This window comes from Cetorhinus maximus, chromosome 10 (genome assembly GCF_964194155.1).
Source record: "Cetorhinus maximus chromosome 10, sCetMax3.hap1.1, whole genome shotgun sequence".
In the NCBI taxonomy this organism is placed as follows: domain Eukaryota; kingdom Metazoa; phylum Chordata; class Chondrichthyes; order Lamniformes; family Cetorhinidae; genus Cetorhinus; species Cetorhinus maximus.
Window position 1 is genome coordinate 84,594,964 of NC_135888.1, and position 288,358 is coordinate 84,883,321.

General features: G+C 42.0%; 3 protein-coding genes across 13 annotated transcripts; 2 read left to right on the forward strand and 1 right to left on the reverse strand.

Moving 5' to 3' along the window:
* Positions 1-12,427: 12,427 nt before the first annotated feature.
* arhgef37 (Rho guanine nucleotide exchange factor (GEF) 37) lies at positions 12,428-182,564 on the reverse strand. 9 transcript variants are annotated; one of them, XM_078550727.1, is made up of 14 exons: positions 182,490-182,564; positions 179,608-179,828; positions 117,951-118,129; positions 104,575-104,698; positions 89,770-89,917; positions 67,740-67,939; positions 59,641-59,771; positions 50,233-50,337; positions 44,540-44,653; positions 44,119-44,448; positions 33,337-33,459; positions 32,154-32,340; positions 21,624-21,808; positions 12,428-18,330 (listed from the first exon to the last, which is right to left on the reverse strand). In XM_078550727.1, the coding sequence occupies exons 3-14, from the start codon at positions 118,116-118,118 to the stop codon at positions 18,133-18,135; spliced, it is 2,013 nt and encodes a 670-aa protein (XP_078406853.1). In that variant the 5' UTR covers positions 118,119-118,129; positions 179,608-179,828; positions 182,490-182,564; the 3' UTR covers positions 12,428-18,132. The 9 variants fall into 9 exon arrangements, with proteins under 9 accessions (XP_078406853.1, XP_078406852.1, XP_078406850.1 ...); XM_078550726.1 differs by lacking the exon at positions 182,490-182,564 and adding an exon at positions 182,233-182,390; XM_078550724.1 differs by lacking the exon at positions 182,490-182,564 and adding an exon at positions 181,923-182,080.
* tlr22 (toll-like receptor 22) lies at positions 153,785-156,781 on the forward strand. Its single transcript, XM_078550717.1, has one exon. It carries the CDS (start codon positions 153,789-153,791, stop codon positions 156,657-156,659), a length of 2,871 nt encoding a protein of 956 aa, XP_078406843.1. The 5' UTR covers positions 153,785-153,788; the 3' UTR covers positions 156,660-156,781.
* A 200-nt stretch (positions 182,565-182,764) lies between the features above and the next one.
* On the forward strand, positions 182,765-238,428 carry csnk1a1 (casein kinase 1, alpha 1). 3 transcript variants are annotated; one of them, XM_078550733.1, is made up of 11 exons: positions 182,766-183,119; positions 183,284-183,390; positions 191,903-192,029; positions 199,656-199,754; positions 205,028-205,111; positions 217,180-217,319; positions 223,155-223,233; positions 226,520-226,594; positions 226,954-227,060; positions 228,881-229,029; positions 236,947-238,428. In XM_078550733.1, exons 1-11 carry the CDS (start codon positions 182,997-182,999, stop codon positions 236,952-236,954), a joined length of 1,098 nt encoding a protein of 365 aa, XP_078406859.1. In that variant the 5' UTR covers positions 182,766-182,996; the 3' UTR covers positions 236,955-238,428. The 3 variants fall into 3 exon arrangements, with proteins under 3 accessions (XP_078406860.1, XP_078406859.1, XP_078406861.1); XM_078550734.1 differs by lacking the exon at positions 236,947-238,428 and having other exon boundaries at positions 182,765-183,119; positions 228,881-229,034; XM_078550735.1 differs by lacking the exon at positions 205,028-205,111 and having other exon boundaries at positions 182,768-183,119.
* Positions 238,429-288,358: the final 49,930 nt, after the last annotated feature.

A 288,358-nucleotide genomic window follows, 5' to 3' on the forward strand; every position in this document is an offset into this window, starting at 1 on the left:
GAACCCTTCACTGTTGATGTCCCCATGCCCAATGTGGACTTCACCCCTCCCCATTTTGACTGTGTGCATGGTCACATACAGCAGTGACCCCCAACCCAGGAGAATTTTTGAATACCCCCCATTTATTATGCTTCCCCCGTCTACAGACTGCAGATGCCTCCCCTGACCATCCCATCTGCAGCCCAGTAGCGAGCCAGACAACCCCACCACCACTGACTGAGAGACAATGACCAAGCCCTGTACACCAAGTTGTGCCTGATCCATTGAGCACACAGGCCTTGCCCCTCCCTAGAGCAGAAACCCATGTATGCCATACATGTAGCATGTATGTTGGCCCTGTAGCATGGCTCACATAGCCTCAGGACTGCCTTTAATTTCTCTTCCTGACTGACTTTCACTCAGCTCTCCAGTTCCTCAATGAATGAACACAAGGCCGTTTCCCTTCCCCCCCACAACCTCATTCATGAGTCTTTATGCAACCCTTCCTTCTTATGCCACACTAATCCCCCACCCCTCATACTCCAGAGTCTGCCTGCATCCCATCCCCTTCTTGTAAATTGAATCCCATCCACCCCCTTTTGTGTTTGCATTCTACTGTTCCATGTCAGGCTCCAGCTTCTTTCTTCTGCCTGCCATTGTTTCCCCCACTTTTCCAACCCTACCAAGCCCCCTTCACCCTCATGTCTCTATCATCTCCCTTTCCTGTTCACCATGCAGGTCTCTGCTTTAGAGCGCAGCCCTGCCTGAGACTTGCACAATGCTGCCCTGCCTGAGTAGCGCGGCAGCCACAGAGAGCAGCCCAGCTCAACACCCACGGCAGTCACCGTGAGCAGCCCCATCATACACCCCACAGTGTGGGCCAACACTGGCATCGCTGAGGAACCGGAGCAGCGCTGTTGCAGGTAGGCTTTGAATGTTGCACTCACCTCAAAGTCACGAGTCAAGTGAGGACAGACTGCTACACGCTGTTTATATCTGGTTGTGATTTAGACTGGTCTAATTTCCCGCTGGTGTGGCATGTAATTGGGATGGGGAGCATGATTCCAGCACGTTGCATTTTAATGAGTATTCATTACATGCTAATGCATGCAAATGGGATTCCTGACATGGATTGGTGGGAAAACCGACCCACCATTACGAAAATGGCAAGGAGTAAATTCCAACTCGTTTTTCTGCCAGCAGGACTGACATTTAGTCTCACTCCGAATTTTCCACTCCAACCACCATGAAACCCATCGCCAACCGGACCAGAAAATTCCACCCAAGAGGTTATACAGAATAATGGTTTGTGAGTGCACAAGTGTTGATAGTCAAGGCTTTTCAGTGTCCCTACCAATGTTGCGAGGGCAAATGTCTCTTTTGCAATTGAGCTGGTACATCAAGAGTCTGATGAAATTATTCAATAATTTACTTTTCCAATCTTTATACTGGCCTTGGATATACTGACATACTGGCATTGGAGGCAGTCCAGAGAAGATTCACTAGGTTAATCCTGGGTATGGAGGGATTTTCTTATGAGGTTGAGTAGGTGGGGCCTGTATTTATTGGAGTTTAGAAGAATGAGAGGTGACCTTATTGAAACATAGGGGGCTTGACAGAGTGGATGCTGAGAGGCTGTTTCCCCTTCTGGGAGAGTCTAGGACCAGAGGGCACAATCTCAGAGTAAGGGGTCGCCCATTTAAGAAAGAGATGAAGAGGAATTTCTTCTTTCAGAGGGTGGTTAATCCGTGGAATTCCTTACCACAGAAGGCTGTAGAAGTTGGGTCATTAAGTGTATTCAAGGCTGAGATAGACAGATTTTTAATCAGTAAGGGAATCAATGGTTATGGGCAAAAGGCAAGAAAGTGGAGTGGCCTACTTCTGCTCCCACGTCTTTGATTTATGATCTTTTGGATTGTTCTTTGGAAGTGTTCTATTATTTTCAGACTGTTCTAAATTATTGGTGTAGAATATTATCTCTATGTGTTTTGAACCACATATATTGAGAGCCAACCTCACATAATAGTTTATGATCCACACAGGGAACTGATCTTGATTTGTTCTTACTGGTAGGACATTGCTGTGATGTTAATGGGAAAAATATAAAAGAACTTGTGTTTTTCAGTACCTTTCACAACATTTACATGTGCCAAAGCCCTTTATAGCCAATAAAGTAATTTTTGAGCTGCAATCACTGTTATAATGTAGGTATTGTGGCAGCCAAATTATGCTGGCAAGTTTCCCCAAATGACAATAAGACAATGACTGGATAATCTCTCTTTAGTGGTACTGCAGTATAGCTATTGGCTAGGATAATGGGAGAATCCTCTCTTCTTTGTTTAGTGCCACGTTGTCTTTTACAGTTATCTGAAAAGGCAGAAGGGACCTCGGATTTGTCTCATCCGAAAGATGGAATGGCCAACAGTGCAGCCCTACTTCAATACTGCATTGAGGTGTCAACCTAGGGTGTTCCCTCAAGTCTCTGGTGTGTACAACCTGTCTAACTTGAGGCAAGCTCTGAACCGAGGTTCATACCCATTGTTGATAACCACTACATCTTTTCAGCTGTAGCATTAGCGCTTTCTGAGCTTCCATGTGCAGGTGGACTGGCATACACATCTCATGCAATGCCAAGTTTCTATGTTGGACAATTAAAGTTTCATTCAGTCCTCAAAGGGTAATGACACAAAAATACCCTTCAATAACAAAAACCAGTACACACATATTTGATGCTATGACATAGCTCAAAGCATAAATATGCCTGACACATATACCATGTACTTCATGTACCATATTACAAAAGTCAACCTTGGAATATATTCCAAACACATTTTAGATTAATTCCAGCACAATTAAAACTTTCAATTTGTTTTTAAATAATATCCTAGACCAAATGTAAGCAATTATTTGCATTAGTTGATACAAAAGCCATTTGAAACATTTACCCTGGTGCCCCACTATTGGCTATCAGATGAAAATTTATATGCCATTGATGTTATATCCCATGCTACTTTAATGCCAATTTATTCTTGCCTGCAAATCCTTGCCTCATATCCTTACATAGTTGCGCATAACAGATATCCTGTAATGATACTAATGAAACAGGCATTTTTAAAGTTCTGTTGCACACTGCCATTAGTGCAATGAGTCATAGGCTAAATCTATTTAGTTGAGATGCAAATGGAAATCTTTGCTACAAAATTACATGATTATAGAAAAGTATTTTGATAAATAATTGCTTCCTTGCTAGGGGCAGCTAAGAATAGCCCACTCCCAACATTCACCTGATCTGTGTGGCAGTGCTTCAGCACAAAAAGAAGTACATAGAGAAAAGCGTCAGCATGATTGTCACTTAGAGGACTCTAGGGTGACTGTTGCAAGGGGCATCAGAACACGACTGATTACTGACATCTCCTTTCGGCTGCCAGTGGCAGGCATTCTTGAAAAGTGGCACAAGATACAAACAGTCCTGATATCTTCAGCTGCTATTGGCTTTATAAGGGCTGATCCTAATATATCCCTTTAGCACTGTGATAAATTTGTGTCTACCAGAGATAACTTCTCCATTTAACATCAATTGCCTCCACAAATTATCTGAACATTTTACTTTTATGAAAAAGGTCACAGACCTGAAATGTTAACTATTTCATTCTCCACAGAAGCACTTAGACTTGAATATTTCCAGCATTTTCTGTTTTTATTTCAGGTTTCCACCATCCACAGTATTCTGCTTTCTGCAATATTTTGCACATCAATGCAAAAATGCTTTGCGCATCAGTGGGAATCTTACTTGACTTAAAAAAGGTGCCTTCTAACTTTCTCTCTAGCATTTCTTTCTCTTTTAAAAGAGTCTACACAGTACCCTGTTTCAAAAAGCCTAGATGTCAATCTGTGTCCAAGTCTCTATTTCTCATTTCTCTGTTCATATAGAAAAAGGAATAATAGCCTTTCCCATATAATAAGTGAGTTTTTCTTCAATGCTAGGATACACCAAGATTATCATTTGCAGTGTATAAGGAAACAACATCAAAACTGCTTCATTATTATGGTCACCAACCTGAAATGTTAACCCTGTTTTTCACTCCACAGATGCTGCCAGGCCTGCTTACTATTTCCAGCAGTTCTTTTTAATTCAGATTTACAGCATCCATAATATTTTGTTTTTGTCATTAATAAATTAACTATTCTTGGGTTTTAAAATAACAATTGGCTGAATGCACGGTGGGGTCAGTTTCTGTGGCGAAGAGTGATTCTCCTGTTTGCTTGCTCTAACTTTGGCAAAAAAAAGCTGCAGAAATCCTGGAAAATGGGATAAATGGATGAAACACTTGTCCAACAGGTTTGAGGTTCTCGCAGCCTGTGGGGACGAGAGCAGAGTCTACAGGGAGGATGAACTAACTGACTGCAGCATGGTACAGGAGGCCATTCAAGTTTGGGAGTTAAAAGGAATGTACTAATGGTAGGATACAGCATAGTCTGGAGGATAGACACTGTTTTCTGCAGCCAAGAACACGAGTCATGAAGACTGTGTTGCTTGCCTGGTATCAGGGTTAACAACAGCTTCTCGAGGCTGGAGAGGAACATGGAGTGTGAGGGGAAGGATCCAGTTGTCACGGTCCATGAGGGTACCAACAACTTAGGTAGGACTGAGAAAGATGTTCTGCTGACAGAGTATGAACAGCGAAAGGCTAAATTTAAAAAGCAGAATCAGAAAGGTGGTAACTTCTGGTTTACTAGCCGCGCCATGAGCAAATTGGCATCGGGTAAACAAGATGAGAATTGAATGCATGGCTCAGAGGTTAGTATGGGGGAAATGGGTTTTCAGTCATGGGGCACTGGCACCAGTACTGGAGAAAGTGGGAACTGTACCAGTGGGACAACCTTCATCTGTACCATGCTGGGAGCAGTGTCCTAACTAATTGTATAGCTAGGGGTTTAGGGAGGACTTTAAATTGAATAGTGGGAGAAGGAAAGTGTTGATGGGAGATTACAAAATTAACAAGAAAAGACAAGACAATAGTGAGGAATGATAGCCAGAATGTGACAGGACGGGACAGATCATACAAACGTAAGAGTGCATGAGTAAAAAAGGTCAGAGTAGCAAGTTAAAGGATGCTACAAAATTGAAAGAAAAGGCATTAAATGCTGCAAAGATTTGTAGGAGCCCAGAAGATTGGGAAAAGTTTGGAAAGCAACAAGGATGACTTAAAAAAAAATAAAGAGGGGGAAATTAGAATATGAGAGTAAACTAGCAAGAAATATAAAAACAGACAGTAAGAGCTTTTATTGCAAGAGGGATAGAGTATAAATGTAGGACAGTCTTGTTACAACTATACAGGGCATTTGTGAGATTGCAACTGGTACTGTGTACAGTTCTGGCCTCCTTAAGGAGGAATATGCTTACCTTGAAAGCAGTTCAGAGAAGGTTCACTATGTTGATTCCTGTGATAAAAGGGTTGTCCTTATGAGTAAAAGTTAAGCAGGTTGGGCATATACCCATTGGAGTTTAGAAGAATGAGAGGTGATCTTATTGAAACATGCACGATTTTGAGGGGTTTGACAGGGTGGATGCTGTGAGGATGTTTCATCTTGTGTGAGAATGTAAAATTAGAGGGTACAGTTTCAAAATAGGGGTCTCCAATTTAAGATGTGGATGAGGAATTTCTTCTGTCACACTGTCGTTAACCATTGGAATTCTCTACCCCAGAGAGCAGTGGAGGCTGCATCAGTGAATATATTTAAGGCTGAGTTAGATAGATTTTTGATCTACAAGGGAGTTGAGGGTTATTTATGACATGCAGGTGAGTGGAGTTAAGGCCACAATCTGATCAGCCATGATCTTATTGAATGGCAGAGTAGGCTCGAGGAGCTGAATGGTCTATTCCTGCTCCTATTTATGTTCATATGTTCTTGTGTTAACAAGTAAGTGCCCCACAAACATACACTGTCTATGCTTTATAAACCCAATATTAAAAGCAACTCTTCCTTTTCTAAATTTCTGTGGAAAAGTGGCTAAAAAAATCAATGAAATAAGACCCTTTCATAAAGTAAATAAATAATTGCATCTTCTATCAAATGGCAATACATTTAATTTTGAAGATGAATTACAATAACATATGACTGGAATAAAAGATTAGAGGGGGTGAAATTGGTCTGTGCCTGTGGCTGGCAGGCCCCGGTAAGGGTGGTGAGGGACTTGGAGAGCTGGTGTGGGAGGGTAAAGGGGGAAGTATGACCTTGAGGGGGGGTGCCTCCGACGGGTACAGGGGACCTGCAAAGATGTCCACCCCCGCCCCCATTTGGCCAACACCAGCCTGTTAAGCTAAAGCTGGAAAGGGAATTAAGAAGGTACTTTGCAGTAGTGATAAGAAGTGGGAGGTTATTTTTGCATTCCTGAATAATCAGTTTCAGCAGATAATAGCAGGACCATATAGTGTTTTATGTGGTCCAGCCACATTTGGTGATGAATTGCTAACTCATCTGTCCACCATATATGTTCACGTCTGTGCCCCTTTCTCAAATCTCTGCATTTGAGAAAGCAGAGATAAGGATTGTATTGGGGGAATGACCGGGGTGAAAGACAGCAATATTTTTAATGGGGGGGCCAGTGCATTGAATGTGCATGTGAAGCCGTGTATAAGCAGATCAGTGTCTGCACAACTATTGTAGTGAACTGAAGGGCCAAAGTTTAGACAGTTGGCATTTTAAAAGTGTAGTTGTGACTAAATTAGGAGGTTTTCTCCCCCCCAGGGTTAGGAGGGGGAAAGAGGATATGGGTGGAGAGTGATACCAGTAAGTGGCCAGAGAGGGCCCTTTCTGTGACTGTCATTGAAATGAATGTAAGCTTTGCATGTAAATAAAGATCATTGTTTTTTTTAAATTGGCACACAAATAGGGTCTAGGAAAAGACACAACAAATAGCAAAAATAAAGAGACATACAATAAGAACACTAATGGGAGATAATAGAAACAAACTAAAAGCAAAGAGATGGAGGCTTAGATCATTGAAAGAGTTTTAGAATCAGAGAAAATATGTTGATTACAAAGCATCAGTAGATTATAGATAGAAACTGGGAACACAGAAGCATAATGACAGCTTTGACTGGAATTTGTTTTTATAGCTACGGCAATAAATACTCAGGTAATAATAGCTTAGATGTAGTAAATAACATTATCCCACAACAGTAAAAATGTGACAACTGACAACCAAAAATTGGATTCAGCATCATTGGCAGTGAATAAAACTTTCATTATACTGTGCTATATGGAAGTGCTTTTCTCTTAGCCCATTATAAGAGGGATAACATTAACTATAGATATTGCCTGCATCATGCATATTTGCGGTAGTTTCTTTGATTAAATTAAGTCTGCAGAACAAGTTATGAAAGCTGAACTCGTTACCCTAATCCCTTCATGATATTTTGCTAAATATATCATGAGTCACCTTTTAATACAATCATGACAGACATGCATTAGGGCTGCAAAATAGACCAAAAATGCTTATTGATACTTATGGTGTATTGCATTTTGGTCAGTGATCATTGTGTGGTAGTTAAAAAAATCTCTATTGCTTAATCAAAATAAAAGGCTTTAGGACAGTTTGTTTCCCTGTTTAGAGGACCTGACAGAAACATAGCAGCTTATTGTTTAAAAGTAATTGATACATTTTTCTTAGTTTATGAAATTGCCTCTTATTTCAGTGTATTGCGATGGCTAGTTAACATATGCATTCCACTTAGCAATATGATCTGGTATCAGTGCAGAGTAAACTGATGTGGCATGATAACATTCTTCTAGTGTTGTGTATGTTACAACAAAACCCCTTGTCAAACTTTCACAAAGCCAATTATTAATTCAGTATAAGATGTTTGAAGTATTTAATATGTATGTTGAAATTCAGTCAACTGTGTTCTGGAACTGCTGATCCCATATTTCATAGAATGGAGTTATATCTGTTCTGCCTCCAGACTGAATATCGTTCTCATGCAGGATAGGATACAATCTAGATTGACACAAATGTCAACATGTTTTTAGATTCAGAACATGCTATTCTGCTAATCCCTTATTCTTAATGCAGCTTGCCAAACCTTAACTGAAGACATTCAAATACCAATCCAAAGGGAAGAGATGACCTATGTACTGGCAGTTCCGGAGCTGTCTGAACAGAAAAAAATGAATGCAGCAAGCTTTCTCTCTTCTAGGTCAGTGAACACCAGATGAAAATAAAGGCTAATGTAGGAAGACTCAAAACAATTCCAACTCCCTACCTCAGAAGAGCCAAAAATGAGAAATGTTGATAATGCAAACTCAGGCACACATAATTTTTTCTTGTGCCTATCAATACTGTAATAAACTTTTTCTTGAAGTTTGCAAGAATAATGGCTTTTCAATTCAGCTTATACAAATCTGTGTTCAAGTCAAAAAGGCTATCCACATTCAAATACATTACATCATTATTATTAAAGCTAGTATAAAAATAGCTGGTAGTTACTACCTCATATGTAATCAAACAGTCCTCTGGAGACTTCCTCAGAATAAAGTTGAATGTGCACTTTTTTCTTAAGTAGCTTGGACAGATTAGACATTGTTCTATCAACATTAGCAATTAGAAGTTACGGAGAAAATCAAAGTACTTCATTGAATGCTATTGGCAACAATATGATTCTAATTAATAAATTTCCTGGCTCCACCAATTCATGCTGTTTCTCTTTTATGGCAAACACATTTATACTTATTAGGGAAACTAATGATATCGGCTACATTAATGATACAGGCTACATTATATTGGTGACAATGCTACATTTTTTTTAACTGTGCTAACCAGTGTCAGTTTACAGGTATACCATAAGCAGCGTGAAGCTTTTAACTCTAACCTCAGTAGAGCACCCCATGCTGAACCAATGAAACTTTTCCACCTCCAATGATGAGACTCTTATGGGCTTCCTGAGTGAGATTGCACAAACTGATGTGCAAAAATAATTTGTGGGAATAGAAAGGGAAAAAGTAAGGTTGAAAAATTGCATTCAGGAGGCTATCTATTTCAGCAGTAACCTGAATCCACTGGACTGGAACATTCAATACGATCTTTGGTGGATGGAACTAAAATGCTGCAAAATATCTTTTGAAGGTCAGCTGTGAAATTGAGATGACTCTACTTAAGAGAGAACTGTTTGTGCTCATAGAGCATAACAAAGAGGAAAACTTTAATAACATGACAGCTCAGTATTCAAAATGCTGTGAGAGGAACGAAGCATTCAGTTTGCTACAGAGTGAGCATAACCCTCATTGTTATTCTAACCAGAGACATCAACCCTCAGCTGTGCTTATATACATTGTACTGAAAAGACCTCTGACCATTATATTAATTATTTCTTACAATATACAAGGTGTGATGATGTTTCCTAAGCTAAACAAAAAGCATTTAAATAGTACTATTTAAATCAACATGTACTACAAGCAAAACATCTTACTTTTACACTTGGTTTAGGTTTAGCCATAAAGAACTAATCACACTTTCTAAGATTAATGTTATCTATAATTATTGCTATTTGTTATAGAAGTGAAATGGTATTTAATAGGAACATTTGCTGAGGGTTAAATTTATAATTAACTGATCATCATTGATCATTAACTGTGTGGCAACCAACATGTACTTCGAATGCCACAATTTGAGTGGTGACAGAGGAGAGGAAAGGAAGCAAATCCTGCATTCCAGATCCCACTATGTCATGGGACATCATGCACCATGTGTCCAAAGATTTGCGGTTCGAGGATCAGTCTATTCAATCACATGAAGATGCATGGCAGAAACTCATGTCATCATCTGCGAATCGGGGAACAGTTGCCAATCACAATACAATGAATTCCTTACCTCATAATTCAGTGGAATAAATTTACATGGATGGCTTCTGGTAACTCTTTTAATTTTTGTATAATATATTTAGGGAATCAGTGCATGGAAGAAGTACTTTCTTTTCATTTGATAAGCATGTTAATGAATCTGCAGCCTGTAACAGCCACTGTTTCAGTTGATGGGACATTTGGATTATACTTACAACGCCTGTTATAGAAAAGCTTTACAAGTCAAAATTCTGATTTTATCCTTTCATTTTTCTTTTCTAGCCATAACTTGTTAGAAGCTTAACCTAAGTCTATATTTCTTGCATTAGCTAATCATCTACTCTTCCCTACCTAGTAGCAAATGAGGTAACCAGTTCCTTCCACAGATTTTAAACCCACAGATTGGGGTTGGGGTGGATTTGTAACAAAGGCCCTTTTGTCATCAACAGGTTGTTAGCCTGACTCTCAACTCTCTACTATGAGAAACAGATAGATGCAGTGAGGGGTCAACATTCCACTTCCATCAGACACAAGTAGCCTGCTGGATGTCAATCTAGTATTCAGAGCTCAGAATTCTCAGACGGCATTTAATCCAGTCAGCAGAGCCAACAAGTGCCCTGCATCGCCTCCTTTGGGGAAGGCCCACTAGTATTAAGCGCCTCTCAGGCAAGTGGCCAGCGGTGGTCCTTGCCCAGGATCCAGGACCCCAAGAGTGGAAATCCCACCACCCCAAGAGCTGCCAGCCAATTAGAGGCTGGCAGCTGCTAATTGCAGGCAGCGTCAGTGGGAGTGGTGGCAGCAGCTGGCAATGCACCCACTGAAAGGCCTAGAATTGCTGAGGGACCCAGGTCACAGGGAGATGAGGTGGGATGGGGGTTTCAGGAGAGGTTACTCTCCCACTTGATTAAATAAAGCCTCCAAACTCTAAACTTGCCTTGGAAGACGGCATTAATTTCCTGGTGCTTTCTTTCTCATCGGGTTTGAATAAATAAACTGCCAAAACAGAGGCTACCACTGAACCAAGGCTTACTACTGTGTTAGTGAATTAAGACAGTGCAAATATATTTCTGGCAATGTGTTTATATCTTCAGATTTTTAGGTCTTACAATAAAATGTGCTGTATAACATCATTATGATCATCTCTAAAGAAAGCAGGAAATCTGATGGCATTGTTACGCTACAGGTATCAGGTTAAAACCGATACTTTGCTCTGTGCAATTTACAGCCAGCAGACGTGAATTATATGGCCAGCTTAATCTATCTATCCAGGCAAAACAGAGTTCTGTTAGTTTTCTTGCCAGAATTTGGTCTGGCCAATTTTACTCCCACGCTACACTTGACACTTGTCATCAGTAGAAAGCAAAAAAAAACACATCAATACAAAATGTCTAATCTAGCTAACCTGCAACATACAAGAGTCAAAATATATTCCTTAAGCCTTAAGTATGTTGACACATTTCAGCTTAGTTTTTGTGACAACAAAAATTTGCCTTGTAAGAGCTTTCATTGTATATCTGTCTCATTGTATTCATTGTATATCTGTTTTATTCTAAATCAACTTCATGGAAGTAAACCCTTGGCAGCTAAGAAGCACTTTGGACCGGGTCCGGGAAAATCGAATGGCTATTTTAAGGGACGGTACCTTTGAAGTCTTTTTTTTCAGTTGTGTTTAAACTACAGAAGAGAACTTTCCCCTTTTAAGTATAAATTGCCTTCCAAAAATAATGTTTAATTAGGGTGCTTTTAGTCTGTTTGTTACAGGCAAAGTCTTAAAACATAAAATCTTGTTGTGTCATCTTTTCAGCTATCCACTGGAAGTTCAAACCTTTTATCGGTCTCTACAGGGATCATAACAATGTCAATGGATTATGTCATAGTGGTCAAAAACACTTGAAGTATTCTAGAATACTTTAATGCTAACATGAACAGTGGCCCGTGCAGTGATTTTCATAACTTAGGAATTATACATAAAAATAGTTGCCATAAATCCATGTAACATCCTGTGTTTCCTATTTTCTTATGAAGTAATTTTAGAAACAGAATACACACAATGAGATTTTAATACAACATTCATTATGCATGAGCATTTTTTTTACATACAATATCAGCAAAAATAATCCAACTAAAAATTTGTCAGAGCGTTTTGATATACTTTCAATTTTTAGATTGAGATATAGTGAGATGATTTAATGCCTTTAATTTGAATCCTGATTTGCACTATGACAACATATGGAAAACATGGAAATAGACCTGTCAGCCTAAAACATTCAGAATGCTTTGTGGATAACTTTACACTTTGCTCGATAAGCATTTCAGACTTCAGTATTGAGGGATATCGAATTGAAGAAGCACAACTCATAATCAATGATGTTGTCTATTATGTCATACTTAAATAATGATGTGAAATTATTTTCAGGACAACTGATGCTGTCAAATACTTTTTCATCTATAGTGTTCTTTTAAATTCTTATTGTACTGACACAAACTGTTGCTAATGTGATCATGTGGGAATCTGATGTGCTCCTAAAGTAGGACAAATGTAACTAGAAATACTGAAATACTGTAACAATATTAAAGAGCTTCCTCAATCAGAAATTTCACACTGCAATTATACTTTAGCAAATAGTTACATCAATTTATTGCAAAACTTGATTACTGGTTCATTAATGATCACAAAATATTACTGTTGTGCACTTCAAACAACAAGGATATTGCGTACATGAATATCATTTGTAAAATATATTATTTTGGACAAGTCACTAAACACTTAATAAAAGAAAATATATTATTTTAGACAAGTCATTACAGTTTTAATAAAAGAAAACATATTTGGAAGTAGAGCATAAAAATGATGCTGCTTCCTTCTAAATAACATCCAGTGTAGCTCCCTAGTAATTATAAAAATAAACTTGACAGCCACATTTATGATAAATATATTTATAGAAACAAATGAGAAAAAAAGTAAAGCTAAAATGGTCAAGAGGACGTACTTAGTGAAGGTAGGGGAGTTTTAAGCAAAAAAAAAAGTTGAGAAAGAAGTTTGTAGGAATGTTGCACAATAGGATTAAAGGTAGGATTAGCACAAAGGTTAAGTTAATGATTTTAGCATGGCATGCCATTCGCATGGAATGAATTAGATTGCTTACATTTGATCAGTCAGAATTAGTCTTTACAAGAAAACTATAAATCAATAACTAGGTTAATTTTGCACACAGAACAATTAATTATATGGAAATTGTTAAAATGGTAGGTTGAATTTAATGCCCACGGTGGTGTGGCCCTGTTCACTGGCCGTGAAGCCAGGACATCTCCACTGTGGCTGTTTTCGGAAGCTCTGACAAGATTCCATGGCAATCAGGCTTTTAAGGTCATGAGATCATAAGAAATGAGAGGAGGAATAGGCCATTTGGCTCATGGAGCCTCTCTGCCATTCAATAAGATCATGACTGGTCTGACTGTGGCCTTGATTCCATTTCCTGTCTCTCCCCCATTACCATTGACTCCCTCATAGATCATAAATCTGTCTAGCTCAGCCTTGAATATAATCAATGACCCAGTTTCCACTGCTTTCTGTGGAGAGAATTCCAAAGACGAACGGCCCTCTAAAGAAGGAATTCTTCCTCATCTCATTCCAAATTGGGAGATCCCTTATTTTTAAACAGCGTAAGTAGCATGCAATAGAAAGAGCTAACTGATCCCACAAGCAACAGATCAGATCTAAGCTCTGCAGTTCTGCTACATCCATTTGTGAATGGTTGCAGACAATTAAACAACTCCCTGGAGGAGGAGGCTCCACAAATAACCTGTCCATGAAAAAGTTAAAGCTGAAGCATTTGCAACAATCTTCAGTCAGAACTACCGAGTGGGTGATCCATCGCGGCCTCCTCCGGAGGTCTCCAGCATCACAGGTGCCAGTCTTCAGCCAATTTGATTCACTCCACGTGATACCTAGAAATGGCCAAAGGCATTGGATACTACAAAGGCTATGGGCCCTGACAATATTCCAGCAATAGTACTGAAGACCTGTGCTTCAGAACTTGCCATGCCCCTAGTCAAGCTGTTCCAGTACAGCTACAACACTGGCATCCACCCAGCAATGTGGAAAATTACCCAGGTGTCCTGCTGACAAAAAGCAAGACAAATCCTGCCAATTACCACCCCACCAGTCTACTCTTGATCATCAGTCAAGTAATGGAGGGAATCATCAACAGTGCTACCAAGTGGCAACTGTTTCGCAATAACCTGATCATTCAGCTCCTGACCTCATTGCAGCCTTGGTTCAAACATGGACAAAAGATCTGAACTCCAGGGGTGAGGTGAGAGTGACTGCCCTTAACACTAAGGCAGCATTTGACCAAGTGTGGCATCAAGGAGCCCTAGCAAAACTGGAATCAATGGGAATCAGGGGGAAAACGCTCTGCTGGTTGGAGTCATACCTGTCAAAAAAGAAGATAGTTGTGATTGTTGGAGGTCAATCATTTCAGTTCCAGGACATCACTGCAGGAGTTCCTCAGGGTCGTGTCCTCAGCCCAACCATCTTCAGCTGCTTCATCAATGGCTTTCCTTCCATCAGAAAGTCAGAAGTGGGAATGTTCGCTGATGATTGCACAATATTCAGTGCCATTTGTACTCCTCAGATACTGAAGCAGTCCATGTTCAAATGCAGCAAGACCTGGACAATATCCAGGATTAGGCTGACAAGTGGCAAGTAACATTCGTGCCACACAAGTGCCAGGCAATGGCCATCTCCAACAAGAGGGAAAACCATCGTCCCTTGACATTCAATGGCATTACCATTACTGAATCCCCCACCATTGACATCCTGGGGGGGTTACCTTTGACCGGAAACTGAACTGGACTAGCCATGCAAGTACTGTGGCTATAAGAGCAGGTCAGAGCCTAGGAATCCTGTGGCAAATAGCTCACCTCCTGACTCCCCAAAGCCTGTCCACGATCTACAAGGGACGAGTAAAAGAGTGTGATGGAATAGGCTCCACTTGCCTGGATGAGTGCAACTCCAACAACACCCAAGAAGCTTGACGCCATCCAGGGCAAAGCAGCCCTCTTTGAATGGCATCCCATCCACAAACATTCACTCCCTCCACTACTGATGCACAGTGGCAGCAGTATGTACCATCTACAAGATGCACTGCAGGAATTCACCAAGGCTCCTTAGACAGAACCTTTCAAAACCATGACCACTACCATCGAGAAGAACAAGAGCAGCAGATGCATGGGAACATCACCACCTACAAGACTCCTTCCAAGCCAGACACCATCCTGACTTGACACTATATCAGCATTCCATCACAGTCGCTGGGTCAAAATCCTGGAACTTCCTCCGTAACAGCATGGTGGGTGTACCAACAGTATGGTGGGTGAACCTACACCTCATGGACTGCAGCAGTACAAGGCAGCAGCTCACCACCACCTTCCCCAAGGGCAATTAGGGATGGGCAATAAATGCTGGCCTAGCCAGTGACGCCCAGGTCCCATGAATGAATTTTTAAAAACTGTCCCCTAGTTCTAGGTTCTCCCATGAGAGAAAACATTCTCTCAGCATCTACCTTGTCATTTTCCTCAGAATCTTATGCTTCAATAAGATCACCTTTCATTCTTCTAAATTTCAATGAGTATAGGCTCAACCAGCTCAACTTTTCCTCAGAAGACAATCTAAGGGATCAGCCTAGTGAACCTTCTCTGAACTGCTTCTGATGCCAAGTACATCCCTCCTTACCAAAGCTTTTCACAATACTCTAGGTGCAGTCTCACCAACGTGCTGTACAGGTGTAGCAAAACCTCCTACTTTCACACTCCACCTCCCTTGCAATAAAGGCCAGCATTCCTTTTGCCTTCCTAATTGGTTGCAGTATCTGCATGCTGCCTGCTGACTGCTGCCTCCTGTCAGGGCTTCTGTGGCTTTAAAGGCAAAGAACCTGCCTTCACAAACTGCCAATCAGAGTGTTGTCATTTCTTCAGTCCCAGCAATGCCACTTGGAGTGGTGACCACTGCTGGGATCATAGAAGCCTGAAGCAGCTGCAATGACAAGCGCAGTTGGGCTCCTCTGGGACATTCCGACAGGCCCTGGTAAGAAGGGGGTTGTTAGTGAGAGCAGAGGGTTCTTTCAGTAGGGTGGCCCTCCGTGGGCTACAGGGTGCCTGATTAGGAGCCCCTTTCACCCTACGCCACCCCCTGAGCTTGCAGGGAGACTGCCAGCTTTTACTGGCTGATTCCCAAAATGCATTTCACTCCCCACTTCCCCGCACCCTCCACTGCTGGTAGAATACAACCAGTGGTGGGATTGGGTCCTTAATTGACCACAAAGGCCTCAATTGGCCTCCGAGCAGGAAGGCCGTCCTTGACCTTCCCCGCTCCTGACTGAATCAGGGGGTGTCAGAAAGGCAATTGCCACTCCACTTCCCACCTTCCCTCTCAATCCTATTGTACCCCACCACTCCCCACCTCACAGCCTGTTCCAGTGGGGGGAATTAAATTTCGCCTGCTGTGCGCAGTCCTAATAATAAAGCACGGGTTCCTTCATTTAAAAAAAATTAATACTTTGTAAAAATTAATTCTTCACAATATTCTTCCTTTATGCTAGCATAAAAACATCCACAAAAAACTTCTAATTCACCATACAACACAATGTTACAATTCATCATTGTTAGTAAATTGCTGTTAAGTGTGTGCTTGCAACATGTGTGCTTATTACAACCCCAACTAGGTTTAAAGATTTTCTTTAAAAAAAACATTTTTTGTGCAAAATCAGAGAGGCCAGTACATAGAAATGGAGCATTTTTAATCCACCTATTCATCTAATCCATGCTCACAATGAAGCACCTGACTTCAAATGTTAATGTATGAAGCAATCCAATGTCAGTTATTCACAAGTTAAATAAAAATGGAAATCTCCTACTATATTATTTTAAGAAGTGAACTATATCCTTCACAGTGCAGGACTCGTTTTTCTTTACATGGCCTACTGTTGGCTTTGAGTAAACGGTCCAAAAAATTATACTGAGAGATTTTTGGTTCTACCCTTGTCTATGCAGCAAGCTCATCTTTAAGACCAAACCAAATTCACCTGAATAATGTGGGAGATTTAAGCATCAGGAAGGAAGGGCTGGATTTTAAGTTCCCAAATGGGGCACGTTGCCCTCTGTGCTAACGAAAAATTCAGCATGATGATGTCGAGTCAGCAATGCGACATCATCACTACCAGTCTCCCAAATGACGGAAGGCGAGCGGGTGTGAAAATCAGCAGCCCTACAACCATTTTGAAATCACTAATGAACAAGTTATTAAGTTTCTTAACACTCCAATCGACCACAATTTTTCATTGCCTGCTGCATTTTCAGACATGGACATGATATAGTTTGGGAGTTTTTTACAGCAGCTATGACAAGATGACAAGAGGGCAGAGGAAAAGGCCTGCCACCAGGATCCTGGTCGAATGTACTAACAGAATCTGTTGGGAAGGTGGCAGCATCTGTATGTCTTTTTAAAGTAATTTTTAAATCATTTTTGAGGTTTCAATAGAAAATAAACACTGATTCTGAGAGTAGGAGGCCTTTACAATTCTAGCCGTTATTAACTTCATGTTCGGAGTGTTACCCCCTCCTGCCACATGATGGCCCGGCCTACAGTGCCGATTGGGTCAGAGTTCCCCTTTGTTCCTCCAATGGGCTTCCTTCCCGCCATGCAGCCACTAATTGGACATCTGATGCTTGACTGGCCGAGCTAAGATGGCAGGAGCTAGCAGACCATTCAGTTTCTGATCTGACTACCTCACTCTGCCGAGAAATGTAAACTCCAGCCTCAGGTGAAGCAATACTTCAGTGTCTAGGCTGAGTTGAAACCAAATGTATCGATAACTTTAAGCATAATTGAGAATGGCTAATTTGAAACTAAACAGTAAGCACATGACCAAAACTGTCCTTGTCCTTTACTAATTCTGAATTCTCTCTCTACAATAACATCTTTTTACAAGCTACAAAAGTGCATGAGTGAAGTTGAGTGTTTTACACCTGAGGGAGCAACAATTGTCACTCCCACATTCGGGCACATCTTAAAATCTGAATACTGACAGAAAATTCATAAAAACATACCACCAATCTGATAATGTTGGTTTTCATCATATTCCTCAAAACAAAACAAAAATTAACAAAGCTCACACTTCAAGGTTAACATGCATATGATTCTGGTAATTTAACATTACTGTCTCACAGTTCTTCATATCTCCTTGCTACTGCAAATTTTATGTGCAAGAACATTTAGTGCAATTGTTTGAAGGCCTAATCAATGCTAGGGTGTTAAGAATAAATATTATAGCCCAAAGGCACTTCTGCCAAATAATTTGAAGGTACATATCCCATTTGCCCATTCACTTCGACAAGGCACCATTCATTGCTTCCTTTCTTATCATGAGGTTCCAGTATAGTTACAGCTTGTCCAGGTTGTAAACTGGCTTCATGAGGTCCTCTTGCTGTAAACTGGTATGCTGCAATAACCTGAACACACATCAAAAAATGACACATAAACAACATGGTTCTTTAGATAATAAAAACAGAAAATGCTGGAAAAACTCAGCAGGTCTGGCAGCATCTGTGGACAGAGAAACAGAGTTAATGTTTTGAATCCATATGACTATTCTGCACAGCTTTGAAGAGTCATATGGACTTGAAACATTAACTCTGTTTCTCTCTCCACAGATGCTGCCAGACCTGCTAAGTTGTTCCAGCATTTTCTGATTTTATTTCAGATTTCGAGCATCCGCAGTATTTTGCTTTCATTGTGGTTCTTTAGATACTTGTTTCGCATTACAGTAATCACAGAATTGGGCCTCAGAGCTGTTTAACATTCATTGTCAGTTAAGTATAACAAGGAATTGCATTCATTCTCACTTCAATCAGTTAGCAGCCTTTGTAATACATAAAATAAATTACATTAGGGACAAGTTTCTGCTCTGTGCGTGTTAACAAAATCATTTCTCAAGTCTATTTCTAAAAAATGCAGAGAGAAAACCTTTCTTTGTAGTATTCCCATTGATGGTCTTATCTCAGCACTTTAGTCTGTTGCAGATTAGTTTTATATTCCACACAGAAGCAATAGCTATGTTTTATTTTATTTGGAGCTCCCATTTTATTCCCCTCCACTTTCATTGCCCCCTATCTTTTTCAGTTGGGAGAGGATGTTTATACAGTATAGTATATGGTACTCCATATGCTCCATAGCTGAAGGGATGAGAAAGTGTTTATTCCTTTAGAACAAGATCAATCGATTGTCATTTTCACAGTAAGGCTGAATGTGCCATCTCCTCCCAATGCCTTTTTTTATTAATTCCTGGGATGTGAGCATCAATGACAAGGCCAGCATTTATTGCTCATCCCTAATTTCCCTTTAGAAATTGCAAAACACAATGGACATTCACAGCAGTATAAGTTGTCAGTCAAGTTTACAATGAAAAGAGTGGGAAATGATCACCTGAATTATTTAACATATTACTATAATTCTCTTTTTGTAACTTCACTAATTCTATATCAATATTTTAAAACTGGCAGTAATCCAAAAATCAACTATAACAAGAATTTCAAAATATATTTGCAAATAGCTATAGGATCTTGACTTATTTAGCATTGTGTTATATTTTGGGTATTAAGGATACTGTCATATAGGTTTTATAGTGTGTTCCATAGTCATATAGCAATGGATGAGCTCTTTGACCAAATTATCTAGTATCACATTTCTGGGGGAAAAAAAAAGGAAAAGAGACTTGCATTTATTTGGCACAGGCTTTTCCAACTGGTGGCCAGCGGGCTGGATTGTGGCCGCCGAAGCTATTCTACGTTGTCCCTGGAGCCAGTTTTCAAAATATCGATCAGACAGTTAAGTAGAGTGGAAGATTCTGCAAGGAGCTGCTCCCTCCAATCACAAGCCAGTCCTTTCCTGCGTTTGCTGTTGATAGGCGCACTAGTGAGCCTATCAGCAGCAAATGTGGGAGAGGAACAGTCTGTGATTGGAGGAGCAGCAAACACCAACGACGGTGCGTTTGCTGAGGAGATAGAGGTTTTCTTTCGGTGAGTGATGGACCAGAGTGCCGGGGCTTGGCAATGGATGAGAGGGCCGACGGTGGGTGGGACGGGGTGGTGGTTGGAGAAACAAGAGGCTGGCTGTGAGGTCTGGGAATGAGATGCTGCGGAGCTCAGGGTAGGAGGAGGGGGTTGGGGAAGAGGCTGGCTGCCATGTGTGAGAGATTTGAGTGAGTGTATCTGTGTGTGTGAGTGGGAATGAGAGAGAGTGATAATGTGTGTGTCTGTGCATGTGGGGGTGAGAGTGTGAGTGAGTAGCTGTGTGTACGTGGGAGTAAGAGTGTGAATGAGTCTGTGTATGTGTGAATGGGAGTGAGAGAGAGTGTGTGTGTATGTGTGTGTGTGAGTGAGAGAGAGTGAGTTATATGTGTGTGTGTGCGAGTGAAAGTGTAAGTATTTGTGTGTATGTGGGAGTGAGTGAGAGTATGTGTGTGTACGTGGGAGTGTGTGTGAGAGAGTTAGAAAGAGAGTGTGTGTGTTCGTACATGCATGCATGAGTGAGAGTGAGTGAGCCTGCGTGTATATGGGAGTGTGTGTGTGTGTTTATGTGTGTGCCTGTGTGAGAGTGAGAGAGTGAGTATGTGTGTATGCCTGTCTGCGTGAGAGAGTGTGAGAGTGAGTCTGCCTGTGTGTGTATGGGAATGACAGAGAGACAGTGTGTGTGTCTGGGATTGAGTGAGTGTGTGTGTGTGTGTGTTTGTGTGTGAAAGATAGAGAGAGAGGGATTGAGAGTGTGTATGTGGGAGTGAGAGAGAGAACATGTGTCTGTCCAACTCCCAGTCTGAGATTTCTCACTCACTCTCACCACCACACACCAACACAGACACACACCCACTCACAGTGGGTGAGGGTGAGTGAGTGAGGACCCTGAGACTAGGAGTGAGCTGGCACACATACACTGACCCTCTCACACTCTGGTCATTTTTATTAATTACTCTTCTTTAACTTAACAATTCATTGCTATGACATTGCTTTACTTTTGCTCAGCAATTGTTTCTTTTCTTAATACCTCAACTTTTTTTATTTGAAATCCAGTTTAATGCTGGGCCAAACCTTATCTTTCTGAAATTTGCTCATTGGCTCCTGGATTGAAGAAAAAATGGAAATGCGGCCCCTCCCAAATGAAAAGGTTGGACAAGCCCGATATCACGTTTTTCATGACCACTGAATGTCTCAAACCACTTTGCAGGCAATGAAGGACTTTTGAAGTGTAGTCAATGTTGTGAAGCAGGAAACAGGGCAGCCAAGTTGCAGGCAGCAAACTCCCACAAACAGCAATGTGATAACAACCAGATAATCTGTTTTTGTGATGTTGGTTGAGGGATAAATATGGGCCAGGGCACCAGGGAGAACTCCCTTGCTCTTCTTCGAAATAGTGCAGGGGATCTTTTACTTCCACCGAGGATACAGATGGGGTCTCGGTTTAATGTTTCATCTGAAAGACCCTACCTCCAACAGTGTGGTATTTCCTCAATACTGCACTGGAGTGTCAGCCTTGATTTTTTGTGCTCAAGCCCTGGAGTGGGGCTTGAACCTGGACCCATATGCCTCAGAGCGAGAGTGCTACCAACTGTGCCAGGGCTGACACACAAAACTAGTTAAATCAATCTTCAATTTTTGCTTTCCTTTGGTACATTAAGAAAGACATCAAACTGAATTTTGGAACGATGCCCTTATGGTCAACATTTGAACTTTTTAATTGAAATGTCCCTTACTTGATATTGCATTGGTACTGGCAGTTGGCAAAGAGGTCTTTCAGGCGAAGGAGAATATTTTCTTCTGCTAATTGCTCCATCTACGACATTACCAAGAGATGAACTCTGTGACAGCGGAGAGTTATTTAGTTGTTTTGCTGGCTGATGTGGACTCAGTTTTCCAGCAGGGACAAATCCTCTCTGACCTTATTAGAGGAAATAAAATTATATAAATTGAAGAGTAGCATTTCTTTTCAATTCAACGGTTTTGAGCACAAACCTGTTTGCTAAACCTGAAACCATTCAGAATTGCTTGTGCTGACAAATCAGTTATGGTGTTTACTGTTTATTCGCATAATAAAATTACTAAACATGATAAAGTGTATTTATTTTAAACTGTGTCACAGTGATTTTCTACTAGTGACCAGGAACTGGTTTAACACTGCCCTGAAACTATGATGGAACTACTGACATTGCTCAGAACGTTAAGCTGAAATGTATAAATCTTGCCATGCAAGTAATGTACATCCATTTTAGATCCTTCCTTCAGAAGGAACAGTAATGTGTAATAGTGAATTTTACTTGTTTCACTGTTTTCTTTCATTCTCGCCCATAGGATGTTTCACATAAAGTGAATGGTGGCGACCCTTTACTGCTTGATTGATTTAACACTTTGTTTTGTCACATAATTTTATTCGAAAAGCAGATCTACCATGGCATTGATCATGGGTATTCTAAGATTTGGAGCATGGTTGTATCATTTAGTAGCTAACCTGGCCTGGTCTAAATGCCAAATCCTACCATTCATTACAAACTGAGTATAGTTGAAAGTAATTCTGATTGGCAACTGCTTGATGCCTGTCCAGAGGAAAAGAAAAGGCAGCAGAATATGTCTGACTTTAAAGAATCTATTTTATAAGATCTGTGCTGCATGAAATTATTGCCAAGTTTTAGAAAAAAATAATTACAGTATGTGCTTTCTCACATCAGCTTTAAACCTTTCAGCATTTTGTTCCAGTCCAAAAGTGGCTGTCAAGCCAGAACTTTCTTCTCACTCTTGTGACCTTAATTGTAACATTGGACTTTTAATTTACATTTTTTATATTTGCTATAATTTTTATTTATTTTCATTCATAAAAAGCCACTCAGTTATGACATTTTATTATGAAAGATGAAGGGATAGCATTCTAACCCACTTACCATCCTGTTCCGTTGTGAAATGCTAACAGCTCCCACACATGCTCACTTAATTACAGACAATTAGGAGAGCACACTGTGTTTATTTTCTAAAAACAGCTGAAATTCAAAAAATGCTTTAGTCATGCTCCTAACTTAGGACCATAAGCATGAATATAAAATGAGGAACATGATTTTATACTCTCTACAGATAAAATTAGAGAAAAATACAAAAAATTGCTCTATACTCTCAAAACAAGCATTTAGCTAAATATACATTTAACTCGATCATGAGGTAACACATCCACCTCTGGACAAGTCAGGATATTTTTAAAGTACTTACTGTATCCTCTGAATGGTGATTGTCTAAACATTTGAATGAAGCAGGCTATTTTAGATTGATATGCACTATCTGCTTTTATTTGAGGGCTATGTTATAAAAGCCTGTATGAAAATACTGAGATATCCCATATCTAACATTTGCTTTTAGTTGAAGCGCTCATTAGACTTCCCTATCAAATTAATCATCATTTTAACTCATGGCAAAAATTGTTGAAAATGTTGAGCTTTTGGCAAAGGAAATTATATTCCCTTAACCCTTAAGAACTGTGTTACCATGCCTTTTCATGATTAAGGCAAAATTATATTAAAGTGAAATTAATGTAAAAGACAATATCAAAAAATAAAATGCTCTGTTAGTATTTGCATCACAATACAAATCATGGGAAGTATTTTAGGAAACTTCTTTAAAAGAACATCAGTATGTGTTGGACATTCATCCCTATAGCCAGTGTTAAAATCCAGTCCAGATCCAAACTTTGCTGGCTGTGAAAGCCCTCTGTAAACTGAATTACAGCAGCTTCAAGTCAGTCCCTCCTGATCTTGGGCCCACTAGCTCAATAGTGGATTATCTTCTAAGATTAGGGCTGAGGCAGATTGTTTGAGTCGAAGAAAGGGACTTTCACTATGCATCTGACCATGGTATACCTCATCTGGGAGGTCTTGAACTTATAGATGCCCTAAATGGAAAATGCTTCATTTCTCCAACAATTTCATTGACTCACCCTTACGAGTACAAAAGGCTTGTCTGAACATGATCGGAAAAGTTGTAGATCTATATTTGTTTCTGTAGCTCTAAAGGTTACAGGGAGAGCTGAGGCTTCAATCATCGTTAGACTGAATCAATGTGTAGATAGCAATGTAAAGAAAAATCTTACCATTTTATTGGACAAAGCTGAGCAATATCAAAACGAAGTTTCTTTAACAGTCTGCTCCAAACTTTGAGACTTTCTTCACTCCTAATAAGTAGGTTTCACTTCTTCCATTAAAGAAAATCAAATGGACTGTATTCTATACAAAACAAAATCCTCAAACCCTGATGGAGCGCATCACAAAAATATAGACAGCAATGGGTATTGATTCCTAACAATGTACTCTTGCAAATTATTTCTGGTGCTAAAGTAAACTATTAAAGAATAGCCGATCCATCAGATCAGAATGTTCCAAACTTTCGTCATGGCACAATCAATGTTTTATGCCACTAAGTACACAGAACCTATTTTGAAATGTTCCAGGATATTTGGTACAAACTATTTAATGCGTTAAAAACATGATATAGGGCCTGGCCTAATATCTCAGATCTGTTATGTGACAATATCATCAGTGACGTTATTTATTATATTACCTCCATGTACTGATAGCACCAGATATTTAGTTGTATAATTAGATCTTGCATCTATGCAATGGGCTGACCAATCAGGGAAATACTTCACTCCCCATTACCAATAGGAAATTTTGGGGGCAGCAGTTAAAATGGAGCAAGTTCTATCCCTGTTCAGTTCCTGACAATGCTCGATTTAAATGTTGCTAATTTTGAGGTGTATGAGGTTCCTGCTGGTAGAAAGCTGCCTGCCAACAGATGGGTATGCTGTGGGGGCTTTCGTAACTGTTATCAGCCGCCTTCTAAGGTCACCACCCTCATAATTGTTGTGTCTAGTCAGTTTGTTTTACCCTACATGAAGTGACTGTGTGCAGGTACGGCAAAAGCTATAAAACCTTGACAAATCCTGACTCTGGTGCTGAAGACCTGTGCGTCAGAGTAATCGCTCCCCCAACAAAATGGTTGTGAATCAGGAACCTACCAAACAGCATAGAAGATTATCCAGGTATGACCTTGTTGGATCCTTGGTCACTAGTTTATTTGGACTAATGTATCCAGATTGCACATTTGTTTCTGGATGACCGAGTTGGTACCATAGACATAGCAGATCAGCAGACAGTTCTTATGTAGAACACATTCTATTTATTTGCAAAAGAACTCAGCAGCTACACTTGTGTACTTGCAACTAAAACCCTGTCTTTACATTACAGACTCTTCCCTAGACCACTAATTACAGATTACTAAAGTAGCCCGTGCTACTCTGTCGTTGGATGATAAGATTGTGATCTTCTATTATAACATTCTTCTTAAAGGTATTTATACATCAGATTACCACATTGCTCCCCCTTTACTCAAATATATTTTACAGTTACAATTACAATTCTTCTCAAAATATCAAATTATTTACACAGATTATTTACACAAGTAATTTACAAATTCAGTCTTTCTGGGAGTTTCCTTATGCATGTAGAACGTTTCAGCTCTACAGCTTCTGATGTTTTATCAGGAACCTGTTTTTCTGGTGTTGTCCGAACATCAGGTTCTCCGGTGTGCACCTGCAAATCTGTTTCTTCAAGTCTTGCAGGTACAGCTGATCCTTCAAACACATCTGTACTCAGTGGAGTTTTTCAACAAGAGATGTTGACGCAGTCGTGAACACTGGGAGAATCATTTCCTGATACTTTGTTTCTCTCCTTCTTATGTGATCGAGATGTCTCTGTATGATTCGGTCTTCATCTTACACGTGGTAAGAAAAAGGTCCAGTGACTGCACTTATAACCACTTAGGTCCTTCACCAAAATTTTTCACATATACTGTAAAGTATCAGACAATGGCACGGCATTTACGAGTGCTGAGTTTCAACGGTTTATCAGCTTCAACGATCTTACTCATGCAAAAACTTCACCATGCCACCCTTCTTCGAATAGACTGGTCGAGCGAGCAATCCTACAGTAAACTTTCTGTGACGACTGCGCCCGTCAGGTACAATTTTCTGACTTCTGTGACTTCTTTCCATCTTCCCCCCTAAATTTGACATTACTAAGCTCAATCCCGCTTTGAGACGGTGATTCATCAACAATTCCACAGGTGACGTGCTAACTTGGTCACTATGGAGTCTCCAGTTAATCTCTTCGTACCATTTTTGAATGTTTGAACTGCTCGCTCGGCCAGTCTATACGAAGAAGGGTGGTATGGTGAAGTTTTTGCATGAGTAATATCGTTGAAGCTGATAAACTTGAAACTCAGCATGCATAAATGTCGTGCCGTTGTCTGATACAACCACTTCTGGTAGTCCGTTGATGACGAAACTTTGTCATAGCTTGTCAATTGTAGCAGAAGGTGTTGGTGACTTTACCTCATATATGTCCATCCATTTTGAGTGAGCATCAACAATAAGGAGAACTATTGTTCTCATAAAAGGTGCCATATAGTCAAAATGTAATTGCACCCATGGCCTTCCTGGCCACTCCCATGGGTGTAACGGAGCTGTTGGAGGTAACTTTTGCACTTGCTGTCACTGCATACAACTTTTCACTAAGCTCTCTATTTCTTCATCTTTTCTAGGCCATCATAGACAGCCTCTTGCTATGGTCTTCATTTGGGAAATACCTGGACATGCACTTTGTAATTCAGTTAACAAAGGCTTTCATCCTTTTGGAGGAACAATCACTCTAGCTCCCCATAATAAGATACCACCCTGGCTGGTTATCTCACATCTTCTGTGAAAATACAGTTTCATTTCATCAGATTCCTGTTCTTGTGACCAACTGTGAAGAACTTGCTCTCGTGCTTTGGATAAGGCTGGGTCTCGACTTGTCGAATCTCTAATCCGTCGAGCACATACCAGTGATGAATCTAAGAAGTTCAATAATAAAATGAGTTCTTGAGGAACTGGAACATCCTCATTTTTTTTTTCAAAGGCAAACAACTAAGTGCATCAGCGTTTGCAATCTGATTTCCAGGCCTGTGGATGAAATTATACTCATATGCTGCCAGAATCAACACCCATCTCTGCATTCTTGCTGAGGCTATGGGTGGTATAGCCTTGTCCTTGCTGAACAATCCTAGCAAAGGCTTATAGTCTGAAACGATAGTGAAATGACGACTGTGTGCATACTGATGAAATTCCTTGACACCAAAGATGATTGACAAGTCTTCTTTTTCTATCTGTGAGTATCCCTTTTCCGTTGTGTTGAGCGTTCTTGATACATATCCATTGGGTCGTTCTGAGCCATCGTCCATTCGATGGGACAGCACTGCTCCTACTCCATAAGGAGATGCATCACATATCAGAACTAACTCTTTTCTTTGGTCAAAATGTATTAATTGGGTGGATGAATGCAACAGCTGTTTCACTTTTGTGAAAGCTTCTTTCTGTGGTGCTTGTCAAGGCCAACGTTGGTTTTTGAGTAGATCATACAGAGGTGCCAGTTCTATCAACAAATTAGGCAAATAGCGTCCATAGTAATTGATCATCCCCAACAATGATTTTAGCTCGGCGGTGTTTCTTGGTGCTTGTGCCTTTCTAATGGCTCTCACTTTTTCTTCAACTGGGCGGAGGCCCTGTGCGTCTACCGTGACCTAAATAGACTACCTCTTTTGCTTGGAATGTGCACTTTTCTTTTTTTAAACGCACTCCCACCTGTGAAAAACGCTTCAAAACTTCTTCCAAGTTTGCCAAATGCTCTTTTGCAGTGAGCCCTATAACATCATCTAAATAAACTACAACATGAGGCAATCCCTGCAGTAAATTTTCCATTGTTTTCTGGAATATGGCATAAGCAGAGGATACATCAGAAGGCAAACAGGTACATTGGTACAACTCTTTGCGTGTATTAATTGTGACAAACTTCTGGGAGGCCTTCTCTAACTCCAATTGTTGATAAGCATGGCTAATATCAAGCTTTGTATAGGCGGTTCCACCTGCCAACTTAGCATACAGGTCTTCAATTTTTCATATAGGGTGTCTGTCCAACTTAGCCACTTTATTGACAGTCAATTTGTAGTCTCCACAAATTCAAACACCTTGGTCAGGCTTAAGTACGGGGACTATTGGTGCTGTCCATTCCGAAAGCTGCACAGGTCGTATCACTCTCCTTTTCTCTAATCTATCCAATTCAGCAATGTTCACACCTTAGACAATGGCAAGAGCATCTGTGATTAATTGGGGTAAACTGTTAGTCTTCAAGGGCAGAATATTGCGCTCGTCGGGCGTGCCTGACCCAAACGAGTGTAAAATGACACGTGATGACGTTGGGTGAGTGTTCCGAAATCAACATCATGCACTCACACGATATTGTGGTCGGCGGGCGTGTGCGGGTGTCGGCAGTGCGCCCGCCGACAATTAACAGGCCTATTAAGGCCATTAAAATAATAATACCGACGGCAGGCAGACGAAAAGGCCAAGCGGCCTTTGGATTTTTTAGGAAACCTCATCCATGGGTGGGATGAGGTTTCCAACAGCAAATAAAAATAAACAAAACTTTTAAAATTTCATTCATAATATGACAGAGTCACATGAGGGGACATGTTCTTAACATTGCTTAAGTTTTAAATTTTTTCTTTAAAAATTTTCAGCTACCTGAGGCAGCTCAGTGCCTCAGGGAGCTTTTACTGTGTGCACCCACGAACATCAGCGCTCGCGCTCCTCCTGCCCCCACACCGTCAGCACTGAGCGCTGCAGCGCGTGTTTCACACTGGCTGGCCATTAATTGTAATCGTAAGCAGCAGTCAGCTGTCCGACCGCTCCCGGGCCCACCTGCCAAGCCCGCCCGACCACCGGAAAATCCTGGCCCAAATCTCACAGGGAGATGGTACGAATGTCAGCTTTTATAAATGGTTTTACTTCAAACTATCTATTTAATCCAAGATTGAATGAAGTTGTGTGGTCTCGAGGTTGGCTAATTAATATTTCTACCTAGATATTAGGCCTGTGTGATTCACGTTGCCATGGGGATGAGCTTTAGGAAGGAAACGTCAATAGAAGGCCATTGTGATATAAGGTTGCCGGTTTCTTTAAATATATCTGAACCTCACAGATGGGTCAGTCTACAAGAATCTGACAGAGAGAACACAGAGAGATAGAGGCAGCTACTTCCGCACATGAGGCAGAGAAAAGGCTGACTCTATTATTCACCCTGCAGAATTCATTTGGGAGCTTGGTGCTTAGACTGAAGAGATCAGGTTCATGAGGATTTAAATGAGGATGGAAGGTTTGTCTAGCTTATGCTAGCTGGAGGAATCTCCAGGGTAATCCCCACAGCAAAAGTCAGTCCTGGGATGAGAAGTTACCCGACTGGGAAAGGAACAGAAAACAACCCCTGGGAGCAGTGAATAGCTTTGGGCTAGTTCCAGGAGAATAAAGTAACCACTTATGGTTAAGAGTAACATATAACCGCGGTGTGGGATTTTCAGTCATTTTAAAAGTTAAATGGGGAAATTTTTCTGTAGTTTAGAGTATTAGTTGCCTAATGAATAGTGTTTAGACAATGTTGCTTTTAATTTGTTTGTTACAATAAAAGTCTTAAAACTTGAAATCTTGCTGTGTGATCCTTCCAGTCAGCCACTGAAAATTCAAATATCTTTTTATTAGTTATTGGTCTGTACAGGGATTGTAACAGGGATTGCAGGGCAAAATAATGCCACATGTAGCAAACCATTCATACAGGATAATCTTTGTAGGTTGCACTGCAAGCAGCCACCAGTACTGGCATCAATACTGTTGCTTGAAGACTCCAATGGTCTGCTCAATGAGTGCTCTAGTTAAGGCATGGATCAAATTGTAGCACAATTTAGTCATTGATCATGGGGTCCTGTAAAGAGCGGGAGCAAGGTGTGCAGGACTGGCCCTAATCAACAATCAGCCAGCTTCTTGCTTGCTGTGCAGTAGAAAAGAAATAGGCAATGGCAGATTGTCACAGGCCAAAAGCACGATGGTAGCTGCCAAGAAAGTGAGAACAGAGCTCTATGATTTAAAGCTGGTAATCACAAACCAGTTGCAAATTAATTGAGTGGAAGCCTTTGTAATTCATGAGGCAGAAGAGTCATCTGAAGTAGCCTGTAGGGATGATGTTGGTTCAGTTAGTAAGACTCTGGAATTGGCAGAATCCTGAAAACTATAAACCCTGAAGTCCTATCCTGTTGCTTCCAAACATTCAAAGGGAAAATGATGAAAATGTTTACTCTTGCAAAATGATATCAGTCACCAATTTCACTGGGCTGGGGTACAGCCTGAGGGTTGCAGACAGAGGCAGAATGGTGGGGGGAATACTGAAAATTACTCCTATACCACTCAGTTTCAGGCAGGTGACAAAAAACCAGGAGAAGACAGCAATATAAATTGGCTGAGGAAGAATTGAGGCTGCACCAGAAAAGAGAAGCTACTAAACAAGAATGAATAGGGCATCACATTAAGAAAGAAACTAATAACCTTTCCTTCCTTCCTTCCCTCCATCCCAACCATATCATGAAAGCAATTTGCACAAAGTTATAGAAAGAAATGGCAGGAGAAGATGAGCCTGACTAACATCACATAAATCACAGAACAAAGGAATACAATTGTTTGAGCTTTATGTTGTCATTATAACATTAGAGAAATGTACAGAGACAACAAGATATTCAATTTGTTCTAGCTTTAGCAATATCAGAGCTAGTCAGAAACAGGGAGTGAGTAATTGCTTAAAGGCTAAGTATTAACAGAGATGCCAGTACTTTCAGCCTTCCTTTCTTATAGTGTTGCACTGCTGGTTAAGCATGAATTGCTCCTTGCTCTCCATTATGTCTATTGATGGGATCACATATGTGGAAAGGCATGATGTCACGCAAAAGGTAGATCTGTTAAACAGCTTGATTTTAACTCATGGAAAAATGATCCTAATTATTTCCACCCATTCTGACCTTATATTACTTCATTCCATTTTCCTTTAATCATCTATTTAACCTATCCTTAAAAGCTGACATGACATCTGATTTAATCATTAACCCCAGCAGTGCATTTCACAGCCTCACAACCATCAATGCAAAGAAATTTCTCTGGCTCTCTATTGTACCTTTACATTTAATCTTAACTATCTATTCTTCCCTATTCTTTCATAATTTTAAACCCATATTGGTGTTTCTTCACATCAGGCAGCATCTTGTAGTGAATCTATGCTGTACGCACTCAACATCCATCGAACAGCATAGTATGCAAAAATGTACACACCACTCCAATTATAGGTTAATAATCAAAGCTCAAAACCAATTATTGCAAAACACAGTTTTTAATGGCCTTGTGCACTTGAAGTGTTTCCTTGAGTTTCTTTCTGAAACATCACCAATAAATCCTCCTAAATCTGTATTCTAAACTCATTTTTCTAGAACTTCAAGCATGCTCTTTCCTCCATTGTTGACTCTTGAACTATAATGCTACTGTCTATTCCATTTCTCTTCCAGTATTTCTTAAATGTCCCTTACTCCAGCAACAAAGCAAGGCCAAATAGATTAACGGTTTAGACTACATGGTAATGGACTTTGTGTATTTTACTTTTAAAGGTAAGGTATGTTATACTGCAAGAGTTGAAATTGCAATTTAAATTTCTCTTAAGCCAAAGTGCTAAGGTCATGGATTTCATGGTTTTATTGTCCAGAGACATTCAGTAAAAGATATGCTTTATCTCTCTCTCTCTCTAATCATCACAGGAAAACTTCTCAATTAAAGTTGAGAGTAATATTGACAGTAATATGTATCAGTCAAACACAGGGAGGTGTTTTATTAAGAAATAACAAAATTATATTTATCTAGTGCCTTATATGTAGCCAATGTCCCAAGGTGCTTAAAAGGGTACATGGAGTGGCTGGGGGTGTGGGTGAGGTTGGGAGTGAAAAATAATTAAAAAGACCAGCAAAGTCTTGGCTTCACTCCTTGATCTGCACTGTTTGCTGATCTGGGTTGCTGTAGATACGTTACAGTTGATCTCAATGCCCAGCTGGGCTAAGAGGGCATAAAATCAGCAAAGATTCAACATTTCTGATTGCTAGACCGGAAAATGAACAAGTGGATATGCCCCACATGGGAATCTATCCTGTCACTAATCATTTTAGCTCAGGTATAAAGAGTGATTACTCAGGGAATGGAGGAGAAAATTGGGTGAGAGAGGGAAGAAACGTACAGTCAAAACACAAATAGTCTCTACAGACTACAATTTCTATCATACACATGGCTGTATAATTGTTACCTCCTGAATCCACAAGCCACCTATTTGTATTTCCTTTTGTATCTGCAGCCTGAAGAAGTGCCACAAGATCACCTCTTTGAAGTGTCAGGTCAAGTTCTTTGTTTCCAGAAATATTACTGGTAACTTGATAAATTTTGTCTGGGCTGTGTTTTTTCAGAAGCATTTCCAGTTTGTCTTCATTATAAGGCTGAAAAGGAAGATATTGAAAATCAACTGAAAAATAAATGCCACTGGATAATGACTTGTTCATTGTGTGAATTTTTAACTACAGGATAACTGGTTGATGGAACATGCGGCTGATTGTCTGAGAGCTGCAGCAGGAAGCTTGACCCACTTTGTGCGCTGAATCTCATTAACATAGATGCTGCAAGGTGTACATTTCCAAAGGATGTCATGATGCAGCTCACCAGCTCTGGGCCATTGCCCTCATTATTCTCATGGAGCCCAGAGGAACTCTTCTGCTCTATTGGGCTCATCAAAAATAATTTCAAGACTTACCTTTTCCCTCTGCTGATCCTCCGGGTTTTACTAAACTGCTATGAGTTTGTCTCTGCTCTACAATTTCCACCAGCTGAAGGCAGTTAAAATTGACCCTTATATTTTGAAACTGATCTTTTTGTAGCAACAGGTAGCTAACACACTTGAAAAATCTGTGTAATCTACAGTAAAAAAAATTACAGTGAACTATTATTCCCTCCCCTCCTAGATTTTGGGCTCCAGTAATTGAATTTCTAGTTGGTGGTTTATTGCAGCTACTTGCTACAAACACTCTGCCATTATCTTTGGGTGATTAACGAAAAATCAAGCAGAAAAGCCAAAATACTGGCAATCAGACATCAGTAGTGAGATTCATCTCAAATTGATGGAGTGACTTTCAACCATTTGATGCCAAAATGGGTATCATTTCACTTCATCACCTCAACGGAATACAATAATGTAATAGTGACTCCAACACGAACAATGTTTCTACAATGCACATGATGTTATTTATAAACCAATTGTATGTTTTACAAACAGTTTCATAGGGTTGAATGTGCCTTTTACAAATTAACATTTTGTTCACAATTGTTAGTCTTTTTCTATCTGTATAATGGAGTTTCCATGCATTGGATCTGTGCAGGGAAGAGGAATTCTTAATAAGAGAACTTTTGTTTACTTTCAAACTGCTCTATATATAACATACCTGTTCTATAGTTTGTCCCATAATTGATTCAAATATTTGGCAGAAGTTTTCCAGTTTTACATTTGATTGCAGCAAAGTTTCTTCTGTTTGTTGCCAAAAGTTATCGTTGTGACCAAGCAGAAACTGAAACAAAAAAGTGAAAAAGGACTTGGTCTCTTGCAGCCATGATTGTACCTAATAATATATTAATCATGTAAAGATGGAGGAGCTTCACTGTTGAAAATTGAAAATGGTAATTCACCCAAGTAATGATCAGCAAGCCCCTATCTTATAACTGAGTAAAATTGGTGCTTTTCAGTGCTTTTGGCTCCTCACTGAATACGATGAGCAATGGATTGTGAAGTTTTCAATAATGAATGCTGTATAAATGTGTTAGTTCATTACATTGTAAGTATAAAGGCAATTCCTTCGAGTAAATGAGCATTGACTCAAAGTTTTAATCAGCAACAAAATGTTCATTATGTAGCAAAGGCTGTCTTTTATCAAAATGTTTAGCATAGCTTTGGGAGAAATTAATGTTTCAATTGCCTCCATAAGAAGATCTGAGGCACAAGTAACACCTTCCCACCTCTAACCTACATGGTCTGTTCTCTGAGACATACATGCCCAAAGGACCAGCATACAAAGTTTAGCTACTTACAGCAACAAATCATCAGGTGAAGAAATGGCCACACAGGGGCAATTTTCAATAAAAACATTTAGTAAAGTTGCTATAAGTTAAGACTAGTTTCTATTTCTGGCGCAATCAGCAATCCGGGTGCAAACTGTGCTCAAAATTGCATTAGTTTTCCAAATTGATTTTATAGTTCAAATTTCCACTCAAACTCATTTTCATAATCACAACTGTAAAATAATCCATGAGCCAATGCAATCAGGGGAAAAAAAAAAATCACAAAAAAAAACCAATTTTAGTAAGTCTGTCTTAGTTCATCACCTGCAGGTAAATAGGTAAAAATGACTTTAAAAACTATACAGAACTTTTTACTAGTTTTATTTGTGTTTAGTAGTAATTTTATTAATAAATAAAATATTATTTGATATTTAAAGTATGCCTATTACTGCCCTTGCAGCTCAAAGAATCAGTTGATTTTTAAAAGCCCACAAAAAAGCCTGTGAATGGGTATAATTAGCTGAAACTTGTCAAGGTAATTAATTTGATCTGAGACATGACCAGTTTTGTGGGTGAGGCCTAGCTCCAGCTTAATGTTTTGTAACCACACTAAGTATCACAGTAACTCAATTTATGCTGAACACAACTTACACTTAGCATTCCACAATCTTTTGCACTTGTTTGGCCAATTTCAAGCAAATTGCGTTGGAACCAGTGCAACCTAACGGAATCGCTTCTCCACTAACCTAGCTTTTTAGGCTGTGAAGTTTCATGCTATTTTCAATGAAGTAGCAAAAGCCTTTTCTGCTAATTTTCTGGCCCAAAATTGATCCAACGCTACAGGTTTCCAAATGATACGTGAACCTTCCCGTCTTCTGAATGTCAATGCTACCACCAGATGTGCAGAACAATGCCACATTAAGTAGGGAAATTATCATACTGATCATTCTTCCTTTTCCCCTTGGTACTGAAGCCAATCTTCACTAGTTAGAATTAAAAGCTACGTAACCTTTCTGCAGTGGTTCAAGAAGGCAGCTCACCACCACCTTCTCAAGGGCAATAAACGCTGGCCCAGCCAGTGAAGCCCACATCCCATGAATTAATAAATTTTAAAAACCTTTCACAAAGCACCATGCACCAAATATTTGCATTCTCAACCCTAAAACCACTTCCTCCACTTCAACAGAGCAATGTCACTGCATCTCTTTTATCAGCTGTCTACAGCACCTGGGAAACATTCTTCAATCATTGGTCTTCACTTTATCCACTCCAAGACAAACTGGCACACAATGCCCAAGATGAACATAACATCGAGAGGGCATTCATGTTTAAAGGTCTCACAACCTTTAAGAAGAAAGCTTTGAACTAATGTGGAGCACTTGGCTCTTGTGGGAAATGGAAAAGTTAGCTCTGTATCTGCATACCTATAAAAGCCTTGTGAAACACCACACATGCACAAGTCTCCCTCCCCTTTACATACAAGTGGATAATACTTATTCATTCTTAGTTTCCTTCCATCCTTCTGCAGATCTACCTAACAACAGCAGAGTGGGAACTTTATGTGACTAGGAAAAGAAGGACACTTCTGGTAGATGTATTTGGAGCACCACCTTGTGTTTAGATTGGATTAAAAGTGTACAGTAACCTCACACATTGAGCTGCTATGCAGACTTTGATGTGATTTAAACTGCCAGGGTGGACAAGTGTTGGTTTATGTGCAAGATTGACAAATCAAAAAATGCTGACATTTTGGGATACTAACAGCCACCTGCCAACTTCTGCATTTAACTTGAGCATGATCTTGAGTGTGTAGAAACCAGGAATCACCAGTGGGGTTTTCTTTAATTCATTCATGAGATGTGAATGTTGCTGATTAGGCCAGCATTTGTTTCCCATTCCTAATTGCCCTTGGGAAGGTGCTGGTGAGCCGCCTTTCTTGAACCGCTGCAGTCCATCTGGTGTAGGCACACCCATAGTGCCCTTAGGAAGGAAATTCCAGTGACCAAGTGACAGTGAAGGAACAATGCTATAGTTCCTAGTCTGGATGGTATGTAGCTTTGAGAGGAACATGCAGGCGGTAGTGTTCCCATGTGACTGCTACCCTTGTCCTTCAAAGTAGTAGAGATCATGGGTTTTAAAGGTGCTAATGAAGAAGACTTGGTAAATTGCTGCTATTAACATATGCTAAGAGCCAAATTTAACCACGGATTCTGACTTTAATTGCCAGTGCATGGGTTTCCCGGACTTTCTGAAACTTTCCAGGTTGAACAAAGCAAAAGGACAGCGGGATTGACAGGCAGAAAAACTTTTAAATAGACATGCGTTAGCTGCTTCTTTGCCTAAGTCAAAGGCTTTTGCTCACAGGACTTGTGCTGTGAGTGTGTTTTCACAGCTTTCGAGGTGATTTCCAAGAGATTGCAGATCATTTCTCCTACTTTTGAAATTCTTTACTCTGATCTGCAATCTCCTTCTGCCAATCTTCTCAGCAGTGTGACAGCAGTTTACGAAGCTGTATGTTGAATCTTTGATGAGGAACAAAAGGAACAGCACCAGCAGGAGCAACAGCTTCCTTTTCCTCAGGACAGAGGGGATAGGCACAGAGATTCAGCTTGCAGTAGGCCATACCCCCAAAACAGAATATACAGGCAGAGCTTGAGCTTTCTGGGCATGACTGAGCACAAATGCCTCAGGAGGCTCAGGCTTTCATGACAGATCATTGCTGACATTTGCAGCCTTCTAGAATAAGGCCTCCTGCAAGTTGGACCTTATGGGCATGAGTGCCAGTGGTCCCCAAGATCACCACAGCCCTAAATTTCTTCACTTCCAGTTCCTTCCAGGATTTACTGATGACATCTGTTGAATCTGCTGACCATGAGTGTATTTCTCTCATGTGACCAATGTCATGTTTGCCAGTGCCACCATTTACATCCACTTTGTTACTGATGAGGCCAGTCATAATGAGAGGGCCTTCGGATTTGCTGCTCTTACTGGATTCTCACAGATACAGGGAGTCATACATTCCACATGTGGCAAGCAAGGCACCCTCAGATCAACCAGCCGCATTCACCAATTGAAAAGGATTTCACTCCATTAATGTTCAGCTGGCATATAACCACCGAAAGATTATAATTTCTGTCTGTGCAAGATAACCCAACAAACTGGCATGATGTCTTCATACTGCACCAGTCAAATCTCTGACAGATATTCCAAATTCCAAGTAGAGTCAGTGGCTGGCTCCTTGCAGACAAGGGCTAGCCTCTAAGGATGTGGATGATAAACCTATGAAGAGCCCTACAAATGAAACCCAGAAAAGGTACAACAGCAGCAATAAGAGCACAAGAATGATCATTGAACAGGCCAGTGGGATGCTGAAGATGCGATTCAGATGCCTGGACAGAACTAGGGGTGCCTTTCAGTGTGCACCAGCTAATGGTTGTGGTCTGCTGTGGTCTTGCATAATATAGTACAGCAGAGAGGACTGGAGCTGCAGGAGAGGAAGATGATGACTGCTCTGCATCTTCAGAGGGCGAGGAAGAGAAGAAGGAAGAGGAAGAGCCTGTACTTGCAGCTGCTCACTTGGCTACCTGAGACGGCCAGGACTGACTCATTCATGTACACTTCAGCTAAGCTTCAACTGGCACATCAATGCTGAACTCATTGTGCTCATCCCCAGAACCCTGCACAAAGTAGTCCCACAGTCAACAATTCATCCCTCTCACTGACCCCCATTTCTCATCTTCAGTTCTCATCATCCCATTTTCCTCAATGCTGATGGCCACTTGACAGGTGACAGGCAACAATAGTGATGACTGGACAATGGAACTTTGAAATAAAAGCCAGAATTTTACCAGCCGGGTGGATGGTTCGGCATCGGGTGGGAATGCAGATCAGAGGCATCTATGGGCAGGTGGCAGGAATTCCTACTGGATTTCATCAGGAAGCACCAATTTGGGATTTCAGATGGGAAGCTGGCCAATTAACCTTTGCAGGCGGATGCTCAATGCTGGCAATTCGCGCACAGCTGCCATTTTTAAAGGTACATGTGCAGCAGTCAAGCAGGCTGAAGACAGAGGCAAGAAGGACAGGGTTCAACAACAAAGAAAGCAGAGGGATGGCATCAGAACGAGGAAAGGTCGCTCCACAATTCAGATATTTCCCTGGAGGCACTTTTGCAGGCAGTCAGAGAAAGGAGACGGGTCCTGTTTCCCGCAGACGGGAAGAGGAGGCCAGTAAGTCTCAGCACAGACACATGGCTGGAGCAGACAAAGATCATAAGCAGCTAAGGAACCTAGATCCAGTGCAGGAGGAGATTCAATGACCTGCTACTGTCTGGAAAGGTGAGTGGTATTTAGAGTTGCAAGTTCGAAACACAGTATTCATTTGAAGGTGCCCTTGAAATGTGAGGCCAGGTGGTAGGCCCAGAATGGGGCAACATGAGGCACCAATGTCCACATTGAGGCATCCAATTCTCCATGAACTCCGTGATCTGTGATGGGTTAATTCTGCATAGAGACGGCAGAATGGCCACCTCATCATGCTATTCCAACAGTGTGGTGCACACTTACAGCATCTGAGTGACCATGTTTGCAGGTTAAGTGCACTTAGAATGTCAGGAAGCACCAATGAATCGGTGGTGGATTTCCTTTCATTGCATTGGTGACACGAATGGAGGCGGCGGCCATGGAGATCAGGCAGCCTGTCACTGAGGGTGAGGCAGGTGTGAAAGTTATGGAGAGTGAGTTAAGTGATGGTTATGTCCAACATTCCCTGAGCCGTGTGGCATTTGACCTCACTGAAAGCTCCTGACCAGGTTGAAAGAGTAGTTCCTTCATTTCAATAATTTCTCTCCACAGCATCAGATGAAGAACAGACTGGAGTTCCTGCTACAATGGAAAGTTCAGAGGATGCACAGCCATCTGAAGACACTGTGTCACTTCATGACAGCGCACCCTCCACCAGTGCAGATACCCTCACATCCCTGGGCTTTGTTGCATGTGTAGCACAGTTGGCACAGTCTGCTGAGCACTGTACAGGCATGCAGGAAGATGTAATGGAGGCAGTGGCAGCTGCAGCCACTTCCTCTTGGAAGAATGAGGAGAGGCCCAGCAATGCTCAGCTTCATCAAGTTGGTGCTATCAGCAAAGCAGCAGATGGTTCAGCAGTAACGTGAAATGTGTGAAAATCTATCAGAGTTTCCAGAGGCAGTGCAAATATTGAAGGAGTCCATCCATGCCATCCTCCATCGAGAAACAAATAGAGCGTGGCTCCAGGTAGACACAGGTGATCCAGACAGACCTTCATAGCAAGGCCTCATCCATAAGGTCTATGAAGCAATGGATGGATGAGATGGACCAGTCATACATCTCCCCACTGCTATGAGCTAAACAACTCTAAATAATCATAGGTGTGCATGTGGGGCCAGAAAGGGCAGAGGAGGGGTAGGCTGAAGGCTATGAGGGCTCCTCTCAAGGTGCCTCAATAGCTGAAGGCAAATTCTTGGCACCTTTGTCAGTGACATCAACACTGCTTGTTGATCTGGTGACTGAGATAGATCCTGCACAGATACAGGTGGTCAAGAATGTGCTGCAGCCCAGTAGCTCTCAGGTCCCCAGAGGATGCAGGCCATGGCCATCTAATGCACTGGAGCAAGAAAGGCAGCAGGCTACTTTCACATCAACTCCAGTCGCAGGGTGAACACCCCATAGAAATGACCGTAAATGAGCATGTATATGCATGGACTAGCTTTTGGAATTTGACAGGGTGATAGTAATTTGTTAACTGCCAAAGCCATGAATGTTTACTAAGAGTTAAAACTATTGACGATGTATAATGACTCATGTATTTATTTTTATGCAACACTCGACAGTGACCAGATGTGGAATCAAACAGATGTATGGTATGTAAAAGTGAAGGCCTCATAAGGGCCTGTGTTGACAGAAGACCTTGGCATTTGCTGCTGGTGGGTAGAGAGAGAGGTCAGCAAGTCTGCCTTTGAGAAAGAGTTTCTTGGTTCAGTGGCCTCTTTCACTTGTCTTCCTTGTGAGGCATCTGCTGATCAGAGTTTCTCCCTGCCACTCATGTCACTGTCCTATGAGCTGGGCCCTGCTGTGCCAGCTTCAACGACTGACATCTGTTGAGGTGCCTCACACTGATCCTCATCCTCTCAGGATGCGGCTCGTTCAGTGTCTTCCACCGGCTTCAGTACTACTCCCCTCTGGAGTGCCAGGTTATGCAATGTGTAGCAGATGACAATGATGTGGGATCTCCTTAAGGGGTGTATTGTAGAGCTCTCCCAGATCTATGGAGGCACCTAAACATCATCTTCAAAAGGCCAGTTGACTCTTTTGATGGTGGCCCTAGTAGTCATATGGTTGTATGTGTCCTCTGCTTGTGTGTTGGTGTTGCATACAGGGGTCAGAAGCTATATCTTCAGTGGACATATCCCTTGTCTCTCAAGAAACCAGCCACAGACATGTTCGTGTGGCCTGAACAGCTGAGACAATTGGGACTGTCTAAGCATGTGGGAGTCAGGGAAGCTTCTTGGAACCCTCACACACACCTCAATGATCCACTTACAGTAGTTGCAGTTGACTTGAACATTCAGGGAGTGCAACCCCTTCCTGTTCATAAAGGCATCTGGCTGCTGTAAGGGAACTTGATGGCCATGAGTCCAGTCAATGAGTCCTTGGGCCTGTGGAAATCCAGAAAGCAAACTGCCCTCTCAGCCTGACTGGTCTGATAAGTCAAGTACTTGATATATTGGCCAGTCTGATGGTGCATGGCATCCGTAACCTCCTTTGCACAGTGATAGACCGTTGACTAAGAGGTGCCATGTAGATATCCAGATGATCCCTAGAACCAAGCACAGGCAAACAAGTTGAACTTAAACATCTTTAAGGCTATAGGTATTGTTGGCTGCCACTTCCCATTGGCATCAACTGCTGCTCCTGCATATCGCACAGCTCTGCCACCACCTCTCTGGGAGAATCAGTCTTCGTAGGCATTGGTATCAGACATTTTGATGAAACCAAGTCTCTGACAGTGCATCCTTTGAACTGTGTATGCCTTCTGTGACAATGAGGTTGCCCGCTTTCCCACATGTGCTCTCTTCATCCACATCTTATGGTTTCCTCAAGCCACAGGAATTCCCCTGGCATCTGCACAGGGAAGGCTGTATCCCCTTCTCTGTACTACTCTCATCCTCATATAGGAGTCAAAGTCTGAAAGCATTAACCCAAGAGACAGATGAAGCCTCCATTGCGATGAGCCTCTCAAGAGCCTTGTCGTACCTCCAGTGGCTCCTGAATCTGGAAGACAGCTTTCCGCACGCAACATGTCACTTTGGCACCACTCTCTGCAGTGCTTCCAAACTTGATAATGTCCCTTCTTGAAGACAAAACCTGTATGGCTGACAGTTAACCCCAAAACAAAAATGCCACGCATATCTTGCTTCATTTGAGTAAACGAGACTCTGGCCCTCTGTGCAACCTGTACACCTTTGTTAAATTCAGAAAAGGTAGCAAATACCTGACAATTGGGTGTTTAAAGGCTTCAACTTACACCCTATATTTACAATGCTTGACCAATGGGGGAAGTACTTATGACTTCCCTCCAACAAACTAACTTTGGCTTGTACCCTTTTCTTACAATTCTAGCCCTCAGGCCATTTTTTTAGCCAATTGCTACGTGTTAGCTGTCTTCTGGATATTTCTGAGTCTGCTATTTTACATATACCACGATCCTACAAATACTCCTTTAAATTTATTGATGAAGCCAGGAGAAACTTTACTATCATCACAGAGATAAAGTAGATGGACACTAGAATTACTTAACAGAGATTTAGATGTGACCCCACAAGGTATTAACCTTCTTCAAATAATGATGGCATATGAAGGCCCTCCTCATGAGTGTCCTTTACCACTGATGGATTTTGAGCAGCATCTAGTTTTTTGAGTTCCTATTGAAGAAGCTCCTGATGTTTACGTTGATGGTTCATCATACCATGTCAAGAGAGCCCCTCACACAGGATCTGTAGTGGTATTGTCTGAGTGTACTCTCAAGTTCAAGTGTCTTTGTCGTCCCTCTAGTTTGGAGAATTGATGTTGCAGTTAAGGAAACTGCTGGCTATCCCATGAATATATGGTCTAATAGTGCCTATGTCATCAATGCCATGCTGACTCTTCCTCTTTATAATAAAAATTCTTATTGCTCCTCAAATGGTAAATCTTTGGTCCATGGACCATGACTTTGTTTCTATGGCAGGTTTTGAAAGAGAGAAAGACACCATGCTACAAAAGTAAAGTCACAGTACACAGATGGGACGGTTCTAAGCATACACAGGCTAACAATGCAGCTGATATAGCAGCTAAGGAAGCAGCTATATCTGGAGATTCATTGCCAGAGTTAGAGTGTAGTAACTTGTAGTCATTCAAAGGTAGAAGGTGCAACAAGTCCTGTTACAGTAGTTGGGCCTGCAATAGATTTGGGATCTCTTCAGTATACGATCCATCTCAGGTAGATCTTTATTGGCATGAGCAAGGTCAGTGGTTGCCTGCACCTACTTTGTAAGGTCACAACACACTTCTTTCTTCTCGAGGTTCTCCTCATCTGTTAATGTAGGCAAAAGCCAGATCAGAGTTCAGTAGTGTGTGTTCCTCCTGAGTTAGAAGATGAACTTTTGTTCTTGTTTTATTTGCATCTGACAGGTGGTTATTATTCTGTTGAGACCACCTCAGAAAAAGTTTCAGCTACTGCATGATGGCCCAAGATAAAGGAGGATGTAAACCTCTAAGTTGCTAGATGTTTGCCATGTTTACAGATAAACCCATCATCATGCAGTTATAGGGCTTTCCTTAGAAGTCAGGCAGCACCAGAGGGTCCTTGGACTCACCTCCAAATTGACTTTATTGGCCATTGCCACCATCACAAGGAAATACGCACTTGTGGTTATTGATCAATTTACTAAGTGGATAGAGGTATTTCCTTGTCAGTCAAATAGTGTACTTACTACTGCAATGATATTGTTAAGTGGTGCCTTGTATAGGTGGGGACTTCCCATACAGGTTGACAGTGACCGGGGACTCACTTTATAGTGGAAGTATTTTCTAAATTACAAGAGTTGATGGGAATTCTCAGATTAAAACTGCAAAAGAGTAAATACTGCACTTGGTCTTTTTCAGATGATGTGGTTTTCAATATCTAAGGCTACGAAGAAACAAGAACAGACTTAAGAGATACACATTTGTAATGAATGTTGCAAGAGGGAGGGGAATTGTTTCTCTCAGTCTCGAGGTGGGGTGTCTGTTAGACTTCAGGTCATTGACCTGTGTAATTAATAAGGCTTAAATTATCAAATTGTGCTGTTCATAAGTTCAGTTATGGAAAGTCTTAATTTGTATGTATTACTGGAATGTTGTTAAGAAGACTTTAAGTTGGCATCTCTATAAGTGTAAAATACTGTAATGTAGCTTCAAGACTTCAAGTGCCAAGAGGCAAGGTCCTAGGGACAAAGGAGGGAAGACCCCAGAAGTCCTGGGATCCATGGGAAAGATAGTGTACCATGGCCTCAGTGAGACTTTGCTCTTTTTCATATTATGTATCCTTCTGCCTTTTCTGTTAAACTATTCATTTCACAGTTTGTATCAACCATGTTGCATTGATGCCAATTTATGCAGTATGTTTAAGTCAACCGTGACCTGCAGCAAAATTGTACAAAACCCTTTTGACTTCAGACTTGTAAGGCACTTCTCCTGTTGCCTTTTTTTGTCTAAGCCCTGTGCTTCAAAGATTCTCTTTTAAGTCAAGTGCTGATGTCACTGGGCTCTGCTGTGTAACACAAGAGGTTGGCCTCCCCTGTTTGCTCTTCTGAAAACATCTCTGTTAATGTAATGGCACATTTATAAACCTTCATGGGTCTATGGTGCTGTCACTTCCCTGAGCCTAGGGACATTTTTAAGAGTGTAATGGGGTTCATGGAGGTAGACTGGAGCATTTTTAGTCAACTTCAACCCTGTCAGATAAATGCACCTTTAAAAAGGTATCAGGGTGTTGAGATTTTTCCACAAATCTGGGCTGCAGTTGAATCCAGATCCCAAAGAAAATGCAATAAAAAATGAAATATTGTTACCATTCAATCCCTCTAATACAATTCATAATGCAAGGTGAAGTATTACCTCACGCAGATGCTGGCTGGTGAATTGAAGCACATTGTTGGCTAAGTCATGGTGAACAGTGATAACTGCTTGAAGAATCTGTGCATGTAGCTGTAGTACAATGCTGTTAAATCTAGGGAGTTCGGTGAGTAATAAAGAATGCAGCGCTTTGTAAGTCTCCATAGCAGCCTTCTCGTCATAAGATGCATTACCTTCCTGCTTTAGTTTCTCTTGAATTTTTTCATAATCTAATAATTTATCATCATGTTTTCTAACCAGCTGTTGTGGGCCACTGAACAAACTTGTGAGGGCACGTAGTGGTTCATAAATTATGGATTCCAATCTTCTTTTCTGTTTGAAACAAAAACATTTTAATACAACACATGTAATTTAAACACTATAATATCCATTAATTGTATGTCTTTACATTGCCTTTACTTACAAATTCAGGAATTATCTGATGGTGGAGTCTCTGGATAAACTCCTGATAGCAGATGGTAGCATGTTCATCCGCCAGATCAGATACGTAATGGTAGGATCTTAAGTTTTCAAAATGCTGAGCCAAAATTAGAGAGAAGACAATTAAAAGATAGAACAGTGCCAGATGTAACTGCATGTCAGTGTATAATTGATGCATGATTCTTAGACATCAGTATTACTTAGTAAATATATATCAGTTTTACAAAGCATGCCAAATATGTCTGAGGGCAGCCATTATTTGTGCGGTAACTATTTCTTCACCTTGACACCTTAAGTTTAACATTGGACTTCCAGAAATTGGATACAGGAGCCAAATAGATTTCTTGCTTTAACATCCTAGATCTAACATTAGGTGAAAGTATGTCTGATAGAGAGATACCAAAGATGAAAGTTAAAACCAATGCAATGAGTTAAAAAATAATCAATCCTTCAATACTGAACTCAACAGTAGCCTGCTGTTAAAAGCAATGCTTTGTGAGTCTGTACATTACCTGATTATATACATGATCAAATTTGAAAGTTCCTATGTTGTCACGGTTCTCGGTTCTACTCTAAATGAATTTAAGTTATGAATTTAAACTTTGTGAATGTAAATATTACACACAGGTAATATTGTATCTGTCTTTAGATGTCATCTTATACACAATACGGAGTCATTTAGCTAGCTAATATCTAAGAGTGAAATATAAGTACTACAAATATGAACATGAGTGAATTAGCATTAGAACGTGATGATCGAGAAAGGTAATAACCTAGGCCTGGATTTTTGTGGAGTCAGGCCAATCAAAAGGCTCTTAAAAATGGTGGGTGAGACCTGATTCCAAGATTCCTTCCTCCATTCCTGTTTCTGGCAATTTTTGCCAGCGTGGGATAAGGGTGCAGGTAGCGAACGCACATGCTGCACTCACCCTCGCTTGCTGGCTCCTTTGCCGGTATAGGCATTTGAAACTCCTTCCCTGCAATTTTTATGGAATCAGGCCTGTTTGTTAGGAGATGTGGTTCACGGCACCTCAAAGGAATCGTGAACCACAGGGATGCCAGTCTCGATTTGGGAGCCAAAATAAAAACAACCATTCAACATTCCCTTTGAGAAACATTATCTTCTCACAGACTAATCAGAATCAAGTGGGACTTGTGCCCCTCTGGAGCTGCTGGCCAATTTGATTGGCCGGCAGCTCCATCAGTCCCGGCAATGCCAGGAAGGTTTCAGTGGCCATTGCCGGGACTGCAGAAGGAAAAAAAAAGTCAAGGCCCATGGATACCCGGAGCAAGCGTCCGGGGTCTTGGACCAGGAGGGTTCAGGTAGTTTAGGTGGCGGGGCAGGGGGTTTTAAGGGAGGGAGTTGGTAGGAAGAAAGGGGGTTTCGACCTAAGGGGAGCCACCCTGCAATTTACAAAGAGCAGCCCCCGAAGAGCGAACCCCCCTTCATTCCTGCCCTTTAAGCATTTAAGTTTAAAAAACAGGTTTCCCGCTCCCACCCTGCTGCCCACGTCAAACGTTTTATGGCGTGGGCAGCGTATTATTAGGGTCAGTTGGCTTGATAATAAGCCTAATTGACCCTTAATTACTCATTTAAGTATGGTGGGTGGGCTGTCGATTTCAGTGCCCGCTCTTGCGCCTTCCCCCCCCAAATGGGAAACACGCCTGCCGGGGGCACATAAAATTCAGCCCATAATATTAGAAATTGTGAACTTGCCAATGGCTTTGCTAAACTTCTCCACGGTGGGTTTGATATCCAGATCTGTCATGACAGGCAGGCTTTCTATGGTGTCAAGAACTTCCTCAGTGACATTGTTCTCCCTAAAGTACAACTCAAGGCAGTGTTCCACCCACTTCTTTGATTGTTTATTACAGTCAGTGATGACCTCCCCTGCCTTTGCTTTATTTGCTGATGGGCCTGTTGCCTTTTTCATCCTTTCATACTTGCCCGACATTCCCTATGTCGAAGGGCATCTCAATATTCTGGCAGAGTTGTAATCAGTAGTCATTAGCTCACCGCCTGGCAGTCTGTTGGGCTTTACTTTGAGTGGCTCTTGGAGCATTCGGAGTTTTCTCGCTCAGATCTCTCTTGTAATTAATGAGAGCCGACTGCTTGGCTTCAATGGCAGGTTTCATCACAGCCATGTTAGCCTCGAACCAGTTAGCATTTTTATGCTCTTGCTTCCCATATGTTGAGAGTGTGATATTGTAGATGGTGTCCTGTATTTCACTTCTGCACTCTGTGTGGGAGTGCTGTGGAACACCTGCTCAATTGAGTCACAGAACTGTTGGTTCTTACCTGGGTTAGCAGCATGGCTGACGTTGATACAAGGACAGCATTTCTGCTTTGAATGAAAAAGCTTCAAGGGTTGCATCCTAACCCTAGTGCACACCAGGGAGTGATCTAAATCACAGTCAGTGCTGTGGTAGCTGTGTGTGTTGAGAATATTGTTCAGAGATTCCGTCTGGTGATGATTGGATCCAGCTGGTGCTAATATCCTGATCTTGGATGTCTCCAGGACACCTAGGAGCATGTTTTTTTTTTCTGAAAGAAGGTGTTAGTTACACAAAGCTCGTGGTAGCAGCAAAGCCCAAGTAACCGCTGTCTGTTCTCACTTATCTTTCCCAGGTCATGATGTCTGAGGCAGAAGGGCCATGCCTCATGATCCATACTCACTGTTGTGTTTAAATCTCCTGTAGGCAAAGATGTTTTGACTTAGGGATTCTGCTGATAACAATGTGAAGCTCTTCACCTCTGCAATGAAGCACAGCATTGGAGCAAAGATACTCATGAGGTTAATTGGCCTTGTTTGAGTTGAGAGGCAGATGGAGAGAACACGTTCTGAACCATTTGTGGGGGTTCTAACATTGAGAATAGTGAGTTCCTTCCAGCGAAGCCTTACTCGTGCATTTCCTCTGAACATTCCCCAGGCAGATGAATGTGTCATTTTTTTCTTTCAGTGATCCACTCTGGGAAAGCCTGGTCTCCTAAAGGGAAACTATGTCAATGTTCAGCCTATCAGGTACCATGTTGATCACAGCTGCCTTCTGCGCATCATAGGCCAGATGTAAGACATCTGTCAGTCCCTTGCAAATGGTCCTGATGTTCCAGCTTGCTAGCGGAAGAGTTGGCATCTTCTTTCTTTTCATTTGTTTGCCTGGTGCGATGGATCCTGTCCAATTGTTGTGCAGAGATTATAAGCCATTGAAACAGATGGACTGTGGCGGGTCAGCACCTTATTAGTCAGGGCCTGCCAACTTGAGGTGAGCGGTTGTTGACCAGTGGGACAACCATTGGAGACAGCCCATAGCTCCTGTTCTCCACGCCAATTGAATTGGGCTTATCACTTGGAATTGCTGTCTCCCATGTTGTGATAATGCTCTGCAGAGTCCTCTCCAGGGTGCAAGCCTGGGCAAAATTTATGGAGACATAGGGCTGCCCAAACATCAGGTCCCCTTCTCAACCTCCCCGGTTGAGTCCAAAAGAAGGTGAGGTGAGAATGACTGCCCTTGACATCAAGGCAGCATTTGACCGAGTGTGGCATCAAGGAGCCCTAGCCAAACTGGAGTCACTGGGAATCGGGGGTAAACTCTCTGCTGGTTGGAGTCATAACTAGTACAAAGGAAGATGGTTGTGGTTGTTGGAAGTCAATCATCTCAGTTCTAGGACATCACTGCAGAAGTTCCTCAGCATAGTATCCTGGGCCCAACCATCTTCAGCTGCTCCATCAATGACCTTCGTTCCATCAGAAGGTCAGAAGTGGGGATGTTCGCTGATGATTGCACAATGTTCAGCACCATTTGCGACTTCTCAGATACTGAGGCAGTCCATGTCCAAATGCAGCAAGATCTGGAAAATATCCAGGCTTGGGCTGACAAGTGGCAAGTAACATTCGCGCCTCACGAGTGCCAGGCAATGGCCTTCTCCAACAAGGGAGAACCTAACCATCGCCCTTCTCCAACAAGGGAGAACCTAACCATCACCCTTTGACATTCAACGGCATTACCATCACTGAATCCCCCCACTATCAACATCCTGAGGGTTAACATTGACAGAAACTCAACTGGACTAGCCATATAAATACTGTGGCTACAAGAGGAGGTGAGAGGCTAGGAATCCTGTGGCAAGTAACTCACCTCCTGACTCCTCAAAGCCTGACCACCATCTACAAGGCATAAGTCAGGAGTGTGATGGAATACTTTCCGCTTGCCTGGATGAGTACAGTTCCAACAACATTCAAGAAGCTTGACACCATCCAGGAGAAAGCAGCCCACTCGACTGGCACCCCTTCCACGAACATTCACTCCCTCCACTACTGACACATAGTGGCAACAGTGTATACCACCTACAAGGTGCACTACGGTAACTCATCAAGGCTCCTTTGGCAGCACCTTCCAAACCCATGATCACTACCATCTAGGAGGACAAGGGCAACAGATACATGGGAACACCACCGCCTGGAAGTTCCCCGTCCTGACTTGGAAATATAACCCCATTCCTTCACTGTTGCTGGGTCAAAATCCTGGAACTTTCTATCTACACCACAAGGCTGCAGCAGTTCAAGAAGGCAGCTCACTACCACCTTCTCAAGGGCAATTATGGATAGGCAATAAATGCTGACCTAGCCAGTGATGCCCACATCCCAGCTTTGTTGCAGGAGCTGCTGGAAAGATTACATATTTAGACATCAGTCCGCCTTTGAGCTCCATTCTAGATTTTTTGTCAGAGTTTACTCTCTTCACCTTCAATTCTCTCAAAATTATCCACAAGGCAGTGGAGCTATTCGTCCATAGCTGGGAGTTTGGTTCATGACTGCCAGGGTGTGTCCACAAGCTGGTGGGCCTGCAAGTGGGACGGCTGGGGGCCAGACCGCCACCTAGTTCCCCTAAAGTGTTAGCCTGAGGCCACGATGGACCTAGTTTGTGTCACCTCAAGGAGGCACAGCTGAGGACTTGCTGATGGAGAGGCTGTGTACGGACAGGACACATTTGGCTCTCCTTTTCACCATTGCTGCTAGCCAGCAGTATAGGCTGAAAATGAGAAGCAAACTAGCACACAAAAATAGAAAGCATGCTTACTCTCTGTGCCACAGACTAGACACCTCACATTGACCTGCTGGAGACACAGCCAGCCCAGCATATTTGTTCTTATTCACCAAAATTAAAGAAAACAAGAAAAATAAAACACTATGTAACAAAAGTGTGTGTGTGTGTGTGTGTGGCCGGGGGGGGGGGGGGGGGGGGAGAGCGTGGGGAAATGAAGTAAAATTAGCTGCATAAATAATAGGACCCAATTATATTCAATGTTATTTGAGCTGAAGCAGTGTCTGAATTCCTCAGGTGTGTAATGGGTTCCTCTAACTCGCTTATCCTCATCCCTACAGGTGCAGGATCAGACATAATGAAGAAACAACAATGATAAAGCAAAAATAAGAAATAAGATGAATTTTACAAAAAAAACACAACTGAACTAGGAAAGTAGGTATAAAATAAAATAGATACTGACGCACCAAAGAAATAAAAGGGAAAAAGGAATGAAAATGAAAGAGTAAATAAAGAGCAAAATGCAATCTATATAGTAAAAGGTAATGGAAATACACTAGAAACAAAAAATTAAAAGTGACATAAAGAAAAGAAAATTAAATGACAAAAATATAACAAAGTGTACAAAGTTACCTCCATATTTGATATATAGTTTTGTATGTTTTTCTTCAGTTCTGAAACATTTTTTTCGATTATACAGAAAAGTTTTACTGAAGCATCATAATCTTTGTCCTTTACCTAGAAAAAGATGGAAAGAGCTTTTATTAAAATGTAAAATTTACGGTTGCTTCACATTAAGTATTATCAAATAACTCGCTACTTCAGATTAATAACTGATTGATCTCAACAGTACTGAATCACTTGCTGTCTTTACTGCCATAACTGGCAATAAAACACAATTGCACAATACTGCCATTCTACCATATATTCCATAAATACATTTTAATCTAGAATGTTTTTATGTGAGAGCTGGGTCTGATTTTCATCCTCTCTTTTGCATGAGAATGGGGCAGTAGCACAATTAACATAAAAACAACTCTTGCCACCCCATTCCTCCAACATCTGTGCCACTGCCATTCTGGAGAGTGACAAGTGTCTGCCAGAAACAGCAGGGAGCCTCATTAACTCATGACAATCAAGGGTGCTGTGACATTAAAGGACCCCCAGGCAATTTTAAAGTAGGATGGGCAGATGGTGCACCACACTTGCTCTGTTTATTTATATTTGCCATTAAGCAGCCCAGAGCTCTACCAAAATAGATGAGGGTGGAGAAATTTTTTTAACCATCTCTCCCAAAGTCCAAACCTCTACACAGCTCTACACTTCTACCCACCCCTACACTGGAACCACCAGATATCTTGCCCACCTCCAGTGGAACTAAAATGAGGCCCAAACATGAAAGTAATCTTGGACTTTAGACCACTTTCATTGGGTTTGATCTATTTGCCACCTGCCCAATGAAATTGGTGACATGAAAATCTACCTCACTATAACAACACTAACAAAAGAATTCTGTAGTGATCTTAGATTCCATGGATGGAGTATAGTAAACAAGATTGGGGAGTTATAGGTGCAGATTGCCATGAGAAATTCTGATGTTGTGACGATAACAGAGACCTGGCTCAAGGAAGGGCAGGGCTGGTGTTAAGTATTCCTGGATACAAGGTGTTCAGGAAAGATAGGGCAGGAAGAAAAGGAGGAGGCGTGGCTGTATTGGTTAAGTAGTGCATTGTAGTGCTGGAGAAAAAGGATGTCCCAGAGGGTTCAAGGAAAGAATCAATTTGGCTAGAGCTAAGGAGCAAAAAGGGTACAATTACATTGCTCGGTGTAGTTTGTAAGCAACCAACTAGTGCAAAGGATGGAGAGGAACAAATCTGCAAGGAAATTACAGAGAGATGCAAACATTATAGAATAGTTCGAATATAGACTGAGATAGTGGCAGTGTAAAGGGCAGAAAGGGGAAAGAGTTCCTAGAGTGTGTTCAGGAGAATTTTCTACAGCAGTATGAGTCCAGTCCAACAGGAAAGGAGGCACTGCTAGCCCTGGCTCTTGGAAATGAGGTGGGCCCAAGTAGATCAAGTGTCAGCAGGGGAACATTTAGGAGATGGTGATCATTGTATCATAAGGTTTAGGATGACGGTAGAAAAGGACAATGAGCAATCCAGAGTAAGAATAATTAACTGAGGGGAGAGCTGACTTCAATGGAGCAAGAACGTAGCTGGACCAGATAGACTGGAATCAAAGGTTGGCGGGGAAAACTGTAGCTGAACAATGGGCTACCTTCATAGAAGAAATGGCTTGGGCACAGTCAAGGTACACTCGCTCAAAAGGGAAAGCTAGGGCAAATAAATCCAGCACTCCCTGGGTGAAAAAGGAGATTGAAATTAAGATAAAGAAGAAAAAGTATGTTTATGACAGATGTCAGGTAGAAAATACAATTGAGAACTAAGCTGAATACGGAAGGTTCAGAGGAGAGATGAAGAAGCAAATATGAAGAGTGAGGAGGGTTTATAAGAAAAGACTGGCAGCCAGCACAAAGGGGAATCCCAAAGTCTTCCATAGGCACATAAGTAGTAAAAGGATGGTAAAAAGAGGATTAGGCCCGATTAGGGACCAAAAAGGGGATTTACACAAGGAGGCAGGGGTCATGGTTGAGGTGTTAAATAAAGACTTTGCATCTGTCTTTACCAAGGAAGCAGATGCTATCCGGGCCTTGGTGACAGAGGAGGAAACTCTGTCACTAGAAGGGTTCAAAATTGATAAAGAGAAGGTATTGGATAAACTGTCAGTACTTAAAGTTGACAAGGCACCAGGGCTGGATGAGATGCATCCAAGGATATTGAAGGAAGTGAGAGTGGAAATTGCAGGGGCACTGGCCATAATCTTCCAGACTTCCCTAGACTCAAGGGAGGTGCCAGAGGACTGGAGAATTGCAAACATTACGCCCTTGTTCAAGAATGTTTGTAAGGATAAGCCCAGAAATTACAGACCAGTCAGTTAAACTTCGGTGGTGGGGAAGCTTCTCGAAACAATTATTTGGGATAGAATTAACAGTCACATGGAAAAGTGTGAGTTAATTAGGAAAAGCCAGCATGGATTTCTTAAGGGAGGACCATGTTTAAGTTTTTGAAGCAGTAATGTTGACGAGAGTAATGCTGTTGATGTGGTGTACATGGACTTCCAAAAGGTATTTGATGCAGGGCTGCACAACAGACTTGAGAGAAAAGTTATAGCTCTTGGAATAAAAGGGGCAGTAGCAATGTGGATACAAAATTGGCTGAGTAATAGGAAATAGCAAGTAATGGTTAAAGGGTATTTTTTGGGCTGGAGGAAGGTTTGTAGTGGAGTTCCCCAGGGGTCGGTATTGGTAGAGGCTTTTCCTGATATATGCAAATGATCCAGATCTTGGTGTGTAGGGGACAATTTCAAAGTTTGTGGATGATACAAAACTTGGAAGCACTGTAAACTGTGAGGAGGACAGTGTCGAACTTCAAACGGACATAGACAAGTTGGTGGAGTGAACAGATAGGTGGCAGATGAAGTTCAATGCGAAGAAGTGTGAGGTGATTCATTTTGGTAGGAAGAACACAGAAACTCAATATAAAATAAGGGGTACAACTCTAAAGGGTGTGCTGGAGCAGAGGGACCTGGGTGTACATATGCATAAATCATTAAAGGTGGCAGAACAGGTGGAGAGAGTAGTTAATAAAGCATACAGTATCCTAGGCTTTATTAATAGGGACATAGAGTACAAGAGCAAGGAAGTTATGCTGAACTTGTATCGGACACTAGTTAGACCTCAGCTGGAGTATTGTGTACAGTTCTGGGTGCCACACTTTAAGAAGGATGTGAACGCATAGGAGAGACTGCAGAAGAGATTTACAAAAATGGTTCCAGGGATGAGAATTTTCAGTTTTGGAGAGGTTGGGACTGTTCTCCTTGGAGAGGAGAAGGCTAAGAGGAGATTTGATAGAGGTGTTTAAAATCATGAGGGGACTGGACAGAGAAGATAGGGAGAAACTGTTCCTGCTCAAAAGAGGATGGAGAACGAGAGGGCACAGATTTGAAATGATTTGCAAAAGAAGCAAATGCGATGTGAGAAAAAACTTTTTCACACGGCGAGTGGTTCGGGTCTGGAATGCACTGCCTGGAAGTGTGGTGGAGGCAGGTTCAATTGAGGCATTCAGTAGGGCATTAAATGATTATTTAAATAGAAATAATGTGCAGGGTTATGGGGAAAAGGCAGGAGAATGGCACTAAGTCAAACAGAGCTGGTGCAGACACAATGGCTGAATGCCTCCTTCTGCACCGTAACAATTCTGTGATTCATAGTGACTGGATCAGTATAATCTTTAAAAATGCCTATTCTAGCAATCTTTAATGGTTCAATGAATAAATATAAAAGCATACTACTTTGTCCTTGTACCAGACCTTGGTTAGGTGTTACTTAGAATACTCTGACTGGGTCCGGTCTCCTCGCAGGTTGGTTGATATTGAGGCCTTAGAAAGGGCTCAGAGGAGAACTACTAGACTAATTCTCATAACAATGTGAGTTTTAAAAGCCAGAACTTTAGAGAAGCATAGAATTAAGATTGATCTGATCCCATTAGGAAGGTCCAGGGGTCATAAGTTCAAGTTGAATAAGGCTAGATCTAGGTTAGATGTCAGGAGATGGTTCTTCTCCCCAAAGAATATGGGATCTCAGGCAAGATTCCTTCAAGCGAGGACTTGATCTGTTTCTGGTAAGGGCAGAGATCACCTGTTACAAAAGATGCTAATGCATAGAATTATCAGGGCCAGAATGATCTCCTGGTTTAGTTTTGTTTGCCTAAGGGGTTGGTGAGGAATTGCCTGGAATGTTTTTTCTCCAAATTCACCTTTCCCAGGAGATCACTTAATTTTAAATGGGGTGGAGAGTGTATATCATGATATTCTAGAGATGGTTTGGAGAGGGAGAGAGAAGCCTGGGTCAGGGGAGGCCATAGATTTCCCTGTGTGGTCCAGAGGAATAGGGGGGCCACAACGGTTTCCTCACATAGACCTTGGGGAAAAAATTGCAGTTCGGCCCCAATGATTTAATTGAAGCCGAATCTGCACAGTTAAAGAAGGACTCAACTGCTTCCGGCAGTGGTTCATTCCGCCTGCTCAAAAGAATAGGTTAAAATTGCAACCCGAGGGGCAGAATTAAGTTGGTTGCATTAAGTTGCTTCACCCATTTGAATTGCGTGTAGGCAGCCGGGTTAAAAATCGGTCTTTGTGAGCGAAGCAGAAAGAGTTACAGGAAATGGGAGAATGCTTTTTAACTTTGGTGTGAATAATGTCACAGGAGATCAATTAGCCCTTCTTCAATGTCACTGTTGTAAGATTGTTCCTCAGAGTCATTGTCTCACACCCTCCTCTTGGGATGGAATGGGACTATTTTGTCCACTCTTTTCACTTTGTTCTTTAAGGTAAAAACTCATGCAACAACTTCCAGTACCTAAGCAACCTGCTATTCATATGCTAGTTTATACATTAAGGTCTAGGTTTTCTGATTGTAATGCAGATGGAAAACACATGAAAATGAAGGGTTATGTTAGTATTGCGGTTGGAAAACCTATGCCTGATGTCAGAAAGCTATTCGCAGGGTTGAGGGTGTAGAACTGCACCGAAACACAATTTTGTCCTCATCTGGTGATCATATGAATTTAATTACATGACATTGCTTAGGAATGGGAATCTTGGCTGAAATTTCCCTATTTTGCCAAGCAATTATAACACTGCTATTGTTGAGCCTCCTGAGATCAGACAGATCAGTACAGGCTGGGAACAGTGTCTGAAACCTTCCTACTTCAAATTGTTCATGCAGCGTCACATTGTGCATTATGCAGTGAGTCAATATGACTTACAAAGATACAAACAATGATGGACAGGAAAAAATTCTCTGGTCCATCCAGCCTGATCCATCCAATTGTATGGGGGATGCAGTGGCATAGTAGTATTGTCATTGGACTAGTAATACACAGACCCAGGGTAATGCTCTGGAGACCCGGATTCGAAACAATAAATATCCAGATTTAAAAATCTAATGATGGCCATGAAATCATTGTCAAATGTCATAAAAAACCACCTAGTTCTCTAATGTCCTTTAGGGAAGGAAATCTGCCCTGGTCTGGCCTACGTGCGACTCCAGAACCACAGCAAAATGGCTGCCTCTTAAATGCCCTCTGAAATGTCTTAGCAAGCTACTCGGTTATGTAAGACTGCTAAAAGCAAGTCAATAAGGAATTAAACCGGAAATGACTACAGCAAACTCAGCCCTGTCGACCCTACAAATTCCTCCTTACTAACATCTGGGGGCTTGTGCCAAAATTGGGAGAGCTGTCTCATAGACTAATTAAGCAACAGCCTGACATAGTCATACTCACGAAATCATGCCTTACAGGCAATATCCCAGACACCACCATCACCATCCCTTGGTGTGTCCTGCCTCACTGGCAGGACAGACACAACAGAGGTGGCAGTACAGTGGTATACAGTCGGAAGGAAATTGTCCTGGGAGTCCTCAACATCGACTCTGGACCACATGAAGTCTCAAACACGGGTAAGGAAATCTGTTGACTATCACCTACCATCCCCCCTCAGCTGATGAATCAGTACTTCTCCATGTTGAACACCACTTGGAGGAAGCACTGAGAGTGGCAAGGACACAGAACATACTCTGGGTGGGGGGCTTCAATGTCCATCTGGGTCTGCGGCAGGTGGTAAGGGAACCAACAAGAAGGTAAAACATACTTACCCTCATCCTCACCAATCTGTCTGTCACGATGCATCTGTCCATGACAGTATTGGTAGGAGTGACCACTGCACAGTCACTGGGGAGACGAAGTCCCATCTTCACATTGAGGATACCCTCCATCGTGTTGTGTGGCACTACCACAGTGCTAAATGGGATAGACTTTGAACAGATCTAACAACTCAGGACTGGGCAACCATGAGGTGCTGTGGGCCATCAGCAGCAGCATAATTGTACTCAACCACAACCTGTAACCTCATGGCCCGGCATATCCCATTACCACCAAGCCAGAGGATCAACACTGGTTCAATAAAGAGTGCAGTAGGGCATGTCAGGAGCAGCACCAGACATACCTTAAAATGAGGTTTCAATCTGGTGAAGTCACAGCACAGGACTACCTGCATACCAAACAGCATAAGCAGCAAGAAATAGACAGGCCTAAGCAATCCCACAACCAAAGGATCAGATCTAAGTCTGCAGTCCTGCCACATCCAGTCGTGAACGGTGGTGGACAATTAAACAACCCACAGGAGAAGGCTCCACAACTATCTCCATCCTCAATGATGGGGGAGCCCAGCACATCAGTGTAGAAGATAAGGCTGAAGCATTTGCAACAATCTTCAGCCAGAAGTACCAAGTGGATGATCCATCTTAGTCTCCTCTTCAGCCAATTCGATTCACTCCACATGATATCAAGAAATGCTAAAGGCACTGGATATTCCAAAGGCTATGGACCCTGACAATATTCCAGCAATACTACTGAAGACTTGTGCTTCAGAACTTGCTGCGCCCCTAGCCAAATGCATCCAGTACAGCTACAACACTGGCATCCACCCAACAATGTGGAAAATTGCCCAGTTATGTCCTGTGTATAAAAAGCAGAACAAATCCAACCCGCCCAATTACCGTCTCATGAGTCTATTCTCGATCATCAGTAAAGTGATGGGAGGGGTCATCAACAGTGCAATCAAGCAGCACTTGCTCAGCAATAAGCTGCTCACTGACACTCAATTTGGGTTCTTCCAGGTTCACTCAGCTTCTGACCTCATTACAGTCTTGGTTCAAACATGGACAAAAGAGCTGAACTCCAGAGATGATGTGAGAGTGACTGCCCTTGACATCAAGGCAGCATTTGACCAAGTGTGGCATCAAGGAGCCCTCACAAAACTGGAGTCAACGGGAATCAGGGGGGAAACTCTCTGCTGGTTGGAGTCATACCTAGCACAAAGGAAAATGGTTGTGGTTGTTGAAGGTCAATCATCTCAGTTGCAGGACGTCACTGCAGGAGTTCCTCAGGGTAGTGTCCTCGGTCCAACCATCTTCAACTGCTTCATCAACAACCTTCCTTCCATCATAAGGTCAGAAGTGGGGATGTTCGCTGATGGTTGTTCAGCACCATTCGCGACTCCTCAGGTACTGAAGCAGTCCATGTTCAAATGCAGTTAATTGGCCAGCCACCTTGAAATTGCAGTCGGGGGTCGATCGGGGTCAGCAGTCCATTTCCCGGCTGATCCCAGGGCCCGCTGATCGTGTCTACCCGCCGAGCTAAAAGTTCAGGCCTAGGAGTCATAAATATTAGATTGTCACTAATAAATTGAAAAGAAATCTCAGGAGGAAAGTATTTATACAGCAGAGAGTGGGAAATATATGGAACTTGCAAGGAGTAGCTGAGCACAGATGCATTTAAAGGAAAACTAGATAAAGACATGATGGCGAAAGGAATAAAAGGTTATGCTGATAGGGTTTGATGAAGAGGGGAAGGGGGAGGCAAATTCCAGACCCAGGCCAGACATGAACTAGTTAGCTTGCATTCATAATGAAACTGTGTTAACCTAGCCAATAGGAAACTAATGAATATTAAGCTTGATGCTCTGGTCCCTACACTTTAGAACCAGGATGGTAAAATGTATAGTATTGTCATCACATGTGCAAGTATGGTAATATCCCAGAATAGCCCAAGCTACACTCCATGAGAGTATCCAGACATTAAATGGTGATAAGATTCACAGGACAGGAAATCGGATGCCAACTTTATTGAAATGGGTCCAGGTTAGCACTCAGTGTTAAGCATGAGTGCTTTATCATAATGATATTGAAAGTGACCTTCCTCGTCAGTCAAAGACTATGACTCGTGAATTTCATTGTTTCCTTTCCACCTCAAAGGAAAATGGTGTAATTACACAGAATGCTGCCAGTCCACTTTCAGCTGGGTAACAAGATTCACGAAGATAAAGTTGTGTTTGGTACATTGCTATTTCTTGGTGTTAAGTAAAGCAGGTTTAGCATGAATTAATTACCACATGCAGCAAGGTTCACTTGACTAAGAAACCTGCTGCTAACAATTAAATATCATTCTATTCATTTCTATTAACAAAAATTCTAAAAACGCATTTAAATATGTTGTTGTACAGTTGAGAATTGTAGTAAGAACATAAGAACACAGCACAAAATCACAACAATCAAAGGCTGGGACAACTCAACAGTAAATTGACAGAGGCAGGCTTGAGACAATTGATCACAGAGAATGCTATTGTCAATGTATTTGTCTTATCTGTACTTTCTCTTGCAATGCTGCTATTTCTGCACTGTTGGATTAAGGCATTATCCTTTGTATTGTTCTGTATTGAGAATTTATTTTGGAATGCTATTTGTTCCTGTTCTCATTCTATTTTAAAATGATAGGTTGCAAAGTTGAGCACTCGGGCTTCAGATTCAAGGGGATAGAATTTTATATATTTGTTGCCGAACAGGGGTGACCTTTCATTAAATTAACAAATACATACTCATATTCATGCACATCACCAGCAAAGAATCAGATATGTATTCCCATCCCTACCACCACTACTGGACCAGTATAGAAAAAGGATAATACCATTAAACTAATACTAGAAACAAAGCTTTTTCAGAAAACAAACTTTGCTTCTTTTATGGCCACTACTGAGTCAGACAGCATAGCTGTTTAGAGTGAGTGAATCATTATCATAGGCTGAGTCTCATGTTCATCCCACTGCACATATGCCACTGTTTTTTTCTTAGATGGGTGAAGAAATCTGAAATCTATAAATGGCAAACTGGGTAGATTCATATTATTATGAACCATCTGAATAGGTCCAATTCATTTCAGTTCAAATTGACTCTGGGTTTGCTGTTTATTCACAGTAATTCCAATATTGCTAATACACAACACCATAGTTTTACTTGTAGAATGCAACGTAAACTTGCTAATGTTTTTATGTAGGCAATAAACTTCTGGCCAAAGAACTTACTTTTGGAAGGATTCCAGTTTCATGTTTAATAACTTGGCTGAGCCTGGCTGCCTTCTTTGCAATGGAATGCTTGTTTATTCTGCCTATTGTATCCCTTATTGAAAGATTTTCTTGTCTGCTGTACTTCATTGCTGTAGGAATTGGAGGAAATATAAAACATTAGCACCAAAGGTATTTACTCCTGACTAGTATAATACCTGGCAAATGATGCATGTTTGCTGATACAATTCATCTTCTGTCGGAAATTATGGGAAATTGTCAGAGTCAAGTCTTTGCCATTGTCATTTTATTACACTTTGCGCCAGATTCTACTGCACCAGAGCTGCCTCACCTGTACAGCAGACAGGTTTGATAGCAACTGGGAACTGCACATGTGCCAGATTTTTCAAAGTTCAAATGTAAATTTCCTACATATCCACAAACTTCATCTCCTCTCAATCCTGGACCTGACCACCTAATTATTTATCCTTAATCCTATGTTTGCAGAAATTAGCAATTACTTACTTTTCTCAAACATTGTTCCCACCATCTGCAAAACTGCTCTTATTACCCTGACCTTAAAGGGCCCATCTTTGTCCCTTTCCTTCTCTCCTCTTTAGCTTCTGTCCCTGTTCTAACTTTCCTTGCCTCCAAGATCCATAAGTGCATCATCATTGTGCATTTCTTTTTCCACTTCTCCACCACTTCCTGTTCAAATTCCTTCAAAATATTACCCATGGCAGCAACATTACTCCAGTCAAAATCACTTAATGTTTTTTGCGCCTGTAGCCATCACATATTGTCTTTCTTCTTCCTGATCCCTGTTCCTTCACCTCAGTGATTTTAAAATTGCCATCTTTGTTTTCAGGTCTCTCTGTGGCTTTTGAGAAGGCATCTGATAAGGTTCCACACAAGAGGCAGTTAGTTAAAATTAAAGTTCATGAAACTGAAATCAAATTATTGATCTGGAGATTGATGAGGTGATAGAGTACAGAGAGTAGGGGTAACGTGTAATTGTCCTGGGTCTTCAACTATTCGCTATATTTATTAATGATTTAAAAAACCCAATAAATATTGTATACACAATGCACATTCAAGTTTTTCAACAACAGAAAGATAGTAAATAGTGTAGACAGAATCATAAAATTACTAAGAGTCATTGATAAATGAAGTAAGTGAGCATCTCTGATAAGATTCTTTACAAAGCAGTTAAGTATGAGATCATCCATTTCAGATCATAAAAGAGTAAACAGAGTTTTTTTTAAATGGTGAAAAGGTTGGAACAATGAAATTTAGGGGTCCATGGACACAGATCACTAAAATGCAGTGGTCAGGTACAAAAAATATGAAAAAGCTAATACAGTGTTGGCTATATACAGAGGGCTAAAATATAAAGGGGAGGAAGTTTTGCTACAGCGATACAAACCACTGGTTAGATCATATCTCCAGTCATGTTCAATTCTAGGCACCATGCCTTAGAAAGGATATATTAGCATCGGAAGAAGTGCATCACAGACTCACCAGAATGTTACCTGGACTCCAAGAGTTAAACTTTGAGAAAAGATTACATAAACTAGGTTTCTATTCCTTGGAATATAGAGGGTTAAAGGTAACTTGATTGAGGATTTTAATTTTAAAGCAATTGATATTAGAGATAAATAAACTTTTTCTGCTGGTTGGGGAATTTAGGATAAGGGAAGATCAACTTAAAATCAAGGCCACAGGCCATTCATGAGAAAAGTTAGGAAACATGTCTTCACACAAATTGGAAGAAATGCTGAAATCTCTCCCACAACCAAGTAGTAGATGTTAGTTCAGTTAATAATTTTAAAACTGAGATTGATACATTTTTGCTAGCCAAGGGTATTAAGGGATATGGAGTCAAGATTGATACAAATCAGTCATGATCACATTGAATTGGGAAACAAGCTTGAGGGGCAATATGGCCTACTCCTGTTCCTGTATGTACCTCTCCAATCTTCAGCAGTTCTAAACTACAGCTTAAACACTGTGGTTTTCTGAATCTGGATTGCTGTGTGCCCAACTTTGTCTGTTCCAGTATTTATTATTTTCATTTGTTCATGGAACATGGGCGTCACTGGTAAGGCACACATTTATTGTCTATTCCTAATTGCCTTTGAGAAGGTGATGGTGAGCCACCTTCTTGAACAACAACTTATATTTATATAGCGCCTTGAAAGTAATGAAAAATCCCGAGGCCTTTCACAGAAGCATTATAAAACAAAGTATGACACTGAGCCACATAAGAAGATATTAGGGCAGATGACCAAAAACTTGGCCAAAGAAGTGGATTTTAAGGAGCATTAAAGAAGGAAAGCGAGGTAGAAAACCAGAGAGGTGTATTGAGAGTACTCCAGAGTTTGGGCTCCAGGCAACTGAAGGCACGGCCACCAATGGTTGAGGAATCAAAAAATTTGGGGGTGCCAAGAGGCCTGGATATAAAGAGCAGATCAACCCATAAGACCATAAAATGGAGGAGCAGAAGTAGGCCATTCGGCCCATCGAGTCTGCTCCTCCATTCATTGAGATCACTGCTGATCTGTTAATCCTCAACTCCACTTTCCTGTCTTTTCCCCATAACCATTGATTCCCTTACTGCTTAAAAACTGTCTGTCTCAGTCTTGAATATACTTAATGACCCAGCCTTTACAGCCCTCTGCAGTAAAGAATTCCACATATTGACTACCCTCTGAGAGAATAAATTCCTACTCATCTCTGTTTTAAATGGGCGCCCCCTTACTCTGAGATTATGCCCTCTGGTCTTAGGCCCTCCCACAAGGGGAAATAATCTCTCAGCATCTACCCTGCCAACCCCCTAAGAATCTTATATGTTTCAATAAGGTCGCCTCTCATTTTCCTAAATCCCAATGAGTACAGGCCCAACTGACTCAATCTCTCCTCATAAGTAAATCCCTCCATACCCGGGATCAATCTAATGAACCTTCTCTGGACTGCGTCCAGTGCCACTATATCTTTCCTTAGATAAGGGGGCCAAAATTATTCACAGTATTCGAGGTGTGGTCTAACTAGTGCCTTGTATAGTTTTAGCAAGACTTCCCTATTTTTATACTCCAATCCCTTTGAAATAAGGGCCAACATTCTATCTGCCTTCCCTATTACCTGCTGAACTTGTACGTTAGCTTTTTATGATTCATGCACAAAGACTCCCAAATCCCTGTGCTGAAACCTTCTGCAGTCTTTCTCCATTTAAATAAAATTCAGCTCCTCTATTCTTCCTGTCAAAGTGCATAATCTCACATTTTCCCACATTATGTTCCATCTGCCAAGATTTTGCCCACTCACTTAACCTGTCTATATCCCTCTGTAGACTCCTTGTGTCATCCTCACCACTTGCCTTCCCAATTATTTTTGCGTCATCCGCGAACTTGGCGATAGTGCATTCACTTCCCTCATCCAAATCAGTAATATACATTGTAAATAATTGGGGCCCCAGCACTGATCCCTGTGGCACTCCATTAGTTACAATTTGCCATCCCAAAAATGTTATCCCAGTCCTCTATCCACGCTAATATATTACCTCCAACACCATGGGCTCTTGTCTTATTAAGGAACTTTATGTGCAGTACCTTATCGAACACCTTTTGGAAATCCAAATATATTACGTCTACTGGTTCCCCTTTATCTATCCTGCTTGTTATCTTCTCAAAGAATTCTAATAAATTTGTTAGGCATGATTCCCCCTTCATGAAGCCATGCTGACTCTGCTTGATTAGATTATGTATTTCTAAATGCTCTGCTCTTATATCCTTTATAATAGACTCCAACATTTTCCCAATGACAGGTGTTAAGCTAACTGGCCTATAGTTACCTGGTTTTTGTCTCCCTCCTTTTTTGAATAAGGGTGTTACATTAGCCGTTCTCCAATCCTCTGGGACTTTTCCAGAATCTAAAGATTCTTGGAAGACTAATACTAGTGCATCCACTATCTCTGTAGCTACTTCCTTTAATATCCTAGGATGCCACTCATAAGATCCAGGGGACTTATCAGCCTTTAGCCCCATTAGTTTCCCTAGTACTTTTCCTCTACTGATAGTTATTGTATTTATTTCCTCCCCCTCTTTTGCCCCTTGATTATTTAGTATTTTTGGAATGCTTTAAGTATCTTCTACCATGAAGACTGAAGCAAAGTATTTATTCAACTCTTCTGCCATTTCCTGGTTCCCCATTATTATTTCCCCAGCCTCATTCTCTAAGGGGCCGATGTTCACTTTGGCCTCTCTCTTCCTTTTTATATATTTAAAGAAGCTCTTACTGTCCATTTTTATATTACTTGCTAGTTTACCCTCAAAGTTTATTTTCTCCTTCTTCATTATTTTTTGGTCATCTTTTGTTGGTTTTTAAAACTTTCCCAATCCTCTGGTTTACCACTAATATTTACCACATTGTATGTTTTTTCTTTCAATTTGATACTGTCCTTAACTTCTTTGGTTAGCCATGGTTGGTTTATCCCCTTCCTTGAATCCTTCGTCCTCACTGGGATATATCTTAGCTGAGAGTCATGAACTATTTTCTTAAACGTCTGCCATTGATCATCAACCGTCTTTTCGAATAAACTGCTTTCCCAGTCCATTCCAGCCAACTGTGCCCTCATTCCATTGTAATTACGCTTACTTAAGTTTAGTACAGTTGTTTCTGACCCAAGTTTCTCACTCTCAAACTGAATGCTAAATTCTACCATATTATGGTCACTGTTTCCGAGGGGATTCTTTACTCTGAGATCATTTATTAAACCTGCCTCATTACACGTTACCAGATCCAAAATAACCTGATGCCTGGTTCCATTCACAATATATTGTTCTAAGAAACTGTCCTGGATACACTATGAATTCTTGCTCATGTCAACCTCTGCCAATTTGATTTTCCCAATCTACATGAAGATTAAAGTCACCCATGATTAATGTACTGCCTTTATTACATACCCTCATTATCTCTGATTTATTCTCTGTCCTACAGTATAGCTACTATCAAGGAGGCTATAGACTACTGCCGGTGTCTTCTTTCCCTTGTTATTTCTTACCTCCAACCATATGGATTCTACATATTCCAATTCAAGATCCTTCCTTGCTATCGTACTTATTCCATCTCATACTAACAAAGCTACCCCACCACCCTTTCCTCCCTGCCAGTCCTTTCGAAAAGTCGCATACCCCTGAATATTTAGTTCCCAGCTTTGATCTCCTTGTAACCATTTCTCCATAATGGCTAAAAGATCATACCCGTTAACCTCTATTTGTACCGCTAATTCATTTATTTTGTTCCAAATACTACGTGCATTTAAGTAAAGAGCCATTAATTTTCCCTTTTTACCATTTTTTTCCCCTTTTGGCCTTTTTTTGCTGCTGTTTTTTTACGTTTATACACTCTGTCCCTTCCTGTCACACTCTGGTTATCTTTACCTAAATAGCTGTCCTGCAAGGCTGCCATGTCCTTTTGCTTTGTAAGCCTACGTATCCCCTTTCCAGAACCCTCCCACCCTCTTTTTAGTTTAAAGCCCTCTCTACAGTCCTAGTTATTTGGTTCGCCAGGACACTGGTCCCCAAGGGATGTGAGGCTGGAGGAGATTATAGAGATGGGGAGTAGGGAGGCCATGGAGAGATTTGAAAACAGGGATGAAAATTTTAAAATCAAGATACTGCTTGACCAGGAGACAACTGAAGTTCAGCAAACATAGGTAGGATAAAGGAACGGGACTTATGACAGCAGAGTTTTGGATTACCTCAATTTTACAGAGGGTAGGAAGTGGGAGACCAGCCAAGATTGCGAGTAGACTGGCTTAATCTCAGACAGTGGCCAGTGAGAGGGACAGAGTCAGTTGTTAGGGAATGGAGTCTGGAGCAGGTACAGAAAAACAATGGCTTCAGTCTTTCCAATATTTATTAGGTTAATCCAGAACTGGATATTGGATAAGCAGTCTGATAATTTAGCAAAAGTAGAGAAGCTGGGAGAGGTGGTGGTGGGATAGAGCTGGGTATCATCAGCGTACAAGTGAAAACTAACATTGTGCCTGCGGATGATGCTTCAGAGGGACAGCATGTAGACAAATAGGAGGGAACCAAGGTCCAAACCTTAGGGAACATGAGAGGTAACAGTGCGGGCGCAGGAAGAAAACCACTTCAAATGATTCTCTGGCTATAATTAGATAGATAAGAATGGAATCACATGAGAGCAGTCCCAGCTGGATGGCAATGGAGAGGTGTTAGAGGAGGATGGTGTGATCAACCATGTTAAAGGCGGCAGACAGGTCAAGAACAACGAGGAGGGAAGGTTTACCTTTGTCACTGTCACATAGATTGTCATTTGTAACCTTGATAAAGAGCCATTTCAGTACTGTGGCAGGGACAGAAACCTGATTAGAGGGATTCAAACATGGAGTTCTGAGAAAGACGGGAGTGAATTTGGGAGGTGACAACATGCTCAAGGACTTTGGAAAGGAAAGGGGAATTGGAAATGGGAAGTGGTTTGCAAGGATGGTAGGATCAAGATTTGTTTTTTTTGAGGAGGTGTGATAGCAGCAGATTTAAAGAGAGGAACAACATCTGAAAAGAAAGAACTACTTCGGCTAACATGGGGGCCAGGAAGGAAATTGTGTCATCTGCAATTTAGTGGGAATAGGATGGAGTGTACAGGAGGTGGATTTCATGGAGTAAGTGGGTTCACAGAGGGCACAAAAGGAGATAGGAGAGAAACTAGAGAAAGGTGCAAGTTCAGGACTAGGACAGGGGTTAGCATTAAAGGAAGTTTGGCCTGGTGGACTAGTGGAAGGGAGGGACATGACAGAGACAGCTGATTGGATTCTCTCAATCTTAGTGACAAAGAAGTCCATGAGCTCCTCACACTTGTTGGAGGTGAGGTTGGAGGGGATAAGGGAAAGGGGTTTATGGAGAAGGTTTTCGGTAGAGAATAGAAGCTGGGGGTTATCTTCTCATTCCAGGATGATCGGCTGCAGTCTTTGTGGTATAGGAACAGCCAGAGTACTATTAGGGAGGGAGTTCCAGGTTTCTGACCCAGCAATAATAAAGGAACGGTGATATAGTTCCAAGTCAGGATGGTGTGTGACTTAGAAGGGAATTTGCAGGTGGTGGTGTTCCCATTGCCTGATGGCAGGTGGTAAGAGCGGGAGAGCTTCCTGGTCAACCATACTGCAGAAGGCAACAGCAAACTACTGCAGTACTTTGCCAAGCATAATCATGGACCAATCCAATGGTAGTCCATGGTCGTCAGCACCCTCTTATGGTATGGTACCTGGAGGAGGATGAGGAGGCGTTCCCATGCATCTGCTTCCCTTGTTCTTCTACATGATAGAGGTTGAGAGTTTGGAAGGTACTGTTGAAGGAGCCTTTGTGAGTTGCTGCAGTGCATCTTGTGGATGATGCAAATTGCTGCCATGATGTGGACAGTGTGAATGTTTAAGATGGTTAATGGGGTATCAATCAAGTGGACTGCTTTGTCCTGTTGTGTCAAGCTTCTTGAGTGTTGTTGAAGTTACATTCATCCAGACAAGTTGGGAGTATTCCATCACACTCCTGACTTGTGTCTTGTAGGTGGTGGACAGGCTTTGAGTAGTCAGGAAGTGAGTTACTCGATGTAGAATTTCCAGCCTCTGGTTTGCTCTTGTAGTCACATTATTTATGCGGCTTGTCCAGTTAAGTTTCTGGTCAATGGTGACTTAGTACCTACGATAAAGCCTTTAAACATTTATGGGTGCTGCACTCAGAATTCTTTTTCTAAACCCATCTGCTTTGCTACAACTGTCCCCACTTCTAAAAGCCTCCTCAAAGCTAACCTTTTGACACCTCAGACACCTCTCCTAACCTTTCTCCCAATTCCTGTTTGGTACATAAACCATTCCTTGTGAAGCTCTTTGAGATATTTCACCATGCTAAAGGGACAATGTAAACATAAGGAATTATATGTAAGGCCGACTGTCCCTAGACCACAAAATGGCAAACAACATTGACAATGGTGGAAATGAAATGATCTATTTTTACCTTTGCTCTACACATAATAAGAGTAAATGGAGATGTGGCCACTTTCAGAGGGAATATAATCATGTTGGAAAAATAAAAGATAATTCTTACCTACTTCCTTTAATCTCTTGTATTCATTGATATTATGATTTACTTCTTGCATTGCCACAGTAGCTTTCTCTAGTGCAGTGTAGCCTTCATCAGTTTGTGGTGTATTTTCCAGTATAGTTTTTAAAAGTAATGGGTATTTACCAATCCTCTGGACTGGCGTCACCAAGAAGAAAGTCAATGTCATGGTACCTTTGTGAGCCCTGTTGAAAAAGTCAGAAAAACATTTTTGAATCAGGTCTTTCTTTAGTAATGCTTCCATGACACATCCTATTATAAAGTGGTATCTCTTGCTACGATCCTATTGTTATCATTTACGAGGTTATGAAAGACTACCTCTCAAATGATACCAAATGCAATATTGCATTGTAAAACCTAATCCACATTTTGAGGGTGGTCACAGCATGAAGCATGGTTATAATATCTATTGCAAACAGCTTAGTCTGTAACCACCTAATAGGATTCAAATGAGTCAAACCAATAGCAAATTTGAAAATTTACATTTAACGCATTTTGCTTTTTTGTTTGAGTTGTACTGCTGATGGAGCTCCAGCTACAGAGAAAAGTAAAATAAAAGCAAAATACTGCGGATGCTAGAAATCTGAAACAAAAACAAAAATAGCTGGAAAAACTCAGCAGGTCTGACAGCATCTGCGGAGAGGAATACAGTTAACGTTTCGAGTCCGTATGACTCTTCATCAGAACTAAGAAATATAGAAATGAGGTGGAATATAAGCTGGTTGAGGGGGGTGGGACAGGTAGAGCTGGATAGAGGGCCAGTGATAGGTGGAGGCAAAGAAGAGATTACCAAAGATGTCATAGACAAAAGGACAAAGGGTGTTGACCATGATGATATTAGCTGAGGAATGTGTTAATGATGACAGTAAGGGTAGAAAGCAGGACGAGCAAGTGACAGATAGTCCAAGTGGGGGAGGGGTGGGGGGAAGGGATCGAAATAGGCTAAAAGGTAGAGATAAAACAATGGATGGAAATACATTTAAAAATAATGGAAATAGGCGGGAAAAGAAAAATATATATTAAAAAAATATTAAAAATTATAAATTATAGGAAAAGGGGGGACCGGAAAGGGGATGGGGATGGAGGAGAGAGTTCATGATCTGAAGTTATTGAACTCAATATTAAGTCCGGAAGGCTGTAAAGTGCCTAGTCGGAAGATGAGGTGCTGTTCCTCCAGTTGGGTTGAGCTTTCAGAGAAAAGTAACTTAGCTCTACCATTGCCAAGCAATCTAATCCCTTGGTCCCTGCAGTTATTATTATTATGGCTGGTAGCAAAACCTTACACTTGTTCAATCTTAAATATACATGTACAGTTGCAAAATAAATGTAAAATATAAAATTTAACACACAGGCTGAGTTAACACAGTGTTTCCTAATGGTGCTTTCAAAGTTTGCTTGGCAGGTGATAAATCAAAGATAAGGCCTTGGCTTTCTGTAGTTCTATTTGCGACCTCAGGACATCCCAAAACACTTTACAATAGTTAAGAAAAGTGTACTGATTCACCTGTGAGGGCAACTAAAACAATCTCAAAACATCTTAGCATAAGAATAATCTATAGAACATTACAGCTTGTGCCCTGACATCTCTGAAATTCCTTGGTCACCATGCCAGAAGGCACTTTAATGAGGCGAGACTGTATTTTGAGGCACTTCTGTCACTGGATGTTTCATTACATCCTTGATATATTATTTTCAACTTTTATAATGTTTGCTTTGCAACATCTTGGGAATAGAAACAGTGACATGACTGAAATCATGGCTGGCAGATTTCAGTGATAATGTAGAAGCAAAACCTCCTTCCATCCTCTTTCATCTCATGACCATCTAATAGGAGACTGAGTCAGGACAGAAGCCAGGTTCAGAAGATGCAGTGAAAGTGATGTCAGACAATCATTTAGATCATGAGTCATATTCAAATGAAGGCGTATTATACTTTTAAAGACAATTAGAAAATCATAATTTAAAGGTTCATTTAGTTTTAGTGTTTTATTTTGAAAAAAGAATCCTGTGATCTAGATGATAAAAGAATATTGGTACATTTCATAATTTGAATTTTTTGTCATATCACTAATGATACCCCTTTAAATGTGATGTAGGTCTGAAATAAAATTGGCGTGTCCTGACCTAATGGGCCATGCAGCAGCAGACAGGCAGGATAGAATGCAGCCCTTAGTAAGGAAAAGTATTTACTGTGCTCCATCTCACTGCTCCTGTGAACTCCTCAATTGGTGATGTGGCTTCATTGGCAATAAATTGTGCTGTTAATAATTGTGACTTTAGTGGAGATAATTGTTGCACACATTGATGATGCAAGAGAGAACAATCTTAGTCACCTACATTTGGAACTCAGCCAAACGGTTTCGCAAATTTAAAAATCCTACCTATTCTCGACAGCAGCAATAGAACAGGGTCATCCAGAACTACCTGCAATGATATTGCCTCATCTACTTTTGCAAACGAGAATGGTGCATGATTCAGATGCATTGTTATAAACATGGAAAATCAGAGCTCCCTGAACGGCTTAGTGAGTAAAAGGCACTCTGTAATGCTATGCAGATCAGAATGTTTGATTCTTGAGAAAGTGCCGAGAAAAATGCTAGCATTCTAAAAGCTATATTGACAGTAATCCAAAGTGAATCGCAGCCTATTTTACACCCTGCCCGAGAGAAAGTCAGCGTGGTGTAAAACAGGCTGCCAGTTTGCTAGCGACTGTTTTGCGCTGCCACCAAAGTTAAATTTCTCTGCTGCCAATGTCTGCTAATGTAACAGTCAGAATGCTAGAATTTGTCTCAACATCCCTGGGTAAAGGGAGAGAGAATGTGCTCCTGCTTCTGGTTGCTGTCCTTGCTAGAAAGAAAATATTTGAGGACAGTGGGTGAGCATAAGACCAGGATAATTTTGATGCTCCGTATACTTATATAGTCTGTTGATGCTTAATGATTAAATTCCTATTTGAAGCATGGTCAGCTGAGCAAAGTGCCACAAAAGGGCAAGGATCTTGTCAAACGCATGTCATTTCTGATGTCACAACCAGAACTGAGCACCACTTCCGCTTTCTCTCTTTTTGCCTTTTCCCACATGATTATAATAAAATTTCTAAGTGCCAGTGGCATGCGTGCAAACACATGCAATTTAGCAGCAGGGGAGGCTTTTCATTGGCCAAACCCACTGTCAGCTGACAATGCTGCATCTACGTGTGGCCTGTTAAAGAGTCTCCTGTTCAAACAGGGAGGCTGTGCATTGCAGTCAGGATGTTCCACCACTGGTTGAGAACAGCATAAACTTCTCAGAAATGTCTGACCACCAAAGCTGACGGGTCCCATGCTTCAGGGATGCCTCCCTGAAGGTTTTCCTCCAGGCTGTCAGGGAAAGGCAGGAGGTGCTCTTCACTGAAGATGATATAAGAAGGCCCTCCCGCCAGGCCCTCCGCCTGGGCGGAGGTGGCAGAGGAGGTAAGCAACCCTGGGGTGGCAAGGCAAGCCTAGGTCCAACGCAGGAAGTGCTTAATGTCCTACTCTGATCTGCAAGGGCAAGTGCACATGTCACATCTTCAACAAGAATCTCTCGTGGAGTCATCAAAAACGTATGTGTGAGTGGGCAGCTATGTTGGAAGAGTGAATGCTTGTTCAGCCTTACTGCCACATGGCAACTGCGGCCAAAGTGTCAGGAAATTTACCTTTTGTGGGCACTTGGGTGCAAGGTTTGAATAACAAGACCGTATGTGTGATGGGGATGCCTGCAGACAAGGAGTTAGGTGTAACATGACATGTCACTATCTCTGTACTCTGTCACGCAGGACAAGCAGACCCACAACATGCGGGAGAGGAGATGCACAGGAGGAGGTGTGCCCAACCTTAGGCTCCTCACACCAGCTGAGGAACAGGCAATGGTGTACGCTGGAGAGGAGGGAGTGAAATCCATGGCAGATGGGGAGGCTGGACCAGCCAGCGTAAGGAGGATAAGGCCGCCACCTGGTGGTGGCAAATAGGTACACAGGATGCACATGGTGAGAAGTGATGTGCTCAGATTGTGATTATTTATAATGTGATTCTGTTTGTTCTCCACCGATCAGGCTACAGCTATACCAGGAGCCTGAAGACTCCACCTCTGGGGACGAAGCAGCCAGTGCCCCAGAAGATGCATAGTCATTTGCCTCATCATCCACCTCCACCAACACAGTTACATCCATGCTGTCTGTGGATGGTTCGCATTTAGATTTGGGAGCACAATCTGGAGACCACACCACAGACGTGGCCCAGCAGCTGAGGGAAGATGTGATAGCTGGGTTTGTCAGATGATCGGAGGACTACTGGGAAACAGGCTCCTGCTAAAACCCATGTTAATGACAGGCCTCTGGTTGTGGCCACAAGAAGCTTGTTGGCCATACAGCAGAGGCTAGGCAAAAATATGGCAGAGATGCCAGGGATTATGCTGAGCTTTGCACGGAGTATAGAGGAGTCTATGCATGCCATGAGTCCTGCTGTGTCCCAGGCATTTGAGCACTTCATCCCTGGAGAGCATGGTGACCACCATGGAGAACCAGGTTGAGCATTCGATCCATGTGCACTCTGACCTGTATTTCATCGCTCTAGCAATGGGCTCAGTGCAGCAGTGGCTAGGCGAGAGGAGGACGAGGCACCTGGACCTCCCTCCCTGGAGCCCCTTTCCCTCAGGGAGACAGGGAAGTGCCATCGCGCACATAGATGGAGGAGGAGCGTGTGCCAGCTTCCCCGGGGCCTTCCTCTCAGGACACCCTCAGAGTTAGCGGCATCTCTTCATCCCCTCCAACCGTTGACCCCAACAGCTGAAGCAGGCAAGGCCAAGGGGACGCAGCTGCACCCGGTAGGCTGGAGCCCTCAAGGCACCACTTCTCTAGAGGCACTCACCACGGTCATCCAAGGCAAGGGGGCTTCACACTGAGCAGACTGCCTCCACCTTAGCTGATGGTGTTAGTGTAGCACCTAGACGTAGTGGAAGGAAAAGGAAACTTAAAAATTATGACCACAAAGGTGGCAAGGGTGATATTTCCATACAGTTTGCACTTGTAAATATATACACAATATAATTCATTTTCTGCAATTGTTCGTGAGTATTAAGATTTGGGATGGCCTGCCGTAGTATCAGAAGTAACAATCATGGCAGCTCCCATGTTCTCGCAGTGTGATGGCTAGAGAGGAGATAGGGACACATACATCAAACCTGAAAGAGTTGTCCTGCATTATCATGCATTTTTTAACATATTCTTTGACGGGACCTGGGCTAGGCCAGCATTGTTATTACCCAACCCTAATTGCCCTGGAGAAGGTGGTGGTGAGCTGCCTTCTTGAACCGCTGCAGTCCGTGTGGTGTTTGTACATGCACAGTGCTGTTAGGAAGGGAGTTCCGGGATTTTGACCCAGCGACAATGAAGGAATGTTTATATGAATTCTGTGATGATAATTTTGTGGAACATAGCTTTAAGTGCAGGCACAGCTGAAACCCCATCTATGCATTCCAGATGTTTTGGCCCCGCTCAGCCTCAGGGGGTATAAATGAGACAGGTACACTTGCATTCAAAGCAATGGTGCTTTGGGCAAGGCAGGTTGTTACATCGATGTGCACGTACGCCTAAGATATCCTTAGTACCAGCACTCACAAGTGAGTGGGAATGACAAAGCTCCACTCCCCATATTATTTTAGGTGGTAGGGAAAGCAGGTTTAGAGGCAACTCGGCAAGGGAGGATGGCAGGGCTAGTTCTACACTCCAGGAAGGTGGTGGAGGTCAGACGATGGAGCAGTGGTTTTGCAGGTGCATTATTGTTGTGTGAACCTTGTGTTGGTCCGGTTGTATCTGGCATCCCTTGCATACCTCTCCATGGCCCTCGCATCAATGAAAGGCTCATTCGGATTTACGGTCTCCTCCTCATGCTCCGACAAATCCTCGTCATCTGAGGAGGGCTGATGTTCCTCGCGCTCTTCCCCTTGTAACATCTGTCCATGTTGCAGTACCAGGTTGTGCAGTGCTCAGCAGACTATGACCATTTGTGACACCCTCTGTGGAGCATACTGCAGAGCACCTCCAGGCCGGTCAAGACAGTGGAAGCGCATTTTAAGAAGCCCAATGGTGCGCCCTGTGATGGCTCTAGCGGATGCATGAGTTTGACTGTAGCGCCCCTCTGCCTCGTTCTGGGGATGCCTCACTGGCGTCATCAGCCATGTACGCAGGGAATAGCCCTTATCACTGATGATCCATCCATCAACCTGGGCTAGGGCTTCTAAAATCTCTGGGAGCTGTGGATTGTACAGGTCTATGCTTTATGATAGCTCCCTGGTAAACGAGTACAGACTATTATTCTCCTGCGGTCACATACCATTTGTGCCTTCAAGGAGTCAAACCTTTTATGATTTACAAATGTAGCTGGATGCTCCCAAGAGTCTTTAATGGCCACATGAGCGCTGTCGATTACACCTATGCACTCGAAAAAACCCAGCAATGACAATGACAGCGGCTGACCTTGCAGCCTGGTTGACTTCATTGGTGGTGAAGTGGATAACATCACTGGCATGACCAAATAGGGCATCGGTTACCTCCTTTTTGTGTAGCAGCTGTGAGATGTAACATATGTCGCCCGCTACATCCTGAAACCACTGCTGGCGTAGAAATTGAGGACCACTGTAACCTTGAGGGCAATGGTATGGGGTTCCCACAAAATCCACATGCCCATCTTGATGAACGAACAATCCAACATATCTCGACGACCCTTTCCTGGAACATCCTAAGATATCGTTGACATTGTCTCTCTGACATCTGGAGGTTTTTTGTTTTTGTCCTCTTGATGCGTTGACATGCCAATGCCTGTCTTCACTGATACCTTTCCCGATGTCTTTGTCTGAGCAACCTCTCCCTATGATGCTGCCTGCTGTTGGCCTTGAGGCCCCTGTTGTTGGACAGCAAAAGCCTTCCTTCTCACACTCTCCTCCTGCTCCCATGCTTGCAGGAATATTGGGCGAATGAGGCCGATGGTCATGGCAGTAATGGCACTCTATGAAGAGGGCAGTCATATATGTGAGATCGTGCTCGTCCGTGGTTCTCATTCATTTAAATAATTATTATGGAGTCCCTTTTGTTGGCAAATTGTGCGCAACATAAATTCCACACACCCAAAATGACCCTCCTTCCATTTCGACCTGCGATACTTGCAACCAAACATGAGTTTTCAGCGAGCCACAGAAAATGGTGTGTGTTACGTTCAAGAACCCATCATTGATAGCATCAACCCCAACCTTTAGGCCCTCATCCATTTTTTACTCACTGCTTGACCTGTCCAGCCCCACTCCCACTCCCACTCAGGACCACTACACCCAGGATGCTAGGCCTTTCCCTCCTCCGCACCTCCATGCACCCAAACACCAACCTCTGTACACACTTCCTCAGAGTTCAACATGGAAACCTGTTTGTCTTAGTCACAACTCCACAAAACCGACTGGTGCACACGACCTCTAACCAATTGTGAACCAGGTGCCACACGATTCTCGTAAGCCATTGACTTCATCCTGAAGCTAGAACTTAATTGAAAACTGTTTCATGTTAATGAGTATTCATTGCATGCAAATATGTCACAAGTAGGAACCCACCAAAGGTCAGTATAATTTTTGACACGCCACAAGCTTTTTCGCTGCATCTCAAACTGCCATCAGGAAATCGAAGTTTCACATCTTGTCTAATTAATTCACCCCACACACTACATTTCCTGCTCTTGTGAGCTCCATAAAATTCCATCCAAGAGGTTATTGCAGTAAATTAGGGCTCATGGAATTGGGGTAATATATTAGCTTGGATTGGGAATTTGCTAACAAACAGAAAACAGAAAGTAATCAACAATAACAACAACAGCTCATATTTATATAGCACCTTTAATTTAATTAAATGTCCCAAGGTGCTTCACAAGATCATTCTAAAACTGAGTATGACACCAAGTCACATTGAGGATATATTAGGTCAGAAAACCATAAACTTGGTTAAGGAGGTAGGTTTTAACGAGGGTCTTAAAGGAGGGAAGTGAAGTAGAAAGGTGTAGGGAGGGAATACCAGAGCTTGGGGCCTAAGCAACTGAAGGCCCAGCCACCAATAATGGAGTAATTATAATTGGGAATGCACAAGAGACCAGAATTAGAAGAGTGCAGATACCTCAGAGGGTCATAGGTTTGGAGGAGATTACAGAGATAGGGAGGGGCAAGGCCATGGAGGAATTTGAAAACAAGGATGATAATTTTAAAATCAAGACGTTGTTTAATCAGGAGCCAATGTAAGTCAGCAAGCACAGGGGTGATCCGAGAATGAGACATGCTGCAAATTAAGACACTTGCATCTGAGTTTTGGATGACCTCAGGTTTATGGAGGATCATATGTGAGAGATCAGCTAGGAGTGCATTGGAATAGTCAAGTCTAGTGGTAACAAAAGTAGGAATAAATGGGTCATTTTCGGGTTAGCAGGCTATAACTATTGGGTAGCGCAAAGATTACTGCTTGGGGCTCAGCAATTTACAATCTATACCAATGACTTATGAGGGAACCAAGTACAATGTATCCAAATTTGCTGATGATACAAAGATGAAAAAGTAAACTGGGAAGCAGGTGCAAAGAAGCTGCAAAGGGATATAGGCAGGTTAAGTGAGTGGGTAAGAACATGGCAGATGGAATATAACATGAAGCATTGTGAAATTATCCACATTGGTAAAAAAAAAATAGAAAACAGATTATTTTTTAAATGATGAAAGATGGGAAATGTTGATATTCAGAGGGGCCTGGATGCCCTGGTGCAGAAATCACATGATGTTAGCATGCAAGCACAGCGATCAATTAGGAAGGCAAATGGTATGTTAGCCTTTACTGTAAAGGGATTGGAGTAAAAGAGTAAGGAAGTCTTACTATAATTATGTAGGGTATTGGTGTGACCGCACCTGGAATATTGTGTAAAAGTTTGGTCTCCTTACCTAAGGAAAGATATATTTACCTTAGAGGGTGTACAACAGAGGCTCACTGGACTGATTTCTGGGATGAAGCAATTGTCTTACGAGGATTGATTGAGTCGGCTAGGCTTATATTTCCTAGACTTCAGAAGAATGAGGGGTGATCTAATTGAAACATATAAATTCTGAAGGAACTTATCAGGCAGATGGTGGGAGGATGTTTTCTTTAGCAGGGGAATCTAGAAATGGCGGGGTTGGGGGTGCAGGTCACAGTATCAGAATAAGGGGTCAGCCTTTTAGAATAGGGATGAGAAATTTCTTCACTCAAAGGGTTGAGGATTTTTGGAATTCTCCTACCCAAGAGAGCTGTGGCTATTTAGTCATTGGCATATTCAAGACAGGGGTGATAGATTATTGGATACTGAGGGAAGGAAGGGATATGGGAATAGTGCTGGAATATGGAGTTGAGATAGATCACCCACGATGTCAATGAATGGTGGAGCAGGCTTGTAGGGCTGAATGGCCTACTGCAGCTCATATTTCTTATGTTCTTAGGTTCTGAAGAGCTGACAACACCAGTGGAGCTAGACCTCAGCTTCCAGTCAGCACCTTCAGGATAGGAGAGAAAAAAAAAACAAAATGAAAGAGTAACTCAAAAAAATACAAAAAGCATGTATATGATTTCTTTTGTGGCTTTTGACAAGCTGACAGTAAAAGCAGCAGCATTGGCTTCACTTTCCTACCACTCTAAACTGTGGTGCAATGAAAGGCGAAATCAGTGACAGCCATGTGAAGTATCATTTACCTTCTGTAAAATCAGTGATGTGTCTGCACCATGTTTAAGTAAAGCTATCTAAAAGAGAAATAAACCAAACAAATTAAAAAGATGTTAATCATCTCTCATTGTAACTAATTTTTTTAATAGTCCTGTTGACAAAACTCTTTTAAACTATTTATGTTTTCATCACAACTGAGGACTTACCTCAATATTTCACACTGATGTTTGACAGGTCCTGTATATCAAAATTTAAACATTCTGTAGTTCAACTGTACATGACAACTTTCTCTTTACCTTTTGCTTGATTCTGTCTGTCTTTCCACTAGCTTTTACATTTGCTCTGTAAATCATGTTATCCTTTGATCAATCACCCCATGATTCCTAGGTGTCACTCCTGCTGTTCGTCCTACTGCTCTCCATATGGGCAACATTTCTCTGAGGAAGGTGTGATAATCACAGACTGAACACCCAATTGATCTTCAATGGATTACAAACTAATGTCATCAATTGTCCAACCATTTCCCAACTGGATAATATCCTAAAACCAAAAATAAGCAGGGAAGTGTGGGTGGAGGGCTAATCTATTTAGAGTAGAAATTGGTCACAGGCATGCAGCCACTGACCTGCCATTTGCATGCCCCTGAACCAGATGGGCTGAAGTCAGCCCAAAATTGGGCCTTGGGTCTCATTTACTTGACTTCAGGGCAGTCAACACCTGTTGCACCTCCGCTGGTAGGGAGGGGAGGTGGTGGTTTAGTGGTATTGTCACTGGACTGGTAACCCCCAGGGTAATGCTCTGGGGACCCAGGTTTGAATCACACCACTGCAGATGGTGGAACCTGAATTTAATTAAAATCTTGAACTAAAAGTCTAATGATGACTATGAAACCATTGTCGATTGTCGTGAAAATCCCATCTGATTCACGAATGCTCTTTAGGGATGCTAATCTGCCATTCCTCATCTGGTCTGACTCCAGATCCGCAAGAATGTGGTTGACTCTTAAATGCCCTCTGAAATGGCCAAGTGAGCCATGCAGTTGTATCCAATCTCTAAAAGGTCAATAAAAAGGAATGAAACCAGATGGGCCACCCAGCATTGACCTAGGCACTGGAAACGACAATGACAAACCCAGCCCTGTTGACCCTGCAAAGCCCTCCTTACTAACATCTGGGGGCTTGTGCCAAAATTAGGAGAGCTGTCTCATAAACCTGTGAAGCAACAGCCTGACATATTCATACTCACAGAATCATACTTTACACATCATGTCCCAGATAACACCGGCAGGACAGACCCAGCAGAGGTGGCGGAAAAGTGGTATACAGTTGGGAGGGAGTTGCACTGGGAATCCTCAACATCAGCTCCGGCCCCGATGAGTCTCGTGGCATCAGGTCAAACATGGGCAAGGAAACTACCTCCTGATTACCATGTATTGCACTCTCCCCCACCACCCCCCACCTGTCAGCTGATGAATCAGTGCTCTTCCATGTTGAACACCACTTGGAGGAAGTACTGAGGGTGGAAAGGGTGCAGAATGTACTCTGGGTGGGGGATTTCAATGTCCATCACCAAGAGTCGCTTGATAACACCACGACAGACAAAGCTGGCTGAGTTCTAAAGGACAGAGCTGCTAGAGTGGGTCTGCAGCAGGTGGTGAGGGAACCAACAAAGAGAGAAAAACACACTTGACCTCATCCCCACCAACCTGCTTGCCACAGATGCATCTGTCCATGACAGTATCAGTAGGATTGACCATCACACAGTCCTTGAGGAGACGAAGTCCCATCTTCACGTTGAGGATACCCTCCATCGTGTTGTGTGGCGCTACCACCGTGCTAAATGGGATAGATTTCAAACAGATCTAGCAGCTCAAGACTGGGCATCCATGAGGCACTGTGGGCCATCAGCAGCAGCCACAACCTGTAGCCTCATAGCCTGGCATATCACCCCCCTCTACCATTACTATCAAGCCAGGGGATCAGCCCTGGTTCAATGAAGAGTACAGGAGGGAATGCCAGGAGCAGCACCAGGCATACCTAAAAATGAGGTTACCTGGTGAAGCTATAACACAGGACTACTTGCGTGCCAAACAGCATAACCAGCAAGTGATAGACAGAGCTAAGCGATAGGTCAGATCTAAGCTCTACAGTACTGCCACATCCAGTCGTGAAAGATGGTGGACAAATAAACAACTCACTGGAGGAGGAGGCGGCTACACAAATATCCCCATCCTCAATGATGGAGGAGCCCAGCACATCAGTGCAAAAGATAAGGCTAAAGCATTCGTAACAATCTTCAGCCAGAAGTTCCAAGTGGATATCCATCTCGGCCTCTTCTAGAGGACCCCAGCATCACAGATACCAGTCTTCAGCCAATTCGATTCACTCCACGTGATATCAAAAAATGGCTGAAAGGCACTGGATACGGCAAAGGCTATGGGCACTGACAATATTCTGGCAATAGTACTGAAGACTTGTGCTCCAGAACTTGTTGCGCCCCTAGCCAAGTTGTTCCAGTACAGCTACAACACTGGCATCTACCTGACAATGTGGAAAATTGCCCAGGTATGTCCTGTACACAAAAAGCAGGACAAATCGAACTTGGCCAATTACTGCCCCATCAGTCTACTCGCGATCATCAGTAAAATGATGGAAGGGGTCATCAACAAGCTATCAAGTGGCACTTGCCTAGTAATAACCTTCGCACTGACAATCAGTTTGGGTTCTGCCAGGGCCACTCAGCTTCTGACCTCATTACAACCTTGGTTCAAACATGGACAAAAGTGCTGAGCTCCAGAAGTGAGGTGCGAGTGACTGCCCTTGACATCAAGGCAGCATTTGACCGAGTGTAACATCAAGAAACACCAGCAAAACTGGAGTTAATGGGAATCAGAGGGAAAACTCTACGCTGGTTGGAGTCATAACTAGCACAAACGAAGATGGTTGTGGTTTTTGGAGGTCAATCAACTCAGCTCCAGAGCATCACTGCAGGAGTTCCGAGGTCCAACCATCTTCAGCTGCTTCGTCAATGACCTTTCTTCCATCATAAGGTCAGAAGTGGGGATGTTCATTGGTCCATCTGGTTTAACTATTGCAATGAAATTTGCACAATGTTCAGCACCATTCACGACTCCTCAGATACTGAAGCAGTCCATGTCCAAATGCAGCAAGACCTGGACAATATCAGCTTGGGCTGACAAGTGGCTAGTCACATTTGCACCACACAAGTGACAGGCAATGACCATTTCCAACAAGAGAGAATCTAACCATTGCCCCATGACATTCAATGCCATTACCATCACTGAATCTCCCACCATCAACATCCTGGGCGTTAGCAATGACCAGAATCTGAACTGGACTAGCCATATAAATACTGTGGCCACAAGAGCAAGTCAGAGGGTAGAAATCCTGCGGTGAATAACTCACTTCCTGACTCCCTAAAGTCTGTCCACTATCCACAAGCCACAAGTCAGGAGGGTGATGGAATATTCTCCACTTGCCTGATGAGTGCAACTCCAACGACACTCAAGAAGCTTGACACCACCCAGGACAAAGCAGCCCGCTTGATTGGCACCAATACCACAAACATTGACTCCCTCTGCCAACGACGCACAGTGACAGCAGTGTGTGCCAGCTACAAGATGCAGAAACTCACCAAGGCTCCTTAGGGAGCACCTTCCAAACCCATGACCGCTACCATCTAGAAGGACAAGGGCAGCAGATAGATGGGAACACTACCACCTGGAAGTTCCCCTCCAAGCCACGCACCATCCTGACTTGGAAATATATCGCCGTTCCTTCACTGTTGCTGGGTCAAAATCCTGGAATTTCCTCCCTACCAGCACTGTGGATTTACCTACACCACATGGACTGCAGTGATTCAAGAAGGCAGCTCACCACCACCTTCTCAAGGGCAATTAGGAATGGGCAATAAATGCTGTCCTAGCCAGCAACATTAATATCCTGCAAATGAATTTAAGAAATCAACCATTTTAAGGAAATTAATTTCAAAGGTAAGTCCTAAGAGGAGGGGTGGGGCAGCAACAGTTACAGGTATTTCCTCTTTTTCTCCTTTCTCACTGGTTGTCTCTCATTTTCTTCTCGTCATTTCTGTTCAAATTCAGCTCTCTCATTCTCTTTTTCCCTCTTCTTGGGCAGAATTTTCACCTCATCGGGCGGGCGCAACGGTCCGCCGCCCACGATCGGGCCCAGACCACGATTTCACATTGGTTGGCCAATTAATGGCCAGCCAGTGTGAAACGCACGTTGATAACCTCAGCGCTGCCTGGGTGGGGGCAGGAGGAGCGCTGAAGTATGCGCATGCACATGAGTGTGCTCAGTGAAAGCTCTCTGAAGGCACAGAGCTGCCTCAGGGAGCTGAAGATTTTTAACATTAAAAATAAAGATTTCAAAAATAAGGAAAACATGTCCTCTCATGTGAGCAGGGACATGTTAAAAATTAGTTTTAAAAATTTTTATTGTTTTTTTTAAAATCACTGTTCAATGAGGTGGATGAGGTTTTGCAAAAAATGCCAAGGCCACTTGGCCTATTCGCCTGCCCTCCAACCATAAGGTTGGGCGGACAGGGAAAATTTCACTTTAATTAATTGATTAATGGGCTTAACAGCCCTCTTAATTGTTGGCGGGCACGCGCGAGAGTCGACAGTGCACCTGCCGACAACACTGTGCGAGAGCACAATGACATTGGGATGCTCGCCCCACATCATTGTGCGCTATTTCACGCTTGTGCGTGTCAGGCGCACGCCCGTACACCGAGCTGAAAATCTTGCCCCTTGTGTTTTTGTGTCCTCACTGACACTTTCTCTTTCTATCTGAACGTGGATCATGCAATCCCATCCCACACCACACACTTTCATGCATTTTCAATATTTTGTAATATGGCTTTTGAAACCATAAATAATCTATTCTGCAAGGGTTACAAACAAGGGTTCCAATAGCTGTTACACTGATTAAGCTACTACTGTTTAACTAGATATTGGACTGTAGGGGACACACAGACTGGATTTTCCTATCCTGAATCAAGATGGAACAGAGGCACGGTGGTAAAAAAAGTGGTGCTGGCAGCCTGCATGCTGGTCTGCTGCCTCCATTCCCAACTCTGTTGACTTTCTCAAGGATTGGGGCGGGGGCGGAGTGGGAGGCGGGAAAGTAAACTTGCCAAACTCATTAATTGGGCAGATCAAGGTGATTAGGGAGCTCTTTAAGAGTTCACCTTCTGACTTTCAGAACTTTTCATGGGGGCAGGTGGCTATCAGGAGCTCCCTGAAGCTGACCAGCTGCAACCTGGCAGGAACAGAAACTGTTTCTTTTAAGGCAAAAAGGTGGAAGTTTGGACAAAAAAAGTACTGATCAGTAATGAAATTTTACTAAACAATCTTTCCCTACCCTACCCCGAGCCCTAGCTCTCCACTTGCTTGCCATTTTTAAGATGAAGATTCTTTCATTTTTTTTTAAGACCATGCAGAGATAGCAGCCATGACTGGCAATTTGGGCCAGAACATGGCCCACTTTGCTGGTGTCTCACCTCCAGTTCCATTCCCCCCCTCATCCCACCCCCACCTCCTGGCCACTAATTGGGTAGCAGATCGCCTCTAGAGTAATTAAGCTCCCAATCCCAATAAAATTGCATTTCACAGCACACTAGAGACAGTGGCGGCTTTATGACCTGGAATTGAACCCATCTCTCGATCCTCACCTCCAACAAGAAAATCCAGCCCAAGGTTTAATTACAAGAATGATCAATGACAATGATCTCAAGAAAATATCAACTGTAAAAACCTAAACATGAAATGAGGCACGAGACACAGTTAAAAGTTGGATGATCAAATGTGGCTTGGAAGTTCCATGGCTGACTGATTTATAATTAAGTTTAAAGTTTTTAAAAAAATTGCTTCTGAAACATTGTTTTGTCTCAAAGACTGTTATGGACTTGATTTTCCAGACAAGTTTCTCATTAGAAACATCAAACTTTATTTACAGGCTGCAGCAGCAGTTACATGCTTCCATCAAGCTCCACAACTAGAAGAAGGATTCTCACTGTAAGGTTCCCCGCACTTAGAGCTGATTCGTTCACACTGTCACGAGATACTATACAACACAATAAGTCTTAAAGCTACAGTCATTACATTCCTTAAAGCTACAATTACTACAAAAACATTCATTGTTTTTTTTGGCTCCATTCAGTGAACACCCTCCTTCCAAAACATAGCCACAGCCTTAAGAGCTTCACCTGCACTAGATAATTAATCCCCACCCTTCCCCTACCACAACACCACAAAGTTGATAGTACAGCCAAACAGAGGAGGTCTGAAGGTGTTAGTCATGTACAGTAATCCAGATCCAGAAAATTGAAGATCTACCGTATAACATAATGGTTGTGACCACAACAGTGTGATATGCTAATAAGACAGTTCCTTCCACAAGTTTGTATCTGACACGCCAAAGCCGCATGGGGGAAGTGGTGGCATAGTGGCATTGTCACTAGACTGATAATCCAGACACCCAGGGTAATGCTCTGGGACCTGGGTTCAAATGGCAGATGGTGGAATTTGAATTCAATAAATATTGTCTAATGATGACCATGAAGCCATTGTCGATTGTCATAAAAACCCATCTGGTTCACTAATGTCCTTTAGGGAAGAAAATCTGCTGTCCTCGCCTGGTCTGGCCTACATGTGACTCCAGACCCACTGTGGTTGACTCTTAAAAATGAACAAGGGCAATTAGGAATGGGCAATAAATGCTGATCTAACCGGCGACGTCCACATCCCAAAAACGAATTTTAAAAATGTGGCCAGACTTCATTTCCACCTCATTAACAATTTAACTAAAACACACGGACCAAAAAAAAATTCCAAATAAAATTAAACATGTTGACAACTACCTTAAAGATAGCAAAAACAAAAATCTCAAAATGTTTGAAAATATTAATAGCACAAGAACCATGGCCAAAGTGTCAGCATACATGCCAATCATCTTAAATTTGTCTCATAGTGTTCCATAACGCAGGAGTAAATGTAACAAACTTCCAATGTTACATTTTTTTACATTTACAAAAAATTGGCATACAAAAAAATCACATTAGATTTTAGCAATAATTATGACAGGGTTACAGGGTTAGTTATTATATAAATAGAATGCAACACAGATCTCATTGTGGCAATACCACATTTAAATATGGAACACTTGTGACTTCAGTCACTATTGAGTTGGATCTATTTATTTATATGTGGTATCACTGTACGTTGCCCTTCAATTGCCATTTATATTGGCACTGTCAGATTTTAGCTTTTTAAATAAAATATTAAAATACTGATTCATTATTTATATTATAGCTTTCTTTTTTGAGTTTTAATGGTAAATATTTAAGCTTGTCAATTCATCACTGTTAATTAACATGACAATTTTTGCAAATTATTTTTTTAATGCATGTTCATTAGGAAAGTTAAGTATTATTTTGAAGTATAATCTTTTGAACATACTGTAATGAACAATTTCAGTGACAAAATCCATTTTCAAGGAGGAAAATAATTCTCCTATAAACAGAGGCTGTGCTTTGCCTACAACAACACAAAAGCAAAACACTGTAGATGTTGGAAATCTAGACAGGAAATAGAAAATCCTGGAAATACTCAGCAGATCAGGCACCTATAGAGAAAAACATAGTTAGCGCTTTAGGTCTGTGAACTATTTCAACACAGCTCGCAGTTTGCATTCAAAGACTCCTGGAAGTAAAGGTCTCTAACAGTATTATGTCGTGGTATGATAGGCAGTCTTTTTGGTTTGGCAAGCTACTGGATACCGGCAACATATATCATTAATGGTAATTAAGATTTGAAGTTACTGATAGTGAATGGATAACAAAAAATTTTATACAAAGAACAAAAATAATTAAGGAAGGAGCATAGTTTGCACTCTCTGTGCAGGACTTTAAAAAAAATCATTCTCTGACTTCATTGCAGGAAAAGACAGAAACACATGTGAATTACCATTCTGCTCAAACATATCATGTTGCAGCTAAAAATATTTAATAAATGATGTCCATATCCTATGGAATAATGATTTTCCCTAAATATTCAGTTATACTTAAGGCACAGTGTCTGTTATGCTCACCGTACAGAGAATAAGTTTAATTAACAGGATAATGTTTAATTTTTCCATCTGTATTAAGCTAATTATAGGCAGAAAAGGAAAAGGTGCTCGGAAGCTCACAGGACAAAAAGGGATGGGAACCCGGGAACATTATTGAAAAAAATAAAAATAATATTGGGAATGAGAAAGGAGTCAGCTGAGTATAGTGAGTAAAAGCACAAAACTAAGGTGGAAGAGAATGATGGTGGAGCTGGACGATGGATTTCAAACATTTGCTCCGAAGTGCCAACCAAAGGCCACCATCTGCAAATGTTCAATATTACACAATTAAATCGCATCTGCCACACAAACACAGGTCACTGAGTAAAGCACAGGAACATAAGTGGACCATTTAGCCCCTTGAGCCTGTTTCACTAGTCAAGACTGGGGGGAGTATGCAGCAGGTCAGGATCACTGTAAAGCAGACAAGAAGAAGTGTGAAGCAGGTTGGGATCACTGTGAAGCGGACCGGGAGGAGTGTGCAGCAGCTCAGAATCACTGTGAAGCAGACAGGAAGGAGCGTGAAGCAGACGGGAAAGACTGCAAAGCAGCTGGGAGGCACGTCAAGCAGACTGGGAGGAGTGTCAAGCAAAGTAGGCTGAGTGTGAAGCAGACTGTATGGAGTGTGAAGCAGACTGTATGGAGTGTGAAGCAGACTGTATGGAGTGTGAAGCAGACTGTATGGAGTGTGAAGCAGACTGTATGGAGTGTGAAGCAGACTGTATGGAGTGTGAAGCAGACTGTATGGAGTGTGAAGCAGACTGTATGGAGTGTGAAGTAGACAGAGATCACAGTGAAGCAGACTGGGGGGAGTGCGCAGCAGGCCAAGAGATGTGCGAAGCAGGCCGGGATCACTTGGAAGCATACTGGATGGAGCGTGCAGCAGGCCGCGAGCAGCGTGCAGCAGGCCGCGAGCAGCGTGCAGCAGGCCGCGAGGAGCGTGCAGCAGGCAGCAATTCAGGATCATTTTGAAGCAGGCTGGATGGAGTGTGAAGCAGACAGGGATCACTGTGAAGCAGACCAGGAGGAGTGTGAAGCAGACAGGGATCACGGAAGTAAAGGGGAAAAAAAAATCAAACTGTGACATCACTAAGGACCTGAGTTGATTGGCTGGTTTTGTTTCCTTTTCTCCAAGTTAGGAAGTTGATCTAAAGAGCTGGGACATTCAAAATTTCTTTTTTTTAATAATAATCTTTAAGTAAAGCATTTCAATTCACCTCCCAAATTTAAGTGACAACAGAAGAAGAGAAATGAGCAGCTGGTGAGTCTTTATTGTGTTCAGGAAGTGTCGTCAGCTGTATCAGCTTGAACTCCAGGTTTCGGAGCCTGAGCAGCAGCTGGTACATTGTGGTTACCCCGCAGCTTAAGAATGTGCAAGCAGAGAGGGAATGGGTGACCACCAGAAAGTCAAGAAGTGAATGCAGGAGTCCCCTGGATACATCTGACTCTCCAGCCAGCATTCAATTTGCTTTTGTATTCAATACCTCTTCTAATAAAGGAAAGCATTCCATATGCATTCTTTACCACCTTATCCAACTGTCCTGCTACCTTCAGGGACCTGTGGACATGCACTCCAATGTCTCTCACTTCCTCAACCTCTCTCAATATCCTCCCATTTATTCCCTTGCTTTGTTTGCCCTTCCCAAATGCTTTACCTCACACTTTTCCAGATTGGATTCTATTTGCCAGTTTCCCGCCCACTGAACCAAACCATCAATATAATTCTGGAAACAACAGTCATCCTCTTCACTATCAACAATTTGGCCAGTCTTTGTGTCATCTGCAAATTTCCCAATCATGCTTCCCACATTTAAGTCCAAATCATTAATATATACAACAAACAACAAGGGCCCCAACACTGAGCCCTGTGGAATGCAATGAAAACTGCTTTCCATTCACAAAAACATCCCCATTGACCATTGCCCTTTGTTTCCAGCCGCTGGGCCAATTTTGGATCCAACTCACCACCTTCCCCTGTATTCCATGGAGTCTCTCTTTTCTGATCAGTCTGCCATGTGGGACCTTGTCAAATGCCTTACTAAAATCCATGTAGCCAACATCCACTGCACTACCCTCATCAATACTCCTCGTTACTTCCTCAAAAAATTCTATTAAATTAGTAAGACATGATCTTCCCGTAACAGAACTATGCTGACTATCTCTGATCAATCTGTACCTATCTAAGTGACAGTTTATCTTGTCTCTCATAATTGATTCCAATAAGCCCACCATTGAAGTCAGACTGACTGGCCTATAATTTTCTGGCCTATCCCTCTCATCCTTTTTAAATTCATGATGGGATGTTGTATCCCCAGGTGCCAGGGTCAAGCATGGCACTTAACGGCTGCAGAGCACACTGAGGGGAAGGGTGAAGATCTAGCGATCTTGGTCCACATCGGCACTAACAACATAAGTAGAAAGAGGGATGTGGTCCTGCAGTCAGAATTTAGGGAGCTCGGTTGGAAATTAGCAAGCAGGGCCTCAAAAGTAGCGCTCTCTGGATCACTCCGATTCCCACGGGCAAGTGAGTATAGAAATACCAGGATAGAGCAGATAAATGTATGGCTGGAGAGATGGTGCAGGAGAGAGTGATTTATATTCCTGGGACATTGTGATGAGTTTTGGGGGAAGGTGTGACCTGTACAGGCTAGACGGGTTGCACTTAAACAGAGCTAGAAACAATTTCTTTGCGGTAAAATTTGTGGTTTCGAATCCCGCCACGGCAAATGGTGGAATTTAAATTTACTAAAAATCTGGAATTAAAAGTCTAATGATGACCATGAAATCATTGTCAATTGTTGCAAAATCCCATCTGGCTCACTCATGCACTTTAGGGAAGGAAATCTGTCGTCCTTACCTGTCCTGGCCTACATGTGACTCTCGACCCACAGCAATGTGGTTGACTTTTAAATGCCCTCTGAAGAGGGGCAATTAGGGATGGGCAATAAATGCTGGCCTAGCCAGTGATGCGCACATCCCATGAATAAATTTTAAAAAACAAATCCAGAGCTCCCTGGATGATGAAAGTGATAGACATTAAGACGAAGCAGAAAAAGCATGCTTATGACAGATGTTAGGTAGATAATACAATTGAGAACCAGGCTGAATATAAAAAGTTCAGAGAGAAATTGAAAATGTAAATTAGAGAGGCAAAGAGAGAATGTGGGAAGAGAATGGCAACTAACATAAAAGGAATCCAAAAATCTTCAATAGGCATATAAACAATAAAAAAGATGGTAAGAAGAGGAGTGGGGCCATTTAGGGACCAAAAAGAGGATTTATGCATGGGGGGAGGGGGCATGGCTGGGTATTAATGGAATATTTTGCATCTGTCTTTTCCAAGGATGAAGATGCGACCCAGGTCATGGTGAAGGAGGAGCAAGTTCAGACACTTGAAGGGTTCAAAATTGACAAGGAGGAGGTATTGGATTGACTGTACTTGAAGTTGATAAGGTAGCAGAACTGGATGGGATGCATCCAAAGATACTGAAGGCAGTGAGAGTGGAAATTGCGGAGGCACTGGCCAGAACTTTCTAATCTTCCTCAAGCTCTGAGGCGGTGCTTGAGAACGGGAGAATTGTTCAAAAAGGGTATAAAGATAAGCCAGCAACTACAGGCTGGTCAGGTTAACTTAATTGGTGGGGAAGCTTTTAGTTAATTCAGGACAAAATTAATTGTCACTTGGGCAAATGTAAGTTAATTAAGGAAAGCCAGCATGATTTGTTAAGAGCAAATTGTGTTTAACTAACTTGCTTAAATTTTTTGATGACAAAATAGAGAGTTGATGAAGGTAATGCTGTTAATGTGCATGGGCTTCCAAAAGGCTTTTGATAAAGTGCCGCAAAACAGACTTGTGAGCAAAATAAGAGTTCATAGAATAAAAGGGACAGTCACAAAATGGATACAAAATTGGCTGAGTGACAAGAAATAGAGTAGTGGTGAACAGTTGTTTTTCTCTGGAGGTCATCTCGGAATTCCAATGCATCTAGGTCAGTTTTGAACTTTTTCAAATATATATAGTTTGACACAACAAAAAAGACAAAAAAAAGTCTTAATATTTAAAATGTTACCAATGTTTGTACATTTAAAGATTTAAAGTCTCATGAACATAAAATAAATATGCTTATGCAAGGTTCCTACCCCACTACATTTAAAGTTTCTGTAACTTCTTTCCAAATATGTTCATTCTTCTTGTAATTATTTTCAAGAAATAGGGTGCTCTCATAGTTGGCACAGTACTCTTTGTAAGCATCTTCCAGCTCTTGTTTGACGTCGAGGAACACATTACCTTTCAGAAGAAAAACATCTATGAATCAACAGGGAACACTGCATCTCCTAAGGGCAAATATAAATAAGTGTTTGAAATAGAGGGAAGATACAGGGATTTGGAGAAGAATGGTTAGTGGGATTCACTAGGTGCTGATACATATACGATGGGTCTAATAGCCTTCTCATGTCCTGGAAGATGGTGCTACTTATATATATTTTACACAGTTAAAATTATATTCTTATCTTCCTAAATACCCTAACATATTACAAAAAGTTCTGAACAACCATATTTGAACATTGGTGCCACAGGTCTGACATTTTATTACACTAAAACAATATAAGGCATCAATTATGGTCACCAGTGGAAGTCAGAAAAATAAGTTTCAAGCAGGACTGGCTATTTAATGTTTTAAACTACCATGTGTAGATGCTTATTCTATCTGTTTGAAATCATTGCTAAATGCGTCAGTTCTGGATACAAATAAAGGCCTGAATAGAAAATCTGGGCTTACTGCGGTAGAAATTCATTTGTGCATTTTTGCAAAACAGGTAGAATTGGATTGGCTTCCTGCAATAAGGAGTGCCCGACATTCAGTTCCATTTCAGTCAATGGGATGTAAGACGCTGCAAGTAACGCGGGGAGGCAGTGGCATAGTGGTATTGTCACTGGACTAGCAATCCAGAGGATTAGAGTAACGCTCTGGGGACCCAGATTTCAATTCAATAAAAATCTGGAAATAAAAGTCTTGGAACCATTATCGTTTGTCATAAAAACCCATCTGGTTCACTTATGTCCTTTAAGGAAGGAAATCTGCTGTTCTTACCTGGTCTGGCCTACATGTGACTCCAGTCCCACAGAAATGAGGTTGACTCTTAAATGCCCTCTCAAATGGCCAGTTGTATCAAACCACTTAAAATAAAGCCCAAAAGGAATGAAACCGGACGAACCACTTGTCATCGAACTAGGCACTGGAAATGACAATGGCAAACTCGCACCGTATCAACCCTGCAAAGTCCTCCTTACTTACATCTGGGACGACTGCCAAAATTGGGACAGCTGTCTCACAGACTAATCAAACTACAAGAACAAGAACAAGGGCACAAGAAAAGCCTGACATAGTCATACTCACGGAATCATATCTTACAGATAATATCCCAGGCACCATCACCATCCCTGGGTATGCCCTGTGCCACCGGCTAGACAGACCCAGAAGAGGTGGTGGCACAGTGATATAATGTCAGGAGGGAGTTGCCCTGGGAGTCCTCAACATCAGCTCTGGGCCCCATGAAGTCTCATGGCATCAGGTCAAACGTGGGCAAGAAAACCTCCTGCTGATCACCACGTGCTGCGCCCCCCTCTCCAACGTCCTCAGCTGATGAATCAGTACTCCCACACCTTGAACACCACTTGGAGGAAGCGCAGAGGGTGGCAAGTGTACTGCACATATTCTGGTTGGGGGACTTCATTGTCTATCATCAAGAATGGCTCAGTAGCACCATTACAAACCAAGTGGGCCGAGTCCTAAAGGACATAGCTGCTAGACTGGGTCTGCGGTAGGTGGTGAGGGAACCAACGAGGGAAAAACATACTTGACCTGATCCTCACCAAGCCAAATGCCACAGATGCATCTGTCCATGACTGTATCGGTAGGAGTGATCACCGCACAGTCCTTGTGAAAAAGTCCGGTTTTCATATTGAGGATATCCTCCATCGTGTTGTGTGGCACTACCACTGTGCTAAATGGGATAGATTTCAAACAGATATAGCAACTCAAGACTGGGCAAACATGAAGTCCATCAGCAGCAGCAGAATTGTACTCAATCACAACCTGTAACCTTATGGCCCGGCATATCCCGCACTCTACCATTACCACCAAGCCAGGGGATCAACCCTTGTTTAATGAAGAGTGCAGGAGGGCATGACAGGAACAACATCAGGCTTGCCTGAAAATTGGGTGTCAACCTGCTGAAGCTATAATGCAGGACTACTTGCATGCCAAACAGGGTAAGCAGCAAGCGATAGACAGAGCGAAGTGATTTCACAACCAACGGATCAGATCTAAGCTCTGCAGTCCTGCCACATCCAGTCGCGAATGGCAGTGGACAATTAAACAACTCACTGGAGGAGGCAGCTCCACAAATCTCCCCATCCTCAATGATGGGGGAGCCCAGCACATCAGTGCAAAAGATAAGGCTGAAGCATTTGAAACAATCTTCAGCCAGAGATACCAAGTGAATGATCCATCTCGGCCTCCTCTGGAAGTCCCCAGCATCAAGGTGCCAGTCTTCAGCCAATGCAATTCACTCCACATGATATCAAGAAATGGCTAAAGGCACTGGATACGGCAAAGGCTATGGGCACTGACAATATTCCGGCAATAGTATTGAAGACTTGTGCTCCAGAACTTGCCGCGCCCCTAGCCAAACTACAGCTACAACACTGGCATCTACCTGGCAATGTGGAAAATTGCCCAGCTATGTCCTGTACCCAGCCAATTACCACCCCATCAATCTACTCTTGATAATCAGTAAAGTGAAGGAAGGGATCATCAACAGTGCCCTCAAGTGGTACTTGTATAAGAGTCACCAGCTCACTGATCCTCAGTTTGGGTTCCGCCAGGGCCACTCAACTCCTGACATCAGTGCAGCCTTGGTTCAAACATGGACAAAAGAGCTGAACTTCAGAGGTGACGCAAGAGTGACTGCATTTGACATCAAGGCAGCATTTGACCAAGTGTGGCATCAAGGAGCCCTAGCAAAGCTAGAGCCAATGGAAATCAGGGGGAAACCTCTCCGCTGGTTGGAGTCATGCTGCTCCCATGCACCTGCTGCCTTTCTCCTGGTAGGTGGTAGAGATTGCAGGTTTGGAAGATGCTGTTGAAAGAGCCTTGGTGTGTTGCTGCAGTGCATCTTGTAGATGCTGCTACACAGCTGCTACTGTGCATCAGTGGTCGAGGGTGTTAATGTTTAAGGTGATTGTTGGTGTACCAATCAAGCGGGTTGCTTTGTCCTGAATGGTATCAAGCTTCTTGAGCATTGTTAGAGCTGCACTCATCCAGGCAAGTGGAGTGCATTCCATCACACTCCTGACTTGTGCCTTGTATATTGTGGACAGACATTGGAGAGTCAGGAAGTGAGTTACTCGCTGCAGAATTCCCAGCCTCTGACCTGCTCTTGTAACCACAGTATTTATATGGCTCGTCCAATTAAGTTTCTGGTCAATGGTAACCCCTAGGATGTTGATAGTGGGGGATTCAGCAATGGTAATGCCATTGAATGTCAAGGGGAGATGGTTAGATTCTCTCTTGTTGGAGGTGATCATTGCCTGGCACTTGTGTGGCTTGATTGTCACTTGCTACTTATGAGCCCAAGCTTGAATATTGTCCAGGTCTTGCTGCCTTTGGACAGGGACTGTTTCAGTATCTGAGGAGCTGTAAATGGTACTAAATGCTTGCAGTCATTCAGCAAACATAACCAATTCTGACCTTGGATGATGGATGAAGGTCATTGATGAAGCAGATGAAGATAGTTGAAGTTAAGACACTATCCTGAGGAACTCCTGCAGTGATGTCCTGGGACTGAGATGATTGACCTCCAACAACCACAACCATATTCCTTTGGGTTAGGTCTGACTCCAACCAGTTGATTCCTATTGACTCCAGTTTTACTAGGGCTCCTTGATGCCACTCAGTCAAATGCGGCCTTGATGTCAAGGACAGTCACTCTCACGTCACCTCTTGAGCTCAGCTCTTTTGTCCATGTTAGGATGTCCAGTAATGAGGTCAGTAGCTGAACACCATCTTGTCCTTTTAGGTGGTTAAGATCGTGGATTTGAAGGTGCTGTCAAAGGAGCCTTGGCAAGTTGCTGAATGCATCTTGTTTATGGTATACACTGTTGCCACTGTGCACCTGTGGTGGAGGCAGTGAACGTTTAAAGTGGTGGATAGGGTGCCAATCAAGTGGGCTGCTTTGTCCTGGATGGTGTCAAGCTTCCCGAGTGTTATTGCAGCCACACTCATCCAGGTAAGTGGAGAGTATTCCATCACAGTCCTGATTTGTACCTTGTAGATGGAGTACATGCTTTGGGGAGTCAGGAGGTGAGTTAATCGCCACAGAATTTTCAGCCTCTGATCTGCTCTGGTTGCCACAATATTTATTTGGCTGGTCCAGTTAGGTTTCTGGTCAATGCTAGTCCCCAGATGTTGATGGTGTTGTGTCATTTATAAGAAGACTTGGTCAGATTGCCATCTTGAGCGTTGAGCTAGATTTTCCTGGGGGCTTCGGGGTGCCGCAAGGGGACAAATGGAGGTGCTGAGCGTGCATTTGCCAGCAGCGAGACCAGCTGCACAATCTTCCACAAGGTAGCCTCTTAATTGGTCTCCTCCAAGTTTGCCATCCTATTAAGGATGGCTGTTGGGCTCCTGATGCTGCTAGCCCAATCAGATGGCTGGTATCTCTGGAGCTTTGGCAGTTCTGCTGGGAGTGGTTGATGATACTGAAGCAAGTCAGAAGCCGTGAGGTTGCCTCAACGTGGAGGTGCCCTTGATGATGTGGATCCAAATGAAAAATTATGAGGGCCCTCAGGATGGAGGAAGAACCCCTCCGGAGGAATCATTTGGGCCACCTCATTAGGGCATGAAACCTCTGGCTCCGATGGCCCCCAGCTTGCCGCAGAAAGGAGGCCTCCATTGAGATGGTGGCCTCTGCACACAGTGTGGGGCCGATCTGCCGGGTCTTAACTGACAATTGACTACCTGCCTCTGTGCAGTGGGCAGCTGATTCTGTTCCCAGCCTGCCCTGGGAAAGATCCTGTTGTCAGGTAGCCATCCCAAAGCTGCTCGCTCCTATTTTTCTGCCCCCCTTGCCTCCAAGTCCACCACTACCTGGCTGGGAAAATGCCTCCCACTGTGTTTACATCTGGACACTGAACCGCAGGAAAATGCTGGAGGAAAAGATCCAAAAGCCTTGGAAAATGTACACTACAGATTCACCAGAATTATACCACAGCTAGAGGGTTAAATTATGAAGACAGCTTGCATAAACCTGAGCTTATTTGAGTAAACTTGAATCTTCTCCTGTTTAGAAGATTGAGGGATGATCTAATTTGTGTGTTAAAATAATAAAGGGACTCGATGGGGTGGATACCGAGGAGCTATTTCCCTTTGGTTAAGGAATCCAAAACAACAGTGCCTAACCTCAAAATTAGAGCTAGGTCATTTAGGAGTGAACAGGAAACATTTTTTTTAAACACAAATTGTAACGGAAATCTGGAACTTACTCCACTAAAAAGCAATGAATGATGAAACAACTAAAATTTTCAAGACTCAGATTGTTAGGTTTTTTTTGTTGTGTCAGGATATCAAGGGATATGCAACAAAGGGGAGCAAATGGAGTTGAGGTACAGATCAGCTTATTGACTAATTGAATGGTGGAACAAGCTTGAGGTTGAATTGCCTACTCATTTTCCTATGCACAATGTTTACTGTCTGGCATATAGGGTAGCAAAATTGTGCCTCTATAATTTAAACCTGTTACATTATTTAAGCAGAAGAGCTCCATAATGGTCATAAAATGATAACTTTTACAGAGATAGTCAGTCAAGGAAACTCCAACTACTTAAATGATGTATTCTCAGCACCATTTATTATAAAGGTACAGTACTGAGCACAGGGCAATTTCAGGTGAACTAGTTTAGAATGTTCATGTCAATGGTTTCTGTATTGCAGCTTTGTGGGCACCCTCTAATCACACAGAACCAGAAGAGAAGGTCAAAATGGAGATGTCAGCGCCAGCAGTACACAAACAAAATATTTCTGAAATTCTCCTCCACTATAAATATGTTCACAATGAATAGTTCAAGGAAAAAACAAATGTACCAGAACTTGAGAAATGCTGAAAAAAGAGACATGTCAAAGCTTTTTGTCTTGCATTCACCAGGACACACTGCAAGAATACCAATGGAATGGGAAAACAACAATTTATACTGTTATGTGAAGACAGTGCTGATTGGTTGGCGAATGGACTCTGATTGGCAGAGAATGCACCAGTGATGGTGGCTGATAGTTAAATGAAAAGCATTGTTTGCAATTTAAACCAGGCAGCTTGACCCTGATTGGTCAAGGCACTATCCTGAGGAATGAGTCAGTGAATGGCTGTCACTTATTTTGTATAGCTGAAAAAGGTGCAATATGTGTACATGTTCTTTCTGTTTGCAAAGAACTTGGCCCTGTATATTAATATATGTAGCTTCCAGTACATACATATGTGCCACACTGCGAGCCTGACTGACAATCTTAAATTGGTTGTCAGTGCAATTCTTAGCAGAGAATTATTTAGCAAATGTTGTCCAATCACAGAATCACACCTAATGTTAGGACACTGTGTTTTGAGTTTTGCAAGCGTGGGCTGGTTGGGTACAGTCTGTACCTTGCCCATTGCAAACAGTGGCTGGGACATGTTGTTTGATAAGATCTGCCAGTCTTTGGGATATATGGCCTACATACCTAACAGCATACTGGCACTGAAATTCATATACCACATTACTCATTTGTGTGATAGGCAAAACATCATTTTGGCTTGATGGCAGCATCCAGTTAGTGGCGAATACCACTTGTGTTGCTACTGCATAGTAGTAGCGTGAAACAGCTAGCTTCACCTACTGCTCAAATTTTTGAGATACCCTGCCCTTCTAGAGTAATCTGAGGTAGACTGAGTACTTTTCAGAGCTGAGAATGCCCGTTCATGAGTTGGTGTGATTATACAATGTGAAATGATCTGATTGGGGTAGCCATTATCCCGCATGATGCCTTTGATGCGCCCTATTTCAGCATCAAGTTTGCATGGTGAGCAAATGGCTCAGGCCCTATTTAGAAGGTTGCTGATAAGAGCAATCTTATAGCGTGTGGAACTGTAAGAATCCCAACGCATATACTGACCAGTGAAGGTAGGCTTGTGGTAGACCGTAGTACAGAATCCCCTGGCAGATTTCTCATCTAGTACATCAAGGAAGGGGAGTTCATTTGACTGCTCCATTTCAAAGGTGAACTTGAGCACAGGATGGAGCCCATTAGGATATGTAAATAAATTATTACATGCAGCTTCGGATTTAAATATAGCGAACATATCATTCACATATTGGAGATATGCGAGGGGTGGGAAGTTACGTGTCGTTCCATCGAAGACAAGTTTCTCATGGAACCCAATAAAGATGTTTGTGAGAGCTGGACTTAGAGGGGATCCCATGGCAACACCATCTATTTGGGCGTACATGGTGTCATTAAAACTGAACTCAACTGCACGAGTTGTCGAGTTCATAAGTTCAATGGATACTGATTCACACAATGGTTACGGGTCTCGATTGCCATGATATAGTGCCGCAGTGCAAATATCTATGGCTTCCTTAAGTGGAACATTGGTGAATAGGCTAGCAATGTCAAATGTACACATGGACACAGCGTTGCTATCAATATGCAAGTCCTGTATGGCCTTCGCAAATGTAAAGGAAGCCTTCACCACGTATGTGGAAATCTTGGTCAAAACTGGTTATAATAAAAGAATACTTTATTTTCAAGTCATGACTGTAAGGTCGGGAGAGTGTTTTGCAAGTACCTGCAGGCCATTATACTGCAATTATGCAAGACCAATGTAAAACTAAGGCCACTGCTGTTGGTGCAAATGACTCGTGTGTAACTTGTGAATTTTTTTTGCAAATAATTAAGACACCTAACAAAATTGCTATTTTAAAAATGAAAATATATTGAAGCTAGCAAATCAACAAAGCATTCAACAAACCTAGATGTAGCTGCAGATAACTTACCAAAGTGCTGTTTCCAAATTCCAACCCTTGTTAGTTGTGAAGGGTTAATACATGTTTTAAATCAGCAGTGAGGGTTATTGCAGTGTGCCAGCATACTAATATGCTTATATGATGGTGGTTTGATATATGTTTGTAGTCACATTGCTTCACAATGAGTAACCAATTTCAACCAAGCTATTAAGGTGAGAGGTTTATTCAAATGAATGAAGGAAATTAGAGAGCAAACTGACTTTGCAATTCTGATGTACCTTTTAACAGCTGAGTGCAAAGCAACATTTTCAAAACCCTGAAATCAGGTCACCTTGTTTGAACCAAAGCTCTGCCAAGGTTCCAACTGAGGGCCTAACCTGCAGAACAGCTGCTTAACTGTGGGACGAGGCGATGAGTCAGGGAACTGTTCAGGGAGTTGCCTAATGTTGCTTCTATGGTGAAAATGAACATCAGATTTTATGACAAAAACACTGAATTTTACTTTAAGTACGTGTCAATGTTTCTCAACTTGAATAGTGACAGGCACACGCATTTTAATTGCATTAATTTGAAAAAAAAAAAATTGACCCCGAAAATCCCTGAGAAAGTGTCCCACTGGTGCAACTCCAGTGAAGCAAACTCTCCATCATGCTCCAAGGTCATATTTCAAATCCCTGGGTCACAGTGGGGCGATTAGTGCCTGACTCAGCATCATCAATTCCAATCTGTCCACTAAAGCCCAACAAAGCCGAAGAAAAGAAGTAGTTTTCTTTTCCATCTCCAAAAGGAGCCAATCTGCCTTTGGATAAGGTAGAAGCCTTCTGGGATTCATTAGCTTGATAAAGTTTTGGGCCTTCAAAAGGGACTCATATCAACTGTGAACATGACTTAAGGGCTGGTAAATATACCCATGGCCATCTCTGCTGGAATTCAAAATCCCATGGCAAATGGGGCAAATTCCTGGGCCCCTATTTTAACTCACTTGAAATCCATTCTCTTACACTGAGTTAAAAGTGGGCCACTCATGTAACCAGGTTCTGCCACAAACCTCAGGCTCTACTTTCCGCCCTCAATTCTCAAGAATTTCAGAGCCAATATTTCCTTCCACCATCTAATTGAGATCTACTTTAGTTTACTTTAGTGGTTTATTTAGGCAAATCCCATGAAATTTGAGTCCCGATGTAACTTTTCAACCAATTTAAATTCTGTTCAATATATGTCCTGAAGTTATTAAGTAAGCTATGTAGTTTCTTTCTAACTAATAATGTATTCGTGAATGCAAGTAGAGAGTATAAACTTGATGCATGACCTTCAGGGAACTTTCTTTGAAAAACAAGATTAAAAAGTGTTAAAACATTACACACATGTTGCATAACAACATAAATATGATATACATTCTAAAATGTCTCGTCATGCTTTTCAGCCCAATTAAGTTAGATTTCTATTCAGCTGCAGAAAAAAATTCAAATTGACTAGAATAATGGTCAAGTATTTTAATCCATGGGAAATCGGTTTCCTTTTGAAGATGAGCAATGTAGTCAGTTTTATTTGAAGGTATGAATTTGGTTGAGATAATACCCATAGATCTAGGTATTAAATCTCGCAACACCAACGGCAGCTTGCATTTTTAGAGCACTTTTCCAAGAGAAGGGGAAAATTAAACAGGAAGTGTAAGGGCAGTATTTAGTCCAGGTGGCAGGAATCTCGCCTGCTGGCTGGAGAACTGACAGGAGCCCTGCATTGCCTCTTTTCGGGAAGGCCTGCCCTATTTAGTGCCAATCAGGCACTTGACTGGTCAGTGGTGAGCCTTCCCCAGGATCAAGGACCCCTGGGGGTTGAAATCCTGCCCCTGGAGATCAGCTGGCCTATTAGAGGCATTATTTGTCCACTTAAGGGCCTCAATTGGCGGCAAGGTGGGAAGGCCATCCACGGACCTTCCTGTCCCAGACTTAATCAGGGCAGAGGCAGGAAGATGGTGTGATCCTCAGCTGGCACTCTCCTACCAGGTTAAATGCCCCCTGCCTCCAAACTCACCTCAGGGGAGGGCATTAAATTCCACCCTAAGAATTTTTAAGGGAAAGTGACTGAACACAGTTAAAGAAACAAGTTTTTAAACAGGCATTTGAGGGCAGAGAGTGAGACAGTAAGGTGGAATTGCTCAAAGCCAATTTCAGAGGTAGGGGTCTAATGGCTGAAAGACTGGTGTCACATTGGTGAAGAGAGTGAGGAACAAACTGTAAACCAAACTCAGATATTTTGAGGGTCCATGCTTGAGTGGCTGACCAGTGAAAACTTCTGAAACAAGGGGGTGCAAAGTTATGAAGATCAGAAGAATTTATATACATTTTCTGGGGAGCAGGAACCAGTGAGTCTTGGTGATGAATAACACATTTTTAAAAAATTAATGATGAATTGAAATGCAAAAGTTCTAATAATGTTTGTTGATGGTACTTAAAATAGTTATATTTTTATATGAGAGAAAGAGACACAGAGAAAGAAGCAAATAGAGATGGAGAGAGACTGAGACAGAAGCGCAGATACAAGTCTAGAAACCAATCTCAAAAAAATGTTAACAGAGATTCCATAGAAAGTCACAAATTTCAGTCCTCATCTTCTTGCCCCTGCTCCTGATCAGCATAAGTTAAACCTCACATTCAAACCTCACATCTGCCTACTGCAGTTCTGTCACCCTACCCCTCCCCAGTACACCCTCCACAATGCGGCCAAATCAAAGGACTTTGCACTGCCAAATCCAGCAACTCCACTGAGGTGCTGTCAAACCAGCACCATTCATAGACATTAACCCATTCGCAATACACAGATTAATCACTTTGTTAATATTGTGAACACAAAAATGTTATACAAATGGGTTAAGCCCACTAATATTGCCAACAGTAGTTCCTAGGCTTATATATGTATGCATGAAGGCCAATTATATGTTAATTTATGTATGAGAGAGAGTAGAGTGTCCAGGAATAAGTTTGAACATTTGTAAATGCCTGGTTATATAATTGGTCAATTTAATAAGTGAGAAAAATTATGCTCTTATGATCTCCATGGTGATGGATAACTTTTAAAAAGAAATTTGAATTTCTAGTGAATAGCTGAAAGGATGACACAACAAGATTTCACATTTTAAGACTTTTACTATAGCAAGCAAATGAAAAGCAACAGTAACTAAACACTATTTCAGCTGGCAATTTATACTCTAAACTATAGAAAAGATGCCCCCTTTTAACATTTAAAGCCAAAAGTCTTCTGCCATGGTTATACTTTACTCTGTCCCTTAAATAGACACTGTTCTCCTGGAACTCGTCCAAAGTGATTCTAAACTCCCAAGGATTTGTTTCCTTTCCTTTCTCAGTTGGCTAACTCCTAATCCCAGAAATGGCTTTTACAGTGAGATTTCTCCCACTAGCTAAATCTAGGCAAATCTTCCAGTTTCATTTAAATTCTCATGAACTCAGTCACTTCAATCCGAGTGTGAGCTCCCACCCACATTCTTGAATGGTGAACCATAGAGACTTGCTAACTCTATTTTTCTGCTCTCTCCTGATTCCTGGAAGATTGACCTGTATATGAAATTCACGGAGATCTTTTAGGCAAACCTTATAATATGGTTCGACAATGGCTTCCTTTACACCCTACCCCTCTTCACAACCCAGCTCCATGGCAATGTGAATCACATGGGCCTTGTATCTAGGTAGACATGTCAATTAGCTATCTTTAAAACCCCAACTCTACTCTATCTTTGAATTAAATAACCAGTTTAAAGTATAACCATTTACAACCTGACATTTTAATACCTCCTTAGGACTTTAGAGACCAACAGTCTATCCACTATCAGTACAGAGGCTTCTGCCATTGTCTATAAGTGTGAACACCTTGCACCTGCTTCCCTGTAAAACAACCTAGGCCCTCCTTTAATCTTTAACAATTGAACCACCCAGATTTCCTGTCAACAGAAGTCAGAACAGGTCACATGACCCCCCTTCATTCCTCCCTTTTACCTTAAATTCAAAATACAGTCTCAAAACGTAACAATCTTATAAAACCTCACTTTTTAAAATTCTTTCACATGATGTGGACACTACTGGCTAGGCCATTTGTTGCCCATCCCTAATTATCCTTTATAACGTGGTAATGAGCCACCTTCTTGAACTGCTACAATCCATGTGTTAGGGTGCTGTGTGGGACGGAGTTCCAGGATTTTGACCCAGTGGCTGTGAAGGAATGCTGATATAGTTTCAAGTCAGGATGGAATCTGGCTTTGAGGGGATCATGCAGGTGGTGGTGCCCCCATGCAGCTGCTGCCCTCATCCTTCTAGGTGGTAGTTTGTGGATTTGGAAGGTGCTGGCGAATGAGCCTTGGTGAGTTGCTGCAGTACATCTTGTATATGGTATACACTGCTGCCACTGTGCATAGTGGTGGAGGAAGTGAATGTTTAAGGTACTGGATTGGGGGGGGGGCAATCAAGCAGGCTGCTGTGTCCTGGATGACATCGAGCTTCTTGAGTGTTGTTGGAGCTGTACTCATCCAGGCAAGTGGAGAATATTCCATCACACTCCTGATTTGTGCCTTGTTGATGGTGTACAGGCTTTGGGGAGTCACTAAGTAAGTTACTCACCATAGAATTCCAAGCTTCGGATCTATTCCTGTAGCCACATTATTTATATGGCTTGTATTTATAACAATGCATTCATATGCTGGGCATAAAGTGTGATTTAGAGGAAGAGAAAATGGAGGCAAAGATTGCATTTAATTTGGGATCATGTTCATTTTTAAATTACTGTGCTAAGAATAAAAAATAATGACCTTTGTGCATTCTGCAATTTACAAAATGATTTATCTGTAAATATGTTATGATTTTAATACTGCAATCATAACACTTTTGAAATTCACTACTAAATTGGAATTCAAATTACAAAAATAAATGACCTTGGCTGTATGTTTGTAATTTGTTCCTTTACAATATTCATGAAGATGATGTGATAAACATTTTCCAAATAAATTATGCTCGTTAAGTGCTATGATATGGTGGAGCTGATTTTACTCTGGAGAAGAAATTAAAGGGACACTCCTTGCTAGCTCCTTGAAATATGACCACAGCATGTACAATGCATTCTATGGTCAGTCACAAGCCAATTTTGGAGTTGGGAGTGTAGCCTGAAATATGTGATGGCCCCAACCTCTGATTAGCCTAAGTAATGAGCCTAATCCTAGTTTCAGGCAAGCGGCCTGGTGCCTGCATGGTGTCTAATCAATGGGGAATGGGCTTGGTGCACTTCTGGATTGGGTTGAGTGCTATTGGACTCTTTACCATCCATTTTCTCACATGAGAAATAGGTGCTGCGTAAACAGAGTTCGAGGTTGGAAAGTTCTGAAAGGCAACAGTTTATAAATCTTGGCAAGAATCTTTAAATGTGCCCAGTAACCATTTATAAATTATTTATTTTGCATTATAAAATAGCAAACTTTTAAATACAATGCATGTAGCATATCAGTAATCCCAAATAAGCCTTTCAGATTTAGATCCAGCTCCTACAAGGAAAAGAAATGTAACTGTTGTCAAGTGTATTTATATTACAAATTACATCACTAGGTCAGTGACGTGAGTTGAAAGTTTTCATTTCACAATGCCAATAGTATAGCATGTGACTTCTAATAATCTGGATTCCTACTGCGCAACAAAATGAAACAAAAACAGTCCCATGGTTACAACATTAGGAATGCCACACTCCCAACAAAAGACTTTTTGGCATTTGCACTCAGCTTTGCCTAGGGGCATGGTTTATCAGCTAAGTTAGTAAGAAGGGAGACCAGAACTATTCTGCATTTATAAGAAATCTAACAATATATATATAGCATTGTCTTGCACAGAATGATAGGGGTCAATTTTAAGCCCTTACGGGTTTTGGGCAGAGATCGGGTAGACTGCCTAAGTTTATGGCCTAAGGTATTTTAATTCCCAGGCTTCATTTGCACATTGGGAAAAACAGCAGTTACTAGCAGGCAGAAGAAGAAGTTCACCATGTCTCATTCAATACTAATGTGAGGCTGAATTTAGGGGAGCCCGAGGGAACGGGTATGATGGCAAGGGACTGGGAGAATTGGACAGAAGAATCCACATTGGATACCAGGGCAAAGTGTCCACAGTTAAATTGGAGGCAGGAAGGGCCCAATGTGAGAATCCTGCCCATCACCTGCAGGAAGGCAATTAGGCTCATTAAAACCAATTATCTCTAAGAATTTAGCAGTGGCTCAGGGATTCTCCCAAACTCGCACAGCTTTATGTGTCTCCTGAAGATCACCCAGCAAAACCTGTCAGGTTTGCCCATGGCCTTGTGGGTGGGTGGGGTGGGGGGTAGGTACACTATTCACAGGCACTTTCTGTCAGAAGGGGCCGGGCATTTGAAAATGGGGGAGCTGAGAGCCACCCTCCTGTCCTTTCCTCTGACATCCCTTTTGCGCCTCCTCGCCGTGACCCCTTCCCCATGATACCTAGCTCGCCTTCACTTACCTATGTCCTGGGATCCAGCGTTGATCCTGGGATGGGTTTCATTGCATTACCGGCAGCAGACACAGCACCCACTGGCGCTGTCCGCAATGGAGAGCTGCCGGCCTCTGATCAGCTGGCAGCTCTCAGGGCAGGATTTCTGCCCTCCAGGGTCCTCAATCATGAAGGAGGCCCAATGCTGGCCAGTTCAGTGCCTGACAAGCATTTAATTGCATTTGGCCATCCCCTTGGAAGTGACATGGGGTTCCTGCTAGTTCTCCAACTGGCGTGGGGGAAGCCCATGTCACTGAAACAAAATCCAACCCATGGATTTAGGGCAGCAAAATAACTTGTTTCACCAAAGCTAATGCAAAGTACTTTCTGAATAATTACTTATCGAGAGGACTTGACCAGATTTCCGAGCAGCTGCTTCTTCCAGATTTTTGAGTAGATTGGACGATACATATAATACTTCATCAATATTTCCGAACAAGCCCTCCAGGTCCAGGTCTGGCACCTAATAGGGAAGAGAAATGTGACTGCTGGAAAATGTTTTGTATTTCATGCTGCATCACAATCATGATCAGTGTTTGATGTTTATTATACTAGAATAAATGAAAGGCCTAAGAAAAATGGTGAACCCTGGAAATCTGAAATAAAAACACGGGAAATGTGCATCTGCACTGTTAGAACCTAGTAAAGAAAAATGACTTAATGTTTCGGGTGGGAATGCTTTTTTGGAATTCCTGAATCCCCTCAAGAGTTTTGATGGATTATCCCAATCAGTGTTAAACTGTTTTCTCTATTTGGATAGTTATGGACCTACTGTACATTTTACACATTTTCTGTTTTTCATGAATTGGACTAAAATTCTTGAGACTGAAATTTCCTGTTTTGTAGAAAATGTGATAAGGGCTGACTCTTTGTTGATAATCATGAATGGTTAACAAAAATATTATAAAGCAGGATTTAGACACACAGAATGCACAAAATTCCATAGTAGTGATCCTTTATTTCCCTGGCATCGATTTACAATGGACGATGGTATCCCTAGGCTCCAGACACACCAGAAAACCTCAACTTCTTGTCTCAAGTCAGCTGGTTATAAGGAGTTCATTGTGAAACAGTGGGAACAGGGATACCTTGCACCTAGCAGAAGCAACAGTTCAGTGGACTTCTATCGCTAATTCCTCTCAACTGCATGAGCCAGATTACCTTGCCATTCAGACCACAAAGGATATCTTCCTCACCTCGGGGCTTCTCAGACTTAAGGGGTGGGGGGGAGGGTGGTTCTGTGTCATTCAGACGATCCACCTTTGTCTCAAGCAGCTCTATGCCTGCTTCAATTCCCCTCACCAGTTCTCCAGATACTGACAGAGGCTTTGGGCTGCTCTGTTCATGGCTCTTACTCCTACCACACTGCAGCGCACCATTCGAGAGCTCCTGCTTCTTCTTTAGCCTGCTCATGGCTTCTGGCACCACACCCCCAGACTGTCAAAGACATCGCTCCCTGCACCAGAGGGTCCCAGAGGGGCTGATCAGTTCCTCTACCCTGCCCTCTCCCACATCATAACCTCCTGCTGGCAGGGGCCCCACTGCAATACGGTAATACAGAAAATTTGAATGTACGATTGCAGTAAGCAATGTTTTATTAGGTACAGGCCTGTGTGAACTGGGCTCAGGTACTGATACCCACACGAGAATAGGTGGGTCCACGTCCACAGATATTGGGCCTTGGGCCTTTTTTATGAGCCTGGAGAACTGCCAAAGGAATTTTCATGGACAATCACCGCTTGTAATCCACATTGCTGATACTTATTGTAAAAAGCATACATTTCATGTGCCATAAAGCCATGAGCAGAAACACTGCACACAATAGGAAGAAACAATAGTTTAGTTACATGGGGGAAGGAGACAGAGTCTATTTTTTAGACTGCAGTGGTTCAAGGAGGTACTCAGAATTGTTGGAATACATTACATAAATCTTAAATTCAATAATTTACATAATACATTATAGGCTCAGGTAGCCAGCACATCAATCCCAATAGCCATGTAGTCTCAGAGCCAAAAGAATACTTTGCATGAAGCAAATTATAGTATTTGGATAGAAATCACGTTGTATTTTAGGGGCAGAATTTTGCCTCCAGAAACAGGAACCCAACATCCTGACCCCACATGTTGCGGGGGGTGTGAGGGGTGGTGTGGAGCTAGTCACAGCCCACTGTTTTCCTGGAGATTGGCTCTAATTGCCTGATGGGTGGGTTCAATTAAGGGAAGCAGAATGGAAAACATTGTGACAGGGTTCTTCCCATTGACCTGTTGCATCATGGGGTCCTGCCCAACACGGCCAAGCAGCTGCACCCAGTTCAGGGATCTTCCCAGTATGAGTGAGGAGGCATCAGTGACTTGAGATGTCGCACTAGCCGATGGATTACTTGGAAGGTCAACCCTCGCAACATCGTTTGTTGCACAATTTGTTCCTGCTCCTTTTGGCGTCTTAAAGGTGTATTGCACCTCAGATTACCACAGGAGGGTAAAAAGACACTGTGATCTGTAGATGAAGGGGATAAAACGCACTCCTCCCTGTCAAAGACTTGACTGCATTGGAAAGCCACAGCTCTGAAGAGGCTTCTGCTGCCACAGGCAAGATATCATAATACCCTTCTTATGTCTCCCACAGGGTCAGTCAGGGAGACTGGGTGCAAAAGTACAGCTGCTTGACTGAGGCTCTCTCCAGCATTCTAAACAGTAGAGTTAGCACCATCACATCATACAAGCACACCCTTCACCAGCACACATATTCTCACATCATTGGGTCCTTGTGCGTGGTTAGAAAGGATGGCACTGGGTGAAGAGCATGGCACTGGTGTGCAGGAGGAGGTGAAAGAGGCATAAACAGCTGTGAGCAGGGCCACTCAGAGGATGAACAGACAGAGCCATGCCCAGCTGGACACAGATGCAAGCCTCAGAAGTCACAAGCAAAACGGCTTTAATTTGACCAGCAGCGAGAAATATTTACCTGCACGTCAGGGTTCCCCCTGAGGCAGTGCAGGGTTCATGGGTCGAGGATGGAGCAGTCCATTCAGCTCATCTGCACCACCATAACTCAGGTCTTTGAACACATGAGCTCCTCTTTAACAGAGTGGCCAACCTCATGAACAGTCATATGCAGCAGCACTTGGCGTGCATGTAGAGTGCATGCCATACTCTGTAGCATTGACCAATGACACTGATGGCATAAAGAAGCATGGAATGGATGTCAGTTGTGCCCAACTGGCAGTCCCCTCTAGAGATTCAGAGCACCAGCGAAGGGTCTGAGGCAGTTGTTGTGGAAAGGAGGGGTGGGGGTGTTAATTTAAACAGTCCCGATTTCTTCTCACACCACCCGTCGTAAACAGAAAGATGTTTTAATTTTGATTTCCCTATTTATAAGTGGTAGAACATTTCCCAACACCTTGGTTTTGGTGTGACCCAATTTCTATTAATAACCCCACAGCAACCTTGTGATAGGATGAACTCAGAGGGTTAGTTTATTCACACACACTCAAAATGCGGGAGGGGGTGTCACTATGTAGACCGCTATGCATTCACATAATAAATGAGGGATATGGAAAGAAAGGTTTATAGGACAAAGACCAGAGCAAAGAATTATTGTTCCACGTGAGCCCAGAATCAAAAGTCCAATGGTGTATTTCTTCACAGGGGTCGACAGTCTGAACTGATGCTGGATAATTCACTTTTCCAGTAGAGTTGACTTCCACAATGAGATATGCATGCAGAGATGAGTCTTGTAGGTGATGGTATAGAAGTTCAGAAGTTCCAGCAGAAAGAGTGTAGATGGGGGCCAGACATTCAAACCTGGACAGAGCCCCTTTTCTTTGCTGTTGCTTGGTAAATGGAAGATGGCAGGCTGATGTGCAATACAGCAAGACATTAAAACTGGTTCTCCCAACTGGGGCGGGGGATCATGTCACATGAATCCCACCTCTCCACTTTGGCTTTGTCTGGGTTTCTGAGATTGTTAATGTTCCAACCATTAAGAATTTGAAAGGGTGCAGGGTCCTTTGTCCTAGCAGATGACTTGGCTCTGGTTGGCCAGGCTTGGCTTATGAAATGGAGATGGCCTTTGTATGATTCCCTTTGAATTTGGTCTCTGCAGCCCACTGGGTTCATGTGCACCTCTTCAGAGATAATGAGGTGCAAATTTCTTTGATACTGCCAGATTAGTTCCTATTGTTCGAAGGTCACAGCCAGATATGGCTTCATTCATTTTAAAAAGGTCATTGTCCAGTTTTAAATTTTTAGAGTTAGCCATGAGATATATATTTTATAAAAATATACTGTGAGGTCTTAGCCCCGTTACACAGTCACCGAAGAGGATGAGGGTGCTATCCATCATCATCATCATCAACCTCCTTGGCCCCTCTGACTGAGGGACCACCTGTGTAGCAGGGCGCAGTGATGAAGGCACCTCTGCAGTGATCCAGGTGCAGCAGCTTCAGGTGGTGCTCCCTCTGGCATTTACACAACAAGGAAGACCACCATATGCACCTCAGTCGCTAGCACAAAGTGAGCAGACTGCTTCCACCTCATCCAGGACAAAGGGGAACACTGTGTAAAACTGGTCAAAAGCGGAGACCACTGAGTTGTTTGGAGCAATGAGTGATTCCATTGGGCTTCATTTCACTTGTATCCCTAACACTGTAAATGTTGACACATGACCAAGACATATGAGCTTCCATTCTTTCGTGTAAAACTGAAAAAAAAAGAGTAATGAGGTGGTGAAGGGAAGCTGTAGTCTTTGATAGGAGGCAGAGACACTGCTGGACAGATGTACACCATGCATTATTATATCCACTTTTAGTGCCAATGTTATGTCTTCAATAGATGAGTTCTCACAGGCAGGTCAAAGTAAATTCCAGAGAATGCAGGCCTGCTGGATGAAAAGGGCTCGGGTGAAACGAGCCAGGATCAGACATTCCTTAGCATTCATGCCATCCTGATGAGAGGTTTAACTCCTGAACTGGTTCCAGCTAACCAGCTGCACAACCTTGGCACTTCTCTGCTCTGCATCTTCCTCTTCCTCCTCTTCTTCCACCAACGAACTGTAGATTTAACATTTCACCTTCTTCAAGGTCCACGCCACTCTGGAGGGCTATATTATGGAGAGCACAGCAGACCACCACAAAACACGAGACCCTTACAGGACTGTGCTGCAGGGTGCCACCTGACTGATCCAGGCATCATCTTGGGGTCATATTAACGGATGAGTAGCCATCTCTTCAAAGGATAGCCCTTCTCCCCTAGAATCTATCCATGGAGTTTGGGTGGTGACATAAAAAGCTGCCACGCTCTGAATTGCCAGAGAATGAAGGATAGGATAGTGAGCGCACACATACATAAAGTTCTCATTGAGGTCGCAGGCCAGCTGAACTTTGAATGGATAGAAGCCCTTCCTGTTGATGAATCTCATTGGGTGTTTTGATGGCCACTTGGGTGCAATTGATGATGCCCTGCACCTGCGGGAATTCTGTCAGAAAGAAAAATCCACTGTCTTTCGTGTCTGCAAGGTTCCATCGGTTTGGAACTATATGTGCGGCCCAGTTCTCACAGATAGGGCATCAGTGACCTGAGTAGCAATGGTATGCTGCTACATAAAAGACATCACCAAGATCTGCTATTAATATTTGGGAGGAGCCAGAAGCGAAGAAGTTAAGCACCAAACTGACTTTAACAGCTACTGGCAGGGCATGGCGAGCGATACTGTGAGGTCTTCCTCAACAAGGGCAGAAATCTCAGTAATCGTTTTCCAAGATAGATGCAGTCTCCTGCGGCACTGATTATCTGACATGTCCAAGTAGTTTCTTTCTCGGTAGTATACTCGGCGTTGAAGATATGGCCTCTGCTGCCTTCTCCCAGCCCCTCGTGACTCTCTTTTGCCCTCCTCATGTCTAGGTCCCTGCATCTGTTTGAGGGCATTGATCCTCATCGTTACTCGCCCCTATCTCCAAGTACCTTAAGTCCCAAATCCAGCTATTGCCTTTCTTGCAGTCAGCTTCAGTCACAGTACTTACTGGACCAGGCCTCTCTTATAGTCCCAAAATCCCTGAAGAGTCATGACCCCTCCACCGCCCAAGCATGCACAGACCACATGCTAATTCTGCCCACCCAAAGGCACCTGTGTGCCAATGGTGAGTGCCCCTCTCAGCCACTGACCCTTTTATGGGCTCACTTACTTGCATGGTGGTCATGAGTGGCTCCCTGCTGTATTACCACCTCCTTTCATCTGGACTGTTACAGCCCCACTGTGTAACCTATACACCCCGACAAAATTCCAAATTGACCTTGACAAGCTGACAACAAGCTCGTTAGAAAATAAGAACATATGAAATATCAAGAGTGGACCATAAGCCCCCTTGAGCCAGCTCCATCATTCGGAACTTTCAACTCCATCTTCCTGAACGCTCTGCACATTCCTCGATTCCCTGAGAAACCAGAAATCTGTCTATCGCAGCCTTAAATATATTCAATGACGAAGCAGCCACAACCCTCTGAGGTAGAGAATTCCAAAGATTCACAACTGTTTGAGTGAAGAAATTTCTCCTTATCTTAGCCCTAAATGATTGGCCCCTTATCCTGAGACTGTGCCTCATGTTCCAGATTCCCCAGCCAGATTAACAAACTCATTGGTCAATAATCCAAATCAGGCAGATTGCTGGGTTCTGCCTTCAGACTTCTTGACCAAAATCGCCGGCAGTCTGATTGGCACCGCCCAACCAACACGACTTTCGGCAGCGCAGGGGTTTACACTTGTCTGGCTGTGTACTCACCCCAATCAGGATCAAAAAATCCTGCCCCATGACTGTGAAGCTAAGTCTGATTTCAGACTTATGGGTGGTAAGGCTTGAGATGGCAATGGTATTGAGCATATGTCAAGATGGCTGTTGTGTATTTGATGTTTCCTTGACGCAAATATTTTGTCTATTAGAGCCTGTCTGATGACTCCTGCAGCGTGAGTTATTAGCTTTACAGATAATTTCTTTGTCATGTGGTTAGGTCAGATTCTGCCTTTGGTTGTTGTTTACTTCCCTCTCCTGATTGAGCAATTTCCCAGCTACAGTGTAGGGCAAAATTGTGGGTGACAAAGCAAACTACAAAAATCATAGACACTGAACTTCGCTGGAATGCCACGCGTTCTTTGTTCAGCTAAGATCCTAGTGGAAGCATGCATCATATTATTCATTTCCTCAGATCATATCCTTGGGTTTAATAAGATGTTTCTGTCACACCACCACCAACCCCCAGGCCTCCTCTTCAGTCTCCAGCAACAATTCTTGTAGTCAATGGCATTGTGGAATGTTGTGGATTAAAAGAATGCTGGAAGCTTCTAGTTCATTGGAGGTTTATAGAGATAAGTCAGTCCCTAGAATTGTAGACTAGCTGCACATTACGTTCAAGAATGGAACGGTACTAGAGCTATGGTTAAATTGGCTACGTGGATGCAATCACTAATGCCTGGTACTCTGAAGAGTTTAGTTGAATGCTGCTCACTGCATTTTGTCAAAAGAAAACGAATGCAGTTACTGATGCTGCAAGATGCACTGAAAATGGAAAATGTGACCTAGGTTTCCCAAGGTAACTTGGAATAAATCTGCTATATAAAAGGTCAATGCTGTTGATTTCTTCATAGCCTTTGACAGAGCCGTTCCGGTCATGAAAGTGATTCCCAACTCTTGGCTGCAGAAGGGCACATCGTGTGTAAATCAGAGTTCTTGCATGTCTAGGAATGTGTGCTGGTACAATAGCCTGTCCTCATATAAACGGATGGAAACGTATGATTGGGTCCTAATGGAGCACTGAGGTGAAAATGCATTGGGTTGGTATTCCTCTTGTGATCTTCCTTTAGAATCTGAAGATAGAGAGGAATATCTGTAGGAAAACCTGTAGCTTTTTCTCAAAGATGGCTTGTTTGAGAAACAAGCACCATTGACAGGTGTACAGCTTCAAGTGGTAAGCACTCAAGAACTATTTTTACAAATGAGTGCAGTGGTACAAAGCTTTGCCTGAATATTTTTTTAAAATGCATTAAAAATCATAGTGCACATTCCAAACAACTTGCTAATAGCACTCCCAGCATCTGAGGTTCCATTATAGGAGTATGCATTCAGAAAATGATCAATTGATGCTTCAGGAAGTCTCATGAATTTCCTTTCTCCCACAGTAACAATATAACACAGAAGCCCTACATTGCAAACAGCAGCACAAACACAGCTGTCTATTCTTAAGTGAAAAACCCATCTGAAGAACACAGACCTCCCATAATATTAATGGCTCTAATGAACCATGTGTCAATGGCCTGCAAGATGCAAATGTGCACTGAAAATGGGTGATGTGCCAGACTTCCCATGGTTCCTTGGAATAAATCTGCTACATAAAAGTTCAATTCGGAACTGGTTTTATATGGGTGTTGAGTACAGGCAGAACCATCCAAGCACTTCAAACACATCTTCGGGAGCTCATTATACAGGATGATATAAAAGTTCTAGCATGGAAACAGGCCATTTGGCCTGAAACATCTGCGTTGATTTGAGCTTGATTGAATTTTTTAAGAAGATAGAAAGGAGGGTTGGTGAAGGAAGCACATTTGATGTAGCCTACGTGGATAGCATGGCAACATGGGCCAACATGGCAGGCTGGTCAGAAAATTAAAAGCTTATAGGGGAAAGTCGCATGTTGGATCTAAAATTTGCTCAGTGGCTTGAAGTACAAGGTAATGATTGATGGCTGGAACGTCTTATACACCGGGGTTCCACAGGGTTCAGTAATGGGCTGCTTGCTGTTTGTGGTAAACATCACTGAACTAGACTTAAATGTATGGAGCACAATAGCAAGGAAGAAAGCTGTAGGCTACAGGAAGATATCAGTGAACTGATATGGTGGACAGAAAAGTGGCAAACGGAATTCAATCCAAAGAAATATGAGCTATTGTTTTTGGGGAGGGCAAACAAGGCAAGAGAAAACACAATAAATGATAGGATTCTGAGAAACATAGTGGAATAGAGGAGACCTTGGATTACGCATCAACAAATTCCTGAAGGTTGATAGATAAGGTGGTTAAGAAGGCATACAGGAAATTTTCCTTCACTTGCTAAGGCAGGTTTACACATCCCATGGAGGTCTCCAGACGGTAACACCCTGAAAGAGATTGACTACATATGCAGATGGAGGATAGACCTACAAGATGTCTGGACTTGTCGAGGTGATGATGTAGGAGCTGACCACCGCCTTGTGCTAGGCAAGATCCACCTGAAGCTGAAGAAGACAACAACCATCAAGTCACAAAGGCCATTTGTAATGAAGAAACTGAAGGACATGTCGGACAGTTTTCGGCTGGACCTCTCCAACAGATTTGAAGTACTACTGAGGTCGGGCAAAATTGAGAAACAGTGGGAAATCTTCAAAAGAGGGATTAAAGCAAGTGCAGAAGTCACCATTGGGCAGAGGAGTGGAACCAATAAAGAACATTGAATCACTAACCCAACATGGAAATTGACTGATGAAAGAAAGCTGGCAAGGAGCAAGAGAGCCCAGGAAAAGAACATTGAGCAAAAACAGGAAGATGATGTGAAGAACAGAAGACGGGATAAAGCTGTGAGAAGAACTGCAGGGGAGACAAATGAGGATGGATGGAATTAAAAAGCAGGGGACACAGGCAGCAGCAAATTGGAATGGCTCCAAGATGCTGTACAGGATCGTATGGGCACTGATTGGTAAAAGAAGCAACACCACTGTACCAATCAAGGCAAGGGCGGTAGGACGCTACTGACGGATGAGGAGCAGGTGGTGAGGTAGGTGGAACACTTTCAGAAGATCCTTAACCAGTCCAACCCCAGTTCCACAGTCAAGTTCGGCAAAAGCACAACGCCTCAGCAGTTGAATGTTAACTTGGGAGAAACTGACAGATCAGAGGCCCAAAGACCCATCAAGAGTCTGAAGAACAAGAAGGCACCTGGGATTGATGAGATACCAGCAGAGCTATCATAACATGGCAAGAACACCAATACGATGAGCTCATGGACCTGTTCAACAAGATCTGGACTGTGGAGGACGTCCAGGACAACTGGAGGCAAGGAGTAATCATCAAGCTGCCTAAAAAAGGGGACCTTAGCAACTGCAACAACTGATGTCAGTGCCTGACAAGGTCTTCAGCATCAGGCTCCTCAACAGATTGAAAGGAGGAGAAAACAGTACCCTACATGAAGAACAGGCAGGTTTCCGTGGTGGTAGATCATGCTGCGAGCAGAACTTTACACTCAGGAACATCACACAGCAAGGCCTAGAGTATCAGAAGCCACTTGTTATCAACTATTGATTTCAAAAGAGCTTTCGATAGCATCTATCAGCAGTCAATCTGGTACATCGCAAAACAGCACAGCATCCTGGCGTGATATATTAACATTTTCAAAGCCTTATACCGTGACTCCAGCTGCTGCATCAAGACCAGGACAGGCATCACAGACTCCTTCAACATCATCACAGAAGTACAGCAAAGCTTCATACTCTCCTCATTCCTATTCCTCTTGGTTATCGATTTCATCATGAGAAAGACAATGGTGGGTGCGGACTTTGGCATCCTGTAGCAACACCACAGTTGAAGGACCTGGATTTCGCAGATAACAATGCTTTGCTGGCCGAAGAATTGCACACATTCCAAGACATGACCACCAGTCTCGAGAGTGGTGACACCAAGGTTGGTCTACGGATCGGCTGTGAGAAGACCAAGACAATGACAACTTGACAACAACAGAGTATCAAGAACATCAACCATTTTCTATACCCATGAAACAACATCTCCAGGGAGGATGACATAGAGATGAACATCTACGCAAGAATCGACAAAGCAGCATTGGTCTTTCAGCAGCTTCACACGGTCTGGGCATTCAATACCATCAGCACATCCTTGAAGTTGCGACTCTATACGTCTACAGTAGTACCAACTGCAATCTATGTCAGCCATGGAAGAGAACAGCAAAGCTTTGTTTTTCTCTTCCATGATCCTGGGAATCACATGGAGACACAACATTACCAACAATGGAAAACAGAGGACTGGTCAGAGGGGCCTTCAGGAGATGGAGAGGTCACTGAAGCTGGCAGGAAACATATTTCATCACCCGGGGAATATGTCACATCGGGAGGGCAGGAGAATGGACACTACCAAGCTGGCCAAAGAAAACCTGATGAAGTACATTTAAGGAGGAGCTCTAAGAGTGGAACGCCTGGGCTGGAGCGTAAGAGATTGTGATGGACCAGGGCCGGTGACAAACTCTTGCTGCCCATTGTCACATATGGGACCGATGGGGTTAAATCTAAGTCTAAGTCACGGGGTTTCAGAGCAAGGGGTTTATGCTAGAACTGAACAGGACTCTAGTTAGAACATAGCTAGAATACTGCTTATAGTTCTGGTCACCACATTACAGGAAGGATGTGATGACACTGGAGAGGGCACAGGAGGGATTTAAAAGGATATTGCAAGGAATGGAGAATTTTAGCTATGAGGAAAGGTTGTATAAGCTAGAAAAGAGGAAGCTGAGGGAGATTTAATTGAGTTGTATAAAATTATAAAGGGCCTAGATAGAATGGATAGGAAGGACCTATTTCCATTAGCAGAAAGATCAACTGGGTCCATGGAGTTAAAATAATTTGTAGAAGGGATTAGAGGGCAGTTGAGGGGAAATGTTTTTCGTCCAGGTGTGGTAGGGGTCTGGAACTCATTGCTTGCAAAGCTGATAGAGGTAGAAATCCTCATCACATTTTTAGAAAGCTCTTGAATATGTACTCCAAGTGCTGTAACTTATAAGGCTGCAGACCAAAAGCTGGAAGGTGGATTAGGCTAGATAACTCTTTTGCAGCTGGCACTGAATGATGGGCCAAATAGCTTCCTTCTGTGGCTTAAATTTTTCTATGGGCAGGATTTTTTAGATGGCGGGGTTTCCTGCCTCGGAGGGCCAGCAGAAAAGCATCTCTGTTAATACAGGCTGCCCCACAGCATTTTAATATTTGGTGGGGGTGTTAATTGGCTAAGGGTGAGCGTTCCACCCACATCTGGGGAGGTAGTTCTGCCTAAGAGAGCTGCCGGCCAATCTGATTGGCCAGCAGCTCTGTAATCCCAGCAATGCCAGGTTCAAGCAATAGCCACTGCTGGGACTACAACTAGTCCCCAACGAAGAGGAGCTAATGGAGGCTGGACTGAAGGCAAGTCCAGGGTATTGGTTGGCAGGCCCCAACAAGGGGGGTGGGGTGAGGGGTTAGGGGTGGGGCCGGGGTGTTTGAAAAGACGGGGGTGAAAGGTTCAAAGGGGGTATGACTTTGAAGGGTGCCTCTGATGGGCACAGGGTTCCTCAAAGGAGGGTACTTCCTCCTTGCCCAAAACCAGCTCACGCAGCTAAAACTGCCGGGTTACCCGCTTGGCATGGGCCTCCATTGCTGCAAGTAAATTAGCAGGTAGATGGGATGAGGCACTTAAAAGTGGCTATTAATTGACCATTTAAGGGCCCCAATAAGCCCAAGGGTGGGCGGACTGCCTGCGCCTCCGCAACTCTGACATAAAATGGGAGACAGGTTGGGGGTGGACAGGTAAGCACCAGGCAGGCTACACACTGGCATTTTATGAGCTTCCCCGCTTTCAAACCCACCAGCAAGAGAGCATAAAACCGTATGGCCTGAATTTTCAGGCAGGAGCAGGATCGGCCGGGAAACAGACTGCTGGCCGCAATCGGCCCCCGACTGTGATTTCACGCTGGCTACAGGCTCAGGGGGCAGGCGATGATGTCAATGCCGGTGCAGGCCTGTGCTGACAAAGCTCCCCAAAGGCAGTTGGCTGCCTCAAGGAGCTGAAGATCCGAAACAGCAAAAATAAAGGATTCAAAAGCTGGGAAAAAAAAGTGTCCATGCATCATAATCAGTCACCTGAAAATTTAGCTTTATTTCACCATGGAAATCTCATCTCACCCGTGGACGAGGTTTGTTGAAAAATGCAAAGTCTACCTGGTCAATTTGCCCGTCCGCCAACGATAAGGTTGGACGGGCTACGTAAAATGCCAGACAATTGCGCCATTAAAGGTGCTTAATTGCCCTCTTGTCAGTGGGCGCTCTTCCAACTTTTGCGCATGCCTGCCGACCAAAACAGATGACGTCAGGATGCTCACCTGACGTCATCTTGCGTGATTTCACGTCCGATCGGGTTGGGCGTGCATCTGCCCGATCAGTGTAAAATTCTGCCCTACGTTTCTATGGTGCTTATCCTCTTGAGGAGAAAGTTGGATAGTTTTTACAAATGGTGCGTGGTCCATTTACTGCTTGGAGTGGTTGAAAATTAAGGGAACTCTCAACAGGCAATATCAGATCAACAGACAGTCTGACCACTGCCCTTGGAATTTATTAAGTATTTAAAGTGTTCCTTTTTCTTTGATTTTTTTTGCCCAATGTCTTGTTCCTGCATATAACTGGTCTGTCTTCTTCATCTCATATTTTTTGCTAAATTCATCATTGTTTGTTATATTTAACTGTTATTGTTATCTATCCTACTTGTTCATTCTTATCATGTGCAGATTGACCTATCAAGACCTCCCAAACCACTTAATTCTAACAGAAGTGACCACAGAAAATTCTGCCTCTAATTTTAAATTTAAGTCCAAGGTTTGGAACAGTGTTACATAACCTGTAACATTTTTCTTCTCTCAAATCACACACGCTTTCTGAAAGGTGGTTACCTGTTTGAATTGTAAATGGTTCCGGATATCTGTTGCACACAGCTGTAGCAAAGTGAGATAGCGATTTTCTGTTGCAACCAGTTCTTCTATTGCTTTCATTTGCTTTTCCTCCATTTTACTGGCTGATGTAAATTTGCTACTAAGTTCCACATAAGATGAATCATCCATGGTAACTATGCCTGCAGGAGACACAATTAGGATTACTGCAGTTATGTTGATTAGATGCCTCTCTGTTACCCTTTGGCTAAACTATCCGTAAAGAATTGGAAATATGGTCTCATGGTTGAATTTAAATACAGTTCTTGTGTAACCTGATCTTGTTTTGTAAATCACAATTTCCTGTAAATTTAAAATCTAATTCTAAAAATCTAATCCTGGTCCTTATGATATGAATCCGGGTGATCTACATTGAACAGAATGTAACGCCCCAGTTACATTTGCCTAGCTAATACATAACATAAACAGTCCATGTTTGTTTGCTGCAAGCAATCATGGAATGTTCTAGACTAATATTGCTTCATGAGCCATCCTACTGATCAGTGGTTTAACCGAGTCAGTATTTTAACCACTAATAATTTCTTAGCTACATACATACCTTTTCAGCACATTTCAGTTTTCTTAATATAAATCGTTCTTTTAATTCAAAATAAATGCTTCACACTGTGCAATTTTCACTGCTACTGGATCACTGACAAGAACGACAGGCTAGCAGAGAGATTTTGCTGCCAAAGCAATATCTGCAGTTGTGCTCTCATTGGCTAATTTTAACTCCAGAGTTCCGGATCAAATGAATCCAAAAACAAACTTCAGAATTGCTTTAAAGCAGAAATAAAATGTCACATTTAATTTTCATGATCCCACAATTCCATATAATTGCTGGACAACTGTATGAAGAATTGTGTGTGTGTGTGTATATGTGTGTTAGTGATTGTTCTGACACACTAAGTACTTTTGTGCCATAGCTCTCAATGTGCTATTTGATTGCCAAATAAATATACGTAATGTAATTCTTAAGCAGGGTGTGATCTCAGTATAATAAAAACAAGGGAACTTCCTTCCTGCATTCATATAATTCCAAATGTTAGTGCATGTTAATGTTATTTCTACCACTCCCAAGAACTGCTGTATGTATCATAACTAAGAAAGGTTGGAGCGAATTCAAAATAGAATAGGTGCATTGTTTGTTTGTGCATAATTGCAAAACAAAAAATTGCCTGGAATGTAATTCTGCAGCATCTTAAAATGCATGGCGTCTTCACAGAAAAACTATTATATTCAACTGTGCAAGTATGTAAGTGTCTTGAAAAATACAACATGAAATGTGGCCCTAGTCCACAATCAGTATCACAATGTTATATTGTCTTTATGCATTTTCAGTCTGCAGACCATCACAAAAGTTTCTCCCATTTATTCTATCGATATCAAGAATATATTTAGTAAATGCTTTTTTAAAAAAAAAAGGATATGGTTTTGCTTTCTTTGGACATAATTATTTAGAAATTGTACATAAATCTATTCGACTGATTTGAAATAAGTAAAAAAAAAACATGCGCTGAATCTTCGGCTTGGCAAGCGGGGGCAGGACCCACTCGTTGAGGCGTAAAATGACGCGGGGTGACATTGGGCGGGCATCCCAACGTCACCGCGTGTCATTTAGATTTTCGAGTCGGCTGCGCACCTGCCAAACTGTCAAAGGCCTGTTAAGGCCATTAATTACCTAATTAAGCCTATTAAGAAAGCTGCCAGTCCAATCTTAAGGTTGGCGGGCAGGCAAAGAGCCCAGGCGGCCTTCGCCTTATTCATGGAACCTCATCCACGGGCGGGATGAGGTTTCATGAAGGATTTATCAATTAAATAAATTTTTTCATTAAAGTTCATTGACATGTCCCAGCTCATGTGACACTGTCACATGAGGGGACATGTCTTACATTTTTTTCATTAAAATTTTAAAAACTTAACATTTATCTCCCTGAGGCACCTCTGTGCCTCAGAGATTTCTGCGCACTTTTGCACGTGCACTCCTGACTCAGGGAACCCCCACCCCCAGGGGGAGTGCACAGCGCTTCTAGGTGCGCATCACGCTGGGCAGGACTTAATTGGCCCGCCCATGTAAAATGGCAGCATGGGCCCAATTGGGTCCGCGCCTGCCCCCGCACAACCCCACCCCCAATGGGGGGAAAATTCTCTCCATGATGTTTGCTAATAAATTTTACTGAATTTAGCCCAGGTATTCTGGCAAAACATGTAACGGACTGGGTATTCTCCTTCCATTTGGCATAATTACTATTCACACACAGCCAAACTGATCTCATTATCTCTTTGTGGATGTAAACAAAATACTTATATTAGAAGCAACATAAGAAAGTAAGAAGTGAGAAATCACCCATCAAGTACATTTCTTCTGCAGGTTATTAGCTTTAGATTGGGATCCACAACTTGCAGACTTTCCCAAGAGTTGAAAGAATTAAACTTCATGCTGGGATTCTGTTAAAGGAGGGGAGGCTAGGTATATGTCAGGCTATGTGGTCTGGCCGACTTAGTATCCAAGAAATAGTGTTCTGTACTGTGAACACTCAGTAAAGGGAATATTGTTTTCTGTAACTGCTTACATTGCACACTTGTACATTGGTCCCTATAGAGTGAGGTTTTTTCACTTCTGTCTAAAGTAAAAACGAACACTCAAAAACATGTAATAGTATGTAGTATTCTTCCTAAAATATAACATGCAGCTACTTAGAACTTAATAAAAGCAAGGCATAAAAGTCAGACTGTAGTTTGATTGTGCGCATTTCTCAGCATGGAACTATAGAAAGATGATTAATGCCACGTGAAAGAGAGATTATGGTCTAGATTTTGAGCTCAGCAGTGAACAAATGGTGCTCACCAATCATTGCTCATACACATGTCCACAGATGTTCTATGGTTTTTGCACTGTAATTTGAGAAATTCGAAATCCAGAATAGCGCAGCACCCCTCTAAAAGGATCAGAGACCTGTGTGAATAGGATAAGGAACTTTACGTCTCCTTAATTAATTAGACTGAAAAGTCCCCATTATGCCAAGCAAAGTCTAAACCAGGAAATATTTAATTCAATATCAAATCATGTACAGAAAAAAAGATAAAAAGAGGGAAAGAAAGATTGGATTAAGAGAGCACAATAAAAGACAGAAGAAAAGGTTTTTTAAAAGACTAACTTTTTAAACCTTCAACAATAATAAAAATCTGAAGGAATGAGACTCCACTATTAAAAATAAATTTTCAATGTCAGGAGAGGTTGTTTGGGGATAATTACGACTTATCATGCTGTTAAAAATTTACTTACACTTTGATGCACAAGTCCTAATCTTTCTGGGTTTAGTGGTCACACAATTACACAAATTTCGCACTGTTACATATAATTCAATGCTGAATCTCTCACTGAGATAGCAGTATGGCACAGCTTCTGAAAAAGCAAGGCAATCAGGGCTGCAATTTCCTGATTTCCACATTTAATTGCATATGTGCACACACCAGAAGTTGCTGTCTAATTTACACTTTAATAACAGTGAGTATTGAAATCTTCACTATTATTTCAATCACAAAATCCAGGCTTATATTTAGAAAGAAATCTCAAAAAACAATGGCCTGATTTGTTGAAGTGAGGCATTATTTGCACGCCATTAGCTATACTTGTAGATCCTGTTACAATTATGAGGTTTAAAAGATTATCATATTTTGGGACTGCAGCTTTTAATTTAGTTGTTTGGTAGTACTGAACTTGAATATTGCTGAAAAATGAGAATTGTCTAAGCTTTTCATCTTGCACTCATCAGGACACTTGCAAGGAAACCAATATAATGGGGAAAATAACAATTTATGCTGTATTTGAAGGTTGACAAGTGGTATTGCCATGGAGAATGCAGAACTGATGGTGACTGAATTAGGTGCCAAGCATTGTTCGAAATTTAAACCAGGCAGCTTGATCCTGTTTGGTCAAGGCATTGCCCTGAGGAATGAGTAGTGAATGGCTGTCACTTATTTTGTTTAGCTGAAACAGTCACAATGTGTGTACATGTTCTTTCTGTCTGCAAAGAACAGGGCCCTGTGTATTAATATATGTAGATTCCAGTACATACAAATGCATCACATTGAGAGCCCGAATAACAATCTTAAATTGGTTGTCAGTGTAGTTCTTAACACATTGAGAGTTATTTAGCAAATGTTGTCCAATTGCAGAATCACATCTAATGCTGGACACTGCGTTTTGAGTTTAGCAAGCATGGGCTGTTGGGTATGGTCTGTACCTTGCCCGTTGCGAACAACGGTGGGGGCATGCTATTTGATAAGATCCGCCAGTCTTTGGGACGTTTGGCCTACTTACCTAGCATCACACTGGCACTGAAATTCATATACCACATTACTCATTTGTGTGATAGGCAGAACGTCTTTTTTGGCTTAACGGCAACACCCTGTTAGTGGCAAATATCACTCATGTTGCTACTGCATAGTAGCAGCGTGAAACAGCTAGCTTCACCCGTTGCTCAAATTTTTGAGATACCTTGCCCTTCCAGAGTAATCCGAGGTAGCCTAGGCACTTTTCAGGGCCGAAAGTGATGGCCTTAAGCTCATTCGTGAGTTTGGGTGATATACAGCTCAAAATGATCTGATTAGGGTAGCCATAATCCTGCAGGATGCCTTTGATGCGCCCTATTTTAACATCAAGCTTGCATGGTGAACAAATGGCTCAGGCCCTATTTAGAAGGTTGCCGATAAGACCAATTTTATAGCGTGTGGAACTGTAAGAATCCCAAAGCATATACTGACCATTGAAGGTAGGCTTGCGGTAGGCCATGTTACAGAATTCCCTGGCAGATTTCTCAGCTAGTACGTCAAGGAAAGGGCGTTAATTTGACTGCTCCATTTTAAAAGTGAATTTAAGTGCTGGATGGAGCCCATTAAGACATGTAAGGAAATTGTTACATGCAGCTGCAGATTTAAATATAGCAAACGTATCATACACATATTGGAAATATGCGAGGGGTAGGAGGTTAGGTGTCATTGTATCGAAGACACGTTTCTCATGGAACCCAACAAAGATGTTTGTGAGAGCTGGGCCTAGAGAGGATCCCTTGGCAACACCATCTATTTGGGCATACATGGTGTCATTAAAACTGAAGGTAACTGCAAAGTTGCCAAGTTTATAAGTTGAATGAATACTGATTCACACAATGGTGGTGGATCTAGTGATCCACCAAAGTACTTAGTATACAAAGTACTTAGTGTGTCAGAACAATTACTAACACACACATGATATAGTGCTGCAGTGCAAATATCTATAGCTTCCTTAAGTGAAACACTGACGAATAGGCCAGCAACATCAAATGAGCACATGGATACAGCATTGCTATTGATATGCAAGTCCTGTATGGCCTTAGCAATTATGAAGGAAGCCTTCACCATCTATGTGGAAAACTTGGTCAAAACTGGTTGTAACAACTCTCCCAACCAATTGGCCAATTCATGTTGTGCAGAACTGGTCATTGATAATATAGGGCGTAGAGGGACGTCACTTTTGTGTGTCTTGGGCAGCCCATACATATGCTGACGTAGCGAAACGTGAGGGCGAACCCTGTCATATATATCACACGGTAGCTCATTGCCCTTACAAAAGGCGAGCGTTTTTTTAGCTTACTTTTGAGCAAGCCTGTCTGACTTTTTTCAGCAATACTCAAACTTTAAATTTGGGGTAAATGAAGGGGGTTGTGTGACCTGTTCTGCAGTCTGCCTGACAGTCAGTCTGGGTGGTTTGATTGTTAGAGATCAAAGGAGGGATTAGATTGTTTTACTAAGAAGAAAGTGCAAGGTATCCAAGTTTGGAGACAATGGCAGCAATGTCTGAGTTTACCATAATTAGATCCTGAATCTCCCAAAGTCCCAGAACAGTGTTATAAGTACTGGGTTGTAAACACAGAGATAAAAACAAAAAGCTAAAAGCTACTGCGGATGCTGGAAATCCAAAACAAAAACAGAATTAACTGGAAAAACTCAGCAGGTCTGGCAGCATCGGTGGAGAAGAAAAGAGTTGACGTTTCGAGTCTAACATGACCCTTCAACAGAACTGAAGTATAGTTAGGAGAGAGGTGAAATATAAGCTGGTTTAAGGTGGGGGGCGAGGGGAGAGAGAAGTTGAGGGTGGGGTGGTTGTGGGGACAAGCAAGCAGTGATAGGAGCAGATAATCAAATGATGTCACAGACAAAAGGATCAAAGAGGTGTTGAAGGTGGTGATATTATCTAAGAAAAGTGCTAATTAAGAATGGATGGCAGGACACTCAAGGTACAGCTCTAGTGGGGGTGGGGTGGAAAGACTAACAAGGTATTAGTTGTAGATTTAAAAATAATGGAAATAGGTGGGAAAAGAAGAATCTATATAAATTATTGAAAAAAAAACAAAAGGGAGGGGGAAGAAACGGAGTGGGGATGGGGGGAGGGGGAGTTTAAGATCTAAAGTTGTAGAATTCAATATTCAGCCCGGAAGGCTGTAAAGTGCCTAGTCGGAAGATGAGGTGCTGTTCCTCCAGTTTGCGTTGGGCTTCACTGGAACAATGCAGTAAGCCAAGGACAGACATGTGGGCAAGAGAGCAGGGTGGAGTGTTAAAATGGCAAGCGACAGGGAGGTTTGGGTCTTTCTTGCGGACAGACCGCAGGTGTTCTGCAAAGCGGTCGCCCAGTTTGTGTTTGGTCTCTCCAATGTAGAGGAGACCGCATTGGGAGCAACGAATGCAGTAGACTAAGTTAGGGGAAATGCAAGTGAAATGCTGCTTCACTTGAAAGGAGTGTTTGGGCCCTTGGACGGTGAGGAGAGAGGAAGTGAAGGGGCAGGTGTTGCATCTTCTGCGTGGGCATGGGGAGGTGCCATAGGTGGGGGTTGAGGAGTAGGGGGTGATGGAGGAGTGGACCAGGGTGTCCCGGAGGGAACGATCCCTACGGAATGCCGCCGGGGGGGTGAAGGGAAGATGTGTTTGGTGGTGGCATCATGCTGGAGTTGGCGGAAATGGCGGAGGATGATCCTTTGAATGCGGAGGCTGGTGGGGTGATAAGTGAGGACAAGGGGGACCCTATCATGTTTCTGGGAGGGAGGAGAAGGCGTGAGGGCGGATGCGCGGGATATGGGCCGGACACGGTTGAGGGCCCTGTCAACTACCATGGGTGGAAATCCTCGGTTAAGGAAGAAGGAGGACGTGTCAGAGGAACTGTTTTTGAAGGTAGCGTCATCAGAACAGATGCGACGGAGGCGAAGGAACTGAGAGAATGGGATGGAGTCCTTACAGGAAGCGGGGTGTGAGGAGCTGTAGTCGAGGTAGCTGTGGGAGTCGGTAGGCTTGTAATGGATATTGGTGGACAGTCTATCATCAGAAATTGAGACAGAGAGGTCAAGGAAGGGAAGAGAAGTGTCAGAGATGGACCATGTGAAAATGATGGAGGGGTGGAGATTGGAAGCAAAATTAATAAATTTTTCCAGGTCCCGACGAGAGCATGAAGCAGCACCGAAGTAATCATCGATGTACCGGAGAAAGAGTTGTGGGAGGGGGCCGGAGTAGGACTGGAACAAGGAATGTTCCACATCCCCTATAAAGAGACGGGCATAGCTGGGGCCCATGCGGGTACCCATAGCCACACCTTTTATTTGGAGGAAGTGAGAGGAGTTAAAGGAGAAATTGTTCAGTGTGAGAACAAGTTCAGCCAGACGGAGGAGAGTAGTGGTGGATGGGGATTGTTCGGGCCTCTGTTCAAGGAAGAAGCTAAGGGCCCTCAGACCATCCTGGTGGGGGATGGAAGTGCAGAGGGATTGGACATCCATGATGAAGAGGAAGCGGTTGGGGCCAGGGAACTGGAAATTGTTGATGTGACGTAAGGTGTCAGAGGAATCACGGATGTAGGTGGGAAGGGACTGGACAAGGGGAGAGAGAAGGGAGTCAAGATAACGAGAAATGAGTTCCATGGGGCAGGAACAGGCTGACACGATCGGTCTGCCGGGACAGTTCTGTTTGTGGATTTTGGGTAGGAGGTAGAAGCGGGCCATCCGAGGTTGGGCGACTATCAGGTTGGAAGCTGTGGGAGGAAGATCTCCAGAGGAGATGAGGACTGTCATTCATCCATTCTTAATTAGCACTTTTCTTAGATAATATCACTACCTTCAACACCTCTTTGATCATTTTGTCTGTGACATCTTTTGATTATCTGCTCCTATCACTGCTTGCTTGACCCCACAACCACCCCACCCTCAACTTCTCTCTCCCCCCGCCCCCCACCTTAAACCAGCTTATATTTCACCTCTCTCCTAACTATACTTCAGTTCTGTTGAAGGGTCATGTTAGACTCGAAACGTCAACTCTTTTCTTCTCCACCGATGCTGCCAGGCCTGCTGAGTTTTTCCAGGTAATTCTGTTTTTGTTCTGGGTTGTAAACAGTTGTGCTGTAAATGGTCCATTTACTCCTAAGATGAAAGGGAGCTGGGATCAAAGATAGCTAATCAGTGTTTCTACGTAGATACAAGGTTAATGTGTTTTACATTGCCATGGGGAAGAGGAAGCCATTTTTGAGATCAGATTACAGGCTTCCCAACAAATCAATGGATATCACAGACAGATAGCAGAAGTTGTGTGTGGGGGGCAGAGAGAAAAGGCTGCTTGCCTTTGTGAGCTATCACAGCCGAATGCAGAAGGGAGACAGTCTCTAGTCAAAGAGACGTATTGTGCAGCCTTCTACGGATTCTGGGAGATTTATTCTGGCATGGCCAGAAGGAAGAATAATCATTGGAACAGGCTTTTCTGCTGGTGGTGGATTTAAGAAACTCTTGAAAAACTGAGGAAAGCGCCTGGAGACGGGCCACTCGAAGTTAGTACTTGACGAAGCAGGGATTCGAGAATCCATTGGAAGCTGGGAACAACGGCGGACTGTTTGCTTTAAGGGCTGTAATTCCGGGCAAAGTGCAATGGGTGATAAGTTACGAAGGGGAATGTCACTTTCTGTAGTTAAAGTACAAACTTCCTAAGAAATGTTTTTTTTTTGTCATTTGTTACAGTAAAAGTTTTAAAATTTGAAATCTTGCTGTGTCATTCTTTCAGCTATTAACTGGAAGTTCAAATTTCTTTTTAAATGTTATTGGTCACTATGGAGATCAGAACAAAATATATTTAGCTTTCTAAACATTTTGTTCACAAAGTTGCTGGAAGTGCAATGGGGCAGTGAGGGAAACAGGGCATCTGGGACACCTTGGTACACAGGTCAAACTGTCTATCTCTTTAACAAAGGAGATTAAAGGATTGGTAAATAAAGAATCACTGGGAAGCAGGGTAACTTAGAGTGGATGAAAAATAAAGGGAAGGAAAGAAATATTAATTGAGAGGGAAAAAGAGACAAGAGAAAACTAAGATTTAAAAAAAATATATATTTACTTAATGTCTTCAAAATCCCCAACAAAAATTCACAACCTGAAAGAAATTGACCTTATTCCCTTCCTTAAAAAAAACACATGTCTAGATATGTCACACAAAATAAGTATTTTTTTTAAAAGAAAACGACGTCCTTCTGAGGATCTCTAGTAACTTCATGGGACCCCCTCCTCTTTTGGTGAAGCAGTCCGATAATTTGGTAGCTGCTATCAATCCATTTGATCTTAGCAATCTCCTCATTCTCAAGCATCTGTTTTAAGCTTGCAATGTCAATTCACAATCTCTTCTTGTTAACATACTTCGTAGAGTGAACATTCTCCCAAAGTGAATTGATATCTACAAGACATTCTATAGGTAAAGTTCCTGAATTCCCTTTTCCATTTAAAACTTCTGCCAGTATCTTTGACATAAAGAATGCCATATCTACAGTCTTCAGTTGGAAGCAGACCCGGCAATGTTTTATTGGCACCATGGAGGGAAACTTGCAAGCATCTTTATGATGCATGTAGATGATTTGTTGTGGGTGGTATCCTCAATAAGGGCGAGAGTCTCCGCTGTTAACGTACTTTTTACAACTCTTCATATCTTTTTAGATTCCCATGCCAAAGGGCAGCATTAGTCTTTTCCCTCCCCATGATAAATATTATAAATCCTCCCACAATTGAAAATCCATCACATAGATTTGCATAAGACGCAGCACTGAACACAATCAGTTTCATTTTCCTAACATCACCCAAAGATGAGAATTTCAAAACACACTGCTCCATTTTTAATTTTGTCAATGTTTTGTTTGCCGGAATGATTTCTTCAGCCTTGGGGTCGTTCATTTTAGTGTTCAATTCCAAAATACCAAAACTGACGTCTGGCCTTGTTTGTTTGCCTAGCCAATTGGGTTGCCCAATTAGACTTCTGAGTTCCTCTTTTTCTGTTTCAGAAGCTGCCGTATCTTTCTGGGAGGCCCTGCCATGACAAATTGCAATGGGATTGACGTTCTCTGAATAGGGTTGCTGATGCAAAAGAAAGTGTGATCCGCCCCGCCTCATTTCCAATCCAATGTACTTAAATGCACCAGAAGCCTGACTTCGAATTTTAAACTCTGTTCTGAGCCCATTAATGACAACTGTTTCAAACTGTTTCACTACTACCACCCCACAGCAAATCATCTACATGCATCATAAAGATGCTTGCAAGTTTTCCTCCATGGTGTCAATAAAACATTGCCAGGTCTGTTTCCAATGGAATACAGCCAAGCTTTAACAAAACTGACCTCACTGAGAAATACCAAACTCTGGAGGCATCATTTAAACCATATATGATTTATTTAGCTTCCAAAGAGTCCCTTCTGCGTTTGGCACCTCTTTTGGTGGATGGAGAAAAACTTCCCTTTGAAGTTGGAGTCCCTGCAAAAAAGCAGCTTTACTATCAATAGACTTACATTCCCAAGCATTTGTAGCTAATAGAGCTAAAAAAAATTGTCAGTTCGGCACTTGCCTTTATCAACTGAGGCATAGATTACAAAAGTAGGGAGGTCATGTTGAAGTTGTATAGAACTTTGGTGAGGCCACAGCTGGAGTACTGTGTGCAGTTCTGGTCGCCACATTATAGGAAGGATGTGATTACACTGGAGGGGGTGCAGAGGAGATTCACCAGAATGTTGCCTGGGATGAAACATTTAAGTTATGAAGAGAGGTTGGATAGACTTGGGTTGTTTTCGTTGGAGCAGAGAAGACTGAGGGGCAACCTGATCGAGGTGTACAAGATTATGAGGGGCATGGACAGGGAGCAGCTTAGTTGAAGGGTCACTCACAAGGGGGCATAAGTTCATGGTGAGAGGCAGGAGGTTTAGAGGAGGGATGTGAGGAAAAACATTTTTACCCAGAGGGTGGTGACGGTCTGGAATACACTGCCTGGGAGGATGGTGGAGGCGGGTTGCCTCACATCCTTTAAAAAGTACCTGGATGAGCACTTGGCACGTCATAATGTTCAAGGCTATGGGCCAAGTGCTGGTAAATGGGATTAGGTAGGTAGGTCAGGTGTTTCTCACGTGTCGGTGCAGACTCGATGGGGCAAAGGGCCTCTTCTGCACTGTGATTCTGAGAGTATAACTTTCCCTGCCATAGGTGAATCTACTCTATATTCCAGTCACCCAATTTTCTTTCAAACCCTCATGCCACCAGCCTGGCTTTAGCTTTATAAGTCCCATCAGGAAGCACCTTTTCCATGCATATCCATCTATGAGACAGAGCTGGTTGTCCCCTGTCTGACACCTCAGGGTATACCCCAAATTCTTTCCAACTATGTAGTTCTTGTTGTTTGGCATCCTTTATTAATTTATCATCTAATTTGTATGAAGCTACTAAGACTTCTCGATCACATGGGCTTCTGCTAAAGGAATTTTTGGGTTTCTATCAAAAACCAACTGATATGGACTGTAGCCCCCAACCATCTGCAGTGAATTCTTGGCATGGGTAGCCTCTGCTGGAGCTGATGTTAATTTACAGCTTGTCTATCCGTCAATATTTTACGAAGCATCTCATCTATAACCACGTGATTCCTTTCACATACTCCATAACTAAAGGGGCTTTCAGCTATGGTATTCATAACTATTATATTCATGTTTTCGCACATACCCCGAAACTTGTCATTAGCAAATTCCCCCCGATTATCAGTGAGGAATTTCACTGGTGGTCCCAATCTGGTCCCTATCCACTTCTTTATCACCTGATCCACAATTATTTTCTTTTCTTTACTGTATAGTACTGGCTAAACCTTGTTGTCAAATCTGCAAAATGTAAAATAAAAATGTTCTTTTCTTTATCCCACACCCTTAAATCCATCGCCACATCATCATTGAAATCCCTCGCTAAAGGTAGACTCACTATTGGTTGTTTCGGAGTCTCTCTGTATTTCTTACATATATCACATCTATCACTTATCTCCTCTAAGTTTAGCATACTCTCCATCCCTTATTCCTGCACCCTTAGCAAAATTTTTAATCTTTGATTAGAAAGATTGTCAAACTGCTGATACAATTTTAACACAATTTGCTTTTTGTCTTCCAAATTTCTATCCCTGGACGCTAATAATACTTCTTTAATCTCCTCAGTAGAAAAGTTAAGTTTCATTAAAGGAATATGGTGTCCAGATTGTGTAAATTGTAAATCGACAGGTTTTCCAAATACAATGGCCTTGTTATTTTCCATGTGCAGCTTTATTTGCGCTTTCTTCATCGATGGTCTGCTCAACAGTAAAGGTATTTCGCTAGACACTACATCCGTGCTGATGAAATGATTGACTCCAGCTATCTTACAGGGAATCACTACCCTTTTTAAAGATTTTAAAGGTTAAAGGGTATTATCATCTCCAAATCTAAAACTGGTGGAACTATCAAATTTTCCTCTACATTGGAGAGACCAAACGCAGACTGGGTGACCGCTTTGCAGAACACCTTCGGTCTGTCAGCAGGCATGATCCAGACCTCCCTGTCGCTTGCCATTTCAACACACCACCCTGCTCTCATGCCCACATGTCCGTCCTTGGCCTGCTGCAATGTTCCAGTGAAGCTCAACGCAAACTGGAGGAACAGCACCTCATCTTCCGACTAGGCACTTTACAGCCTTCCAGACCAAATATTGAGTTCAACAATTTCAGATCATGAACTCTGTCCTCCAACCCCACCCCCTTTTTTCCAATAATTTACATAGATTTTTGAATCTGTACCTTTTAGCCTACCCAGACTGTAGACGTGCAGTATCTAGCACTGTACAGTTGACGAGGACATTCATTATCTTCTTCTTCTTCTGAGTTTTCTGTCTCATGTTTAATCTCAAACACCTTATTATATCGTTTAGGGCAGTTCATTGCATAATGGTGTTTTGAATCGCATCTAAAACACCGATTGACCACACCCTGGGCATTTCTGGGGTTCAGACTTCTGTCATAAATCCCTAATTCTTTTCTCCTGCCATAATTGCCCAAGACGTTTCTGTCCTCATTTGTAACTAGAAACAATCTCCTTTCGTACTGATGCTTGAGTCCTGTTTCCAAACAATCTCGCCATCCCGTTAACAATGTATCCTCCATTTTCTGTCTTACCACCAAATGACTCATTTACGCCATGAATGCTGCCAGAAAGGAATGTTTTCCGAGGAACTTTTTTTTTTAAAAAGAGCTTCTGACATCTGTTCTAGCAGCATATGTCTTTCTTCAAACTTAACTCCTGTTAGAACTAGAAGCCTCTCCATATTCGATACTTTGGCAGTGTCTAGTAACTTGAATGCCAGCACCGATTGGGGAATTTTCTTCCACCTTTCTAAATTTGTCAAAATCGGGCCATTTGTAAGCACTTAATAAATCATCTTTTTGATAGCTCTTATCCATTAAATCTAATAAAGTTTCCAAATTTTCATCTGTGTCCAAATGCTCAGGCTCCAAAGATACTTTCCATCTTATTTTGGTTTCCTATGGTAGCGAAAGTGCCAAAGCCATCCCCTGTTTCTGCTTTCGCAAGGACGTAACCCGTGTCCACATGGTTACTTCATTTTTCCACTGGTCATATGTTTGGCACTCAGAAAACATCAGTGGGTAATCATACCCCGACACTCTACATTTTGATTCAACCTTTTTTTTTGGTTTTTTTTTTGAGTGACTCAAAAGCACTCTGCTCTTAAGGCGAAGTCCAAATACAGCCTTTTGTCCAAAGAAAGCTTAGTTTTCAATCTTCTTATTTACAAGCAGGAACCATCCTCTGCTACCACTGTTAGGTTCCAATAGTTGTTTAGAAATGAAGACCGAAACCAAGACAGACTCCTTCAGACAGAGTTTTATTGCTCATCATAAAACTCTCCATAGACCTCATTAGTCTCAGCTGTTATCCCTTTTAAACAACCAAGTGGGTACTTAGTTAAACAACCTAATAATTAGCAATTGAACTTCTTTAACTGTTTCTTTCTCTAACAGTGATATTCCCATGCTTCTGCTGCCCTTGTCTTGCTAGGTGTTAGGATTTGCAGGTTTGGAAGGTGTTGTCAAAGGAACCTTAGTGAGTTGCTGCAGTGCATCTTGTATATAGTACACACTGCTGCCACTGTATGTCAGTGGTGGAGGGGACGAATGTTTAAGTTGGTGAATGGGGTGCCGACTAAGCAGGTGGCTTTGTCCTGAAAGGTATTGGGCTTCTTCAATGTTATTGGAGCTGCACTCATCCAGGCTAGTGGAGAGTATTCCATCACACTCCTGATTTGTGCTTTGTAGGTGGTGGATAGGCTTTGGGGGGGTCAGGTGGTGAGGTGCTTACTGCATAATTCCCAGCCTCTGACCTCCTATTGTAGCTACAGTATTTATAAAGCTGGTCCAGTTCAGTTTCTGAAAACCCCCAGGATATGATAGTGGGGGATTCAGTGATGGTAATGTCATTGAATGTCAAGAGGAGATGGTTAGATTCTCTCTTGTAGGAGGTGGTCATAGCCTGGCACAGAAAACATCTGTAAATTTGTAGAATGGACATACAATTAGCAAATGAATTTCAATATAGGTAAGTATTGGGTATTACATTTTGGTAAGAAAAATAAGGAAGTCATATATTCCCTGGAAAGCAATAATCTGAATAGACTAGAAAAGCAAAGGGATCTGGGAGTACAAATACACAAATCACAAAAAATGGTGATGTTTGCCAATAAGGCCATTACAAAAGCAAACCAAGCACTGGGGTTATTTCTCGAGGGATAGATTTTAAAAGTAGAGAAGTTATGCTAAACTTGTATCAGATCTTGGTTAGACCACAATTGGAGTGCTGTGTACAGTTTTGGTTGCTATATTATATAGACAAAATATAGAGACAAATAAAGAAAAGCTGCAGCTGTTATGTTCAACCTGAGTAAGAGAATGTGGAACAATGGCAACCTGACTGAGAACACCGAACTGTGAGTCTACCAAGCTTGCATCCTCAGTGCACTCCTCTACAGCGATGAGACCTGGACAACATATGCTAGACAGGAGAAAAGGCTGAACAGTTTCCACCAGCTCTGTCTCAGACATATCCTCAGCATCGTTTGGCCAGACAAATGCACCAACTCAGGAGGTCTCCAAGTATGCTAATCCCATCAGCATACACTCATTGCTAAGCCAACAATGTCTGCACTGGCTTGGCCATGTTCATCTGATGTTCATAAAAGCAAAGATCTTCTACATGGTGAATTGGCCACTGGATCACAACCTCCTGGACATCAATGCCTCCACTACATGGAGACCTGTAAGCAAGATATGAGGTTTGTGGATATTGACAGGGACAACTGGAAGACAGTCGCTGACGGCCCTGACCTCTAGAGTCTGTTTGGAAGGGCACTAGAAGAGGCATGCAGAAACAAAAAGCTCAGCTGGCCATGCAATCCTTATAGGGGGCTTTAGGGGTGGATCCCCCAGTATATCTTTGGGGTCCCCCCCGTTATGGCCCCCGGAGCTCAGAAGTTATGGGCCAATACTTCCACGTGTGGGAAAGTGCAAAACTAGACACCAACAATATATAATAGTTACCAGGAAATCAAATAGGGAATTCAGAAGAAACTACTCCACTCAGAGGGTGGTGAAATGTGGAACTCATTACCACAAGCAAATAGTACTGATGTATTTAAGGGGTAGCTACATAAGCAGTTGAAGGAGAAGAAAATAGGGGGTTAGGCTGGTAAGAATTAGATTCAGAACTATGGGAGGTGGCCCCGTGGTGAGGATAAACACTAGCATGGACTGGTTGGACTAAATAGCTTGTTTCTGCACTGTATATTCTATGTAATAAGGACAAAGTTCTGTCAAGAAAAAGTAAGCAACAGCTGCATTTAAACAGTGGACCCCAGTTATCCAGTTGCCCTAAGAACAAATGCAGTCCTGCCTCATTCAGTCGCGAATGGTGGAGGGCAATTAAATAACTCACTGGAGGAGGCGGCTCCACAAATATCCCTATCCTCAGTGGGGGAGCCCAGCACATCAGTGCAAAAGATAAGACTGAAGCATTTGCAACACTCTTGAGCCAGAAGTGCCTCCTCCTCCTCACAGATGCCAGTCTTCAGCCAATTTGATTCACTCCACATGATATCAAGCTGCTGAGGGCACTGAATTGTACAAAGGCTATGGGGCCAATTAGCACCCCATCAATCCACTCTCCATTATCAGTAAAGTGATGGAAGTGGTCATCAACAATGCTATCAAGCAGCACTTGCTCAGCAATAACTTGCTCACTGATGCTCATTTTGGGTTCTGCCAGGGACTCTCAGCTCCTGACCTCATTACAGTCTTGCTTCAAACGTGGGCAAAAGAGCTGAACTCAGGAGGAGATGAGAGTGACTGCCCTTGACATAAAGGCAGCATTTTACCGAGGGTGGCATCAAGGGGCCCTAACAAAACTGGAGTCAATGGGAATCAGGGAGAAAACTCTCTGCTGGTTGGAGTCATACCTAGCACAAGGGAATATGGTTGCGGTTGTTGGAGGTCAATCATCTCAGTTCAAGGATATCACTGCAGGAGTTCCTCAGGGTAGTGTCCTAGGCATAATCATCTTCAGCTGCTTCATGAATGACCTTCCTTCCATCATAAGGTCAGAAGTGGGGATGTTCGCTGATGATTGCACAATGTTCAACGCCATTTGCGACTCCACAGATACTGAAGCAGTCCATGTCCAAATGCAGCAAGACCTGAACAATATCCAGGCTTGGACTGACAAGTAGCAAGTAACAACTGCACCACATAAGTGCGAGGCATTGACCATCTCCAACAAGAGAAAATCTAACCATCAGCCCTTGACAGTCAATGGTATTACAATTGCTGAATCCCCCACTATCAACATACTGGGGGTTACCATTGACAGAAACTGAACTGGACTAGCCACATAAATACTGTGGCTACATGAGCAGGTCAGAAGCTAGGAATCCTGCAGTGAGTATCTCACCTCCTGGCTCCCCAAAGCCTGTCCATCATCTACAAGGCACAAGTCAGGAGTGTGATGGAATATTCTCCACTTGCCTGGATGAGTGAAGCTCCAACAACACTCAAGACATTTGACACCACCCAGTACAAAGCAGCCCGCTTGATTAGCACCCCATCCACAAACATTCACTTCCTCCACCACCAGCACACAGTGGCAGCATTGCATTGCATTTTTTAGATGGTACACAGAAATTCACCAAACCCCCTTAGACAGCACCTTCCAAACCCACAACTACAACCATCTGGGAGGACAAGGGCAGCAGATGGATGGAAACACCACCACCTGGAAGTTCCTTCCAAGCCACGCACTATCCTGACTTGGAAATATATCGCCGTTCCTTCACTGTCGTTGGGTCAAAATCCTGGAATTCCCTCCCTAACTGCACTGTGAGTCTATCTACACCACACGGACTGCAGTAGTTCAAGGCGACAGCTCACCACCACCTTCTCAAGGGCAATTAGGAAAGGGCAATAAATGCTGGTCTAGCCAGCAATGCCCACATCCCATGAAATGAGTAAAAAAAAGTGCAACCATTCATCCAGCCATAAGATTAGTAGCCTTTCACCTAACAGTAATCCCTCCTGTCCCATCTGATGTGACATATCTGTCATTGGGGGGCACATCCATGTCCGGCGATAACTCACAGTCCCCGTCTTTGTGTGGTTCAGTGTTCCCTGCTTGAATCTTCTGTACTCTCATTACCTCTGTTGAGCAAATGTTCCAGGACTAATTCTGTGGCATGTTCAAAGCAAACACTTGAATAATTCCAACCCGGTATCAATTCTCATCTTTCCCAGTGTCCCAGCCAATATTTATCCCTCAACCAACATCCACAAAAAATGATTATCTGGTTAACATCATATTGTTTGTGAGACCTTTCTATGTGTAAATTGGCTGCGCAGCTCCTATATTACTTCACTTCAAAAAGTACTTGATTGGTTGTAAAGCACTTAAGGCACCATACAAGTGCAAAAAAAATATTCAGGCTGTCATCTTGGAAAGATCAGACGGCAACAGCATGGTCATGGGGAGAGGGAACTCAAAGGCATTGCTGATTGAAAAAATTATACTTTTTCTGAAACATTTGGAATGTTCATTTTCTGATCTACTTTATTTGTAGCCTGATTGCAGCACCTTTCTACTCACTACAACCCACACGAAGGTAGTCAGTAGTATCTGCGACAACCTGCAGTTGCCTGTGCTGAATAACACCATACCTGGTCACACTAATCAATCAGATATTTCTGGGATTTGTAGCTCAGTTCTACATACTGTTAAAGATACCAGCTAGCTTGACACACAGAACTGATATGTGCAGAGTAATGAAAGATGCAGGGCTGATTGTTTATCTAAATTGCAACTGTTCTTGATGCAAATGCTGCTAAGCTGGCATGGAATTTCAATATTTGTTACAAGTGACAAAAGAATGTGACCTGTGAAACCAAGGTCTTGTATGTGACGCTTGATAGAACTAGCATCCATCGCTCAGTCACATGGCTATATGCTCCACTAAGTGGAGTATTAATTAATTTGCTTAAGAAAATCAGCAGTGTACATAAAATTAAAAATGTAACATTCAGAGATATTATCTGAAAATGATGTAAAGCAGAAAAAAACCTCCAGTGCACATTTAATTATGAAAATACTTACATTTATATAGCACCTTTCATGATCACCAGATGTTTCAAAAGGCTTCACAGTCAACAAAGTCCTTTTGAAGTTTAATCACTGCTGCAATGTAGGCAATATGGCAGCTAATTTATGCACAGCAAGGTCCCAAAACAGCAGTAATGACCAGATAATTTGTTTTTGTAATGTTGAATGTGGGATAAGTGTTGGCCAGGACAGTGGGGATAATGCCCCTGCTCTTCTTTGAAATAGTGCCACAGGATCTTCTACATCCACCTGACAACACCTCCAATAGTGCACCACACTCTCAGTACTGTGCTGCAGTGTCTGTCCTGATTTTTGTGCTCAAGTCCTGGAGTGGCACTTGAACCCATAACCTTCTGACTCAGAGGCAAGAGTGCTACCAACTGAGCCATAACTAACGAAAGCAGACTGCATCTAGCACATCTCCATGCGTGAGTCATATTGTGGAAGTGAGATTTGTAGATTAATGTGCTGACCTCAACAATGGGAAGTATCAGTGCATTTTAGTGCTGTTTTGACAAAAGATGTTTTTTCCTCCTGCCTAGGTGTTGGCATCAAGAACTCCATGGTTATGTGCAGCATCAGTTACATATATCTTTAATCTCTCTTTCCTTAGAATTGATCAGAACAGTGAACAATAAAATTTATTCACCCCTAGAGTCCAGTTCTGAAACCAGCCCAGGACTCCCACTATCAACATCTTTGGAGTCACCATTGGACAGAAGCTTAACAGAACAAACTATATTAACACCATTTCAGAACAAGACAGAGACTGTGATAAGTGGCCCACCTCCTGTCTCCTCACAATCTCTCTACCATCTACAAGATTCAAGTCAACAGTGTAATGGGAAATCCATCATAAACCTGGATGGGTGCAGCTGTAACAATGTTCAAGAAGTCTGATGTCATCTATGTTAGATCATTTTGTTTGATCAGTCACTAGACTCAATATCCATGCCCTCCACTACTGGAGTGCTATGATTGCAATATGAAAGATCTACAGGAGAAACCCAACAACACTACCCTGCCATGAAATATTTATCTCCATGAAGTTCAAGAGTAGCAATTTAATATGAACACCACATCCACCAAGCTATACACCATTGTGACTTAGACATATATCACCATTCCTTCATTGCTGCTAGGTCAGTATCCTGAAATTCCTTATGTAATACCATTATAGCAGCATCATTATCAAAAGAACTGTTAGAAATGGGGGAATCAAACTCCAGATTTGGTTCACTTGGCAGGAAAGGAACTGAGCTGGAAGCTTGGAATTGCTGATTTCCCCAGTCTGACAACCCAGTTGTCAATCGCACTGAGCCTGCAGGCCAAACCCGGAGCCCAAAGGTGGTTTTGGGAGCAAAATGGAGGCAGTCTGAAGTCACATTGGCCAGCCCACCTGCCCCTTCCCCCACCAATTGGATCCACCACTAAAAATGAGCATCATAAAAATCTGAATCAATCCTTAATCAAGGATTGCCAATTAATAGAATGCATTTCCAGACACATATTTCAGTTGCAAATACAAAGTAACAATGAGGCAAATATAATTTGCTGTTATTTATGTGCAAGTGCAACAGCAACTTTTGCTGAGGGCAAATGCACAATTAAATGCAGAACTCCAGAAGTTGCTGTCCAAAACACACACTCTGCCAATAGCTTTACATCTTGCTAACTGTCTTACCATTGAAATGCATTGAAAGGTGTGAAGTTGTATTTGCCCAATAGATAGTAACAAAACTTGCCACAAAAGTTAAGTTTTGTCTATTCTAGCCAAAGTATTCTTTTAATGATGTGATGAGCGTTAGTTACTGTCAACCTCTCTGGCATTGAAAATTAACTAACACAAGTGTGAATATCATTCTTCAGGTTTTCATTTTTGTTGGAGATTTTAAAATATCAAATTTTAAATATTTTATTTTTAAAAAAACTTTTCCTTTGTGTCCTTTTTACACTATCAAATCTTTCTTTCACTCTTTTTATTTATTTTTCTATTCCTGATTTTACATTAAATTCACTCACTAAATTACATTTACTTCTCTGTCTTTGCATTGTTTATTTCAAAATCCTTCAGTCTGATTTGTTAAGGAAATACCCCGTAACTTGCCCTGTTCATTTACATCCCAAATGTCTGGTTTGCCTTGCTGCAATGTTATCACCTCAAACATTCAACAACTTGCCACACAAAAATTTTAAAAACTAAAAAAGCATGGGCATGTCTAACTGACTGTGGATACCATTAATTGGCCTATCACAGCAAATTATAGCCCAATGTCTTGAATTACAGTCATGAATTCCCATTAGGTACAGGGTGCTTTTGCAGTTGGACTCTAGAAGTGTTCCTGCACATGCATCTTTCCATGTATGCATTCAGGCCAAAGCAATTGTTCCCTCTAATGTAGCAGCATAATGGATGTACATCTTACCATTAATGTTGGTTCCATGATGACACTTGGATATTACAATACATATGTCATCCTGTATCTTTCTTTCAATATGCCTTCCATTCAATTGCAAACTCTTACTTCTTGTAACAAAAGAGAAAGAATGTACATAGGTGAGAAAACTTCAAAATCTTTGGCTGCCCAGCTCAAATGAAGCAAAAGCTCTGCTTATTTTAAGTCGTCTGCCTGGCAAAACTAGATAGGTGACCAAAATCCCCTTTACATGTAACACATTGAAAAACAGGGTTTGAAAGTGGACAAACAAAATGTAAAGAAAGCTCTTTAATTATGAAAATGTAAATGCATCTTGAAGCAATTAAAAAGACAAGGCAATTTGAAACAGGCTGTGAAACTTACACAGCAGTAGTTTGTTGATAAACCAATTCAGTGCAGCACGAGACAGAACTCAGATTTAGGTGAACAATTTCTTCCAATGTGTTCCTGATTGTAGCTATAATTCAAGAGCCAACTTATATCACTTTTGTACTTCTACAAGTACTTAGTTAGAGAAGAACATTGTTAGAGTGGGCTTACTTCTCCAGGTAGTGAGATGCTTGGCATGAGTATTCTAAAACCAATGGTGAAAAAAAATATATTTTAACATATATGAATAAGGTGTTCAAATAAATGAGTATGAATTGTTTGATTTGAGGTATGCACAGAGAAGAGAGCAGTTTGTCAGAATTAGAATGACCTTTGAGTAGGCTTTTACTGGTTACTGTGTAACCACATTCATTAAACAGAGGATCAGGCAAATGTGTAAACAATCTTCTGTCTATTGAACTCTTTTTAAAAAATGTAATACAAATTTAAAATATTTATTTATTAAAATCATTCTGGTAGCAGAACAGATGTGAACAGATTTAGACCAGAGAATGATTGCATACAAAATTCAGGTTAATACAAAGCATGAAAATCAAAAAAGCTTACCGGCTTTAAGCGTTGGGTTGAGTCAGTGCGTTCAGATAAAAATGAACCTTAGACTTGAGTGATTCCAAGCATAATAACAGCAAATTGAAGTAGCGTATAGTTTGACTAGAGCATTCCGTACCAGATTCTTCCAACGAGTGATCTTGACTAACTGGTTTTTCTCAGTAGTTACTGGAAACTTAACTTGAATGCCACTATTGTCGGTTTGAAACAATGCAGGACAGATTTATTTACTTTACACACATTGCAGACTCATGCCTGAAGGTAAAGGTCTCAATTTATGCCTGATCATCGTTAAGTAGGATTGCTTCACTGAAATTGTCAGAACAACACTACCACAAAACTATTCGGATAAAGTTTGTCCCGTATTTATCAAAGTGCTTTATTCTGTAATTCAAGAATATGTGAGACAACAATAAAGGAGGAAAATAAAAGGTACATTCTGTGCCTGAACCAAAATATGACGATCAAAATTTAGTTAACGTACATCTATTTTCCAAATCCTTTGAGATCCCTGCAATTTTTTTGGGTTTGCTTCCAACAGTTCCTTGCAGCTCATCCAGGTTAGAGTTATTTGCAGGATCAGAGGGTGGGGACTTAATTTGCATGGGTCAGGTGGGTACAAGTGCTACTATACTACTACCCTGTTCATGTTTGTTTGGAAATTCTTGGATTCCCCTCCCTCCCAATCCGAACCATTCATGAAGAGGTATGCCAAAATTAACAGATTTAAAAGGAACAGATAACTAAATGGTATAAAAGCAACAACAAAAAGAAAATCAGAAACTCCGTTGCACCCAGAACAAGTCAACATTCGCTTAAGAAAACTTGCTGAGAAAGTGCAGGTGTCTAAAATGCACCTGCTTTAAACCTGCTCTGGGCAAACAGCAGTAAGTCTTTGCTTACAATGTGTTCCTGAAAAGTACAACTTTAAGTGAAACAACTTTAAGCAAATCAGGTTTTCCCATTAGAACCAATGTAAAAGCTGTGTTTTAAGCTCTGACGGATATTTCACATCAGAAAAAAACACAGTGAATAACATAACATTGCTAAATTCCGATATTTGTACATGAAATAACTTTCAAAAGAATAAAAATTTTAAAATATAAAGAAATATGCGAACTTTTACTCCTTGCTGCCGGCTCGCCGCCTCCCTCCCTCCCTCGCCGGCCCTCCTCAGGCTGGCCGCCTCCCTCCCTCCCTCGCCGGCCCTCCTCCTCCTCCCTCCCTCGCCGGCCCTCCTCCACCTCCCTCCCTCCATTGCTGGCCCCCCTCCTCCTCCCTCCCTCCCTCACCAGCCCACGTCCTCCTCCCTCCCTCCCTCCCTTGCCGGCCCTCATCCTCCTCCCTCCCTCCCTCGCCGGCACTCCTCCTCCTCCCTCCCGCCCTCCCTCGCCGGCCCTCATCCTCCTCCTCCTCCTCCCTCCCTCCCTCGCCGGCCCTGCTCCTCCTCCTCCTCCTCCCTCCCTCCCGACCTCCCTCGCCGGCCCTCCTCCTCCTCCTCCTCCTCCTCCCTCCCTCACTGGCCCTCCTCCTCCTCCTCCTCCCTCCCTCGCCGGCCCTCCTCCTCCCTCCCTCCCTCGCCGGCCCTCCTCCTCCCTCGCCGGCCTTCCTCCTCCTCCCTCCCTCGACGGCCCTCCTCCTCTTCCTCCTCCCTCCCTCCCTCGCCGGCCCTCCTCCTCCTGCTCCTCCCTCCCTCACCGGCCCTCCTCCTCCTCCGCCTTCCCTCCCTCGGCAGCCCTCCTCCTCCACCTCCTCCCTCCCTCGCCGGCCCTCCTCCTCCTCCTCCTCCCTCCCTCACCGGCCCTCCTCCTCCTCCCTCCCTCACTCGCCGGCCCTCCTCCACCTCCTCCACCTCCTCCTGCTCCTCCCTCCCTCACCGACCCTCCTCCTCCTCCTCCTCCCTCCCTCCCTCGCCGGCCCTCCTCCTCCTCCTCCTCCTCCCTCCCTCCCTCGCCGGCCCTCCTCCTCCTCCTCCTCCTCCTCCTCACTCCCTCCCTCGCCAGCCCTCCTCCTCCTGCTCCCTCACCGGTCCTCCTCCTCCTTCCCTCCCCGGCCCTCCTCCACCTCCTCCTGCTCCTCCCTCCCTCGCCGGCCCTCCTCCTCCTCCTCCTCCTCCTCCCTCCCTCCCTCGCCGGCCCTCCTCCTCCTCCCTCCCTCCCTCGCCGGCCCTCCTCCTCCTCCCTCCCTCCCTCCCTCGCCGGCCCTCCTCTTTCTCCCTCCCTCCCTCGCCGGCCCTCCTCCTCCTCCCTCCCTCCCTCGCCGGCCCTCCTCCTCCTCCCTCCCTCCCTCCCTCGCCGGCCCTCCTCCTCATCCTCCTGCCTCCCTCACTCGCCGGCCCTCCTCCTCCTCCTCCTCCCTCCCTCCCTGCCTCGCCGGTCCTCCTCCTCCTCCCTCCTACTCCCTCCCACGCTCCCTCCCTCCCTCGCCGTCCCTCCTCCTCCTCCCCCTCCCTCCCTCCCTCGCCGTCCCTCCTCCTCCTCCTCCTCTCCTCCCTCCTCCTCCTCCTCCTCCCTCTCCCTCCCTCCTCCTCCTCCCTCTCCCTCCCTCCTCCTCCTCCTCCCTCTCCCTCCCTCCTCCTCCTCCTCCCTCTCCCTCCTCCTCCCCCTCCCTCCCTCCTCCTCCCCCTCCCTCCCTCCTCCTCCCTCCCTCCTCCTCCCTCCCTCCTCCTCCCTCTCCCCACTTCCCTCACCGGCCATCCTCCTCCTCCTCCTCCACCCACCCTCCCTCGCCGTCTCTCCTCCTCCTCCTCCCTGTCCCGCCCTCCCTCACCGGCCCACCCCTCCTCCTCCCTGTCCCGCCCTCCCTCACCGGCCCACCCCCTCCTCCTCCTCCTCCCTCCCTCCCTCGACGGCCCTCCTCCTCCTCCTTCCTCCCTCCTTTGCTGGCCCACCTCCTCCTCCTCCCTCCCTCCCTCGCCGGCCCTCCTCCTCCCTCCCTCCCTCGCCGGCCCGCCTCCTCCCCCTCCCTCCCTCACTGGCCCGCCTCCTCCCCCTCCCTCCCTCACCGGCCCGCCTCCTCCCCCTCCCTCCCTCGCCGGCCCTCCTCCTCCTCCTCCCTCCCTCTCTCGCCGGCCCTCCTCCTACTCCGTCCCTCCCTCGCCGGCCCTCCTCCTCCTCCCTCGCCGGCCCTCCTCCTCCTCCTCCTCCTCCTCCCCCCTCCCTCCCTCGCCGGCCCTCCTCCTCCTCCTCCTCCTCCTTCCTCCCTCCCTCCCTCGCCGGCCCTCCTTCTCCTCCTCCTCCTTCCTCCCTCCATCGCCGGCCCTCCTCCTCCTCTCTCCCTCCCTCCCTCGCCGGCCCTCCTCCTCCCTCCCCGGCCCTCCTCCTCCTCCCTCCCTCGCTCCCTCGCCGGCCCTCCTCCTACTCCCTCCCTCGGCGGCCCTCCTCCTCCTCCTTCTCCCTCCCCGGCCCTTCTCCTCCTCCTCCCTCCCTCGCCGGCCCTCCTCCTCCTCCCTCCCTCCCTCGCCGGCCCTCCTCCTCCTCCTCCTCCCTCCCTCCCTCGCCAGCCCTCCTCCTCCTCCTCCCTCGCCGGCCCTCCTCCTCCTCCTCCTCCCTCCCTCCCTCCCTCGCCGGCCCTCCTCCTCCTCCTCCCTCCCTGCCTCGCCGGCCATCCCCCTCCTCCCTCCCTCGCCGGCCCTCCTCCTCCTCCTCCTCCTCCCTCCATCCCCGGCCCTCCTCCGCCTCCCTCCCTCCCTCCCCGGCCCTCCGTCTCCTCCCTGACTCCCTCCCTCCCTCCACGGCCCTACTCCTCCTCCCTCCCCGGCCCTCCTCCTCCTTCCTCCCTCGCTCCCACGCCGGCCCTCCTCCTCCTCCCCCCTCACTCTCTCCCCAGCCCTCCTCCTCTTCCTCCTCCCTCCCTCGCCGGCCCTCTTCCTCCTCCCTCCCTCGCCAGCCCTCCTCCTCCTCCCTCCCTCCTTCGCCGGCCCTCCTCCTCCCTCCCTCCCTCCTTCGCCGGCCCTCCTCCTCCCTCCCTCGCTCGCCGGCTCTCCTCCTGCTCCTCCCTCTCCAGCCCTCCTCCTGCTCCTCCCCCTCTCCCTCGCCGGCCCTCCTCCTCCCTCCTCCTCCTCCCTCCCTTGCTGGCCCTCCTCCTCCTCCTCCCTCCCTCCCTCGCCGGCCCTCCTCCACCTCCTCCTCCTCCCTCCCTCGCCGGCCCTCTTCCTCCCTCCTTCTCCGGCCCTCCTCCTCCTCCTCCTCCCTCCCTCCCTCCTTCCTCCCTGGCACTCCTCCTCCTCCTCCTCCCTCCCTCCCTCGCCGGCCCTCCTCCTCCTCCTCCTCCCTCCCTCCCTCGCCGGCCCTCCTCCTCCTCCCTCCCTCCCTCGCTGGCCCTCCTCCTCCCTCCCTCCCTCGCCGGCCCTCCTCCTCCTCCCTCCCTCCTTCGCCGGCCCTCCTCCTCCTCCTCCTCCCTCCCTCCCTCGCTGGCCCTCCTCCTCCCTCCCTCCCTCGCCGGCCCTCCTCCTCCTCCCTCCCTCCTTCGCCGGCCCTCCTCCTCCTCCTCCTCCCCCCTCCCTCCCTCCTTCGCCGGCCCTCCTCCTCCCTCCCTCGCTCGCCGGCTCTCCTCCTGCTCCTCCCTCTCCGGCCCTCCTCCTGCTCCTCCCTCTCTCCCTCGCCGGCCCTCCTCCTCCCTCCTCCTCCCTCCCTTGCTGGCCCTCCTCCTCCTCCCTCCCTCCCTCCCTCGCCGGCCCTCCTCCACCTCCTCCTCCTCCCTCCCTCGCCGGCCCTCTTCCTCCCTCCTTCTCCGGCCCTCCTCCTCCTCCTCCTCCTCCCTCCCTCCCTCCTTCCTCCCTGGCACTCCTCCATCCTCCTCCTCCCTCCCTCCCTCGCGGCCCTCCTCCTCCTCCTCCTCCTCCTCCTCCCTCCCTCACCGGCCCTCCTCCTCCTTCTCCTCCCTCCCTCGCCAGCCCTCCTCCTCCTCCCCCTCCTTCCCTCGCCGGACCTCCTCCTCCTCCTCCTCCACCACCCTCCCTCGTCGGCCCTCCCTCGTCCTTCCCTCCCTCACCCGCCCTCCTCCTCCTCCCTCCCTCGCCGGCCCTCCTCCCTCCCTCGCCGGCCCTCTTCCTACTCCCTCTCTCCCTCGCCGGCCCTCCTCCTCCCCCTCCCTCGCCGGCCCTCCTCCTCCTCCCTCCCTCCCTGGCCCTCATCCTCCTCCTCCTCCTCCCTCCCTCGAGGGCCCTCCTCCTCATCCTCCTCCCTCCCTCCCTGGCCCTCCTCCTCCTCCTACTCCCTCCCAACCTCCCTCCCTCGCCGGCCCTCCTCCTCCTCCTCCTCCTCCTCCTCCCTCCCTCCGCCGGCCCTCCTCCTCCCTCCCTCCCTCACCGGCAATCCTCCTCCGCCTTCCCCCCCTTGCCGGCCCTCCTCCTCCTCCCTCCCTCCCTCGCCGGCCCTCCTCCTCCTCCTCCTCCCTCCCTCCCTCGCCGGCCCTCCTCCTCCTCCTCCTCCCTCCCTCCCTCGCCGGCCCTCCTCCTCCTCCTCCTCCCTCCCTCCCTCGCCAGCCCTCCTCCTCCTCCTCCTCCCTCCCTCGCCCTCCTCCTCTTTCTCCCTCACCGGCCCTCCTCCTCCTCCTCCCTCCCTCCCTCGCCGGCCCTCCTCCTCCTTCCCTCGCCGGCTCTCCTCGGGCTCGCCGCCTCTCTCCCTCACCCCCTCTCTTACTCACCAACCCTCGGGCCCGCACCCTCTCCCACTCGCCAACCCTCAAGCTCACCCCCTCTCTTACGCTCGCTAACCCTCGGACATGCCCCCTCGCTGATCCTCGGGCTTGCACCCCTCGGGCTCACCCCCTCTCCTGATCCCTGACCCTTGGGTTTGCCTCCCCTACTGCTCACCGCTTCTCCTGCTTGCTGACCCTCTGGTCACTGATGATCCTGCTCACCAAACCTTCTGCTCACCATAAATCATGGTCCCTGACCCTCCCTATTGACAGCCCTCTGTGTCACACAATCTCCTGCTTTCTGCCTCTCCTGCTCACCGCTTTGCTCTCCTGTGCCCTTACTATGAATGAGGGCTCAGGACTTGAGCACCGAGAGGCAAGAGCAGTTCTGACTTGCAGCATTGCACAGGTAACCCACAACCTGGAGAGGCGGAAAGAGGGTGGGTCAGCAAAAGGGAGGATCGGCAGCGACTGGGTTTGTTGGTGAGAGGGAAGGTTGACAGCAACTGGGAGGAGTGGTAACAGGACAGGTCGGCAGTGACCATGAGGGTTGGTGAAAAGAAGGGTCGGAGAGAGAGGGGGTCTACGAGAAGGAGGGTCGGCAGCAATCAGAAGGGTCGATGAGACGGAAGGTCGCAAGTTCCCAGGAGAGTCAGTGAAAATATAAAAGTATGAACATTAATCACATGCAGCTTCCTTCAGGCTCAGGTGATGCCAGCAGCCTGTGTCTGTCTGGAAGGGTTAGGGAGCAAAAGAGACTGCTCCAAAATGGCGCCCATCGGATCATGCGACCCTATGTCAAACCCAGTGGGAAATGACGTAAAAACAAAATTCCTGATGTTAAACATGAATACTGGCCCTATTAACTGACCAATGTTAAAGCGGAACACTTGAAATGGGGCCACTTACCATGGGACTTACTGTATTCAAACTAAGGTGCGAGTAAAGTAAGTAACATCACAACTTCACAATCAAGGTAGTGATAAATTGACCTGCTTAAATAAAAATGTATCTGTGACCTGCTTTTTCCACCTGTTGACAATTGAGTGAGCCATGTTACTGGATGTCCTCAGTGGAAACCTGCAGTTATTTCATGGCATAAAATTTCAGGGATGGTAACCTTCACATCCACTGACAGCACAGTATCTACAATAGAGGTGTAATGCAGGGCAGGTTGCAGTATGTGGCCTTTCTCACTGCTGGCTTCCCTTTTGTTCGCTATCACAAGCACTGCTTCTTGGTCAAGTAGAGTGAGGTGTGCCTTGTTCCATATATTTAGCAGAAGGGTAAGCATTGGATGGATGGACCAAAGCCCTCCTGTAGTGTTTGACAAAATCCGTTCCCTCTTGATTTCTCCTCTCCCTTCTTCCTCCAGAAGAAGCACAGATAGAGAGGTTTTTCTAATGCAAATTCCATGCCCTTTGTAGTATAATTGAGGTGACAAAATCGAAGGGCTCTAAACAAAGATGGTAAGATAGATGCTGAAACAATAGTCAATAGCAAGGGGAAAAAAACAGGATTCAAAAATAATTGCAAAATAGGGAAATTACAAGTAAATATTTAAGTCTGCCTCTTCCGATATCTAGTGATGCTGGTATTTGTTTTACAAAATTACATTGTGTGACATCGCCACATAATTACCGCCTGATTTAATTACACTTGCCTACATTTGAGCAGACACCTCCACTAACTGACATAATTTCCACTGGAACATGCAGCCAGCCATTTTCCTGTTTACCTGCTCAAAGACTCCCACTAAATCCGTCAAGATATGAAGATAAATCCTGACTTAAAAGCTGCATATTCCAATGGAAATGATCACATATCCTTTTTTTGTGGTCCACCATCTCCACTATTGAACTTGGCATTCCTGTATTGTAGAAGATGCAACAGGCAACAAAGTAATCATCACAAACATTTTTCGGAATCTAAGATAAAAGCAAAATACTGCGGATGCTGGAAATCTGAAACGAAAACAAAAATTGCTGGAAAAACTCAGCAGGTCTGACAGTATCTGTGGAAAGACAGAGTTAACGTTTTGAGTCCGTACGACTCTTCTTCAGAACTAAAGAGAAGTAAAAATGTGGTGAAATGTAGACTGTTTAAGACAGTCTATATTATAGCAGTACTTAAACATACTGAAACAGTACATATTTCACCATATCTTTACTTTAGTTCTGAAGAAGAGACATACGGACTCGAAACGTTAACTCTGTCTTTCTCTCCACAGATGCTGTCAGGCTTGCTGAGTTTTTCCAGCAATTTTTGTTTTTGTTTCTTAGGAATTTATTTTGATCTACTATGTGCAATATTTAAGCAATAAAAGCACATTTTGATGTTGTGATTTAGTGTTGTTAGTGTACAATTTGAATTCCCTCCTTTATCTATTGGAATTAGTACAAATTGAGGTCTGTTGTAGACATTTACTTGGGGTCGGCAGCATCAGTTGCTCTCAAGTGAATATTTTTGCACACGTTAAGTGACATGTGTGAAGCTTGTTGCACTTATGCAAATTGTATAAGCCAAGGTTTGCATACATCAAGCCCGAAATAGAAATTGTACAATAATGATATATAGATAAATAGGCATGTTTCATATAAATGTACACTACTTCTTAATGGGTGAAAACAAGAGGAAAGTAAGGAAATATTCAGACAGGGCGGTCCTAAAACCAAAGTACCTCATGCTAAAGCATCTGGGGTGATACATTAATTTGTTTCTGATTTGGCACCATGCTAAACTGATGGGGAAGAGGACCACATGAAACTGGACCTCTTGCATCATCAGGATGTAACCGGTGTGCTGGTGGCGCTGAAGGGGCAGTATACTGGTTGCAAAGAAGTTAATTGATTGGTGGGGTGCCAGCACAGGGACAACTGAGGCGCCAGAGGGGTCAGGTGCTGGTGGGTGTGGTGGGGTGGGGGGGGGGGGAGAACGTTCGTGGGGGTGGGGATGGGTGGAGAGGCTGAGGTGGCAACAGCCCAAAATATTCATCTGGAGCTCAAACGAGCACCCATGCTACTTCTGGCTCCACATTAAAATAAGTTTTAAAAAATTTTTATTGGTGGCAGCCTCCTATTAAATTGGCACTTATTTGCCTGAGAAAACTGACCACAACATGCCGCAGTTGCAGGCACTAGCTATTTTCAGGAAGGGACCTGAAACAGACATCGAGCCTCTGTTTTGTTTAATGCCCGTTGCTCGCAAGTGTGGAATGAGTGCACGCACGCCACATGCCACACTGAACCCTTCAGCCTCCATTTTGCACTTCAGAAACAGATGGTGCATGATTCAATTTCTCGTCCTTTGTGCTTAAAAACCATTACTGCTTTCACAAAATCACAAAGTAAGTAAAAATGAGAGGGGCCATTTGTCCCATCTTAATTCATCAATCAGCAATAAACCTGTGCTTTAATGAATCTGAGGTTTTTGTTTCCACTGCCCATTCCAAACGTGAATCACTCCTTGCTTGACAAAGTTCCGATATGGGTCCTAAATTGTCCTTAACGTTGGTCTTTGCCTTGATTTACCTTGTTCCAGTTTACTTTGTCAGTACCATTTAATACCTTGTATACTTCATATAAGTTCACCCTTCAAAGCAATGGAACCACAGTTTATCTCATATCTTTTTTTGATTTATTCTTTTCCATCATGTCACCCTGATGGCTCTTTTTTTGCATCAGCTCCATGGCATATCACTTGATGAACAGTTCTCTTGGTATTGTATGACCAGTACCCTCTACAGTTTTAGCAAAATATTTTCTGACTTATGCATTACTGATCCAGCAATATAATTAAACATTTTGCTTTGTTTTAAATTGTTGCTCAATAGTGATTTACCTTGTATTTTCCAAAGTGTTAGAATATAAATTGAAAAATCCATTTTGAATGACTAAATCTATCAACCCCAGATCTCTTTCAATTTTACCTTTAGCTATTTCTGCACCATCCTCATACACACATTAGACACCTAATTCATATTTCAGTTTGCAGTACACAGAAGTCTGTACTGAATTATATTTTCCACCGTTCTGACCATTTATAGATTTTATGTGATTCATTTTGTAGGTCCATCTGAATCAACTGCACCAGACACCACATCAATACCCTGCTTCCCCAACTCTTAGTGTTGCCTACAAATTTAACCAATTGGATTGAGTTTCCGAATCAACTTGTTCATGTACAGTAGGAACCCCAGCACTAATCCATGGGATACTTCAGTCGACACTTTATCCCACATCCTGACATCAGTTCTCTAACCAGTCCCCACTGCTTCCTTTCCTTCAGCCAATTTCTTACCCTCATCCTCAATTTACTATGAATTGGCACTTTTTCAGTCATACTCTTTCATTAGGCAGTTTATCAAAGAACCTGAGTTCACATATCAGAATATTTTTCATTGCTTTCATTTTCATTGACTTTAATGGAAATGAATACCAGGCACAGTGTATAGTGTCCAACAAAAATAGAGGGGTCATAAAGAACTTAACAAAACAAACTTTATGGGGGAATTCAGGAAATAACGAGCCTGAGTCCTCTTGACAAGCAAAGTTTAACTTTGCATGAATATCATAATCCAATTGAAGTCACAGCTTTGATTTATGCAATCAAGTGCATATGAATTCTACCAAATAAATTTCAGTTTAAATGGATCTCAGCTACTCGTCTTTAATTTTTAATGTATGGACAATTTCCAAACACTATTAGTTGAGGGTACTAAAGTTTCTCCAATATCTAATCTTGCTACCTTTAAGCAAATTTGCTGCTGTCTCCTCATTGAAATTATTGTAGCATTGGCTGATCAAGGCCTGCAGATAGCAGAGTAGTGAGAGCACGTTCTTGAAGGAAGCCTATTCGCCCAAAAGGGAAATAGCCTGAACTACATGAGTTTGTTGTTGCTGAATACTAAACAAGGAAAATGGAGCACAAGGGAAGACAGAGGGCTGCATTATGGATGCAACTCTGGAGACCTTAGGAAATAGATAGGAGGGGAAACACCATGCTTCAGTGGAGACCCAGAAGGAGGCAGAATCTCCAGAGTGCTGGATACCTGCACCTCAAAGGGTGCATAAAGGTTACAAGTCATGAGACCGGAATCCATAACAACAACACAGAACATTTTCTAGCCCTAAAATTCTATCTTCTCAAGATTGTGATACACAGCTTTCAAGAAGGCCTCAGGGACTACCCTCAGAAGAGACTGTAGCAGATGGCCAGGTTGGTCATTTCCTGCAAGTGGATCCAAAGACCTGGAAGCAGTTCCACATCAAGTCTAATGACCTCATGCAGGTGATCAAGGTCGGTGAATACATCTTTACATGACATCTCCTATCCACCACAACACCAACCTCTCAAAGTGCTCAAAACTCTACACAATCACTCACATTCTCTCTCTTCCAGGAAAAGGTGGCACATAACAGCATGGAGCAGAGCGGAACCAACAGGGGAAAAGAACATCTTCGCCTCCTGACCCCTACAGAGGAGATAGTTCCCTGCATCAGGGGACAGAGCTCATGGCATTCAACGCTGTTGAGAACATTGAGGTTGATGGCTTGTTCCTGTCTTGAGCTCATTTCTCAACTCCCAGCTCACTCTCGTCCTGTTATCTGGCATAGTGAGCAAGATTCAGATAGTGTAACCCTTGACCTCGTTTGACAGCCATCCCCTCTTTCTTCACCCCAACTCACTTCTGATTTTCTGCTTTCAGCCATTCAAGAATTAGCCAGCTTAAATAGCCTCAGGCAGAGGAGAGAGAGCAATAACACAGCACTGTTGAAAAGGCCCCATCACTTGATCTAACATTTGCAGCCACCAGCTCAGATACTGGCAGTACATGCTGAATCATAAGTAGATTGGGGCCAAACTATGGAGAAAGGATGGTTCATGGCCAGCTCACCAGAGGGTGTGATCACAGATGAGTTCTGCTGCAGGGCACTCAGGTAAGGACCTTAATGGGATGGCACGCAGGAGACCATTGATGGGGATGCATACTGGGTGCATTGGCTGGTCTGTCAGACCTCCTTCTATCACTGTCAAGGATTATGGAGGAGTCCAGCTCCAACTTGGCAGAGGGCATCACACAGAATTTGCCCTCTTTGCAGTCTCTGCTCCATCTCCCTGTCATGCTGATAACCTACTTGCACTTCAATTACTGGCCCCATGCCTGTTTCAGCCTGTTGTGTGAAAAGGTCACCAAATCCTCTGCCAACACTCCCTACCAACTCCAGAACTCACTATACCTCCAAAAGCTCTCCAGAGCACTTCTAGAGACTTGGCAATTGACTTGCTGAGGATTCTTCACATAATTCAATAACAACCTTTGTTTTCTGCTTGAACGATGTATTTAACTCATCATTTTTCAGATGTAAATTTTTGTCTTCCACTTCTAAAGGTCTTCAATTCTCTAATTGCTCCATGGCTTTCGTGCTATCCTTAATTGCTCCATGGCTTTGGTGCTATCCTCTAAACTAAACTATGTGAATTCATTGGTCATTAGGGCTGTTTGCCCATCTTTAGTACTAGTGTTTTTTAAATGGCTATTCCTTAATTAATTTTATCACCTTTTAATACTCTTACCTTTTCTCATGCCTTTCAAAGTTGCCTTACTTAAATTTAAAACTTTAGTTTGTGACTCTCACTTCTCCCATTAAAATCTAATATCAAATTCAATTATATTATGGCCACTATTCACAAGATATTCCCTTAATATCAGATTGTAAACTAATACTGCCTCTTGAATCATCACTAAATTGGATATGGCCTGATCCCTTGTTGGTTAAAAGCTCGGACTCATTTTTCCACAACCGGTTTATCCAATTCATGGTTGCAGGGAGTCAGAGCCTACCCTGACAGGCAATGGGTACTAGGCGAGGTACACCCAGGACAGGACACCAGTCCATCACATGGTACACACACACACTAAGGAGCAATTTAACCATAGCCAAAACTATTCTGAACATATTCCACAAATTCATTGCCTTTATTATTTGAAAGTTAAGTCTCTGAAAATTAAAAATTCCCATTATAATTACATTATTTCTACTGCATGCATTCCAGATCTTTTTTATACATCACCCACTACATCAGTACTGTTGGTCTGTGGAAAACCCCCAAAAGTGTTGAATCCTTTAGTTGTATCCATATTATCACCACTGCTTGGTTATTTGTACTGCCAATTTGTGGGCCAGCAGTCAGACAAATGACCATGAATGGAATTAGGTTATTAAATGGCTCAGAAATGTCATTAACAGTAATGTGACGCCCCTATCCAGTCTGGTTTAAGTAGGATCCCAGTCGCTCTCTGTGGTTCAATCTTAATGCTATAGGGATGGAAAATAAATACTTTCAGCATTGCCCACTTTCTAAAAATAAAACTTCGCATTGTCAAGTGGTTTTGAGTGCTATCAGCGCAAAAATAGTAGTATTGCTTGGGTAATGCCGATGCCCGAGATCTATTAGATTTGCTTCCCTCAAACCCAACTATATGTTGTTAATCGCTTATGATAATTGAGCTCGTTTTCCCCTCTACATAAACCAGGTGATAAGTAATATACAGTAGGATTCAGTTCTCACAAAAGGAATATCCTATTGTGGTAAATGTAGGAATTTAGAACAATAATTGCTTGAATGCTGAAGACGCGCTATTTAAATAGTAAAATTCGTCTCGCTCCTTAAATGCGGAAGAACTGGCCGAAAGGATCTTGAAAAATTAGTGCAAGAATTTGGGGAGTGGTTCAGTTGCAATTACGTAAGTTCCTTATGCACTGTAGCCAATTCAACCGAAAGTATTCACAGATCGCCGTGTTAACCATGCATTTTACTGAAGTTTTATTAGTTTTAATTTCCTTTCATCTTGATTCAGAACTGCAAGTTGTGAGTTTCTCGCTGCATGATTGCCAAGTACATGGCTCCTTACTTGTTAGCACAAATTTGAAAGTGTTATGTTACAAGATGAACTTGGACATGGTCCCACGGTACCTTCCAACCAGTACAAAAAACCTGGATTTATCTGAAAACAAAATTAGGAGTCTGCAGAAATCCAGCTTTGATCACTTGCCGCAACTGCAAGTATTGAACATTTCAAAAAACAGCATTAGTGATATTGCGGAGGAGACTTTCGGGAATGTAAAGAATCCATCTTTCCTGAATCTTGGTTACAATAGGCTAACTGCATTAACCAAAAGCATGCTGAGTGGCTTGGGGAATCTCACAACATTGTTATTGAACAACAACATTATTCAAACTATTGAACCTGATGCCTTTGCCAGCTTGATAAATGTGAAAACCATCAATTTAAACTCTAACATGTTAAATCGTTTGGAGGAAGTGAGTTGTGTATTTAACGCTGTTGCTGCAGAAAAATTGCAAATAGGAGACAATGGTTTAGTTAATTTCTCGACCCAGAGCATCTCTTTTGTGTCGAAAACACTAATGGAATTGGACATATCGAAGAATCCTTTCGCAGTCTGCAATGTAACAACTGGTGTTCTGGGCAATCTCCTTTCTCTGGATCTCTCATTTGCCGGAGGCAATCAATCGGTCGCGTTGCACGTTGAAGATGGATCTTATTTAAAAGGGATGAAGAAATTAGCTTTGGGAGGAATTCATATGCCACCATCAGAGATACGGGCGCTCCTTGCAAGCATAAGAAATGTGTCACTGGAGAATATTCAACTAAACAATTTGCAATTGCAGGCGACAAATCTCCTCCTGTTGGAAATCTGCATTTTACACCAACATTTAAGAGTTTTAAATCTGACCGGAAATAGTCTCAACCCCTTGAATGGCGATGTCTTTAGTTCATGTGCACGCTTAGAGGACTTAGATTTATCAAAAAATAAATTAAGAGATATTTCAAGCTCTTTATTCAACAATTCAGTAGCTTTAAGACTATTGTCCCTAGCTAGCAACGAACTTACCGTGATTCCTAAAGCCATTTTGGGTACCTACAATTTGGAAAGCCTGAATCTCAGTTTCAATCAAATTAACCGTATTGATTCTCACGATTTCGCTACCCTTGGTAAACTCAAACAGCTGTTTCTTGTCGGAAATAAAATCACTCAAGTTGCATCATCTTCATTTTATGGGCTTCTTCAATTAACTGAACTACAGTTGGGCAATAATTATCTGCTAGAAATAGCCAACTTCTCATCCAGTCTGAAGAGGCTGAAAATTCTTAATCTTAACTGCAACAAACTGAGTGTTATTAAGCAGCACACATTCAGCCATTTGCAGAATTTGCGTCATCTCAATTTGATTGATAATCAGTTATCCAATCTGCATAACGAAAGCTTTGATGGGCTTTCAAATCTAAAACAATTGCTATTGGGATCCAACAGACTAACGGTTGACATTCTAAGAGGTCATGTATTTTCGCCAGTTAAGTCCTTGGAGGTACTTCAACTATTTGACAACTTTCTCACCTATCCGTCTTCAAAGAAGCTAGACAGAGCACCGTTTACTTCGCTGAAGTCCTTGCACTACCTTGCGATAAATAGCCAGGCTCATAATGGTCTCCGGCATTTCCCTTTAAACTTCCTAGAAGGATTACATTCTTTGAAGGAGCTCCATGCAGGAAATATTGTCATTAATTATCTTGATTCCGATACGTTTTACTTTGCGCCAAACATTTCTTTCCTGGACTTGAGCAACAATGTTTTACAATCCATTAGTCCTAGTTTGCTTCTGCAGTTACCTGCCCTAACTGAACTTCATCTCAATAAAGTCGGGTTGCAGAATCTCGACTTCCTGACATACGTAAGGCTGATCAATTTGAAACTCATAAGGGCTACGGGTAATCAAATTGGTCTTGTAAACCAAGCACAGATCGAAGCAGTGCCATCACTCACATTTTTGGACCTTAGGGACAACCCTTTTATTTGTGCGTGTAATAATTCTTGGTTTCAAAAGTGGTCCCTTTCAGGCAATAAAACTCAAGTGATATACTTCGATCGGTTCACATGTACTTACCCATATAATCTTAAAGGGACGAAACTGATTAATTTTAATTCAAATTCTTGTGTTGTCCATTTTGAGTTTCTGTTCTACATTTCATCATCTACAGTCATAATACTGACAATAATAGTAAGCTTTACCTATCATTTTTGGAGATGGCATGTTGTATATGCATATTACCTCCTCTTAGCATTCATTTATGATAATAATCGTAAGAGAGGACGAAACGAACGCTACAAGTATGATGCCTTTATTTCTTATAACGCGCATGATGAGCACTGGGTACTAAACCAGCTGTTGCCAAATCTGGAAGGCAACAATGAATGGACATTATGTCTCCACCACCGAGATTTCGAACCTGGGAGACCGATCATTGATAATATTGTGGACAACATTTATCAGAGCAGGAAAACAATCTGTGTAATCAGTCGCCACTTTTTGGAAAGTGAATGGTGTTCCGCAGAAATTCAGGTGGCGAGTTTTCGGCTTTTTGATGAACGGAAAGATGTACTGATTTTGATTTTTCTAGAGGACATACCGTCACAACAACTTTCCCCATATCACAGAATGAGGAAATTGGTGAAAAAGACTACGTATTTGCAGTGGCCTCAACATCAAGAGGAGACATCTTTGTTTTGGCATAAACTTCGTATAGCATTGAAAACTGCCGAATAAGATGAAAGCCGCTTTCTTTCTGGGATTGCCTCAGATCGCCAGTGTTAGTCACTACTAAACGTTTACTCTCTGCATTGTTTAATACGGGAAGAAAAAAGGATATAGAATAAAATACAAATGCTTCTATCAAACTTTATTAGCTAATGTTGAAGTCTGTTAAAATTGGCGAAACGTCCCTGTCTAGCAGCATTGAAAGTACCCTCATTACTAGACAGTTGCAGTTCAAAAAGACTGCTGTCATTAAAGATGGGCAATATATTCTGGTATCACCAACACCAGCCATATCCTGGGAATGACTTTATTTTTAAAAGCAACGAACAGACGATGCAGCATGTTAATATTGTTGTTGAGATACATGAAGCTTTGTGTACTACTAGGGAATTTTTGTTAATCTTAATGTTAGATGTATTTACAGTTAGTTCTTGATGTACCGAAACCCAACAGAACATATAAATAGATACTTGCAAAATGCCAATTCCTCTTTTTCAAGTAATAATTTCCATTATGACTATCCCAATTTTAGTTACAAGCAAGTCTGGTTCTAAGGTTTTTAATTTATATCAATGGCTTGAATTGTGAAACTCATCAAATTGATCAAAGGAGGCTGCTCAAATTACAATGATTTAGACAAAATATGTAAATTGACAAATGAATGGTAGATTAAATTTAATTCAGGCCAGTGTTAAGTAGCTGCACACATGAAGGAAAAATAGATGGCATATATTCATTTAGCATTATAATAGGTCTCTTTCAACTTCATCCTTACCAAACCTAAAATATTTAAACTGTCTAGCGATCTAGACAGAGCACAGCGATAAGAACATAATAGGAACAGGAGTAGACAATTTGGCCCTCAAGCCTGCTCTGCCATTCAATAAGATCATGAATGATCATCTTGTGTTTCGATTTCCACATTCCCATCTAACCCCGATAAATAACCTTTGATTCCCTTGCCTAACAAGAATCTATCTACCTCTGCCTTAAAATATTCAATGACCCCGCCTGCACCATCTTCTGAGGCAGAGAATTCCAAAGTCGCACAACCCTTGAGTGAAAAAAATTCTCATCTCTGTCCTAAAAGGGCGACCCTTAATTTTAAAACAGTGCCCCTGTTTCTGTACTCACCCACAAGAGGAAACATCCTTTTGATGTCCATCTCATCAAAGCCGTTCAGGATCTTGTATACTTCAATCAAATCACCCCTCACTCTTCTAAACTCCAGTCTGTCCAACCCTCCTCATAAGACAACCCACTCATTCCAGGTATCAACCTAGTAAAATAAAAACAAAAAAAAACAGCATGATGCCACCACCAAACACATCTTCCCTTCACTCCCCCCGGCAGCATTCCGTAGGGATCATTCCTTCCGGGACACCCTGGTCCACTCCTCCATCACCCCCTACTCCTCAACCCCCACCTATGGCACCTCCCCATGCCCACGCAAAAGATGCAACACCTGCCCCTTCACTTCTTCTCTCCTCACCGTCCAAGGGCCCAAACACTCTTTTCAAGTGAAGCAGCATTTCAATTGCATTTCCCCTAACTTAGTCTAATGCATTCGTTGCTCCCAATGCGGTCTCCTCTACATTGGAGAGACCAAACGTAAACTGGGCGACCGCTTTGCAGAACACCTGCGGTCTGTCCGCAAGAAAGACCCAAACCTCCCTGTTGCTTGCCATTTTAACACTCCACCCTGCTCTCTTGCCCACACGTCTGTTCTTAGCTTGCTGCATTGTTCCAGTGAAGCCCAACACAAACTGGAGGAACAGCACCTCATCTTCCGACTAGGCACTTTACAGCCTTCCGGACTGAATATTGAATTCAACAACTTTAGATCTTGAACTCCCTCCTCCATCCCCACCCCCTTTCCGTTTCTTCCCCCTCCCTTTTGTTTTTTCCAATAATTTATATAGATTTTTCTTTTCCCACCTATTTCCATTATTTTTAAATCTATACCTTTAATGCTCTGTCAGTGTTTCCACCCCACCCCCACTAGAGCTGTACCTTGAGTGTCCTGCCATCCATTCTTAATTAGCACATTCGTTTAGATAATATCACCACCCTCAACACCTCTTTGTTCCTTTGTCTGTGACATCTTTTGATTATCTGCTCCTGTCACTGCTTGCTTGTCCCTACAACCACACCCCCCTCCCCCACTTCTCTCCCCCACACCCCTCCACCTGAAACCAGCTTATATTTCACCCCTCTCCTAATATTACTCAGTTCTGTTGAAGGGTCATGAGGACTCGAAACGTCAACTCTTTTCTTCTCCGCCGATGCTGCCAGACCTGCTGAGTTTTTCCAGATAATTCTGTTTTTGTTTTTTATCAACCTAGTAAACCTTTTTTGAACCGCCTCCAATGCATTTACATCCTTTCTTAAATAAGGAGACCAAAACTGCACGGAATATTTAGGATGCAGTCCCACCAATGCCCTGTATAACTGAAGCATAACATCCTTGCTTTTATGTTCAATCCCTCTCGTTAAAAAAAAAATAGCATTCTATTAGCCTTCTTAATTACTTACTGTACCTGCATACTAACTTTTTGTGACTCATGTACTAGAACACCTAGATACCTCTGCACCTCAGTTATGCAGCCATTCTCTATTTAAGTACTACTCTGCTTTTTTGTCCTTCCTGCCAAAGTAAACAACTTCACATTTTCCCACATTAAACTCCATTTGCCAGATCTTTGCCCACTCACTCAACCTATCTATATCCATCAGCAACCTAATGTCCTCTTCACAATATACTTACTAACCAATCTCTGTGTCATCTGCAAATTTAGCTACCATGTCTTCGCTCCCCTCATCTAAGTCATTGGTATAAAACATAAAAAGTTGAGGCCCCAGTACAGACCCCTGTGGGATTCCACTCATCACATCCTGCCAATCAGAAAAAGATCCATTTATGCATACTCTCTGCTTTCTGCCAACCAGCCAATCTTCCGTCCATGCTAATTTGTGCCATGCGCTTTCATTTTTTGTAATAATCTTTGATGTGGTACCTTATCAAATGCCTTCTGGAAATCCAAGTACAGTACGTCTACAGGCTCCCCTTGCGCATGTTACGCCTTCAAAAATCTCCAATAAATTGGTTAAACATGATTTTCCTTTCACAAAACCATGCTGATTCTTCCCTATTGCTGTGAGCTCTTCTAAGTGCCCAGCTATAACCTCTTTAATGATTGATTCTAATAACTTTCCCATGACAGACATCAAGCTAACTGTCCTATAGTTTCCCATTTTCTGCCTCCCTCCCTCCTGAATAGAGGGGTTATATTTGCTACTTTCCAATCTGATGGAATAGCTGGCAGCAAGATGAAGGCTGGAGTACTGAATGTAAATGTTGTGGAGAACACCACACAAAAGAAAAGGAAACATGTCCAGCTTGGGGGAAGCAGTGCTCTAACTGCAAGAAGCCGAATCACTTTGCACGCAAGGGTTTTGCTGGAAAGACGAAAAACCAGTCTATAAAGATGGTTGCTGGAGAGATGGTCAATGATGATCCTGATGAATTTACACCTTAGAACAGGTTGGCACTCTCAAGTCTTGAGGGGAAAAATGGTTTGTGACTATTGCAATGATAACTGCAGGAGGGAATCAAGTTCACTTCAAGTGTCAGATAGACATTGGCGCTACATGCAACATCATGAGCTTCGCAGACCTGTGCGAAGTTGCTCAAGATGGTGGACCGAAAATTAAGCCTTTGAAGGTAAAGTTTAGGCTGTGCAATGGAATAATGCTCGCCACAAAAGGACAATCTAAGCTGAGAGCCCAATGTAACGGGAAGAAAGCAGATTCAGTTGCAAATAGGCGACACTAAGAGAGAGCTCCAGCTGCCATCAAATCCAGCCTGAAAGATAAGATAGAGGTGCTTGAAAAGATGGGAGTAATCAAGAAAGTGACAACTCCTACAGGCTGGATTAGCAGCATGGTAGCAGTGAAACCACCTGAAAAGCTGAGTGTGTACAAAGATCCAAAAGACTTCAATAAAGCTTTGAAGATATCTCACAACCCCATGCCAACCAATAAAGAAATTTTGCTGCAACTTGCAAGGGAAAAATTTTTACCACCCTACATGCAAAGGATGGATATTGGCGAGTGAAGTTAGATGAAAGCAGCAGTTTTCTGACAAGATTCTGGATGTTATTTGGAAGGTACAGATGGTTGCACATGCCATTTGGCATTTCTACTGCTCTGGAGGAGTGTCAACGCAAACAGCATAAAATAGTCAATTCTCTTACAGGAATGGAAGTGATTGTGGATGATCTGCCAGTCTATGGATGGAAGAAGCCATCACAGACCATGATCAGAATCTAGTGAGACTGCTAGAGAGTCGCCAGATGAACCTGAAGCTAGATAAGAAACTGCAACTCAAGATGACTGAAGTCAAGTACATAGGTCATGTACTGACAGCAATAGGAGTTCACCCTGATCCTGCTGAGGAGAGAGCTGTAGCAGAAATGCAGCAACCAACAGATGTGAAGGCGGTGCAACGATTTGTAGGATTTGTAAACTACCTAGCAAAATTCTTGCCCAATTTATCATTATAATGTGAACCTCTATGCAAGCTCACTGCAAAGGATGTTCAATAGTATTGGGGCACAAAGCATGATGTCGTTTTTGTTCACATCAAACAAGTGACAACAACAGCAGTGATGAGGCACTACAATGTTAGTAATGAGGTCACCCTGCAGTGTGATGCCAATGAGACAAGAGTGGAGCAATCATCATGCAACAAGGACAACCAGTTGCACTTGCATCAGAGCATTAAAGCAAACTGAATGACACTATGCCCAGATTGTCTTTGCTTGTGAGCATTTTAATCAATATCTGTTTGGGAGAGACAAAGTTACAGAATCTGACGACAAGTCACTTCTGATGACAAGTCACTTCATAGCATCTTTCTCAAACCACTTCTATCTGCTCCAAAGTGCCTGCAAAGGATGTTAACTTCCAATTGATATCTCTGCAAACGAACTACGTACAAGCAGGGGAAGTGGATGTACATCGCCAACATGCAGTCAAGATCTACACTCCCTTTGAAGAAAGTTGATGATCCTCATACAGAATGTGAAATCTTCCAGAAGCAACAGCACAACATGGTCTAGAAGTCATCAGCCCAACAGAGACGTTGAATCTGACAGACAAGCGTCTTGCTCAGATCAAGCAAACTACAAAATGAGACGCAACTCTCCTAGTGCTGCAGGAAGTAGTGATGAAAGATACAAAAACCATCAAGGACATACCTATTGCTACGCGAGTATTGGGCATACATGGATGAAGTGATTGTTCAAGATGGCATCTTGTACAAAGGAACTAGAGTCATCATCCTTAAGGAGATAAGAAAAGAGATGCTGAAGTGCATTCAAGCCATCAAGGAATCAAGTCTAGTTTGAGGGAGGCAAGAGGTGCTCTCTTGGCCAAACATGTGCAATGAGCTCAAGGACCATATCAGCCAGTGCGGAACTCAAAATGAACATCAAGCTAAAGAGCCACTCATGACATCCCAGATAGACCATGGCTAAAGATTGAAGTTGACCTCTTCACTCTTTGGAACTGACTATCTTGTCACCAAACTATTCAGGCTGCTGGGAGTTAGACGAGCTTATGTCGATGACGACCAGCGAGATCATAGAATGCCTGAAAGCACACTTCAGTCATTGTACATTCCTGACATTGTGACGAGCAACAATCACCCTCAGTTCACGAGTGCAGAATTCAGGCTTTGTAAATGATTGGGAAACCCAGCAGTACACATCTCTAGTCAAATGGAAAGCCTGAGGCAGCAGTGAAAATTGCTAACGGGATAGTCAAAAAAATCGAATAGATCCAACGCAGTTGTGTACAAGGCAATCCTAGAATGGAGAAATACCTAAAGCAGTTTAGCAATCAATGTCACACCACATCCAATCTACTCTTCCAATAGCTAAAACTACTGAAGCCAGAAGTGGTAACAGGAGTGACTGACAAAATCAAACTGAAACTTGGTGAAACGACAGCCAAGTTTTACTTTGACAAAGCGGCCAAATTATTGCTAGAGCTGAGAGTTTAAGGGCTGGTCAGAGTGCAGACATTCAACACTCTCAACAAAAGTCAGCCAACTTGGGACCTGTGCAGAGAAGTTGTCACCTTCATCGTACATGATGAAAATGAACAACCAGATGTATTGTCGTACCCGCAGACATCTATATACAAAAGGAAAAAGCTGCTCCTTCACAGTAGACAGCTGATGAGGAAAGTGAGTTCATCAATCACACAAGGAACTGAATGGCCACTAGTCCCAGAGTTTAACCATTCCCCAACAAAATCAACAGATCAGCAGCAACACTTGGCACAGCAGTGAAATTTGCCAGAGAGGCAAAGTCACCCAGGAACAAGCAGACTCCAGACAGACAGCCAGTACTTGCACATGTACCATTAGGAGACCTGAACACGAAGATTGTGTATGCAATGCGTGTGCAGTGTAAAGAAAATATATATTTTTTCAATATTACTGTGGGGTACTGTGAAGCAGGCTTGTGGGGGCTGTGTGTGTGATTAATTTAATTAGACTGAAGACAGTCAAACTGCAAGGTTTAAATCAAAGGGTTAGGTGTAAAGCAGGCATTTGGAAGTGGAAATGAGTGAGCTAAGATGGGATACCAGTAGATATAGCATGAATAGGAATTTGCATTAGGAGATAAATGAGGAGTGAATTTTTATCTTTTAAATTTCAAACAGAGAGAAAAAAAAAGATTTACAATTGGCAAAGATCATAAACTGAATAACTTTGCTTTATTTATTTATTTTTCCCAAAAGTAGTGGCCATAAAGACAACATGAAATATTTTTGGATTCTGGGAAAGGTAGCTTCCAAAAGACAGTTAAAAACAATGGGTAAAGGTCAAAGGGGAAGAAATGTACATAAGGAAAGATTAAAACTGTATGGAGGTGTGTGTAGCCATGAGATCTTTAAGAGAGTGCTGTGCGCCAGTCCTGTGAAGGAAGCAGCTCCCAGAGAAGTGTCTGGTTGTTCCAGAAAGCAAAGTTTTGTTACAAGCCTTGGGTTTCCATTGTCGAGTGAGAGAGAAGCGTCCCTTGTAGCAACAGTGGGTGCCTTGCAGTAATATTACTGGATGTTTTATGAATTAAGAATCAATAGGGACTTTTACCTGGAAAAGGATAGTACTTGTGAGTCTAGCTAAGTAGAAAATGTTTGGGAAATGTCATACAAGTAAATTTACCTGTGTAACTGTAATCTTGTGTGTTTAAGTTTCTTTTGTTAATAAATGTTTTAACGTAATATTTAAAATCTCCAAAAATGGAAGTAGAATCTTCTGACTTCAGTACACATACCTTCTCGTAATAAAAATACGAATTGCAAATTATTGTGATAGCTCAGCCAAGTTTCCCTTTGGGATTTGGTCAGCCTGGCAATTACCACCTGCCATATCATAACAGTAGGGACAGATGAAAATGGGTCAGATCAAACAATTTTCTGTAATGCATGATGATTTTCACTATAGACCATGTATGGGCCTAACTTGCAACTGTAAATGATAGTGTATCGAAGGCTTTTTATTTTTATGAAAAGGGGGGGGGGGGGATGTTTGAAGAAGTGCCTGTGTGCAACGTGACTTGTCATAGGCTTGTCATAGTCATGTGACCTCTGTCATTCTTGGTGTATAAAAGCTTTAGAGCAGAGGTCATTTCATTCACCACTTGGAACACAGATGATTGCAGAAGTTCAAAAACAGATTTAAATGTGACTTGATGAACAGAGTTTAAGATTTTGTAAAAGGTGTTCCATTTGCTCGGGCAGGAAGATGTGAGATGGGGACCCCGCCACCTTCCCGCCTCACCCCAAACAAGCCCAGGGCGGGAAGACCATAAGACATAGGAGCAGAAATTAGGCCATTCGGCCCATCGAGTCTGCTCCGCCATTCAATCATGGCTGATAAGTTTCTCAACCCCATTCTCCTGCCTTCTCCCCGTAACCTTTGATCCCCTTACCAATCAAGAACTTATCTATCTCGGTCTTAAATACACTCAATGACCTGGCCTCCATAGCCTTCTGTGGCAATGAATTCCATAAAATCACCACTCTCTGGCTAAAGAAGTTTCTCCTCATCTCTGTTCTAAAAGGTCTTCCCTTTACTCTGAGGCTGTGCCCTTGGGTCCTAGTCTCTCCTACTAATGGAAACATCCTCCCCACGTCCACTCTATCCAGGCCTTTTAGTATTCTGTAAGTTTTAGTCAGATCCCCCCCCCATCCTTCTAAACTCCATCGAGTATAGACCCAGAGTCCTCAAACGTTCCTATGTTAAGCCTTTCATTCCTGGGATCGTTCTCGTAAACCTCCTCTGGACCCTCTCCAGGGCCAGAACATCCTTCCTGAGATACGGGGCCCAAAATTGCTCACAATATTCTAAATGTGGTCTGACCAGAGCCTTATAAAGCCTCAGCAGCACATCCCTGCTTTTATATTCTAGTCCTCTCGAAATAAATGCCAACATTGCATTTGCCTTCCTAACTATCGACTCAACCTGCAAGTTAACCTTAAGAGAATCCTGGACTAGGACTCCCAGGTCCCTTTGCACTCAGATTTCTGAATTCTCTCCCCATTTAGAAAATAGTCTATGTCTCTATTCTTCCTACCAAAGTGCATGACCTCACACTTCCCCACTTTATATTCCATCTGCCACTTCTTTGCCCATTCTCCTAACCTGTCCAAATCCTTCTGCAACCTCCCCACCTCCTCAATACTACCTGTCCCTCCATCTATCTTTGTATCATCTGTAAACTTAGCCAGGATGCCCTCAGTTCCTTCATCTAGATCATTAATGTATAAAGTGAAAAGTTGTGGTCCCAACACTGACCCCTGTGGAACTCCACTAGTCACCGGCCACCATCCTGAGAAGGACCCCCTTATCCCCACTCTCTGCCTCCTTCCAGACAGCCAGTCTTCTATCCATGCTAGTACCTTGCCTCTAACACCATGGGCTCTTATCTTACTGAGCAGCCTCCTGTGCGGCACCTTGTCAAAGGCCTTCTGGAAGTCCAAGTAGATAACATCCATTAAGGTGGGCAACAGCCTTCCTACTTGAAGGCCAATTGAGACCCTTAAGTAACCACGACTTGTACTCAGCCAGCTGTGGGTGAGGGACTTACTACGCGAGAAAACCACCTAGCAAACTCTGTCAGGTTTGCCTGCTGTCTAGTGTAGGCTGGGGTGGGGGGTTTGGGTGGTGGTAGGTGGGCAGGATTCAATGGCGTTCCTCAAAGGCCTGATTGTTGTACCGGCAGTGGCCACTGCTCTCAGTGGTACTGGCAGTACTGGAGAACTGTAAGCTTCTGATTGGCTGGCGACTCTTGGGGTGGGATTTCCATCCTGCTGGGGGCAAGATTGCGTGGGAGGCCCGATTGCTGTATTGGTAAGTATCTGATTGCCTGATAATTGTCTCAGGCCTCCTGGTGAGAAGCGACCTAGGGTTCCCGTCAGTTCTCCAATGCAATGGACCCCCATTGCACATTAAATTAGAATCAGATTCATTTATGACACAGGAGGTGGTCATTCGGCCCATTGAGTCCATGCCAGGTACCCGCCAAGCAATCCAGTCAGTCCAATCCTTGGCTAATCCCTGTAGCCCTGCAAGTTTATTTACTTCAAGTACCCATCTAATTTCTTTTTGAAATCATTGCTCATTTCTGCGTCCACCACTCTCGATGGGCAGAGTGTACCAGGTCATTAACACTTGCTTCATAAAAAATTTCTTCCCCACACTTCCCCTCATCTCTTGCCCAAAAGCTTAAATTCTTCTTGTTAATTCTGTTTCTCTCAACAGATGCTGCCTGTAGATATAATGAGCCTTACTTCCCATTAGATGTTACATATTAATTATTAATACAGTTCAAAAGCAATTATGTAAATAATGCACCAATGTGGTCAAAAGAATAAAAGGTATACATTACAGAGAATTGCCATACATTTAGCACCATGCACATTGCCCCTCCATTTCTTTTTTTTTCCTGTCCATGGACTGTACTTGTGGCAATCTCCCACAAACTAGATAAACTGTGTTATGGGAAATTTATGCTAGATAGAACCTAAATAGTGAATACTTAATTTCTTTACTTCCTCTGTGGAACATTATGATAAACTACAGAAATATTTTAATTTTATAATACCGCAGTAACATTTATATTTTATTCAGGGGGGAAAAAAAATCAGTTCTTACTTTCCTCTCCCCTGAAGTTGAACTCTTGAAGCTAGCACTTTGTTCAAGGGGCCAATCTTTCTCTGAGCCTGAACAGCTATTCGATCGTGTGAAAGGCATCAGAAATGTAGCCAGATCTTGTCCCAATATCGAAATATGCCCAAATTTCAGCCAGGGCTAATTATTTCAATACAAAAGCAAGAATTGCTGGAAAAACTCAGCAGGTCTGACAGCGTCTGTGGAGAGAAAGACAGAGCTAACGTTTCGAATCCGTATGACTCTTCGTCAGAACAAGTTCTGACAAAAAGTCAAATGGACTTGAAACGTTAGCTCTGTCTTTCTCTCCACAGACGCTGTCAGACCTGCTGAGTTTTTCCAGCAATTTTTGTTTTTGTTTCAGATTTCCAGCATCCGCAGTATTTTGCTTTTAATTATTTCAATACATGCTTTACCTATTGTTTGCTGTATGTTTACTGAATAAGACCAAATCATTGTTTCTTTTCTCCCAATAATTTGTATTGTAGCAGTAATTATAGGTAATTATCTAAAAGAACATCTGTGCAAATAGTAAAATTTTACTTATTAACTGAAATCCACTACAGGTATATCTTTAGTCTCCTGTCTTCAAACATCAGAGGAATAGATTATTTACAGCATTTGATAAAATTTGTTTTTTATTCATTCATCAGAAATGTTAGCTGCTCTCCATGGGCAGAATCTACTACCAGGAACAAATGCAGATCCCAGCCTGATGGTCGCAGCTACATGAATGGTATTGAGAACTTCCCGGAGGCAGCCAATTAAGCCACCGCCTCCGTGAGTGACCAATTAAGGATGCTCGGCAACCAGAGAACTGGCAGGCCCAATAGGAGGGCCCACAGCAATGTCTTGCTGACAGTCCCATTCGGAGAGGGGGGCACTGCTGAGGCAGGCAGGAAACCGCAAGGGCACCTCAAAATGGAGGCACCCTCTGGAGAATTATGGTATTTTTAAAGATCAGTCTGGTCACAGCTGTCAGGCCATCAGTGTAGATGGCAAGCCCTTCCACAGCCTGTGGCTGCAACTGTAGCCCCCTCTGGCATCCACTACTCCAGATGGGCCTGCCATCAAGTGGCCACCTCTAGGCACTTGGTGGGCTTTGGCCTCAGCAGGAAGTCTTTCTCCGACTGGCAAGATCCCAATACCTAAGTGGGCCCATAATTGGTTATAATTAGCTACCTGCAACTGTCAACCAGTAGCTGATGCCCATATTATCCTGCATCTGGCAAGACTGCTCAGAGGTGGAAAAACATCCAGAAGACAACACAATGTGCTAATTCCCAAGTTTTCTTCCATTCCCACCTTTTAACCTCCATGGGGCTGGAAAGGTTCTGCCTCATGTACATGTATCAAAGATGGAACAGGCTAAAGCAGTTAAAGACCTGCTGCCTCCCTTCAGTGCTGCTTTAGTAGCACTTTTTCTTGCCATTTCTAATTCCATCTGATTAGTTCCCTTAAAATTTCAGGGGCTCCAGGGAACCTGGTTCTTTCTCATTTGAGGGAATATGTCATCATGAAATGAAAAGCAAATCATCTAATAAAGTTCAGTGAAACAAAATTTAATTATATTGGTGATACAAGAACTATAAATGATTTACTTTCCCTAAGGCGTTTGTATTTCTTTAAATTGGGAAGTTTGGATGAAGGGCCTAGATCTATAATACAGGATAACAATTAAAGAGTAAAAATTAAAATGTAATTCAGGAAATAGAGATTAAAGTTATGCCAAACTTGGGTTTTAATGGCATGAAGATTGCAGGAAGAATACTTTTTAAATCTTGCCTATAAGAGAAGTTGATGTTATAAAAAGTTCACTTTCATTAATATAACTTACAAATTTTAGACAGTCAAATTATTCAGGCTATTTCTTTTAAGAAGGGTAATCGGTGGAGTTTCATTCAGAAAAGCTAGTTAAAAACTAGTTAAAGCTTTTTAAAATGCTGATTACTGTATATCTATTATATATTTAAAATGGTGAGAAGTATCAACAGGTAATAGTATTGCATCTGTAGGTGACACTGTGATTATATGTTTATGTCCTTGAGTGCCGCACACAGTCATGAATTAGACTCAAGCTCTTTACGATAATTCTAACTGCAGCACTCAACTCATTACCATAGTAGCTCTTTTCCTGGAGAAAAGACGACATCCTGATAAAAGCAAAAGAAAGGACTTGCAAACAAAAATCATATGTGAATGATCAAGACTTGGAATTGGAAGTATTGTGTCACAGTTTACAGATTATTCTAAATTTTGAGGTTGGGGGTGTTGACGAGTCATGCCATAAATACAAGGTAGCCATTAATACTTTGAAAATCAGCTTTTTTAGGCGATGGAAGCAGTCACGGCAATATACCCAGTACAACATCAATATATGATAAATCATCTAAGTGCTCAAATTGCTGTTGAACATTCAACATATTCATATGACTTTTTTTCCTGCTACTTACATGGAGGTTTTAATCAATTTAAAGCAAATTAGCTAACTCCTGTATTAAAGTAGGAGACAGACCAAAGTCACACAAATATGTTAAGTAACCATAGTTTCCAAGTTGCAGTGAAATGAAGTTTCCTCCCTTTAAAACCCACAACTACTCCACAAGAGAGGGAGAGCCACAGCCCTTTCAAAGTGGATGCAACGGCAAATTATCTTATGTTTCCTCTGTAGTAGTCAAAGTAGGAAGAAGTTATCACATTCATTGCTAAGAAATGCAAATCAAGAGTCTTAATAAAATTCCTCCAACTTTCCATAATGACATTGAATAAGAAATCTCCATTCCATCCAATTAAATGTTCTTTCCACATCCAGTACAAGTAGTCAAGACTATTCATATTCATACTTTTGAACATAATACACCAAGTTTACAGCAGCTCCCGTTGTCACTTAAGTATTCTTTATAAATTTTGTTTAAATTGTTCGAAGTTATATTGAGGAAAAATGGAGTTCAGTCAGAGTAGTCAGGGCAAAATCTTAAATTTGCTCTTCAAATGATATAAATCTGTATAAAGTAAATTACAGGAGGTCCTTTACAATATGGGTGACCTCCCATAAGATATCACCCTTAAATCACTTTGATTAGTATATGCAGCAGGCCATAAGATCACAAAGCCTGATCCTTAAGTCAGTTGGGAAATCAACTGAAAATCTGCAAGATTTTTTTTATAACAGTTTCAGAACTTTGAGACTGTGAGGGGTTGGTTAATAGTTGGCTATGAGACTTAGTCTATCAAATATATAGTTAGCTACTATTTGCAAAGTCTTGGTTAATTAGCCTGTATTCTGTGGAGACGAAATCACCAACCAGGCAATAGTATCAATAGCCTGAAACTACTGTTGTTGATAAGCACTGAATGGTTTCATTCAATGTTCATTAAGTGTTATTTTAAATCAGCTGAGCATATATTCTGCCCCAGAGGATAATAAAATGTTCAGAAATCCTTGACCTTGATTCAGCAGTCTCCCGACCATGAGGAGTAGTAACTTACATTTTGATATTTCAAGTTCTTCAAGCTTTCACCATTACATTCAATTATTTCCATCTATAAGACAGTGTGTGAAATATTGGGTTATATTTTCCTTGTTGATATCCTTTTTTGAACAACACGTAAAATCCTTATTTATGACATGCTGCCAAACGAGACAAAGTGCACCTGTAATAATGCTTCACCAACTTTCAGGCAGATAAATGAGTCACTTTGCTAACAAATGATGAAAAGTTCAGAATTGTATCTATTGAGTGTAAAAAAAAGTGTGGTTGGTTAATAGCAGAATGAAAATTGAGAAAATCTTGATTTCTCCATAAGGCCCTAGAAGTAAATGGAACTGTTATGTATATTTAGATGTACAGGAATAAAATGCTTCCTCTTAAATACTTGCAGCTATTTCCTTGCCTTAGTGTAAATTTAATTTTAGAAGTAAAGATTCCAATTCAAGTTACTTCGGATTTACAGAACCACATTTTTTCTCCTTTTTAAAAATTTTCGTGCATCATGGGCTTTGGCTTTCTTTGGGTCTATTGATTCCAGAACTTTGATGCGGCCCAGGATTCTGTGCCACACAGCATGGTGGCAGAAAAAATGGTCTGGTAGAGTTTGATTTTAGTCTTCAGCTTAATGCCATGCTGCTTCCATACATGATCATGGAGTCCGCCACAGGCGGAACGTACTTTCTGAATGCCTGCATTGGTATCTTCATCAATAATGAATCCAAAGAGAGCACATTGCCAAGTCAAGGTACAAGAATTTTTCTACAACCTTGAGACTGGTGCCATTTAATGGTTATGTCTGGTGCTTCATAGTGTGTGCCTTGTGCTTAGAATATTTTTGAGAAGTACCAAAAAGTCAGACAAGACTCCCAGGTCTCTCGATGCCATTCTGCAAACAGCCATGACAAGATGGATCACAGAACCTAACCTTCCCATTTTCCTTCACTTCCTCTATGGCAACACCACTCTACTTATCGCCTCTGCAAGTAGGTTGAGATCAGAAACTGAGTGAGGAATCATGGCTTTGCCCTACAATTAGCTAATATCCATGACTGCAGTAAATGCTGTTGAGGAATTTGTTACGAGATTTCTTAAGTAATTTGGTAAACCAATACAATGCCAATGTGCTGTAATAGCATATATAACACATATACTCTACAGGCTAAAGGACAGTAAAGATAAATGTATCTGCAACAAGGTTAAATGCCACATGAGGGCAGACTTGTATAACTCTATAAAGCAATCAAGCCAAAGTTACAGTTCAAATACAAAGTACACAAATTTTCTTGCTTTACCTGCAATTAAATATTAATAACATCAATTCCAGTTTAAAAAACAGGTTACCTGCCATCTCATTATCCAAAAGAACAAAACGTATTTATTGGAATGCTAAAGTAACAATTACATGAACACAAAAGTCTACAAATACAGTCTGTTCCCATGTAATCAGAATGAACTCAGATGGTGCACAAAGCTGTTTAGAAAATAATAAGCCACATTTCAGTATATCCTATTAAAAAATGGAACTTCATGTAGGAGTGGAAAATTGTACGACTATAAATGAATCACACCTATAACACAAAATGTTGTTTAATGCAATGAGCACCAAATCCTGTTGCCTGAGGAGTTGTTGTTTGGTGCATTAAATAAGATTTAATGGTATCCTATACAGGCTGGACATTTTGTACTATCGTATTCAATTCTATGAACAGTAAATTGTGTACAAATAAATTAACTTCAGAATGGAGGTATGCTAGTACTAAGACATCTTTTCAGGGTTGGACTTCACACTATAAGATTTCAAAAGAGTAGTTGCATAAGTACTCCCTTAATCTGTAGCCAGGAATTCTAATGACAGACACAGAGGTTGCCTGGCAACAGACTCCAAATGGGTGTTGTGAGCTATGCCTTCATCCTGCTGGCATCTGTCCAGACCTCACATTGGTTCATTATTTAATCTATAGAGCTGTTTCACAGTTCACAGCTGTGAAAAGCAAGCAGCATTGATCGATTTTTAACCTCTAACTGAAATGAGCTGCTCTGAAAGTAGTTTCACTCTGAGCAACTACAAATTTGGCTAAACACTGGTAAATCAGAAGGTCTTAATTATTTAAAATCTACACACGAAAAGACTATTCAGTCTAGCTGGTCTATGCAGCATTTATACTCCATTGAGCCTCCGCCTACTCATAATTAGTTCTCACCCTTCCCCTTTCTCACAGGAACAGGAGTAGGCCATTCAGCCCTTCATGCTTATTCCACTATTTTATTGGATTATTCATTTGTACATCAACTCTATTTATCCAGTTTTTCTCCAAATCCCTTGATATTTCTTCAAAAGTCTATTGACCTTGGTCTTCAAAATTTCAGTTGGCCAACCACCCTCAGTGTTTTGAGGAGCAAATTCCAAATTTCCAGTTGTATTTGTGAGAAAAAGCTTCCTGATTCCACTCCTAAAACATCTGCAATTTTCCAATGTCTCTATTCACAACTATTTGGACAATTATGAACATAATTGCAATATCCTGTTTCTTTCAATAACCCCAGAGTGGAAGCTATCAGGTCTTAAGAGATTTGGTCATTTTAAATCACATTAATTTTGTCCATTAACACATTTTCTTACTTATATTAAATTCACTAAGTTCCTCCTCTTGACTTCAAATTCCCTTACATAGCTGATATTTTTCCCTGTTTCTTTATTTCCTTCTCCACTTGAATGTATCACTGGTATTCGCTTCAACCATTGCATCTTGCAGCAAGTTTGACATTCTCATCACGATGTAAAGAAAGCCCGCAAAAAATCATACTTACTGAATTCTTTGAAGCAACAGAAAGAGTAGACAAAGCAATGCAATTGTTGTTGTATACTTGGACTTGTAGAAGGCATTTAATAAAGTGCGACACAAGAGACATGTAACAAAACTTAGTGTGTCTCAAGTCTGAAGTCAGGTAGCAGAATGAATTGAAAGATGGTTAGAAAATAGATGAGGTGGGATGGTGCTGGTGGGAAGTGGGGGTAGAACTCAAAGATTTAATGTATAGGCCAGAATTTTAATTGCCAACAGATGGCAGGTTCAAATACACGTTGTGGTGGGGGAGGAGAGGTTTAATGTCCAAAGCGTATTGGATCGGGAACTCGGCATGATTCTGCTCACTTCTAGATTTAACCCAGGCAGATTTTCAGGTTAGCAGGGAAGCCTCAAGGAGTTTTGGGTCAGCCATTTCAATATTTAAATTTCCAATTAATTGAGGATTTAACAAAACATTCTGGATTTAACAGCCAGCACCAGGTTTCCCGGACTGTGTGGAATGCAGCAAGGTCAACCAAGCAAGAGCACAGCAGGGGAGCTTCTTCAGTGAAACTGGCAGGCTGGGAAGCCTTCAAAGAGCAAAACAATAATTGTAGCCATTCCTAAATGAGGCGCTGCAGCTGCCACCACTTCATCTCACTGCTAGACATGGGATTTCCAACTCTTGGAAGTCAGTTCACCAGTCTTGGGCTTCATTGAGCTTGATATGCATTTACCTCCTGTAAGTCTTCACCGCAGCATGAGAGCAGCTAACACCAACAACACCGGAAGCACCAGCTATGTTCTCCACAGGCATCTAGAACAGTATAGGGCAGAGGGGGTAGAAATAAAGATCCAGCTTGAGGAGATGAAATCCCCAACACGGGGTCTACAAGCAGAATATAATCTCTATCAATGTGTGTGCGCACCAGTGACTCGTGACACTCAGGCTTTCACAGCCGGTCACTGCTGACATGTGCAGCCTCCTGGAACAAGACCTGCTTCCTAGTTAGGCATGCATTGTCAGTGGCTGTCAAGGCTATCATTGGAAAACCCCAATAATCATCCTGCTCTCCTGTCCCTGGTTGTCTGCCTTTCTCTGAAGTTCTGCACTCTATTTTCTCTCCTTGCAGTAGAAGAGAGAGTTGTGTGTGAAAATTGGATTGTGCGGAGATGGTGGAAGGCCAAGATTTGTAGTGGGTGACTGATGCATGGTTATACAATGGCACAAAGATGAGAGAGTGTGCATGCGCACCTGTTGGCTGTTCAGATGGGGATGTGAGGAGATGTCTCGATAGAGAGGAATGAATGCAGCTGAAGGGTGTGTTGGTCTGAGGAGTACTGTGCAGAAGAATGCTGGGAAAGTCAATGTGGGGTTGAAAGTGTTCTGACATTCACCTTTCTTGTCTTGAGGTCCTTGAACCTCAAGGGGCACTGAATCCAGGTCTGAGGGACCAATATTTCTGCAGCTCACTTGCTTGACCATGTCCATCCACACCTGCTTGGTGTGAATTCCTGCCTCCTTCCTCCCCCCATCCTTGGCAAACATCGCCTCATTTCAGACGTTCTGATTCTGCAGCAGGTAAAGAACAGAGACCTATTGGCTGCGGGGTGTGGGGTGGGGTGGGGGGGGTGGGGGGGTGACAGCCTTCTCAGGTCATTTTTCATTCTTGTGGTTGAAGCCTCAGGAATCAGTACAGTTCAGCCACTTTGACCCATGCCAGGGTTTGACTAGATTCCTGACCCACTATTGGCCTTCCTGCTGCACGTGGGTCAGTTAAGGTCATAGTTTCAAAATTTACACATGATGTCAAATTGTGAGGAATAGCTAATAACATGGGAGACATGAACAGGCATGTAGAGTGGGCATATAATAGAAATGTCAATTAAATACAAAGGGTGTGAAATGTTTCACTTTGGTAGTCGGTTTCTTATTCCTTGGAAGATAGGAAATTAAATAGGATAAGAGGGTCAAAGAGAACTAGTAGTAGAGATAATTAAATTGATATGGTCATAAACACTGCAAAGAACATCATTTGTTTCACTTTCTACCCATTGCCAACAAGGAGCAGAAAGAGTAAAAAAGTGAAGTCAGTGAGCAAATTTTACGATCATTATTAAAAGAAGCACTTAAGGTCCAGATCTTGTGGTGGGTGGTGAGGTGACTAATCATGACCTCAAAGAAAGCTACCCACAAAGATATGGCCATCTCTGCGGCATGTGTTTCCTTTCCTGACATTAGTTTGAATCTGGTTCCAAGCCAAGGACATCTCCATGCATTCAGCAACAGTGATGTAATTAAGAAAGGTAAGCAGCCAATCGCAATGAAGTATTCTCAAAGACAGCAAAGCAGGAAGTAATTAATACACCGATTGTAAAATTCAGTTTAACATGAAAAACAGAGAAAATAAATGCTTGGGACATACACATGGGATTAGTATAGAAGCTGATATATCATAAATGAGCATTAAAAGTCCTTTAAAAATGTGGGATTTTTAATAATGGTGAAACAACATTCTGCAAAAATAAAATAGTTTTCAAGGTCAGAAAGGTTTTTCAGCAGTAATTATGAATTTAGTATACAGTTAAAAACCCCCGTCACACACCATTCACCAAGACTTAACTTCGAATTTTTTTTTAAAACAGGAACACTAACAGCATAGAGTAACAGCTTTTTTTTAAATTCATTCATGGGATGTGGGCATCACTGGCTCAGCCAGCATTTATTGCCCATCCCTGATTGCCCTTGTTCAGGTGGCACTTAGGAGTCAACCATGTTCCTGTGGGTCTGGAGTCACATGTAGGCCAGACCAGGTAAGAATGGCAGATTTCCTTCCCTAGTGGACATTAGTGAACCAGATGGGTTTTTTATGAGAATCGGCAATGGTTTCACGGTCATCATTAGACTTTTAATTCCAGATTTTTATTGGATTCAAATTCCACCATCTGCCATGGTGGGATTCGAACCCAGATCTCCAGAGCATTACCCCTGGGGTTTTGGATTGCTGGTCCAGTGACAATGCCACTATGCCGTCACCACATCCCCCACACCTTTAAAATAATTGACCATAACTTCCGTGTGGTGGCAATCATAGTCGGATTGCCATTCCATTCCTATCTACTTACACTAAATGGCAGCCGCACCTTTCTTGCCTGACCTTCTGACTCGGACCGTCCTTCTGTTGAGTGCAGGGGAGTCAGGGGGAAAGGAAGCCAGACCCCTTTTTTACAGCACTAGCTGCCATAAAGCAGGTAGGTTTAAAGGTTCACCACTTTGAGAGGCCACTTTGAGAAGGGGGGGAAGGGGCGGTGGTGAGCAACATGTCTTTGGGGTACCTCCAGAGTACAACGTCCCGAAGGTCAGAAGTCATGAGTTATTAAAACATGTCAAGGCACTTCAAATGGGCATATAAAACAAGATATGACACTGAACCACATAGGGAGTTATTATGGCAGATGGCCAAAAGCTTGGTCAAAGAGGTAGATTTTATTGAGAATGTTAAAGCCCCAATAGAGGTGGGGCAATTAAAATTGTGGATGCCCAAGAGGCCATCTCTGGGTCAAGTACGACACCTGGTTGCAGACAGTCCAGTTCAACCTAACACAGCAGTCAGGGACACAAATGGTATCAGTGACCAGTGAATGGGCTTTGTAGTGACGACTGGAAATAATGGCTTCAGTCATCCCCATATTTATTTGGAGGAAATTTCTCCTCATTCAGTATTGGATGTCTGCCATGTAATCTGACAAGTTAGAAACAGTGTACATGTGAAAACTGAAGTCACTGAAAGGCAGCATGCATATGACAAATAGAAAGCAGCCAAGGATACATCCTTAAGGCCACCAGAGTTAATGGTGCGAGAATGGGAAGAGAAGCAATTGCAAGCGATTCTCTGGCTATTGCTAGATAGATTAGAATGGAACCAGATGATTGTAATCCCACTCAGTTGGATGACAGAGGGGTGTTGGAGGAGGATGGCATGGTCAACCATGTCAAAGGTTGCAAACATGAGAAGGATGAGGGAGGATTGTCTAGCACTCTTAGTCACATGTCATTTGTGACTTTAAGAGCTATTTTAGTAGTGTGACAGAGGCAGAAACCTGACTGAAAGGATTCAAACATGGAGTTCTGAGAAAAATGGACATGGATTTGGGAGGTGACTACATGTTCAAAGATTTTGAGGAAGAGAGGCATGTTGGAGATGGCATGGTAGTTTGCAAGAAAGTTGGGGGTGAAGGGTTGGTTTTTTGGAGGAGTGTTGATGGAAGATTTGAAGGAGAGGGACGGAACCTGAAGGAAGGGAACCATTAACAGTATCAGTTAACATTGGAACCTGGAAGGGAATTTGGTTGGTCAGCAGTTTCATAGGAATAAAATCAAAAGAACAGGAGGTGGATCTCATAGACAAAATGAGCTCAGGAAGCTCATGAGGGGAGATAGGAAATAAAGTAGAGAATGATGAGAGTTCAGAGCGAGGGTGAGGGGTAGGGGGGTGGGAGAGGAGAGGTGGGGGAGGAACTTTGGCTCAATGGGCTAGGGGAAGGAAAGGCCAAGGCAATTGATCGGATAGTTTCAATCTTCGTGACAAAGAAGGTACCAACTGCTCCACTGCTGCATGATGGTTTCCTTTGGTGTAAAATCGTTGAACTATAGAACGAAACCCAGTGGCAGGCAAGGCTTGGTCAAGGTTGATGCAGATTTCAGGAGTTGTGGGAGGAGAAGGGGAAAGTGGAGGGGTGGGGGGGGAGGAGGAAGCGGAGAAGGGGGAAGTGGGGGCAAAGGAGGCGGGGGAAGGTCAGTGACAAAAAACAACTGGCAACAGGCTGGAAGATCTTTGTGGGGCCCTGAAGAACATTTCTGCTACTTAAGGCCCCACAACAATCCAAAAAAAAAACAAAATATTTATCCTTTTGGAGAGGCCTGCTGCAGTTTCTTTAGGGGCCACTTGGAAAAAGTAGGAAAAGCATGCACCATGCACACATCACTCATTTCTCCACACGACAGCATAGTGCCCTACAGCAGGTATTGAATGCTGATACTTAAACAGCTTCCTGCCTGTTTCAATTGCAAGAGCTAGATGTCCATTTAAAAGCCTGTCTAAAAATTAATTCCAGCAGGAAAATGGGTGTAGAATGCTCCAACCATATTTTCTTCTGCTTACGATATAAAATTGGCCAGTATATATGAATGTACAGATAAATATACTTTAGTTGAAATCTACAACAGCTGCTTAAAATATACATATGAATGTACTTGTTTGAGAATTCAATCAATAGAGGTTACTATAATGGAATAGCTAGTTTAACACAACTATTAGATCGGTAGAAAAAAAACATGTAAGCTATGGGTCACTCCGAGCATTGGTGAAATGGTCTAGTCCATTAAATCATAATTTAAACCCTCAGTAAACATACAATAATGATGTATATGAAATAACTGAATTCTCTCTATTAAAACGATTAAACAAAGCGAGAAACTTATAATTACTGAGGCAGCCTAGTAATTGTTTGGAGAAAAGTAAAATAATCAATCGGCTCTTCAATTATAAATAAATTGCATTTGCTTGCCACAGTGGAATACACAGGAGGAAGAAAAAGTGTTTTGTATATTAAAAAAATCTAGATTGGTTTTTGGGTACTTCACAGATGCTAACTGACCTGAGTATTTCCAGCATTTCCTGTTAATATTTTACATTTCCAGCGTCTGCAATATTTTGCTTTTGTATTCAAGTTATAAGGGTTGGCAAGAAAAACTTGAACACTTCAAGGACAGCATTGAGCAGGGGCATTGTAAAGGGAAAGGTACGAAACAATATATAATAAAAAATTCCACGATTTTAAATTAAGTTTGAACTGAAGGAGATGTCAGGATTGATCTAGATATAAGCTGTCCGAAGTAAATTCAGGACTGATCAATCTGAAGTAGTTAATATCTGGATGAGTCTTTGTGAAGGCTCTGAAATTATTCAAGATATGTTAGGTCATATAAAGATGTGTGCATGGGAGGGTGCTTTCTGTGGATAAATGAGCTTGTGGTTCAAACTAGATATATAACACAAGCTGAAACTACAGCAAAATACTGAAGGGGTGCTGCATTGTTGGAGGTGCTGTATTTTGAAAGAAAAGCCAAAATAAGTCTCCTGCATATTCGGGTGAATGTAAAATATCATGTGGCAATTTGTTTGAAGCGAAAGGAGTTCTACTGGTGTCCTGGCCAACATTTATCACTCAAACAACACTACCAAGAACAGATGATACTGTTTTTGTGGGACCTTACTTATGTGACAATGATGAAAACTTCAAAAAATAATTTATTTACTTTGAAATTTCCTGAGAGTATCATATAAATGCATGTATATATACATACTGAATGGCTACTCTTTATATCTGTAAAAGGTTCATGAGCAAATTCTGAACTGATGACATGAACCTACCTCTTGATTATTAAGATCACGAACCAATGATAAGTGTTGCTTGTCCATTTCATTTAATCATATTAATATTTCTCAACTTTGAGGAGCTGCAGTGATGTAATGTTTAGGAATTCTGAAGCATTGTCTTAGAATGATAGAACACAGGTCCACGTGTTCCAGGTGCACCTATGGTCACAGACAGATGTTCGGGCACTCTTCAAATGATGCAGTGCAAGGAAACCCTAGATAGGAAAAAGGGGAAAAGTCGATTAACTAAATAAGTATAACATACACAACATAAAATTATCATTGTCCCAACCACGAGGTAGGAATGGGAGGGCATCTGTTAAAGTATCATGGGACATTTCTAACCCTTTGTTAAAAATGCAACAGATCCAGCAAATCTCATTGTAATGGCCACTCCTGGGTGTGATAGATGCCAGTGCTATTCTCCCTTGGCAACAAAATAAACAAAAATTGGCTGTGAGGTTGATAGAGAGGAAGAAACTGTAAACTGCAGGAAGATATCAATGGAAAGCAAGTGAGCAAAAAAAGCAGCAAATGGAATTCAATCCGGAGAATAGCGAGATAATGCATTTGGGGAGGGCAAACAAGGAAAGGGAATGCACAATAAATGGTGGGATTCAGACAAGTGTAGAGGAACAGGACCTTGGAGTGCATGTCTAAAAATTCCTGAAAGTAGCATGACAAGAAGATAAAGGTGTCTGGAAGGCATAATCGGATACTTTTCTTCCCATGCTGAGGCCTAGAATATAAGAGCAGGGTAGTTATGCTCAAATTGTATAATTGTACAAAACAGCTAGAGTACTGTCTACATTTTTGGTCACAGCATTACAGGAAATATGAGATTCAACAACAACTTATTTATATTGCACCTTTCACATAATAAAAGACACTTCACAGCAGTATTATAAAACAATATATGACAACGAGCTACATAAGGAAATATTAGGTCAAATGACTGGCAAAAGGAGGAAAGCGAGGTAGAGGGGCAGCAAGGTTCAGGGGTGGACAAGGCAACTGAAGTCACGGTTACCAATGGTGCAGCAATTAAAATCAGGGATGCTCAAGAGGCCAGCAATAGAATCAGAAAGATGTTGCCAATGAGTTAAAAATTGACATAATACCAAAGGATATGAGGAGGGCGACTAAAAGTTTGTTCAAAAAGGAAAATTTTAAGGAGGGTTTTAAAGGGGAGGTAGAGTGATAGAGAGATTTAAGGAGGTAATTCCAGCACTTAGGAACTCAATGGCTGAAGGAGATGTTCTTGAGTTTGAGAAACACAATTCTGACCTCTTTCTTTCTTCTAATTTTACCCATTAATGTGTTTTCACGATACCCTTCAACCTTCTGATTTCTGACTCTGAATGATCTGTCCTTAACCAAGACCTGATTCATCTCTGGCTCTGCTTCTCAGTGAACCTTGAGATGAGCAGTATGCTAAATTCTTGCATTGGCTTCAGCTGCACATCCATTGCTTCGACCAAGAGTCTGCTCCCCACACAGCAAACCCTCTCACCCATCTCCAATATTCTCCCTCTGCCCAGACCCTGTCTCTGTCTTCTTATCCTCTCTTTAGCTTTTCATTGAGTACTGAAGGCCTGATATCGGCTATCTCCATTTCTCTGATTCTCCCCTCACTCACTCTAATGTGGCTCCCTCTGAACTTGCTGCACTCAGTTCATCGAGTCCAACCCTAACAAAGGTGATGAGGTAGTTATCTGGCATATTGATCTTTACATTGCAGAGGTATTTGAACGCCAATTCTCTGACATGTCTTCCTACCTCCCACTGGACAATGAACCACCACTGAACATCAAGCCATTGTCTTCAGGCCTTTCACTGACCTCATCTCCTCTGGAGATCTTCCCTCCAGCCTCATACAACTCTGAACAGCTCACATCTACCTCCATCCCAGAACACACAGCCAGGATTTCCCTGTTGGACACATCACTTCAGACTATTTTTGCCACACAGAACTGATTTCTTCCTTTCTCAACTCTAACCTTGCTCCCCTTGTCTAGTTTCTTCCCACCTACATCTGTGATTCTTCCGATGCCCTCCATCATTTTAACAATTTCCAATTTCCTGGCCTTAGCCATTATCCCTTCACCATGGACATCCAATTTCTCTACACCTCTAACCGCTATCAGGGCATTCTGAGGGCTCTCAGCTTCTTCCTTGAACAGAAATTCAAACAGTTTCCATCCACCACCATCCTCCTCCTCTGCCTGGCTGAACTACTTCTAACATTGCACAACTTTTCCTTTAACTCAACTTCCTTCCTCCAAATAAAAGGTGTTATGGGTACCCACATGGCTCCTAGATGTCTCTGCCGTTTTGTGAGATATGTAAAACAGTCCTTATTCCAGTCCCACACAGGTTAGGTGTTTTACAGCTTCCCAGACTTAAAATTGTATTTAACAATTTCAGACTGTAGCCTCAGCTCCCATTTTGTTTCCTTTTTTCTTTGCTGGTTTCTCATTCTGCCATTCACACCACTTCTAGGCACATCTTTTTGTTTCTTCACTTGTCCCGTTGCCCCTTTGGCCTTGCACCACTAAATCTGTCTTCCATCCTATTAAATGCGTTTCTTTTTGTTTTTTCCCACCTCCTTTGACTTACTTAAAACCTATTCCATCTCTAGCTTTTCCCGATTCTAATGAATTGCGAAACGTTAACTATGTTTCTCTCCCCACAGATACTGCCAGACCAGCAGTTGAATACTTGCAGCGTTTTATCACGGCAACTTTTCTTACTGCATTGAGTCAGCAGATGTCTCCAGAGACATCAACAATACAAGGCAACGGAAAACCGAAGAGTAAGTGTCACTCAATAAACCCCCTCCCTCCCCTGCAGCCAGTAGGCCCACCTTTAACCACCTGTTAAAGCTGAGGAACCAGAAGAACAGAAAACCTCGCATGATGGGAGTTGTAGTCGTTCCTCTACCTCCTTTATTGCGCACGGGACTACAGATCCCAGAATGCAGTATGACAATCCCCCGCCCCTTGCCCCCACAATGAAGGTGCGTCATCGTGGCCCCCTGGGAGGGGGAGGTGAGAGTGAGGAGGAGAGGGGGCGGGGCTGCATCACCATGGCGATGAGCGCGAGAACGGGATGATGATTGTAAAAAAAGATGACGTCGGTCTCCCCTCCCCCCGCCCCACAAGGCTTTGCAAAGAAGAAAGAACTTGACGGTGAGAAGATGGAGCATTAGGGAGAGTCGGTGGCGCTCGGGGAAGGAAAGGAAAGGAATAGGAAAAGAAGCAGGAAACGGATCCGAATAATTCAGGAGAGGGGGGGTGTGGGGGAAAGCGACACAACCCGGTGGCTTCTATATGTTCGCGTCCCGCCTGTCGTTGTGCTGAGAGAAAAAAATAACGACGAGGATGGCTAGCGCCAGTGGTTCGAAAGCGGAATTTATCGTCGGTGGAAAATACAAACTGGTCAGGAAAATCGGCAGCGGCTCGTTTGGTGATATCTACCTGGCGATTAACATCACCAACGGGGAGGTGAGTGAGTGTGGGATGGGGGTGGGAGGAGAGAGATTCCACCCTTTTTACCCCCCAATGTTAACGGCTGGTGCTGTTTGATCACCTACTGACCAGTGTTTTAATTATTATCCTCTTCCCTTTCTCTTTTTTTTACCCCGTTTTTCCCTCCCTAACCTTTCTAGGAGGTGGCAGTGAAATTGGAATCACAGAAAGCGAGGCATCCTCAGCTTCTCTATGAGAGCAAACTGTACAAGATCTTACAGGGAGGAGTCGGCATCCCTCACATCCGGTATGTTAAATTGATAAACTTTTTTCTGGTTTGGTTTGATTTGTCTTTGTGTGTGTGTTTTTTATGTAACAATTGCCCCTTTTTTAAGCGTTTGTGCGGTAGGCCACCTCCCTCACCCCCCCCCCCCCCCATCCCCCTCTCCTCAGCTCAGTCAAAAGGCTGGTGAGAAACGTGTGGCGAAAAATGCCTGTTTCTGTTATATAATTTTGTTTTAATCTCGCTTTTAACTAATCGAGACTAGTAATTGGGGATTCGGATGCGACTATTTTCAAATAAAAGATTGAAGTTCGTCTCAGGCGATCACTTTTTGTGGCCTACCCTACCGACACTGTGGTCTCCTTTTTTTCTGAGCTGCGATTTCCCCACCCCCAAACTCTGGCAGCCAGTACCCTTTGCCTTTTGAAAATCAGTCCACGTAACATCACATTTTTAAAATTGTATTCTCGGTGTTTTTTTTAATTGTGTTCTGACATGTACAGTGCAGATGGCTGCGTGGAATGGCTGCTCTTTTGTTGTGTTTTGTACGGACATGTCATAAAATGGCGGATCGACGTGATTAGGAGCAAGTTTCATCCTACAGGATTTATATATTTCCTCATGGTAGCCCCGGTTATCCCGTGTAATTTCCGACAGCCGGGATACTTACTTATAATCGGTACGAGCTGTAAGTTTCAAAAAAGGCAGGAGGTCTCTTTTGCTGGTTGACTTGAAACAACGGAGTTTTTGTGCTCTGCAACTTTGACTTAAGTTAAGGGACTTAAGGCTGCTTGATGTCTCCGTTCACTAAAGCCAGTGAAGCTCCTGTGCAGTTTGTTTGAGTAATAAGTGAGGAAAGAGTATGAAGCTCAAGAAAAATATGGAAAATTGCAGGGGAAAAGTGGAAATCCTGCGGTTTGGGTCAGCTGTTTTTTTAAAGAAAAGAAGTGTAAAGAAAAATCTCTGAGTGATATCAAACCAAAAGTTTTCACAAATATTGAGTAATAAAGGATAATGTAGGCCCATTACATGCAGGACACTATAGTAGGCAATAAGGAAATGGAGTGCTTGTTATGTAAGTACTTTGTATCTGTTTTCACAGTTGAGGAAGAGAACCAAAAGTACAAGGAATCTTAAAATTCACCCGTTGGAACTTAGTGGATCTAATACAAGTTTATTTAAAATCGAAAGATATTAGCATTTAAGATGGTTTCTACCCCTTAGTATTCAATTTAAAAAGTTACGAAGCATTAGATTTAGGATTAGATTTGTGCCTGTGTATTGGAAAATGACTCCATTATGTAAGAAGGGACAAAGGAAAACCAGTTAATAAGGCCTGTCCATTTAACGTCAGTTGGAGAGTTGCTGGTGTCTTTCAGAGATGATGACTGAGCAATGTGACAAATATGAACAGCACAGAATGGGCATGTATTTGTGATGGGTAAGTCCTGAGCTATTTTTTAAGGTCGATGACATAGTGAACGTGTTGTTGGGGCTTCCAGAAGGTACTTGCTGAGGTTTTCGACATTAAAAAAATGCACAGAACTGGCAGCAATGAGAACAGAATTCTGGAAATACACTGCAGGTCAGGCAGCATCTGTGGAGCAAGAAGTAGTTAACAATTTTAAAAGGAACATTTCCTGGTTGGATTTGAAAAGTGGCGGTGCCCAGAGATTTGTATCGTTGAAGGAATAGGGTTGGAGGTGAACATCCAGATTGTCAGAATGCACCAAGTTAGTAGGCACAATAAGTTGTATGGACCAGTACAAAATGGACAAAACTATGGCGGATAAGTATTCAGTGTACGACAGTGTAAGCTCATTGACTTTCAATCTGAGAACAAACTGGAAAATTTTCTTAACAATTAAAAATTGTGGAAAAGCAAAAGGATTTAAGGTTCCTAGCGGGACACAATTAAAAGCTAGTGTACGGTTAGAAAATGTGATCAAAAAATTACAATAAAATTTTATCCTTTATCTCAAGGCTGCTGAAAGAAAAGTGAGGAAGCGATGTTTCATTTGATCAGACCTCATCTGGAGTTGAGTTGGACTCCAAAGGGCAGCAGTGCAAAATTCACTGGAGCTTAAAGTGTTAAGTTTTGAGGATTGCATAAACACTTTCTCTGGTGAGAAAATTCAGGGCAAAGGATATAATTTTAAAAGTGGAGGTGGACAATTGAAGTGAAACCAGGAAACGTGTGTTCACACAGAATAGCAGAATATTAAAATTCTCTTTAATGGCCCACAAAAGTCTTTGGATCCCAGCTGAGTTGAAATTTAAGACAGTTTGATAGGTGGGAATATCCAGGAGAAGAAGTCAAATACAGGTCGACTATTGTCTAATTTAATAGTGGTTCGGGCTCATGTAGTCATTCTGTCTCTTACTGAAATGCCATTATTACAATATTTGTTAGACCTGAAGAGCTTCCCTGGAGGCCTTTTGTGCACCATATTTGAATTACACATGCTTGTTGCAGATTGCTGCCCTGTAACTAACTGATGGAGATGGGGGGAAGAGACTTGAGTGCAGATTGTATTGCTTGTTTATTTTCAGTCTTAATCAAGGCCACATACAGAAAATATTGTGCAATTGGCTACAATTGGGATAGCTCAATGGCATTCATTCACACATGCCTGCTAATAAACACAAGTTCAGGCAGTATGAATATTGGAGACATTGCTGGAGGTTCTTCTTGCCAATTGATGTCTTGGGTAGTATGACCTGCTTGTTTGGGGTGTTTGTTTGGTTATGTAGCACTTACTTTAATTTTGCAATGAAGTTTCTTAACTCAGCTGATGAGTTGATAACATTATAGAAATTTGGAGTAGAAAGCGGGTAGACAGCAAACAACATTTATAATAACTTGGTCGTATCCAAAACAAGCAGAAAATAGAAATTTGTATTAGCTGACATGAAGTGCAGTTGTGGAACCATTTGTAATTTGCTTCTGTCTCATGAGTGAGGAAAGGGGAAAAATCAACCAGAATTTCTGTTCTTAATAGATCATGCTACACTCCTCTCCGAAAGCTCTAACTGCCCCTCCCAATTCAATAGATTGACGTCAGAGCTTTTGGCTCTGGCTGGTCTAAACATTTAGCTTCTGTTTTCCTGCCTCCTTAAAACTCATTTATTCAAGCTTTTAGTTACCATCGCTCCCTTGAGCAAAACAGTTATTTTTGTGCAAACTGCATAACAAGTGTCGTCCCTTGTTGAAACAGCTTGAATTGTAGCTAAACTGCTATTTGTCACATTGTAGCCTGTGTATATTGGACACCATGTCATATAAGAGCTCAACAAGTTTTACAATTCAGTCTGGTAGCTTTGTTTTATTTATTTATGTTGGGCTACATCCTACAGTATAATGACATTTTTAAAAAATCTGTATTTGATAACTGGATGTGCCACTCTCATGTCATAGCCATTGTGGAACTGTTAGTTGTTGCAAGATCTGGCTAGAATATTTTTATGCAGTGTTTTTGGGAAATCGTTTAAACAATGTTAGCAACATTTGTTGAGTGAAGGGGCTGGGTTCTGGGTTAGTCTGTTGCTCTTTAATTGTTCTGATGAGATTTGATATTTTGCCTTAAGATTTATGGTCTGGTATTGCTTCGAGCCCACGCAATATGGATTAAATCTTCTGAAAAGATCAAAACCATAAAAAGAAAATAGGTTGGCAAATCAGCCTTTTCTGGTGTATTACTGTGAACCCAAACCAAATCCCCATGGCTGATAAAAAAATCTTTTTGTAAATTTAAGCACAAAATTTGTCTTCATATTATTACTTATTGGGGTTGACCTTGCACATAGAACTGAAATAAGATCATAATGTATGAAAGTGTGGGTTCAAGTATGGTTACGACTATAATACAGTATAGTATATTGAGTTCTTGCACTTTGATGATACTATTCTAATCCTGTTGTGCAATCTTTTTCCTTGGTGAACAGAGGGAATGTAGTATAAGGATATGTCTCTGGTCAGAAATACTGCCACTGTGGACAGGTTTTCAATTTGAGGAATTGTGCTGCACAGGAAAAGAGCCTGAATTTATGTAGCACCTTTCACTCACTCAACTCAATCTTCTACAGCCATTAAAGTACCTTTGAAATGTAGCCAGTCTTGTATTGTAGGAAATTGGGCAGCTAGTTTGCACAAATCAAGGTGCCACAAACAGTGGTGTGAGGGATACTGGGCAGATGGATCCTCGATAAGGGTGCCATCTTTTGATGAGATCGTAAATAGTGCAAGTCTCTGGAGCGAGGCTTGCACAGCCTCTGACCCGGGAGAGAGCTACTACTGAACAAAGACTGACTGCATGGTTTGCTGAATATTGTAGGAGTGCTGTAAGCTGTGATTGCAAAATTTGATTGCTGTGATAAAATTCTAGTAACTAAGCTATTTGAATCCATTTGTTGAAAAATTTGCAGTAAGGGATATGAGTAGTAGTTATAACTTACAGTACTCTTGACTTTGAGTTAAATGTAAGTTTTTATTTTTCTTGCCATATATCGCATTCAGCCAGGTGCCCATTATCCTTCAGTAATCCATGGACATTTTAAAATTGTTTTCACTTAAAGTGACATCCAGCTCTCCCATAGGGAGTGTGACAGTTCACACCGCTTGGTCAATATATAGTTTCAGCAAGGTTACTGGATAAGGCAAGGTTCCTGACTAATTTTCAGCTCACTAACCAAGAGGCCAGCTGTGCCCATGTTGCTGCCTTGGTTGAGATTGAATGAACTATACAACAAACTCCTGAGCATTTCAGAAGGATTTATCTTTGAGACCGAATGTTTCAAGTTGTTGGATAAGCCTGATTGAGTCAAAATTAGGGTTTAAAAATCAGATTGACTGAGAGTAGACAGAGAGATTGTTATTTAACCTTAACCCAGTGGAATATAGCTCATTAAACAGTGTTCAGTTTCTAAAACATTGGTTTGGCTTTATTACTCGTTAAGTGTAGATCCTTATCTGTAAAAATGCATGGAACTGGTGCTGTATTACTTGTCTAGGGTTTTGAGTTGCTGATCAGATACAGTGAGTGTTAGACAACAAGTGTTCAGAATTTGAACCCCACCTAGATGAGTTGCACAAAAGCAGCTAAATGTTGGAGCTCAGCATCTGAATGTAATTCTTTTTAGGTGGGGCAATGCCACCTTGGGAAAGTACTGTAATGCATCATTTGTGCTCAAAGAAATTAGATTTAATGTGAGTGTACATTGTCATATAAAGGTCTTTTCGCATTTTATTACCCAAGCCTGTGATTTGAATTGTATGGAAAGCTGTTGCATGTGATTTTAATGGAGAAAGGGATATCCTTTGATAGCATTATGTACAAATAACTGGATGTCCAACTGCAGCTTTAAAGCCAGTGCAAGGTGTTTTTATTTCACACTAGGACAGTAATCACTGTAGCAATGATCTGAACCCACTCCCTAGGCCTGAGCTGTCACCAGATTGAAGTGGGTGAAAGCCCTTGAAGAATTCTTGCTCTACTTTTGTGTTGATTCATACCTTGACTCTAGCTTGACTTTACACAAGGTTACTGATGGTGAAGTCCAAAGTCACTGTACCATTGGAACTTCAGAAACATAATTTATTTGAATTCTATCTGCCCTGTATTAGATCGCTGGCCTGAATCACTTCACTGCTTTGCAGTTCCTCTGGAAGCAGTTTTGTAAGAAATGTAGTAGAAGTCTGAAGCTTTAAACTGGTTTGTTTTTTGTAATCCCACAATTGTCCTGTTGCATTGTTTTCGCAGGCAAAAAAATCTGCATGCTTAAGCTCCAGTGTGCTTGTGCAGGTTGAAATCCTTTCAGCTGCAAGGAAGTTATTTTGCAAATGTGTTGTCTCAACTTTAAATTGGTATTTTCCATATTACGTTTCAAAATTTGACTGCTGAGGAGGGGTGTGAGGGGCTTGTCTTCATTAAAATCAGATGAAAGTAAGATCAGAGACAACAGTTGTAGGGAGGGTGTGCATTTTTGCATGGGCAGTGAAGGACTCAGTCAGATAGAGGATGGGTTTCAACAGTATGCCTTGAACACCACCTGATTATTGTTCTCTTGCACATCCTCTTTCCAAATAAGAAAGATAAGCACCTGAAGTGGCCATTTATCCTCTTAAGCCAGTATTGACTTTCAGTGAGGTAATGGCTGAAGATATGATAACCTTTATAACCACTAGTTTGGCCTCAACTAGAAAAACATCCAATTCTGGGCACCACCCTTTTGGAAAGATGTGAAGGCTTTAGAGAGGCTGCAGAAAAGATTTATGAGATGGTTTGAGGGATAGATTGAAGACATTTGCCCAAGAGAATTCTAAGCATCTATCACTTTTTTTTGTGTGGGAGTATTACTGAACATAATTTCTAAAAAGCTTGGCTAATTTTTAGGCAGTGTCCCAAGCCAGCAGAGATAGTTTCTGTCTACTGAATTAGTTTCTTTTTAATATCTTAAACTTTGATCAAATTACCCCTTTAATCTTTTAAATTCCAGTGAATGCAACCCCCTCTCTGTCTGCACCTCATTCTTGAAGTCCAGATATTATTTCAATAAATCTGTCTTTTTTTGTTTTTACCCATTAACAGCACCATTTGTGACTTTCTCAGATACTAAGCAGTCCATGTCCAAATGCAGAAAGACTGGACAATATCTAGGCTTGGGTTGACAAGTGGCAAGTAACATTCGCGCCACACAAGTGCCAGGCAATGACCATCTCCAACAAGAGCAAATCTAACCATTATCCCTTGACATTCAAAGGTATTACTATTGCTGAAACCCCCACATTCTGGGGGTTACCATTGACCAGAAATTGAACTGGACTAGCCATATAAATACTGTGACTAGAAGAGTGGGTCAAAGGCTAGGTACACAGTGAGTAGCTCACCACCTGACTCCCCAAAGCCTGTCCACCATCTACAAGGCACAAGTCAGGAGTGTGATGGAATATGCTCCACTTGTCTGGATGAGTGCAGCTCCAATAACACTCAAGACGCTTGGCACCATCCAGGACAAAGCAGCCTGCTTGATTGGCATCCCTTGCACAATCATTCACTCTCCCCACCACCAAACAGTCGCAGCAGTGTGTACCATCTACAAGATGCACTGTAGAAACTCAACAATGCTCATTAGGCAGCGTCTTCCAGACCCACGATCACCTAGAAGGACAAGGGCAGCAGGCACATGGGAACACCACCATCTGGAAGTTTCTCTCTAAGCCACTCACCATCCTGACTTGGAACTATATCGTCGTCCCTTCACTGTCATTGGGTCAAAACCCTGGAACGCTCTCCCTAACAGCAATGTAGGATTACATGCACCACATGGATTGCAGTGGTTCAAGAAGGCAGCTCACCACACCTTCTCATGGGCAATAAATGCTGCCCCAGCCAGCGACACCCACATCCCATTAATGAATTTAAAAAACAGATATGTCCAGTTTACTGTATAAACCCTGTCTTATCTGTTGAAGGTCAGCCTTACCTCAATCTAGCATCTTAGCTATTTTGCATTTCTCCATTTCAGCCGCAACGTTGATCATATTGGGGTAACTAAATTAGATAAATGCTCGTACACCTTTACACTGTTAACTAAATCTGACCACTCGTTATTCAACCTAATATGGCTGCCCTTTTGATTCCAGAGTACATTGTTGCAGAAGACTACCTGAATGCAGTTAGCAACCTATCAAAGAGAATTTGTCTACATGTCCAATCTATATGGAAGTTTAAATCCCCCGTTCAGTTTTCAGTTACATTCTTGTCTAATCTCAGCATTAAAGTTAAAGATGATATTTGGCCTGAGTGCAAATGCCCACTGAAAATGGTTTTGATACCAAACATAGTCCTTATGGATCCCTTATTTTTGATTAAAGAGACTTTAGTTATCAGTTTGAGCTGGAATTCAGCTCAAATCCTCTAGGTAAAAACATGCACCACACAACACAATGCCTTGTCAGTGCTGTCTGCTGTTATGTCTAGTTTCATATGTGTTAACCTTTTAGTGAGAGAACAATTTGCTTTGTATTTTCACTTCAATTTTAAAGTGAGTCAGAATTTCTTTTGGCATAATGCGATACTAATTGATAAATGATTCTGTTGAGTTATTCCTCAAACTGTTTTCAGCACAACAGTGGTAAAGGACCAGCTTAGTCTTGCAAGAAGGAAAATTTCTATTCAGTATGCTGTAGCAGATGCTATGTGGAACTTTAGATTCATAATAAAATATTGTTACTGTCATTAAAAGTACCATTTTCATGTAATTGGCTGGTTTTAGATTCTAGGTATGTTGCAAAATTGTAATGCCCACCTAGTTTTGAGTATTCTGCTATTTCGTTTAATTCAAGCATATTTACATCATGCTTGTTAACTTTGTTGGGTGCATATTCTAGAGTAACATTTTTCTCAGTCCATCTGTAATTTCAGCAGGCTTGTTTTTGATTCAAAAATGTTTAATTTAAAATTGACATGCATAAATGTTCTGTCATAGAATATAGAGATAAATGCAAGCTAAGGAATTGTGAATTGTTTACTCACAGGTGGTATGGACAAGAAAAGGATTACAATGTCCTAGTTATGGACTTGCTTGGACCAAGCCTCGAAGATCTTTTTAACTTCTGTTCTCGTAGGTTCACGATGAAAACTGTTCTGATGTTAGCTGACCAGGTATGTAATAAGTATGCAACAAATCCTGATTGGATTAACCCATGTCTTGGGTAAAGCTGTTGCTTAACAAAAGAATATATGGCATTTGGGAGGCTGTAGTTTTCGATGGAAGTACCTGAGAAGCAAAGAAGTATCATTGTGATTGCTGTAGTATGGCTTTAGAGAAAGTATCTGAAATATGGGAGCACCTTTTAATATTAAGATATATATTAAAATATGATATGCATGGAATGAATAGCCTCTCGTACATTAATGAACAGCCATTTTAAGACCTGGAAACCACCTGGAAGAAACATCAAGACAATTGGGACATTTTCATGCTGCTGACAGAAACTGAAAGCTCACTGTATTCTCTGGGGGCAGGCTCGGCAGCACCATGACTGCCTGACTCATGAAGAATGTATCTTCGAGACTGGTGAGTGAACCAACACATGAAAAACCTACTTGACCTTGCCCTCGCCTATATACCTTTCTCAAATGCATCTGTCCGTGATAGTATTGGTAAGACTGCACGGTCCTTATGGAAACAAAGTCCTATCTCTGCATTGAAAGCACTCTCCATTGTGATTTGTGGCACTACCATTGTGCTAAAGGGATGGACTGAATAGATGTTGCAGCTCAAACAATATGTAACCTCATGGCCACGCATTTCCCTCCCTCCACCATTACCAACAAGCTAGGGGACCAACCCTGATTCAATGCTCAATGTGGGAGAGCATGCCAAGAGCAGCACTGGGCGTCCTTAAAAATGTGTTGCATATCTGGTGAAACTAGAACACAGGACTGCCTGCATGCCAAACCACAGAAGCAGCATATGATATACAGAGTTAAATGCTCCCTCAACCAAAGGATCAGATCAAAGCTTTGCAATCCTACCGTGTCAAGCCATGAACGGTGGGGGTCAATTAAACAACTAACTGAAGGAGGATTCTCCAAAAACAATGGTGGCAAATCCACAAGTCAGTGCAAGACAAGGCATTTGCAACCATCTTCAGCCAGGAGTACTGAGTGAATGATCCATCTTGGCCTTCTCCTGAGGTCTCCATATCATCAATCTACAGCCAGTTCGATTCACTATTGTCAGTTACCAGCAAAGTGATGGAAGGTGTCATCGACATTGCTATCATGTGGCACTGACTCAACAGCAACCAGCTGCTGAGGTTGAGTTCCACCTGAAGCACTCGGCTCCTAAGCTTATTATGACCTTGATCCAAACAGGGACAAAAGAGCTGAATTCCAGAGTTGAGGAAACAGTGACTGCCTTTGATATTAAGGCCACCTTTGACGGAGCGTGGCATCAAGGAACCGAGGAAAAATTGGTCATTGGGAATCAGAAGGAACATTCTCTATTGGTTGGAGTCATACCTAACACAAAGGAAGGTGGTTGTAATTGTTGGTGCCCAATCATCTCGGGCCTAGGACTTAATTGCAGGCATTCCTCAGGGTAGTGTTCTCAGCCCAGCCATCTTCAGCTGCTTCACCAGTGACCTTCCTCCCATTGTAAAGTCAGAAGGGGGATGTTCCCTGCTGATTACATAGCCTTTAGTACCATTCGCAAATTCTCAGTTACTGAAGCAATCTGCCTGGATGCAGCAGACCTGGAAAACATTCAGGCTTGGGCTGATAAGTGGCAAGCTATGTTTGTGCCATGTGGGGTCAGACAGTGACTATCTCTGAGAATCTAGCCATCTCCCCATGACCTTCAGTGACATTACCATCACTGAATTGTCCACCATCAATGTCCTAAGGATTACCGTTGACCAGAAATTTAACCGTGTAGCTGAAAAGTTGGTAAGTAACTCTCCTACTTGGTCCTGCAAAGCCTTTTCACCATCTATAAGTCAGCAGTGTGAATAGTCCACTTAATCAGCACCCCATCGGTTTTAAACATTCACTCCCTCCACCACCAGTGATAGCAGCACATACCATATACATGATGCACTACTGCAACTCGCCAAGCCTCCATCCAAAGCACTTTCTAAACACGCAAACGCTACCCTCTAGAAGCAGCAGATTCATGGGAACATCACCCCTTCGAGTCATAAGCCATCCTGATTTGGAACTATGTTGTCATTCCTTCACTGCCTGTAGGTCAAAACCCTTGAAGTTCTTTTCTAAAAGCACTGTGGGTGTACCTGTGCCACATGGACTGCAGTGGTCCAAGGTTGGCTTACTACCACCTTCTGAAGGGCGATTAGGGATTGGCAATAAATGCTCCCTTGCCAGTGACACTCAAATCCCATTTTTTTTTTAAATCTGACAGTCATTGGTGTGCAAAGAACTTTATACTGCAGAAGTAATGGCCGTGTAAGTTTGTATTGTCTGAGTGGCCTGTTACTATGCTGTAATTACTATGTAACAATTGGACACCAGTTGCATCTTGTTTTTTGTCTTCACCTAGAATTCCAATACAATCTGAAAAAAAGAGTGAAGTTCCTCTGACTCTGTAGATTCTAGGTTAATTAGACTGCACTGTACCATCTTTATTCGTCCATTCCAATGTAGATGGGAAGCGATTTCAGCTCTGGCTTGCTAATAAGTGAGACTGTATAGGTTGATGAGCGGTATCATCTTTACTTCATTTATTGACTAGTTATAGTTGGGAGCTTTTCTCTGCAGTGCCTGGAGTGGTTTAGTTAACGTTTGTCTTTTTGGTGAGAAATTCAATGCCGTCATGGACCGTGTTACCAATGAGGGTCAAAATTTGGGCAGATATAGCTTAATTAAGGAAAACCAGTAAAGATTTATTCTGGACAAACTGTTTAACTAACTTGAGTTTTTCGATGAGGTTACAAATTGGATGAAGTAGTTGATATGCTGCATGTGGACTTCTGAAAGATGTTTGGTAAAGTGCCGCATAACAGGTTTGCCAGCAAATTTAAAGCCCATAGGAAAAAATGAATCGTGATAGCATTGATGCAAAGCTGGTTGAGTGATAAACAAAGTGAACAGTTTCAGACTGGAGGATTATACAACGGGGTTCCCCAGCTGTTGGTATTAGAATCACAGCTATTTTTGATACACATTAATGGTCTAGTCTTGGGCATGCAGAGCACAATTTCAAATTTTCTGGTGACACAATAGTTGGAATTATTGTGAACTGCGAGGAAGATAGTGATAGACTCCAAGAAGAAATAAACAGGCTGGTGGAATGGATGGACACTTGGCAGATGAAATTTATTACAGAGAAGTGCAGAGTGATATTTGGGTGGGAAGAACAAGGAAGACAATATACAGGAGGTACAGGAGCAGAGGGACCTGGGGTATATGTGCAGAAATTTTGAAGATAGCAACACAGGTTGGGAAATGAGCCATGCAGGATCCTAGGCTTTATAAATAGAAGCATAGAGTATAAAAGCAAGTAAGTTACGGTGAACTTTTGTAAAGCACTGCTTCTGCTTGAACTGGAGTATAATGTCCAATTCTGGACACTGCACTTCAGGATTGATGCGAAGACAGAGTGGAGAAAAGATTTGAGAATGTTTCCAGAGATGAAATGGTTATGTAGATAGATTGGTGATCCTGGGCTTTTTCTTCTTTGAGAAGAGTTTGATAGGGGTGGTGTTCCAAATCATGGGGGGGTCTGGAGTGAGGAAGAAATTGTTGTCATTGGTGGCAGGGCCGTGAACCAGAGGGTACTGATTTAAAGTGATTGATAAAAGGACAAGGCACCACGTGCAGAGAAAAATATTTTACCCAGAGGTTGAAATCTGGAATGTCGTACCTTAGAGTAGTGGTGGGAGATTCAATCGTGGCTTTCAAATGAGAATTGGATAGTTACTCAAAACATTTGCCGGGCTATGGGGAAAAGGCTGGGGGTGGGGTGGGACTTGGTGAATTGCTCTTGAGAGCTGGCACAAATAAGACGGGCCAATTGGCCACCTTCTGTGCTGTAACCATTCTGTGTGCTTCACTTTGAAGATGGGGTGAGCTTTTGAAAGTGAAGAGGTCAGTTGGGGCAATGAACTATCGGTAAGACAGCTGCTTTAATGACTTGGATAAGAACATAAGAAATCAGATCAGGAGTTGACCGTACATCCCCTTGAGCCTGCTTCACCATTCAAAACGGCCATGGATAAACTTATACATCAACTCCACTTTCCAGCTCTCTACCCATATTCCTTGATTTTGCTGGTACCCAAGAATCTATAAATCTGTCCTGAATATACTCAGACTGAACATTGACAGCCCTCTGGGATAGAGAATTCCAAAGGTTCACAACCCTCTGAAGAAATTTCTCCTCCTCTGAGTTCTAAATGATTGACCCTTTATTCTATGGCCCCTAGTTCCAGACACCAGCCAGGAGAGAGAACTCCTCAGCATTTACCCTATCAAGCCTCTTAAGGAAGTTTGTTCAAACAGATCAACTTCACATTCTTAACTCTACTGAATGTAGTCCCATTCTACTGACTCTCCTCAGAAGACAATTCTCTCATCCCAAAAATCAATCTAGTGAACCTTTCTTGCATCCCCTCTTCAGCAAGTATATCCTTTCTCAATTAAAGAGACTGAAATGATATATGGTTTCAGGTGTAGTCTCTCCATAGCTTTATATAATTGTAGCGAGACTTAGCCTTCATTGCAAGGGAATTTTGACTAACATGCCACTTTCCTTCCTAATTGAAACTGTTGGCTGCTTTTGAATTGATGTTCGGTTTAATGCAGAGGTGTGGTGTCAAAGGGAATCTTAAATCCCAAGATTCTTCAAAAGTCAAAAGCTAATATTTATGCCAGTCAAGATTTTGTTTCTGGTTCATGAGATTGATGATAAGTTGACAGATTTTGTTTAGAAATAAATTCGTCATAGGATTCGTGGCTGATTAGTTTAGTTTATTTGCTATAGTTTTCCAAAGCGCATGATCAGCTGTAGTCATACTTCTAATTGGAATGTCTATTTTGTCACTTATGGACTAATGCAGAGGAATCCCTTTGTATATACCTCCGCCCATTTGACAACCAGAGTAGCTAACATTAAAAGCTGTCCTGCTTTTTGTCTTTTCAGTATTTTATACGATTTTTAAATGAGCAAATATTCGGATTTAAGTTTGGATGTTCTCATCCAACTTAAGTGGCTTTTGTTCCTTTTCTCACAACTTGGAGCAGATTTTAAACTTGCTGCTCAGTTGTAAAATATTTATCTGAAGCTTTTAATGTAATGGAAAGTCCGAAGGTGTTTTACAGGAGCATTATAAAACAAAACGTGACACCGAACCTCAAACGGAGATGACCAAAAGCTTAGTCAACAAGGCAGGTTTTAAGAAGTGTCTTAATGTACAAGAGGCCAGAAGTAGAGAAGTGTGGATATCTTGGAGAGTTATGGGATTGAAAGAGATTAGAGATGGGAAGGAGAGAGGCCATGGAGGGATTTGAAATATATAGTGAATCTCTTTGTTTATACATTTGTGTTGGCCATTGGTCTGCCAGATTTTATTTACAGTAATACTTCTAAATTAGCTTTACTATAGTTTGTGGTACTGAACTCTGGGATTGTGCAGTGTTTGAATGTCGAATTAGATGATTTCACACTTATTTCCTAAAGGAATTCTGCCTATTTAATCAGAGCATAATACATTAATCAGAGTATAATACATTAGCTTCTCAGTAAGATAGTTGGGCTACTATTGGCTAAAGCTATTCACATACAAGTGGCCTGTATTTTTACCTTGCTCAATGTCTACTTTGCAAATCCGCCTTTTTATAATCTAATGTTTTCATTCTGTACCTTAGGATGTTTTATTGACAAAATGCTGTTATTTGGCAAATGCTTTCGGTGACAAACTCACGTTAGATCAGGATTGCAAAATTCAACGCTGCATGCACAAAACACTTTGATGGAGAAATAACTATTGCAAGATCTCCCATGCAGAATTGAAATTCCAAAATAATCCTCTGGTTTTTGCATGTTTTTTGGGGAAATCAACAGTGTTATGACATGGGTGTGTCGTGATCAGAAGACATGAAGAAAAACACACACACATAGGATATATATACGTCACCCTGGCTACTTTACAAAATTTTTATCCTTTTAAAATGGGCAAATGGCTGGACTAACAAAATGACCACATCTGATCACATGATAGTAGCTCTGGAAGTTTCTGAACAGTTTAAAAGTGGACAAAGGCCAACACATCAAACCCCTGGAATGTAACACTGCTTGCATTGTATAAACATCCCAGACAAGCCAACAGAAAGGATAGTGGACAAGGTGTCTGCACCAGACAGCTATGGACAAAGGCAGAGCTATTTATGACTCCTCCTCTCCAACGTTGTGCTCATGATTCTACTGTTACCTGCTCAAAACACAATGGATTTTAACCAAGGGAGTTTCGTTAGCTGAATAGCTCGACCCGAAACTGCCCTATCACCGAGACTTGAGCTGTTTGAATTGCTTTAATTATACAGTTTTCAGATTCCATCTTCACTCTGCTGTTTAGCGTCTGACAGGCTATACAGAAGCAAGCTCTAGTCAGGTTGGGCAACTGGACCCTGCCTAACCTGACTCTGCTGGAAGATTTTTGTATTATTGCCTACAGAATTGATTCAGTCTCTGCGTGCCTACTTCATCTTGGAACATCAACACCGCTGGTCACCTGGAATCTGCGAAAGAGTCCCTCATTGGACTTTGATTCTGGACTCTCATGAAATCATAATTTATATTTTTACCATGGTCTCTTTCCTGAACCCTTTTCTTTCCCTTATCCCTCTTTTATTGTACGAATGCAAAAGGGGACGGACATCTATGAAACCCCATTCCCACATTTTGGATGTCTGTGTGTGTTAAAATAAGCCGGCCCTCTTATTTTACCTTATCTCGCGTTTGCTGTGGGGTCATAAAGAAGTTTAGATTACTCCAAACTGAAGGGTTGGGCAGCATACGCCACCACTTATAAAAGGGGGAAATTGGGGGGAAAAAACTTTTTCTGTTTACGGATGGGTAGTGACGGGAGAAATCAGGGCTGTTCTAAATTAAACCTCCCTCTTGTCCATAACAGGTGTGTATTTGCATACTGATAACTGCACTGGAATCTGAAAGTCTAATGTATGCTTTTTCCTGGGGTTTATTTTGAAACAAATAGAAATAAAAACTGGAATTGGAAAATTCTGCACTATATAGTATCGCAGTGAAGAACGAACCCAGTATTAAGAAATCTCATTGGCATTTGCTGATGTACACACATGCCGGCATAGCCTTGATGGGCTGATTGGCCCTCTTTTGTTCATTAATGACAATATGACTATATACATATCATAATTATCATTCAAGCGTTTGTAATTTTAACATTAAATATTTAAGCATTGACTTGTATGGCTTACTGCATAATAAATACATGTGATTTAGATTGGCAGAGCTTTAAATGGGAAGGCAAAGTACAAAACAAGACAAATGTAATCTCTAAATCTTAGTGCAGTGTTGAACTCTTTTGATGTTTGACAATAGATATTAAAGCATTTTTTTTAGCTTTCTTCATTAATGATTCGTACATGGCAAGCTGTGTATAGTTTTTAGTTCACTATTTTTGTGATATCCATATATGGATATGAAATAGCTTGAGTCTGAAGATAATATGAATGTAAATGTACCTCGTTTATAACAAGTTTTCTCACATTTTGTTTTCTGTTTTTCAGATGATCAGCAGAATTGAATATGTGCATACAAAGAATTTTATTCACAGAGATATCAAACCAGACAACTTTCTAATGGGTATTGGACGTCATTGTAATAAGGTTGGTATTCACACTAATGTATTTCATATATCAGACAGTTTAGCAGAAATCTAATTTAATGGAAAAGACAGCCAAGTTTGAACAGTTGACGTTTTCCTCCAGCAAAAATATACATTATAAATGCCCTCACTGTTTAAAAGGAATTTGTTTTCAATAATACCTTGGATACTTATTTTGCAAACTGTAAATTAGGCTGTTGATTTTACTATGACTCCATTTAATTTTGCATCTGCTATTTTAAAACCTAATCATGAAAATTGCAATAGATGGAGATGTGTACTTCAAAAATAAGACACTCAAAATATGTTATTCCTCTCCTAGCCAATTAAATGGAGACATAAAGCATTAGGAAGTTACGTGGATGTTCTTAAAATAAGGTGTGCTTACTGGTTTTAATTTTACACATCTACATACGAGAGCATGTAAAATAAATGAACAGGTCTTTCACTATCTCCCCCCCCCCCCCCCCCCCCCACAAATAAATAGTAACGGTTTAAAGCCATTCACATAATAGTATTGGGTGCCTGGAGGGTGAAACAACTGAAGTTGGATGCTTGTGTGACACATAGCTGAACTTAAGTACCTGCAGTGGAATTGCTGCATTCAAAATAATAATGAAGCTTCTTAAAAAATTCCACTTGTTAACAGGAACCCACTTAGTTCCTTCTTGAGCTCCATTAATTTATGTTCTGCCAGCTGTGTTGATCTCCTCATACTGGAACCATCCTTTTAATAGAAAAGCTAGTTCTTCACCTTGTAAATAAAACTTGTAAATATGATTCTTTGTGCTGATATTCTGTACAAGTCAGAAGAGCTTACTTTGACCTGAGTTACCAAAACATTTCCTAATTTTAAATGTTCATGTTATATCCTCTGTTTTCTTTTCTTCGAGGAAAGCCCAGAGTAATCCATATTCTCTCAAGACCTAGAATCAACCATGTAACCATCCTTGTAGCCTTTTCACACTCCATATGCATTATAAAGTAGCAATCTGTTACCCTAGATGTGGTCTCTCAATAAGACTCGTCTGAATTTATTATACCCTTTGCTATGTACCCCAACATTCTATTTGTGTTTTTAGCAACCTGGGAATATGAACTGATGTGACCTTTTTGCTGAAATCCCAGAGCACTTTCTTGCCCCAATGCCTGTACATATTCCCACTTAGCACATGATCTGCATTAACCTTTCATTTGCTAATTCTCATGACCCTGAATTTCCTGAATTAAGTCTCGTCTGCCGTTCCTCCCCCCATGGAGATCTTTTAAGTTTGAGCAGTGGTGTTCATAACTTCTTCTCTCGAATTACTTATAAAAATTATAAATCGCAACCTCATCATTGAAATTTGCGACAGTTCACTGGAACTGGCTGTGAACCAGATATTTACCCATGCACTAATATGTTGTTTACCAACCACTTGTCAGTGCACTTTAGTGCATTCCCATTTATCCCATGGGTTGAGACCTTATAAAACCCCGAGTAGTTAAGTAAAAGTTGGAGAAGAGTAACAAAGCTGTTCATTTATTTCACATGGGTGTGCTTGCTTTCCTATTTATTCTAGATAGAAGGTATACGACTAAAATTGTTTTGTATAAAATTCAAGGAGTTAAATGTGTGAATTCTTGTCATTCTTGAAAGATTTGTATAATGGTTCTGGAATGATTAGTGATGTTAATCCCACTTTCATTTCATAACGAATGAAGTTGAGCTTTGTATGTTTGTGTGCTTGATTGAAGTTTGTCATTTTTGAGCTTGAGCAGACAGGCAGCATTGGCAACATTACGCATGCTGCATTTGATGGTATATTTGATCTGTTTATGGGACAGATAACCTTGGAGCGCCAACCAGCTTTTTAAAAAAAAAAATCAAGTTGTTTTTACTAGTCACATTGATATACATCAGCAAAGCATGTCTTTTTTTTACCATTTAGGTGCTGCTAGCCCCTTCAAAAGTGTTTACCAGAGTCTGCCTGTACGAATGCCAACTTGGGCCTATTTAATTTTAATCTTAAAGGAAGATTGTCTGCAGAGAAGTAGTTTTCCCCTCCAGGCAATAAAATTCTTTATTTTAGTCATACCAGAACGACTATATTTTTCTATTTTATTACACAAAACCTGCTATACACCTTATGGGATTTTTTTTCTTATGCGTACAGGTGACATTTGATTTTAAATTATGAAAGGATTTAATTATCTTTTCTCCTAAGATTCTTTCAACAAAGTGGTAACTTGTCGAGGGTGCAGTTCTGTAGGTGTTCCTAGCACGTGAAATAATGATTTTTCATGAGAGTCTGGGCAAAATCTGTCAACAGGCTAGCAATTACTTGTGGAATTTATCATCATAACCCCAACTTAATCTTCATCCAATATCCTCATGTGCACTTTTCAGGAGAAGTTGCTGGTTAGTAAGCAGGAACAGATATTTTATCTTCCATAGTCTGGAGACTAGTTCTATTGTTACTTTTTAAATAAAATTAACTATGACCTGAGAATGAATCTGGAATTTTCATAGCTTTTTTGTGTCAGAACCCTATTTGACAGAAATGCAATTGCCAGCTGAGCCACCGCCATTAATTTTTGAGGCTGTTTCTCTTCCTGCTCAAAGACATAAGTGTGTTTCTGCAGTTTTGTGGATAGAAAGGGCTGCAAGAAAGATGCATTGACTTTTTCTTCCTGCCTTTGGGAAGTATATGACTTTTGCTCAGTATGTGTTTCAACAGTTCGGGTGAAACTAATTCTGCCTGGGAATTTCGGGGGCTAATCCGCCACTCTGGGACCGGGTGGATGTGCCACCTGTTCTAGCAGAATTGAACTTTGACGAGGGAGGAGGCGAGATGAGCTAATTTTGGATTGTTTAAATGAAATCTTGTTACTTATGTCACTGTATTGTAAGTTTTTTGTCAGCAATTTGTTTTGTATCTCAATTATGTCAAAGATTAAATGAAATTTATGGTGTTGAACAGTGTGACTCATTAGTTGCTAGGCTTGATGAAGTATTCATCCCAATTGTTTGCTTAACCAGAGCTGGCATTTAAGCAACATTTTAGTTCAGTTTGCCTCTGTAGTATGACTGCACATAGTGTTGAAATTCGCCCTATTAACAATATAAGCATAATTGCAATATACCTTAAGCAGCAGCTCAGGTTAGCCCAAGTTCGTATGCTCCAGCAGACACACTTCCTTTAATAAAGACCACACTTTTATTAATAAGTATCAGTAAACTGGCATAATACAGTATGGACTACATGATAGATTACAGTGCATTCCTTATTACTGTCAACCTAAAAACCTTTACAGTACAACACAAACTGATTCTGTATTCAAATCCTGTCTTCAGTTCCCTGCTTTCTAGCTACTTTCATATATTGCTGCTATTGACATTTAAAATATCCTCCTTTGGTATTTTCAGACTAGTTTTTGTTCCTGTGAGCTTTCTCTCATAACCATTTTTGTCCAGTTGTGGCCTTGGCCTGACTTAGACTTTCTTATAAAATTTAATTATCTGGACAGCCACAATGTTAACAAACAATTATTCCTTGAATGTTCAAAGATGATTTATCTACCTTGACCTACGGGTAGTTTAACCGTACACAGGAGCTGGGTTCCAGGTTAACTTGGTGGCATATTAGCTGATCTGAGTTGGGCAGCATCTAAGAAGCTGCAGTCGGTCTCAGCACTCTTTATTTGAAAGGTGATTGTCAACCATGATTCTCACCTTGACCCCTCCAGTGATATCTGCATGTGGCTGAATAGCCTCATTCCCTTTCTGCATTCAAGTGTTACTGCAGAGTGACTGCCTTTGGAGTCGTACTGCAGCTTGAAATCAAACTCTTTGAAGGGAAAGAGGGGAAAAAAGTGCATCTTCAAACTCTGGAAGAAAGCTGTTTGCATCCTTTTTATACAAATAGATAGTAAATGATACATGTCCAATATTGACTTGGAATTTAATACAAGGCCATATGTTGTCATAGTTTGCTCTGAATGATTTTGACCATTGCTGACAATGAGACTGTACTGTAAAGAGACATGTTTGTGTCTCATTTTGGGTGGGGGAGGGTGGAGAATGCAGAGATACCAGAAGCCTTGGTTGTCACAGGCTTTTTATATTTGATAAAAGGGAGGATTTGGGTGACAAAATTATAGCAAAAATAAATTGGAAATAACGCAATAAGCAGAAAGCACTGTAGTCTAAGTATTGTGTAGACATATTGTTACTGCTAATAATAACTTGAGTTGTATTGAAAAAATTGTACTTAAAGGAAAAGCAGACAGTTCTGTAGGTGTGACTTGTAAATAATGCGACCAGATCTGTATCTAATTGAGGAGTAATTGTGCCTGTGATCCAGTGATATGCTCATTTTAAAAAAACTAATTTAGCATGCCTATTGCCGAATATTAACCATTCTGAATATTTGACCAAACTATTTTGCCGAAATGCCTTCTACCTCTTCCTTACTGAAGGTCTTGACGTTCATTACATGAAAAAATTTCATTTCAATAACATTTGTAATGCTATTGTGACCTTTAACTTAAAACACTGTAATCCTTGGAAATTGGTAAATTCCATAAGATTCAAACATTCTCCTGTGTAGTAGCTGTTTACTGTATTTGCAATGTCATTAACAATATCAATGAAATCTTGCATTAACAGTAATCTATTGATACCTCCTTTTTGTAATTTTTCATTCTGAATTTGGAGATGCAACAAAATAGTTAAAGCCAGAACCGCAGGATAGCACCATTTTAAGATCATCCAGAATTGTCAGCAGTACCTGAAGGGTTGATAGGTGCATGATACTGATCATCTATCTTCTGACATTGCCTGGGCCCTTTGTAGATTAATAACTTAATTTTAAGGCCACGGGACGTACTTGACTAAGCTTGCCAAATGTCAGCTAATGTACTAATACAGGCACAGTGCTCAGTATTTTTCTTAACTTTCACTTGTGCTGTACCTCCACACAATTTTGCAGATGCACTGTTATAATCGTGTTCCCCTGCACATTAAGCTTTAGATTAAATTGGAGATACTTTATTCTATTCCTGGACATAATTGTTTTTCTAAACTTTTAATGGTTTTTCATTCATTTTGAAAGCACTGTGGTGGTTTTGCTTTTATTGTTTAATTTAGAACACAAAATTGATAGAGCTGATGTTGGGAAGATGGATGGCATTTGGCTGCCCCTTCTTAAAAGCCTCCGTGTTGCCTGTCTGCGCTGGCCTTTCTATGTCAGCAATAATGTTCATGCACTGCCACAATCTTCATTTGTTCAGTGTTTAGAATCTCCAGTGGGGAAGAGGAAAAGAAGCATGACTGTTAGTCCTTCTCACGATCCAGCTTTCTCAGGATTAAATCAGGTCTGAAACTGTCTCCTACTCGAGCCAACCCAAAATTCATTTTTTCCAATCAGATTTAAGGCCACTACCTGTGTTGGCATTATTCAGACATACATGGTAAACGTGTTTGTTTTCTTGCTTGGAAATAAATTTCTAGTTCTGTTCACTTAATTCTTTTCTGGCTATGGTGTGCTATTAGAATTGGGCTGAAGTTTGACCATTTATGTATAACCTTTGATATTTCTTTGTATCTGCACTCATTTTATTTTAGCCTTCCTCCCTTTGACTGAATTCTGGCTGGGAGAAAACAAACACGTTTGTTCGACCCCCTTTGGCACTGGTGCTTGTGAACCAGCTAGGTAGGAGGTGTGTCCACCTTTGAAGCCTGGATTTGTTAGCTTCCCACAGTAAGAACTGGCAAAATGGGGGCAGGTTGGAGTGTTGGCCTTCACTGGGACTCAGACCAGCCACCATGGAGGTGTTGGGTGAGTGCTACTTAGTCACCATGTTGACTATAGTGACTTTACGTTCCTTCATACCCCTGGTAATACTTTAATTGCGACTGGAACTGGCATATAAAGCTTAAATGGGGTTTATATTTTCCAGTGTGAAAGGGCGTTCAACAAAAACAGTTGAAGAGAAGTACTTAGAATTGAATGTTTTTTCCCCTAGACCAACAGATGGCTTATTGAATGAGTAGAAAGAATGTTTTAGTTTCTTGTGATAATTTTTGAGGGATTAGCCTGGATGTTTGGATGAATTGTACCGGTGTCATCTAGCATTGTTTTAGCCGTTTACCAAATGTGTGGAAGTTTGGTTCTGATCTTGCTTCATTATGTTTGGAAAATGTAGGGTGTATGACCACTTTTAAAGCATGTAAAGTATTTCGTTTTGAATAAGCGGATGATTTGTCAGGAAAGTTCTAAACAAGAATGAGAGGAGTATATAAACTTTGATAGAGCAAGTGAACTTTATTGCTAGGAAGAAAATAATCAGGGTCATTGCTAAGAAGAAAAGAGTCAGGGTCAAACAGTATTTGAAGTGTGCTGAATATTAAGCTAACTGCATACTGGAATCAGCGTGTTTGTACGCTTCCAAGCCTGAAGTATTGCTGCTTTTTTTCTCCATTCGTTGTTCCTTAATTAAGCTTGTCTATTTGGCGACTGACAAAATATTTGTCTTCTGATTTGTGGTGTTTGGGTGTGTCCTTCATTTGAATTATGTGGATGAGAATTTTAAAATAAAATACTGTGTGCAATACAGAAGTCTGTTTATTAATATTAAACAAATGCTTTAATTTGTCTGGTCAGATACTTCTGATTGACCTTGTTTGCACCAGCCTATTTTATCTCAACTGGGGGAGTCTATGAAAAGAGGAATTAGAAGGCGAAGTTTGTTCGTACAAATTTTTCCACTGCTTATTCAGTGTGGTAAAAGCAGTGGGATGTACTGATAGGTAGGAATCTTGGAAAAGAAATTGCATTGTTTAATAATGTATTTGTAATATAGGTTTCTCACTGTTAAGTGAGCTGTTACATTAGCAATGAAGGTTACATATCATGCAGGAAGCTTTTTGAACCTTGATTGCTTGTTGTTCACCCATGGCTTGAATTGCAGTCATCCAGCATTTGATCTCAAATCCATTCTTCGAAATTATTTGCAGCATTCTCAAGGCATTTGTAGCAGACGTTTTACGACTCTGCAGATGGGAAGCTTGTGATATTTGGAAGGGTAAACTTCATTAATGAGGCCAAAGCACCTTAATTTTCAAGGGTGTTTGAGCTTGTAAATAAACGGGTGGGGGGAGGGTGGTGGGGGGGCAGAAAATAAACTGGTGAAATGCATAGTTTAGGTATATAATTCCCCTTGTTAATGAGCAGTAATGACTTATTCAGGATTAGTCATGAAGGGGAGATGGTGGGGTAATGTCACTGGATCAGTAATCTAAAAGGCTTGGACACGGGTTCAAATCCCACCACAGCAACTGGTGAGATTTAAATTCAATTAATAAAATCGGGAATTGAAAACTAGTCTCGGCATGGTGCCCATGAAACTATCATCTATTATTGTAAAACCCATCTGGTTCACTAATGTCCTTTTAGGGAAGAAAATCTGCCATCCTTACCCTGTCTGGCCTACATGTGATTGCAGACCCACAGCAATGTGATTTGACTCTTAACTGCCCTGTGAAATGGCCTAGCAAGCCACTCAGTTTAAGGAGAATTAGAGATAGACAACAAATGCTGGCCTTGCTAGCAATGCCCACAGTCCAGTGAAATAATTAATAAAAAAGTCACAACTGCTCTTAACTTTAATGTCCAGTGACCAATTTAATTTAAACTCATCAAACTTTATCACTTTGTTTCCGCATTAAATGTTGACTTGCCCAAAAGTAAGACTTAACTGTCTTAGTTAAAAGGGCAATATATAGCTGCTATACTATTAGTTCTAGTATTTATTGGGTAACTGAAAACATGCAATAAGTTGATCAAATTTTAAAGCAGAAATACAGACATTGGGGCCTGTAATGTAGTGAGCTAGCAGCCTTGACGATCTGTGAATTTTCATTCCTGTAATCTGAAGTCACAGATTTGGTTGCTTAAATTTGACATACTTTGAAGGCATAGTTACCCTTAAATGCACCTGAATTGACACTGATTTCAAAATAGCCATTTTACCTCATGATTGTTTTGGTATATAAATAGGATTGATTTGTTTTCAATTTGCTGATGCCTATATCAATTTAATGTGCGGAGTAGGCATGTTGTCTTAATTTTGCTAGAGCATCGGAATTAATGCACATAGCTTCAAAATGCCACTGTTATGTTTATCTAACAATATCACTTGCTTGGAAGGGTCTAAGCTTCATACTCTCCTTTCAGCACCTCATTTCTGAATTTTTTAGCAAGATGAATAAGGGTCTGCAATGGTCCAATCTTGATTTGATGCATACTTTTCAAATTGGTTTCTCTTTATCATATTTGTTTCTGCCTGCCCCCATATCAGTAGTTCAATTTCTGATTAGATTCTGAAATATTTAATTTATGCTCTTGTAATATAAAAATAAGTGACTGATACAGCTACTGACAGAAGTCTAGCATTGTATTTCTAACTTGTGAAACTCTCGCTAAGTGGTTGCTCAGCCATTTTGACTGCAGAGCTGGTGTTGATTTGTAATTAGAGGGGTATTCTGTAGATTGTGGGTAAATGAACAGAAACTATAACTAGCTTTTTGCATGCTTAAATGTACAACTTTGGCTCTTGCATTCTAGGATCCTTGGACATTGCTTTGTGTAAGCTTTTAACTACATGATTTTGAGAGAAACCCTTCTCAACAAATGCATAACATTTGATGCCAAATGTTTTGACAGTGATCCGAGTTGAGCGGATAATTTGACTACTCATTTATATTAACCTTGACCTGCACATTTCCTGAAGTTGCATGTTTAGAAATAAATTTAACTGACGGGCTATGATGAATTTGCTTTAGGACTGAATTAGCACTCCACATGGGTGAATGGTTTCATTTTAAATGTGATTATAAAGCTATCTTGAGGTACAAATTCCAAGATAAATTTGAAATTTATGCTTGCTAAAGCCAAAACGTGTAAATGTTTATTTCTAGGGTGGCTAAGCACAATGTGGTTTTACTTGAGCAACCTTTAAGAGAGTAATAGAACTGAGATTGTTTAGTAGACAGGAAGGTAAATGACTACCCTGACTTATCACTCTGGTTGGCAGATCATAAGCCAGTTGATGAATTTTCAGAAGGTTTAAAAGTTTTTAGTATACCCAAGAGTGCTTTGGAAACCTATGGCTTTTGCAGAGACCCTCAGTAGTTAACAATTTGTTCTCAGTTAATTTTTAAATCTCCTTACTCGTTGTCACATTGTGTAGATAACTAAAAACAAGGTGAATGTAAAAGGGATGATTAAGTAGAATTGGGCCTACTTGTTGCCATTTTTGATCACAAAATTATCATATATCAATGTAAAAAGAACTCAAATTTATGGGCAGAATCTTCTGCCTGGTGGGCTGTTTGGGAGTGGGCGCGGAGCCAATCGCTGCCCGTGATCGGCTGCGCATCATCATTTTGCGTGGGCGGGCCAGTTAAGGCCCGCCCAGCGCGTCGCATGCCCAGTAGCGCTCAGCGCTACCTGTGCAGGCGGGGGGAGGAGGAGGAGGGTGAGTCAGGGCCTGCGCTCTTTCGCTCATGCACACGAAAGGGCACAGAAATCTCCCTGAGGCATGGAGTTGCCTCAGGGAGATTAAGTTCAATTTGAAAGTTTTCTTTATTTTAAAACTTAAATTTATTTAGATATGTCCCCCTCATGAGACAGTGCCACATGAGCTGGGGCATGTTTATGAAATGTGTAAAAAATATTTATTAACTTAATGAAACTTTCATGAAACTTCGCCCTGCCCGTGGATGAGGTTTTGTGAAAAATATGAAGGCCGCTTGGGATCTTTGCCTGCCCTCCAACCTTAAGGTTGGACGGACAGCGTTCATAATTAGTTTTTTAATGGCCTTAACAGGCCTTTGACAGTTCAGCGGGTGCGCAGCCGCCGAACGGAAGATTGGAATGACGCGTGGTGACATCTGGACGCATGCCCGATGTCACCACACGTCATTTTAGGCCTCGGCCTCCACATGCCAACGAGAAAATTGTGCCCTATGTATTGGCTGATGATACAAAGATGGGCATTGGAAGCAATTTAGATAGAAGCATAAAAAATATCTGGAGGAATAGAAACACAAGAGGGTAGAAGTTATGCTTCAGCAATCCAAAGCTCTGGTCAGACCACACCTGGAGTAATGTAAACAGTTCTGCGCACTAAACCTTAGTGAAGATATATTGGCCTGGGAAGGACTGCATTATAGATTTAGCAGAATGATACCTGGACTCAAAAGGTTAAATTAAGAGGAGAAATTAAACTAAGCTTGTATTCCTTGTCATTTCAAAGTTTTAAGGGGTGGTTTGGTCAAAGTTTTCAAGATGTAGGGAACAGGACAGATAGAGAAATTATTTCCACTATTTGGGAAGTCTAGGATAAGGGGTCTTAGTCAAAAATTTAGAGCCAGTCTTTCAGGTGTGAAATTAGGAAACGCTTCTTCATGCAAACAGTGATAGAAGGTTGGAGCTCTCCTCTGCAAATAGCAATTGATGGCAGGTCAATTGTTAATTTTAAAACTGAGATTCATTTATTAGCCAGATGTATGGGCCAAAGGCGGGTATATGGAATTAAGTTGCAGATCAGACATTGAATGGCAGAACAGGCACAGATACGTCACCAGAAAATCCTTTTTGGTGATGTTTGGTCGAGAGCTAAATGCTGGCCAGGAGACCAGTTGAATTCGCTCAGAATAATGTGAATGGATCATTTACCTTCACCTCAATTTACCATTTCATCCAAAAGATGACACTACCTCTGCCAGCATCATACACTCATCTCTCTGGAAAGAGACTTGAACGCACAACTCTCTAACTCGGGCAAGAATGTTACCGCTGAACCAAATATAACACTTATAAATGTACGTTGTGCCTTCCATATTATAAATCTGAGGGCACCAAAATTAAAAATGTGTGTGCATGAAAATTTCCATTTGAATTAACTTAATTGGAACTGCAAATTGCAGAAAATTCCTTCAGCTATTCAGGCAACTTGTGTTGTACCTTTCCAAATAGAAAATTGCGGTGCATTGTAGCTCCCTAGTAAAATTAACATCACTGAATACTTCATGAATGAAAAAATTGTAAATTCTGTATGACATTTAATGTAAAAGTAGGGAGGGGGGGTGGCATTTGTTAAATATGTCTGCATTATTTATGTTGGGGAAGAATTTACTTCGTTGCCCAGAGTTGATCAATCAGTCATAGTAAGGTGACATTAGCAATCAAGTAGTAGTAGTAACTTCCACCCTTTAGAGAAAAAAATATTTGCACTGATACAGCACCTTTCGCAATCTCAGGACACTCCAAAGCCCTATACAGCCACCTAAACACTTTTTTGAAGTGTGGTCACTATTGTAATGTAGGGAACCTGGAAGCTAATTTGCACACAGCAAACTCCCAGACAAAGCAATTTATTAATGACTTTTTTTCCTGATGTAGATTGTAGGATAAATATTGACCAGGATAACTGCTAGCTCTTTGAAATATGTTATAGGGTCTTTAACATCATCTGAAAGGGCAGATGGGACCTCAGTTAAAAATCACACTTGAAAAATGGTGCCTCCAACAGAGCACCACCCCCTCCTTGGATGCTATTAATCTTGAGCACTAGATTCTGTGCTCAAGCCTTTGAAGTGGCACTGAACTCGAGCGAATGTGCTATTACTGAAAGTCCAACAAACAAAATCATACAGTGCAGCACTAGAGATTAGTCTTTCAGACAGTGAAGGAAAAGCTTATTTTTTTGCGTAGCTAAATCAAATTTTAGACCAAAAAGTTAGGTTAAATATTAAGATTATAAAGAGCTGAGAAATTTTCATTTGGTTTCAGCATATTGATTATACATATGCAACAGTTTTTTATTGGGGGTTGGAGGGCGAGCCTACGCAGCTCTTTTTTTATAATTTGGATATATATCTATATCAATAATAGCAAGCTACAATATATGGAGTTGAAAAACTTGTGATTTGGATTAAATATTCAAACTTCAGTCTGTCACTGATGTTTATATTTATTGATGGCACTGGAGCAACATTCAAACTGTGATGCAGTGCAGCCTCACTTCACAGTTGAGGCAATTGTGGTGCTTGGGAAGAGGCTTGTGGCTTGATGAAATAAACCATATTCCGGAATACTTGATATCAATTCCTAGTTGATGCCAGGACCTTGGTACAAGCGAACAGTTATTGACCATATTGGATTCCTATCTGTTCCATCCAAGGAGAAATTCTAATAGGCCAGATGAGCAGTAGCTCTCTTTTCGATAGATATGGATAGTGACCTGTTAGAAGAGGGATGAGGCCAGTGGCACTTTCCAAGCAGCCTTGATGTCATTCAAAATAGGGCTCAGTTTTACTATGGGAGTGGTAGTATTACTATGCATGCTGGAGTAGAGGAGTCTGCATTCTCATAGTTTTGGACTGGTTACTATATATTTAGCTAAACCGGCAGCATTGTCAATTTAGTCTGCACAGAAAACTTTAGTATGTTTGGTGACTAGCTGAATTCTATTCACTGATGTTCACCTTTTGTGCTTAGGATAAATTCCTACAGACGTGGTCTAACTTGCATATTGCCAGTTATTTTAATTCCTAGGTTTTTCTCCTGTGTCTGAACCTGGGTCAGTGCAGCTGTTAGAGGTGCCTAGCAATGGCAAATAATTATGGAGCTACTGAATAATTTGATGGATCTGTTTCTCTGCCTCCATTCCCAAATGATTGTGACCTTTTAAGTTTTCAAGCTCGGGACATTATTTTACCCTTCCCTACCTTTTTCTTTGAGCTCCCTTGGGAGGGGGGAGACCAGGTTTGGTAGGAAATGGTGACTTACCACCTTGGATCTTTCCTGGGATGTATATAATGGGCATTTGCACTTGTGACTATGTACTTTTTTTTAAACACGAAAATGTGGCTCAGCTGGACATCATCCAATTTTCCACCCACTGTGTACAATATTGTATGAATAATAACTACCTTCCTGAATTTGCAAATGTCTTGAATTAGATCTCTCTATCCATATAGCTGAAGTGCTAGTGTGGCATATTCTTGCCCCCTGGAAATTGATTCTTGATGCCGGGTGCATTTCATTGAATGAACCTGATTTAACAATTTAGTATTCCACATTTTAAGACCTGAACAGAATGCACAATATATTGTTTTCCATATGAACCTTCACCCTTCATCCTGAAGGGTGAGTCATTGTTGATTTGAACTTTTCAAGCGTTATATGCAAACATCATTTGAAATGGATTGAATGTTGTCCTCTAACACTGTTCAGTTCATTTTATATATGTTAATGTCGCTGCACAATTGCCCGGATGTGCAGTGAAATCTAAAATTTAGGTGGCATGATATAAAATCTAGGATATTATGAACAGAAATAACATGGAGCTGATGGAGACCTAGGTTTAAAATATCGGTTGCCCAATTAAATATTACTGATTGTATCAACTAAATTTTGGGGTATACAAGATTGATCAAAACTGGTATTGCAGTTTATAGGTAAAAGTAATTGAGCCAAAGAATGACTGACAGTGTTATGACGAAATTGTTATAGAGCTGAACATTGTGCAAATTGTACTTCCATTGGTGTGAAACCAATTAGTGTGTTGTCATTCAGCTTGTTTAGCCAAGTAGCCATTCTTGGTACTAATCTAAATGGTGATAATTGGCAGGCTATCTGAACATGGAATTGGAACTGAGCATAGTTCTATTCTTGCTCAATGCTCATACGTGCAGCAGGAGTCGCTGCTCAGTGGTTAGAACCGTAGGCAGCTGTTTTCCTGGGTGCCAACAACAGATCACTTTAATTTCTAAAATTCTATTAAGTCTTTTGGTATGTACAGCGCCGTGCTGCACTGGGTAGCATGGTTAATTTGTTTGGCCATCACAGGGTTAGGAAAGTCACCTTGGGATTCAGTGGCTAACCTTGGACAGAGATGCTAAATCTAGAGGGAGTGAATGAATATTGAAACTTTAGGTCAGTTGAGCTTGATGTGGAAATATTACTCAGATGAATGTGAGGAAAAGGTTATTGTAGTCCATTTGCTGTCATTACCTTAGTTTACTTAATGTTAGGAATCTGTGTGTTAATCATATAAAATTTGAATGACCTCCATGTGCAATTTTATGGTTTTCTTTTTCATTCGCAAATCTGAATATGTAAGCAAACTGCACAAGCAAAAAGTAATGGAATAATTACGTTTTTGACCATTACCTGAAGTGTTTAGGAGATTCAAACGGGAAGAGGAGAGAAACATGAAGAATATGGCATCTCCTAACATGAGAATTGCTGACGTATCCCCTGGGCCACTAAAGGAAGCCTTTGGCCTCCCCATGGCCTAGGTGACTGCCCCCATTCTCTCCCCCCCCCCCCCGCCCCACCATTTTGCCAAGTGACCAGCATGAGTCAAAACCCCTTTTAAAGAAGAGGGGTATTCTTTCCAAGTTGTTTGTTTTATGGGCATTAATTTTCTGAAACATTTTTTAAAATAAAAAATCAAGCTAATGTGCTCTAAAATTGAGAAATCATGTTTAACCAATTTATTAGAGTTCTTCGCAGGAGTAACGTGCTGTGGCTAAAGGGGAGACATACTGCACTTGGATTTCAGAAGGCATTTGATAAGGTGCCACATCAAAGCTTGTTGTGGAAAATAAAAGCTCATGGTGTAGGGGGTAACACATCAGCCTGGATAGAGGATTAGATTAGCTGGCTGGCAGAAAACAGTATGCATAAATGGGCCTTTGGCAGGGTGTGATTAATGGGGTCCCGCAGGGGTCTGTGCTGGAGCCTCTACTTTTTACAAGTTACATCAATGACTTAAATGAAGGGAGCGAATGCATAGTAGCTAAATTTGCAGATGAAGCAAAGATAGATAGGAAAGTATGTTGTGAAGAAGACGAGTTTGCAGATGGATATAGATAAGTTGAGTGAATGGGTAAAAAATATGGCAAATTATGGTACCTCACAGTACCTTTTATAGTGCAGAAGGAGGCCATTTGGCCCACCTGCACTGGCTGTCTGAAAGAGTATTTCACCTAGTCCCATTCTCCTGCCTTATCCCTTTAACCTTGCAAATTTTCTCTTTTCAGGCAGCAATCCAATTCCCTTTTGAATACCTCGATCAAACCTGCCTCCACTACCCTTTCAGGAAGGTTGTTCCAGACTCCAACCATCCCCTGGGTGAAAAAGTTTTTTCTTGCATCACATTTACCCTTTTGCCAATTATTTTGAATCTGTGCCCTCCAGTTCCTGATGTTCCCTTGAGTGGGAACAGTTTCTTACTATTTACCCTGTCCATACCCCTCAGGATCTTGAATATCTCTTATCAAGTCTCCTCTCAGCTACCTTTCCTCTAAGGAAAACAGTCCCAACCTCTCCAATCTATCCTCGTAGCTACAGTTCTTCATCCCGGGAATCATTCTTGTGAATCTCCTCTCTACTCTCTCCAATGACTTCACACCCTTCCTCAATTATGACACCCAGAAGGGGATGCAGTACTCCAGATGAGGCCTAACTAGTGTCTTATACAAGTTCAACATGACCTCCTTGCTCTTGTACTCAATGTCCCTATTAATAAAATCTAAGATACTATATGCTTCCCCCAATTTGGAACTTTTACTCCTGTTCTTTGTCCTTACCTATAATGATACTAAATCTAACTTTATTATGGTCACTATCTCCAAAATTGGCTCCCATCGCTACGTCATCCACTTGCTCAGCTAAGATTAAATCTAGAATTGCACCCCCTCTTGTTGGGCTTGTAACATGTTGGCTAAAAAAGTTCTCTTGAATGAAGTTCAAGAATTTTGCACCTTCACACTGTTCATATCCCAATTGAAATTAGGGCAGTAAATAGTCCCTAATGATTACTGCCCTATTGTTTTTGCAGTCAGAAACCTGTCTACATATTTGCTCTTCTAACTCCCTTCTGCTATTTGGCGGTCTGTAATATATGGCTGCCCCTTTTTTATTTGAGCTCAACCCCTATGCCCTCATTTGATGCTTCATTTAGTATATCATACCTCCTCACAGCTAGTCACATTTGGCCAAATGCTGCCTTGATGTCAAGGGCAGTCACACTCACCTCACCGCAGCATGCTATACCTATGGAGTATAATGTGGGAACATGGCAGGAAGAATAAAAAGCAGAGTATTACTTAAATAGAGAAAACTGCAGAATTCTGAGGTGCAGAGGGATCTAGGTGTTCTTGTGCATGAGTCACAAAAAGTTAGTATGCAGGTACAGCATGTAATCAAGAAGGCTAATGGAATGCTATCTTCTATTACTAGAGGAATTGAACATAATAGTAAGGATGTTTTGCTTCAGTTATACTGAGCATTGGTGAGACTGCATCACAAATGCTGTGTGCAGTTTTGGTCTCCTTATTTAAGAAAGGATGTAAAGGTGTTGGAGGTGGTTCAGAGGAGGTTTACTAGATTGATAACCGGAATGAGTGGGTTGACTTAAGAGGATAGGTTAGATAGGGTGGCTTGTTTCCACTTAGAGTAAGAGGTGACTTGATTGAAGTATATAAGATCCTGAACGGTCTCGATAAGGTGTATGTGGAAAGGATGTTTCCTCTTGTGGGTGAGACCAGAGCTAAGGGGCACTGTGTTAAAATTAGGGGTTGCTCTTATAGGACAGAGATGAGAGTTTTTCTAAGACTTGCGCAACTTTGGTACTCTCTGCCTCAGGGCAGTGGAAGCAGCGTCACTGAATTTCTTTTAAGACAGAGGTAGATTCTTGTTAGGCAAGGGAATCAAAAGTCATCAGAGGTAGATGGAAATGGAGAACTCAACACAAACAGATCAGCCATGTTCTTATTGAATGGCGGAACAGGCTCAAGGGGCCAAATGACCTACTTCTATTTCATATGCTTCTAAATGGCTATTTTGAACTGTTTTTTGTAGCTTTAGCTTAGATTCTCTCTGTTAGTAAATATGCTTTTAACCAAATTGGAAATCATATAGGCAGAGGACCTCAGTAATAAAAGTTTGGAGGAAAATATTTGTGTTTTTAACCATGTTCCTGAAAAATGAAGCACCTTGATCACTAAATCAGGCCCTTCTCTCTTGACTTCAAGGTCTTTTCAGATTTGCTATAATGCATGCTAACATTTTTCTCCTTTTAAAGAAGAAAATGATTATAATGTTGCAGGGTGGAGTGGGGGGACAAATTGTGAACGCCAACGATAGGTGTGATTGCTTGCATGAAGAGTGAGAATCTTCATATTTTAGATAAAGCGAAGCCTAATTTGAATTTCCTATTTTGTACCTCACCTGCTGACCCACTCCACTGTGCAAGTTATGCGATATTATCATTTTGCTATTTAATTAAGCAAAACATATCATATATTGCAAAGTTGAAGCTAATGCTGAATTTCACTTTATATTGTCTTGTACTTCATATTACAGCTGTTTCTGATTGACTTTGGTTTGGCCAAAAAATACCGTGACAACAGGACAAGACAACACATACCATACAGGGAAGACAAAAATCTTACAGGAACAGCACGATATGCCAGCATCAATGCACATCTAGGTATTGAACAGAGGTAAGGCATTTAATAATATCTTTAATATTACAATTATTGTTGTTTTGGGTTGGAAGGGATGGAGGTTCAAGGTGGTGGCAGCAGCAGCTGAATGGATGGTCCCCTTCCTGGTGACAAAAGGATCTGTCAATTCATTGTTTTTGTTGGAGGTGAGAGTGAAGGAGATTGGGGGAGAGATGTAAGGATACGTTTTATAGGAGAAAAGCTAGGAATGACTTTTCATCACCAGGATAACCTTGGAGCAGTTTTGTCAGGGCAGTGAGGGCTGGTAGAGCTTGTTGTAAACCAATAGATCTGGTGATGGATTGCTGAACCATTTGTGTGCAGGGAAATACTCCAGTTTACATCTTAGACTTGAGGGAATGAAGATATGCACCTTGGTGGGGGAGTGAGTGGGTGGGAGAAGTGAATGTTTTGAGGATGGGAGAATGAACGATGGAAGTGTTAAGTAAATCAGCAACTGCAGTGGTATTATAGCAAATACAGGGCAAAAATAGGAAGTAGGAAATTTGAAGTGTAACTTTTTTGTGAGTTTGGATGCAGAAGGGCCTTGCCAGTGATTTGAGGCTGGGAGTCGTAAGGCAGTGCAAGATGGTGAGGCCATGATAGCAATATAGAGTTTAAAGTGGCTAAAAGTTTTAGATATTTGTTGTAATTGTTAGAGAAACAAGTCCACAACTTTTTTCTCATTCCTTGGATGTGTGTATTGCCAGCATTTGTTACCGGTTCCTTTAGAAAAGCTGATGGTGAGCTGTCATCTTGAACGACTGTAGTCTGTAGTCCAAGGATTTTGACCCAATGACACTGAAGGAATAGTAATGTAGTTCCAAGTCGGGATAGTTTGAGACTTGGTAGAGAGTTTGGTGGTGATGAGTTCCCATGCCACCTGCCCTTGTTACTTCTAGGCAACAGAGGTTGCTGCTGTAGCAACCTTGAGTTGTTGGAGTGCATCTTGTGGAAGGTACCCAGTGTAGCTACACTGTGCCGATCACGCAGGGAGTGAATGGATAGAGTGCAAGTCGAGCAGAATGATTTGTTCTAGATTATTTTTTATTCTTCCATGGGATGTGGGTGTCACTGGATAGACCAGCATTTATTGCCCATCCCTAATTGCCCTTGAGAAGGTGGTGGTGAACCGCTGCAGTCCGTATGGTGTAGATGAACCCTTGGTGCTGTTAGGGAGGAAATTGCAGGGTTTTGACCCAGGAATAGTGAAGGAACAGCAATATAATTCCAAGTCAAGATGGGGTGTGGTTTGGAAGGGAACTTGCAGGCAGTGGTGTTCCCATGCATCTGCTGCCCTTGTCCGTCTAAGTGGTAGAGGTTGCAGGCTTGGAATGTGCTGTCGAAGGATACTTGGTGAGTTGCTGCAGTGCATCTTGTAGATGGTACACAATGATGCCACTGTGTTGGTGATGGAGGGATTGGATTTTGAAGGTGGTGGAGGGGGTGCTAATCAAGCAGGCTGCTTTGTCCTGCATGGTGTTGAGCTTTTTGTGTCATTGTGTCTAGGCAATTGGAGAGTATTCTATCACACTCGAGTTGTGCCTTGTAGGTGGTGGACAGGCTTTGGGGAGTCAGGAGGTGAGTTACTCACTGATGAATTACAGTATTTATATGGCTGGTCCAGTTCAGTTTCTGATCAATGATAACCCCCAGAATGATGTTAGTGGGGGATTCAGCGATGGTAATGCCATTGAATGTCATGGGGAGATGGTTGGGTTCTCTCTTGTTGGAGGTGGTCATTGCCCGGTACTTGTGTGGCGTGAATGTTACTTGCCACTTGTCAGCTCAAGCTTGGATATTGTCTAGGTCTCGCTGCATATGGATATGGACTACCTCTGTATCTGAGGAGTCGCAAATGGTGCTGAACATCCCAATTTCTGACCTTTATGGAGGGAAGGTCATTGAAGTAGCTGAAAATGATTGGCCTAGGACACTACCCTGAGGAACTCCTGCAGTGATGTCCTGGGACTGAGATGATTGACCTCCAAAAACCACAACTGTTTGTCTACTGCATGTTGTTTATGCTGTTTGGTATGCATTATGTCGACCTTGAGTGTTGTTGGAGCTATATTCATCCAGGCAAGTGGAGAATTTTCCATCGCGTTTGTGACTTGTGCCTTGTTGATTGTGAAAATGCTTTGGGGAGTCAGGTTGTGAGTCAGCTGCCACAGAATTACCAGCCTTGGACCTGCTCTTGTAGCGTCAGTATTTATATGGCTGGTCCTGTTCAGTTTCTGGTCACTGATAACCCCCAGGATTGTGATGGTGGAGGCTTCAGTAATAATGCCAAGGAGAGATGGTTAGATCCTCTTTTGCTGGAGATGGTCTTTGCTTGGCATTTGTGTAGCACAGATGTTACTTGCCACTTATCTGCCCAAGCCTGAATGTTGTCCTGGTGTTGCTGCATATGGACACCCACTGTTTAAGTACCTGAGGAATTGTGAATGGAACTGAACACTGCAATCATCAGCAAAGATGGCCACTTCTGATCTTTATGATGGGAAGGAGGTCATTTGTGGAAGCAGCTGAAGGTGATTAAGACAGGGACGCTTGACCCGTGAGCTCCTCTAGCGATGCCCTGGGCCTGAGATGGTTGGCCTCCTTTGTGGTGGTATGACTGCAGACAGTGGAGAGTATCCTGATTTTCATTGACTTCAATTTTACGAGGTCAACTGCTGCCTTGATGTCTCAGGCAGTCAATCTCATCTCACTACTTTTTTCAACGTTTGAGCCAAGACTGCAATGAGGCCTGGAGTAATGGTTTTGGCGGAACCCAAACTGTTGCTGAGCAGGTAATCGCTAAGTGCTGTTGGAAACATCTTCCATTACTTTGCTGATTGATACTAGACTGTACCATTAATTCATTGGATTGGAATTGTCCTTTTTTGTGGGCAATTTTCCACTTGACCAAGTAGATCCCAATATTGCAGCTGACCTGGAAATGGTTTGTTTAGGGAAAAAGCTAATCCTGGAGCACAAATCTGCATTGAAGCTGGCATGTTGCCAGGCTCCATAGTCTTCCTGTATCTAATGTGGTCAGCCATTTCTTTATCACATGGAGTGAATCAAATGCTGTGGACGAAGATGGATCATCCACTCAGCAGTTCTGGCTGAAAATAGCACCAAATGCTGCTGCCTTGTATTTTTTACCACTGTGCTTGGCTCCACTATCATTAAGGATGGAGATATTCATGGAATCGCCATCTGTTTAATTGTTGGCCAGCATTCATGATTGTTTGTGATAGGACTGCAGAGATTTGATCTGATCCATTGGTCATGGGATCACTTACCTCAATCAATGTCATGTTGTTTTCACCATTTAACATGCATGTTGTTTTCACCATTTAACATGCATGTTGTAACTTCACCAGTTTGGTATCTAATTTTTGGTATGTTGACTAATTGTCGTATTTCCCATTTTCTTGAATGTGCTCAAATAATTTTTTAAAAACCTTTGTAAACAATTTTGGCAGAATAAGTTTCTCCAGAATAAAGTGGAATAAAATCAATTTAGTGGGTGTATTTCATTCACTTAAAACCAAAAAATGTAATAGTATGTATGGGCATGACTGGTTACTAATTAGCATTGGAATTTGTGACAATTTAATTTTCATTTTGTTTGGATGTGGGGTTTGAAAAAGGCAAACTGCTTTTTCTAAATTAAATTTATCCCAACAATCTGGTAGTCACTTGAGATTTATTGAGAGCCTTGAAGGTTGCTTTTTCCACTGAAGATAGGAGATGTTGGCCTTTTAACTATACCTAATATGCCTACAAAGATTCCTTGGTTGCTTTAGCCATTGAAATTCTTTTCATAAAATGGCTTACCAGCCTCTGGCTGTTTTGGGTTTGTCAGCTGAGGAATAGAATAAAGCATTCTGGGGTGCTGTTTGTAGATTTTTAGCTATACTTGTTTGTACTGACTTGATTTAATATTAAAAACAATTCAGGAATCCAATTGCACTGCATCCAAACTACCTCTAAAGATGACGAGACAGCACTGAATGTTGTTTTGCCTACTAATTCAATAGTGCTTTGCATGCAGTAGTTTGGGACAGATATTCTAGTCCATGTTCGTATTAGGGTCACTTTTGTCTAGTTTAAAAACGTTGGAATTAATGAATGGCATCTTTAAATTGGTATCATTTTTATTTGGAATTTCTTCATGTTTTCCCTTCCTTGGTTGAAATGCAAGAAACAGATGAAATTGGTATAGAGGGCTCAATTATTTTTAGCTTCACTGCTTTCCCAGCTATAGCCAAGAAAGATGGTGGATTGGGTGGGGGCAGTGTTTCATGGCTTGTTGAAAACAGTGGAGATTTATTTTAAAGATTATCACAGGATCATAGTGTAGTCAGTGTGTCTGTACTGACTTGAAGTTTATAGCAGTTCTTTTTCAACATCTGTAATGATTTTATAATGCCAAAGTGGGTATAGCTTGAGGTAAAGAATGAAATTGGTGTCAGCGAAAGTAGCAATAGATACTAAAACTTTACTTGGAGTTAAAAAAAAGTTTTAGGCAGATGCTAGGCCTTGTTATGAGTTTAAAAAAAAGAATGGGCTAATCAAGTGAGCTTTTGCTAGTAGCTTGGCACAAGCCAGCTGTTGCCTAACTAGAATTGAAAGGAGCACAAATACTCTGCATTTTTTACAATCAGGCCAACTAAATGCCTGCTGGATGGGGATATTTTCATTATCAAGCACTTGCCTACAAATGCTTCTAAAAATTCAAAGATATTGCTGGTTATGCTTTGCATGGGACCTCTATCTTTTTAATTCATTTGTGGGATGTGGGCTTCGCTGGCTAGGCCAGCATTTATTGCCCATCCCTAATTGTTCTTGAGAAGGTGGTGACGAGCTGCCGCCTTAAACTGCTGCAGTCCATGTGGTGTAGTTACACCCACAGTGCTGTTAGGGAGGGAGTTCCAGGATTTTGACCCAGTGACAGTGAAGAAACGATGATATATTTCCTGGTCAGGATGATGTGTGGCTTGGGGGTGGTGTTCCCATGTATCTGCTGCCTTTGTCCTTTTTAGATGGTAGTGGACATGGGTTTGGAAGGTGCTGTCTAAGGAGCCTTGGTGAGTTTTTGCAGTGCATCTTGTAGATGGTACACAGTGCCATTGTTCATCGGTGGTGAAGGGAGTGAATGTTTATGGAAGGGGTGACAATCAAGCAGGCTGCTTTCTCCTGGGTGATGTCCTGCTTCTTGAGTGTTGTTGGAGCTACACTCATCCAGGCAAGTGGAGAGTATTCCATCACACTGCAGACTTGTTATTTGTAGATGGTGGACAGGCTTTGGGGATTCAGGCAGTGTTATTTGCTGCAGGATTCCAAGCCTCTGACCTGCTCTTGCAGCCACAGTATTTATATGGCTAGTCCAGTTCAGTTTCTGGTCAATGGTGACCCCATGATGTTGATGGTGGGGGATTCAGTGATGGTAATGCCACTGAATGTCAAGGGGCAATGGTTAGATTCTCTTGTTAGAGGTGGTCATTGTCTGGCACTTGTGTGGCAAGCCCGAGCCTGGATATTGTCCATATTATGTTTTCTATTGATGGTTGGACCTGCTCCTGTGATGTTGGTTGTGAAATGTCAGCTGATATTAACTTGTTCTCCCTGGATTGGGTATCACTGGGTCAGGATCCAAGCTGGGCTGCACTACTATAAATTGTTGAGGCAAAAGAATGGAGGTTGCTGTATGGTATTTCAGCTGTTGTTGACATTATTGAGGACAGATTCAGGTACTTTCAAGGTGAAGTGGTTAAGTATTGGCCTGTTTGTTTTGCAACTTCCTAAGAAATTTAACTTCATCTTTTTTTCCGCCAGTCGTCGTGATGATATGGAATCTCTAGGATACGTACTGATGTACTTCAACAGAACAAGCCTTCCTTGGCAAGGACTGAAGGTAAATCCAGAGGAGACTTTGGAAATAATTCAGTAGCACCATAGCTCTGCCTTAATGTTATTGCATAGTTGGAATTATTTGGATCTGATCTTTGTAATCAATTCTTCAGTAAAATTGCAGTATTTTCAGTCAGTGGCTGAAGAAATTAGCATAAAAATTAGGAACAGGGGTGGACCATATGGCCCCTTGAGCCTGGTGCTCTTCAATATGATTATGGCTGATCTTCAGCCTCCACTCCACTTTCCTGTCTGCTCCCTACATCCCTAGATTCCCCGAGACCGAAGACCCCTCTCTCCGCCTTAAATGATGTAGAATCCACAACCCTCTGGATAGAGAATTGTAAAGATTCGCAGCGCTTTGAATAAATAAATTTCTCCTTATATCAGCCTAAATGATAGACCCCTTATCCGGAGATTGTAGCCCATGCTCTGGTGCAGCCCCTCAATGTCTACCATATCAAGCTCCCTAGTATCTTGTATGTTTCAATGAGATCAGCTCTCATTCTTCTTACTGCCAGAGAGTATAGCCCAACATACTCAACTTCTCACCATAGGACAATCCTGTCATCCCAGAAACCAATGTAGTGATCCTTTGTTAGCAAGCCAATAAGGCAAAAATATCTTTTAGATATGAAACCAAAACCCCACACAGTACTCCAGGCATGGTCTCGCCAAAGCTCTATACAATCGTAGCAAGGCTTTCTTGTTCTTGTACTCCAATTCATTTAAAATAATATACTTGGAAATAAATTAATTCTGCATCTTTGAAGAAAATCTGCTATGCCGATTTGGGGGAGGAACCTTGGATAGACTTTGCATACCCTACACATTTTTATTGCAACATTCTGAATGCATCGGGCTTATTATGAATTATAAAGGAGAAAAAAATCTCACGGGTGTAAACATATTTTTTTTAGGAATCCGTTTTATTTGGCTTACTGCCAGTAAGGCAGCAAATCCTTGACACTTGCTGTAGATCAAGTCTGCAGAAAGATGCTTCTCGGTTGTTGCATATGGAGTATTTACCAATCAGCAAGTAACGAGCAGGGTACCAACATCTTTGAAAGCATTATGAAATATTGACCAGGTCCAGATGTGAGCTACCCACGAGGCCTACAACCTGTCTTCATGAGATTTCATTTCCTCCAGCCTTAACTAATGATCCACCAAGACGCATTACCTACCTTCACCCCCACTATTTCTTTTCCAATTCAGTTGTTGCTCTGTCTTTCTATGCACCTCCGTACAATATGGAACTGGAATGCCATGTGCATTTGATGAATACCAAAACTATCTTGCCTTGTTTAAGCATAAGTAAATACAGCCTGCCCTAGGACAAATTGTTTTTTACATTTTAAATGCAAGAAAGTTGCTTGATTTTTTTCCAATATCAGTAAGTTTAAGGGAAGGTAAAAGACGTGGCCTGCAATTTAACTATTTAGATAAAAGCTACATTTGTATGATTAAAGCATTTATAATTTAAGGAAACCCATATGTAAACATTTCGTTCTGCAGGGTTTAAACAAACCAATTGAATTATGCAGCCCTTTTCAAAAAAGACATTTTTACTGCTGATTAAATTTAAAATACTGACATATTTTACAGTAGCACATTATATCCATCCGCGTTTAAAGTGTTTAATTGAAATGTCGGTCTCAGTGGAAAAAGTAGTTGCAGTAGCTGGAATTTCCTATTTCTGCTCATGGAATATGTTGCTCTCAAGCATGTGACATAACATTTCTGTAAATGGTGCTTGCTTTTTTATTTTATAATCATAATTATGAATCTTTGTTGTAAGCTCCTATCACATGACAAACCTCAACATTTTTATTATTGCAAGTACTATTGCAGCTGGATACAAAATGATTCTAGCAATCGTTTGAATCAGGCAGTGATGGATTAATGTTCCACTATCACTATACCAAAAGCCATTCACGTATTTTGAAGTCGCCATTGCTTGTTTAGTAAAGTCGTTGATAGCGTCCATACAACTACTGTCTGCTTTCTGCTCCTGTTTATTTCCTTTAACTTCTGTCTAACAGAAATTGGTAGTGTGCATTTTGAATTATTTTTAATCTTGTCCATTCAACTTGTGAAAACACCCTCATTTGTACAAAGTTTTTGTTTATTTAAACAAAACATGTTCCTCCCTCGATTTTTCTCCCTTCCCTCTACCCATTCAAACGTAGTACCACTGTTCCGCTGTCCTAGATCAACTAATGGCACAGGCCAAAGATTAAATTGGATACTTGGTGTTCTGTACAGCCCAGTACTACACTAGATGATTACCTTTCTGTTGAAAATTTAAAAGATTCCAGAATGTTTGACAGTATATGGTCAGCATTAAATGCATACAAGAAACTTCATAAGGTTTGAGCTAGCTTTGGACGGTTGTTGGCTCAGTAATGGAAGCACTTTGTATTTTTGCACCGGATTTTAACTTCTTACGTGAGCTGATGAGGATGAAATTTGTTTTAACCCCTTCACTAACTGCTTTTTAAGTTGCTACTCAAGATAATTGCTATTCCATTTAGCTTTTTTTTTTGACGGCATCTATCTATCTTGTGGTTATGGTACTCATTTGAGGGCAAGGCAAGATGGCTGCTTGACCAACATTTGGGTGGTGAACTGGAGGGTTGTTTTTTTTTTCCCTCTGTCTCCCGAACCTAGAGGTACTGATGCCAATTTGTAGCACCTTGTTTATTGCCTTGTCCAAGATTAAAATTCACATCAGTAACCAAAATTAGGATCTTCAGCTTTGTGTGTCTTAGCACTCAGGGTCAAAGGTGAGTCAGTTTGCAATTTAGAAATATTTGCTTTGCCCCAGTCTTCCTTCACGGTTCCTACTTTCTGAAAATGTAGCTCATCGATCTTCAGATGAAGGTTAGAAGTGCTCAATTTTGTATTTCTATCACCAATTTTGACTGTAAATTTCTTCACATAGTAGTACTGTCTTTTTTTCAAATAAGGATCTTCCCTTAAAGTGAGAATGCAACAAAAGCTTAAATGTATGCAAGCTGTGACCAAGCCTAAATGATTGAAATTAGTATTAGTGGGCAGGCCTGACTTGTTTGGTATATAAATGCAGCATTTGAATTTTTTAAAGTAAATTTTGCTCTTCACATCATAACTATTCTTTAAGCCTGATTGACCTTCAGAACTAACCAACAGGTGTTTTTCTACTTGAGGTGTTATAAGTTGCTTAAAATGTTTAATGCTTGATTTCTTAAACTTTCTGTTCAATTCCTATGTACACTTTGAACCATTCTGAAATATTTATTCCACAGGCAGCCACAAAGAAGCAGAAATATGAGAAGATTAGTGAGAAGAAGATGTCCACACCAGTTGAGGTTTTGTGTAAGGTATGTTTTGTTTTTAAGTTATTGAATCTGGTATTAACATTTTCTTTTAAAATGTTGATTATGCTTAATTGCTTTTTTAAATCTTCAACTGGGTACTTTAATTAAGATCAACTGGCATTTTGAGTGGTGGTGATCCTGGAGATAGAGGATTGAAATGTTAACAGATCTTCCAGGCTTGTACTGTCTAAGCAACTTGCTGTGTGAAATGCCTACAGGACATGGTGCTGGCAAAGAAAGATGGTGTGGAAAATTTAAATTTGTTGAACTTGTTTTTAAAAAGGGGATTCTGATCCTTTCCTGTTAAGTAGAGAAATGTCATGTGAATAGAAAGTTAACACTTTTTTTCATCTCTATATTAGGGGTTCCCTGCTGAGTTTGCAATGTACCTGAACTACTGTCGTGGACTACGTTTTGAAGAAGCACCAGATTACATGTATCTTCGACAGCTTTTCCGCATTCTTTTCAGGTGAACTTGTGAAGCCACAGTGCATTTTTTGGATATATCATAATAAAATGGAGGATTTGGGAAGTGACCAAAAGATTGCTTTTGTATCTTGCTACTACAATTTGTCTTAAATGTTTATTTGGGCGCATTATTGCCTCATTTTCCACATGTTGCAAAGAACTGTAGTTAGAATCATAAAATCATGCAGTAAAGGAGGATGCCACTTAGCCCATCACGGTGGTGAAAGCACTATCCTATTAACCTCCCATCACTGCTATTTTACTATAGCCCTGAAAATCTGTCCCCTTCAACTATTTATTCAATTCCATTTGAAGGCTGCTGCCTAACCTGTTCATCACTCTTTCAAGCAGTGCATTTCAGATCACAACTCTCAGCGTATTTCTTTTCCCTCATTGCTTCTGGTTCTTTGCCATTTACCTTGCATCTGTGTCCTCTGGTTACTAGCTGTTTTGTCACTGGAAACAGTTTTTCCTTATTTATTGTATCAAAAGCATTATTCTGAGCATCTGTCAAATCTCCTCTTAGCCTCTCTGATCTAAGAAGACCAACCCCAGCTCTCCATGTAACTGAAGCTCCTCATCCTTTGTTCTATTGTAGTGAATCGTTCTGCACCCTCTAAGGTCTTTTCATCCTTTCTAAATGGAAATTGGCCAGAATAGTCCAGCTGGAGACTAACCAGTGTTTTATGAAGGTTTGGCATGTCTATCTAGCTTTTTGTTTTAAAGGCCAAAGATCTTGTTTATTTTTTAAACAGCCTTAACTTGTGCTCCCACCTTTTAAAATTTGTGTGCATACACCCTAGATCTCTGATCTTGCTCTCCATTTACAATTGCACCATTTCGTTTGAATTGCCTCTTCCCCATTCTTCCTACCAAAATGTATCACATCACAATTCTCTGCATTAAGCTCCACCTGCCATAATTCTGCCTATCTGTCCTCCTGAAGCCTCTTACTACCCTCAGTGTTTACTAAATTTGACTTTCGTGTCATTCACATTTGGAAATTGTGCCCTTTTATACCCAAGCCCAGACTATTAATGTATCAAATAGAGCAGTGGTTCTGATATTGACCCTTTGGGAGCATCATTGCATACCTCCCTCCACTCTAAAAGAATAATTGACGATTGTTCTCTGCTTTCCTTAACCAATTTTGTATGCACCCAACCAATCTCCCTTTAATCCCATGGGCTTCAATATTTCCAACAAGCCTATTATGTGGCACTCTATCAAACATCTTTTGACAGTCCATGTACACAATATCAACTGCATTACCCTAATTGACCCCCTCCTTTACTTCATAGAGTTCAAAGAAGTTACACAGATGTGATTTATCTTCAAATCCATGATGGGCATTTGTTTATTAACTGTACCTTTCCAAGTGATAGCTTTGCCCCCAAGTTCTTGTTTCAAATGCCATTTGCATTCGGCTGACTGTCCTGTAGTTGCTGGGTTCATCTCCTCCCCTTTGAACAGGGTGTAACATTTGCAATGCTTCAGTCCTCTGGCACCACTTGATATTTAATGAGGATTGAAAGGTTATGGCCTGAAATACTTCAGTTTCCTCCTTCTGTAAGTGACTTAGGATGCATTCCAACCAAGGTGACTTTTCTACTTAGGTACTTAAAAGGCAGGCAAGTACACACTTTTATTTTTAACCCCTCAGATATCTCCAATTTCACATCCTTTACCATGACATCGGCAGCATCCTCTTTCTTGAAAGTAAAATAGTGTCCCAGAAAAAAATTGCTGGCAGAATTCTCAACATTTTTTGGTTTAGTCCGAAAGTATTTAATATATGCTATTTTTTTTTTCTTTCTTTAGAACTTTAAATCATCAGTATGACTATACCTTTGACTGGACAATGTTGAAGCAAAAGGCAGCACAACAGGCAGCTTCGTCTAGTGGGCAAGGGCAGCAGGCCCAAACCCCAACAGGCAAGCAAACTGAGAAGTCCAAGAGCAACATGAAAGGTTAGAAGCCACATGATTTTTGAAAAATATAACCGCAAATTTTCAAGCAATGCAGATAGTTGGTGACATACATATTTTAGTATTAAATCAAGCAGGTATTCAACTAAATTATCTTGTACATTGTTGTTTGAAGAAGGAGGATAATGGCTAATTTAACTTTAGTACCTTGTATGAAATCCCTTCTCTAAATTGTTACATTAAACTTGATATTTGATTCAACTCTTCTGGACTTAGACCAGATATTTATATATCTAAACATATCTTCAGAGGGAAAAACACTTTATTCCACCTCAACTTGATGGTAATGAAGGAAATAGAAAACAAATGATTGAGGTTAAGGTAGTAACAGCACCTTTTAAAAAGATAGAACAGACAAGAAAAAAGGAATGAAAGTAAGCGCAAGAAACTTATTTTAGCTTTACCACAGTATTAATCATGATCCAAAAAGTTGAACAGTGTTTTCCATTGTTGTACTGGAGCTAAAGATCACATCAATTGTCATTTTTTCCATTTAAAGCAGTGGGACAGTGTTTAGAGAGGTAATTGTATTGGAATCTGTTTCAAAATAGAATACTTTTTCTGTTTGGAAATGTTTTTCTCTCTAGAATTTGGTTACTATAGTACTCAGTGTCATAGTGGTCCATAAGCTGCAAAGCTGAATGCATTTTGAGTGCTTTGCTTACTAACTTGGATTTGTATCCAAGAGGACAGCAGTGTGTTTTCTAAGTATCACTTTTTTTTCCAAAATTCTAGGATAATGGATGTTGACACCTCAATGCAACATAATGACTGGAAGTGAACGCTATTGAGTTGTTAAAAGGATGATGCTAAGGCATTGCTCAGTAAACCTATTTATAAGTAACAGCCTTATCGTGAACTGGGGATACAGATAATTTGCATAAGAGAATTTCATTTTGTCTTTTTTGATCAAGCATATCAGCAGCCATTTCAAACCAATAAAGAAAAAAGTGAAGTGTTGGTTTCTTGGCTATCCTGCGGTGTTTTAACTGTCTAAAATGTTAATTTGCTTCTGAGGTAGTAAACAAGCAATTTGTAAAATCCAAGATAAGAAACCCACCTGAAACTGAAAAATTACAACTGGACTTGAAAAAACCCTGCTTTTCTCTAATGAGATGCATGCTGTTGCGTTGAAAATCATTTCCTACCAAATGTTGGTGTTACTCAGATCAGGGCTTCAAAACCATAATTGAAATAAAAAATCAACCAAGCACCAATGAACCTCAGTGCATTTGGTGAGCTTAAAGACTGGGCACATAGCTCATTTAGCCTTGAAGGATTGGTTATGAAAGGCCCCAACAATGTTGTCCTAGTTGTGCAGCCAGTGTACCTGGTGAACTGCACTCTTTTTGGCAATATATTCTCAACACTTAATTTCCTAGTGACCTGAGGACTGCTCGTATGCAGAAAAGGAACCACCCAGGTCAGACATGCCAGGAGTATTCTAGCTTTAAGGTCCCTCCACAAGAGACACACCTAGAACTGGACCATTAATTTTTAACCCAGATATCACAAAATTCTCAAGGAAACATTGCTCCAAGGCAATTTCTGTTTGCACAATAAAGGACTTGAGAATTGCATTTTTTTCCCATTTTACAAATTGTTTATGAACACAGAAACAAATTGACATTTTGGAGACAGTTAAAACATTGCAGGATAGCTAAGAAACCATCATTTCACTTTCTTTATTGGTTTAGAATAGTTAAATTTGTTTAAGAAAAAGGCAGAATGGAATTCTCTTTCGCAAATTATATGTATCCCCAGGTAACCATAAGATTCAGAAGCTTGGGTAGGGGTAGAATGGGTTGGTAGCTACCTCAAGCCAAAAGTCAGAGTGCAACAGTCAAGTGCAGGTCATTAATGACCAGCTTGCTCAGGTAAGACGACTTATAATTGTGGATATCGGATAGACATCCACAGATTTTCATTTGCTGCTTACTTGACAAGAGGTATTTGCAAAAAAAACTTGGTTGGCCAATTTTTTTATCCATAAGACGATCTATAGTTTGCATAACCTATAGTTCATGCTGCAAAATTATGGCAGCAAGTATCTAAAGATCCAGAAATCTATCGAAGAAAGCACTGTTACTGGATAGTTTCATGCAATATTTTCTGTAACCCTGGCTTTGACAGATATTACAAAGATTAATCATAGAATGAGACATTAAAGAAGGAGGCCATTAATTTATAGGCGCTGCTTTCAAGGTCACAGCCTCTCGACTTGTGTGTTTTTTCGTCAGCTCTGGTTCTTTTGCTAATTACCTTAAATCTGTGCCCTTTGTTTTCAGTGGCAGAAGGTTGGAAATTGATGCCTCATATTTACTTTATGAAAACCCTTCATCATTCTAAGCGCCTGAATCAAAGTTCCCCTTAACCTTCTCTGCTTCAAGTACAACCTTGGCTTCTTCTCCACATAATTGTCTTTCATCCCGGGTACTATTCCAGCGAATCTCCTTTGCGTGCTATCCAAGGCCTTGACATCCTGAAGTGTGGTGCCTAGGGTTGGTCACAACTAGGCCTTTTTAATGGGCTTGTCAGTCTCAGAAATTTAGAGAGGCCATTTGGACCATCATGTCTGAGCTAGCCAGCGTAATCCCACTTCCAACTTCTGGTCCGAAGCCTTGTAGGTTACAGCACTTCAAGTGCATATTCAAGTACTTTTTAAATGTGATTAGGGTTTCTGCCACTGCCACCCTTCCAAGCCATGGGCTCTGGACCCCACCTTTCTTTCTCTTCAGCTCCCCTTTAATTCTTATGCTAATTACTTGACACCTATGCCCTTTGATCATTGACCTTTTTTCTAGGGTAAATTATAAGCAGTATAACTATTTATATAACTCTGGCATAAGCTCCTTGCTCTTATGTTCTATGCCTCATCTAATAGAGGAAAGTGTTCCATATTCCTCCTTGACCACCTTATCTGCCTGCTACCTTCAATGACCTATTGACATGCACACCAAGGTCCCTCTGCTCCTCTATGCTTTTAAGTGCCATATAATTTCTTATGCATTCCTTATCTTGCTTGCTCTCCCCAATACCACATACTCCTCCAAATTGAATTCCATTTGCCAATTTTCTGCCCACCTGAGCAGTCCATTGGCATCTTTCTACAGTTTACATTCTAAATGATTCGTATACACCATGAAAAGCAACAGACATAGTACTGAGCCCTGCAAAATCCCACTGCAATTGGCCTTTTGGTCACGTAAACACCCATGGACCCTTCACTCCTGCCACTGAGCCAATTTTGGATCCAACTTTCCACTTTTCCTTAGATACTATGGGCTTCTACTTCTCTGACCAGTCTGCCTGTGGAACCTTGCCCAAGAGGTTGCTGAAATCTATAGTGTCTACATCGTGTACTACTGTCATTCCTTCTTACCACCTCAAAACATTCAATCAATTTAGTAAAACACAGCCTTCCCTTATCAAATCCATGCTGATTGACCTTGACTTATGTCTTTCTTATTAATGCTGCCCTCAATTTTTTTCCACTAATTTGTCTACCACTGAGGTAGGGCTGACTTTTTTTATTCAGTCACGGGACATGGGCTTCACTAGCTGGGCCAGCATTTATTGCCCATCCCTAGTTGCCCTTGAGAAGGTGGTAGTGAGCTGCTTTCTTGAATTGCTGCAGTCCCTATTGTGTAGGTATACCCATAATGCTGTTCGGAAAGGAGTTCCAGGATTTTGACCCAGTGACAGTGAACGAATGGTGACATATTTCCAAGTTAGGATGGTGAGTGACTTGGAGGGGAACTTCCAGATGGTGGTGTTCCCATCTATCTGCTGCCCTTGTCCTTCTAGATGGTGCTGGTCACGGGTTTGGAAGGTGCTGCCAAAGGAGCCTTGGTGAATTCCTGTAATTACTTGGTCTATCCCTTTGTACTGTTTTTGCAAAGGGGGGAAAGTGTTAGGAGTCTTCCAAGCCTCTGACACCATGCCTGCAGCTAGAGACGATTGGAAAATAATAGTTGGAGCGCCCATTATTTTGTTCCTTGCTTCTCATAACAGCTGAGATGCATTTCACCTGAACCTGGTGATTTATCTATTATAAAATACAAACCTCTTAATTTTTCTCCCCTCAGTATGTTTATCTTATCAAGTATTTTGCACTTACTGCAACTACAGTGTGTACATCATTCCTCCTCCTCCCCCTCCCCATGAAGATAAGCGCAAAGTGAACACTAAGAGCCATGCTTCGCTCCACACACAGTTCGCCATGTTGGCCTCAAAAAGCCCCTACTTTTCCTATGGTTATCCTCTTTTTATGCATTTATAAGACATCCTTTGGCTTTCCTTGACTTCACTTGCCAATATTTTTTCATTCCCTCTCTTTAAGCTTCTAATTTCCTTTTTTAATTTCAACCTTACCCTATCTATACTCCGTTAGGCTTTCTGTGACACTAAACTCTCAATAGTTGACATAAGCTTTCATTTTTTTGGCCATTTTTCTGCCCTGTATGCTCCTTGACATCCATGGGGCTCTAAATTTGGGATTTGCACTCCCTTTTTCTTTGTAGGAGCATATTTATTCTGAACCCTCTCTATCTCCTCCTTGAATGCCTCCACAGTCTACCTTTGTTAAATCATACCTCTGCTTAGTAAATTTTGCCTTTACCCAATGTAAGACTGTGACTCCTGGCTTATCTTTTCTTTTTCCGTAACTACGCTTAAGTTTAGCTGAATTATCATCACTACCACCAAAGTGCTCTCCCACTGATTCCTTTTCCATCTGCTCAGCTTCATTTCCTAAACCTAAATCCAGAACTGCCCCTTGTATTGTTGACTTGCTACATACCTAGCTTTAAAAAAAAAGAGTTGAATGCATCCCAGTTGAAACCCCCTACTATTACTGCCATATATTATTTTTGCATTTCTCCAGAGTTTGCCAACATACTTGCTCTTATATCTCCTCTTGGCTAGGGATCTGTAGAACACTCCCAGCAGTGTTGACCCTTCTAGCATCTCATCTCTCCTCACAGCTGTGATTGTTCTTTTAACAAACATTATGACCAGTCCCTCCCTCCCTGCTCCAGTTGCCTACAAACCCTATAACCAGGAATGTTGAGCTACCATTCCTGCCCTCCTTTAAGTCTGTTTCGGTAATAGCTGTCACTTAGTTACAAGTGTCTACCTGTGCCCTCAACTCATCTGCCTTGTTCACTAGGCTCCTTGCAGTGACACATATACCACCAGAAGCAATCCCGGCTACCTAGCTCCCGAAAAGCTATGTTCAAGATCTCATCCCTCTTTCTGCCTGTGATACTGATAGGAACCTTCATCTCTGGCCATTCACCCTTCCCACGCCCCTTCCCCCACTACCCAGAATGTTCTGAAGCCATTCGGTGACATCCTTCACCCTGAAGTTAAAGAGGCAACACAGCATTCTGGAGTCATTTCTGCAGCTATTGAATTGAATTCTATTGAATCCCGTATTACTGTTGCTTTTCTGCTCTTCATTTCTCACGTGACCCACTACCACAACCACCCACTGTACAGCCGAGCCAGTGAAGGAAACAGTACTGAATACTGGTTAAAGAGCAAAAGGCTCTCTGGACTCCTGCACTACCTACCTGTTTCTCCTTAACTGTTTAGTAGTCATCCAATTCCTATTTGCCTGCTCGCTCCTAAGCTGCAGGTTGACTACCTCCTGAAATATGTATTCACATGGTTCTTAGCCTTGTGGATGTGCTGCATTGATGCCAGCTGCTCAAGCTCTGAAACCTGGAACTCGGGTTCTTCCAGCTGACAGCAGTTCTTGTACATGTATGTGATTGCCTGTCTTGGGACATTAGAAGTGTCCTGGAGTTACCATATAGCACAAGATGTTCACTCAACAGAACTGCGGTGCTTTGCCATGCCTGTATTTGACTGAAACCATTGTTTTTGGCCCTCGCTCTGATCCCTAGCTACTGACTTCAGCCCTCCCCTGGCAACAGTCTGAGATTAAGCCAGTTTGTTCGCAACATTTTGTGTCACGTTTGATGCTGGGATGAGCTTCCAACCTTTTATTTGTGCCATTGCTAAGTCTGCCTGTTTTTTAAAAAATTTGTTCATGAGATGTGGGCGTCATTGGCTAGTCTAGCATTTATTGCCCATCCCTAATCGTCCTTGTTCAGAGGGCTTTTTTTTTTTTAGTCAACCACATTGCTGTGGGTTTGGAGTCATATGTAGGCCAGACTAGGTAAGGACAGCAGATTTTCTACAGTAAAGGACATTAGTGAACCAGATGGGCTTTCACAACAATTGGCAATGGTTTAGTGGTCATCATCAATTATTATTACACAGTCTACCGTGGTGGGATTCGAACCTGGGTCCCCAGAGCATTACCCTGGGCCTCTGGAATACTAGTCCATTGACAATACCACTATGCCACCACCTCCTCATAAATTTCCACCTCTCTAATGTCTCCCCACTTAGCCCTTGTCTCTGCTCAGCTGCTGAAACACTCATTCACATCTTCATTACTTCTAGACTTGACTATTCCAACAGTCCTGGCTGGTCTCCCATATTCTGTGCTCTGTAAGCTTGAGGCCATCCAAAACTCTGCTGCCAGTATCTTAACTTGTAGCAAGCCCTGTTCCCCTATCACCCCTGTGCGCTCTGACTTACGTTGGACCCTGGTCAAACAGCTATACAATCATCCCCACCAGACCCACAACCCTCCAAAATATCTGCTCTCTAATTCTGGCCTCTTGTGCATCCCCGATTTTAATCGCTCCACCCTTGGTGGCTACACCGTCAGTTGCCTAGGCCTCAAACTCTGGACTACCCTTCCTATACCTCTGTGCTCCCCTACCTTACTTTCTTCCTTTAAGGCACTTCATAAAACCTACTACTTTGGCCAAGCTTTTGGTTACCTGACCTAATGCCTCCTATGGTTCTTTGTCATACTTGTTTTAAAATACATCTGTGAGGCCCCTTGAAATGTTCTGTTGCATTAAAGCTGCTAATAAATATGTTGCTGTCGCATATAATCTTACCAGAAATAAACTTCTCAAGACTTCTAATCTCAAAGAAAAACATTCTCTGGCTACTCAGAAATCCTCTTTCCGTTACACTGACTTTGCGTTAGGTGTTTGTTCCTCTCTCTAATGTCTGCATTCCCTTCTTAGCCTGTATTTATTTGTTCCCTAATGAATTGCTTGAAAGAGACTTGGTACACTTCATATGAATGTTGTGCAAAGTAATCTTGCTGACTTTTTCCATGGGCAGAATATTGCCATCGGCATGCAGGGTTGGGCCTGACACACCGACCTGTAAAATGACGCGAGTTGACATCGGGCATGCGCCCCGAAACCATCACGTGTCAATTCAATATTGCGTTCGGCGGGCGTGTGCTGGGGGCAGCTGCACACCCGCCGAACTGTCGACAGGCTATTAAGAAAGCAATTTACCCTATTAAGGTTGGCGGGCAGGTGAAGAGCCCCAGCAGCCTTCGTGTTTTTTAGGAAATCTCATCCACACTGTCACATGAGGGGGCATGTTTAAATAATTTTTTACTTTATTTTTTAAAAACATTTATTATCCACTTAATCTCCCTGAGGCAGCTCTGTACCTCAAGGAGATTGTTGCACTCGCGAAAGGGCGAGTCCTGACTGTCCCTCCTCCCGCCCGCACAGGTAGTGCTGAACGCTACCGGCCACGCATTACACTGGGCAGGCCTTAATTGGCCCACCCGCGTAAAATGGTGCACAGGCAGTGATCAGCTCTGCTCCCACCCCGCTCGCCAGCCATAGCTAAGATTCTACCCCTTAAGTGTGTTGAGAAGTTGAACCATACAGTCAATATATAGAAACATTTTTAATGCTGAAATGTATCTGCAATCAAAGAATTCATGCAGGTGAGTGATGTATGCAGCACATTAAATAACTTTAATCCTTTTATTTTCCTCAGGTTTCTGATCTTGAGGTTGAAACGAAGGAGCAAAGCAGCATGTGAGAGCAGGTTGCCTTTTGTCACTCCCCTTCTGATTTTTGTTTCACATGTACATGCCGTTCAGTGGACAACCATTTAACTGATGAATTAAACTCTACTGGATACAGCAGACTCTGGGAAGAGCATATAAAAACTGTACCTGCAACTGTAGCAGCCTTTAATCAAACTAATTCCTGGAAAAGCGCAATTTCATCTTTCAAAATAGAGCAACTGAAGCAGACTTGCTGGTGTTCAGTTTTCTTTATTCAATAAATGGGATGTAAGAAAGTGGTTGATACATGGAGAGAAAATTAACATTGTGCATTTGCCAATTTTTTTTCTTTTTTTGTTTCTGCACTGCTTGGAAGTTAAAGGATGTTTCTTAAGTGGCACATGGAAGCTGTTTCGTAAGCAGTCTCTGAATTTCAGCCCAAACTTGTACTTGAAAAGTGCACTGCATTACTTATCTTTTCCCTTGTATTGTGTTCCAAATTTCCTGTTGTTTAATGGAAAATGGTAAATATCTTAAGGCTGGGATTTCTCTATTAAAGCACCTGCAACCAGTAGTAAACTGATAGCAACCAAAGAATCCATGTTTTCTGTTGGAAGGACTCTGCCTGCTGTCTTATGCTAGATTGGCATCTATTGTGAAGAAATGACAAAAGTAGTGACTACTAGATAAATCTAGAACTCTGCATTAAGTATATTGTACTTGGTTAAAAGAAAAGCTTAGTCATCGCAAGCTTAGCTAACAACTTAAGACTGACCTTGTATGTAAATTGCTTAGATAGCATTGTAATCACTGTATACATCTACTCTGACCTGAGATTTACGGTGTTTTTGGACGTCAGCTTTTTGTTTACATGTTAATTGAATAAGAAAACACAGTTCTTGTAAAAGAATAGGGTTATTTTATATTGCTGTGCTGAATTTCCCTGTTTGCAATGCAACTTCCCTCAACTTTCACTTTTTTAAAAAAAAAATCAAACTTTCAAAAGCCAGTTCATTTAAAAATGTTGCATTTCTTCACAGATAGCTTTAGATTTGTAGACGGATGTACCTTTCTCCTTTTTTAATACGGTGGTTATTTTGTAATTTTTTTGGGGCGGCATTAGCTTTGTTCTTGCTGCAGTGAATTGATTGGTTATAGAAAGAATATGTATCCAAGATGGAGCCTCTGCAGCTACTAAGCAAATACCATTGTATATTCAATGGCTGAACTTTGGAGTTTCTTTGAAATTTAAAAAGCGTGTTGGAGGTTTTTTTTTACTTTTCTTTTGATCTTGTAAAATGAATGAAAATTAACTGATGTTTTGCAGTCGAGGTGTACAGTGCAGAAATGGCAACTGTTGCTGGCTGTGATTCTGGCCCAGCTGAAATCTTTAATTGCTGGAAGTACTTTAACAGTGTAATTTATTCCTTTTTAGCATGTAAGAATAAATTAAAAATTACTTGTCGGAACCGCCTGACCAGTCTTAGTTTTTGCCAATTCATGATGCAAGTACTGTCAAAGATGTAATATTCATATTTCTAACAAACTTATGCATATGATCAAATCAATTTGAATTCATTTTGTTTTCTCCATGATTTATCACATGGTATAGTGATCTTATTCCTCCCCTCCCATCGTCCATTAATCTTTGGAGCAGATTTTGGAAGGAAATTATTTGCTTGTCCTTTGTGGAAGAAAGCGTGAGTAATAAATTACTTTCAGAGTTCAGTTATTGGTAGCGTGGAGATCTTTGAGTATGGCTTATCCCTGCTGCCCTGCTTCAGTACACTCTTCAATTAATAACACTAAAGCTAACTGCTTGGTAATGTAATTTCATAACTGGCTTGTGCAATACTCCAGAATCAGCATATCTTAAATGTATCCCCATCTAGTATGAAGTAGCACCCCCTATGTTTTGCAGAGAACAACACTAGGATGTTCCTGCTTGATGACATGATTAGCACAACTTATCAGGGAAGGGTTGACTTTCTCAATGGTGTCTGCTGGCGATAAAATTCGTACTTCTATTGAAATGTTAAAGAAACTTGATGACTATTTTCTACTCAAAAAGGAAGGGTACTGTTAATGGGAAAGTACTCCCCTGAACTTTTCCTTCATTAAACAATGTGACCTATTGGCTCTTATTTTTAAACTGGGCTATTTTAATTTGTATGTTTAAATAGATATAATTTTTGCAATTGTTCTGGATGCACATTCTCATTTTGGAGCCTTGTTTATTTTCAACCCTGACCGAAACTTTTTTAAAATTCAGTTCTTTAAGCTGGGTCTAGTGTAAATATTTGAAAAGCAGTGACTACCTTAAAACATGCCTATTAACTTCTGAGATTTGGCCACAACTGAGTGCCTTATAGAAAATTAAGTGCATGTCTTTAAGTTTCACTGTAGGTTGGCTCTTGGGATCAGTTGGTGTTTGACATTCTAAATACTGATGCAAACTGCTGGAATCATTAGTTACTTCATAGTAGTGAAGAGTATAGAAAGAATTGTAAATCCTATTCAGGCTCACATTCAAAGCCAGAGCAATCTTGCATTTGGTAAGATGCATTTTAATGTAGGTATATTGCTCCGTGCATCTTTCTCCTTCTCTTGCACCCCCATGTTCTACAATAAAAATTTTAAGACAATGCCAAGACATTGAGGGAAAACTGAAAATTGCTAATTGAAGAATTACAAAAAAAATCCTGAGTCCAAGGCCAAGTGGTAGCTAAATAGAGATGCAGTGATTTCTCTTTTTGACAATGCAGTTAATTGTCAAAAATATTGAATATCAAATAGTGATACTGCCAAATAGCAATTTTTCTTATTCCCTGTTGAAAGACTGAGCTAGTGCTTCTTAATCATTTTTTTTTATCTACTCTAGTTAATTTTTATCATTTGTTTTTCAGAATGAGTGCGCAATTGTTGGTTTTGTATATCAAATATCTGTATATACTGGGATATTGTGACATCTAATGGTAAGACAGTGATGTGTTTGCCAATCAGCTTTCAATTTTTGAAGTGTACAGCTGTATTCCTTCTGTTGCATTTATTTGAAAGTCTGAAATAAAATACAAATTTTGAATTAACATGAAAGGAATCAGATATTAACCTGTACGGATTGATTAAAATTGGTGGTGGTCTAGTGAAAATTAACTTGTACCCAAGGACACAATCCAGCTGATCGTGTGATTCTGACAAAACAAAGTTTACCAGATGAATGTTTGAAGAACCCCATGGCTACATGAAAATATGATTAAAGACAATATTGAATTGTTTTCCTAAATGTACTGTTGGTCTTGCTGACAACTCATGCTGGCAGTAGTGAAGTATCTGGTTTATTACTGCCGTGCAAAATGACCATTTGGTAATAATGTTTTTATTTTTCTGGAAATTATGTTGATTGATAGCAGGTCCCAAGCACAAAGTGCTTTAACTTTCCCATTGCATAACTTTACCCTGTAGTTTTTGCCAACTGTATTATGAATAAGATTGAAATTCATGTGAAGAGATTTACATGCATTGTTTGAAGGATGTACCTGCTAATATATTCTGTCTGGTTAAGAATGTAGTGGACATGTTGAAATATTTTAAATGTAGAATCTGTCTCCGTAATCACTGCTGCTTTGACTTTCATCTGCTATTGAACAAAACGTTTGCTCAGATTCTTCTGTGGAAATCTGTAGTTTTTTTTATAAATGGGTTTCTCTTCCTATATCTGCAGTTGTCTGAAAATGATATCAGGATGAGAAATACAAATCCATACTGGAATGAAACTAGATTATAGGAAGCAACTGTCCAGCAAATTAGAAAGATTGTTCACAACAAGTTTTAGCTTTGTGTAACTTCTTAATTACCATCTTCAAGATGCCAGATGGATTTGCTGAAGAAGCAGAATATTGGTTATAATCAGTACTAAATTAAAGGAATTTGTGCAGTATTGGAAGACTTTATCTATCATTCCAACAGTTTTGTGATATTAACTACATAATTACTTAGTTGCTTATGACAATTAATTAAAATTATTGCTGCTAAAGGCATTACATTGTAAAATACAAAAATTCTTAGATTATGCTTTATAAGTTTTGTGTATGATAAATATTTTCTGAGTGACACACAACCTCTTGTGTTACTTCTTGGAAAGACAGAAATTGATAATCACAAAATTGAAAGAAATGTTTAAGAATGCATCTGATTTTTTTTCACCTTGGAGTGTAAAATATATTTTGATAACTTCTACCTATAATTCAGAATGTTTATGAAGAGTGTAGGCTCTCGGACTTGGCTTGACACCTTGAGGATCTACACCATTATTCCACGGGCCTTCAAGGTCATCAGACTACTTCCCATCAGGCATACTTTGCACTGTCTCTCAAGTTACATGCCACGTTTCTCTATACTTTTTTCTATTCATTGACTTGAATGTTACTTTTGATGCTGTATGCTATTTTTTTGTTGTTGTTAGTAGCTGGCATTGTTTCTCAGAAGTTAAAGGCATATCAGGGGTGTCAGTATTTAATGTACTAGGAATGTCCCAGTGTTGAACTATTTTAGTTAGATTTTTGTTAAGTTTTTATCGCATCTTAATAGTTTTGATAATACACCTGCAATTTGTTTTTCTTCATGGTTTTTTTATATGTGGAATTAACAAGTTTTAAATTAAATGCATTTCTACTATTACAGAATTACTCTGTTTGAAAGTTAACACGCAATTCATTAAACCATTTTGGTATTGAAAGCAAAATTATTTTTCATTTTGCAGTCTGGCAAGTCTGGATTTGTCTTCCAACCACTACCTTTTTAATGCAATTTCTTTGGAAGCTACCTGGAACTTATCACATCAAAGGAACCAGTTTGAATATGTTAAATGTTTTTGCGACTTTGAATTGCATAAGATACAGATTGCAACCTACTTTGTGGGTTAAAGGAAGAGCAATCCAAACAACTAAAATTAATGACTATCTCTGTCAGTAGCGATATCTGGATTATGTTTTGTAGCAAGCAAATGCTGATGTCTGAAACATTAATTGACCAAACTATTGCCCTTAACTTTTGGCACTAATGCACCAACACAGTGTTAAACTGTCCAAGGTGAGGAATTGCTCAACTGAAATCCTACTTTGGGGAAAATGGCTATTGTATTTAATGATTTTGAGAAATCGGGAGGGGTTATTTAAAATAAATAACCCTTGTCGAATTCTATTGTTTTACTCAGAGGACCAAGAGGAATCCCTCCAGAATCTTTCACTGGAAGTAAGGCAGACCAAAACTGTGTCATCCTGATGCTGATCCTGGTCTAAATTGCAGGGAGTGGGGTAATTGGAATAACCTGGGTTGGTGGTCAACGCATATGTGTCCATATAATGAAGCCACTTTTCCTAGTCAAAGTAGAAATGGTTGGTAATTGCCACATCAATCACACCTGGAAATGACAGGAATTGATTACGTATTAAGGCAATCTGAGGCATTTGTCTTAATGGACCAGAAAAATTAGAGCAGTGCTACTTGGAGGCTGCCCTGAGAAGGGCAGAAGAGGAAGACCACAAGTTTAAAAATAAACAAGGTAGCACATTATAATGTCTCAGTCCCTTTTGGGGTTGATTACTTTTCTGTTGTACAGTCCTGGGGCTTTTAAGTTTTGAATGAAACTCACCAGTTCTCATCTAGAGTATTTTGTTTGGCCTAATGGTGATGTAAGTGGAGGAATCCTTAAGTAGAGCAAGAACTCTAGACATGACCTTTTGAAATTTGTTCCCTGATCTGGAATATAAGACAGATGTTAAATGGGACAGATACACAACATAACTGGTTTCCAAACCAGATTTCTACCTGGCAGGCAATTAATATGGATCTGATTCAGCACTTTAAGGTCCATGGTTTCTCATGCACAAAACCTGCTGCTAGAAGAGCAGGCAAGAAAGCAGAGGACTTCTGATTAGTTGTTTTCCCAGCAAAACGTAGATTTACTATGGGTCAAGAGCTTTGCTATATTGCAAATGGTCCTCCAAAAATGGAGAGCATGGTGAGCAAAGTGTTCATCCTTGACAAATTATTCACTTAGGACCTAAAGTTGCTTTCTGCCTTTTTTTCATTTTTACAGTTAGTTATTGATTTTTAAAGCAAATTTTTGATGCAGAACAGAATGTTCAGTGAATAATTAGATGTCCGTTGCAGTCATCTCATTGTAGGATTTAATTGATGGATGTGTCAACTTAGGTAAACTGGACGATTTTGCATTTCTTCACAAAACAGAAAAAACAATGGACAGCAAGCAAAAGGCAGAAATGTAATGATAAATGGGAGAATTTTTTCTCACAATTTAAGTAAACTGAAATGTAAGACAATGAATGATATTTTTATAACATTTGGTGTTACAATGAGAAAACATGTTCATGTATTTAACTGCTTTTGAGAAGTTTGATAATACAATCACTTGGTCATAGCTGCATGTATTTGTGCCTGTTAATCTAATCTTATACAAATTGTCTATAAAGTTCTTATGCAACTTTAAACATGAACTTTGGATGTCACAATAGGAAACTAAATGACATGTAAGCACAATCCATACGGTTTAAAAAAAAGACTTGCATTTATATAGCGCGTTTTACGACCGCTGGATGCCTCGAAGCACCGCTGATGAAGTACTTTTTGATATTGATTCACTGTTATAATGTAGGAAAGACAAAAGCTAATTTTGGCTCAGCAAACTCTCAAATAGCAATGTAATAATGACAAGGTAATGTTTATTATTATATGGATTGAGAGATAAATATTGACCAGAGCCGTGGGGTTAACTCCTCTGGTCGTCTTTGAAATATGAGGTCTTTTACATCCACCCAAGCAGGCCAATGGGCCCTTGTTTTAATGTCTCACCTGAGAGACGGTACCTCCGATTAGTGCAATGCCCTCTTAGTACTGCACTGGATTTTCAGCCTTTTTTTTTGTGCACAAGCCCTGGAGTGGGACTTGAACCCAGAACCTTGTGATTCAGAGTCAAGTGGCTACCAACTGATCCACAGCTGATGCACAATAATGCACATAATAATGAAAATTAAGGACAATTGAGAGGGAAGGAGTAAATGAATGGGCACTAAATAGACTCTAATGAAGTGTAATGCATACAAGAAATGGGTGACTTGCAGTTTAAATAATTGATTATATAGAGTAGATTTAAGCACCATTGCACACTTGAAGTTACAAACTAGAATTGAGTCAAAAAGCTCTTCATTCAGTATAAAATCAGTAGCTTTTTTCCATTATTGTATTAGAAACAGCTAACTGTAAAGATCTAATCATTTTGTTAACCATATCAAATATCTTGGAGTCAAATGTATTCACTCAAATGTGTCTTATGAGCGAGTAGCCTTGTATTGCAAGTGAACCATTTATATTCAAGGAACGGGTTGTGTGAGCGCTAACTTGTGACCTTTAGAGTGCTTTGAAATTCCATTTAAATTTATTGAATTTTTGCTGCTTGATCTCTAATCTTATTGAATGCATCTAAAGCTTGCATAGAGCCACAGTTTCTGTGCAACTGGAGTGCGCTGTACTTTCTTATTGAGACAACTGTGTGGAGTTGTGACTGTAAATTAGGAAATCTTTCATTTTCAGAAATCAGTCCTACCTTCAAGAGATATTTTGAATTTCAAAATTACTATTATCAGAAAAATGTACCCTTGTCTGAAGCAAGAATGAATCATGCCCTTGATCACACTATGTGCTGGCCCCATTAGTTCAGTGACTAATTGTATGTTTAAACAAGACAAGATACTTTCAGGGCCCTGACCCAAACTTAAATGATGCAAGTTGTTCATCTGCACAGTTAAGGGAAGAGCTAAACCTCTTTCAAGTGTAACTTCTTTCTTTCATTCATGGGATGTGGATGTCACTGACAAGCCCAGCATTTTTTACCCATCCTTAATTAACATTGAGAAGGATATGGTTAGTTACCTTATTGAACTACTTCATTTGTGCGTCTTGTAGGTATACCCACAGTGTTGGGTAGGAAATCCCAGTATTTTGACCGGATGACTATGAAGGAACAGTGGGTATTTCCAAGCCAGGGTTCTGTGTAGCTTGGAGAGAGCTTGCAGGTGATGCTGTTTCTTTGTTTTTCTAGGTGATAAAGTTGTGTGTTTCGGAGGTGCTATCGAAAAAGCCTTGGCAAACTGCTGCAGTGCATCTTGTCTGGTAGACAGTATAACCACAATGCACCGGTGATGGAGGGAGTGAATGTTTAAGGTGGTGGTTGGGGTACCAATTCATTGTGCTACTTTGTTCTAAATGGTGTTGAGTTTCTTGACTATTATTGGAACTGTGCACATTCAGACAAGTGGAGACTTCCATCTGACACTTGGGAATTTTTTTGTAGGTGGTGGAAAAGCATTGGGGAGTCAGGAGGGGAGGCACTAGCTACAGAATAGACAGCCTCTGACTTGTTACACAGCTGGTCTGGTTAAGTTCCTGGTTAATGGAGACCCCCAGCATGTTGTTGCAGGATTTGGTAATGCTGTTCAATGTCATGGGGAGGCAGTTTTGCTTGGTGAGGAACAAATGTTGCTCGGCACTAATCAGTCCAAGCTTGAATGTTGTCCAGGTCTTGCTCCATGCCGGCATGGTCTGCTTCATTATCTGAGGATTTTCCAATGGAATTGAACACTGCAATTATCAGCAAACATCCCCACTTCTTACCTTGTGATGGAAGGAACATCATTGAAATGGTTGAAGGTGGTTGGGCACCGACGTTGCCCTGAGGAACTCCTGCAGTGATGCCCTGGGGCTGAGATGATTGACCTCCAACAACCACAAGCATCTAGCGAGGTATGACTCCAACCAGTGGAGAGCTTTCCCTCCCCCCCAATTCCCATTGACTTCAATTTTACAAGTGTTCCTTGAGGCCACTCACTGTTGAATGCTGCCTTAATGTCGAGGGCAGTCACTCTCACTTCACTCGGAATTCAGCTCCTTTGACCATTTTTAAACATTTGGTCAAATGCTGCCATGATGTCAAGCTGTGAGGAGGTATGATATACTAAATGAAGCATCAAATGAGGGCATATGAGTTGAGTTCAAATTTTTTTTTAAAAGCAGCCACACTGCTAGAAGTGTACTATCGACCCCCAAATAGTGGAAGGGAGTTAGAAGAGCAAATATGTAGATGGATTTCTGACTGCAAAAACAATAGGGCAGTAATCATTAGGGGCACTTTACCGCTCTACTATCAATTGGAATACAAACAGTGTGAAGGGCACAGAAGGCGCAAAATTCTTGAATTTCATTCGAACTTTTTTAGCCAACACGTTACAAGCCCAACGAGGGGGGGTGCAATCCTAGATTTGGTCTTAGCTGAGCAAGTGGATGATGTAGTAATGGGGAACCATTTTGGAGGTAGTGACCATAATATAGTTAGATTTAGCATTATAATAGGAAAGGACAAAGGAAGAAGTAAAAGTTCTAAATTGGGGGAAGCATGTAGTATCTTGGGCTTTAATAGGGGCATTGAGTACAAGAGTAAGGAGGTCATGTTGAACATGTATAAGACTCTAGTTAGGCCTCATCTGGAGTACTGGGCGCCATACTTGAGGAAGAATGTGAAGGCATTGGAGAGAGTACAGAGGAGATTCACAAGAATGATTCCCAGGATGAAGAACTGTAGCTATGGGGAGAGGTTGGGACTGTTTTCCTTGGAGAAAAGGCTGAGGAGACTTGATAAGAGCTATTCAAGATCCTGAGGGGTATGGACAGGGTAAATAGTGAGAAACTGTTCCCACATCAAGAACCAAAGGGCACAGATTCAAAATAATTGGCAAAAGGAGTAAATGTGATGTGAGAAAAAACATTTTCACCCAGAGCGTGGTTGGAGTCTGGAACAAACTTCCTGAAAGGGTGGCGGAGGCAGGTTCGATTGAGATATTCAAAAGGGAATTGGATTGCTGCCTGAAAGACAATATGGAAGGTTAGTGGATAAGGCAGGGGAGTGGGACTCGGTGGAATGCTCTTCCAGAGAGCCAGTGCAAACTTGATGGGCCAAATGGCTGCCTCCTGCACTGTGAAGATACTGTGACAAATTTTACAAAGCTGAGAGGTGAGCTGGTGTGAGTGCACTGGATACAGCTATTAAAAGGAAAAAATGTCAAATCAGTGGGAGGCATTCAAAGGTGAGATTCTACGGGCACAGTGTTGACATGTCCCCACAAAGAAAAAGGTGGTACTGCCAAATCTAGAGCCCCTTGATTATCCAGAAGCATGCAGACCAAGGTAAAGCAGAAAAATGTTTGACAGTCACAAAAGACCTAATACTAGTCTTAGGAAAGTCTAGAGGAGTATAGACAGTACAGGGGTGAAGTGGAAATTGGGAAAACAAAGAGGATACGAAAAGATATTGGCAGGTAAAATCAAAGAAAATCCTAAGATGTTTTACCAGTACATTAGGAGCAAGAGAATAACAAAGGAAGAGGTAGGGCCTATCAGAGATGTACATGGTAATTTGTTGGCTGATGCAGAAGATGTGGACAGGGTTTTCAATGAGTACTTTGTCTCTGTCTTCACTAAGGCGAGGGATGATGTAGACATTCTAGTTAAAGAGGAGTGTGAAATATTAGATACAATAAACATAGTGAGAGGGGCAGTAATAGAGGAACTGGCATCCTTGAAGCTGGGTAAATCACCAGGGCCAGATGGATTGTACCCGAGGCTGTAGAAGGAAGCTATGGAGAAAGGAGCAGATATTCTGAAGATTATTTTCCAATCCTCATTAAATACAGGCGAGGTCCCAGAGGATTGGAGGTCTGCAAACGTTGTACCATTATTTAAAAAGGGTGTGAGGGATAGACCAGAAAATTACAGGCTGGTCAGTCTGACTTTGGTGGTGGGAATTATTTGAAACAATTCTGAGACACAGGATAAACTGTCACTTAGGTACAGCTTGATCAGGGATAGTCAGCATGGTTAGGGGAAGATCGTGTCTGTCTTAATCGAACTTTTGAGGAAGTAATAAGGAGGATTAATGAGGATAGTGCAGTGGATGTTTACATCGATTTCAGTAAGGCATTTATCAAGGTCCCACATGGCAGACTAACCAGAAAAGTAAGATCTCATATGGCTCAGTGCAAGAAAACAAAGGGTAATGGTCGATAGATGTTTTTGCAAATGGAAAATGGTTTCCAGTAGTGTTCCACAGGGCTCAATGTTGGGGCCCTTGCTGTTTGTTGTATATATTAATGATTTAGACTTAAATGTGGGAGGCATGATTGGGAAATTTGCAGACGACACAAAAATTTGCTGTGTAGTTGATAGTGAAGTGGATAGCTGTCAACTCCAGAATTATATCAATGTTTTCGTTGAGTGAGTGGAGCAGTGGCATTGGAATTCAATCCTGAAAAGTGAGAGTTAATGCATTTGCGGAGAGCAAACAAAGCAAGAAAATACTCAATAAACAGGAAGTTATTGAAAGGGGTTGAGGAAGTGAGAGACCTTGGACTGCAGGTCCTTGAAGGTGGACAAGAAAGCATATAGAATGTTTTCCTTTATTGGGTGAGGTATTGAATACAAAAGCAGGGATGTAATGATGGAACTGTATAAAACGCTGGTTAGACCACAACTGTAATTGTGTACAGTTCTGGACATCACATTACAGGAAGGACATTAATGCTCTGGAGAGAGTGCAGAGGAGATATACAAAGTTGCCAGGGCTTGAGAATTGCAGCTATGAGGAGAGATTGGATAGGCTTGGTTGACTTAATTGACCCGAGCCTCAGAACAGAAGAGGCTAAGGGGTGACCTAATTGAGGTGTACAAAATTGTGGGGCTAGCTAGGGTAGGCAGGAAAGACTTGTTTCCCCTAGCTGAGAGATCAATTACCAGGGGGCATAGATTTAAGGTGATTGATGGAAGGATTAGAGGGGACATGAGGAAAAATCTTTTCACCCGGTGGGTGGTCGGTGTCTGGAATTCACTCCAAGTTGGCGGTTGAGGCTGAAATGCTCAACTCATTTAAAAGGTACCTGGATCTGCATCCGAAGTACTGTAACCTGTAAGGCTATGGACCAGGTGCTGGAAAGTGGGATTAAAATGAGCAGCTAGTTTCTTCTCACTTTTTGGGCTGAATGGCCTCTTTGTGCACCGTAACTTTTCTATGGTTCTAGCAAAGGAGCCCTAGCAAAACTGGAGTCAATGGGAATTGACTGGTTGGAGTCATACCTAGCACAAAAAGAGATGGCTGTGGTTGTTGGAGGCCAATCATCTCAACCCCAGAACATCACTGCAGGAGTTCCTAAGGGTAGTGTCCTGGGCTCAATTATCTTCAGCTGCTTCATAATGACCTTCCCTCCATCACAAGGTCAGAAGTGGAGATGTTTGCAGATGATTGCACAGTGTTCAGCACCACTCCTGACTCCTCATACTGAAGCAGTCCATGTTTACATGCAGCAAGACCTGGACAATATTCAGGCTTGGGCTGACAAGTAGCAAGTAACATTCGTGCCGCACAAGTGCCAGGCAATGACAATCTCCAAGAGAGAATCTAACCATCTCCATGACTTTCAATGGCATTACCATCACTGAATTCCCCAATATCAACACCCTGGGTGTGACAATTGACCAGAAATGGAACCACACCAACCATATAAATATTGTGGCTACAAGAGCAAGTCAGAGGCTGGGAATTCTGTGGTGAGTAAAATTCTTTCTGACTCCCCAAAGCCTGCCCACCATCCACAAGGCACAAGTCAGGAGTGTCATGGAATATTCTCCACTTGCCTGGCCTGGATGAGCGTAGCTCCAACAATACTCAAGAAGTTTGACATTATCCAGGACAAAGCAACTCTCTTGATTAGTGCCCATCCATCACTCTCGACATTCACTCCCTCCACCACCAACGTACAGTGGCAGCAGTGTACAATCTGCAAGATGCACTGCAGCAACTCACCAAGGATCCATTAACAATACCTTCCAAACCCATGATCCTACCACCAAGAAGGTCATGGGCAGCAAAATGCATAAGAACACTACTTGCAAGTTCCCCTCTGCCACACCCCATCCTGACTTGGAACTGTATCGCAGTTCCTTCACTGTTGCTGGGTCAAAATCCTAGAACTCTCAACAACATCACACAGACTGCAGCGGTTCAAGAATGTGGCTCACTGCAACAATCACCTTGAGGGCAATTAGGAAGGGCAATAAATGCTGGCCTAGCCAACACCACATACTAGCACATAGCACGAAAGAAATTTTTAAAATGCTGCTTCGGCTGCTTGATATGCAAGTAGTCCTTTGTAGCTTCACCAGGTTGCCACTTCATTTTTAGATATGCCTGGTACTGTTCTGGCCTATACTCATTCAGGGTTGGCGTTATGATGGTGGATTAAGGGATATGCTCTAAGTATAACATGGTGGAATACAATGCTGCTGCTGATGACCCAAAGTGCCTCATGGAATTCCAATTTTGAGCTGCTAAGTTTGTCCCATTTAGCACAGTGGTAGTGCCACACAACACATTGGATGATGTTCTCAGTGGGAAGACAGGACCCTGTCTCCTAAGATACTGTACAGTGATCACTCTTATCAATGTATCTGCAACAGGTAGCTTAGTGAGGATGAGATCAAGTAGGTTTTTATGTCCTTGTTTCTCTCACCACCTGATGCAGGCCCTGTCTGGCAGATATGTCCTTCAGGACTCAATCAGCTTGGTCAATAATGGTGCTAACTGAGCCACTCTTGATAAACTTTGAAATCCCCCTCCCAGAGTACAATCTCTGCCCTTGCTACCTCAGTGCTTTTTCCAAATGGCGTTCAACATCAAGCAGTACTGATTCATCATCACAGAGAACAGTAGGTGGCAATTGGCTGGAGGTTTCCTTGTCCATATTTAGTAGTGAGGATGTGAGACTTAGTTACGTGGAGAGACTAAAGAAACTGAAGCTGTTCTTCCCTGCTGTAAGGAGATTTATTGGAGTTTTCAAAATCCTGAATTATTTTTATAGTGAATAAGGAAAACTGCTTCTTGCAGCAAATGGGTTGGTAGCCAGATGACACAGATTTAAGATGATTGGCAAGAGATTTTTTTTAATGCAGAGTTACTATGATATGGAATGCAGTATTTGAAAAGATTGTGGAAACATTTTCAATAATTTTCAAAAGAGCATTAAAAGGGCAGGCAAGTGGGATGAGTTGGATAGTTCTTTCAAAGAGCCGGCACAGGCACATTAGGTCAAATGATTTCCTTTTCTGCGATTTTATAGATGGCACAGTGCCTGCAGATAAATATGTTGAATTTTTCATAGATTATCCACAGGTTTGTTGTGGTGAATTCTAGATGGTCACAATAGGGGAATGCATCTTGTTGCTAATCTATGTATGCCAATTAATGGAAGTGCTAATGATCTTCAGGACCTACGTTTGAAGAATTGGAACTTGTGCCATAGTTCTGGCAGGTGTATGATCCTGGACCAGACCCCCAAGTTTTTGGTAAGATCTAGTTAGGGGCCAATAATGTTTTGTTTAAAGTATAGAAAATTTGTTATTCAAGACACTTGATAAGGAATAAAGCAACAAAATTTCACCAGCTTTGAAACAAAAATAAACTTTACTATGCAAGGTGAGAAAGATAAAACAATTTACAATGTCTATCTCGTATTAACGCTGAATGTTCGAATATAAGATACATGTGAATTAGCGGGCAAACTGTGGTCAAACACCACATTGCACACTAAATGGCAAATTCGACCAAGGCAGAGTCCACAGATTTCTTAGCAACCCACCCAGACATCAGTAAGTACTGTAAGTCAACCAATCTCGTTGAAACTTTCTCAAAGATTTCGGTCTTCACCTTCGAAGATCTTGCCTTGGAATTCTCCTCAAAACTTGCTCAACTCGGATGGCATCAACGATGGCCCTCCTTACAAGATTTTAATCTCGTCTCCCAAGATTCCGTTTGCCTGGATTCCCGAGTATGTACTCAAGCACTAACTCACAAGCAAAACTTCAGCTCTTTGGCCATGCCGAACAGAACACCACTACTCGAAAGGGGGTGTTCTGCTGCCTTTTTGGATCTTCAGGGCTTCTCCCGAGCTTTCTTCAATTGCCACGGTTCTCCAGAGCCCTCACCACTCAATCTGCCAACCGCAGCCATTTTTTGCTTGGAGCCTCTTTCTCTGTTCTCCTCTTAACTGGGACCCCTCCCTATCCTGTCTCTATGTCCCCTGACCAGGACTCTTAGCTATGTGTTCCATTCCTGGTCACGTGACTTGGGTTTTCACACCTATTTTTCCTCTTCACATAGGCACATTGGGCCCATCCTCGGCCCAAAGAACTACAAAATGTTGGATTGTGCATGCATCACCTCCCCATCTGCACATGCACAAAACTCCTGAGGCCTGTTGGGGCTTGGAGTTTCTGGCCCCTGCTCCAGGAGAAGATAAGTTGGATCTCATCACACGGCTGAATGGAATTTTTAGTTTACTGAGTTATTTTGAGCTGAATCTCTTGTTCTGTAAATGAGGATTAGTTTCCAATTTTCTTTAGTCTTTGTTGGAGATTGGGCAGCTTCCCATGAGTTACATACCTATTTTGTGGCTAGCTCAGATAAGTGTTATTTTAAATAGAAGGCAATATTATGCCTAAGGGACAGGTCTTTCTTGCAAAGGACAAAAACGTGAGATCGGTTTTGAATTGTCCAGATCACAACAGGATTTGTGAGGAAGTTTGACATTTAGATCACTGACTACTTCCATTTTCTTGAGTCAACAGATGCTCTTCCAATACCATCCCTTGAAACATTTGTACTAAACCCTTTTGATACTGCATCATAGTGGAGAGAGACTGGCAGTCACGTTGTGTATTGCAGACTTTCTTGTATTTCTGTAGTTTTTTTTAAAGGGCCATATATTTTATGTCGACCTAAACACACATGGAACTTCAGTTTAATATCTCCTGAAAAGTAGTGCTTTTGAAAATGCAGCAGTTCCTTAAAATGGCACTAAATTATCAGCGTACATTATGTGCTGATATCTGTAGTGCAGGTTAAGCCTATAATTTTCAGACTCCAATCAAGGAGATAGGAAAACTGCTCCACCTGTTCATGTGCGCATACATGGGCAAGGAGAAGTTTGGGTGTCGCTACTATTCCTGGGTTCTATTTTATTCCAGGCAGATGAGCTTTGATTATGTATTTGCAAATTAGTTGACAAATATCTGTTATACCATTCCGCTCGTCTCACCCATCTCCCTCTTATTCTTTAGTCTTGAAGAAGGATCCACAGCAGAAATGTTAACTTTTCCCCAAAGATATTGCTTAGCTTGTGTTTCCAGTAGCTTGTTTTTGATTTCCTCATGAGTAAAATTCTGATCAGTTAATATATTATTTGGTTTTACTAAATTTGTCTTTATTTGCATGCACCCTGCTTTCTTTTCACTCAATGTTTGCTTTTTTGTAATGTAGGTAACCTGTTAGTGCAATAGCAATATAGATCAACCTTTTGTTTTTGTTTGGGTTGCTTCCAATTTGAAAGAACATAATTGATATTTTTAAATTTCAACTTTTCCTCCCTCTTATTTGCAAAGCAAGGTGTCCTGAATGGCAACCCTCCTTCAACCATCTTTACAAAAGAAAATCAACTGATGACCTTTTACCTCTGGCTGTTTGGACTTGCCAAGCGCAGATCGGTTGTTTGTCCACTTTAAGTGTGCGTTTCAAAAATTGTATACTTTTCATAAAGAACTTTTCTTCCCTCGCTCCTAATCTACCTATTTTCTATGAGGAAAGACTCTTTTAAAGAAAGGGGAACATTGGTTTTGAAGAACTATTTGTATAAGAAAACTTGATCCGACTAAAGGTCAATAATGGTACTTGTTGAAGGTGAGTAGGGATGCAAACTGGATCCCTAAAACTGTAAACTGGCATTAAAATGCTCCAAGCTACTTTGAAAGTATGATAAACACAATTTCTCCATCTACCCCTGCCCACTGCCAATGTAGATTCACTTGACATATTTTTGGATATTTCTATCACCATCCAGTAAAGGGCACCTCACAGCAGAAAGTGGGCAAACACCTCTGCTGTAGTTGAGGTTTAAAGAAAAGGGAGATTCACATTTAAATTTATCAAAATTGCAATTGGTGGAAAAACTGGCACTGTTCTCCTTGGAGCCGAAAAGGCTTAAGGTGAGATTTATTGGAGTTGCTCAAAATTAAGAGAAACTTGTGTGGTTTGGAAACCAGATCTCCAATTTAATGTAAATGGCGAAAGAACCAGAAAGGAGATGAGTGGATTTTTTTGTTTTGTAGAGGAACTGTGACCTGGAAGGCACTACCTGAAAGGATGATGGAAGCTGATTCAATAATAACAAAAAAGAAATTACATCTATATTTGAAAAGCTAAGGTTTGCAAGGCTACATGGTAAATGGAAATGAGATTAATTGGTTACCTTTTTCAAAGAGCTAGCACAAGCATGATGAACTGAATGGCCTTCTGTGCTATATAATTTTTAAAAATCTTAGAGTAGTTCGTGTTTGACTTCATTTTTGCTCTTCAAACATTTAATATGTAAGCCTTGCATTAAAATAAATCATGTCAGTGTTTAAATTTAGTATATCTTAGAACATTAGGGAATTGCTGATGCAATTATCTTTTAAGTATAAAAGCTATATGGCATTATGGGAAGCAAGTGACTGATCCTTTCTCCAAACCAATAAGCATCTCTACACAGATTTGCTTCAGTTTCACGATCCAAAATATATTTTTTTAAACAGTCCACCTGATTGCACTATTTTTAATACTGTGTTGCAAAGATAAACTAACACAAAACAATATGATTGTCATTTGGTATCAGGCCAGACAGAAGTTTTGCTTTTACTGTTCATTCATGGGATGTGGGCGTCGTTGGCTGGGCCAGCATTTATTGCCCATCCCTAGTTGCCCTTGAGAATGTGAGCTGCCTTCTTGAACCACTGCAGTCCATGTGATGTAGGTACACCCACAGTGCTGTTAGGAAGAGAGTTCCAGGATTTTGACTCAGCAGCAGTGAAGGAACGGTGATTATATTTCAAAGTCTTCAATCACAGGACCTTTTTTAAGAAAACTGCTATAATTATAGTAGCGAACAGGGCAAAGGAGGCTTTTCTAACCATGTCTTCGGGCACTATGAACGACACTTTTGACATGCTTTTTTCCTATTGGTGTTGGCAGCCTTCCATCTTGTAAGATGATGATTTGTGGCGTTGAGGTTAGTCAGATCAGCCAAGATCTTATTGAATAGCAGAGCAGGCTCGAGGAACAGAGTGGCTGCTTCCTCCAAATTTGTATGTTTGTATATGCTGTGGTGGTCAAAACATCACCTGGTGTGACTCAAGCTCGACTTGGCCATTTCAATCTCTGCTGCATTTGCTACAGAGGAAGACAGCGGGCTGAGAAGGTGCACAATTCACTGGCCTGTTTTCTCTGGGCCGCCTTCTCAGCCAGATGAGCTTTTCATTTCTACTCACCGTTCCAATGCCCTTCCAAACTCAGCCTCCAGTGGTCACTGCTGTCAATGACTGCCTCTCAGTTGTCAGCATCAATGTCCATCATCTTTATATCCAGCTTGCAGATGTCCTTGTAACAGAGGTATGGACACTGAGGAGGTAGTAGCCTAATGGCCAATGCACCATATGGAAGGCCTTTAGATATATGGCCATCATCCATCTGATGAATGTGGCCAAGCCACTGCAGACATAGTTGGCTTAACAATGAGTATATGCTGATGGAATTAGCATGCTCCTGGACCTCTAAGCTGGTGAGCTTGTCCTGCCAAGACATGCCAAGGATACATCTGAGAGAGCGAAGGTGCAAACTGTTCAGCCTTTTCTCCTGCCTAGCATATGTTGTCTAGGTCTCACTATAGAGAAGTGCACTGAAGACGCAGGCTTGGTTGCGCATGTTGGTGTTTAGTCAGGTTGCTGTTCCACAAATTCTTAGCTTGGACATAACAGCTGCAGCTTTTTCAATTCCTTCCCATCATTTGTATCACTTTCGCTGCTAGTTTTTGCAAAACATTTTTTTAAAGCGAATTCTCCAACTCTTTTTGAATCTCTGATTTTCAACGTTTATTGCATCAAATAAGAACCAAATGTTAGTTCAGGTTTCGCTTGCAATTAGGGGTATAACATGCCCCTCATTAGTTGGTGAACAGAATTCTCCAGCTTTAGTTCAATAAAGTTGGGCAATAAAGTTGTTTTTATTTTATGATCACTCATTCTTTCCATAAAGTAAGATGATTGAAGTGGACAAAATGTTATTTATTTATATTTAATTATTTGTTGACCAACAAAATGGAAGGAAATTTCCAACATTGTGCAGAAGAAATGGATGAGTGATTTTAGGCAGTTGCTAATAACAATACTGTTCAATGGCAAACATAGTCAACATGTTTGCTTTAAATGAGCGATTTCTGAAGTTCAGATGTTGATTTCTATATATATACAGGGCAGAAAAAATTCTGGCTGCAGAGCCTGTTGTTTAGAGGGCCTGTATTTTGACATGGAAGGAGAATAGAGAATAGCTGTGTCACATTTTTGTCACTGATTCATTTTGACACAAATGCTTAGTTTTCTTAGCAGTTGTACTACTAATTAAAGATTGCCATCTTAAAAACAAACATTTCAGGGTGGAGTGGTGTTGTACAGCCATGTTGGATGTGGCAGAATAAATAAGTTTCCTTATATAAGGAATCTTTCACCTACAATGTACTGCAGATGATCATTGTGTTTTTCGGAAACAAATTGTTTCCAATCTATCTCTCTCACCGAAGTTGTTGACTAAAGCTGGGATATAGTTCTATAAGTCTCAAAATAGCAACAAAGCCTGGGACTGTTTTCACTTGAGTGGTCTTGGATAGCCAACAAATCTGGCATGTTTGCAGTGGACACGTGTTAGACCCATTGTTACAGACTGGAGGAGAGATGATGGGGATGGTTTCCTTTTCTCAAGTTTTAAAGGAAAGATAAATGTTTATTTTTCAACACCCGAATATATACGCAACCACACACACACATACAGATACACAGACACTCCAGAAAAGATTGTGACTACAAAAGTAGGATGCCATTAGGTCATTAGAGTTCAAGGGTTCTTTATCATGCTTGCTTTTCCCCAGGGTGAAGTCTTAAAACCATGCAGGCCTCTGATCCTAATTTGGTACACTGAAAAGTCTGGAGGCTTCAGGAATACTGATTTGCTGTTTTTTTTTGTTCACGGTAGCATATTTCGCTTCCACTCCATTCAAGGTGCAATTTCAAAGCCCTGTTGTGAAACCCTGGTCAGGTTTCTCAGGGGAGAGGTCAAGGGCAAACCAAATTTCTGCCTACTGGCGTTTCCTGGGCAGCATCTTGTTCCTTTACTGGTCCAGGTATTTTTCCCTGTCTGCTCCAAAATAGTACCCCAATAAATTTTCTTATCAGAAACCTAGTTTCTGTCATGTGACCAGAGCATCTCTTTCCTTCATTTTCACAAATAGTTTCTAATGGCTAGGCCATTGTCAAACAATGGAGTCTGAGTATCGCCGAATCACATACCATTATGAGAAAAATGGGGCTTTTCACACCCATTTTCTGGATTTCAACCTTGGAGGTGAAGAGTCTGCAAACAGTATTGTGACACCAGATTTTTTAGATGAGTTTGAGAAGTAACCAAAAGAAGATTTTTTGCATTTTGACTTCTCAAAGATATGTTCAGAAAGATCCTTTACATTTTAGTGATGTCGTCAAGACTTGTCCAGACATGAAGATTAGCTCGGGGTCTTGTAGTTCCATGTGTATTGGCAGGAAAGAAAATATTACCTGAACTGTCAAATCCATTTTGTTTTAAAGGAAAGTGTCCATTTCAGTTCATACTTAAGTCCATATTGCGTAAGTGTGACACCATTGTTTGGAAAAAGCAATAGTACTTCTGAGGCCAATATAAAAACAAATTGTGATGGACGGCTACTTGACTATAGGAGTATCATTGAAGAGCCAGATCTTGTCTTCACTTGATCATATATGAAGACTTTTCAGCAGGGTAACAATTGGGAGCAGCTCATCATCTCACTTTGACTTTGACATTTTCTGGACTGTGTGGCTTAGTGCCACATTTGACAAGCCACTTAGTCCAGGTTGTTGGGAGAATATTTCATTTTAAACTGTTTTGAGTACATTTGACTGGATTTCCATCTTAGATTTTCATGTTGAAACCACTTCAGTGAGTGGTTCATATATGCACAGCATCAGGATACGTAAGTCCAGGAGAAATAACCTCTGGATGCAGGTATTTTGCTCAGTTTGTAATATTGAGGTGATATGTATGTAGATGCTATTTATATTTTCATTTTTGTCTTAAGTAGCAAGTTGGACCAGGCATGGCAGGGCATATTAGCCTTGGAGTTTATGGGCCTAAATTGTCAAAAGTGGGAATGTATTCCCCTACTCAGTTCCCCAATATCTCTGCAGTTTAATACTTGACTAAAATACAAAGCTGTCTATATCTCAAAGTTGGTCTACTTTATTGAAGCAAATTAAATTGATCTTGATTGTCCATTTGGGAACAACGTTAACTTGTGCATTTTGCAGAGGTTATGTGATTCAAATAGAATTCTTTTTTAAAAACGATCAGAACAATCCTTGATTTGCACATTTCCCCTGAAGGCAGTTACATTTGCATAATAAAATGCTGTTAGGTGTGGTATACTGAATTCCATTTTATCTCTTGTGAAGAAATACGCTCCACTTGAGCTGAAATCATGAGGCAGACAGGATTACTTTGGAGAACTCCTTTTCTCAACCGTGTATTTGAACCTTTTTCTGTCAGCCTAAGCATTGTTGGCAAGCTATCAGCCACATAGGGCATCACAACGAAGCCAAGTCATGCCCTTGCAACTTTATTTTACACAAATGCTCATGAGATAAACTTACAATTTATAATGGATAAGCTATGAATAATGCTTTCATGCAGTTACTTTTAAGACTTCACCTATGTTCTACCTATTTTACCTTAGATATTTTAAACTGCAGAAAGAATTTCAGGGCATAGGTGGAACAAAAGTAATGTGAGTCGGCCTTGTCATGAACCATTACTGTCTAACATGTCAACCTAGCCTTAAGCAATAAGGCCCACTTGCTGTTTAAAACTCATTCATTCAGGAAGTGACTAATGCAGGCTGTGCGTGTCTAAACATCTCACTGGCATGGGGAGTTACTCTTTCTGGGTAATGAGTTTTCACCTTACTACATAACCGCAGAAGCTAGGAATATTTGTGCTAAAGAGCAGGGTCGAGTAATTTTTTTATAGACATTTTTGAGATTGGAACAACATAGACACAAACATCAATATACTTAATCTCAGATTCTGCAACAAAGATGTAGGTTTAAGTGTAGAGGAAGATGAAAAGACAACTTATTATGCAGATACTGAAAATATATGGATTTTATCAACAAATCGAAGGCTGAGTTGGATAAGTACCTGAAAAAAATTTATAGAGCTGTATGATTGTCGTCAAAGATAATTCCTAGAGTCTGGACAGAAAATGATGGATAAACTCAGCAGGCCTAACAGCATCTGTGGAGAGAAAAAAAACAGAGTTAACATTTCAAGTCCGCATGACTCTTCAGAGCTAAAGAGAAGTAAAAGTGTGATGAAATTTATACTGTATAAGGAGGGTGGAGCAGGTGAAGCTGGATAGAAGGCCAGCGATAGGTGGGGGCATAGGAGAGATTGACAAAGATGTCATGAACAAAAGGACAAAGGGGTGTTGATGGTAGTTGTACTGGCTAAAGGCGGTGCTGATGGTGACATTAAGGTAAGAAAGCAGAATGTGATAATAGCCTGACAAGGGTAAGCACTCTGGAAAGAACAACATGGACAAGTGACAGATGCCTTTGTGGAGGTGAGGTAGGGGGAAGAGGACGGTGGTGGGGAAAAAAAATTGAAAGTAGGATAAAAGGTGTGGATAAAACAACGAATGAAAATAAAAATAAGTGAATAAAAATTAATATTGGGAAAAAAGGGGTGAGGATGGAGGAGCGAGTTCATGGTCTGAAGTTGTTAAACTCGATGTTAAGTCCGGAACTTGCACCTCCTTCAATTTGGCCTACTGCATTCACTGCTCCCAATGCGGTCTCCTCTACATTGGAGAGACCAAACGCAGACTGGGTGACCGCTTTGCGAACACCTTCAGTCCGTCCACAAGCATGACCCAGACCTTCCTGTCACTTGCTATTCAACACACCATCCTGTTCTCATGCCCACATGCCTGTCCTTGGCCTGCTGCAATGTTCCAGTGAAGCCCAATGCAAACTGGAGGAACAGCACCTCATCTTCCGATTAGGCACATTACAGCCTTCCAGACTTAACATTCACTTCAACAATTTCAGTCCATGAACACTCTCCACCATCCTCACCCCTTTTTTTTTTTCAATATTCATTTTTATTCATTGTTTTACCCTCACCTTTTATCCTATTTTCAATCCTTTTCCCACCACCATCCCATCCCACCCCCACAAGAGCCATCTGTCACTTGTTCATGTTCTTTCCAGAGTGTTTACCCTTGTCAGGCTATTATCACATTCTGCTTTCTTACCTTAATGCCACCATCAGTGCCTCCTTTAGCCAGTGTCACTACCATTATTACCCCTTTGTCCTTCTGTTCATGACATCTTTGTCAATCTCTCCTTTGGCCCCACCTATTGCTGGCCTTCTATCCAGCTTCACCTGTTCCACCCCCACTTATACAATATAAATTTAATCACATCTTTACTTCTCTTTGGCTCTGAAGAAGAGTCATGAGGACTCGAAACGTTAACTTTTTTTTTTGCTCTCCGCAGATGCTGTTAGACCTGCTGAGTTTTTACAGAATTTTCTGTTTTTGTTTCAGATTTCCAGTATCCGTAGTATTTTGCTTTTATCCTAGACTCTGGACTTTGACATGTGGACTGCAATTGCGCTTTATAAATTCCTATAATTGGGATTACTGGGAAAGGGAAGCCAATTAACACATTTGTGTTTTCATAGACCAGTGTTGCCTGACACATTAAGCACTCAGGCCATGTGGTTAATTAGAAATCCCAGATGTGGCAAATTACATTTGGTTGTTTTTTTTAAGAAAAGTAATGGACACCATCCTTGGGCATGTGATCTCAGTATTCATTCACACAGTATATAGATGTGTACCCATGTGCATTTGCCAGCAAAGTGGGCGAAAAAATGCAAGGTGTGCAAGTGTTTTGTGCCTTCAGTTACAGAATGGCAAATGTTTATGTAAATACATACATGCAATGTGCATTTACCTTTATTGCAAGTTTATTGAGGGACTATTCTACGAATAGTGCATGTGGCTAATCAGTAATTTCTATTGAACAATGTTGACAAATATTTTGCTATACAGGTATTTATTAAAGCAACCTGTATTTTGAGCTTGAAATCTAATTGGTCATCTTGGGTGAGCATATCTATCTGCCCTGTACTTGCATTGAAGTATCTTGTCCTCAATGTCCCAAAGTGCTTCACAGATAATGGATTACTTTTGAAAAATAGGTACTGCTATAGGAATTAAGAGCATCAGTGGGCTCTTTGGCCCCTCGTATCTGCTCCACCATTCGTCTAGATCATGGCTGATTTACCTCAATGCCATTTTCCTCCACTACCCCCATATCCCTTGATATATTTAATATCTAGAAATCTATTGATCTCTGTCTTGAACGAACTGATTGACGAAGCTACCACAGCTATCAGGTAGTGAATTCCAAAGATTCATCATCCTCAAGAGTGAAGAAATTCCTCCTCATTTCAGTCCTAAAGAGCCTACCTCTTATTCTGAGACTGTCTCTGGTTTTAGGCACACCAGCCAGGGGAAACATTCTTTTTGCATCTACCCTGTCAAGCCCTGAAAAATTTTGTATGCTTCAATGAGATCATATTCTTCTAAACTCTAGAGAATAAGGCCCAGTCTTCTCAATCTTTCCATGTTTTTGTAGAGTAATTTGGCAGCCATTTTGCATGCAGTAAGGTCCCACAGATAGCACTGAGATAAATGACCAGTTTATGCTGTATTTGTTGCAGGATTAATGCTGGCCAAGACTTCGAGAGAATTCTCTCCCCTTGAGCAATGGCATGGGATATTTATCCAGCTGAGGCAGTTCTTCAAGGCTCACCTTTTGAATGAAATATTAAATCAACGAAACATTGTATGTTTCGGACTGCATCAAAGTATCACCCAGATTATGCAATCAAGCCCTGATGTAAAATTGAAACCACTACCTTCTGACTTAGATCAGAATGCTGTCATATAACCAAGGTGACACTTAACATCTCTATTTTAATCCCAGTCCCATGTTCATTCTTACTCCTTGATAGTTTTACTTCACTAATCATCTCTCCCTTTTAAATATTTATGACCTGTGGTAGTGCATTTCATATCATTAAGAAATTTTGTGTGAGTATTCCATTTGTTTTAGTCCTAATTAGAGATGCCAGTGAGGAAATTGTCTAATCTGGTGGAATTACTTCATGAGGCCAATGGAGTTGTTGCCATAGAAGTTCATGCTGAGACGGGCAGTAGCTGGTTTGATTGGAAGGTCAACTGACCAATCCCCAGGCACAGCATTGGATGAGGGTGTCAAATCAAGATTTTGGCTTCCAGTGTGACTGACTCTGCCATGGACAATCTGCAGAAAGCTGACCCCCTACTCTTTTGGCACTTCCTCCTTTAAGCATCTCACCTTGTTTATCACTTCTTATTCAAAACCATTGTTCTCTACCCCCTCTCAAGTATGATAATTTTCTTAATGAGATATTTTCACTCCTTTCCTCCTTCGGCCTCTGCACCAAAAGACTCAGTGACTTCATCTCCATCTTAGATCCTCATTCTCTCTCTCTCCTCTTCACTCCCTTCTTATCCTCCCTAATTCTCTCGGTCCATATAAACTCCCCAATCCATATTCACTGCCACATCCTTAACCTTGCCATTTCACATGGTCTTGCTAATCACATCATAACAATCACAGATAAGGGAAGGCCATCTCTGATCACTTTCTATCACTCTTCACACCCACATTCCCTTTCACACCCCAACCCTACCTTCTGTGTCCACCCCATGAAAATAACTATCCCCTCAATTGACTTACAGAATCTCAGTGCCGAAGAGGCCCTTCGGCCATCAACTACACTTTCAAAATCCCAACTCTCTAACTTTGGTCCTCTGCTTGTCACAACATTTCTGCAGCTACTAATTTGCTCAACTGCACCCTTGCCCCCAATCACCTTTGCCGTAGCTCCCAAGTAAACCATTAGTCTCGCTTGCCCCTGCCCTCGCTCGCCTGCCCCCTCCCTTCCCTCCCTCCCTCTCTTGCCCACCCCCTCCCTCACTCTTGTGCCCTCCCCCTCCCTCGTGTCCACCCGCTAATTGCAAATCATAGTCATATAGAGTCAACTCCAGCAATAATTTTGTAGAGTTCAAGGACCTCTTTGTCACGTAACATGAAGATCAACTGCCTCTGTCACATCCCTCCCTCTAGCCCACCGAGTAAAGGCTCAAACAGGAAATTATGAAACAGGTTAAAATTTACTATGTTACTCTGCTCATTCCTAAATTGGCAGAATAAATTGCCCTGCTGGTTTGATGTTGGCCTGGTCTCATTACATTGATCATAAATCTGATTTTCAGAAGATAGGAGAAATATACACGGGGGCACTTTTTAAGTTTACAGTATCTAGTTGATTTAGAGGCTAAATTGTGATAATCCTCAGTTCACGCTATTCCAGGGCTAACTGTTGGGCAGTAAACAATAACTTGCATTTATACAGTACCTTTCACGTAGGAAAATGTCCCAAGGCCCTCCACAGGACACACAAGCCAGAGAGAAACTTCAGTTGGGTTTTGGATGACCAGAAGACAATGTTCCCTCAGATTTTCCTTTGTTTTATGCAGGTGGTTTGTTTCACTGCATGGTATGTTCTGGATTGCTGTGTGGCTGCAGTTTAGAGGGAACATTTCCCATAAAGAACAAGGATTTTTAAAGGATAGATGAGAGGAGTAGAACAAATTGGGTGCTCAGAAGTGCTTAAGGCACCAAGAGGAGTAGGGGGATAGACTAAGGTGAGATTTGGTAATGAGGTCCTCTACCATGACAGTTTGGGTGGGGCATGGGGGTAGAAGTTCCAGCCAGGTAGGGAGTTTTCAGTAAGGGGGAAAAGGTGTCATCAGTCAAGTTTCTGTCAAGGCAGGATGTCGAGGCAATCATCAACAACAACTTTAAATTCTATAGCACCTTTTTTATGTAGTAAAACACTCCAAGATACTTCACAGGAGTCTTATCGAACAAAGTTTCACACCGAGCCATTTGAGATATTAAGACAGATGACCAAAAACTTGGTCAAAGAGGTAGTGCTTAAAAAAAGCTTCTTAAATACATTAGGCAGAGATTTAGGGGAGGGTATTTCTGCACTTAGGGCCTTGGCAGTGAGGATTACATGCCATTGGTGATGCAATTAAAACCCAGGCCTGAATTGGAGAATTGCAGATATCTTGGAGGGTTGTACTGCTAAAAGAGATTTTTTAAAAAGGGAGGGGCAAAGTCATGGAGGGATTTGAAAATAAGGAGGAGAAATTTAAAATTGTGGCATTGTTTAAGCAGGAGCCAATGTAGGTTAGAGAGCACAGGTAATGGGCGAATAGTACTTGGTGCAGGTTCGGACATGGGTGGCAGTTTTGGTTGGTCATAAGTTTGAGAAGGGCAGAATATGGAACGCTGGCCAAGCATGCAGTGGAACAGTCAAGCATGGAGGTGTCAAAGGCATAGATAAGGCTTTGAACAGCAGTTGAGCTGATGCAGGGCCAGCACTGGGCAATCTTGGTGATGGCATGGTTATGAACTCAGCTCATAGTCATACATTACATCAAGGTTGCAAACAATCTGGTTCAGTCTCACTTGCCAGGAAGAGCAATAGAGTCATAGGCTAGGGAACAGAGACAATGACTTGACTTTTCAACTATTTAATAGGAAATTACTACACATCCAGTGTTGCATGTCAGACAAACAATCCCAACAGTTCAGAGACAGAGAAAGAGTTGAGAGAGGTAGAGTTGAGAGAGGTAGAGTTGAGAGAGGTGGTGTTGAGGTAAAGCTGGGTGTTGTCAGCATACATGTGGAAATCGAAATATTTTCAGATGATGGCACTGAAGGGTAGCATGTAAATGAGAGGGAATCCAAGGATAGACCCTTGAGGGATACCAGAGGTAACAGTGCAAGACGGGAAGGGAATTCCCTAGCTATGATTTGATTAGATAAGAATGGAAGCAAACCAGGGCAGTTCCACCCAGCTGGATGACAGAGGTGTGTCGGAGGAGGATGGTATAGTCGTGTGTTAAATGATATTCCACAGTAAGAGCATGGATGGCAAAGCAAACAGACATTCTGGAGGGTGCAATGGAGAGAGTAGGTGATTGTGGATCTACTGGTAAAGTTCACACTGTCACAAGTAATTAAAATGAATAGATTGGCAAGATTAGCCACCCAGGGATGTTCTGAGTGACAAGATCAGTAAGAGGGTGGCATGGGACAGTTGCTTGTGACCAGGCAGTGATGTGTCTCTATGGACCCTTCAGAGAATGCTGAGAGGCACAGAGAAAAAGCTTACCCATTCAGGAATCAAGCCTGGGATGGCCACAGAGGTTTGGGGAAGGTTTAGGGTAGGGCTTTGGGATTGCAGAAAGCATTGTGGTAAACAAAGTAAGAGAGGCAGATGAAATGCAGCACATTGTCAAAGTTGTTTATAAGGAACATGGGATCAGAGGTGCTGAACTATGAGAATATTAGTTTGGACCTGAAATTTGTTAACACCAACTATTATACGCAACGTACTAGCTGTTTCTAAATTGCAATAGCACAACCTTCGCAAGGTTCAATTCGGTATACTGCAATAATCTTCAATTGCAATGGTTAAAGAATGTGACTGGCAAAGTTTGAATCTGCAGTTTATATATCAACAAATCATTAATTACATTGTATGCTGAAGCCCAATATGACCGCTTGATTGTAATTTAAACTGCTACATTGAAATAGTCCATTCTATCATTGCAGTGTGCTGGTTCTCTGCAATGTAAAAAGTCAAGCTGCTGTCTAATGCAGTATTTCAAATTGCAGCTAAATAACAAAAAAAAAGTTAACTTGACAGGCATTTGAAATAAATCAGAAGCCATGTTTAATAGGGGTAATTATCTCACTGCAGATAGGCTCCTTGTGTTTGTCAGTACTACTTCTGATGTTTGTACTTCATTTGCTAATTGCACTGAAGCTATTGGAATTTTTATTCTGTAAATCTCTGGTCTGTGTAGAGCATTGGAATTCCTTCCAACAGACCTCCCCTTTTAAGATGCTTATTAAAACCTACCTCTTTGACCAAGTTTGTCTTAATATCCCTTTCTTGAAGCTGATTTACATGCATGTGAAATGTTTGGGGCATTTTAATATGTTAAAGGTACTATATAACTGCAAGTTTATATTATGGAGTTATATCTGCCAGGTTGAAGAGTGTTTGAATGCTCAGTGTGAAACAGTATAAAAACCAGTAAGTAGGTTATTGTAAATGGGGCAAAATGTTAAATCTTGGAATTCATATCTGAACTGTTTATATAGGAAGTAGACCTTTCAGGTTGTTGGGTATAAATGCCCTTTTACGGGAACAGCTGTTAGATTGCCGAGAAAGAACTGTAACATCAATAACAAGCTTCACAGTTAAGTGGTAATATGAAACCAAGCCTCTTTAAAGATAGATTGTGTATGTGAGCTGAATGCTTATTATATGTAATGTTTGCTTTTTGGGGTGAGGGACCTCAGATAATGGTATAATGACCAAGGTTATTTGTAGTCAAATATGGCCACCCACATCATTTGCTATCTGGACAAAGCATGAGTTGCACATTTTTATTGTTAAAAAGTTTCTCCACTGGAACAGTGCATCTCAATCGATGTTGTAGGAATTCTTGAGCAGGAAAGCTTGAGGTTTTAAAATTTTTAGCTCCCTTTTATTGCATTCTTTCGTATCTCTTGAGCCTCTTCCTCTAGAAACAAAGCTAATTGTCTCCTGAACTGTTTGACTTGTGTATTAAGTATACAAAGTATTCTGTAATTTTTTTGTTTGCTCATTTATTTTAAATTATCACCTAATTATTGCAGCTTTAGTCAGCATGAAGTAGATTGATCCTGATCATTTTGAAAATTCCTATTGGCTTATTTCAAAGTCTCTTCCAGTGAGGACATGCTCAACTTTAGCCTTATGTCATAATTGAAATGACTGAGAACTAAGCTAATGTTAGATGTCATGCATAACACTATCTTGAGGACAGTAATAAGACAAATGCATATCATACACTCTGTCTTTTCTATTTCATACTTTTATTTGAGTATGCAAGGAAAGGTATGTTTACTAAAATACTATCCAGATTATTACAGACTAATATTTACAAGAAATATTTATCTCCTCTCCTGGGGCTGGAATTCAGTTCTGAGTATTCGGGGAGGTGCCATACTGTGCTTGGGAAATTATTTTGTTTATATTGCAAAGTGGCTTCACCAACTAGAAGGAAAAGCAAAACGTGGAGTGGCTGTCTTCCCACACCCTGTCATGTCAACAATGCTTAAATTCAGTCGGACTCCTTGACTCAAGCTAAATGATTGTGTGTGCAGTTTCAATTAATTGGAGTTCAATGCACGAGATTTGACATTTAGTCATTTTACTTATGAATCAAGTAGCAATATTTTTTGTTGTGGAGGTAGTGATTTGGTTCCTACTAAGTACATGGCTTGCTTCTCCAGTTTCTCAATGCTGTTAAAATATCTTAACTTTTTTTTTCTTTTTATTCTCACCTCTCCTGATAGTAGTGACTCTTGCTGGGATGTGGTTCCACATGTGCTGGCAGTCCTTCACTTACCATCCTTCATATGTGGAGATTGGCCTTATGACAGAAAGCTATTGAACTGTATGGTGAGAGGGATGGGGGGCTGGGCATTGATGATTGTCCCAACTGATCATGTATACTGGTTCTGTACTGCTAGTAATGACCCCAAATCTTTTTTTTTATTCATTCACGGGATGTGGGCTTTGCTGGCTAGACCAGCATTTATTGCCCATCCCTAGCTGGCCTTGAGAAGGTGGTGGTGAGCTGCCGCCTTGAACCGCTGCAGTCCATGTGGTGTAGGTAACCCACAGTGCTGTTAGGGAGGGAGTTCCAGGATTTTGACCCAGCGACAGTGAAGGAACAGAGATATATTTCCAAGTCAGGATGGTGAGTGACTTGAAGGGGAACTTCCAAGTGGTGGTGTTCCCATCTAGCTGCTGCCCTTGTCCTTCTAGGTGGTAGTGGTTGTGGGTTTGGAAGGTGTTGTCGAAGAAGCCTTGGTGAATTCCTGCAGTTCATCTTGCGGATGGTACACACTGCTGCCACTGTGCATCAGTGGTGGAGGGAGTGAATGTTTGTGCCAATCAAGCAGAATGCTTTGTCCTGAACGGTGTCCAGCTTCTTCAATGTTGTAGGAGCTGTACTCATCCAGGCAAGTGGGGAGTGTTCCATCACACTCCTGACTCGTGCCTTGTAGATGGTGGACAGGCTTTGGGGAGTCAGGAGGTGAGTTACTCATCGCATGATTCCTAGCCTCTACCCTGCTCTTGTAGCCATAGTATTTATATGACTAGTCCAGTTCAGTTTCTGGTCAATGGCAACCCCCAGGATGTTGATAGTGCGTGATTCAGAGATGGTAATGCCATTGAACATCAAGGGACGATGGTTGGATTCTCTCTTGTTGGAGGTGGTCATTGCTTGACACTTGTGTGGCACGAATATTACTTGCCACTTGTCAGCCCAAGCCTGGATATTGTCCAGGTCTTGCTGCATTTGGACGTGCACTGCTTCAGTATCTGAGTAGTTGCAAATGGTGCTGAACATTGTGCAATCACCAGCGAACATCCCCACTTCTGACCTTACGATGGAAAGAAGGTCATTGATGAAGCAGCTGAAGATGGTTGGGCCGAGGACACTACCCTGAGGAACTCCTGCAGTGATGCCCTGGAGCTGAGATGACTGACCTCCAACAATCACAACCATCTTCCTTTGTGCTAGGTATGACTCCAACCAGCGGAGAGTTTTCTCTCTAATTCCCATTGACTCCAGTTTTTCTAGGGCTCCTTAATGTCACACTCGGTCAAATGCTGCCTTGATGTCAAGGGCCGTCACTCTCACCTCACCTTGGGAGTTCAACTCTTTTGTCCATGTTTGAACCAACGCTGTAACTAGGTTGGGAGCTGACTGGCCCTGGTGGAACCCAAACTGGGCATCAGTGAGCAGGTTATTGCTAAGCAAGTGCCGCTTGATAGCATTGTTGGTGACCCTTTCCGTTATTTTACTTGATGGAGAGTAGACTGATGGGCCGGTAATTGGATGGGTTGGATTTGTCCTGCTTTTTGTGTACTGTACGTACCTGGGTAATTTTACACATAGCCGGCTAGAAACCAGTGTTGTAGCTGTACTGGAACAGCTTGACTAGGTGTACGGCAGGTTCTGGAGCACAGGCCTTCAGTACCAATGCCGGAATGTTGTCAGGGCCCGTAGCCTTTGCAGCATCCAGTGCCTTCAGCCGTTTCTTGATATCACGTGGAATGAATCGAATTGGCTGAAGACTGGCATTTGTGATGCTGGAGACCTCCGGAGGAGGCCAAGATGGATCATCCACTCGGCACTTCTGGCTGAAGATTACTGCGAATGCTTCAGCCTTATCTTTTGCACTGCTGTGCTGGGCTCCTCCATCATTGAGGATTGGGATATTTGTGGAGCTACCTCCCCCAGTGAGTTGTTTAATTGTCCACTACCATTCACGACTGGATGTGGCAGGACTGCAGAGCTTAGATCTGTTCCGCTGGTTGTGGGATCGCTCAGCTCTGTCTATCACTTGCTGCTTATCTTGTTTGGCATGCGAGTAGTTCTATTTTAGAGCTTCACCAGGTTGACACCACATTTTTAGGTATGCCTGGTGCTGCTCCTGGCATGCCTTCCTGCACTCTTCACTGAACCAGGGTTCAGGTAGAGTGGGGGATATGCCAGGCCATGAGGTTACAGATTGTGTTCGAGTATGCTGCTGTTGTTGATGGCCCACAGCACTTCATGGATGCCCAGTCTTGAGTTGCTATATCTGTTCAAAATCTATTCCATTTAGCACGGTGGTAGTGCCACACAACACAGTGGAGGGTATCCTCAATGTAAAGGCGGGACTTCGTCTCCACAATGACTGTGCTGTGGTCACTCCTACCGATTACTGTCATGGACAGATGCATCTGCGGCAGGCAGGTTGGTGAGGATGAAGTCAAGTATGTTTTCCCCTCTTGTTGATTCCCTCACCACCTGCCGCAGACCAAGTCTAGCAGCTATGTTAAAAACAAAAATACCTGGAAAAACTCAGCAGGTCTGGCAGCATCTGTGGACAGGAACACAGTTAACGTTTCGAGCCCGCATGACTCTTCAACAGAACTAAGGAAAAATAGAAAAGGGGTGAAATATAAGCTGGTTTAAGGGGGAGTGGTGGGACAAGAAGAGTTGGATAGAGGGCCAGTGATAGGTGGAGATAACCAAAAGATGTCACAGACAAAAGGACAAAGAGGTGTTGAAGGTGGTGATATTATCTAAAGAATGTGCTAATTAAGGGTAGAAAGCAGGACGAGCAAGGTACAGATAGCCCTAGTGGGGGTGGGGTGGGGTGAAGGAATCGAAAAAGGCTAAAAGGTAGAGATAAAATAATGGATGGAAATACATTTAAAAATAATGGAAATAGGTGGGAAAAGAAAAATCTAGATAAATTATTGGAAAAAACAGAAAGGAGGGGGAAGATCGGAAAGGGGGTGGGGATGGAGGGGAGAGTTCATGATCTAAAATTGTTGAACTCAATATTCAGTCCGGAAGGCTGTAAAGTGCCTAGTCGGAAGATGAGGTGCTGTTCCTCCAGTTTGCGTTGAGCTTCACTGGAACAATGCAGCAAGCCAAGGACGGACATGTGGGCATGAGAGCAGGGTGGAGTGTTGAAATGGCAAGCGACAGGGAGGTCTGGGTAATGCTTGCGGACAGACCGAAGGTGTTCTGCAAAGTGGTCACCCAGTCTGCGTTTGGTCTCCCCAATGTAGAGGAAACCGCATTGGGAGCAACGAATGCAGTAGACTAAATTGAGGGAAGCGCAAGTGAAATGCTGCTTCACTTGAAATGAGTATTTGAGCTCTTGGATGGTAAGGAGAGGGGAAGTAAAGGGGCAGGTGTTGCTCCTTCTGCGGTTGCATGGGAAGGTGCCATGGGAGGGGGTTGAGGTGTAGGGGGTAATGGAGGAGTGGACCAGGGTGTCCTGGAGGGAATGATTCCTGTGGAATGTCGCCGGGGGGGTGAAGGGAAGATGTATTTGGTGGTGGCATCATGCTGGAGTTGGCGGAAATGGCGGAGGATGATCCTTTGAATGCGGAGGCTGGTGGGGTGATAAGTGAGGACAAGGGGGACCCTATCATGTTTCTGGGAGGGAGAAGAAGGTGTGAGGGCGGATGCGTGGGAGATGGGCCAGACACGGTTGAGGGCCCTGTCAACCACCGTGGGTGGAAAACCTCGGTTAAGGAAGGAGGAGGACATGTCAGAGGAACTGTTTTTGGAAGTGGCATCATCAGAACAGATGCGACGGAGGCAAAGGAACTGAGAGAATGGGATGGAGTCCTTACAGGAAGCAGGGTGTGAGGAGCTGTAGTCGAGGTCGCTGTGGGAGTCGGTAGGCTTGTAATGGATATTGGTGGACAGCCTATCACCAGAAATTGAGACAGAGAGGTCAAGGAAGGGAAGGGAAGTGTCAGAGATGGACCATGTGAAAATGTTGGAGGGGTGGAAATTGCAAGCAAAATTAATAAATTTTTCCAGGTCCCGACGAGAGCATGAAGCAGCACCGAAGTAATCATCGATGTACCGGAGAAACAGTTGTGGGAGGGGGCCGGAGTAGGACTGGAACGAGGAATGTTCCACATCCCCTATAAAGAGACGGGCATAGCTGGGGCCCATGCGGGTACCCATAGCCACACCTTTTATTTAGAGGAAGTGAGAGGAGTTTAAGGAGAAATTGTTCAGTGTGAGAACAAGTTCAGCCAGACGGAGGAGAGTAGTGGTGGATGGGGATAGTTCGGGCCTCTGTTCGAGGAAGATGTGGAGAGCCATCAGACCATCCCGGTGGGGGATGGAGGTGTAGAGGGATTGGACGTCCATGGTGAAGAGGAGGCGGTTGAGGCCAGGGAATTGGAAATTGTTGATATGATGTGGGATGTCAGAGGAATCACGGATGTAGGTGGGAAGGGACTGGACAAAGGGAGAGAGAATGGAGTCAAGATAGCAAGAAATGAGTTCCGTGGGGCAGGAACAGGCTGACACGATCGGTCTGCCGGGACAGTCCTGTTTGTGGATTTTGGGTAGGAAGTAGAAGCGGGCCATCCGAGGTTGGGAGACTATCAGGTTGGAAGCTGTGGAAGGAAGATCTCCAGAGGAGATGAGGTCAGTAACAGCCCTGGAAACTAATGTCACGCTGACAGTTCTCAACATTCTCGTGACATTGGTCATCTCAATTGCTCTGCTCCTGTCACCCATTCTAACCTGTCTCTCTCTGAACTTGCTGCACTCCGTTCCCTCAGGTCAAACCTGCTGACAAGGGTGGTGCTGTTGTCTGGCGCACTGACCTCTACCTCGCAGAGGCTGAGCGACAACTTGCAGACACTTCCTCCTACCTCCCCCTGGACCATGACCCCACCACCGAACATCAAGCCATTGTTTCCAGGACTGTTACTGACCTCATCTCCTCTGGAGATCTTCCTCCCACAGCTTCCAACCTGATAGTCTCCCAACCTCGGACAGCCCGCTTCTACCTCCTACCCAAAATCCACAAACAGGACTGTCCCAGCAGACCGATCATGTCAGCCTGTTCCTGCCCCACGGAACTCAATTCTTGCTATCTTGACTCCATTCTCTCTCCCCTTGTCCAGTCCCTTCCCACCGACATCCGTGGTTCCTCTGACACCCTACGTCATATCAACAATTTCCAGTTCCCTGGCCCCAACCGCCTCCTCTTCACCATGGACGTCCAATCCCTCTACACCTCCATCCCCCACCGGGATCGTCTGATGGCTCTCTGCTTCTTCCTCGAACAATTCCCGTCCACCACTACTCTCCTCCATCTGGCTGAACTTGTTCTCACACTGAACAATTGCTCCTTAAACTCCTCTCACTTCCTCCAAATAAAAGGTGTGGCTATGGGTACCTGCATGGGCCCCAGCTATGCCTGTCTCTTTATGGGGTATGTGGAAAATTCCTTGTTCCAGTCCTACTCCGGCCCCATCCCATAACTCTTTCTCCGGTACATCGATGATTACTTCGGTGTTGCTTCATGCTCTCATCTGGACCTGGAAAAATTTATTAATTTTGCTTCCAATTTCCACCCCTCCAACATTTTCACATGGTCCATCTCTGACACTTCCCTTCCCTTCCTTGACCTCTCTGTCTTAATTTCTGGTGCTAGACTGTCCACCAATATCCATTACAAGCCTACCGACTCCCACAGCTACCTCGACTACAGCTCCTCACACCCTACTTCCTGTAAGGACTCCATCCCATTCTCTCAGTTCCTTTGCCTCCATCGCATCTGTTCTGATGATGCCACTTTCAAAAACAGTTCCTCTGACATGTCCTCCTTCTTCCTTAACCGAGGTTTTCCACCCACGGTGGTTGACAGGGCCCTCAACCGTGTCCGGCCCATCTCCCACGCATCCACCCTCACACCACCTTCTCCCTCCCAGAAACACGATAGGGTCCCCCTTGTCCTCACATATCCCCCCACCAGCCTCCGCATTCAAAGGATCATCCTCCGCCATTTCCGCCAACTCCAGCATGATGCCACCACCAAACACATCTTCCCTTCACCCCACCTGGCGGCATTCCGTAGGGATCGTTCCCTCCATGACACCCTGGTCCACTCCTCCATCACCCCGCCGGCGGCACCTTCCCATGCAACCGCAGAAGATGCGACACCTGCCTCTTTACTTCCCCTCTCCTCACCGTCCAAGGGCCCAAACACTCATTTCAAGTGAAGCAGCACTTCACTTGCACTTCCCTCAACTTAGTCTACTGCATTCGTTGCTCCCAATGTGGTTTCCTCTACATTGGAGAGACAAAACGCAGACTGGGTGACCGCTTTGCAGAACACCTTCAGTCTGTCCGCAGACCCAGACCTCCCTGTCGCTTGCCATTTCAACACTCCACCCTGCTCTCATGCCCACATGTCCGTCCTTGGTTTGCTGCATTGTTCCAGTGAAGCTCAATGCAAACTGGAGGAACAGCACCTCATCTTCCGACTAGGCACTTTACAGCCTTCCGAACTGAATATTGAGTTCAACAATTTTAGATCATGAACTCTCCTCCATCCCCACCCTCTTTCCGATTGTCCCCCTCCTTTTTGCTTTTTCCAATAATTTTTCTAGATTTTTTTTCCCCATCTATTTCCATTATTTTTAAATGTATTTCCATCCATTATTTTATCTCTACCTTTTAGCCTTTTTCGATTCCTTCACCCCACCCCACCCCTACTAGGGCCATCTGTACCTTGCTTGTCCTGCTTTCTACCCTTAATTAGCACATTCCTTTAGATAATATCACCACCTTTTATATCATCCTTTTATATCATCCTTTTGTCTGTGACATCTTTTGGTTATCTCCACCTATCACTGGCCCTCTATCCAGCTCTTCTTGTCTCCGCCCCCCCCACCTTAAACCAGCTTATATTTCACCCCTTTTCTATTTTTCCTTAGTTCTGTTGAAGAGTCATGCGGGCTCGAAACGTTAACTGTGTTCCTCTCCACAGATGCTGCCAGACCTGCTGAGTTTTTCCAGGTATTTTTGTTTTTGTTTTGGATTTCTAGCATCCGCAGTTTTTTGCTTTTATTATAGCAGCTATGTCATTTAGGAATCTGCCAGCTTGGTCAGTAATGGTGCTACTGAGCCACTCTTGGTGATGGACATTGAAGTCTACCTCACCCAAAGAACATTCTGCACCATTGCCACTCTCAGTGCTTCCTCCAAGCGATGTTCAACATGGAGAAGCACTGATTCATCAGCTGAGGAAGATCGGCACATGGTAATCAGCAGGAGGTTTCTTTGCCCATATTTGATCTGATGCCATGAGACTTCATGGGGTCCAGAGTCAATGTTGAGGACTCCCAGGGCAACTCCCTCCCGAGTGTATAACATTGTGCTGCCACCTCTGCTGAGTCTGTCCTGCTGGTGGGATAGGACATACCCAGGGATGGTGATGGTGGAATCGGAGACATTATCTGTCAGGTATGATTCCATGAGGATGACTATGTCAGGCTGTTGCTTGACTAGTCTGTGAGACAGAGTTCTCCCAATTTTAGCACTAGCTATCAAATGTTAGTAAGGAGGTCTACCATATTTGATGAGACTGAAAGGGTGTTTTATAGAAAGTCTTTTTGGCCAGACTTAAAGAAAAACTGCACTGATAATGCTTAAGCTATGAGAACTGGTGGCTAAACAGCAATATTAAAACCTCTTTTACATTGCTCTCCGCCAACTGTCTCTCATTGCTGACTTCCCACAGCTGGTAGCCACAATGTCAACCTGACTTTATTATAACTTCAGCAAAGATCCATTTGTCAGTGGGTTACAAACACTAGACTTTACAAGATGGTTATGTCTTAATTTCTGTGACCAGATGCCCTGGTTTTGCCAACTGGGACAGTCCCAGTTTTTTCACTAAATGACCCAGTGTCGTGACAGTTTTCTCCAAATTACTCAAAGTCCCTGTTTTGACTCCTCACTTTCTCTTCCCAGAGTCCCCTCCTTTACCTTGCCCTTTGTGTTCCATTTGCTGTTGGCAAACCTCAAAAAAACCCACTAGCGCTGTGGTGCACCCCTGGGAATCAGAATGCCACTCCACGCACTGAAAGGCTTCTCATCAGCATCCAGGGCTGGGGCAAATTCTCTTTTCCCTCATGTTCGCCTTTCAGTGCCCTGGTTGGCCATTTCATCAGAGCACTCTGGCTAATCGGGGATTCTATGGGATGCGCTGGTGTGAAGGTACGCACGTGGCCTAATGGAGGCTACTGTTTGGAATGATTTGCCTTTTACCAAACTTTATGAAAATCACTCTTGCTGTTTGAACTGCATGCCTTAGGAGGAAAATTGGCTCAGATTAAAATATTCTGAAAGCAACTTTGAATGCAAAATATTTGTGAAATAATTAGGGGTGAAGGTGCTGATGGTAATTTATAGGAGGCACTGGAGGTGATTTATAGGAGGTCATGAGGGTAATTGGGAACGAGGAAGGAATTGGTCTCTGGGTGACGACAAAAGATTGACAGCGGTGTCTACCAACCGCAAGCCGGACTTGAAGTAGTCAGATGGCCCCCATTCGGAACCGCCGATCAACGCTGAGGGAGGTTGCAGATAAGTTCGGTTGAGTCATGGCAGGTTCAACAAAACATCTCATTGAAAGATTGAGAGCTTTCCGACTTGCAGCTCTGATTGCAAACAAAATCTACCACATTTGAGGTTCATTCACTAGTTTAAATTCCAGCTACTGGCTGAAAACATCTATTGTTACAACCCAATATGACAATGAAAATAAACAAAGCTCTTCAATGGAGTTTAGTCTCACTGTTGTGCATTTGCACAGTAAAAATGAGCAGAATGGAGGATTTTGGGATCTTGTGATAAATGAAGCCTTGGTTCAGTTTTTAAAGAAAATGGGATATTAATGTCACTGAAACAAAGGTCTGTGGTTCAAAACTGCTATCTTCAATAACTGGGTGTCTTAATAGAGTTGCCAACTCCAGCTGGACATATTCTGGGGGATGTCATCACATGGCCTACTTTAAATTATCCCTCCCCCTGACTCCTGCCATTGGTCGCCCAACAGGTCAAATCATGGAGCCCCACCTTCCAAAAGTTTTTCAAGGTGCCCTGGTTTTGACTTTTGGAAATCTCTAGTCACCCTATTTAAAATGTCTCCTTTCATTTAAGGTAAAATTGGGAATCCGAGAAACACCCCAGCTCAGAAACATGACTACGTGGTTGCCGTGGGAGTGAAACTCAAACAAAAACTTGTTGAAAACAAGTGCCAGTTTTCACACCTTGATACAACTCAGCTGCTTTGAGAGACACAGGAAGCAATTGCTGCTGTGTGCAGAACCAAAGTAGCTACGGCCATGGAAAAGCAGGATGCTTGTAAAGAGTGTTTTCTGTTTGAAAGGGGAACAGAACAGAGAGGACTTGGAGATTGAAAGAATAAGGAGTTGCCAAGGTGGGTCTTGCTGATCAAAGTCGACTCTGGACAACTCTGGCTGAGTGGAACGACTTTTGAAGGACACTTGAAGTTTCAACCCAACGTGGCAGGTTGAAGTGAGCCTGCTGGAAAGCTGGGAGTAACATTGGACTTGTTCTTGTAATGCTATAAATCTACCAGAAGTGCAGTGCACAGTAATTAAGATGTATCTTGATTGTGTTAGTTAATGCAAAAGTACCTTTTCTTTAGCTTTGTGTGTTGGTTCCTTTTAAGTAATGTAAGATTTGTGTTGATTTTAGTTTAGAAACATAGAAAATAGGAGCAGGAGTAGGCCATTCAGCCCTTCGAGCCTGCTCCGCCATTCATTATGATCATGGCTGATCATGCAACTCAATAGCCTGCTTCCTCTTTCTCCCCATATCCTTTGATCCGTTTCGCCCCAAGAATGAGTCTGGTAAACCTTCACTGCACTCCCTCTATAGCAAGAACATCCTTCCTCAGATAAGGAGACCAAAACTGCACACAAATATTCCAAGTGTGGTCTCACCAAGGCCTTATATTATTGCAGCAAGACAGCCCTGCTCCTGTACTCAAATCCTCTCGCTATGAAGGCCAACATACCATTGGCCTTCTTTACCGCCTGCTGCACCTGCATGCTTACCTTCAACGACTGGTGTACGAGGACATCCAGGTCTCGTTGCACATTCCCCCCTCTCGGTTTATAGCTATTCAGATAATCTGCCTTCCTGTTTTTGATGCCAAAGTGGATAACCTCACATTTATCCACATTATATTGCATCTGCCATGCATTCGCCCACTCACTCAGCTTGTCCAAATCACACTGAAGCATCTCTGCATTCTCCTCACAACTCACCCTCCCACCCAGCTTTGTGTCATCTGCAAATTTGGAGATACTACATTTCGCTCCCTCATCTAAATCATAAATATATATTGTGAATAACTGGGGTCCCAGCACCAATCCCTGTGGTACCTCACTAGTCACTGCCTGCCATTTGGAAAAAGACCCATTTATTCCTACTCTTTGTTTCCTGTCTGCCAATCAGTTTTCTATCCATCTCAATACACTACCCCCAATCCCATGTGCTTTAATTTTACATGCTAATCTCTTATGTGGGACTTTGTTGAAAGCCTTCTGAAAGTCCAAATAAATCACATCCACTGGCTCCCCCTCATCAACTCTACTAGTTACATTCTTGAAAAATTCCAGTAGATTTGTCAAACATGATTTCCTTTTCATAAATCCATGCTGACTCTGTCTGATTCTGCCACTGTTTTCCAAATGCTCAGCTATTAAATCTTTTATAATGGACCCTAGAATTTTCCCCACTACCGACGTCAGGCTGACTGGTCTATAATTTCCTGTTTTTTCTCTACCTCCCTTTTTAAATAGTGGGGTTACATTAGCTACCCTCCAATCTGTAGGAACTGTTCCAGAGTCTTAGAATCTCGGAAGATGACCACCAATGTATCCACTGTTTCTAGGGCCACTTCCTTAAGTACTCTGGGATGTAGATTATCAGGCCCTGGGGATTTATCGGCCTTCAATCCCATCAATTTCTCCAACACCATTTCCTTACTAATACTGATTTATTTCAGTTCCTCCCTCTCACTAAACCCTGTGTTCTCCAACATTCCTGGTATGTTATTAGTGTCCTCCTTTGTGAAGACAGAACCAAAGTATGTATTTAGTTGGTCAGCCATTTCTTTGTTCCCCATTATAAATTCCCTGTTTCAGACTGTAAGGGACCTACATTTGTCTTCACCAATCTTTTTCTCTTCACATACCATTAGAAGTCAGTTTTTATGTTCCCCGCAAGCTTACTCTCGTACTCAATTTTCCCCTTCTTAATCAATCCCTGGGTCCTCCTTTGCTGAATTCTAAAGTGCTCCCAATCCTCAAGTCTGTTGTTTTTTCTGGCCAATTTGTATGCCTCTTCCTTGGATCTAATACTATTTCTAATTTCCCTTGTAAGCCATGGTTTGGCCACCTTTTCTATTTTACTTTTGCGCCAGACAGGAATAAACAATTGTTGCAGTTCACCCACGCGCTCTTTGAACGTTTGCCATTGCCTATCCACCGTCACCCCTTTTAAGTAACGTTCCCCAATCCATCATAGCCAACTCGTGTCTCATACCATTGTAGTTTCCTTTATTAAGATTCAGGACCCTAGTCTCAGAATCAACTACGTCACTCTCCATCTTGATGAAGAATTCTATCATATTATGGTTGCTTATCCCCAAGGGGCGTCTCACAACTAGATTGCCAATTATTCCTTTTTCATTGCACAATACTCAGTCAAGGATGGCCTGTTCTCTAGTTGGTTTCTCAACGTATTGGTCCAGAAAACCCATCCCGTATACACGCCATGAATTCCTCCTCTACGGTATTGTTACTAATTTGATTTGCCCAATCTATATGCAGATTAAAGTCACCCATAATTACAGATGTTCCTTTATTGCATGCATCTCTAATTTCCTGTTTAATGCTATTACCAACAACATCACTACAGTTTGGGGGCCTATATACAACCCCCACTAATGTTTTTTGCCCCTTAGTGTTTCTCAGCTCTACCCATACAGATTCCACATTGTCAGAGCTAATATCTTTCTTCACTATTGCATTAATTTCCTCTTTAACCAGCAATGCAACTCCACCGCCTTTTCCATTTTGTCTGTCCTTCCTAAATACTGAATACCCCTGGGTGTTCAGTTCCCATTCCTGGTCACCCTGCAGCCATCTCTCCGTAATCCCAGCTATATCATACCTGTTTATATCTATTTGCGCGGTTAATTCATCCACTTTATTGCGAATGCTCCTCGCATTAAGGCATAAAGCCTTAAGGCTTGTCTTTTTAACATTACTTGTCCCCTTCCCACTATTTTTCACTGAGGCCCTGTTTGATTCTTGTCCTTGATTTCTCTGCCTATCACTTTTCTTATTCCCCTTTCTGTCTTTTGTTCTTGTCCTCGATTCCCCCTCCTTTGATTCCTTGCATAGGTTCCCACCCCCTTGCCATTTTAGTTTAAACCCTCCCCAACCACTCTAGCAAATATTTCCCCTAGGACATCAGTCCTGGTCCTGCCCAGTTGTAACCTGTCCAGTTTGTACTGGTCCCACCTCCCCCAGAACCAGTCCAAATGTCCCAGGAATCTGAAACACTCACACCATCTCTTCAGCCACATATTCATCCAATATATCCTGCTATTTCTACTCTGACTAGTGGCACTACTCAGCATGTGGCACTGGTAGTAATCCTGAGGTCCTACTTTTCAACTTACTTCCTAACTCATATTCTGCTTTTAGGGCCTCATCCCTTTTTTTACCTATGTTGTTTGTACCAATGTGTACCACGACCACTGGCTGTTCACCCTCCCCCTTCAGAATGTCCCATAGCTGCTCTGAAACATCCTTGACCCTAGCATCAGGGAGGCAACATATCATCCTGGCGTCTTGTTTGTGGCCACAGAAATGCCTATCTATTCCTCTTATAACTGAATCCCCTATAACTATTGCGTTCCCACACTTTTTACTCCTCCCCTGTGCAGCAGAACCAACCGTGGTGCAACGAATTTGGCTGTTGCTGCTTTCCCCTGAGAGGCCATTCCCCCCAACAATATCCAAAGTGGTATATCTGTTTTGCAGGGCAATAGCCACAGGAGATTCCTGCACTGTCTGCCTAGTCCTCTTGCTCTGCCTGGTGGTCACCCATTCCCCTCCTGCCTGTGGACTCTTAGCCTGCGGTGTGACCACCTCTCTATATGTGCTATCCACAACACACTCCGCCTGGCGGATGCTCCACGGTGTCCCCAGCCACCGCTCCAGCTCCGAAACCTGGGTTTCCAGGAGCTGCAGCTGGAGATACTTCCCACACACATGCTGGCCCCGGGCACTGGAAATGTTCCCAGCTTACCATATAGAGCCGGAGGAGCACACCACGGTTTTGCACTCTTACCCCTGACTTATCCCTTTAAATTAAATTAAACCTTTTGGAAGATACTTAATATCAAATAATACCAATTACTCTAGGGCCCTTCTTCTCTGCTCCTCGTTGTTACAGAATATAGCCCTTACAAATGCTGAACCACAAAATAAGACCTTGCAAACTATAAGCGATAAAAGTAGTAAATACTTGCCCGACTGTACTCACGGTACTCACAGGATCACCTTGTTCCGTCCTCACCGAACTCCCTCAGTCACCTCTGCTCTCCCAGCTCATTTTCAACTCTCGGCTCCTCTCGCATTTCTTTTCAACTCTCGGCTCCTCTCGCGCTTCTTTTCAACTCCTGGCTCCTTTTGCGCTCCTCTTCCTAAAGAACGGTTTTTTAAATTTGTTGATGGGATGTGGACATCACTGGCTAGGCCAGCATTTAATGCCATTCCCTGGTTGCCCTTGTTCAGGGGGCATTTAAGAGTTAAGCACATTGCTGAGGGTGTGGATTCACATGTAGGTAAGGACAGCAGGTTTCCTTCCTAAAGGAAATGGATTTTTACAACAATGGTTTCATCATTAAACATGGTCATCATTAAACTTTTAATTCCAGATTTTTATTGCATTTAAATTCCACCATCTGCTATGGTAGGATTTGAACCCACGTCCCCAGAGCATTATCCTGGGTCGCTGGATCACTAGTCCAGCAATAATACCACTGCGCCATCACCTCCCCTAGTTTGTTACAGTAAAATTCTTAAAATGTGAAATCTTGTCCAGCGGTTATTTTCATTGGTCATTTGGGAAATTCATTTCTTTTTAAAAGTTATTGTTCTCTATGAGGATAAATACACACAAGCAAAAAAAAAAAATCAAAGCTGGCCCTGCAGTGTTGGGCTTCCACAATACAGCTGGTCTATAGGAATACCAACTGCACGTGGAAAACTAAATTTTGGAGAGTGCACCATTAACCTGCTTTCTTAAGACTCAAGTTGTCATATAAAGGCTGTTTATGTGCACTCTGAGGATAACTGCTTGATAAATCAGCCCTTGCCTCTATCGGGAATGATGGAAATAAATCTTAAAATTGAGGAAAACCTTTGAAAACATTGAGGCAGCCCCTAAACTAGAGTAAAGCCTTTCATTCCTTTACTTGTCAGGTTTCTCACTTATATCCCTCTCCCTGTGAAGAAAACCTCCCAGGAGTTAGCGGTGATACAGCAGGCCCAAATTTGATGGCAACATCATGCAAGCCATCTCTGGAGGTGTAACATGTGCTGGTACCTCATGTATCGTTAAAATGAGTCCTGATACCCAATTTGGGGTGAGTCTCTGGCTGTGGCTACAAACTCTGGGATACCAAATGAGGAACTGATAGTTTAAATGGGGGTATCAAACCCAAGATTTCTTGCCCTGAACAAGAAGCCAAGGGAATGGTTATGAATGGTTAGAGCTTATAGCTTCCCATGAGCATTGAGAGTTATCAATCTCTGCCCCCTTGCTCATTGCTCGTTCATACAATGGAAGCAATCAATCACTTTACCCAGAGCAAAACCCATAGTTTCGTTCACCCTTTTACTGGCTGCTCTTCTCTTAAGACCATTCCTACTTGTCATGCTACTGCTGCTCGTGGATCTGCTTCCCCATTCTTTAGGCCCCCCCTCTCCACTGATCCTTGAACTCCTATCCCTCAGTCTCCCTTCTACTTGCCTCCATCCCCCTCCCCCATCTAATACTTAATCTCCTGGCCTTTCCAAATGAAGGGTAGGTTTTAAGCATCTCAAAAGAGTGGCAAAAAGGTTTAAGGAGAGAATTCAAGCTTCAAACCTGCACAGCTGTGGAAATATATCTTAAGCAAATTGTACCTAATGGAGAAACTTTAACCCTCCATCTCTGAAATTAGATTTTCCCACTTTTATAATTCATAACACATGTTAAATCTACTAGTTGGAAATTCTTGAGAAATAAATGATTTATTAAGAAGGGATATATTTGCATTGGAGGTAGTTCAGAGAAGTTTCACTAGGTTGATTCCTGGGATGAAGAGCCTGTTTTATGTGGAGAGGTTGAGCAGATTGGGCCCATACTCATTGGAGTTTAGAAGAATGAGAAATGATATTGAAACACATTAGATTTTGAGGGGGTGCTTGAAATGATGCTGAAAGGATGTTTCTCCTAATGGAGGAATCTAGAGCTAGGGGGTATAGTTTCAGAAGAAGGGAACCCATTTAAGCTGGAAAGGAGGTGGAATTTCTTCTGAGCATCATGAATGTTTAGAATTCTCCACCCCAGAGAGCAAAGGAAGTTGAGTAATTGAATATATTCGAAGCTGAGATAGACAGATTCTTGAAATATAGGGGAATCGAGGGTTAAGGGAATGAATTGAGGCCAAGATCAGATCAGCCATGATCTTATTGAATAGTGGAGTAGGCTCAAGGTCTGATTCTGTTTATGTTAAAACTGTGATTATTTCAGTGTGTATGTATACGTATTTGAATGTGAATTCTGGCACAGAAGATTTGACCTAACAGTTCAAAACAAAATACTGGTGTCCAAATTTGCAGCTGATAGTGTTTTTCAAAAGTAGGAATGAAATACTTGAGTTTCATTGTGATCAATAGTAATGGTATCAAATCTGGTTCAAAGTTGCAACAACTTGATTCTTTATTCCCTATTTATTTTCACTAATTTATCTGAAAATTGCAGCACTTTACAGTTTCCCTGTACTTTAGATTAGTTACGTTTTAGTACACTTCTAAATTATAGACAACATTTCTTTGAAAGCTCCAGTGTCATGAGATTGAGTGGGCTTGAAGCCACATGACCAAACTGGCAAGCAGCAGGGTTTCCTGTTTGAGGAATCACTTTACAAGCATGTTGAGTTTCAGGACGGTACACTTAACAAATATAGAAGCACGACATGAATGAGTCACATGCCAGCAAAAGTGAATTGACAACATGTTGATTATGAAAGGAATTGCTGTTGATTTCTTAAGTTTAATGTGTACTAAGGAACAGTGCAGACTTCATGCTAACTGCTTTCTCTTTACTGTTCTCTGGTGAGAAGTTAAATAATGGTTTATTAGCACCAGGATGCTTAAAAGATTTGTCCTTGGTAAATGAAGAACTTAATTATGTCGACAACAAAGTGCATCAGCCATTGGGTATCATAAGTGTAGCCACTTGCAGTCAATTTGTGCACAGTATAATCCTACAAACAGCCACTGTGAAATCTGTTTGTGGTTTGCTTTTTATGTAGTGTTTTATTTAAATAATTTATAAGCAAGCTGATTACTATTTGAAATGGGAAAATTGGTTAAAAAATTAAATTGTGGTGTAAACCTTGGTATGTAGAAAGAAAAAAAATGCATTTTGATAATATAGCAATGGGACTGATACGCACTCTTCAGATGCATTAACAGAACAACCTTACTTTGTGTAAGAGTATTTTAAAAATATTCTTAATACTGTTGAAAATAAGAGTCAGGATCTTTCACACATTTGCAAGTTGGTTTTGAGTTGAGTCATTTAGCATTGAGTGTGGGTAGGGATTCTGGAGAAATCCTCATTCTCAGTTTTCTATAGATCTATAGCAACTAAGTTATGTTCAAAATTGAATTTTTGGGATATGCTTCTTCACTGGGCAATTTAAGTTTTTTTTAGTGCTTTTCAAATTACTGCAGCTGCGGTAGGAAATGTGAATATCACAACTGTGGTGTTATATTGCCTTTTGAAAATATACATCAAACATTTTTCTACGGCAATAATAGACCTTTTAAAATTTGAATATATTTCAGGGTAGGCTTGTAAGTAGCCAAGAAAATGTAAAGCTTACTGAGCTTGATTCATTAAGGGCTTATTTTATAAAGAAAGGTTAAACAGGTTAGGCCCTTAGCCATTAGAGTTTAGAAGTATGAGAAGTGACCTTATTGAAACATAAGATCTTGAAGGGGCTGGATTGGGTGGATACCAGGAGGATGTTTCCTCTTGTGGGGAAACTAGAACTCGGGCACAGTTTAAGAATAAGAGGTCTCCCTTTTAAGACACATGAGGAGAACCTTTTTTTCTCTGCAAGTCATTAGAGTATGGAATTCTCTTCCCTAGAAGGCCTTGGGAGTTAGACAAGAGAGTTGTGGGTTATGAGGTGTAGGCACGAAAGTAGAGTTGAGACCACAACCAGATCAGCCATGATCTTATTGAATGGTGGAGCAGGCTCAAAGGGCCGAATGGCCTACTCCTCCTTAGTCCTATGTTCCTATGAGCTATAAAATTTTACATTCAGCGATACCTAATCTTGATCAATGCTTTCTCTCGGTACCCTTTCCCAGCTTGGAACTTTGCCATTTTGAAATGTTAAATGTTTTAAAATTCGCCTGCTTGGTGAAAACATTGTCAGAGCATTGTTCAAAAATTATACATGTGGTATGTCTGGGAAGTTGTTGTGGCTCTCCAGAATGCTTGCTTTCACTTGGACATCTGTTTTAACCTTTGCCCTTAGGCTGAAGCTTACCAGATCTCATATCATACACAATATCACAATCTTCTCCGCCGATGCTGCCAGACTTGCTGAGTTTTTCCAGGTAATTCTGTTTTTGTTTTGTTTTACAATATCACAATCGCATGCCGATGAGAGACCAGTTTTCTCCAGTACAAAATGGCACAGAAAAGGTCCTAATGTTAAATATGCCACTTCACTGTATCCCATTCCTCTAGCACCTCTCCTGCCTATTTGAATCCCAAAGCTCTAGCAAAACTTAAACCTGTTAACTTAAACCTTTGACTTTCTCAAGATTAACAGCTAAGAGGCAGAGATAACCATTTTCCTTTTTTATTTTTTCTTTCCTCAACTCAGACTAGTAGTGAGACAACTGAATTGCTGCTCATTATCATTTCTAGGTAGTCACAAGAGATAGGAAGACAAAAAAAATAAAATATTGTTCAATTTTTAGCTCAAGCATTAGAAATAGGAACAGGAGTAGACCATTCGTCCCCTCGAACATGCCCCGCCATTCTATAAGATCATGGCTGATCTTCTTGTGTTTCAATTTCCACATTCCCATCTACCACCAACAACCTTTGATTCCCTTGCCTAACAAGAATCTATCTACCTCTGCCTTAAAAATATTCAATGACCCCGCCTCCACCACCTTTTGAGGCAGAGTTCCAAAGTCACCCAACCCTCAGAATTTTTCTATCAATGCATATCTTTAGCATCTAACTTTACTATTGCTAATCACTTGCTTCTGAAATTCTGTGGTTAAAGTGAAATTTATTAAACGCTACTCCACCAACATCCCCCAATTTCTGTCTTTTGCCCCACCCTTTTGATGATGGGGAAACACAGTAGCATTACCAGTGGTGAGGGGAAAGCAAGGATATATTTTGTTCCACATGGTCGTACACCCATTTCTCGCACACTCCTATCGAAATAAAGAATCCCCTCCAAAAGATGGTCACTTCCCAAAATAAATTCACCCCGGCCATCAGCCTAACTCCAGCCTGGGAAGATTTCTGGACAGATTTATTTTATGGTTGTGGTATTATTAGAACTGGGAGCCACATTGAAATTTGCAGGTCAAATAAATTTAGGAGGGCTTGGTTTTGTTAGAAATATGGATTACTCCTTGAAGTACAGTGCCAAAACTAGCGCTCAGCCTAGAAATGTGAGCGCTCATCATTTCTCTGCAACGACTTGTATTTGTATTCTGTAACACCTCTAACATAAAATGTCCCAAGGCATTTCACAGCAATGTTATAAGGCAAAATTTGACACCAAGCCACATGAAATATCAGGGCTGATGACCAAAAGCTTGGTTGAAGAGGTAGTTTTAAAGGAGGGAAAAAGATGGCGAGGGTTTAAAGCAGGAATTCCAAATCTTATGGCTTTGACAGCTGAAGGCACAATCATGGAGTAATTCAAATCAGGGATAGTCAAGAGACCAGAATTAGAGGAGTGCAGATATCTTGGAGGGTTATGAGGTTGGAGGAAATTACAATGAGTGGGAGGGTTAAGGCCATGGAGGAATTTGCAAATGAGGATGAGGATTTTAAGATCTAAGTATTGCTTAAATAGGGGCTAACGTAGGGCAACAAACACGGGCGACAGTTAAATCGATCTTGGTGCCTGAGTCCTTACTCGGGCAGCAAAGTTTTGCATGACCTCAAGTTGACAGAGGGTCAAATGTGGGAGGTCATCCAGGAGTGCATTAGAAGAGCCAAGTCTAGAGGTAAGATAGGTATGGTGAAGCACTTAAGCAGCATTTGACGTGGAACAGAAGTAGAGTCTGACAATGTTGCAGGAATGTGGCCCAAAGTTCATCTCCAGATCGTTAATGACCTGGGTTTGCCTCAGTTTCTACTGAGAGGAATGGAGTTGCTGGCTAAGGAACATGGTTCGAGAGGTTTAGTCTTCCCAATATTTAATTGGAGGAAATTTCTGCTCATCCAGTGGATATTGAGCAAGCAGTCTGAAACAGTTGAGTTAAGATCGATGGTGATGAGGTAGAGCTGGGTGTTTTTTATTTGTTCATGGGATGTGGGCATCGCTGGCTAGACCAGCATTTATTGCCCAACCCTAATTGCCCTTGAGAAAGTGGTGGTACGCTGTGATCTTGAACTGCTACAGTCCCTGTGTTATCAGTATACATGTGTAAACTGACACTATTTTCAAATGATTTTGCCAAGGGACAGCATGTGGATGAGAAATGGAAGGGGGTCAAGGATAAATCCTTGGCGGATACCAGAGGTGAAGATGTGAAAGCAGGAAGAGAAGCAATTGCAGATGTTTTTCTGGCCATGATTAGGAACATAGGAATTAGGAACAGGAGTAGGCCATTTGGCCCCATGAGCCTGCTCTGCCAGTCAACTAGATCATGGCTGATTTTCTATTTCAACGCCATTTTCTTGTACTAACTTTAATATTTAGAAATCTATTAACCTCCTGAATTGAATGTACTCAGCTGTACTGAGCCTCCACATCCCTCTAGTGTAGAGAATTCCAAAGAATTTCACCCTCTGAGTGAAGAAATTCCCCCTCAGCTCAGTCTCAAATGGTCTACCTTTTTATTTGAGACTCTGTCCCCTGGCTCTAGACCCCCAGCCATGGGAG

Excerpts from the sequence above, each read along its gene's own strand:
- arhgef37 (XM_078550727.1), bottom strand. The coding sequence starts at position 118,118 with ATGGATGATTCATCTTATGTGGAACTTAGTAGCAAATTTACATCAGCC. Across the intron at positions 89,918-104,574 it reads TGGTCAAGTCCTCTCGATAA|GTAATGTGTTCCTCGACGTC; the intron begins GTAATTATTCAG and ends TTCTTCTGAAAG. Across the intron at positions 33,460-44,118 it reads CCAGCCAGCATCTGCGTGAG|TTTCTGCTTGGTCACAACGA; the intron begins GTAATACTTCAC and ends TTTTTGTTTCAG.
- tlr22 (XM_078550717.1), top strand. The coding sequence starts at position 153,789 with ATGCACTGTAGCCAATTCAACCGAAAGTATTCACAGATCGCCGTGTTA.
- csnk1a1 (XM_078550733.1), top strand. The coding sequence starts at position 182,997 with ATGGCTAGCGCCAGTGGTTCGAAAGCGGAATTTATCGTCGGTGGAAAA. Across the intron at positions 192,030-199,655 it reads TTCTGATGTTAGCTGACCAG|ATGATCAGCAGAATTGAATA; the intron begins GTATGTAATAAG and ends TCTGTTTTTCAG. Across the intron at positions 226,595-226,953 it reads CAGTTGAGGTTTTGTGTAAG|GGGTTCCCTGCTGAGTTTGC; the intron begins GTATGTTTTGTT and ends TCTCTATATTAG.